General features: G+C 39.2%; 10 protein-coding genes and 1 pseudogene across 10 annotated transcripts; 3 read left to right on the forward strand and 8 right to left on the reverse strand.

Annotated features, from left to right (window-relative positions):
* Window positions 1-8936: 8936 nt before the first annotated feature.
* b3glcta (beta 3-glucosyltransferase a) lies at window positions 8937-115345 on the reverse strand. Its single transcript, XM_056271964.1, has 15 exons — window positions 115183-115345; window positions 99377-99423; window positions 80730-80769; window positions 62468-62577; window positions 54820-54896; window positions 53251-53362; window positions 44319-44455; window positions 43899-43962; window positions 38050-38181; window positions 27914-27983; window positions 26882-26995; window positions 15962-16061; window positions 15721-15840; window positions 13012-13156; window positions 8937-9452 (listed from the first exon to the last, which is right to left on the reverse strand). Exons 1-15 carry the CDS (start codon window positions 115343-115345, stop codon window positions 9294-9296), a joined length of 1590 nt encoding a protein of 529 aa, XP_056127939.1. The 3' UTR covers window positions 8937-9293.
* Window positions 115346-116048: 703 nt separating this feature from the next.
* On the forward strand, window positions 116049-132802 carry hsph1 (heat shock 105/110 protein 1). The gene is given in 24 exon segments (XM_056271997.1): window positions 116049-116121; window positions 116526-116657; window positions 120835-120855; window positions 121774-121836; window positions 121925-121963; window positions 121966-122075; window positions 122142-122217; window positions 122220-122306; window positions 122309-122354; window positions 124302-124335; window positions 124338-124425; window positions 124547-124696; window positions 124699-124742; window positions 127142-127230; window positions 127232-127256; window positions 127458-127595; window positions 128180-128305; window positions 128632-128739; window positions 129828-129916; window positions 129918-129945; window positions 132057-132092; window positions 132094-132219; window positions 132615-132710; window positions 132712-132802. Coding segments are annotated over 24 exon segments (1884 nt in total). The 3' UTR covers window positions 132772-132802.
* A 1346-nt stretch (window positions 132803-134148) lies between these two features.
* On the reverse strand, window positions 134149-152594 carry wdr95 (WD40 repeat domain 95). The gene is made up of 29 exons (XM_056272013.1): window positions 152388-152594; window positions 151234-151504; window positions 149432-149485; window positions 149256-149339; window positions 149015-149080; window positions 148289-148519; window positions 148091-148176; window positions 147656-147748; window positions 147341-147386; window positions 147210-147256; window positions 146754-146871; window positions 146455-146524; window positions 145468-145690; window positions 143956-144061; window positions 140998-141149; window positions 140749-140851; window positions 139742-139848; window positions 139575-139654; window positions 139375-139429; window positions 139255-139300; window positions 137593-137652; window positions 137316-137484; window positions 137081-137179; window positions 136941-136999; window positions 136695-136833; window positions 136580-136619; window positions 136322-136410; window positions 134400-134578; window positions 134149-134264 (listed from the first exon to the last, which is right to left on the reverse strand). The coding sequence occupies exons 1-29, from the start codon at window positions 152453-152455 to the stop codon at window positions 134181-134183; spliced, it is 3024 nt and encodes a 1007-aa protein (XP_056127988.1). The 5' UTR covers window positions 152456-152594; the 3' UTR covers window positions 134149-134180.
* Window positions 152595-153156: 562 nt separating this feature from the next.
* On the reverse strand, window positions 153157-163009 carry LOC130105792 (testis-expressed protein 26-like). Its single transcript, XM_056271979.1, has 5 exons — window positions 162860-163009; window positions 156949-157102; window positions 156630-156806; window positions 153700-153861; window positions 153157-153344 (listed from the first exon to the last, which is right to left on the reverse strand). Exons 1-5 carry the CDS (start codon window positions 162965-162967, stop codon window positions 153214-153216), a joined length of 732 nt encoding a protein of 243 aa, XP_056127954.1. The 5' UTR covers window positions 162968-163009; the 3' UTR covers window positions 153157-153213.
* Window positions 163010-166219: 3210 nt separating this feature from the next.
* hmgb1b (high mobility group box 1b) lies at window positions 166220-169494 on the forward strand. The gene is made up of 5 exons (XM_056271980.1): window positions 166220-166366; window positions 168083-168238; window positions 168395-168540; window positions 168636-168810; window positions 168914-169494. Exons 2-5 carry the CDS (start codon window positions 168092-168094, stop codon window positions 169037-169039), a joined length of 594 nt encoding a protein of 197 aa, XP_056127955.1. The 5' UTR covers window positions 166220-166366; window positions 168083-168091; the 3' UTR covers window positions 169040-169494.
* A 5830-nt stretch (window positions 169495-175324) lies between these two features.
* LOC130105806 (protocadherin Fat 4) lies at window positions 175325-199516 on the forward strand. The gene is made up of 17 exons (XM_056271998.1): window positions 175325-175383; window positions 176837-177047; window positions 179844-180188; window positions 182467-183377; window positions 183494-183668; window positions 184183-184363; window positions 184803-185053; window positions 185159-189487; window positions 189571-189672; window positions 190275-190576; window positions 190679-190764; window positions 190922-191095; window positions 191177-191304; window positions 191401-191618; window positions 194912-195185; window positions 197278-198432; window positions 199269-199516. Exons 1-17 carry the CDS (start codon window positions 175333-175335, stop codon window positions 199514-199516), a joined length of 9141 nt encoding a protein of 3046 aa, XP_056127973.1. The 5' UTR covers window positions 175325-175332.
* Window positions 199517-226252: 26736 nt separating this feature from the next.
* LOC130105807 (olfactory receptor 10A6-like) lies at window positions 226253-227200 on the reverse strand. The gene has a single exon (XM_056271999.1). It carries the CDS (start codon window positions 227198-227200, stop codon window positions 226253-226255), a length of 948 nt encoding a protein of 315 aa, XP_056127974.1.
* Window positions 227201-232242: 5042 nt separating this feature from the next.
* Window positions 232243-233458, reverse strand: or30bw1 (odorant receptor, family 30, subfamily BW, member 1). The gene has a single exon (XM_056272007.1). The coding sequence runs from the start codon at window positions 233456-233458 to the stop codon at window positions 232460-232462; it is 999 nt and encodes a 332-aa protein (XP_056127982.1). The 3' UTR covers window positions 232243-232459.
* Window positions 233459-251988: 18530 nt separating this feature from the next.
* LOC130105801 (olfactory receptor 52K1-like) lies at window positions 251989-252978 on the reverse strand. Its single transcript, XM_056271991.1, has one exon. The coding sequence runs from the start codon at window positions 252934-252936 to the stop codon at window positions 251989-251991; it is 948 nt and encodes a 315-aa protein (XP_056127966.1). The 5' UTR covers window positions 252937-252978.
* Window positions 252979-254551: 1573 nt separating this feature from the next.
* Window positions 254552-266153, reverse strand: LOC130105808 (olfactory receptor 8K5-like; annotated as a pseudogene).
* A 6450-nt stretch (window positions 266154-272603) lies between these two features.
* Window positions 272604-273560, reverse strand: LOC130105826 (olfactory receptor 2AT4-like). The gene has a single exon (XM_056272017.1). It carries the CDS (start codon window positions 273558-273560, stop codon window positions 272604-272606), a length of 957 nt encoding a protein of 318 aa, XP_056127992.1.
* Between the last annotated feature and the right edge of the window lie 14798 nt (window positions 273561-288358).

Consider the following 288358-nt stretch of genomic DNA (forward strand, 5'->3'; position numbering starts at 1 on the left):
TCTATCTATCTATCTATCTATCTATCTATCTATCTATCTATCTATCTATCTATCTATCTATCTATCTATCTATCTATCTATCTATCTATCTATCTATCTATCTATCTATCTATCTATCTATCTATCTATCTATCTATCTATCTGTCCATCATCCAAATTATTATGCATGTGACATATCAGTATTTCAGTAGCCTACAATAAACATTCAGATTTTAGTTTTTTCAAAGAAAGTGTTTTTTTTGTTATTAATCTCAGACAGGTTTGTTAATTAGTTTGCCAGGTCTTCTTATGTAAATGGAAAACCTACTTAAAGAGGTTTTTCCACATTATTAAGCAAATCACTGCAGTTGTCATGCAATATGGGAAGGAAGAAAGATCTCTCTAAAGATGAAAAGCATAAAATGGTGCAATGTCTTGCAAAAGGCATGAAAACAACTAATATTTAGTAAAAACTGAAGATTATTGAATTATCAAAAGATTTGTGAGAGATTTAGAGTACATAAAAACTCAGTCAGATAAAGGATTATTAACATTCATCCTCTCCTCCGCATCCTGTAACAAATCCTTCCCTTGCGTCAAAAAGACCCAAAGCCCTAAAATTATACTTTTTTTTCCGTCTAGAAAGCTTAGATCAATTCTTTAATGCAATTTTTTGGAGATTTTTCTTTATTATTTTTTATTTTATGTACCTTTAAATTTCTAGATTTTATCAATAAATAATATAATTTAAGCACATTCTTTCAACTTAAATTCAAAAAAACTCTCCAAAACATGCAATAACCAGCTCAAATCAGCTCAAAATATCTCACATTGGGTCAATTTGGGTGTGTCTGCCGATCTCTTGTGGGGAAAAAAATAATATAACATGATATTTCATAACTCTTGCCAATAGCCTTATAGCTCTATATGGTGCAAATGAGCTGTTGCACTGTCCTAAAGTAAGTTTTTGAGTTTATCTCTTCAGTTTACAGAATACACATGTAGACATTATAAAATAATTTTTTGGTGAAGTTTTTTTTATTTTATTTTTTTATGTATACTGAAGCACTCCTCTCCTACATTCATTCATATACCGCGAGGGAAGGATTTGTTTCTTTTTTATTACAACAACAAACTCCTCGAATCCAGTCAATATTTTTGTGTATTTGTGGTTCAAGTGTGACAAAAGTCCTTAGGTCTTGGACCACTCCGATGAACACTCAATTTTTAAAAAAATTTTAAATGAGTTTTTGGTCAAAATGACCCGTGACAAATGAGACATGCAGGCAAACCCGATGTATGGCAACGAGATGCCACATCTCGTTCCCCTTCTCACGGAACCAAGGTTAGTTACAGACGTTCCCTTACGAAGTGGAACTTCGATGTGGCGTCTGGAGATGATGCTATGGTGAACAAATACCCACTCCGCCATGCTAAGGGAGTGTTTGCCTTACTAGACTAACTATAAAAGGCATGGCCTTTTTGAAAAAACTTCCTCCTCAAAGGGCAGGTAAAGATACCCAAGTGCCCTAAGAGCATCACACATCATTAGCCATGTCAAAAACTTGACATAGCTTTTCAGGGAGTAGCTGTTCAAAGTAGACTACAACCTTTGATCTACCACTACTTCTCAGGGAAAGAAATTAGCTCTCGTTTTCATCACAAAGGGATGTAGGCTAAATCATGAAAAGAAAAGACTTGCTCGCATTTCTACTCAACCCCTAAGGACTACAGAGGAGCTTAAACTCTACTTATTCACACTAGCCATCACCTTGAATCTCTCGACCACCGTCTCAACTGAGGTGCCAAAGAGACCTGAAGACGAAATTGGGTTGTCCAGGAGATATTTCTCTTTCTCCTTTATTCCTTAGAAATGTATTTCTAAACCAACTGTAGAATATATATCTATCCATCTATCCATCCATATATTCATCTATCTATCTGTCAGTGCATCGATCAGTCTCTCTGCCTATCTATCTCTGTTCATCTGTCCATCCGTTTGTCTATCTCTCCCTCTCTCGAGTTGTCAGACACAACTAAATTTGCTTCAAGCAGTTCATCGGTCTTTCCTTGAAGCAACTGGTAACAGATCAATTTCTTGTATTTTCTTGTTTCTAGTTTTTTTCATTGTAATAGTAGTGCACACTCCCATCCATTTTGTGTGGATTTAAATTCAGTAGGTTCTTTTCGAGGAGAGCACAGAGCCCAGAAAAATTGCTGAGTAGACAAGCTTGTACAGGATATTTAATCTTTTTATTCATCATAAACAAAATGTAAAAACCTGAATTATTCATTTTAATTAAAACACTCCTGAGCTTAGTTTCAATTTACATTTAGTAGCGACACTAATTAGAACACTGTGTTATTGTATATCAGTGTTTAAAAAAGAAAAAGAAAAAAAGGAATTTGATTAGGAATTTTCTCCCAAAGCTTTTTGCCGGAGCAAAATTGTAACCAGCATTTTATTGAAGATTTTGAGATTTGACAGTTACTTAAATCCAAATGAGCATAACTGGAAGTTGATTTTACGCCCAACCACCTGTCTGACCAAACAGATGTTCAGAAAAAATATTTGGAAACAGTCATCATTAGGCATATACATTCCACACTTGACCTTTAAATGTAAAGTTTTATCTCAGTGAATAACCTATGAATGACTGTTACGACCCGGCTCAAAGCCATATCAGAGGACAATTCACAAGATGGGTTTCAATAGAGAAAATCTAGGTTTATTTCAAAGTTAAACAAATAGGGTCAAAACATAAGGTAATAATAGTAAATATCAATACAACCTCAAATCAATAAATTGTTGGAAATGTGGTTTGTAGAGTCATGGAAATCATATGGGAACACAAAAACTCAAGAACCCACTCTTCAAACAAAGACCCAAAACAAAAATGAGAGAGAACTAGACAAAATCCAGGAGCTCTTTAAACAGGTTGCCAAAGTTGCAGCTGGTTTTCTATCGGACAATCCCACCCACCAAGGAGTTGGTCCTAGAATTCTCACAAAAGAAACCAAAGTTAAAAAACAGGGGCAGGTCTGTAACACCTCCACCCACAAGACATCAAATAATCTGGATTATTTAATACAAAATAATAAACATAACCCCAACATTAGGGGGGGAAATGTAATGTGTATGACTATGTACAGTTGTACAGAATGTTTCTATTTATTTCTGTAGCCTCTTGGCCAGGTCATGTTTGTAAATGAGAAGTGGTTCTCAAACAGTTTACCTGGATAAATAAAGGTTAAATAAAGGTTAAATAAAAAAATATATATAAAGAGAAAAAGATACCTACTCATAAATGGGAATTTACCACTCAAAAAAGGGCCACATTTATGAAAGAATCCCCAATTAGAAATTGACCAAAGGTCACAGGAACATAGCATGACATTACCCACGAGACAGGGTGTTAGCTAAAACATTCTCCTTTCCTTTAATGGGATGAATTTGTAGAGGATATGACTGCAGAAACAAACTCCATCTCATCAAGCGCTGGTTGGTGGTACAACTCCGCCGTAAAAAGACTAAAGGATTGTGATCAGTCATCACTTGACAGAAAGGGAAAATGAATTGCAGTAGTTAACCCTGCTCCACGAGGGGGCAAAAAGGGGGCATTGCCGCCTCAGATCTGATTTGTGCCCCCTCAGTTTCATTTTTGTATTCATGGTTACAAATGAAATGTTGGTAACACTTTATTTTAAGGTGCTTGTAATAAGCAGTAATTAACAGTAAATAATACACTTATAAGACCTTATAAGATGCATATAAGATGCATGTAAGCATTAACTAATGATAATAAATAAATTAAATTAAATAATAAATTTCTCAAGTATCAATACATTGCACTTTTAGAACAGCCGAACAAACATAAATGGTAACACAAACTCCCAGTCCCTTAAAAATGTACCTTCCCAAGAGGGAGTAGTTTCCCTGATCTCTTCAGGGCCTGGACCTTTAATTAACCCTTATATGAAGTAGTTAATGCTTATATGCATCTTAAATGCATCTTATAAGGTCTTATAAGTGTCTTATTAACTGTTAATTACTGCTTATTACAAGCACCTTAAAATAAAGTGTTACCGAAATGTTTAACCTTTTGAGCGGTCCGGTCCCACATGGGATTTAGAATGTTCAGTGGCGTCACATTCAAACTGTGCTTTCCCGCGTTGGCTGGCGCTGAGCCAGAGTCGGACGAGCTCAGCGCTGTCATATATCACAACTATGCGGTGTTTTGAACCTCATAATGTTTATTTTAGGTTTCAGACATTTAAATACACATACGCACTAGTAAAACAATACATTTGGAGTTTGTAAAATACACACTTATGTCTATGGAAGCAGCAAGAACAATCTTATAATTTGCCGATGTGTTTTATTCATATCAGACAAACATAGTGGAAGTAACTATAAAGTTTACTCTATTCTTCTCACAGGTCACCGGCCACTTTCTTACATGTATTTCGAGTGGGGGTTCAATCTTCAGCTGGCTGGCCGGAGCCGCCACTGGCATGTCACGTGACCTGTCAGTGGCTGGCTAGTTGTCTGGCAGTCTGCCTTTGCCAAGTTTCAGAAACCATTGATTTTTGGCAGTTTTTGTGTTTTGTGTTCCTCCTTTTCTAGCTCATTTATTATGCATCTGTTGATATGATTATGTTCTTTATTATGATTGATGTTTTGGGGACGGTTATCCCAATTAAACCAGTCAAATGGCCGTGATCAGACTGGCAGCTTACTGACGCTTTGCTCAACGCTCATGGAGTCGGCCGCGGCTGATCTGCATGAGCGTCCAGCAAAGCGTCCAGCAAAGCATCGAGATGCTCGCGAGTGTGAACTTGCTCCTGAGCTGCCACGTCCAGGTGACCATTCGAACCCTCCGCATGTAACGGCTCAAACATGTAAGGTCTGATTCCCCCCGTGACTAAATGATCCTCCGTGTGCTCCTGTTCTTCTTCATCTTCCTCCTCCTCTGCTGCAGGAAGGGGACTGCTGGCGGTGTTTCAGGCGGTGAGTAATCCTCAACAACCGATTGTAAACTTGCTTTGGGATCTGCCTCCATTTCTGAATGAAACACCTACTTCTCTAGATCCAATCAGATGCTAGTTGGAAAAAAAGCCACGCCCACTATTTTGCCTCATTTACACTTTAAAGACAGTTTTTTTTTTTACATTTTTGGTATTAACGTTTTTTTTTTACGCAATTCGGTGATGACGTCACGTTGGGGAGAAGTGGGGGAAAGGTAGCCTCAGCCTAGTATTAGAACTATGGCGACTGACTGGAATGAGGAAGAGGTGGCAAGAGCCAACATGTATGATGGCCCGCAGCCGTATAATTTCGAACCTGCCAGACGTGACAGGGCAAATGAGGAATTGGCAAGAACTGATGGCCGTCAAAGCCAATTAAATGCATGGTCCGAGGAGAATGAGTGGAGAGTTGGTGAAGTGTCCTGGTGAGTTGCTATCATTTAGCAACGCAGCAATGAGCACTGGAGCTAGTCTACGAGCAGTGCATATAACGACGTGTGCATATAACGAGCAGTGCATATAACGACTATATAACGACGTGTTGGAATACTTTATTTCTAACACATTCCTTACAATTAAAGCTATCTTTTGGTGTTTTGACGACAACATTAATGACAGACACATATGGCTGCTGTCACTTTTACTGCTAGTACACGGATCCATTTTGCGTTTTTCCCCCATTAAAGCTATATAATCCACGAAAAATAACTTCTGTTACTCGCGAGCTGTTTGTGAAGTTAGATGTATCCACGCAGAGAAACTATCTCTCAGAGAGCGCGCGAGTAGCGCTCGATAGTTTAAATTCGCTTGAATGTTTAAACTGATAAGACTTAAGAAGACGTGAAAATTATAAACTTTAGTTACGAAGCACTGACGGCCCGATTGTCCAAGTGACAATTCAGTTATGTCCCGACTCCTTCAAACGCGAGTGTGGTATTGCCGCCTGCAGGTCTTGACGCTTGCCTTGTGCAACACATTTTAAGAGACGAGAGAGAAGACGCGGGCGGCAGCACCGCTGCACACTCAAGCTGTTTGTGAAATTGCGTCTCTGAGAATTTTTTTTTTGTACTCGACGGTGTGTTTTTGCTTGTTGTGCTTCCACCTTTAGCGGTAACAGTTTTTTTGTGCATATTTTGCAAAATATTGTGCTTTGTTTGAGGTCCCTGGTTGCATAACTGTACGTTCACACCGCCGCCGACTTGAGCTTCCAAAGCGGCCGGAAGTCATTCATTTTCAATGGAAGCTGGCTTCTCTCAGCTCCAAGGAGCGTCAAATCCATCGGCGTCACGTTTTGGGCGTCAATCAGAAAGTTGAAAGCAGCTCAACTTTATGGTAATGAGCAATGACGCGGTTCAGCGGCAAGCAGCGGCAAAACTCCAGCAACCAATCGGAATATAGACGTCCTTCGTGCTGGCTGATTCCGGAGAAACATACAATGTAAACTTTCGTTCCTAAAACATTAGTTCCGAGAAAATGGAAGAGAAGCTAATAATCGCCGTTGCTGGGTTTCCTACAGGTTTCCTATCATTTATGACATGACGTTCTTTGCTTATAGGGACCGCATGAGCGCAACTTTTATTTGAAATATTTACCAACGCTCGTTTTAAAGCGGGAATGCAATTCATTTGCTCACGGTGACACCGATTTGAACGCAAATAATAATAATAATAGCTAACTATTCTTTTTCCCCGGCCAAATGTGACCAAAACGGTTATAAAAATGCTGTCATTATAAAAGGTTTCTTCGATGTATTGCTTGTTTTTGTCTGTTTATTACATTTCATGTTGTGACACTTCTATTCTCCCTGCAACGAGAGCGTTCAAAGCGTCCAAAGCGTCAACAAGCTTCCCCGTACTTTTTGACAAGCGTCCTTGACAGGACGGCCAGAGCTTCTTTGACTCTCAAGTCGGCGGCGGTGTGAACGCACAATTCTTAAACTCCTCTAAAATAACCAAGTCCCTGAGCTGTTCTTTGGTCTCAACCTGCTAGAAGCACACCACCTATCAAACATGTTCTCCTATTCCCGAGCAAACTCTACAAACGTCTGCTTTTCACTTTTAAAGTAATTTCGAAAACGTTGACGATATGCTTCGGGCACTAACTCATAAGCATAAAGGATAGAGGTTTTAACAGTATCATATACAATACTCTGTTCTAAACTAAGTGCTGAATAAACCTCTTGAGCCTTACCCGTACACATTGTAAAAGAAGCGTCCAAACCTCTTTTGGCCACTTCAGTGAAGTAGCAACTCTCTCAAAGTGGGAGAAATACTTCTCTACCTCTTTTTCAGAAAAAGGAGGAACCATTTTAACATGCTTAACTTGCTCTACCCTTTGATAAGACTCGGAGGGAAACACAAAAGGTGAAACAGCCTCAGGTCTCCTACCTGCCAACTCCAACTCCATTTTTTTTTTAAGGAAAAAAGCACGCTCGCGCTCCCTTTCCTGTCCCTCCAATTTCCTCAACTCAGGTTCTCCCTGCAGCTCTTTCTCTTTCAAAGCCATTTGCTCTTGTTCTAGATGACACTTCACTACCTCCAAATCTATCTCTTTTTCTTGTAACACCATCTCTTCCAGCTTTACTTCACTGCCAACAACAATACCTGGCTCCTTTAATTTTGCACCAAAAACTTTTTTTTTCTCTAAAGTGCCCTTTAAACTTGCGTTTAGACTCGTCTTGCTTCGTTGTGTACTTCCCAGTCCTCCTGTCATGTTTATCTTTCGCGGTTTCGCGCCGTGTACAATTACGGACTAGTCCATTTTATTGCGAAAGTAGGGGGTGTTATGTGTAGGGACAGATAACCATGAACTGGACATTTTAACTACTACTTCAACATTTCAACGTATTTCTTAAGAATATTAATAACATTTACTATGCTTTTGAAGCGTTCATGATGATAAGGGGCTTTTTCTTTTCTTTTATATATATATTTTTTGAGGTTGGTTGGGGGGCCCCCCTACTATGACCCCTGGTAGGGGGCCCCAAGCAGCCGCCTACCAATGCCTCTATGTTAAGACCGCCACTGAACATTGATTTGTTTTATGTACATTTGCTCTCCTGTCTATTAAAGCTGTCAAGTCGTGACTCGTGAAGCTCTGTCAAGTCCAAGTTATTCGTGGACATGGAGCTCTCGCCATCTCAAAAAACGCCACGCTGATATTTGACATCGCTAACAAAGTGTTGGTCAGTTTTGTAATCGTTAGGTCTTAACACTGTAAAGCAATAACGTGAACTCTTCACTCTGACCTCTTGTAACCAAACCCCTTCCATTCTATTGAAGTGGCGCCCTTTTTGTACCAAATCGTCATCAGAGGCAGACAGGCTGCTCTTATACTCTCAGACAGGTGTTGTTGTTGTGCGAGCTAGGGAACGTTTCAATGCTCGTTTCAATAGAGAAAATATAGGTTTATTTAAAGTTAAACAAATAATGTCTAGGGTCAAAACATAAGGTAATAAGAGTAAATATAAATACAACCTCAAATCAATAAACTGTTGGAAACGTGGCTTGTAAAGTTGTGGAAATCATATGGGAACACAAAAACTCTCTTCAAACAAAGACAAAACAAAAATGAGAGAGAACTAGACAAAATCCAGGAGCTCCTTAAACAGGTTGCCAGTTGCAGCTGGTTTTCATTAGGGCAATCCCACCCACCAAGGAGGAGTTGGTCCTAGAATTCTCACAAAGTTAAAAAAACAGGGGCAGGTCTGTAACAATGACCGAGATACTTATTACCATGGGAACATCTTTTGACAACTTCTAGATAATAATGTTCCTTTAAGTGATTCATAATATGTCATTTTTTTTGGCTCTGTGCACCAGTGCGGGCCAAAAATAACTTCACGACAACGGCTTCAATGCAGTCTCATTAGTGATGAGAGGCAGTTAGTTTTGCATTCAATACTGAAATCAGGACACTGCAAAAATGAATTTAAGGCAACAGGATTTGAAGTTTATCATAAATTTCAATATTATAATTCACACACAATTAAAATCTTTTAGAAAACAAAGGTGTTTAAAAATAAACCTACAAATAACATTGGACAGGTTGGGTTAATTGTGGAATATTAATATTTCAGACATTTGAGACATGCAACTCCCAAGAAAACGACTGTTAAGGACATTCATACAGATCAGAAAGCATCCTTCCATTCATGTTTGTGCAAGATTCACAAAATTGAAAATATATGTAACAATGAAGGGCGAACAATAACATTTTTACACGCCAGACCAGACATACACACTCTCACTACTACTCACACACACATACACACGCACACTCAGACACTATAATTCTTCTTTAGTGCTTTTCTGTAGTCCTTCTGTGTGTTTGCTGTTCTTCAACCACTTGTTAAACATCACAATAGGGTCTATGTTCCAGTGTTTGTGGAAGGAAATGGGGGTCTGGTGGGCCAAGAACTCCCTTGCGTAATCTTCTGGACGGGCCTGAGACAGAATACAAAAATAAACACAGGCGCAGATATGATTAGTGTTACCAAGTGAAACTACTACTGTAACTAACTTCCTGTTATTTGGTGACAAAATATGATGATTGATTGAAACCAAATGGCTTATAAAAGAGTAGTGAAAGCAGTGGTTATCTTAATCGAATATTTTCTGTCACTGACGGAACTTTTTTTTTAGTAGTGAAGGGCGTCTATCATTTTGACAGATTACAGCGAGGAGGATCTATTTGTACATTGTAACTGTAATTCCAACCCTGTCCTAGCCTGGTTAAAACCAGACCATTCTCAGTTATAACAGTTATAACAGTCTGGCAAAACGTCATAGACAAATCATTTCCAGAGGGGCGTCACCAACGGACGTCGGGGATAGACCTAAACACAATCAGAGCGATGAAGAAGATGACGTATGCAGAGCGGGGGGAGAAACATCTCCGAGTGTTGTTCTTTGCTCGGTTTTTTAACAAAAAGGAAACGTTCAAAGCGCTTAAAACAGACGCGATAGCTGATTCGAACGAGTGAAGTTCGACGGCGGCATCCATCTTTGTAATGTAGGCTACAAAATCTGCTTCAAAATCCCAGCGCTGTCGTCATCGTGTAAAGCCCGCCCCAACGTTTCTGATTGGTGCCTCGATTTCGACGGATTGGAAATGGGCTTGAATGAGCTCTTTGCCAGACTAACTTTCAGAGCAAATCTAAATTTGCCGGAAGTTGTCTGGGTTTTCCCAGGCTAACCCTGTCCAGTTGGTGGCGCATATAAATTAGCTAACATCTAGTATTGTCTCATCTTTGATCTGAGTGCATGACGTCTTTATCCAGCCTGCGGCTTTTGCAAAGACTTTATATATAGAAAGATGGTGCACTTGTATTACTATGAATGGGAAAAAGGGCAACGCGTAATATGACAGAATAAGTTCCCACTTTTAAATAAAAGAGGCAATCGCTGATTGGTAAATTGCGTCACTGAAGCTGCTGTTAGAAGTTCCGGTTGCTAAAAAAAACAGTCAGCGATCTGAGCATATACAGTAAAAGAAATGGACACAGCGACCCCATAGATTTCAACGGAGAAAAGTTAAGTCAATTAGAAGCACTCACTTCCTGATGGCCGAGCGCACTGTGCAGGCTCAAACTGAGCTTGACGACGTAGATGTGACGTGAGCAACCTGTCTGACAGTTGTACGTCTTCTAGAAGCTGTGCCAAGAGGAATCTGAATCATTCCCTTCCGAATCTTGCAGAGCCGGAGAGCGTGAGTAGGAGCTGTCCATGAGCTAGCATCACGGGCAACTTTATGACTCTCTATGGGCTTCTCCCTTGACTTTATGCCTCCACGTCCCCCCGATTGCCTGTGAGCTTCTCCTCCTGTCTATACGGTAATTTCTCTACTGTGCGACAGAGAGCCCCGTGGTTATGACGCAATCGTTAGCCTATTTTTACAAAAACGGCTTCTACGGGGCCATAACGTAAGATGCAAAGTAAAGGAGCCTTTTATACATTGTCGTGTTTCCTTAGAAATAAATAATGGACAAATGGATTCTTTGGACGCCTCAGATGTAAAGTTATTCACTGTCAAAGTGAAGCCAAAATGAATGGGAGTCAATGGAATGCTAACAGCAGGTGATGGTCTGCTACAATGGCGGCCCCCAAGGGAAGCTTCAGTTTCCGGCTGATGGATTACCCCCTTGGGTCTGAGAAACGCGTTTAGGACAGGACATGTGCATTGGCTGCTCCAGCCTAAGCCCTAAAACAACTTTTTTTAGTTAATTGTCTGTAAGACTGCAGCTTTATTAGTGCTGTTCATTGATTCGAGTAAATGTTTTTACATTTGGGTATAAAGTGTTTTAATTCTACAATATATGGTGTAAAAACTGTGCTGCCCTCTACTGCAGTTGAATTTTCCTTTTGGAAGTTGTTTCCCCGCGGGACGTATGCTAGCTCTGCCAACGACTCACTACCCACGCCCCTGGCACGAGCTCACCACGCCCTTCGCTAGCATTGTCGGCATCGGGAGTTAAGACCACAGTTTGAAGGCCCTTGCACACTGAGTCCGAAATTTTCATATGCGTTTTTTTCGTATTTGTGATTCGGTGGCTCTGAATTGTCAAAACACCATTCAAACTGCTTGCTACGGATGCGGAAAACGTTACGATACGAATCGGGTTCGATTTTTTTTATGACAGACAAAAGTTTCGGAGGCAGTGTGCAAGCATGATTGACATAACGTGAGGTCGTATTTATTTTTTAATGTGAGAAAATTTTGGACTCGAATTTCAGACTCAGTGTGCAAGGGCCTTGAGCCAGTGGCTTGAATTGATAAGGCTCTGGTCCTGTGTCCAGAGACAATTAACCCTCCTCCACTTCAGGTCTACTTCAAAAGACCGCTCTGTTGCAAAGTTACTGGCGTCACTCCAGTCACTCTCCATCTTTGAGAGTCTGACAGCTGTCAATCACTACGTCAGCACGCATTAGAATTTGAAGGTAGCAAAAGTCCATGTGGACCAGGAGGAAGGTTTGAGTTCAGGCACATAGTCGACTAACTTTAGTTCAGTTAATTATTTACGTGTTTTGTTCATATTTTAATTGTAATTGTATTTTATAATATTGCCTTGTTCATATTTGCCTGTTCAGTCACAAAGGTCAGTGGCCTCCGCTGTTACTGCGGAGAAAACAAACATGCATCTGCTTCGTGTAGTGTTGAACATGAAAAGTGATGCACAGTCTCTGTTCATCTGTTCTCTTCATAGATAAATAAATGGGTAATAATAGATTATGACAGAATTTGTAAGACTCTGTCCATCAAAATGAAAGTCTAAAGCAATCACTGAGTTATCAGTAAAACTTTGGTTACATAGCACTGCTAGTTGAAACCCTTTGGTGACAACCATTCTGCTAGCATAATTTACTTAGAAAGAGAAACATTTAATATACAGAGCATATCAGAACTGCTTCCTGCAGGACAATGAGAAAGATGAGCTTAGAAATAACTCAGAACGAATGTGCCTGGCCCTGGACAAATTTCTTTCCATCTGCAAAGCTCAGCGCTTTAAATTATCTAGGAAATATACAGAGACCTGTATTATCCATCCTAAATTGGAAAATTTAGTTTTGTTCAAAAATTGCACAAAATTATTGTACACACACAGGTGAGGTTTAAAACCTAATCTTAGACATCTACTGCACTGAAAAATGAAGACCGACAGGAAAACAATTTGAGGCACTTGCTGTACAGCCTACACTTTTTGTACCTTTTGATAACTGGACAAAAACATGGCAGCATTACAGCCTGAAGGAGTCTGTGTATGTGCCATGACCTAGTTATACTTTTGATGACAAAAAAGTTACAAAATATCCAGAGAAGATCTAAAAAAAAAACAAATAAATAAATAAAAGTACTAATATTTATTTTAGCTATTATAATTTTGATAGCTAGGCAACACTGTTTGAGTAGGAAAAACATACTTCTGGAGACAAAAATGCTGATAAAATAATAAAATTATATAATAGCCTATAATAAGATTAGGTAAAAATGTGTGTGTGCATGTACCTGGTGGAACAGGGGACTGTGTGTGACAGGAACTCGGAGAGCATTGAGACACATGCCCAAAACCATGTCATCAGGAGCATCGTTACTGTAGCACTTACAGCCGCTGGCCAACAGCTGGACCACAGCCTCTCGACTGAACACCATCCTGTTCAATACACAACACAACAGCACTGTATACAGTACGGGACTTCTTCAGTGCAGGACATTTTAAAAAACATTTGTTGATCTATTGATTTGCCATTGTAAGGTTTGTTGGTCACACTTTACAATAAGGTTTCATTAGTTAACATTAGTTAACTACTTTAGTTAACAAACTACGAATGAATGAACAATACTTCTACAGTATTTATTAATCTTAATTTCAACATTTACTAATCCATTATTAAAATCAAAAATTGTATATGTTAACATTAGTTAATGCACTGTAAACTAACATTAACAAACAATAAATGGCAGTATTTTAATTAACTAACATTAACAAAGATGAATAAATACGGTAACAAATGTATTGCTCATTGTTAGTTCAAGTTAGTTAACACATTAAAGGGTTAGTTTACCCAAAAATGAAAATGCTGTCAGTAATTACTCACCCTCATGTTGTTCCAACCCCATAAGACTTTCGTTCATCTTCAGAACACAAATTAAGATATTTTTGATGAAATCTGAGAGCTGGCTCAATCCTTCATAGGCTGCAAGGATATTTCATCTGCCAGCCCAGAAAAGTTAGTAAAGACATCGTTAAAATAGTCCGAGTGACTACAGTGGCTCAACCTTAAGTTTATCAAGCGACGAGAATACTTTTTGCGCGAAAAAACAACAAAAATAACGACTTTATTCAACGATTCATTTTCAACGTTCACGAGAGTTCCACGACGCATGCATGAGAACTGAGAAGATGACGCTCACGATCATTTGATGGGAAAGTGTGAAAGGTAAGCCATTCATTTTGCGGCATTGGTGAGGCACTTTTACGTTTTCTCGTTGGTTTCTCACGATTCGGACATCCAGGAAATGCACACTTTAGAACCATTTTGAGACCCATCTACATTGAGACCCATCTGCAGTTCTCATGCATGCGTCGTGGCGCTCTTGTGAACGTTGAAAATGAATCGTTGAATAAAGTCGTTATTTTCGTTTTTTTTTGCGCACAAAAAGTATTCTCGTCGCTTGATAAACTTAAAGTTGAGCCACTGTAGTCACTTGGACTATTTTAACGATGTCTTTACTAACTTTTCTGGGCCGGCAGATGAAATATCCTTGCAGCCTATGAAGGATTGAGCCAGCTCTCAGATTTCATCAAAAATATCTTAATTTTTGTTCCAAAGATGAACGAAAGTCTTACGGGGTTGGAACAACATGAGGGTGAGTAATTACTGACAGCATTTTCATTTTTGGGTGAACTAACCCTTTAACTAATGTTAACAAATGAGAGCTTATTGTAAAGTGTTACCGGTTTGTGAATATCAGGTGGTTGCATGTGCACTAACCCCAGAGTCACTTATGGTAAAAGCTCATTTCTGACGGAACTGCTTCCAAAATATGCTAGAAAATTGCACCTCATGTGGGCATTTATCTGTGGGGGCCAAATTAGAGAGCTCAGTTTCCAATTGTAGCGCACTTTGTCGTCATGACTATGAATTGTAAGATTAGACTGTCGTCATGGCAGTGATAACTGTTTGCATTTATACCAAATTATGTATTCATGTCAAAAATATACTTCATTTTTGTTGTTTTGTGTTTTTTAGGCAATTTAATTAAGTGTTTTTGCCCCTGGTAGAAAATCACTGTTCTTAGTAATTTTTGTGTATTTTTTATTGTCTGTGGTCTTAGGTCTTATCCAAATATTGGATATTAAACTTGTGTGCAATTCCATTAAGCCAATAATTATGTAATGCTATTGCCAAAATATAATAAATGGCCGATATTCAAATCCTATTTTGTCTACACAAGCACGCACGCACACAGAAATCAGTTGTTTTAAATGCTACAAGTTAATTTATTCATCACAATATTACAAAAAATATATAGATTTATATTTGATTTACAGATTTTATTTAACATTATCAGTGTCTTTGAAAATGAACTTTAAGTGAGTGTTCAACAAGTGTACGAGGGTACGACAAAGGTAATCTAACGGTACGTTTACACTACAACGAGAAAAGTTTTTCCTTTGCGTTTTTCGCATACAGACAACGTTGTCAAAACAATCCCAGTTAACACGGATCTGCGAAAAAGACTAAAAAAGCTGTATTTATTCATGTCAGGCCAGTAGTTGGCGATGTCACTACGTGCCTATAGACTAAACACATAATATACATATATACAGTACATGAGCATGACATGCACCGTTTTCACAAAATTGCATTTTTGTAATTTACATGGAGATGGAAACCCATTTTCAAAAGTTTGCATTTTCTCCAAAACGCATTGTCATGTAAATGAACGGCCAAAAAGCATAAACAGTTTTCTGCTTTTAGTTGAAAACGGTGCCGTGTAAAGGGCCCTAAATTTGGTATTTGATATTAATCAATTAAAATATCTCAAATTCATGGCTGATTAATTTCATAATAACTAATTTATTCACATTTATTCTTTTGAAGGAGTCCAATAAAACTCACATTGTCACTCAATGGCTTCACATCTGGTTAGGACACCATGTTAAGTAAATATTGTTAAAACGGTTGTTTTCCTCGTAAAGCAGACACTCACCCCCCACCACCAGTGATGTAACTGTATCCTCCCTGACCCAGTCCGTACCCATAGCGCTCTCCCAGACACACTGGCTCTCTGGAGTCATAGCAGCTCAGCAAGGCCTGCAGTCTGGGCAAGCTGTGAGAACCAAACACATTATGCCACCCACTAAACATGTAAATTGATTCCATGTAAAAACATGCAATTTCCCAAACAACAGGCATATGTCGCCTGGATGTACACAAACAGACAGCCTTACCTTATAAGAGTATCATCATCTACAATCAACAGCCAATCGGTCTTGGGCACGTGACTGCTCAAAAATCTTCTTAAGATGGCGAATGTTTTCCCACAGTGACCTGCAAACAGATAAATATGGAATGGGAAAATGAATAAATAGATAAATATGGAATATGAAATGTTTTCGCCAAAAAATTAAAATAAAAAGGTAATTGTGGCACTTTACCTCACAATTTTGACTTTTTTTCTTGCAATTGCAAGTTTATATCTCACAATTCAGACTTTTTTCCTCTCAGAATTGCGAGTTTTTATATTGATAGAATATTGACAGAATTGATAGTTTTATCATGCAATTCTGACTTTATTTCTCGCAATTCCGAGTCTATAACTAGATTCTTTTTCTCCCCTCAGAATTGTGTGATATTATCTTGGAATTGTACGAAAAAAAGTCAGATATAATATAATCTTGCAATTAAAAAGGTAATTCTGACATTTTATCTCACAATTCTGACTTTTTTCTCTCTCGCTATTGTGATTTTATAAATCACAATTCTGACATTATTTCTTCCCATTCCTAGTCTATAACTTGCAATTCTGACTTTTCTCAGAATTAGGAGATATATAAAAAAAGTCAGAATTGTGAGATAAAATACTCAGAATTAGCTTTTTTATTCTGTGACAGAAATAAAAGTATTAAAAGTAAAAGTAAATAAAAGCGCATAATTTGCTTTGGGAACGTACAAGAAATGTCAGCGAGCACCTTCCTAATTCCTAAACACCATTTCTTCTAAACAATGTTTTTCATCAGATACTGTGCATCGTGTAAGAGCTTTACAACTCAGCTTTTCACCTCAACGCTGTCATTCAGCTGTCAGGAAAAACTGCAAATTAATGCACTCTGTCCATCCACAGGCTGAATGAGAAATGCAATGAGAACAGAACTCTATATCTCCGTTATGTACCCTTTGGATAAGTACTGCGGACATGATGTGATATCAGCTAGAAATGTTTTCCTAAGCCAAGAATCAGATATTGATATTGAATAAAGAAGGTGCACCGTAAGAGGAAAGACCCCGAAGAAACTGCACTGGTGACAATAATGCGAGAAAATCACAAATGTGGCAGTGACAAGGAAGGCTAAGGGAAGAGAACAGAACAGGATGTGCTGCTGTCAGACTGCACAGGGAGAATAGGACCCCCTTCACAACAAATATCAGAGGCCCCTGTAATGTATGTGCCGGCCACCGGATAGCTTGCAGCCACCAGTTAAATCCACCCTCAAGACATGGGAACAAGAGTGACTGTGTGAATATGTTGAAAAATGGCACAAATTCTAGGAAAAAGAATTAGACAGGGACGTGTCAACCAGAGTTGTGCAAAATTCAGAAGTTGCTCCCTTTCAATTCATAATTGTGAATTTGAATTAAATCCGACATACCCTTAGATTTGGAAGTTGAGCTGGATTTGAACTGGAATGACAGGAAGAGGACTGAACACCTTGATTGGCCTGGCTGTGTAAATTGGAGCATTGTCCTGCACGAAAAACCAATCCTTCGAGTTGGGGAAGGTTCTTTCAGAACAATCTAGTACGTGGCTTGAGTCACGCGTCCTTCTCAAAGACGTACACTCACCTAAAGGATTATTAGGAACACCTGTTCAATTTCTCATTAATGCAATTATCTAATCAACTGGCAGTTGCTTCAATGCATTTAGGGGTGTGGTCCTGGTCAAGACAATCTCCTGAACTCCAAACTGAATGTCAGAATGGGAAAGAAAGGTGATTTAAGCAATTTTGAGCGTGGCATGGTTGTTGGTGCCAGACGGGCCGGTCTGAGTATTTAACAATCTGGTCAGTTACTGGGATTTTCACGCACAACCATTTCTAGGGTTTACAAAGAATGGTGTGAAAAGGGAAAAACATCCAGTATGCGGCAGTCCTGTGGGCGAAAATGCCTTGTTGATGCTAGAGGTCAGAGGAGAATGGGCCGACTGATTCAAACTGATAGAAGAGCAACTTTGACTGAAATAACCACTCGTTACAACCGAGGTATGCAGCAAAGCATTTGTGAAGCCACAACACACACAACCTTGAGGCGGATGGGCTACAACAGCAGAAGACCCCACCGGGTACCACTCATCTCCACTACAAATAGGAAAAAGAGGCTACAATTTGCAAGAGCTCACCAAAATTGGACAGTTGAAGAGTGGAAAAATGTTGCCTGGTCTGATGAGTCTAGATTTCTGTTGAGACATTCAGATGGTAGAGTCAGAATTTGGCATAAACAGAATGAGAACATGGATCCATCATGCCTTGTTACCACTGTGCAGGCTGGTGGTGGTGGTGTAATGGTGTGGGGGATGTTTTCTTGGCACACTTTAGGCCCCTTAGTGCCAATTGGGCATCATTTAAATGCCACGGCCTACCTGAGCATTGTTTTTGACCATGTCCATCCCTTTATGGCCACCATGTACCCATCCTCTGATGGCTACTTCCAGCAGGATAATGCACCATGTCACAAAGCTCGAATCATTTCAAATTGGTTTCTTGAACATGACAATGAGTTCACTGTACTAAAATGGCCCCCACAGTCACCAGATCTCAATCCAATAGAGCATCTTTGGGATGTGGTGGAACGGGAGCTTTGTGCCCTGGATGTGCACCTTGTTGAATCAATGCCACGTAGAATTAAGGCAGTTCTGAAGGCGAAAGGGGGTCAAACACAGTATTAGTATGGTGTTCCTAATAATCATTTAGGTGAGTGTATATGCCAAATTTTAGCCTTACTGAAGAACCACCAGATCAACACCAATCCTCCACCAAATTACACAGTGGGTGCGAGAGACTGTGGGTTGTAGACCTCTCCAGGTATCTGTTTAACCATTAGAGGACCAGGTTGTTGGGTAAAGATGAAAACTGGACTCATCAGAAAAGATCAGAATCAGGAAGATCTGTCTTTGTGAAGGACGCGTGACTCAAGCCGTGTACAAGATTATCCTGGAAGAAAACATGCTTCCCCATCTCGAAGGATTGGTCAGCCAGGCCAATCAAGGTGTGGATGGAGGACCACCAGATCAAGACCCTGTCATGGCCATCACATTCTCCAGACCTGAACCCCACTGAAAACCTCTGGAATGTAAGCAAGAGGGTCACCAGCCATTAAATAAAGCCAAGCTGCTTGAACTTTTTTGCCAGGAGTGGCATTAAGTCCCAACAGCAATGTGACTGACTGAGCATTTCCACCAAATATTGATTTCTGAACTCTTCCTAAAACATTAGTATTGTGTTTAAAAATTAATATAAACTTGTTTTTTTTTTTGCATTATTTGAGGTCTGAAAACATGACATTTTTTTCTCCGTTATTTTGACCAGTTGTAATTTTCTGCAAATAACTGCTCTAATTGACAATATTTTTATTTGAAATTTGGAAGAAACGTTGTCAGTAGTTTGTAGAATAAATAAAAAATCTTAATTTTACTCAAACAGATACATATAAATAATAAATCAAGAGAAACTGCTAATTTTGCAGTGGTCTCTTAATTTTTTCTAGAGTTATAATATATAGATCGATAGATAATACTGTAGTGACAGTAACTAATGACTTTTTCATCCCTCTTAACTTTAAAGGGGTCATAAAATGGTACATGCACTTTTTCAAGTTGATTGTACTGAAATGTGTGTTGGCAGTGCCTGTACACAACCATCATATAATGATAAAAATCCATCCAGTGTTTTTGTTTTAATCTCCTTATATGTTTTCCCCTGCCTCAAATCGAGCCGTTCGACCGTGTGACGTCACACGGTCGGACGCCCCTCCCGCGATTGTTGATTGACAGGCGCGTTTCAACACAGACCCGCCCTCGCTCGTGAGCCAGCTGTCAATCATAGTCTGCGCGGACCGGCGCGGTCATTGTTGATATGCTGGAGCACTGTCTATGAGCAGAATGGCGTCTAAGCGATTGTGGTGTTCTGTTCTTGGGTGCAATAAGGAACCCAGCAGTCATTTTGATGTTCCTAAATCCGAACCGCTGAAGACGCAGTGGGTGAGTTTTGTTTTCGAAGGGAATATTCCCCACGAGCAACGTCAATGCTTTCATGTTTGCGCGAATCATTTCTCACCAGACTGCTTTATAAACGAGGGTCAGTATAAAGCTGGTTTTGCTAAGCAGCTGCTCCTGAATAAAGGATCTGTACCAGATATTCGTGTTCCTGCTGAATCTCCAGAAGAACTGAAGTGAGTGCAACGTTTTATTAACCTTTATATTAATATTTATATCTTTGCAAATCGCTTCACGATGAATGATTCTAAGGTTTACACTCAGGGTACATTACTGCATGTTTTCTATGTACGACGTTCTCCATATAATTCATAATCCCACGTTTATAATGAACAATGCGTTATGGTTATTGTGTTACAAACATGTACGCACAGAACAGAGGGGCGGAGTGAGCAAAGCTCATGATCATTTAAAGGCATATGCACTGAAACGGCGTGCTGAAAACAGAGCTGTTTTTGACCAGGTAAAATAAGTGTTTTCTTACAATACTAATGAGAATTTTTAATTAAAGTATATTACAAACTTTTAATTTAGACCCTGAAGAATCATATTAGCTTGTACAAAAATGGCATTATATGACCCCTTTAAACACAGTGATATACAGCCTCACCTTCGTCACTATCTGCCAATGATAAACGCAAGAATCTGCATTTGATTTGGCTTTGACATCTATTGAGATTAAGAGAGCGAATGAATTTAATCAATTGAAGAGGGGTTTTAGTCACAGACATTAGGCCCATGTCAAATGAATATCATTATGAATAAACAAGTAGGGTGAACAGAGGAACAGAATGTGCCAGGATATTGGCCATAGCCTTAAAATTATTAATTTTAATAATTATTTTCATTAACATGCTTAACATTTTTTTACAAGTTCTTAGTAATTAAAGTGTTTAGAAACAAAGTATTTGCATTTCTTTTGAGTTTTTGTAAATAATGATCTCATTTTTTGTTCTATAATTTTAAAAATACCATTCACTTAAGGATATTTTATTAGTGATTCATATTTCAGCCACAGGAATAATTTTAAATTTAATACAGTGATTGCTTTTATTGGTCACACCACATGATGAGTGGTCGCTCCAAATGACAAAGAAGACCTTATATACCGGTAGTTAAAAATCTATTTAAAGAGATCAATGAACGATACATTTTGTACAAAAACAGAATTTTCCTGAACAAAAATTTTATAATAAAAAAAAAAAAAAAAAAAAAATCACATCGTAAACATAAGTGCACCATTTCATTTAACTTGACTTAGAATTTCTTTCTAACAAATAATAATGTTATAGATATAGATACAAGTATTGTATACAGGTAACATTTGGGGTCAATAGTTTTTTAAAATAATTAATACTTTTATTAATCAAGGACACAATAAATTGATAAAAAAGTGACAGTAAAGATATTTAGGCTATAATGCTACAAAAGATTCTATTTTAAATAAATGCTGTTCTTTTTAACTTTCTATTCATCAAATAATCCTGACATATAAAATGTACCACAGTTTCCACAATTTCCAGTAGTAACAAAAATAGTATAACTAAAATCCTCAATCCGAAAATTGAGCGTTAGATCAAGAGCATAGATCAGCATTGATAATAATCAAGTTTCTTGAGCAGCAAATCATTATATTAGAATGATTTCTGAAGGATCATGTGACACTAAAGACTGGAGTAATGGTCCTGAAAATTCAGCTTTGATCACAGAAATAAATTATTTTACTATATATTCACATAGAAAACAGCTGATTTACACTGGAATAATATTTCACTTTTCTACTAGCAGGTTATTCCTCTCTTGCTGCAGGGTCAGAATTTTTACTTCTCTTGGCAGTGGCATTTGGTAAAATAGATTAAAATAGTTTTAAATAAATAAATAGGCAATAATAAATACATTACTAATAAATGCATAATTACTAAACTAAAATTAAATGCTCTTTTTTTTTGTTGCATTTTTCTCATATTGTACAAAGAGTAAACATAAACCGTCTGAAATATATTTTAAAAAAAAATCCAAAAATTGCATAAAAATCTATTCCAAATGATACTAAATTAAAGTACTTTTTATAAACCATCAATTGAATATAAAAGCACAAAACCTGCCAATCTAGGATATATATCTATCATGGAAAACACTCTGCAGTGGTCACACCACATGATATTTGGTCACACCACATGATATTTGGTCGCACCACATGATATTTTCAAATTCAGTCAAAATTTACAGGCACAGAATTGGCCACCAAAACAAAACAAGCTAGCTTCCCACAAAAGGTCACTATAAAATTTATAATAAAAATATATATTTGTAGAAATAACTTTAATATAATTTTTTTAAGGTCATACCACATGACATCCAACTTTGGTAACTAATTACCAACCATTACAAAGGTTTTTTTTTTTGGTTTTTTTTATTTGAGAGAATTACAAGCCTGCTTGTGGCTTCCATGGGTCCTTGGTAAATTGATATATGATGTAAGTTCCTGTGTTTGAATATTTTTCAACATAAAAGTCCCAAAATGGTAGTTCCTTGATGGTTAATCTACATGATATTTGATATAATGGACATCATCGGACAAGTTTGTTTGTATATTATGATGGAAATATAACTATAAATGCTTTGAATTTTTTTGAACGCCGGCGCGTTTTGCTGTTTTTTTTTCACATAGCAGCAACATAGACTTAAAATACTCCGTCATTTATGGTCATATAAATAAAATCAATACATGATTATAAACTATAGGGTCTTATTTTTTTTGTGTACACTCACATTAACATCAAAACCTTGTTTTTGTTTTTTTAAATAAATAAAATAAACAGGGTGCGCTTTCAGCTCACTCTGTCTCCGCAAAAATCTTTCTGAAACATGTCTGGAAAATGAACAAACTCCGCTAATACTTATCACACAAACATGAAACATACGTCTAAAGAACGCTTTAAATTTCTACTTTTAAATAAAACAATTCACATTTAAAACAAATATTCTCCTGCAATGTAATCTGTATGAAACTAAAGAGAAGTACAGTTTCTCCTGTCTCAGCTCATTATCGTTAATTTGTTCACACCCACTCGCAGAGCTCGCTATTCATAAGATAATGTGTTGAGGCCATTTGCAAAATAGATAAACGCCCCCAGGCAAATGCTGTAAACTCTGTAAACACACTATATTTTTTAGTCAGATTAAGATTCGTCTTGCGCGGCTGTGAGGAATAATCCTGGAACATTTACCACAGAACAAGTGCTGGTTTATTTTCACTTCGAGGAGGAGCAACAGATTCAGCTGAGAAGTGTAAGTGTTATATACTTGTGCTTTGTTCTAATCGCGATATAGAATAACGTTAGTGTCTGTAAACGGAAAAATAGCATACTGTTTAAATGTGAATCATGTTTCTGTGTGTGTGTGTGTGTGTGTGTGTGTGTGTGTGTGTGTGTGTGTGTGTGTGTGTGTGTGTGTGTGTGTGTGTGTGTGTGTGTGTGTGTGTGTGTGTGTGTGTGTGTGTGTTTGAATGAATGAATGAACGCACAGATACGCACTGTTACAGACGAAATAAAAGACAACATTTCGTTGACTAGTTTTGGATAAAGTTTTTCAAATCAAATAAGCATCAAATAAGCTTCAAAATAAAGACATCAAATAAGCTTTTGTTAGGAGTTTCTGCTCATATGTTAAATATATAGTATGTTTTGTCAATAAACTAATCAACTAAGATGTTTGTTCCAATGCAAGCTATATCAAAATAATGAATCCTCAACTTTGAAATATGTATGATCAAACTAAGACATTTATGGAAAAAGACAATTTTCTTTTCAAGATGTTTCCAACTCTAACTTTGAACTGAAATAAAACCATGTCTATATGGGGAAGGGTGTGTGATAGAAGTGTCCAGACGTATGCACCCTGTATTTTAAAGAAGAACATTTAATTATTTGCGATACATTATTCATTCACAAAGAATTCAGGGACATTATTCATGTCCCTAAAGGTTGGAGTTTTCCTCATTTTTTTAATTAAGGCATTAAGATTTTTTATTCCTCTTTTTAGTCAACTTTAGCATGGGTGTGTTTACTTATTCTAAGCAGTGTGTGTGTGTGTGTATATATAATTATAAAGCAATTTTAACCAGAAAAATCTACAATGCATGCCCAAAGTCTTGCAGCCATATAGTTTCTCTTGATATCAGCATGTTCACAGGTGTTGTTTTTTTTTTTTACAGGGACAAGATGCCACTGATGAGTCCTGCTGACTTCAACATTCACAGGAGACTGTACATGAACATGGTAAAATGAAAAATCAAACACCTTGGAAATGACAGGTATGAACTATGTTTCAGGAATGGGACAATGCTGTGTGACTGTGCAAGCCTCTGTCTTTAGATCAGTGTGTTTACTAATGTGCTTTTTTGTCCTTTTTGTGTATCTTTGGATTATGTTGTGTTGTAAATAAATCCAAACAATCTAAAAGCCATTCCTTTTTAAATCTCCTCATTCTTTGTGCAAGGCTCCTCATAATGATATGGCCTGATAGCACCTAATAGGGCCATTATGGGAGGGTCTTTGTCTTTCTCAGGTGTGAAATGCCATACATATTAATGAGAGATCACGCCTCCTCGCATAAAGCTTTCTCAAACAAAACACGTCATACACATTCTAAAAGACTTTATTGACTTATCTGAGTGAATAGTCAGGATGATTCTCACAAAGTTTTGGAGCAAATATTCTAGACTATGTGATACAATTTTCAAAAGTCTTGTGAAGAAATAATCAATATGTGTTTTGTGGCCTTATTTCAGAAACTTTTATTTTTAAGTTTTTCAATAACCATGCATAAATAATATTCTCTCAAAAATACAAATATGTACATACATGTTGCTCACATATTATGGTAGCCCCGTTTGTGCTATATGGAGTGAATTTACACCTTTGCCATTAACATGTTTATAAATAACTGAAAAAAGCACAAATGTCAGTGCATGTCAAAACATCCCAAGGGCCCCAAAAACCCCTTGGTCCCCAGAGGGTTAATGGCCTTCTGCATGCATTACATGCTATTAAAATATTAATAATAATAAAAATACATAAAAATATTGTATTTAAAACTGTGACTCAATGAGTAGCATTGCAAGGTTAAAACCCTGTTGCAGTAGCTATTCTAGTTGTTGTTGTTATTATTATAACTTTTTTTAAATAAAAAAAATAATATCACTATTTAAAGGGGTCATATAATGCCATTTTTGTACAAGCTAATATGATTCTTTAGGGTCTAAATTAAAAGTTTGTAATATACTTTAATTAAAAATTCTCATTAGTATTGTAAGAAAACACTTATTTTACCTGGTCAAAAACAGCTCTGTTTTCAGCACGCCGTTTCAGTGCATATGACTTTAAATGATAATGAGCTTTGCTCACCCCGCCTCTCTGTTCTGCGCATACACCGTTTGTAACACAATAACCACGCCTTGTTCAGTATAAACGTGGGATTATGAATTATATTGAGAACGTTGTACATAGAAAACATGCCGTAATGTACCCTGAGTGTAAACCGACGCATTCATCGTGAAGCGTGCAGCTGGCGATTTGCAAAGATTAATATAAAGATTAATATAAAGATTAATAAAACGTTACACTCACTTTAGTTCTTCTGAAGGTTCAGCAGGAAGACGAATAGGTTCCGATCCTTTATTCAGGTGCAGCTTCTCAGCAAAACCAGCTTTACACTGATCCTCGTTTATAAAGCAGTCCACTGAGAAATGATTCGGCAAACATGACAGCATTGACGTTGCTCGTGGGGAATATTCCCTTCGAAAACAAACTCAGCCACTGCGTCTTCAGCGGTTCGGATTTGGGAACATTAAAATGACTGCTGTGTTCGTTATTGCACCCAAGAACAGAACACCACAATCGCTTAGACGCCATTCTGCTCATAGACAGTGCTCCAGCATATCAACAATGACCGTGCCGATCCGCGCAGACTATGATTGACAGGACGAGCGAGGGCGGGTCTGTGTTGAATCACTGCTGTCAATCAACAATCGCGGGAGGGGCGTCCGTTTTATTGACGTCACAAAAACGAACGGCTCAATTTGAGGCAGGGGAAAACATATAAGGAGATTAAAACAAAAACACTGGATGGACTTTTATCATTATATGATGGTTGTGTACAGGCACTCCCAACACACATTTCAGTACAATCAACTTGTAAAAGTGCATGTACCATTATATGACCCCTTTAACATACTGCTCAAACATTTGGGGTCAGTACGATTTGAAAGAAATTGATGCTTTAAAAGGATGCATTAAATTGATCACATTTAATGTTCTAAAATATTTCTATTTTAAATAAATGCTGTTCCTTTGAACATTATTTACTTTAAAAAATCATGACATGTCTCACGGTATCAACAAAAATATTAAGCAGCATAACTGTTTTCAACATAGAAATATGTCTCGAGCAGCAAATCAGCATATTATAATGATTTCTGAAGGATAATGTGACACTGAAGACTGGAGTAATGATGCTGAAAATGTAGCTTTACCATCACAGGAATACATTACTTTTAAAATATATTAAAATAGAAAACAGGTATTTTAAATTTTAATAATACTTCAAAATATTACTTTTTAATGTATTTTTGGTCAAATAAATGCAGCCTTGGTGAGCATAAGAGACTTCTGTCAAAAACATTTCCAACACCAAACCTTTTAATGGTGAATTTATACCCAATTTTGCACCAAAATTTGGAAAGTGCCAGTGACAGCTTGACTATGGGTGCAGTACCTATGATTGAAACACCGAAATAAATATAATTATTTCCAATAATAGACCTAGACACTGATCTCACGTCACGAATATACCAAGTATGAGAACAGATTTGAGCACTCACCCCTTTCTGTGTTTGGCACTCCCAGATTGATGGTCGGTATAGAGGGATCTGCGTAATCGCTGTAATACTCCAGCAGTGAGGCTTGTTCACCCCATGTTTTCTTCACCACAGGAACTGTTGTGTGGGAATAGAGAATCAATCAGTACTTCAACACATAAGAGATAACTCCCACAATCCTCAGACCACTGCTTTATCTCCTAGGGCTGACAGTGATCAATGTAATATTAAAGATTTTGGATATACATTTTTAATACTGGGGTATAAATTTTACCCTAATGAAACCATTGGTTCAGTGGGTGGTGGTGGCATTACCCCCCCAGACCAGATGTCAATGCTTTTGTCTAAACTATGAATACATTTTGTAAAAAATAATAGAATTCATATTTTCTCATTTTATTTGTCTTATCTTATCATTTTAGTGTATAGAATGAGTAAGGCTGTTTTTTTTAGGATGACAAAAAGTAAAATGTTGAGACACATTTGTAACAAGCTATTCCAACTGTAATACTAATGCTTCATTTACAACAGGACTTAGCAGTTTTATCTAAAAATAATTGAAGGGGAAATATCATGTTCTTCCAAATGCCATCTTTAAAACTCTTCGAAGTGACTTGCAAGAGGTAATTATGATAATCAGAGCAATTAGATACAACTGATGTGTCAGATGGTTCTCTGAATTCAAACTGCAACACTTTATCTGTCTCGTTAAATTTGAATTAATGCCTGGTACTTAGCAACTGCCCAGAGTTGCCATGAAGGGCTCTAATAGTGGAGAGAAGACTGGAGTAATGCCCACCGGGGCACTCGGCCAAAAATCTCTCAGTACCAAGTTGCTTCGGAGGTCAAACATTGACGCTTGCTGAACTGTTAAAGCGAAAGAAAACGTCGGACTGTATCATCAGCGATAATAGTGGTGTGAAGCGAGGATGGGCAGGGTTCATGGTGCCATCCGCAAATTTTGGGTGGGATCCTTGAGAGGGAGGCGGCGACGTATGTGTTAAGAGCGCGGATTATAAAGGACGTACCACTCACCTCTGTCAGAATGGAACTTCTTACAAGTTTTCACTGCTACGAAGATGTTTTCACAATTAACAGGCTGGCCCTGGGGACACAGATTGCATAATACTCAACAACACGTTGAAAGTGCTCAGCAGTACATACTGTGCAATGTTGTGAAAAGTAAGAACACCCCATGTAAAGTGTTTTTTTCTTCAACATAATCAGACACAGACACTGAATTGGCAATAATTAGGGATAATAAATAGGGACTCCCGCACACTATCAGTACTTGCAAATAAAACTTTAATTTAGCGGCAACGTTTCGGTCTTACGACCTTCATCAGGCATCATACTGATAGTGTGCAGGAGTCCCTATTTGTAGATTGTCGACCAATCTTGGTCTTCCTTTCCTACGCACCTATCACCTACAGGTGTGTGATGGCGTTTGTTTATTGCTTTTATATACAGAAATATCCATTTCTTAAGTAAGAAAGTTTAGTACACCTCTACATTTACCACTATATCAAGGCCTAAAAAATAGTATTGTGTTCAAATTAGGTTAACAAAAATAAATAAGGCAGCACTTTACATGGACCTCAATAACCTGAATGGGTTTGATCATAAGCATTGAAATACACAGTATCATCATGCTAAGTAGTGTTGATATTGTCAAGACTAAAACTATTAAAAACTACTAAAACGTACTCTGTTAGCTAACGTAACCTCGGTTCTCTCTAGAGTTAATGTTCTGTTTAGCTTTAATTTAGTTTTATTTCAATTTCAGTTTTAGTCATTTTAAAACTTCAATCTAAACGGTTTCTGTTATCAGTACTTTTTCAAAACTTTATTTCAATGAAAACAAATAGTTCTCTTACGAGAGGTTTTCTCGTATTGCGTAAGTTTAGCTTACGCTACGGGTAAAGTCATCTTTTCTCGAGATACTGAAGCCAAAATTATCCTTAATTTTATGGGGTTATTATGTAACATGCAGCCCGGCGACACCGCTCTGCATTCCCCATGGGTGCTTATGTTTATACATGTCGGCCCGCTTGCTGGCCGCCTGTATTCCCACTTTTCAGTGTTCCCCGGTCTCCCTGTGACTCATAGAGTGGATGCTTGGCGCGCACGGCGTTGACAAAGGGTTCCCGTAGCGTAAGCTAAACTTACTCAATACTCGTTCCCTCTCTAGAGAGAACCGAGGTTACGTTAGGTAACCGAGTACGTTCTCTTACGAGAGGTTATCTCGTATTGCGTAAGTTTAGCTTACGCTACGGGAACCCTTTGTCAACGCCGTGTGCGCCAAGCATCCAATCTATGAGTCACAGGGAGACCGGGGAACACTGAAAAGTGGGAATGCAGGCGACAAGCAAGTGGGCCGACATGTATAAACATAAGCACCCATGGGGAATGCAGAGCGGTGTCGCCGGGCTGCATGTTACATAATAACCCATATAAGTGCAGCTCAACCAGGAGAGCTAGACAGTGAAAGTAGCCTGCGCACAAGCATGTGGGCAGAACATACACATATTTAGACTGACAGAAGTCTGGCCTGCAAGGCGGGAACTTCCATGTTATAGAATCTCACAAATGTAGACGGGGAGGCCCAGCCCGCCGCCATACAGATGTCTTGAATGGAAATTCCACTGGACCATGCCCACGACGAGGCCATGCCTCTTGTGGAATGAGCCCTGATGCCCAGAGGGGATTGCAGACCTTTTGACGCATAAGCAGCAGCAATAGCGTCCACTATCCATCTGGATAGGGACTGTTTCGAGGCGGCGAGACCTCTGGCGCGCCCACCAAACAAAACGAAAAGCTGTTCAGAGCGTCTGAAAGGGGCGGAGCGCGTAATGTAAGCTCTCAGTGCCCTAACGGGACAGAGGAGGCTGTTTTGAGGCAAAAACGGTTTTGAGAGAGAGGTATTTTAGATTCACCGAATCTAATGGTTCAAAGGGATACATCTTTAGGGCCTCTAGGACCACGGGAGGAAGCGCTTCAGCGCGTTCTCGACTGCCAGCATCTCCAGACAGTTTATGTGAAGGCGTTTCTCTCGGTCTGACCACAGGCCAAAGACCGGTCTGCCCTCGAAAAGGCCACCCCAACCTGAGTTGGAGGCGTCTGTCGAGATGACCTTTCGGTGACCTTTCGGTGAAATCACTCCCATAGTCACCCCCCACTGGTACCAATCGGCCGGTAACCAGGGCTGCAGAGCTGAAATGCAGCTCTGAGACACTCTGATCCGCCTGTTGCCGCGCGCCCATCCTTGGCGAGGTACGCGGGCGTTCAACCAGCGTTGTAGTGGGCGCATGCGCAGTAAGCCCAGCTGAAGCATTTTCAGGGAGGCGGTGTTGCCCTTCTGGAAAGATGCGGCTAGGTGTCGAACATGGCGAGCGTGCTCTGTCGACAGGCGAGCCCTCATAGCCACAGAGTCCAGTTCTATTCCTAGAAAGGAGATTGACTGGCTGGGCAGTAATGAGCTCTTGGTCCAGTTGACCGTGAGACTCAAGCTTTCCAAATGACTGAGGAGCATAGGTCTGTGAGAAACAAGTTCTATCTCTGACTGTGCTAAAATCAGCCAATCGTCCAAATAGTTCAGAATCCGCACACCCTGACTTCTCAGGGGGCTGAGCGCCGTGTCCATGCACTTCGTGAATGTACGGGGTGCCAGGGACAGGCCGAACGGGAGGACGGTGTACTGATATACCTGGCCGTCGAAGGTGAATCCCAAGAATGGCCTGTGACGGGGTATAATCTGAATCTGAAAATAGGCGTCTTTCAGATCGAGAGATATAAACCAGTCCCTCGGGCAAATGTGCGTGAGAATCTGTCTGGTTGTAATCATTTTGAACGGTCTTCTCATGAGAGCTTTGTTCAAACATCTCAGATCTAAGATAGGTCTCAGACCTCCATCCTTCTTTGGTACGAGAAAATAACGGCTGTAAAAGCCTGAATCGCTCAGAGAAGGCGGTACCAGTTCTATAGCCCCTTTGCACAGCAGTTTGACTATTTCTGCGCGGAGTAGATGTGCTACTTTCGCGTTCAGTGTCGACTCGGTCCGTGCGTGGGAACGCGGGGGACAGCGAGCGAACTGTAAAGCATAGCCCTGTCTTATTGTGCTCAGCACCCACTCTGAAATCCCCGGAATCGCTTCCCATGCTTTTGCATGTGTGGCCAGGGGGAGAATGGCCTCCGGGTCCCGATCGCCGCACACTGTGGGCTTTGGGAACTGTACCGGAGATGTGGGCGCGGCGCGCGCGCCCTCGGTGCTTAAACAAAGCGGCTCGCTGACAGCCACTTTTGGCTGATTCGTATGTAACGACCCGATTACACTGAATGGGGAACGTTTTACGATGGCTTTTTGAAGCGCGAGCGGCGCTTGAGGCGGAGCGATTGACATACATTCACAGCCTGACCAGCATGAGTGCTCGAATACGGCGGCTCGCTGACAGCGATGGCACGCTGTTTCATATATGACGCCCCGGTTACTTTGAACGGGGAGCGTTTTCTGAGAGCTTTGTAGCGAGTGAGCGGCGCCGGAGGCAAGGCGTTCATTAGTAAGTGTGAGCGCGGGCACGTAACCTACATTCACAGCCTGACTTATATGAGTGTTCATATGCGGCGGCTCGCTGACAGTAACAGCTGGCTGGTTTAAGTGAGACGACCCGGTTACTGTGAACGGGGAGCGTTTTATGAACATCCTGTGACGCGCGAGCAGCGCCGGGGATAGTGTGTCTGTTAGTAAGAGTGAGCACTCGTGAGCGGGCACGTGACTTACACTCACAACCTGATTTATACAAGGTTGAACTGGCCATATGACAGAGCGGGCATTAGATGGACGCAAGCGCAAGTTCGCGGGCGCGATTTCTACATCTAACACTCGAGCGGCATTTGCCAGCTTTATGAGAGTGGGCTCTGTGGGCGTGAAGGACACATGAGTTATAGTGCTTGTGTGTAGGGGTGAACACTGGGGCATGGGCACATTCTCTACACTTGAAACACCAGCGGCGTGAGCCGGATAAACAGAAATTACACTCTTTATGAGATTTCTGTGGGTCGCCGTGAAAACGAGCCACTGAGACACTGGTGTGGAGTCTCGCGGAGAATGGTGCATTCCACGACTTCGAGAGCTCAGCGCGGAGCTCCGGCAGGTAGGGTGCAGGCCTTGACGCCGGTGGCTGTTGACGGCATTGGAGAAAACAGCCGTCGAGGCGATTAAGCACGGGCTCCTTGGGCGGTGACCACTCGAGGCCGAGGCGGTCGACGGCCTTGACAAGGAGGCGCATCAGCTCGGCGTCCACGCCCGAACGCGTCCGTCCGGACTCCTGGATCGAAGCGGAGGAGGAGTGGAGAGAACCAGGCCATTCCTCGCTGTCCGAGGCCAGGATAGAGCAGCTGTCGCCCGCGGCGCCCCCATCCACCTCGGCGAGAAGTTGGCCGGCTTCCTCAGGCGCTTTTCCTCTGCTTGCAGTCGCTGATTTCAACGGCGGCGGCTTCTCTCTAGATCCAGCGGTGCGAAGAGCTTCGCTGAAGAGATGAAAATCAGGGAAGCAGCCTCCGAGCCGTGCTTTTATATGCTAAGCCACACCCACTTGAGCGGGCTGTGACGCGTAGTGGGCGCGAAGCGCCACCATTGGGCGTGACGTCACGCCAGGCTCACTGGTAGGCTGCTGCAGTTGCCGCAGAGCAGGCAATGAGCGCGCTAGACAGCCTGCTCTAGGTCTGCAGCTGCTGCAATGCGTTGACAAAGTTTACAAAATTAAGGATAATTTTGGCTTCAGTATCTCGAGAAAAGATGACTTAACCCGTAGCGTAAGCTAAACTTACGCAATACGAGAAAACCTCTCGTAAGAGAACTATTTATTTTCATTGAAATAAAGTTTTGAAAAAGCACTGATAACAGAAACCGTTTAGATTGAAGTTTTAAAATGACTAAAACTGAAATTGAAATAAAACTAAATTAAAGCTAAACAGAACATTAAAAAATGTATAGAAATGACAAAAGCATACAAAAACTTACATATACACACACACACATATACATATATATATATACACACATAGGAAATCTTTGCAAGTAAGCAAATGGATAATACTATAATGTCTAAATTTAATGGGTGAATTATTTCGTACAGGCCATAAAGCTTTATAGTATATATTTTTATTCCAGAAATATATATTATATATATATATTATTTTTATTTTTTTTAAACTAGGACATTATTTTGCTGCTTATTCCTTGTATATATTTGTGACAACAGCTCAGGTCACTGTAACTTGCAGCACCATTTAAGAGATGAGTCATTGTCCACTGGTAAAACTGCAGCTGTGAAGACAGTCACGATTTTCATTTTGGAGGCATAATGTGAGGGATGTTGCGCTTTAATTCTTACAATGTGATTTGAAGTTACTGGCCAAGTCTATTTACTCACTTAAGTCATTTTTACTTGAATTGTATACTTCTTGTTATTTCTATACATGCTTTAAAAGCCTCAGACTGGAATAAAGGCAACAGAAAACATCTGCCCTTCCAAACCAAACTTTTCACACTTTCAACAGACACAGCAGTCCAACTTCTTTTTGTATTATGCTAATGTGTGTTTTTGTGTATTTCTGGTTAAGTTTTTGGGTCTAAATCTGAGGAGAGCATGCAAAGGCCTGAAAATCGTAACTCTGAGATAAGAGCGCTCAGCGCTGATTCAGGGAGATATTACTTTGATCGGAGCACGCTGTGAATAAACACCAGAAGATTACGGATGTTGAAAAAGCATCGGGGCAGGAGACGAGCTGATAAATGACCCGATAAAGTTTGTACATTTTAGAATAATCTGCAGTTAAGATGTCTGTTGATATCATGCTGAAAATAGGCATGGCTATCTAAAATATTTACGCACGGGAACGCACACACGCAGTGACGCAGCGTAACATTCACAATTGTCTGTATCTGAAAAAGAAAGTTACAAAAATGGAAATAAGGAGGTAAAATAGCCTCAAGCACAGCAGCTTATGAATTATGTAATTTAATGTTTCAAAAAGAAACCACAAAGTGGCACTTAAAATCAATGAGATCGTAATGGTTCATAATGGAACAGGCAACAGATGCTTTAATGCACTTGATGGTGATACAAACGGCCCAACCTCACAAATTCATAGTCATGTGCATAAAGTTTGAAGCATAACAATTATGCAGTGAACACATGGTCACTGTCTTTAGACTGAAACAGGATGAAATGACCAGGAATGGATTACGATAAATGGATTTTTAATTTGAATTATAATATTTGGTTGGGATCAAACCCAGAAGTTCAGAGACTGAATTATTATACCTTAATTATACCTAATAATCAACCTTGTATATATACCGATAATTAGTTTTTCGAGGAGAGGATGAGGGTAAGGTTGGAAAAAATTCTTAGGTAAAAAAAACTCCTGAAAATCAGTTTGAGGGGCCAAATATTTGACAGTGGTACATGGTACTAAATATAAAAAAACTCTTCATCTCTGACTTTGTTCAAAGTGTTATTTCAAAGAGTACTTGAATCGATATTGGTCTGCACTTCTCATCAACGTAGCCTAAATGGATTTACTCCACACTGTACAGTTTTGCCACACAGATTTTCATAGTTGGTCAGCAGTTTGCCAAATATCCTACATTACCTCCTAGGGATAATTATGGGTGCAGATGTGAAGTAAATAAATGTTTATGAGATAAACTAATATTTCACAGCACGCATAGGTGAATTTATGTTTACACAGAAGAAAGCTTTGTCTATGCTCTGCCCCAGTACGGTTTGTGCCAAGTCATTAGTCTGGTTGTTTGATGAGAAAGAGGTGAAATGTAGTTGCAATAAATGCTTTAAGAATCTGTACAGCTGAAGAGCGGATGACTATTATTCTGTCAGGACCATTATTGTCAAAGATGATTGACAATTAGCATACAGTTTGGATTGGCGGTATGGTTCTGTTCTGGGCAAGAACTAGAGCAGCAATAACCCTCCTTAAGGTAAACAGAACAGAGCCAACATGAATGTATTGCAGATATCATTAATGTCAATGTTTTAATGTACAACATAATTCGAGAAATTATTCTGATTCAAAGGGAAATCATGCCAAATCTTGACTGACAAGAGGATGAGCTGGGGCTGGAGGGTAAATTACATCCTGAGAAACGCGATAGCTGCTGATAATACTGAAGGAGCTTATATATGACTACAGTGATAGACGTCGTATTCCTATAGGTAGACATGGATCAGCTGAGAGTCAGCTGATGCGAGCTTGACTAACGTGAACAGCCAAAACTAACGTTACGATTGATTTCTGTAGTCCAAAACTGATGATGGCACGGTTTGATCTTTGGTTGACCAATCAGTGGAAAGGGGCGTTTAATTCCCACCCATGTAGAGATAGAATATTCAAGCGGTTTATGCATTTTGGTTTTATTGTGTATTATTTTGTTTTATTTATTGTGTGGCAATATAAAACAAAGTGTGATGGAAAAAAAAATATGAAGAAAAAACCCCCACATGAGATTAGTTTATTTATGCTCATGAGAAAGGTCATATAAATTAAGGTACACAAACCAGACACTGAAACTCCATTTCATTTACCCATTTAGCAAACGGTTTTTATCCAAAACCTATATCCAGCACAAATCAAATGAATCACTTACAGTGAGGAGAACAAGTATTTGATACACTGCCGATTTTGCAGGTTTTCCCACTTGCAAAGCATGTAGAAGTCTGTAATTTTTATCATAGGTACTCTTTAACTGTGAGTGATGGAATCTAAAACAAAAATCCAGAAAATTGCATTATATGATTAAGTAATTAATTTGCATTTTATTGCATGACATAAGTATTTGATCTGAATCAGAAAAGCAGACCTTAATATTTGGTACAGAAACCTTTGTTTGCAATTACAGAGATCATACGTTTCCTGTAGTTCTTGACCAGGTTTGCACACACTGCAGCAGGGATTTTGGCCCACTCCTCCATACAGACCTTCTCCAGATCCTTCTATTGGGTTCAGGTCTGGAGACTGGCTAGGTCACTCCAGGACCTTGAGATGCTTCTTACGGAGCCACTCCTTAGTTGCCCTGGCTGTGTGTTTTGGGTCGTTGTCATGCTGGAAGACCCAGCCACGACCAATCTTCAATGCTCTTACTGAGGGAAGGAGGTTGTTGGCCAAGATCTGGCGATACATGGCCCCATCCATCCTCCGCTCAATACGGTGCAGTCGTCCTGTCCCCTTTGCAGAAAAGCATCCCCAAAGAATGATGTTTCCACCTCCATGCTTCACGGTTGGGATGGTGTTCTTGGGGTTGTAATCATCCTTCTTCCTCCAAACACGGCGAGTGGAGTTTAGACCAAAAAGCTCTATTTTTGTCTCATCAGACCACATGACCTTCTCCCATTCCTCCTCTGGATCATCCAGATGGTCATTGGCAAACTTCAGACGGGCCTGGACATGCGCTGGCTTGAACAGGGGGACCATGGGCCCTATTTTAACGATCTGAAACGCAAGTGTCAAAGCGCAAGTAACTTTGTGGGCGGATCCCGGTGCTGTTGCTATTTTCCTGGCGCAAATCTAAAAGGGGTTGGTCTGAAGTAGCTTCATTATTCATAGGTGTGGTTTGGGCGTAACGTGAAATAAACCAATCAGAGCGTCATCTCACATTCCCTTTAAGAGCAGGTGCGCATGTTGCATGGCGGATTGCTATTATAACGGCGGATTTACCAGGCGCGCACCAGGAGCGGTTCACAGCCGAGGAGACCGACGTTCTTGTCAGGACCGTGAAAGACAGAGAAGTGACGTTGTATGGGGATGGGAGAAACCCACCCAAATCAGCGTCGGTTAAACAGGCGTGGGAGGAAAAAAACAAAAAATTTTACATCTTCATGGACACCACAATGATTTCCCTCATGTGTTAATATTTTTCCTTGTTATAATGTATGATTTGCAAAAATAAAAACTGCTGCATCTGTGTTGATGAGAGAATCAAAGTGTATGCGCGTTGTGCACCCGCTACATTACGGCCAAGCATGCGCGCTTAAAATAGCATTATGAACAACGCGCAACGCGCCACTGACTTTAGACTAGGTTTTTTCTGGTCAGTGGCGCAATTGTTTTATAGAACAGCAAAATAGCATGAGGGAAAGTTTGCGCCGGAACACGCCTCCTCTTTGCGCTGAACCGCCCCGGGGAGCGCAAGTGTATTTCTTAGTTAACCGACGTGTGTCTGTGGAGGGAAAAGTCCGCTTTGCGCGGGTGCAAAATAGGAATGATACATGCGTCAGTGTACAAAGTCATTTGCGCCGGATGCAAGATAGGGCCCCTTGTGTGCGCTGCAGGATTTTAGTCCTTGACGGCGTAGTGTGTTACTAATGGTTTTCTTTGAGACTGTGGTCCCAGCTCTCTTCAGGTCATTGACCAGGTCCTGCCGTGTAGTTCTGGGCTGATCCCTCACCTTCCTCATGATAATTGATGTCACACGAGGTGAGATCTTGCATGGAGCCCCAGACTGAGGGAGATTGACCGTCATCTTGAACTTCTTCCATTTTCTAATGATTGCGCCAACTGTTGTTGCCTTCTCACCAAGCTGCTTGCCTATTATCCTGTAGCCCATCCCAGCCTTGTGCAGGTCTACAATTTTATCCCTGATGTCCTCACACAGCTCTCTGGACTTGGCCATTGTGGAGAGGTTGGAGTCTGTTTGATTGAGTGTGTGGACAGGTGTCTTTTATACAGGTAACAGGTTCAAACAGGTGCAGTTAATACAGGTAATGAGTGGAGAACAGGAGGGCTTCTTAAAGAGAAACTAACAGGTCTGTGAGAGCCGGAATTCTTACTGGTTGATAAGTGATCAAATACTTATGTCATCCAATAAAATGCAAACCAATTACTTAAAAATCATACAATATGATTTTCTGGATTTTTGTTTTAGATTCCGTCACGCACAGTTGAAGAGTACCTATGATAAAAATTACAGACTTCTACATGCTTTGTAAAATCGGCAGTGTATCAAATACTTGTTCTCCCCACTGTATAGCAGTGTCCAGTCTCAACTCAAATCGTGACAGAAGGTTTGCACTTTCACCCCTGTCAGCCTTCTCCACATACTGATGAGGTGCGTGTGACAAGTGTGTTAAGCACTCGATGTGGAGGTTACCTACACACAGTGGTGAATGGCTGCTGACAGTGGTGGCACAGTATTGTGCTCTTGGATTTTGCTCTGGCAGTGTGCAAAGTTCTGGAACACCTGTCAGTCGAGGTCCCTTTCCGTCCTCCCAGATGTACAGCGCCACCTGTAGGAGAGTAATAATGGAATGAAATGCAACACTTTTAAATACAAAGCAATTCTTATTGCTTTAGAGCAAGTAATAATAATAATAATAAACTTTATTTTCTATAAACGTCTCAAAGCGCTTTACAAAAATAAGATCAAATAAAAGAGAAATACAATAACATAAAAGAAATGCATTCATAAAATTTAAATACGTTCAGATATTCAAAACAAAAATAAAAACATGTTATCAAAACAATTCAAGAAGTAAATAGTTTAGAATAAGATAGTTAGAAAGTATATCAAATCAATAAAGCTACACCAAAAAGTATGTTTTGAGGGAAGTATATTAAAGATTATTATAATTTTTTTCTATTTATTTTTGTCATCGTTTACAATCATTTTCTTGGTTTGGCTTATTAAGATTCCCTAATTTCATTTGCCCAGCCCAAGTTTCTCCTCAATTAGCTGTTTATTGATTTGTACACGTAATTAACCAATCACTGCAGCTGTGTCCTAATGGGTCCTGATAGATAAATGCCTGCATTGATGCACAATAGACTGGGAGATTTTGGAGCTGCTTGATGTTTGTAGTGTGTGTTCATGAGAAATGTAAGTTTATTTTCGTTTGTTTTACAGTATATTGTGTATCTTTTGCTTGTATAATTTGAAAACGTTATCCTTATTGAAGTGTTTGTATTTCTGGTTTATCTAAAAACCACACTCAAACTCACATTTATTCCCTGCTCAATTTCTCTGTTCCTACATGCTTCAATGTGTAAATAAAGTGATCAAATGGAACTGTACTCCTGGGGGCTGTTCCAGAAACCAAGATTAGAGTATAAGCCAGGCTTATTTCGGTTAGTCAGGCTTATTTTTGGTAGATTCGGTTTCATAAATCAAACTTAAAAAAGTTCAAACTCAGTTACCCTGGCAACTTATGCTGGGAAACTAGCCTGGTCCAGGGCAGGCTAACTGTCAGGCTAAGCCTCAGTTGTTACACAGATCCTCAACACTGACCGACAAGAACACAATGATATTACCACTGACAGTCTCTAATACCATTATTGGACTTTATAAATACACAGTATACAGAAAATCAACTTAAATAAGGCTACAATATAGACAATATAGACACATATATAAGGCGTTTTAAAGTTTAGGACATGTCATTTTTGTAATAAAGACATTTTAATTAAGGAGTGCCTCGGTTATCAGAGAATTCTTTCTCTACGCTGTCTAGATATAAAATGTATATATATATATAAAATGTACTTTATTATGTCTTTCAATTCAAACACATTTAACAAAATTATACAAATGGACAGTTCCTTTAAAGACATCATATTTTCCCCCAATAAATATTCCTTATTTTTCCTTCTACTTTTTTTTTCTTTTGTGATAATACCAACATATATATATATATATATATATATATATATATATATATATATATATATATATATATATATATATATATAAATAAAACAATAAATAAATATTAATAAAAATATAACATTCACATATATCAAACTCTTATAATGAATGACACATAATTCCCAATAGTTATTCAAGTAATATTATTTAAATATCAAATATTCAATATTAAATAAGTAAAGAAATAACAAATAACTAGAAATAAAAGGGAAGGTTACATAAAAATGTAGTTAATGTAGGCCAATATATAGGCTATTCCTTTATTTTATGGAATATTCTTTGATTTTAGAGTTGCACATATCTTTTCAAAATGTATACATTTGTTCTTAATTTAATGTTATCCTCTCCATAATGTACTTTAGAAACTAAATCTAAACCACTAAACTTAAAACTGGGGATTCTTGCTTTCTCAAAAAAATTATTGCATAAAAAGCTGTAATTCTCAGCATTCTAAATAAGTAGGCTATATATATCATCTTTATAAAGTAGCATAGGTCCTATACCCAAAACTATATTTTGTATCTTTATATATTTAGTTTCTTTAAAAAAATCTTCCCTGAATTAGGCTACTTCTGTTCAATTTCTTTTTTTTTATTAGAAGTATAAAATATATGAGTGTAATGAGCTAGAAGTTCACTGCAACTTATCCAACATCCTAAAGAGAAATTATTATAATTAGAAGATATTTCTAGTGTTATAAAGTATCGCATATTAATTTTCCAAGCAAAATGTATATTTTAGTCAGAATTATTGCGCTCCTATTTGGCGCGCATGCGCGCAGCAGCGCTCGTTCAATATGAAGATTAGCAGCAAAATGGATACATTTGCACTACTTTCTAACATTTACAGATGGAGAATATAACTGTAAAATGTCATTTTTGCACTGAGGAAAAAAAAAACATGTCACAAACGCATAAAACAGCACAAAATATACGCTGTTTGGTGGTGGATCGATTTGATCCACGATCGACCTCTAGGGCTGCTTCAGAAACGCGTGCACACGCAATTATCTAGACTAGATAAACCTGGATCAAATTAGTGAGATTGCGTGAACTTCAATTACCTTTTATGGAACCACTTTAGCCCCAACTTATTTGTTAGGCTCATTCAAGTCCGGTTTTGGAGTTTAATCCCCGCTTTTCTAAGCTTCATTTATGGAACAGCCCCCTGGACTCCATGTTCTAATAGACAGCACTGCTGGGATCAAGCCGGACATCCCTAGTTAATTCCTATCCTCCTTTGCAGGAAGATTTAAAAACACTAAGAGATTCCGCTTGCCTAATCTCAGAGGGCAGAGAGTTCCATAGTTTTGGAGCAAATGAAGGGAAAACCCTATCACCCATAGATCTTAAATGAGTTGGCGGAACAGGTAAAAGACCAGCTTTAGAGGAACAGAGATCACATGTTGGGATGTAGGGGATTAAGAGCTTTGACTGATATTGAGGAGCCAAACCATGCAAATCCTTATAGGTAAGCATGAGCATTTTAAAATCAACACGAAACCTGACAGGGAGCCAGTGTAAGGACTCCAAGATAGGAGTGATGTGATCCCTTGTCCTGGTCCTAGTCAGGATATTGGCGCCAGAATTTTGAACAAACGGTAATTTGTTTAGGGTAGACTTTGAAACCCATCTAGTAGAGCATTGCAATAATCAATGCAGGAAAATACAAAAATGTAAATGAACTTTTCAGCCACCGGAAATTACAACATAGAAACATTGGCAGACTATGTCCTAAGATGCTTTGACAATATTCTGAACACGAGGGTCAAAAGTTAAATTAGCATCAAATATCACCCCCAAATTTTTTTATTTAGTTTGAAACTCTAAAATAGGAGCCATCTACAGCTTTATGGAGCTGGTGGGGTGAACAAAGTAAATTCGAGACTTCCATTTTTTTAAATCTCAGAAATACATTGACAGAAAGGCCACAGCCAAATTATCATCAGGTTTTGAATGTATGTAAATCTGGGTGTTATCTGCGTAAAAAGGAAAGTTAAGACCAAGTGATCTTAAAAGTTGGCAGAGTGGAAAATGGTAGATGCTAAAGAGTAAAGGACCCACAATTGATCCCTGAGAAACGCCAGATTGCATGAATTGTAACCACCCATAGCAACAAACTGCTTTCGATCTGAAAAGTAGGATTCCGAAGCAATTAACAAGTCACTAGTGATCCTAACCAATGCTGTTCCAGAGCTGTGGAGTTTACGGAAGCCAGATTGAAGGGCCTCAAAAAGATTGTTTGCAGTAAGATGAGAGTGCAGTTGAGAAGCAACAATTTGCTCTAAAAGTTTAACAAGGAATGGAAGATTGGAAATAGGATGGAAGTTAAGATTATCAAAGTCCATGTTAGTTTTATTTTGGTACAGGGGTTATGGCAGCAATTTGTAATGCTGCTGGTACAACACCAGTGCAAAGGGGGGTCATTTACAATACTGAATACAACAGGACATAAGGAAGCAAAACATGATTGAAACAGACAAGTTGGTATAGGATCAACTATGGAAGTGAGAGCTTTAATTTGTGAAACCTAATTGCTAAGAGAATGAAAGTCCAGTGTGAAAAAATTTGAGATAGAGAGGCACCAGAAAAATCTGAAATATTTAAAGGAGAAACAGACAAAAGAAGTAGTAGTGATAATAATGGATTTACAAATATACTCAATCTTGGTGCTGAAGAATTCTAGAAACTTATTACAAAGGTGAGTTGAAGCAGGGACATTTGAGAGACTGTTATATTTGGGAAGTTTTTTAATGGAATGAAACAAATGTCTAGGGTTTCTTTGATTATTTACAATTATCTGTGAAAAATAATCAGACCTGACCGATACAATCTCAGCCTTATATTCTAGTAAGTGGTCTTTCCAGGCCTGGTTATGAACAGTCCAGCCACCTACGCTCCATTTTACGACAAAATGCCTTCATTGCACCGCAGGTCATCATTATACCAGGGAGCAGAACGTACAAAGGAAACAGATCGTGATTTTAAAGGAATAAATGAGTTCAGGCCAGTCAAGAGAACAGAATTTAACATAAAAAATGTGTTCTCCAGTGCATCGGATGGAGAAAAACAACTTAAGGAAGTCAATAAAATCAGAGGGCTCAATAAATCTCAGTTTGCTATAGTTAATGATGCAAGAAAAGGAAATGTATATGTCAGGCAGTTCCGTATTAAAAAATATAGCCAGATGATCAGACAGCCCTAAATCAGAGGTGGACAACGGAGACACAATTGAACCATTCGAAACCATTCGGCCTGCAGACTGTAGCTATAGCAGTAGTTAGGGGCGCAGAGACACTCAGAACAAGACATTCGTATGAGTTAAACTGAGGAACAGCCACGGGACTCTGGATTGTTTTGTTGGTTATACAACACAATGATACCCCCACCTCTACCAGGAGATCAGATAATTCGTAGCCGGCCGGAGTAAGTTCATTAAAAAAGATTATTATCGGACTCTTTGTGCCATGTTTCAGTTTAGCACACATGGTCCAGTTTTTCTTCTGTAATATTTAATATTTAAACTATGTTACAATTTGCTCCAAACCTGAATTAATTTCTTTCTTCTGTAGAACACAAAAGAAGATGTTTTGACTGTTTTTGTTTATATGAAAGTCCAAAACAACATGTGACCCCATCAAAACACTTCAAGTTTTTAAAGTTTTTTCCCTGTTGTGACAGCATTAACTAACTAACAGCACTGAGTGCTCAAATATTCCCACTACTGATTTTTTTCAAGAAATTAGAATATGTATTGAGCAAGGATGCATTAAATTGATCAAAATATTTATATTTCCTGGTCTTTTGAACTCTCTATTCATCACACAGCACAACTATTTTCAACATTGAGAGTAATAAGAAATGTTTCTTGAGCAGCAAATCAGCATTTTAGAATGATTTCTGAAGGATCATGTGACACTGAAGACTGGAGTAATGATGCTGTAAATTCAGCTTTGTAATCACAGGAATAAATGACTTTTTTATTTTTAAATATATTAAAACAGAAAAACAGTTTAAATTATAATAATATATCACAACATTACTGTAATTTTGATTTTAAAAAATGCAGCCTTGGTCAGCATAAGAGACTTTGAGCGATAGTGCAGGTATAAAGTCTGCTAAAAGTTAATATTGTTGCAGTGTTCGTTTTGTTTCTAGAGTGATGGTTTTCCACTGTTTTAGTGCACTGTTTTTCTTAATGGACACTTTAATGTAATCTAAAATTAAAATGATACAACATTTTAAATAGTAATATCAAGTGAGCCCATAGTCCTCTCAAAATATACACCTTAAACATTCTTACCTCATGTTTTAGATCTATGGTGAAGTCTGATTTTAAAGGCTCATCTTCCATTTTGCTTGTCAACCTAAAATGTGAAATCACTGTAAAATTAGTGAACTACAATGCAAATTACACAAAATACCTTCTCAAACACAACATTTCTAATGACAAAATGGTAATACCATGTAATATATGAAGATGAACATTTTTCAGTACCATAGTATAAATCAAACTACCTGATATAATCTAAGATATAATCACTATAACAATGCAAATAATCCAGCTTTGAAAAACCTTTCAGAAAAATAGCATGAATAATAAAATGGAATAGTTTTTAGAATTTAACTTAAACCTAATCTATAAAAACATCATACTGGAAGACTTGATCCCTGGATTTGCTTTGTGACAGTTAGTCAGTTCAGCTGAGGGCAGCATTCAAACCTGTTGACAAGAGGGATACTAAGCGCCCATCCTGCAGAGAAGTCTGGGTACTCGAAAGCCACTGGGTTCTCAGAAAAGGCATAATGGTGGATGATGGTGGAGTCTTCATCATGCAGTGCCTTGCCAAGAAACCACTCCTGAGGGCAAAAGTGGAGATTAATGACACTGTGATGGTCATCTCAGGCTAAATCACACCTTAACAGCTGCCACTAGTTCATATGACACTGGGCATTACAGTCTCAAACTTGTTTTTAACTAACTTTTCATTCTGTTTTCACAGTCAATCCTGCACTGTACATATTGCCATAGGTTAAATAATAATAATAATAATAATAATGACAAAAGCAAACAAATGTAACACATTTATTCCAAGATAAGTTCTTACTCGTATTGTCATGTTGAATGTCATGTTGCACTGTACAAGCGACTCATCATAATGTAGTTTACATTATGGTGTTATTGTGAAAAGGGTCAGGTGAACAGACTTGTGACAAGTCACTTGTTTACTATGGCAGCTGTAAATGGCTTCCGCTGTCAAATTTCATTAATATGAAAATTGTAAAAAACTGTAAGAGAGAAATGGTCAAAATGTATATGTGCGAGTGAGGGTGAGTAATTACTGACAGAATTTTCATTTTTGGGTGAACTAACCCTTTAAGGTTTCATTCATAATAGAAGTAGGTGGCGCCAATTCAAAATATATTGGTCATTTATTTAAACAGCATCAGAGACTGACACCAAAGAGAAGAAATTGTTGAATAAAGTCGTTATTTTTGGATTTTTTTTCCCTCACAAAAAGTATTCCTGCGACCACTTTTGATTTCATCAAAAATATCATTTTTGTTCCGGAGATGAATGAAGGTCTTACTGATTTGAAACGACATGAGGGTAATTAATGGCAGAAATTAAATTGTTGGGTGAACTAATCCTTTAACACTAGAACGGCCACGACGGTCATTTTGACCGTTTTGAATTTTATATCTGCAATAACTTTGTTGAAAAAATAAATAAAATCCTGCTGGTACCTGACTTTTCCTAAAAGTGTCTGTATTTTCATTTAAAATGTGTTTTATATAAATAACACATAAGGCAAAAAAAAACAAATGAACATATTTACCTATTTCGGCCATAGACGGTCATATTGACCGCACTGAATTTCGCGGTATTCTTTTGTTACATTTCTCGCGGTTGACCTTTGTCTATTAGGAAATAATCAGAAGATTCAATTGCAAAATGACAGATATGTTTATTGAGAGCTGGTCAGATGCTGGGAGAGTTAAGGTGTGTAAATGTCCGGTATGAAGCCCTTGGCAGCACAGGGACGCTGCGTGAAGAACCAGGAGTGCTGAACACGGGATGACACATGGAAAACGGATACAGGCAGGGAACAAACACGCAGGAAAAATCCACAACGATCTGACAAAGACTAGGCGACAACAGTAACACTAAAAATGGTCGAATCGCTGATCAGTTGCAGCTGGCGGCGCGTTGATCAGAGCGGGCGTGCTGATCAGCTGCAATGATCAGCGGCCACGCACACACGCACGCACACACACACAACAAGACGAGAAAGGAGACAGCGAATTCATAAACCGTGACATTGTCTCTCTCACTGTCAAAATAATATCTAAATAAGATACTTTTAGTTGTTATTATCTTGTTCTGAGTTATGTTGAATGGATAGGCCTATGGAAATATAGCTATCTGTTGTGAATATGCGATAATTACGGGCTACTGATATTATTATTTATAAATGTATAATTAAACTTTTTTAAATGTACAGTTTGGTGTTGTTTTGTTTTTAAAAGATATCCTAATACAATAAATGCATTAATCTCTCAATTGGGTATTCATCATTAAAGATATAGAGTTTGCAATCTCAAAATGACCGCTTGTGGCAGTTCTAGTAGTTATGGAATTCTGGCACTTCTAGTGTTAAAGGGGTCATATAATGGTACATGCACTATAAGTTAATTGTACTGAAATGTGTGTTGGCAGTGCGTGTACACAACCATCATATAATGATAAAAATCCATCCAGTGTTTTTGTTTTAATCTCCTTATACATTTTCCCCTGCCTCAAATCGAGCCGTTCGACCGTGTGACGTCACACTGTCGGACGCCCCTCCCACGATTGTTGATTGACAGCAGTGTTTCAACACAGACCCGTACTGAGCGAGCTGTCATCATAGTCCGTCATTGTTGATACGCTGGAGCAGAATGGCGTCTAAGCGATTGTGGCGTTCTGTTCTTGGGTGTAATAACGAACACAGCAGTCATTTTGTTCCTAAATCCGAACCGCTGAAGACGCAGTGGCTGAGTTTTGTTTTCGAAGGGAATATTCCCCACGATCAACGTCAATGCTTTCATGTTTGCGCGAATACTTTCTCACCAGACTGCTTATAAACGAGGGTCAGTATGAGCTGATTTTGCTAAGAAGCTGCTCCTGAAAAAAGAATCGGTAGCAACTATTTATGTTCCCTCTTCACCTCCAGAAGAAGTAAGTGTAAAGTTTTATTAACCTTTATATTAATCTTTGCAAATCGCGAAAAAAAGTTTTTCATGACCATTAGTTGTAACGTCAATCTGTCAATGAACTGACGTATACATCAGTAAACACATAGCGTTCGTACATCTCACTAAGTTACTCTACCCTGCCAGTGCATACAAAAATAGATCAAAGTGACATTACGCTAACCAACCATTCAGAAACGTCCTGTTCGAGCCTTAATTGTGACAAGATGGCCGTCATCTTGTTCCGGTCCGACTCCGGTTCAAACTGATACGATTGCACAGATGTGTCCTCAGAGACTCCCGCTGCCATTCTTACTCCAAAATATACCCTCAACTGTTGTCAAGGCAACACTCCACGTGCGTTGTATCAAAACGCCCGCAGAACAGAGGGGCGGAGTGAGCGAAGCTCATTATCATTTAAAGGCATATGCACTGAAACGGCGTGCTGAAAACAGAGCTGTTTTTGACCAGGTAAAATTAGTGTTCTCTTTCATAGGTTCACTCAACGCTGCGGAAAGCGCAGTGGGATATCCTCTGGATGTGCCGATTGCCTGAAGCCCTATAGAATCACGCCAATTCATTGGCTGATGGCGCTCGCGCAAAGCTGGCTCCGCCCCGACGCTCTTACGTCGTAGCATGATGAACGCGCGCGCGCCATCCTCTCCTCAGATTTCTCTGCCTTTACGAAGCGGTCACATCTTGCCCTTCGTTCGGTTTTTCTGAGCCCGAATTCTTCAAATTCAACTTCAGCTTTCGTCTCGACACTTCAGCGACTGGTATAACTGGAACTCTGTTCTCCTTACAGTGAAGTGTCATGGATTATCGACGCTGCTCTCCGCCATGCGTTCGTTTTATCTCGAACGACGACCCTCACAGTAAGTGTGTTAAATGTATGGGTTTTTCGCATGCGCGTGAGGCTGTATTAGGATTGTCAAAATGTACATTTTGTGACAATCTCCTTCTCAAAACCCTCCGCACTAGACTCGCGGTTTTTGAGAAGGAGTCATCCGTTCCCCCCCGTTGCGCTCCCGAGACTGCTGAGGCCTCTCGTGGATCCGCGGCCTGGGGCTCGGATGTTGAGCTCGAGGATATTGAGTACGAGCAGACGGGTCTCGCCCTTTCTCTCCCTCCCTCTCCCGAACACGCACGTGGCGCGGTTGAATTCGCGCATGATTATTTATGCCCCAGCCCGGGAGCCCGCGAATCGGTTTCTTTCGGTCTGGATGACGTGATTTACACTGCAGCCTCCGACTCCGAGGATTTCGGGCCTGCTTTGGCTGATGACGTTATCCCGCCTAGCGGCCAGGACGCACGGCCTACTCCGGCCTACACTGAGCTTATTGACGTGCTGTCGCGCGCTACAGAGAAGCTCTCTATTGACTGGCCTGATGAGCCCCGCGAGTCTCAATCGCCCAAACTCGACGAGAGGTTCCTACGTGGCCCTAATTCTAGGCCAGAGCGAAGAAAGCTGCCCTTTTTCAGCGATCTGCATCACGAGATCTCCAGATCCTGGAAGCAGCCTTTCTCCGCACGCCTAACTAATGCGGCAGCCGCTGACTTCACCAACCTTGTGGGTTTTGTGGAGCAGGGTTATTCCGCTATTCCAGCGGTCGAGGACACGCTGGCTAACCACCTCGCCCCGTCGTCTGCACCGTCCTGGAAGGCGCGTCCCCTTCTTCCTTCCAAGGCTTGTAGGACTACTTCCTCCCTTATTGGGAAGTCTTACATGGCGGCTGGTCAAGCAGGCATGGCCCTGCATACCATGGCCATCCTTCAAGCCTACCAAGCGGACGTCTTGAAGGACATGGATGAAGGAGAGGGACTGACGCCCGAAGCTGTCAAAGAGCTTCGCAAAGCCACAGATCTGGCCCTAAGAGCCACCAAACACACTGCTCGGGCTGTAGGTCGCTCTATGGCGGGCTCGGTTGCTGCAGAGCGCCACCTCTGGTTGAATCTCACGGAGATCCGAGACAAGGATAAGAGTTTCCTCCTGGATGCCCCTATCTCCCACTCAGGCCTTTTCGGGGAGGCGGTCAACACGGTGGTTGAGAAGTTCCGCGCCGCTAAGTCTCAGTCGGCCGCGTTCAGGCAGTTTATGCCCAGGAGGGTCAGAGGGCCAAGAGACTCCAACCCTCCCCCTTCTCAAACCCGAGAACGCTCTGCTCATAGGGCTGAATTCCCTACTAGCAGGAGTGACCCAGCTCGCCACCCACCAACTACGGTCTGGGGAGCCCGAGGTCGTCCATTTCCCCGCCAGTGCCCTCACAAGCGCCTTCAGCTGAAGCGGTCCAACAAATCGGCCGCTCCAGCCTCCTCGAGGCGTTCCTGACCCGCAGGTCAGAAGGAGGAGAGCCTCACCAGATCTACGAGGTTGGGACAGACCGCGCAAGCGTTTCTGCCCTCCTCCAGCCGGCTCTCCTCATCCAACCCTGTCACCTTCGCCACCCAGCGTGTTTCGAAGTGCAGGTCCTGTTTCACTCTCTTCACCCAGTCCGGCTCAGGAGGAAGGAGACGCGTCTTGCTTTCTCCCCTTGCTCCCGGTGCACATTACACCCGCCAATCGCTTCCTCGGAGGCACAGTTCGTTTTCCTCTGGAGCAGGCGGACCCAGTTACTTCTATCCAGGTGGTGGTACCCCCCAGTACGTGTCAGGACGCCAAGCGCTCTCCTCCACGGTCAACCGCGCCTCCCCATGGGAACCAGCGCGACACCCTACCTCAGGTATGTCCCTTGCACTGCAACACTCCTCTCCCTCTATCACATTTCGTTCAAGAATGGGAGCGTTTACCAGGGGTATCGCCTTGGATCCTTCGCACAGTTCGGCTCGGCTACACGCTTCAGTTTTGTCGCAACCCCCCCTGCTTCAACGGGGTCTTTCCTACTGTAGTCGACAGCGCCGCTCAGGCTTCTGTACTACAGCAGGAGATTTCATCCCTTCTGCTGAAGGGGGCGATAGAAGAGATTCCTTCGGGGGAAGTCGAACAGGGCTTCTACAGCCGTTACTTCCTGGTCCCGAAGAAGGGAGGCGGCCTGCGGCCGATACTAGATCTTCGCCGGTTGAATTTCTCTCTTTACAAAGGGAAATTCAAAATGTTGACGCTGAAGGCCATCATATCTCATATCCGGCTGGGGGACTGGTTCGTGACAGTAGACCTCGAGGATGCTTATTTCCACATCCAGGTCGTACGGCGACACAGGAAGTTCCTCAGGTTCGCCTTTGGAGAAAAAGCGTACCAGTACAGGGTCCTCCCCTTTGGCCTCGCTCTAGCGCCAAGGACGTTCACAAAGTGTATGGATGCTGCTCTGGCCCCGCTGCGGCTCCAGGGCATCCATATACTCAACTACCTGGACGATTGGCTCCTTTTAGCCCACTCCAGAGAGTTGGTGACTCACCACAGGGACATTGTCCTCCGTCATATTCAGTCTCTCGGTTTGAGGTTGAATACGGAGAAGAGCGTTCTTACTCCAGCTCAGAACACTGTTTTCTTGGGGGTACGCATGGACTCCGTTCTTATGCAGGCCCGTTTGGCTCCTGCACGGATTTCCAGTCTGGTGACATGTCTGTCCCGCTTTGAACTAGGCCAGCATGTTTCCGTGAGCACCTGCCGCAGACTTCTGGGCCTTATGGCCGCGGCCTCCCCTGTGCTACCTCTGGGGCTACTCCGCATGAGACCTTTTCTGTGGTGGATGAAGCTCTCAGGGGCTCGGCCCACGGGGCCAGCCCTTCGCCTATTGAAGGTGTCGCGCAGTTGCTTTCGCGACCTGTCAATCTAGCGGGACCCCCTCTTCCTTCAGAAAGGAGTCGGTATGGGTGCGGTATTCCGTCGCCAGATGGTTACGACGGATGCCTCTCTGACCGGCTGGGGAGCGGCTTTCGAGGGCAGGCCAGCGTGTGGGGTTTTGACTGGCGAGACCCTCTCGTGGCACATAAACAGCTTGGAGCTGAGGGCTGTCTTCCTGGCTCTTTGCCACTTTCTCCCTTTCCTCGAAGGACACCATGTCATTGTCAGAACGGACAATATGGCAGTAGTGTCCCATGTAAACAGACAGGGGGGTTCACGATCGTGCACCCTAGACAGGCATGCGCGTCACCTTCTCCTGTGGTCCCAGGACAAGTTCCTCTCTCTGAGAGCAAATAATGTCCCAGGGATTCTGAACCTCGCAGCAGATTTTCTGTCGAGGCAGAAGCTCAGGTCTGGGGAATGGATGTTGAACCGCCAGACGGTGGCCCTGATCTGGGAGGTGTTCGGGAAAGCGGAAGTGGACCTCTTTGCATCTCAGGAGTCGTCCCAATGCCCGCTTTGGTTCTCTCTGAGCCCTCCAGCTCCGTTGGGGATAGATGCATTCGCCCACCCTTGGCCGATGCAGAAACTCTATGCCTTCCCGCCCATCAAGCTGATCCAGGCGGTTCTGTCCAGAGTGAGGGAGAGCGGAGTCCGCCTCCTTCTGGTAGCCCCATTCTGGCCGTCCCAGCCATGGTTTTCGGAGCTGATCCCTCTGTTGGAATCCTCCCCCTGGGAGATCCCGGTCAGGGAGGACCTGCTTTCCCAGCTTCAGGGCAGGATATGACATCCTCGCCGTTTGTTGTTTGCTGTACGTTTAGCCTATCAGAGGCCGTTAGCTTTAAGCTTTGATCTCCCAACCGACGTTCAGGAGACCATTGCGAATGCTAGAGCCCCTTCGACGAGGAGGCTATATTCTTCCAAGTGGAGGGTGTTCGAGGCATGGTGCTTAGCACATGATAGGAACCCAGTTAGCTGCCCAGTAGGCTCAGTGCTGGAATTCCTGCGGGAAAAGTTTGCTTCCGGAGCGGCCGGTACCACTCTCAGAGCTGGCTCATAGCCGCTCATAGAGAATGAGATGAGATTCCCTTGGGGAAACTGAAGTTAGTTTCGGCCTTCATGCGTGGGGTTAGGCGCCTGAAACCGGCTCGCCCCCCTAGTGTTCCCTCGTGGGACCTGTCAGTCGTCCTGGAGGGTTTGACAGAGGCTCCCTTCGAGCCCTTGGAGTCAGCCCCTGAGCGGATTCTGACTCTTAAGGTTGCTCTTTTGTTAGCTTTATCTTCACTAAAGCGGAAGGGGGATTTGCAGGCTCTCTCTATTAGTGAGTCATGCTTGGACTTCGCTCCTGGCCTGGTTAGGGTTACCTTGAGGCCGAGGTCGGGGTATGTACCCAAGGTTCTTTCCACGGCGTTCCGCTCTCAGGTTGTTAACCTTAACGCTTTCCACCCTCCTCCTTTTGCCTCTGAGGAAGAAAGGAAACTTAACTTGCTCTGCCCGGTCCGTTCTTTGAAGTTGTATGTAGATCGCTCAGGCGGTTGGAGGAAATCAAACCAGCTCTTGGTATGTTTTGGTGCTGGCCGCCGCGGGATTGCAGCATCAAAGCAGAGGATTTCCCACTGGGTAACGGAACGCTATTTCGCTGGCTTACGAGGTGCGTGGTTTGCCTTCACCTCTTAGCATCAGAGCACATTCCACCAGAAGTGTGGCTTCCTCTCAAGCTCTCTTTAGAGGGGCCCTCTTGGAAGACATTTGTGTGGTGGCAGGTTGGTCCTCTCCGCACACCTTTGTGAGGTTCTATAATTTAGATCTTGACATGACTCCAGGTTCCCAGGTTCTATCTGCTTGAACCTATCATGGTTGTTATTATTATTTGGTCTGGTACCAGTTATGGCAGCGCTTAGCTTGGCGAGTTTGGTATTTCGTTCCCACTGCGCTTTCCGCAGCGTTGAGTGAACCTATGAAAGAGAACGTCTCTGGTTACTTACGTAACCTATGTTCTCTGAATAGGGAACGAGACGCTGCGTTCGCTGCCAAGCTCCTAGCGCTGCCGACAGTTTTTCTTTTCGGCAGAGAAATCTGAGGAGAGGATGGCGCGCGCGCGTTCATCATGCTACGACATAAGAGCGTCGGGGCGGAGCCAGCTTTGCGCGAGCGCCATCAGCCAATGAATTGGCGTGATTCTATAGGGCTTCAGGCAATCGGCATATCCAGAGGATATCCCACTGCGCTTTCCGCAGTGTCTCGTTCCCTATTCAGAGAACATAGGTTACGTAAGTAACCAGAGACGTTTTCTTAAAATACTAATGAGAATTTTTAATAAAAGTATATTACAAAGTTTTCATTTAGACCCTAAAGATTCATATTCACTTGTACAAAAATGGCATTATATGACCCCTTTAAATTCATGCTGAGCATGAATATCTACAGGAATGAGTTTCCCCTTACAGGGATTAATAAAGTTTTCTAATCTAATCTAATCTAATCTAATCAATCCTCATTGAACAGCAGGATGGAATATAAATATTAGAAAAGACTATGTCAGCCTATTTCCACTCATAGGGACTGTGAGTACATCAATTACAGTGCTAAATGTGAATTATGTTTAAATCACATTCGGGACACTATGAAAAGTTCTTACTTTTCTGCGGTCAAATTTTTTGAGGACTTTATTAAGTTTTTGGAGTTTCACTCTGGTGTCCTCCTCCAGAAACATGATCCAAGAAGAGTTCTTCCCAAAGTGTGACGACAAGCTGAAGGGAAAAATATTCTGCATTAGCAAAAGTTTTATAGAAACAAACCAGTTATTACAAACAGAAAACAGAATACAAACATTCATAATCAGTCTGTGCATTAGTGGTGGAGATTTTTTAACTGTTTCTGCAAGCAACATTGTTACAACGGTAGGTGGCGACAAGAGTCTTATAAATGAGTCACTGAATCGTTCAACACATTCGTTCAAAAACCCTGATTCATTCACTCAAACAATTTGTTCTGATTCAGTCAGGAATAAAATAAGAGGCTGCATCTGAAATCACATATAGCCATACAGTAGGTGAAAAACAGTATATGAAAAAATAAGTTTGTCCAAATTCACAGTACTCAAAGAGTAGGGTAAAGTCCCCAGATGACCACCTACTTCTGTCGAGATTCTGAAGTCTGCATACAATGAACACTTTACTATCCCATGAGGCCACGGGAGAGGATTATGAATGGCAGTAAAGCAACACAACTGACGCTGGTAGGTCACATGATAATGACAACATGGCGATATGTCCGTAGTATGTCCGGATTACATTCTGTGGCGAGCAGGACGAGGCCGAGTGACGTGAGAGAGCGGCGCGAGGCCGGTGGCGTGAGTGATAATGAACGACACCTGTGAGACGCACCGGTCTCGTATCTCTCACGGAGGAGCGGAAGCATAAAGGAGGAGCGACGACAGTGAAGATGGAGAGAGGAACAGGCCTGATTTTATGTTGTGTTTTGTTTCTGTTTTGTGTTGCCAGCAGTCGTCCGCGAGGGGCTGCTGGCTTATACTTTCATTTTGTATTTCTTTATTTCACTTCTTGAATGTTCGCCGGTTCCCGCCTCCTCCTTCCCATAACAACGAACTCCGTTACACATTCATACTACACACATTGAAACTATATAGAAGATACTTTTTTAGCACTCTCAAAGTCATTACTTGAGTTAATTACTTTTGCCTACTCAAATATGCGATTTCAGACGCAACCCAGTGACTGTCCTTGCAAGTGAGTCACTGAATCTTTTACTCAACTGAATTCAGGGACAACTAGTGTGTGTTGCCAAGAGATGCACAGTTGATTCTGGAGTTGATTCTGCTGTGGCTTTTGAAACCATTTTATTTTGCAGAGTAAAAATACATAAAGTAACTGGCAAAAGTGAGTGTAAAATGTAACTCCTTATGAAATATTTATATTATAATAACTAAATAACAATATTAATATTTTATTTTAATACTAACAATACTACCAGTATTAATACTACTACTGATAATAATTATTACTATTACTTTAAATATATAACATCAATAATTAATGCTTATAGCAAAATCACAGCTGTATTGATATTCAATCAGTACTATCATTGAATTAACCCTAGGAATAACCCAAGTAAACCTCAGTTCAACCTTTAACACTGAGATTTCACCAGGTTGAATGTCTGTAATGTCAGTATTTACAGCACTTACTAAGGCAGCAGTGGGAGAATGCTCCAGTCTCCCTCATTGTCTGACAGTGTGTGCAGGAGCAGGATGACAGGGGGACTCTGAAATAGACAAACACTCAATTACAGCTACTGCCATACGAAGAGAAAATGGGAAGCAACCATGAGAACTGCCAGCTATCAAGTGAGTTTATCTGATTTGAGACAGTAGTTTACTTTCAGGACAACAGCCAGCAAAATCATGGATGGACTTCGAAGAGAGAACAGAAGAGCGATAAGTTTAAGACGCACACCTTGTAAAGTTTTTGAAAAAAATATTTTATCCTCACCAGGGCTGCATTTATTTGATAAAAAAGACATAAAACAGTAATATTGTGAAATATTATTTAAATAACTTATATATTTTTTAAATGTAATTTATTCCTGTGAATTTTCAGCATAATTACTCTAGTCTTCAGGGTCACATAATCCTTCAGAAATCATTCTAAAATGCTGATTTGCTGCTCAAGAAACATTTCTTATTATTATCAATGTTGAAAAGAGTTGTGCTGCTTAATATTTTTGTGGAAACCTTTTTTCAGGATTCTTTGATGAATAGAAAGTTCAAAAGAACAACATGTATTTGAAATATAAATCATTTAACATTATTGTTATTATTATTAATGTACTGTCACGTTTAATCATTTTGATCACTTTTAATCATTTAATGCATGCTTGCTGAATAAAAATATTAATTTCTTTAAAACAAAAATTACTCACCCCAAACTTTTGAACAGCATAGCGATAGACATTACTATTCTCATTAAATTAGAATGATGATAGATGATTAGATGATAGACTTCATAGTTCATAAGTTTAAATGGCCCTTAAGAGACTAAACTTTTGTAGTATATTCTGACATGGCTGCATATATAAATATACCGGTAGTTCCTACTGTAGATGCTTAACTCTGTATAGGTGCTTATTAATATTAATATGAATCTTAAATCTTGAGATTAATCTGATATTGATAATAATTTAAAGCATACCCAATACTTTATTCTACTTTATCGTTTCACGACCCACAAACTCCCACACCAGTTAATATACCAAAAACAAAACAAAAAACAAAAGAGATTAAAATTGCTCGCTCACTTCACATTAGCCACACTTATCTCACTCATATTTCAACCAAACTATTGAATTTTAGTACACTTATAAGATTGCATAAATGAAGACAGAGCCTTATATTATTTTTAATCAGATTGCAGTCACACACTTTAGGAATCAATTGTAGAAAATGCTGAAATTGGACAATTATGTCATCAGCCTGTAGAGAATCATAACATTGAGCTATAAAAGTGTTCTAGATGCAATACAAAAAAAGGTTTTCAACATCCCTTCAGCACTAACATTTTTATCCTTAGTCAATTCACATTGTGATTTTAATAGGAGTGACAATGAATCAGATGAGAGAGTGCTTATGTTCAGTACCCCTTAATACATTCACAGCTCACAAAACGTTATTCTTATCTCCAAAGAGAGATACGAATGACTGCGAACTTTGAGACACCCATTGTGTCTTGATACAGCTCATTAGGATGTGACCAGAAAAAAGGGTTTGTGATCACGCTGTGACTAAAGATGTGGGGGTCGGCGTGACCTTGCTACCTTATGTTACCTCAGATATGATTGCCTTGGCTCAATCACATGGCAGCCAGAGACCAGAAAGGTGAGAAATTAGCACTCGATTCTTAGAAGTGTCTGATCTGTCTGTCCTATAAGTCATAGGAAGAGACAAAAGCAAAAAGAGACTAAAGCTTGCATATAGCGAGTTCAATTACCGTAGTTTGTCCTTTCAATTTGAATTTTAACTCATTGGTAAAGAAATGGATTCTTTCTATCACCATAAAATGCTCCCCTTTGATTTAACTGTTGCTGTTCAATAATAAACCTTTGTGCTATTTACAGGGTGCCATTTTGTTTGTGGAAAATGTCTTTTAATCTAAACATACTTTAATGTCAGGCTTTGGGTGGAATATTGCCTTGAGAGAACATGGCCAGTCTTACCAAATTGTTTCATTTATCATCCATCTAAGCTTGGTCTAACAACTTGACTGATAGTTTAAAAAAACACTTACATTATTACATTACATACATTAAATAAGATTGTCATGATCATCATGTTTTTGTCCAGCAACAAAAAATAAATCCCAGCAGAGAATGGTCAATATACCCATTTTTTTTAGTGATTTGGGGACTTAATGTCATAGAATATACAAGCCAGCAGGAAGCATATAAACAATATTTTAAAAAGCTGCATGTCATGTCAAACTAATACAATTTATTATGAGGATACATTTTAGTAGTGAGGTCAGGTTAATTTATCTAATGTTCTCTGCACATTCAGCCTGATTGCCATAGAGACTGAGACAAACATATTATATTGTAATGCTCTGCTAAAGAGTGCTGGTCTGTGTATCAGTGTAATTAATTAGGGCAAATTTAAGCTAATGAAACTAATTACAGCTTCCCCACTGTCTGTAATGAATTACCCAGTTGTCTTTTCCAAGTCATTTGCAATTACATAACTCCTTCCACTACTGCTTATATGAATCAGGAAGCATTATATGTTGAGAATACACAAATACTTGTTAAAAATGCTACTTTTTAATATTTGTTAAATTAAACTCCATGTCTGCACAGTCCAAAACTAAATTACATCAACATTTCTGGAAAATACCAGTGATTGAAATACAGCCAAGTAATTATTTGACCACACAGAGATCGACAGCTAGATTGTGTGGTTCACAGTGAGGTTCTTCTAATATTCATCAACCAAATGTTGATTAGTTAGTTGATTAGCACGCACACGCGTGCACACACACACACACACACACAATCTCTTTAGATATTACAACGATAATTTTCAAACTTTAATCTCACATTTCTTAAAATTATACACAATTTAAGGTTGAACTAAGGCTGTAATTATCTACAAAGCAATACAAATGACATCAACAGAAGGAAACCGTCCAGGTCCAGTGTTGTATAAAGTATCCAATTGTCATACTCAATAAAAGTACAGTTTTTGAAATTGACTCGAGTAAAAGTTAAAGTTGCTCATAAAAAAATACTCAAGTAAAAGCATTAAAGTAACTGATATTAAAAGTACTCAAGTATTAAAAGTACAGGTACATTTTATAAATAATGGCACTGAGATGCTGTGTTATGTAAGAGTTTTTAAAGGGATCGTCCACACACACAAAAAAATATAAATATTAAATAATATCATAATTTACTCACCCTCATTCCGTTCCAAACCTGTATGAATTTCTTCTGCAGAAAACTAAAGAAGATATTTTAAAAAAAACACTCTTTCCATAACGAAAGTGGTCCAAAACAACACGGAAACCCAGTGACTTTCATTGTATTTACAAAAAAAAAAAAAAAAAGAAATCACATCGGAAATATTTTTAAAAGAAAATATTATTTTATTTTCCATGATATAAATGCATACATGAGGGAGAGTAAACAACGGAATCTTGGGGTAAACTGTCACTTTAACTCAAGAACTGAACAATTAAATGAGAGAGTCCTACTACAAATGCACTGTGATCCACAATACAACAAAATCAAGCAAACCTTTTAGAGATAAAACTGCAGTAAGATGAATACATTTGTTCAGACAACGAGTTTGGTCACATAAAACACAAGATGCAGGACATTGGAAATAAGGAGGCACAATGGTCAAAGATGTCAAATTTCTCACACCTCTTCGTGAACTAGTTTGACAAATTTAAACTAACTGAATTGATCAAAATATTCATTTCCGAACTGGATAATATGAACAATCAGCAAATATTGCTTTTTGTTATTTTTTGCACTTTGCAGCTGCAAATGTCACGAAAGGGTCAGGACAAACGTCTTGGGGTAAAAGTATCAATTTTCTCTTTAATATGTCAAGTAAAAGTCAACAAAATCATTTGTACTCAAGTACAAAGATACAAAAACTGCATTGTACTGTACAAAGTATTTGTACTTTGTTACTATACACCACTGTCCACAGGTCATATCAGTTGCTGCCAGATAGTTTGCAGACTTCTGTTCTGTGCCCTCTCAGGGCTTTAGAAACGAAGCACTTACAGACTGCTGGTCTTATTGAATTTGTTCTCTGCTGTAAACGCCCCCACTGTTTTGCTGCTTCAGCCCCCCCAGAGGTGGAACAAACATCCTACAGCTTTTACAACATAACATTCATTGCTGGCTGCACACTGGGGTGTTAATGTGAGCAAGTGAGCACTGTACAGTCACACAGGGCAAGAGTGATAAATCTGAAGTCTAATTTACACTAACAATACTGAAGCTGTCAGGGTTCACAGACCGACGGAGAGGGTAAGAATTGATGTGCACATCCATGTAGAGCATGTTGCATGAGTATTTCTCTGTGACGAATAGATGTTAGGCCTCATGAGTCCAACTAAAGAGAAACAAATTGCTCTACTGAAACAAGGATTAAGCATCAGAAATCAACCCTCTCATGTCTCAGACTAGTGCTGACATCTTGTGGCAATGCATAAAGTAGCAAGCTGTATTTTCCTACAAAGGTCTGAAGGTACAAGGCTGTAACAATGAAGTTCCATATATCTGTGATGTTATCCAGTCTCATCTATAGAAGCTCTCCTTTAGTGTATGTATGGACCCTTTTTACAGACTGTGATAACGCGTTTTAACAAAAAAAAAAAAATCACGTTTTCTCTTATTTACCGCTATAGAAGTTTACCCAACTATCACAACTTCCGCTGCTGAGAAACCCGGAAATGCGAAAAGGGTCCATTATTTAAAAAGACAGTTCCCCCCAAAATAATAATTCTGTTCATATTGACGTTTTTCTTTGGAACAAAAAATAAGATAAAAAATGTTTTTGTTTTTGTTTTGTTGTTTGTTTGTCTGTCTCTACAAGGAAATACAAATAAAGCATAAAATATTTATTATAATTATATAAAAATACAATTACACAAATTAATTTATAATATAATATTTATTATTAAAAAGAAAACACTTCATTTAATAGATTATATTTTATAAATTAAATTACATTTAATAATATAATATTTTATAATATTTGTATACTTCATTTTCAATTTGAAGATAAATTTTTCAATAAAATAAATTAAACAATACACTAAAGGAAAACATAATACGTATAAAAAAAAGAGGCTAAATAAATACAATTAAACTGAACTTTTTTTGTTCATCTGGATAAAATTGACTCAAACTCTTGACAACATGTACATAGGCCTAGTTCTTCATTCATTTATAATATGATCTTAAAGTTAGGGTAGACAATTTTATTTTATAAACACTTTCTGTTATACTGGTTAAAACTCTCTTTACATCCTGATAGCAATCAATAATAGAAGTGAAAAATTAAAACATGTACATATATCTTTCGTGAAAGTCTCAGGACATTTTTCAAAAAATGTTTCGGTTTGAATGCAATAATATGATGGTCTACCTGCCTGTCAATGTATGTATTTCCATACCACCAGGCACCTGCTTGCGCAGACATCACACGTCATCAGTGCATTCCGTAAGGCTATGCAGAGTTGAAGACAGACAGTTAGCCTTTTACAGTTTCCCCTGAACCAAAACAATGAGCCTATGCTGCATTCATGCAATGTAACCGTAACTACGAGATGGCAACCCGTTACGTTCTCAGATTTATGTGTTTCCAAGTAAACAATATCAACGCCAAAATGAAACTGCAGCAGTCAGGTAGTACAAGTCCGAGCTCTGTAAGTGGTTTACATTCATTACTTATTGTAATGTTATTTGCTTTGAGACATGAGGTAGTTTAATGCCATCTCAAGTCTTAGGCCCCATCCACACTACTGCGTTTTAGAAACGGATAATTAAAACTAATACGATCTCCGTCCACACCAGCGTTTTAGCTGCGTATTAGAATTGATCTCCGTCCACATTAAAACGACTGAAAACGCGGATCACGTGACCATTCACCAACACTGGGCATGCGCGTGCCGGTGTAAACACATTTTATCCCACCATGCTCTGGGTTAACCCCAAACCGACGCTCCATGTACGGTCAACGCCGCGCTGCACATGGGAATTGTCACAGATCGCTCGAATAATAGCTTGACTCTGGCGCATGTAGGCAGTTATAGCGTTGTAAAATGCAGAATTTACTTGTACAACAGCTGCTAGCAAAGATATACGCCATGACTGATTAAAAACCCAATCATAGAGCCGAGCGTGAGCCTCTACTACGTCATCGTTTCTAAAGTCCTCCGTTTTTGCCGTTTTAGTGTGGACGGGAGGTGCAAACGTAGCAAAAGGTCTCCGTTTTTAAACGAAAACGCAGTAGTGTGGACGGGGCCTTAGACGCTTTGCAGACTCTACTGTATACGTTGTGTTTTGAAGGAGGCATGGCTCTGAAAGGAGGGTGGGATCTTACTCTTTCAAAGCTAGCTTGCTATTGCTAGCCTCTCCGAAATTGCCTTCCATTTAAAAGTCAAAGTGGGATTTGATTACATTGTTTATTATTTTTTGTGTCCTTGTCTAAGGACAAAGGAAGTATGTTTCAGTGAATTTTATAAATAACCGAACCACCACTGACTCTAAAAAGATCTGCATGGACATTGCATTTGAGAGCAAAACTGACATCTCTAAAATAATCTATGGATTTGCTCTTTGCTTGAGGGCAAGCGATAAAAAAAAAAAAAAAGAACTTTGTCACAAAAGCAGCAATTCTTAGACAAGGGACCTGTTTGACAGCACTCTACTGAGTGAAGTGCAACTTTTTATGTTGTATCACACACTTTTGCACTTTCTGTAATTTGCACTGCATTTTTCCCACTTCATTTGTGTTCACAAAGTGTTGCTAAAAAGCATCTAATCTGATATGAGATGAGAAAGATGAAAGAATATACAACACACTGTCGAACATCCATTGTACTGTACATCCTTTACATTTTTTTCGGCTAAGACGTTCTGCAAAAAGAAGAGCCTGAGAATGAAAGAAAGGAAGCAGAAGGGATATAGTGCAGGATAAGAGCGGTCTCTTAATCTGGTTTTGATTGGATCGGAGGGTGACAGCTCAGTGAACTGGTGCAGAGCTCGGAGGTTATTGTGGTTTGGCACTCCAGATTTTCAGAACAAGCAGTCAGAAAGAATTTGTCTACAAAAGCGGTAAACTATCAGGTGAGGATGTGAGGGGAGGAAAAAATAGATTGCATTACATTTTCACTCTCAGAGGACGGTCGCCATGCTGAGAAATAAATAGAACACACTATCAAGGGTGGAATGTTGAGGATGAACCCAACAGTTTCTCTCATTGAAATAAAGCTTTTAACATTTGAAATTTCAATCCCACTATACTTCACTTAGTGAAAATGTCACTTGTCTGAAATCTGTCCTTGCCTTTCCGCCTTTCCTAAAATGAGAATTTTCAGTATATATATATAGAAAGAATAAGTAGGTGTGTTCAAACTTTTGACTGGTAGCAAACATTTCATAACAGATGGGTGTACAATTGGAGCATAATTGCACAAATAATTTCTCTTTGGGTTGAACTGATGAGAGTAAATTATGTGAACACATGCCAGGCATGAGGTCAAATGGTCATGAAAAACAGAAGTGAAAATGTGAATTAAAAAAATCATAAATAGCAATACCTCTTGAAGAGCTTGTGTCTGCTGAAGAAGGTCTTTTCTGAGTTTCTCTGCCTGCTGCACATGGAAAGAGTTCCTCTGGCTCTGGATGACAAACACCACTTCTTTCAAGTCTACAATAAACAGAGAAAACACTCACAATGTCATCCCCGTTAATTTGCTTCCTGCAGGGCATACAACATTTTCCCATTGAGAGTGATGACATTTAGGCTGGGTAAGAATTATTTTGTTGCAAAGGCAAGCATATCTATGGAAAGTATTCTTTCTAAACTCTAAGCACAGGAAGGACATGCAGTTTTTTTTTTTATCAAATAATTTTAACATCAACTAATGTTTTTTAAAAGAAATTAGATGGGCACAATATTTAAAGAGGGAATAAAAACATTGCACTATGGTTAGCACACATGTTCCTCAGTTAGCGTTGAACCTTGGTGCCAATGCAGAAGCTGCAGGTTTCGAATTCCTAGTCTCTATCCAGTGTATTTCTGTCTCTATCTACTATCTCTGTTAAATAAATCTAAAAGCCCTGAAGTAATCATCCTTTTTTTTTTTCTAAACAGATAACATTTGGAGGGTTTTTGCCCCGGGAAGAGATAGGGCTTAGCATGGCGCAACTGTCAGTTTATGAATTTGCTGCAAGATTGAAATTTAAAAAAACAAAACAGTTTTTATAGAGCAGAACTCTCTGGGCTTTAGGTCAAGTCCGTACAGTTATGCTACTGGGGCCGTATTACAGAAACTTCCCATCTTAAGTCTCAAGTTAAGATCTGGCAAGTTCAATGTTCCAAATGAGAGCTGAAATCACCATGGTTACAAAACAGATAAGACCTGATTCGAGATGGAGTATGTTTCTTGATCTACAATAGCTACGTACTACATAAAAATGTAACAGCATGGTCTCTTGTGAATAATTCACAAAGGATTCATTTATAATGAGTTTAAAAAACAGAGAATTAGCTAAGACCACCTCATTGATAAATGTGTCATAAGAGGCTTTAAGTCATGAGTGTGGACCTGATGAAAATGACTCGTTTGAAGGCCTGTGAGTGGTGTAATTAGACTCGGATTTAACATGCTGAGACATTGATCTCACCGAATATTTGTCTAATGTCACAGTCATGGAATCTTTACATGAACTTTATATTTATCATCAAACCAGTCAGGAAACATCACATGATCATTTTCAGAATAGTGGATGGATGGGGAATTTACTTTTTCAGTGATTTAAAAAAATATATATTTTAGGAGATTGAAGCTCTGTCCCCATTTAATTTCATTGTATGGAAAAAAAAATTAAACATTTTGTATTTGTTGATACAGCAAAAGAAGAAAGTAATACAGGATGAAAACAGCATGAGGGTATGTACATGATGAAAGAAAAGCTATATATGGTTAGAAACGTAAAATATTATATTTAAGAAGCACAGACACAGGAAGCATAGAGATATTCGATATATATCTCCACACGCTAATCATATAAAAAAACCATACAGCATTCGATCTCGTAATATTAGAAGGTATTAAAAATCCTTGATGCAAGTGCAATGTAAACTATAGTTTAACTATAAAGAACAACCAGCAAAATGCACTCACTACAACACCCACATTGAAAAAAGATTCTACATCTGTAGGCTGGCAAAGAGAATTAACTTTGCTTTCATATGTTCTCCCAAGTAAGAAAGCTCTGGCATGTTATAAAACCCACGTCAATGAGAAGCGTCCCTTCTTTAATAAGTCTTGCAGTCACTTCATCATGAGCTCAGTTCCATGTTAGCTCCAGCTCAAACTCATGTACAAGGCTCTCTGCCAGCCACAGCACTCTGGATCTCTTTATTAGGTTTCTTTCAAACATCTGCAGCAAAATGTGGCCATACAGTTCATATTACACATCGTAAATTATGATTAGACAAAGTTTTCTCCTTCAAGCCGTTTTTAAGCAGCTCTGAGAAATGAGGCTCATTTGTCAACACAAACGAGACGAGGAGTATGAGGAAAGCGACAGCTTCGTAATCTTCCTCCGAGACAGGCTGAGAAAGAGTGAGAATGTGGAAAACAGCTGACATGAGCAAACAATCTCTGTATGCCTCAATCTGCTCCCTAGTTAAGTCGTAAACCCTCTTCCCAGGGTTTCAGCCGTTTCTAAGGCTGTCCCATTGTCCAAGTTGTTCCAGTGCAAAGAAATATTCGCTCTCTAAAAAATTCCAAAAATACACTGTACAAACTAGTGAGCATCGGCTGCATGCTATATTCACTTCACCGGATATTTAGAATCATTAAATAAAAATCGAATAATAAAAATAAATATTCCGTGTACTTTTTTGATAAATAATAAAAATGTAAGCAATATTATATGTTTAACTACATATATGTATAACTACATTAAATGACATGAACTGAGGATGAACAATACTTCTACAGCATATATTAATCTTAGTTATTTTTAATCTCGTCATTTACTAATACATTATTAAAATCTAGTTGTATCTGTTAACGTTAGTTAATGCACTGTGAACAAACATGAACATGAATATTATTATTAACTAACATTAACAAAGATTAATAAATGCTTTACAAATGTATTGATCACTGTTAGTTTGTTAGTTAATGCATTAATAAATTTTAACAAATAAGGCATTACACACATTTAAAGTGCACCTGTTATGCAAAATCCATACATAATCACCCTACAATTATAAAAATCCACCCACTCCTCTTTTTTTTTTTTTTTAATCCCCATTAAACCAAAGCAGTCTCATTAGACATGCCATTTTGATTCTCTGAGCAGTGTGACATCATACTGCTCAGGCCCCGCCCACGGCTGCTGACCGACAGTCCTGCATTACTATAGTTTCCGCCCTCAGCGAGTTGTACACTATCCGCCATTTTCTCCGCGCTCGAGCAGCTGTAGTGACAATGTCTCGTAAGCAATCCCGGTGTTTTATTTGCACTCATGCTCCTAAATGCATTTTACAGTTCGCACACATCTATTTTTAGTCGCAAATACGAATTAAATGCTCGCACTGTCGAGCCCTGACCCCGTTTACACCTGTATTTAGCGTCATCCACTTGCTATTTAATCGACCAAAACACATCTTAATACCAGGTGTAAACAGGGCCTAAGTCTATGTAGACTGAAACCTACAGTTGTTTTGCTTGAACCCTCTGTCCACGCAAAGCTAAGGGGCAGGAGAGCCCAGGGCCATGGGCATGATCTGTTATGTAGTGTCATGCTGTTGTAATTTAGTATTGCTGCCTGCCGTCTCCGCTCTGTCCTTCTCCACCTCAAAGCTGCTATTGATCTGTCGGCTCTGGTGGGAAGCGGATTTACCTCCTAAACCACGGCGTGCCCGTCTCTTACAGATCTGCCTGCCTCAGGGATAGACAGGGATTAATAAAGAAATGTACATGCCGTTCACTTCAGCTTCCCATTCACATCCTTGAGCTTTCAGTGGCACAATCCCACTTTTAAAAGCCTTTGTGCTAAGTACGCTTGCAAGTTTGTGTGCATGTACCTGTATGTGTCTGCATACGGATGTGAGATAGGATCTTTTCCGAGATCTATTTATAGTATACATGCATTTTGGAGCACTGGGTTTGTCCATGGTAAAAAAAGTTGATCCTATGTTCTAAAACCAAGTGAGCTGCATTTCTGTCTACATGGGAAGCTGCCTTCTAAAGGGGCGGTCAAATTTAAATGTTCTAAGTTAATTTAAAATTCAGACACTTCAACAGGAATCCATGCGACTGGGAATTTCACGATTTCCCCACACTGATTTCATTTAAAGGGCAAATAACACACACAGATTCTGCCAATCTCCTGTAAATTTTGAGTACCTATTGAGTAGTATTGCTCTGGTTGATGTGTGCATGCGCTCTTCCAGGAGAAGTGCCCATACAAGGAACTCCGCCCTTTATGACGTCATACAGGGCCATACTAAAAAAAAAAAACTAAAAAAAAAAACTTTCCGAAACTTATAAGAATCCTGAGGGAGTGTATTTGGCACAGAAACACTCCGTCACACATCCAACAATTTTTTTTAAACTTTGGCCAAATTTAGCATGAGAATCCAACTTAGGGCTGGGCGATATGGAGCAAAAAATATATCTCGATATTCGATATATATCTCGATATCTTTACAGGAAAATGGATGTGAATACAACTCAAAATATAGGCCTACAATCAATAGAAAATTAATTTTCCATAACAGAATGTAACCAAATGAGAAAAAAAAATTAAACACAGGGCCTGAATTTCGTCATCATAATTAATCACGTGATTCATATACAGAAACTGAATAAAGTAATCAAATGGAAAATAACACAGTAGTATTTTAGTCCTGAATAAATTAAATACATAGGTTATTAATCCGTATTCCTTTAATTTAAAGCTATCTTTTGTTGTATTGACAACAAAATGAATGACACACATATGGCTGCCGTCACTTTAAGAGCTAGTGCACGGATCCTGTGTTCATTATACTGGCATGCGTTTTATGCTTATTAAAGACAAAACCGACTATGTTTAGAGTATACTCACGACGACCGAAATTGACAATTTTGCGTGTTAAAGCAATATAATCCGCGAAAAATAACTTTTGTTACTGGCCAGCTGTTCTTAAGGCGGATTTTCTATGAATGTGCGCATAGAAAATAATCTTTCAGAGAGCGCGCGAGCACTGATTAGTTTAAACTGGTAAGACTTAAAAAGACGTGCAAATGGTAAACTTCAGTCACGATGCACTGCTGGCCCGATTGTGCGAGTGAATATCCATCATGTCCCGACTCCTAAACGCGAGTGTGTGTTATCGCCGCAGCTCTTGATGCTTGCCTTGCACAACACATTATGAGAGAAGAGAAAGAAGACGCGGCACCGCTGAACACTCACGCTGTTTGTGAAATTGCGTCTGGCAGATAGTTGTTAAAAGAATGATTTGATTTTATAATCTGTGTGGATTACGATTGCGGGAATTTCCCGCATTATAAATGGGAGACCTGCGGGAATGATTAGACTTATGGGCAATACCCGCACCGAAATTCGAGCCCTGCAATAGTTTAAAACAAGACGTTTGTAGTAGCCTTCTGATTACTGGAGTCCATTAATCGAACTTCCATGCGTCTTATATAGTAATTATATATTGTAGTATGTAGGCTACCAATTTACTAATGCAATTAATGCTCACACTCGGTTTCTCTCGTGCTCTGTCGCTCGCGCGCAGACACACTCGGAGTTCTGTAGCCTCCGGGCTGGTTGCGGATGAGACAATTGTTGAATGAGACAACACGCGAGGTGAGGGGGAACAAAAGCAAGGAGGCGGGGGCGAGCACAGCACAGAGAAGGCAAACAAGCAAAGTGGCGAAATCAGGATTAAATATAAACAATATATCGATATATACGATATGTCAAAATCCATATCGTGTTTAAAAAATATCTCGATATATTTTAAATATCGAGATATCGCCCACCCCTAATCCAACTCTTTAACAGTGTAAATAAGTCAGACTGCATGAAATAGCGTTAGAAATCCCCTTTAGGGCAAGACACCCCGGGTGAATAGGGTAAAAGAAAAACTAATATATAATTACCATTCTTAACCAGTAGATTGATTACATTATTAATTGCAGAAAAAAATGGTATTACCAGTTTTTTTTTAAATGTTGTTTAAATATGCAAAATTAAATATGCACTAATTTTCATACATTTCTAGAACAAAAATCTGAACATTGGATGAAGTCAGGTTCAAAATTCTTGTTTAATTTTTTTGATATTAGAGTCAAAGGTTTTTACAGTCAAAAGTGTTTATCTCCATTTATCACTCCACAAATCAGAAAATACTGTCAACAGCCAAAAATAAATATTTTCACCCATTTTTTTTAGGAATTAAATGTTGTAAAAAAATCTGGAAAATTAAATATGAACAAACCCCACTGTTCAAACCTTCAGAATATAGATAAGAATAAAACTGTAAAGTTTGATGTATGTAAGATTTCTGGCTCAATGAAAACGGCCTTTAAAGATGTGTACTGTAATTTAAATCTACTACAGACGCAAATAGATAAAGTGCTCTAAAAGATACAGTTAAAAGTGTATTTTGGATGTTTTCTTTCTACTAGTCACATAGTGAAAAAACACTATGAAAAGCCAAAAAGCCCTAAATCTCAAAATTGACAGATGCATGGAAAAACATTTTTGCCTAATGTCTCACCTTAAGAAGGTCGAGTGGATTTGCCGTGTTGACCAACAGAAAGCTGCTTGGTTTGAAAGTGACTTCTGTGTGAGCTGTGCTTCAACACATCAGTCAGTGCACTTTTGACAATGGACCGTTTTTGCACCGGAAATTGTCACAAATTTTACCACACCTTAACCTTAACTGTCACCGTCCCACAGGTGGGACGTTTGCCATTATATTTTTTAAACAATAATATCTTAGTAAAAAGTAATATTGACAAACTATATATAATTTGAAAGCTTACAATCTCTAGTTTCCATATTTGGGGACTGCTTTTCAAAATAAATTACAGAGGAGCCGTAATTTATCAATTTGCAACAAGAATATTTTCATACTCCTAAGGCGTGTTCAGACCTTTATTTTGAAATAGCAATGAACATGAAAAATCATGAAACAATGGTAGAAACCTCAGTTTGTTTTCATGCCAAGAGTTCAAAAGATAGCATCCATTCAATTATTTTCGAAAAAAAGGTCTGAAAATGTTTTAAATATAAAGAAAAATAATAATAAATTCACCATTTGTGATGTGGCAGCGAGCTATAACGCACATGCGTGTTCTTTGTATGTGTTTCTCAGAGGTTGAATTCATATCAAAATCTGCCAAACTTCCCATACTACTTCTGATGTAGGATGTCTACTTCATAAATTGTATGAAAATTGTGGAAATAATGGTTCAGACCACTCAAAACACACATGGAAATGGAGCCGCCCTTATATGGGCAGTAATGGAGTCTGGTTGTGACCTAGTGAAAAAGTTTGGTACTGCGCCCAAACAAAATCTTACTGAAAGCTCATTTTTTGAGATATCAACCTAAAATTTTAAACACAACTTGTTCAGATTTTTGGCTTTGATTTTTCTGCAGTTTTAGAGTAGCCCAGGTTTTGAAAATATATATTTTATATAAAATATGAATAATTATTTTTTTTACATTGTACATTTCCATTAACTCAAACTTCTACAACTTTTATTCTGTTTCACTTTCTTAATTTATTTCACTTCTACAAAAATCTGCCAAATGTCTTCTTTAACAAGACCAATCTTACGTCTATATTCCAAAGCATTCTTGAATTACAACCATTTAAGTTCGAAATGTGCATTTTCATGTCTATTCAAAAAAGGGGGGTGACACTTAAAGGAATGCTTACGTCATGGAACCTTATTTGGAACACTCTACATATATAGACTCTATATTAAACTACAACTTCACACTCCACACAAATAGTGCTTCAAAATTAATTTCCATTACACGAGAGTAGATGTTAAAACTTCATGCTGATTTGTACTCGGCTTTCGCCAAGATAAGCAACACTAAGACGTAGCTTTACAGTAAACTATGCTTCTCCATCCATTTACGCTTCTTTCCATACGGTGGTGTGACTCCCCTTCTGTCCGGCGTTAACGGCTGCAGTGTACTTGTCGCGTCAGCACACGCAACGGCTGCAACTACAGGACCAGCACGACAACCGTCTGGATTGAGCCGAGTAGGGGACATCTCTAGGGTCTTCAAGTGGGCACCTTCCGTCCTCAGTGTTTCGTCGACTAGCCCACGACACCTCAAGAGGGCTCGACAGTGACTCTGGCGTCCCAGAGTCACCCCCCTCCGTCCCCCACTCATCTCAGCCCAGCTTACTGACCTCTACATCCCTCCTGCTGCTGAGACCTAACCACAATCTCACAATCTCTCCGCAACCCAACCATACGCGCCAAACCGTTTGACCAAGGCTGTCGAGCCCCACTGGTGCGTTAATAGGCAGTTTCAGTGGCAACGGTTCCGAATGGCTTATCACCTACCGCAAAATACAATATCTGCCCAATCACCCGTCATTCGCGCAATATCCACAGGAACGTATACAAATAAACATACATCATAAAAGACATGATTCACAATTGCTGTTGCTAAACTAGCAACATAATCCTCTAATGCGCACAAAAACACTGGGTAAAATAAATGTAAAATTTATTCAATCAGATTGAACTATTTTTAATCCAAAAATTTCAGAAATAAACAGTTTTTTTTATACTTTTCGTTATTGAATGAATCAAACGTATATATAAAATAAACTTTTCTCTCAATTCAACTGCCATATTACAGTCATTTTTTTTCATTGGACTTGTCACAATGTATTATGGGATTTCCTTCTCCAATGCCAGATAAGACTACTACCCTCTTTTGACCAAAAAAAGTAGCCTAATCTTGTAAGGGTTAGAAGTTATTGAAATACATAAAAAAAATCTCAACCAATGTACATGATATTTGTAAATAATATATTATTATATCTGACCGACGGGTAAAATAACAAATCTGGAGTCAAACATGTACTAACAAGGTTTCGTAACGGAGTGATTGCGTGTGTTAAGTGTATGTCTGACAGGCATTGTGCAGGTGTATTAAAAGCCTGAGAACATTTTAGAGTCTTTCTTTTCTGGCATTGTGGGGTGCCACAGTAATAACAGTTATCCGGTCCCAGCAAGCATCAATGATAAGGTGCTTGCCAATCTTTCATTGTGTCTCTATGCCTGTGTGATGTCAGAATGAAAGCACAGAGCAGTGTGTAAAAAAAGAAACTAATTAAAGCTGAATTTAAATGGTGTGGCCTCCACTAATAGCGTTCGATTAATCATTAAACAACGGAGCAGCAGAGGGATGGAAAAAGGAAAAGCCTTGACATTTTGTCTCTCTTTTTGACCTTATATCAGCCTCGTTCTCTCTAAGCTTGGTCACCAACACTTTTGCATGCACCAAATTTGCGGACGAGGACTATGCGTGATGGAGCTAAGAAAGCAATTAAGAAATGTATTGAATTATTACACAAGGCTTTAAAACAGCAAAATATCTTCACTGCAGAGCAGACCACCGCTGAATTGTAAAAATGCAGAGAATGGTTCTTCAAACTGTCAGTGTAGACTACTTTTGGATGAGAAGGCCAATCAAACTCTGTCATGGAGAGGTGACAGAGGAGGCTGATGTGAAGAGAAAGTAGTAGGGGACTTGAGTTAGGTCTATGATTTATTTAGTGAGGTATCATTTGATTACAGGGCTTAGAAGCATGTGATCCTTCGTCAGGTTTCTTCCGTCCTCTCTCACTTCTCTCTCTGCTCAATCTGTATTCTACTGGAGGGGTGACTCGAAAGATAAAGGGACTGAATCTTCTGGATAAGGGAGATGTATTGAATGAGACGCTGGAGAATTGAGCTTCAGTCACCTGAATTGTTTTCCCCATATAAAGTATCACCTTCAAAGCTATGCCCTCTGCTTGTTTTTTTTCTTCCTCATCACGCTCTCCAGGGTTTGGTCACCCTCCAGGGGTCTTAATTTGCAGAAACACTAGTACCTAATAAGATGCAATGTAAAAATACTGCAAAAATGTTACAACTAACAACCTGTGAAACAACCTTACCATATCCAAAGAAAATTACCATGCAAAATACATGACGTTTACTGTGAAAAACTGTATAATATATATATGCATGCTGGTTTGGAAGAAAAACATGAATCACGAAAAAAAAAAAGAAGAGATTATGGAATTAGGCGCCGCTCACTTGTCGCGTCTAAAAACTCGTGGAAAACGCCCGCCGCTTTTTTTTTCTTCTCCTTTCAAAAAGCGCATGGGAGCTTGCTCTCCCGTGGTGGCTGCCATTGCCAAGCAATCATGAGCAGCGTTCTCCATGAAGACGAAGAAGTTTCAGCGATGGATAAATGGATTTCCAGCCTATGCATGACCAAATTTTTTTTTTTTTAAACAGCCATGTACTGGTATCATCAGCTGTTTGTCCATTTTGGCTGAGCTTTCAATGTTATTCTGGGAAAAGCGAGTGCCGGCATCACTCTATATATGAGTGCACTTGTCATGCGTCTACATTTAAAATAATGAACTTAAGCACGCAAAAGACGCGACATGTGAACGGCCCCTAAAACAAGACAACACACTTCTAGGACATTCCCATAACTCCCTGTGTGCCATGTCATATTTAATTATATTTGATTTAAAAAGCAAATATGTATTTAAAATTTAAATTATTTCTCATGCAGTAAAAGAAAACATCCCTCCTTCTAAAATATAAATATTTAATATAAAAACATCAATATTTAGAATAAATATTAGATGAAAACTTTAAACTTGAAAAATGAAACTTGAAAAATGTTGCCTTGGTAACTAAATAAAACAATAGTGGAAAGTTTATGCTGAGTACTAATATTACAAAAACTAAAATGGAAATAAAAATATTTTAAATAATTTAAACTAATTAAATTAAAAATATACAAATAAAATCCAATTAAAAATATTAATAAATAATATAACGGTATATAAATAATACTAAAACAACATTGAATGCAAGTACTTTAAGTGGGTTTGTATATTTGGTTTACCAATTTACTGTCAAATATGGTTATGAACTTTAAAAAATATAGGCACCAGACGTCCAGAAACATTGTCATCATATTTTACAGCAAGGTTCTGGCAACCACAGCTGTTTTTTTCTGTTTGTTTGTTTTTCCAAAAAGGATTTTCTTTTTCCAGTTTGCCAATAAACAATGAGCTAAGATATTAAGACTAGGAAGAGGCATCTGATAACCGCAAGTGTATTCTTATAGTCACACTGAGGCAACACACTAAAAATGAACCTCAGATGGTATTGCATCCCAGGAACCAAAACCAATCAGATTCTGTCCCACGGCGACACAACCAAATGGAACTACATGACAGCAGAAACTCAAATTAGTTCTACAGCAACCCAGAACAAAGTCAGACATGATGTTGTTTGCTTATGTATGATAATAGAAAGAGGGAAAGAGAGGTGACAGAAAAGGGGGAAGAAAGTGAGAGAGAGCACTACAAAGTTGAAGAGAAAATAGCACATTTATACCCAGAGGAATCAGGTACAAGTCTGAGGTGAAAAAATTGTAAGATTGAAAACGGAGTATTGACAAAACAGACTGATTACTGAGGAATAGATCTCAATGCAGACTATTTAATTGAATTCAAATGGCAATTTTACCTCTAAAGAGAAAGTATGAATGCAAGTAGCTACATAAAAATAAGCCATTTTCCAGAAGACAGTTGAACAGTTGGTGGCATAATCTTTGTAGACGAAGGGGTTGGGGACATTTAAAAAATATTCTGCACAACCAATCAAGAGGCAATCAAGAATTTCTCTGTGAGCTGTGCTTGGATCAGCTAAAAGAGCTAAAAGTCTTTATTGTGCACTGATACCGCCTTAAATCGAAGAGAAAAATTCAGTGAGACTGAGCAGTGAAGACATATGGCAGTTGCTGAAGTGTGAAAAAGGCAACAAAAAAAGAAGAAGAAAAGTTTTCCAGCGATTAGGGTGCTCACAAGTTCCAACAGAACATCTACTAGAGAACATTGGCACTGATGTGCATTAATGAGAGGTGATGTTTGAGGGCGCAACCGTAGGGAGCACAAAATGCAATGTTTAACCAACCAACAGTATCTACCATTTCAGGTTTATCGCTCCATTTTTGGACTTCACTCAAAAAGTCCAGAGACAAGCCTTTTCCAACATTAACTGGAGTCATGCAGACCCAATGAGTCTCAACTCGGAAGGTTACGGAGACAAATTTAGTCAACAAAGACAGAAAGAGTCTGTGCACATGCCCGATTGAATGCAGAGAAACAAATGTGCTGTCCGTGTGGTGTGTGCGTGTGGTGGTACAGTCCATCCACCTGGCACAAACCCTTGCTGACAGTTTGCATTGCCTGAGGTGGCCGGGGGAAGCGTAAAGGACAGTCACCTCGTGCTGGAGTGCTGGAGGATTGTCAAATCTCTGAACGTCAGCAAAACAGGTGCAGAGAACTCAATCCATCACCTTTAAACGAATAGTTCCCCCCAAAAATAAAATTATGTCAGTTTTGACTCAAAATCATGATGTTCAATTTGTGAATGATTTATGGAAAAGATCTGACTCAAACAAATAATTCAGTTGATTCAGTCTGAAAGAGTTGTTTCACAATTTGGGCTGATTCAGATTACTTGTTCAACTCACTGAATCGATTCAATTTTGGCTGCAGTAAATTAAACTGGTTAGTAAAATTAAAACTTAAATCAACTTAAAAGTTAATGCATGGCTTCAGAAAAATTGGAATATAGTCCATACGTCTCATGTACTAAATTTGATACATTAAGGGTGCTTTTGCATTTTTGTGTTTTTTTTTTGTGGGTTTTTGTTAAGTTAATTTAAGCTTGAAAGCTTCAGTAACTGTATTGTAATTGAATGGAAAAGACCAACCAGCATTCATAATTTCATTTCCTCCTCTTGAGGAAAGAAAGTCATGCCGATTTGGAACAACATGAAGGGTGAGAAATGACAAAATGTTATTTTTTGGATGAACAATCCCTCTGAGATTTGGCAAATGTACAAATAAGCAGCAGTCTACCAACAATGATAATTGGAATAACTGGGGGGGGGGGCAAAAAACTGGAGAGAGAGTTTGTTTCGTCAATCAAGTCAATCATGCATGACAATGAGTAGCAGATGGAAAGCGAAAAACAATGTGAAGAATAATGGCACAATTTTTTCGCCTACTCCTGATTTGAATGTTGCTTTAACAATAACAGACATCATCTTTCTAAACGACAGAGCCACACAAGAGGGGCCATTAAGCCGTACGGAGGAACAATGAGAATGTCAAGAGTGGATTTTGCACGCTCAGTGGCAGGTGATGGGAGACAAGAAAGACTGTCGATGGCTCATTTCCATGAGCGGTGGCGTTGTGCATCCTGGCCCAGAGCTGATTGTTTCAATGTAGAACTGGCTGTGCTCCAGTGACTCAGATCATTGTGCTGCTGTAGATGTAACGATTTGGAGCGATCCAAGTTTGTATGCAAAGCTACCAAATCTCTTTTGACTCACCGGGGTAATATGTAATAAAGCAAGGAAGGGAAAGAGAGAAGGGAGTGAATGAAAGGGATCAAAGGATGATAGGGAAGCAAAAGATGGAAAAACAAGATAAGACGGGAGAGGTGGAATGAAAGAGGGAGCAAAGAAAAGCGAATTTGAGTATTCACACTAAAAAAAGGCTGGCTATATCATCTGGAGCAAAAATAGCCCTTTAGATTTAAGGCCCCCGCAGGTGCTTCAAAAGGACATTAATGCAAAAGCAAAAAATACAACCATCTTAGGTTTAAGATGAAAAGCTTTTCCATGGAAAATATGACTTAGGGATGTGATTCTACAATTTTTTTTTTTTTTTTTACAACTAATGACTAATTAACACTGTATAATTAGGCTGACTTTGGGTTCACCTGACTCAATCAGATGCATTTACATAAGACATGTTCTTATGTACAAAATATGTACAAAATACAGGATTCTTGAGATTTTATTAAAGGGATACACCACTTTTTTTGGAAATAGGCTCATTTTACAACTCCCCCAGAGTTAAACTGTTGAGTTTTACCGTTTTTGAATCCATTCAGCCGATCTCCGGTTCTGGCGGTACCACTTTTAGCATAAATCATTGAAGTGGACAAGACCATTAGCATTTCTCATAAAAAAATGACCAAAGTGTTTTGATATTTTTCCTATTTAAACCTTGACTCTTCTGTAGTTACATCGTGCACTAAGACCGACGGAAAATGTAAAGTTGCGATTTTCTAGGCTGATATGGCTAGGAACTATACTCTTATTTTTAACAAAAGTGTATATGGCTGAAGTGGCAGTACTTTGAAAGGAATTAACTTAAATACAAAATGGTTTTAACGTGCAAACTGTTTAACGGACAACATGCCTATTAAAGATTTGATGCTAAAGATATAGAGAAAAAAAATCAAGAAACTGTTAACTAGTTGACCCTAATTTAACCTATATGTCTAATATATTTTAAGAATATTATATATTATTTATATTTGCATTAATGGTAATCATTCACCATTTTATACCTGTGAATTTCTGTTTAATTACTCAGCACAAATGGTCAATATAACACGCATAGTTTTAAACTCACCGATGGAAAGGTCAATGACGTAAATAACTATTTAAAAAAAGAGAGAAAGAGTGTAAGTTGTATGGAAGGAAGCAGAGAGAGCTAGACACTTTTTGGCAGAACAGAAAAAAGAATAACACTCATTAGGATTCTCAGCAAGGGTTGGACATCACAAAACCTCCTGGACTCCAACACCTGAACTTAGGCAAGGGAGCTCGAGCTGGTTTAATCATGCTCATTATAAAGCTGCAGTCCCTGTCCCTGTGTGCATCTCACCCGAAAACTAATGAGCGTTGAAGGCAGTTTTAAACCTCCTACTTTGCATCAATAATTCAAGGCCTGGAGGCAGCTCCACTTTAAAAGATTCCAAATCCGTGAGCCTCATTATCAGGTCTTAAACTGTGCGCCGCTCCAAGGAAGTGGATTGAGTAAACATGATCTCAGCCACTTATAAAAAGGCAGAGTTGCGCTTTAATTACTCAGAAAGCATCTGAGTTTTCGCATATCTAGGAGACAAGCTGTTCAGAAGAGTCAACACCGTGATATTTTCCGAGCAGATCCCAGAAAAGAATGCGGGTCACTTGAGTTCAGAGAGATGTAGGAAAAAAAATTAGGATAAGGAGGAAGAAGATATGTCTCATGCCACAGGAATGATCAAATCTGTGGCACTCAACTGTCAGAGTTAGTTAGTTAGTTGTGAAAGATGCAGAGGGACAGCTAGTTAAAGAGAGGGTAAGTTAGTAAAGATAGATGGTTAGGGATAGATACAGAGAAGATTACAGAGAAGGTCAGAGAGAGCGATAGTCGAGATAGATAATAGAGATAAATAGAGAGAGGGATAGTTTAGATAGTTGGGAAGAGGTATAGTTGAGATGACAGACAGACAGATAGACAGATAGATAGATAGATAGATAGATAGATAGATAGATAGATAGATAGATAGATAGATAGATAGATAGATAGATAGATAGATAGATAGATAGATAGATAGATAGATAGATAGATAGATAGATAGATAGATAGATAGATAGACTCATGTGACAAGAAAAGTGGTGACATAGCTCACACACTGACACATCTTACCCCAATCTCCCCATATATCTAAGCAAGCCTGTCATTAAACTAAACTACAGAGTTTGAGCCATGCACTCCATGCCTTCTGGCAGAATAATCTTGATCATAACCAAAGCAGAAATTGCAAAGACTCCTAATAACTTGGCACATGCCCAAGTAATAAAACCTGACATCGCTGCAGTATGACTATGAACAATGACTAAGGTCTTAATCATATTTATAGACGTAATCACATTAGAAATCAGAGATGCCAACACAAACACAGCAGCACATCTAAGGTGTTGTGTTATGAAACCTAAGTGCCATCAGTGCTGGATAAAGCAGAAGTAAAGCCGGCTTAATTAAGCATTACAGTTTGGCTTGTATCTACATAAGCTATTTTTCATGTGAATGATCCTTTAGGAGATGGTCCAGAGAGTAACCATGATGAATAGAGTATCTGATAAAAGAATATAATAAAAAAGAGTTACTGATACTGAGGCAAGGTTCCTTTTTTAAGTAAAACAAGCCTTTGAAAATCTTCTAGGCATTTCATTCTAGACTTGAGAAGCACTTCGAGTTTTCAACCCATACTTTTTTTATTAAAAGGATAAAAAAAAAAATCTGTCAACATTTACTCACCCTGTTGAACCATGTTGTCGATCCAAGGAGATGTTGGGCAGAATGTCCAAGCTGTGTCAGTTTTAAATGTTAAAAGACGAGGCAATACAGGAGAGAAAACGATTTAATAGCTATTTAATTTGGAGTAACAGTGTGAATCTCTGTCCATTTTCAATGCATGTAAACGAGCAGCTTGGGTATTCTGAAAAACATCTCCTTTTGAGTTTTATAGAATAAATAACATCATACTGGGTTTTGATAAAGCAATGTGTGCAAGTAATGGCATAATTCATTATTGGGCATTATATATAATTAGTCCTTAAAAATTTGCTATAAATAGCCAATCTATAAATATCAGTTATTGTGCTATAATTAATTAAACAGTCACCAATTGGTGTCATTTCGATGTATATCCTTTTTCTTTCTCAAACTCAGAAGCTGTAGTCAAACCGACATCGTTAAAGCCTCATTTAAAAACCCTTTAAAAATCTCCAATTTGAAAATGAAACTCAGAGGAACTGTTATCTCGCCCTTCCTGAGGCTCTTGAACGACTCAGATATCTTCTTAATGCACCATCTGAGAGTTTTGAGATGATTTTTCAATGGCACGTATAAAAAAAGAAGTAGTTTGAACCAGTTTAAATTCAATCAGATAGTTGTATAAAACATCTTCAAGGACACCTCAGAACCTCACTTTTCAATTTTACAGTTTGACGCGTTGCTAAACAACAACAACAACAACAAAAATAATTCTGTCCCTTTTCTAACGTTCGAATCATCCTTTTTTCTAACCACTCCATCCAACTCTTCTTCATGCTTCATTACATAAAAAAAGGCTCCTGACTTTCTAAAAGATAAGACAGGGCCGATATCAAGTCACCACCATGGCAACCGTGACTGTGTTAAGTGACTGTTATGCACAGGGATGAAGAGGCATCGGGTACTACAGTTCTGGAGTGGTGGATGAGGGAAGCATCCTGGGTTTGTTTCGATTGCAATCAAATGCATACAGGCCTTCAAACAATTCTAAAAAACAATATTTAAGATTAAACACTCTCAAATATTCCATATGAGCTTATTCTGGGAGGAATGATGCATTTCAAACTACTTCTAACTTCTCAACATTCCCATGATGTCTGAAGTACAGTATTTTTAGCTGCACAGACAATATCCAGAAATAATTTAGAGATTATGCTAGTGCGCTTGACTTTTCGCTATCCGTAGAGTGCATTACAAGAGAACACAAAGTTCAAAAGAATGCCTCTGACATATACGCATAAAACGCTTCAGGCAACCAAACACTTCTGGGAGAGAACTTCAAAACCATAAAGGTTATTGTTCTGCGTCACACGCTTGGTGCAAAAAGAGGCTCTGAGAATATTCGTAATCATACTATGGGCTGAAGCACATGAAGTACCTTTTTGAAAGTGAGAGTTCTGTGAAATTATATAACCATCTTTGCACTTCAGGCTTCCTTCAACTGTTTGATGTATGAAAGTCATTACATTTCGACAGACTCCACATCCACTTCATGAAGTTGATTAATTGCCGTACTTGCCTACTTTTGAGTCAGACAACGAAAAATTTCAAACAGACCATGTTTAACTCTATTCTGTTTTTTATAAAGGCTAATTTCATGCCTGTACATAATTGAAACCCCAGTCTATGCTCAAACTGTTGATCTACTTTCATCTTTTAACATGTCCTTGTCATTTCTCTCTTCCTCTGCCTCATCCACTGAGATTTCCTTTGTTAAGCAGCGACAGCCAATTATAATTGACCTTTGCACCTTTAGAGTCATTTGTATGCTGGTTGCTCTAGCATAGGCCTTTAAAGACAAAAGAAAAGCAAAACACCAGTATCAATTTAGCTGTAATGGTTGCTGGAATTAAGAGGTCAAATAATGACGTTATTTTCATCCAAAACGTTTCCCACCTTCTGTTCGAATGTTTTACTGTGGCAATTGCAAGAGGACCTAAATTACGGGTATTGTAATAAACCCCTACGATCTGTTCATTCCACCACGCCATGCCGGATTACTCTCATTTGCCTCGCTACACTGAAATATCAAACACACGTACAGCACACTGCAAACGATGACCCAAATCAATTAGCCGTGCCCTAAAATCCAATCCTGCTGCACGGAGAGCCACATTAACTAAAGCCATCTAAAATAAACCTCATCATTTTCTGTTTAGATGAGGCATCAGTGATATTTACAGTTGGTCAGAAGAAACACAATATGAAATGTGATAAGAACATAGCGTTACCAAACTGAAAAGGTACTAAAATACAACTTAAAGTCTCTGACAGCCAGGAATTATTTCCATGGGATTTTGGTGTCTTTTGAAAGCTCCTCACACTCTGGTTGACTTTTGCAGGATGTGAAAGGAAACAGAAGCTGCTTGGATACTCACCGAGCTGACTCTCAGAGGGAGGTTTGTCAGCGTCATGGATCTGAGAAGAGAAATTGAGAGAAAGACAACATTAGAGGCAGTGTTTACAAATGAACCAGCAAGTAAATAAAAGTCCAACCTGGAGGCACTCATAACATCATTAGTTTTGACAAGAAAATTCAGCACTATTAAAGCATGCCAATAAGTACAACCTAAACACTAAGGGAGAGAGATGTATGAGACAGAACCTTTCCCAAGACTAAATAAACTGCAAACTAATGGTTATTCTAAATGTAATGTGGTCATCAAGTCCTCCTGGGAAGTTTTTACTGACAATACCAGATATCTAAATTACAATGCAATGGGCATCTAGGGCAAATGTAATAGTTTATTTATTTGTTTGCATTTAAATAACTTTGTAGGCAACACAAAATACTGACATTTAGTGGGGTCAAAAAGTCTGGCATTACATTGAAAATGTAATTGACTTAAAATTGAATTTAAAACAAAAATATAAACAGAAATCTTTTAATTTATTTAATATTATAATGAAATGTATCACTTTAAAACGAATTCATGATATATGAATAACATTTAATATTACATTACATTTAATATATCGGCTTTCATTTATGTTTGTCTTTCTTCAGATAAACATTAACAAAATCAAAAATTTGAGCCGGGAAAGTTTCCGAAATTTGGCTGACTTGACATGTAGGGTTGCCCAATCCTGCTCCTGCCGATCGACTGTCCTGCACAGTCCATCTCCAACCCTAATCAAACACACCAGAAGCAACCAATTAAGGTCTTTAGGATCACTTGAAAATTAAAGGCAGGTGTGTTTGATTAGCGTTGGAGATGAACCGTGCAGGACAGTCGATCAGCAGGAGCAGGTTTGGGCACCCCTGCCCTACACTTTTGCCAATTATTATATTTCCTCTGTTATTTCTGTTTATTTTATGTTATATTCTGTTTATAATTCTGATTATGTAAGTCAAATTACCATCAACCACAAATAAAAGAACATCAAGTTTCCCTAATGGTAATTATGACATTGTGGTTTCGTTCATGCAAATCTCCTAAACATGATCATTCCGACATGAAGCCAGAATTAGTCTTCCTGTATGCTTAAATTAGTCGTTCAATTAAATTTCTAAAAGAACATCAAAATGTGGAGAGGATCCTTTGGGTTATTTGAACTGATAAATCATGATTCACCATGTCATTAGTTCACTGCAAATTGTGTGGTTTCGGTGCCTGGAGCTGATGCTGTTCTAACCCTGAGTGCTCAGCTCAATTGGGGTATTAGGAAGCTCATTCTGCCACCAGAGCTGTCAGTGCTACCAGCCGACTGTGGAGGAAAGAGCGAATCGATCACAGTTCCTGTTGCGAACTTTGAACGAGCCTTCCCCGCTCAAACCAAATCTCACGTCCTCAGGGACATGAAGAGAGAAGGGAGCAAATTCGAGCAGTATTCGATGCTCTCCCTACTCATATTGTGGTATATTAGAGGATAACGAGGAAAAAAGGAGATGGCTTTTGATTTATTGCTACCACTCTGCTAACAATTACTCTAGTCCTGAGCTCCAAGCAGCCCTTCGAGAAACAAGTCATATATCTTTACACCGGGCAGAGTGTGGCACATCATTACAGTGAGAGGGAGATGCTGAATCATCAAGGTGACGTTGTGAATCATGGCACGGTTAGAAGTTCAATCCACAGCAACCCGAAGAGGAGAAAAACATTGATTCTGAAACCCCAAAGGACCAGGAAACTCAAAGACAGGGACTTGTTGAGATGGAAGAGCCACCTCCAGTTGTATAATTGACCCTGAACAAATACACAATGGAAGTGTTCAACTAAAAGAAGTGCTGTGGTTAGAGGTCTGGTGAAATGGAATTCCAAAGCTGCCAAAATAATAAATAAATACATACATATAAATTTTTTTTTTTTTTGTATAATCAGTCATTTTTTGAATTGAGAAATCAAAATTTCCTTCATCTTTTGACATATAACAGGTTATTGTACTGTAAAAATATTAGTGGTGCACGATATATCGGCCGCCGATATAATATCGGCCGATATGGTCAATTTTTTACACATCGGTATCGTTCCGATGTCAAAATCATTACTGATTTTCCAATACTTACATCATTACAATCATTATAGGCCAATAATCATTACTGTGTATTTGACGTGTGTGTAGATGTGAGTGTGGGGGCGGGGATGTTTGTTTTTGCACGAGCGCATACATTACAAGCGCACTTACTAAGGCGTATTTTTGTCCCGCCAAAGCCTTATTTGACCGGTGAGTGATGTAGATGACTGACTGCTGCGCTTGAGAGAACGAGCAGAGAGAGTGAAAGCCCCGGTCGCGCGCACGCACGCAGTCTCGTCGTCTTCAAACTGTCTTGCGCTCTCTCCCTCCCTCGCGCATTTTAATGAATTGAGTTGACTGAATATCTTTGAGAATACACGATGGTAGGTCGGAAGACCGAAGTTTTTTTTTTCTGAACTACCGCTGGTTGTGAATTGCGCTAAAATAACGTTACCGCTGGTTGTGAATTGTGCTAGAATAACGTTGCCGTATCTTCTCTGAAAAGCTTTCCACACATTCAGATGACATAAACCACACTTTCAATAAACAAAACAAAAAAAATCTATCTAGTGATAAAATGTTTTCTGTGTTGAGACAAATCTTGTGCGATTTCCTAAACTGCCTGGATAATCACACAACGTGTGCCGTGGTCCGTTAAAGGGTCACTCCACCCATTTCAACATTAATCTTTATTGAAAGTGGGTTATATATGTAGTCGAAATGTAAAAGAAATTTTGAATTTGGTGCCCTCTTGACCGAGAAAAGACAGAAAATAACTTTAGGGCGCATTTGTATGTAAGACAACAACTCCCACAATGCACCACATTGCACAGCTCCGCAAGCCACTCCCACTAATCCAGAACAGCGCAAACAGAGAAATCACTCTTCCGTCTACAAGACTTGCTGCCAAAAGAGTTTGAAATTCATTTCACACAAAATGTCTAGTTAGTTGGCTGTGGCGGACAGGACGAGGGACCGTGAGAGGACGGCGCGAGTGATAATGAATGACACCTCACCTGTGAGACGCAGCGGTCTCATATCTCTCACGGAGGAGCGGAAGCACAAAAGGAACAGGCCTGATTTTATGTTTTGTTTCTGTTGTGTGTGGCCAGCTGGCTTATACTTTTGTTTTGTATTTGTTTATTTTACTATTAAAATGTTTAAATGTTCGCCGGTTCCCGCCTCCTCCTTCCCACGACAACGAACCCCGTTACATTGGCAAACTCATTAGTGAATTACTCCTCGTTTGTATTTCTTTCTATATGGTGAATTATTGCATGATACCTGTATGTTCAGTCAGAACATATGCGGTGCGACACTAGGATGGTTCACATCACAACACAAACGTCCGTGTGCTCGTCTGATTCAGAGATTTCGTCCAGGAGAAATTGCTATCGTTGAAATTCTCTGCAGCAGACGGACTCTATCTGTGTCCGTAGCGCACAGCGAGAGCACAGGCACCAGCAGTCCGCCCAGTCCGCCCAGTCCGGGCTCCTCGTCCGCCTCCTGTTCCTCCATCAGGCTCAGCTGCTCTTCACTAAATTGCGGCTCGTAAAGATAGCCACGAACAGCGGAATTTCAAAATCCTCTACTTCCATATCATGTTTAGTTTCTTCCATATCATGTTTAGTTTCTTCCGTCATTGTCATAACTTCCTATCTCCACAGCGCTTGTTAGCTTAGCTTATAAACAAGATGGCTGATATTGATTTCAGTATCTACAAGTGAAGTCCCACCCACTGATCTGTGATAGCTCTGTTAGCGCATTAGGTCCAACCCCCTATGGGCGGGTTTGAACTAGTGCTTGTAGTCTTTACAGAAATCCCCCCCTCTTACACTTTCTCCTACAATGACGTAAAATGACGATTTTTGCGTCATTGTAGGAGGAAGTGAAAAAGGTAAATAGCGGATTTCTCTCCTCTCAGGGGAAAATGAGAGAGTGTTTCACGACCATTCAATAGTATGACTGGGTTTCTAACAATGGAAAGCTTAATGCAAATGGGTGGAGTGTTCCTTTAATGAAACGTCCGATTCGCGAACTAATGACTCATTTGAACCGATTCACTTTAATGAATGGTTAAAATAACTGATCTGTCCAACACTGAACTCAAGAGACATAAATCGGAAACACTTTACAATAAGGTTCCATTTATTAAAGTCTAGTTAACTACATTAGTTTCATATTAGTTCTATTAATTCTATTAATACTAGTTTCTATGCAGATTTACTCCATGACAAAACCACCCCAGTCATTCTAGAATGATTCATTCTTTCCAAATAGAGCTATTCAAGTCATCTGGTGAAATTGTTTTTATATCGCAATCTATATCGCAGAAAAATAAAATATCGCAATGTCATTTTTTACCAATATCGTGCAGCCCTAATCCTCGCTATGTGTTTTCTATACAGAGATATCGACATCGGTAAATATCGGTATCGGCCATAACAGCAATATTAATATCGGTTATCGGTATCGGCCACAATTTTCACATCGGTGCATCACTGAAAAATATCCTTTCAGAACTCAAAACTTGTTAGTCCAAAACCAGCTTTTATTGAAATCAAAAAATTACTTGTTTCGGATCGTGTCACATTATTACGTTATAGTGCGACGAAAGACCGCCTCTGCAGAAGATGATCAACACCTATTTCCACATCATTACCTCTTTAGCCCCTCCCACCGATTCACACATGTCATGAAGTAGTAAATACGAGACAGACGCAAACACAGGATTACTCCAGCAACAAAACCATAGAGAGGCCTCTGATGATTACAAGACGTTTTAAAGTGCCAAGTTGCGGAAAAACACAGTCTTTGCATTGCCTTCCTTGTGATCCTAACATTAAAGGGGTCATCGGATGCAAAATTCACTTTTATATGGTGTTTGCATATAAATGTGTCTTTGCAGTGTGGAAACAACCACCATACAATGAAAAAAATCCATTCACTCCTTTCTTTTAATGCTCAAAAAGTCTAAACACTCTCAATAATTAAGCCGTTTGGATTTTCTGAGCAATATGGCGTCATATTGCTCATGCTCCGCCCACGACCGCTGACGGACTGTCCCGTATTAGCATATTTCTGCCATCAGCCATTTGTATACGGTCCACCAAGGCAGCACCAGAGAATGTCTAATATGGGGAGAACTCCCACTCACATTAAACTTCCGGGGTCTGAACTGGTTGCAGTTCCACTCTAGGTCCATATGAGGGCGCTCACAGGCGGAGTGCAGAATGAATGGAGGTCAATGGAGCAATACCCCTAAAAATCCACTTTTCTCAGGATATAATTTTTTGTCTAGTAATTTGAATGTTGTATTCGAAAGAAGATGCAACAAAATTACGCATTACTGGGTGTTCGATTTTTTAGAGTCACTTATTTGCTTTAAAAAGTATTTTTAAATGTCAATGACGTCATACACATCGTACGACCAGAAACCTGCTTTACGGCAATCCTTCATTTAATGGTGCTTTCGCGCATAAACAGACGAGAGAAGCCGCGAAATTTAAAGATACTACTGTTATTGTGTCACGAAATGTAGTTTTAATAGTTTTTCAGTCGACAATGTAGTTGTTTAAAGCTCAAATCTGTGGTATATTTATAAAGATAGCGCCTATTTAAAAGTTTGATCTGACGTTTTCGGAGTTGTGAGGATCAGTCTTTCACCGGGTCTCAGCGCTCTGCACCCCGCCTGGAACAGCCTTTCCTCGGCTAGTGCGTCTGACGTGTGCCGCTGGCTCTGATGTCTCTAGTAGTGGTTAAACGAGGTATAATTCGTCTTGTGAATATCTAACGGGCGATCTTTGGTATCATTAATCGTATCATTTGTTCCCTGGCAAATCGTTTTGGCTGAGGGCAAAGTGAAGTTTCATAACTTTATATTTGGGCTATTTTAACGTTGTATCCTGCTGTGTCTGAATGGTTTACTTTATTTCTTGTCTTGTATAACTTATTATACCTTTTAGGATACTTATACTGTTATAATGTCTCTTACTGATCAATAAAACTGAAATTTAACAAAAATAGACAGGGTTGTGTCATTTTATTTTATATAGCCTATATTTTATATAGCCTTTTCATTACTATTTTATTTGCTGTATACTGTTTGTTTATTTTATTGACTAAACTATTTACTATTACTCACTGTATCTTATATTTACTATTTGCACTGCATTGTAGTTGTACCATATCGTATTACCATAGATAAAGGATCCATCAGTTATCTTTGTTATTGCTAAAATCGGGTCAATCACAGAAAATGCCTTTTCCACAATAAGAACACAATCGCAGCAACGTTCCAAAGCGGCCAATAGGGCGTCTATGTATGTATTATGTTTATGCTTTTGCGCTTTGCACTTTCTTTTCTCTCGAGGCATCAGCTACACATCTGACATGGGAAAATATCTTTTTTTACAGTCTATGGTATATAGAGAGTTCAGTCCGCCTATGGCCTTAACATTGGTCCCGCTTCGGATGCCACGATGCCATCAAGCGGTGTCTCTGGTCGTAATCAGTCCTTCACTGACCAATCATCATCCATTAGCAAAATGCTAGCGTGTTATGGGCAACAACAACTCAACCTGTAAGAAATCGAAAGGACATAAGCACTCGTTCATTCAACTTTCGACCTATAACCCATGTTGAACTTGCAGAACCTACATTCAAATCTGAGATTTCTCAATGACAATCGGGTAAAAGAGACAAATTTAGCCGTCTAGCCCCATTGACTCCCATTCATTTTGCACTCGGACGATCGCCCCCAGTGGAACTCTGGTGGAACTACAACCAAAATTCGGTACAATTGGACTTAATAGGGAGTGGCCAGGCTTTCCGTAGACAGGCTTTGGCAGCACTTTACGTGTTGTGTCCACACCCCCCATGGAAGAGAGGGGTGGGGTGAGCAGTTGCTCATTATCATTTAAAGAGACATGCACCGAAACGGGTCACTGTGAACAGAGCTGTTTTTAAAGAGGTAGAAAGGGTGTTTTACACAACCATTGAGGAATTTTAACCAAAGTATGTTACAAACTTTACATGAAGACCCTAAAGAATCATACCACCTTGTGGAAAATGGGCATCTGATGACCCCTTTAAGAAAGCGTGGATGAACAGAAGTTTCCGGTCAGATCGCGTCAGTAAGACTGTTCATTTGTTCGCTTCTTTTTACTGCAGATTCAAAGTTCGCCGCAGGCTTTTCAGAGAGACTGAAAATTAAAGATAATGCAGTTCCGACTATATTAGAACCGACAGCAATTTTGCAACACACAAGTGTGAGTAAACATTGTTTTTACCATGTGTCACTATTGCTTTGTCTGTTACAGATCGTTTGATATTTGAGTATTTATACTGTAGCGCCGCAGTCAAACTGTGAATAGATGTGATATGCTGTTGTGATTGGCTGTTCTTTCCTTTGCTTCGTCATTTATGGGGTTAATGGGGGAGATTGCCGGATACGGAAGAAAGCACGTAGAAGATGCCGCTTTTGTTATTGTTTTGATCTAAGCCATTCGCTGTAATCCTGAATGAATAGCCTGATGAATAGCCTATAAGAATGACAGGGTGACTAGCAATGGCACATTCATTCATAATTCCATTTACACAAAACACTAAGTCATCCTTTGTCAATTATAAGTAACTGTGGTAACTCCAAGTACTTAAACTTTATTTGTCACAACCAAGACTTAAAGGAGAACTCCGGCGCAAAATGAACCTTTGGTCTAATTACACATTGTTACCTAGTCAACCGTTATCTGAGATTTGTTTTCATGATTATCGAATGTAAATAGTTTTATCTCTAAAAACAGTTTAGCCTATAAAGCTAGTATAACGCTAGTATATTGGGCACAGTGTAATGACAAATAAAAATCGCTTGTTAATACCACTAACAAGGCTCAAAATAGCCCCACACTAACACGGTAGCATAATGAGGGTCCCTACCTTCAAACCGAAGCATTGAGAACTTTGTCAGTGTCCAGACAGTTTAATAAAAAGATATTTTAAACATACAGTCAACTTCGCGTATACAGGCAGAAGCCATCTTTGAAATACAGTCTTTACCAGTCGATCTACGAACGTCGATCCAAGCCTGCTGTTCGCGCTCACCTTATCACAACTTATAGCTCGTTCACATTCTCACCAGCGCACTTGGATCGGCGTTCGTAGATCGACTGGTAAAGACTGTATTTCAAAGATGGCTTCTGCCTGTATACGCGAAGTTGACTGTCAGTGTCCAGACAGTTTAATAAGAAGATATTTTAAACATACAGTCAACTTCGCGTATACAGGCAGAAGCCATCTTTGAAATACAGTCTTTACCAGTCGATCTACGAACGCCGATCCAAGTGCGCTGGTGAGAATGTGAACGAGCTATAAGTTGTGATAAGGTGAGCGCGAACAGCAGGCTTGGATCGACGTTCGTAGATCGACTGGTAAAGACTGTATTTCAAAGATGGCTTCTGCCTGTATACGCGAAGTTGACTGTATGTTTAAAATATCTTCTTATTAAACTGTCTGGACACTGACAAAGTTCTCCATGCTTCGGTTTGAAGGTAGGGACCCTCATTATGCTACCGTGTTAGTGTGGGGCTATTTTGAGCCTTGTTAGTGGTATTAACAAGCGATTTTTATTTGTCATTACACTATGCCCAATATACTAGCGTTATACTAGCTTTATAGGCTAAACTGTTTTTAGAGATAAAACTATTTACATTCGATAATCATGAAAACAAATCTCAGATAACGGTTGACTAGGTAACAATGTGTAATTAGACCAAAGGTTCATTTGCGCCGGAGTTCTCCTTTAACCAAAACACAATACGCATAAATGTTTCACATCGTTGGCATACGTTTCAACAATATAACTAGATATTTTTCAACATAGGAAGTTTTCGAGATGTAATGGCAGGCCATTGAAAATTATTTTAAAATGTAAAACTGTTACCCAATCATAGCAGTGGGCATAAGTATTGGATGTGGCATGCCCATCAAAACAGTGTGTTTCAAAGAGAGGGTCAAAAAACAGGATAGAAAATAGCTTATTACTTCTAAATTATCATGTTTTTTTATGTCAAAATCCTGATAACATTATAAGTGGCCCTCAGAGAACATTATAAAAGAAAAGAAAAATGCATGACCTCTTCAAGTAAGTGGGTTTTGGCCGGAAAAAACCTGCTTCCTTCCTCACAAAAGATATTCAAAATTACATATTTTCAAAATCGACTAGTCAGTGGGCTGTCTGAATGACTAGTTGGACAGAAAGCCCTGTATAATTAGGCTGGTTTATGTCCAGCAGACACCATCAGATGTGCTTCTGTGGATAAATGGATGCTAAGTGCAGACATCAAATAGGTTGACAGATATTGAACAAATATAGGCAAAATAATAACTATAACATTTTATTAACTATAACTTTTATTAATTATAACCATAGTCCTCACAACAACATAAAACCTCAGAGACCATTCATAATAAAAATCTGCTCACACATTTGAAATCTGACAGTAATTTTCTTGAAATGTACTGTTGAGTACAAAAAAAAACCCTGCTTTGATGGCTGTAGAGGTGGTGGTTTAATGGGTATGAATTTAGCAACTTCTTGGAGAGGGTTAAATGACTGTCAGCATGCTAAAAGCCTGTATGAGAGGTTATGCGTCTAAATTCAACCCCCGTAGAGATCCATCACAAAAAAAAAAAAAACACATCTCAATTTCCTATTTTGGCATATTCATTTAAATTGAAAGTGTGTCATGAGGCATGTCACCGCTAATCAAATTGTACACATCTTCTGCCCCCCACCATAGACATACATCACCTTATATTGTGCAACAGAGCACCAATATATCCACACGCAGAAAGTTCTGATTTACACGCATGCCTTCTCATTTTCATCATATAGTCGACAGGGGACGAATATAAATCTGTTTGAAGAAAGTGGATAACAGGATGCCAGGCAAAATGTCTGCATGGTTAGTCAGATTTTTTTATCTGATTTCAGTGTGAGGAAAAATTCATGCATGGGCAGAAAGGACCACATCAGAACTGATTTAACTCAGTGCCAGGGGTGGGTAGAAGGCACTGACTTAATTAGGCTCTGTGGTTTATCAAGCTCAAGGGTTTCTCCTCCTCACATACTTTCTGAAGCAGACTAAACAGGAGAAAATGGGCCGTTGCAACTGTTGTCGTCTGGATAACAGATTAAATACAATCAAGTGGAGGTGGCTTTATCATGCTACTTGTGGTTTACACAACCTTGTTCTTGTATTGTCTCCAGCAAAAACTAAAAAACATTAAAAATGACACAACCTGGTCTTCCACTTCTATCTCTACAACCACAAAACAGCAGTTTGCTGAGAGTGTGTTTTTGTAAGCATGAGATATATTTATTCTATCCAAATTCTACTTCTGAGCTGGAAAATTATAACGTTCACATTCCCACTATATCATCTACTAGCTCTCTATTAATTACACTCACATATGTCTAAATGGGGACTTTTAATTCTGTAATAAATTGTCTAATAATTGTTTATTAATTCATTTAATTTATTATTATTAATCAACTTCAAATTTAAAGATGTTTTCTTTTGGGGATAGGCTTCAGTTAAGACCCTGATATACTCACACAGCAAGTTCTTTTTCGTTCTGCGGTTAGGGGTAAAAAGAAGTTACATAGGAGCGATATACTGTTAGCAAACATCCCGAAGCCGCCCACACTGATAAGAGCGGAGTTGATGAATAAATATGTGCTGCACGCTTTCCTCTCAATAACAAAATAAACACACAACAAAAATCAGAGAACAGCAAGCATTTTTTTTTTAAATAAAGCAAAAGAATCTGATCATTGCATTGGGATATGTTTGTACAACTTCAAGTGTCGAGGTGTCCATGAGCAAGACACCTAACCCCGGCTGCTCCCGACGAGCTGGATGGCGCCTTGCATGGCTGACACCGCCGTCGGTGTATGAATGGGTGAATGTGAGGCAATATGTAAAGCGCTTTGGTGGCCATTGGGTCTGTGAAAGTGCTATATAAATGCAGTCCATTTACCATTTACTATAAAGCAGCTCTCCAGTGTGTTCATGTTTTCACTCGAGGACGTCCGACCTCAACAGTCTGAACAGAAGAAATGAACCGGAGAAGATTTCCAAATCAAAGATTTCAATCAATCAAGGGAGGAGATTCAGCGCACACCTACATCCTACGTAATCGCCACGAACCGTGGTCGTACAAAGGTGTTACCTAGCAAGAGGGAACTTTTCCAAAAAGTTCGTTTTGGCAAGCTGTTTGGCCTAATTTTGTTCGAAATAACGTCACATCAGGTCATTCTTCAATTACGCTTGAAGTATATCAGGGCTTTTATAATAGTTATAATCTGAAAAGTGCTGTTCATTCCGTGTTGTAAGGTTGAAAGAACATCAGATACTTTGATCTCCTGAGATACAGACAATACGGACACATACAGGCATCTTTCGCCACACCCAACAGAGTGAAGATGTGGAAAAGCTTCTTTCCCTCTTGTCCTTCCTTCAACATTGGTTCCTTCTCCTCCACGTTCTTTCCTTTACCCATTCTTCCCTTTACTCTGTTCACTCAGAATGATTATATGAAAAATATAGTGGTGTCAATTCAATTGAATTAACAGTCATGTTCGGTATCATTTGAAATGTCTCAGTGTCACTGGTACAATGGTCTCATGTCCAGAGAAATAGACCAAAAGGTAATACAAGTTAGAGAGTTTTGAGATGTTTTGCTTACTGTGGAGGGTGTGCCATTTCCCAGGGTCTTCCATGCAAATTACCTTCTGTCAAAAAGGTGTAAACTACCCAGAGCGAAGTGCTGTGGCGGTCTGCTCTATGCCAAAGCGTTTTGCTCAATCACTCATGGCCTGAGCAAACGCTCCACTCATGCACCGCTCACGCTCACCGGGAAAACGATATTCGCTCAAATCCCGTTCATTAAATTTCTCTGTACTACGGTATACGTCTTTTTGTTTGTAACGCTTGCATAAATGTCTCAGTTACAGTAACAGCTCTCATCAGTGTGGCTGCGGGATGTTTGTTAACAGTAGCGGCGAGAAGGTATTTCAAACTTCTTTTTATCCATCAGCAAACGATAAAGAACTTCGCTGTTAGTATATCACAAAATGAATCTTTGCAAACTCAATTCCTTCACACTTCCTTTCAATTTCTTCTCCTTCTTCGTTCTTAATTTTGATGCTTACTGTTCATTTAGGCTAAGTATAAGGTTCACAACTTCATTAAAACAATATTTGAACTCCATAACCTTAGACGTATTGCTTATTTCACATTTTCTCGAACCAGCATATCACAAAGAGCATTCTGGTTTGAGTGAGCGGCCCTGGGCGGACTGAGCGAGCGGAGTGGAATCTTCAGACAGGAAATATTACTCCAGTCCACTCACATGCTCTGACCCAGGTCTGGGATCTTGATTAATGCAAATTTCAATTGTTAGTTCATGCCTCCATTTGGAGGATGTTTTGTCTTGGTCAGGGTATTTAAATGTTGCAAACGATTCTGTAGCCAGATTATAATGCAGAGTTGTCTTCTATACACTCAGCATTATGTATCTTTCAGATGTAAGATATGCACCTTTACTCTTTTTTTCTGAGCATTTGATGTTTTGTATTGTATTGTATTATTTTGTATTGCCAGACAAAAATACTATTGAGGTACTAGCAAGCATGGGGCGGCATTACTTTATAGTACTGGCCATAACCTCCGATTATGGAACTACTATTTAATTAAATGGCAAGCATGGGCAGCCTAAACCCCCTGTGGTGAAAAATCAGGTTTTTAAATGTTGTTTATATGTCTATGTGGTGTTTTAAATATACTTTAAGACAAACAATGTTCAAATTCATAAATAAACACAATTTCTGAGTATTTTCTCCTTAAAACTGCAGTGAAAAAAAGACAGGACTCAAAAATGCGGTTTGAAATTGACGCCGATTCTGACATCAATCAGAATCGCCGAAACCAATCACGTCAATGTGAGGGCGGTCTTTAGCATATCATGCTGTGAAGCTGACTTAAATAGAGCAATCAATGTCTACATAAATGATAATATAAATGACAAATAATCAATTGGCATTCCAGCCTAAATTCAAGGTCATGATAAAATGTAATACAAGTTTAAATGGAATTTAATTACTTTCTGCACCGAAAAGACAGAACATGCAGGAAACCTTCAACCACACCATTGGACACCATCACTGGGCCAATTGGATGGACCTTACATGACTAAAATTGTTAAAAAATCCTTTTTGCTAACTGAAATAAAGCTTAAAATATTAATATTAGATAAAATAGAAATAGAAAAAACTAAGAAAAAATAGAAATGCTGCCTAAGGGATGTTAAGTTTAAGTATCTAGTTTACTAAAATTACTAAAACTGAAATTTAAAGTTAAATTAAAAAAATCAAAAAAGCACATAAAAAGTAAAAAATACAAAAATAAAAGCTAATTCAAAATATGAACAAATACTACATATTAGTATGTATATTTATTTACCATTTATTTTTTTACCAATAAGGAAGTCCTTAAAAGAACCCTAAGGAAGGTTTGTTCTTTGGGGCATACTTTCAAACACAAAATAAAGAAAATTATAGTCAACAGACAAAACCGAAAAAGAATGAAGGACAAACTCAACCCACCAACGGGAGATATCAGAGACAAAAACAATGCACCCAAAAGAGAATGGCTGCATGTGGGCATTGCTAAGAATATCAAATAAAAAGCACAAGACACATGTGGGACTCATAAAATCTTTTTTCTTGCTTCACAAGGTCATACGACAACATAATAAACTCTACACACTGTGGCATCTCAGGGCTGCCGGGAGCCTCTTTCGCCAGTGGTACAGCTGTCAATGAACCAATTACAATTCATCGGCCAATGGCAGAGAAAGATTTAACTTCCCATCCTGTCCCATATATATCCTAGTTTAAGGAATTGTTGTCACAAAACTCATTGGAGGAGCTTGTTTGTCCCTGATCTGAGGAATGAGTATAATGAAAATTCCTCATGATGGCCGTTTCTCATCCTCCTGCAAGAGAAGGAACCATGTAAGCCCAGAAAAGTAAGTGCTGTTTCTTCACCATTCCCAATGCTTCCAAGTGTGTTAAAAACACAAACAAATTCTGTGAAATCTTCAGAAAGGACAGTTTGGCACAAATGGCAAAGTCTAGAACTGCCAATCCAAGCATGCCGAGATTGCAAGTAGCTTGAGTGACATTTGCCAGCTGGCTCTCGATATCCTTCAGCTAAACTAGCACTGACAGGACTGAACCTGTCTGAAGAGGTAAAAATTAGTCACCACCAGTCAATTTACGGAAAAGCTGCTTGAAATTACAGGGTCGAGCTTAATTGGAGTTGGGTGTAATGTGTGTGCTCGCCTTCCAGAGCAATTCAATCAAGGAAATCTTCAGAAAAATCCTTGATTGTACCCGCCTTTCATTTTTTTCCATGCACAGACCAAGGTTGGTTCGCTCTCTCTGTCCTTGTGATATATGCTATTTCAGCACACACCAATGACCTGTTGAGTCTCATTTGGCCTCTGTTTCCCTGAGCCATTGAGATTCCGAGTCCAGCGCCTCTCCTCGAGCTGCATGACCAATGTGGCAGGTTATTGAGAAAAAGGTCGACAGCAAAGGTCATGCAAGACTAAAAAGCTGAAGATGAAAACGGCACCTTGGTGTATCTTTTATGAGGCGTTGGGTGGGTTGTAAATCACATGACTTGAAGGTTGTAGATTATTTTCCATATTTCAAGCCAAACTGTAATCCCTGTCCTGTATCCAAGATCAAGGACAAGTGTACATCCCAACAACATAATTTGCATGCAACCACTGTCCTGTACAAACATGGTGGCATGTGTACCGCATAGGCCTACAGTGACCTTACTGGTAAATAAATGAAAATGTAGGTAGTCTTACGGGTCTCCCAAGACTTATGGGTCTTTAAAGGGAGTTTACAAAAAATTCCCCATAACTACATTCGGAACACAAAAAAATGACATTCTGAAGAAGAATACAACAATACAATGAGAACTGTTTTTGTCCATATAATGAAAGTTAATAGAGTACAAATTTACAACATTGGTCCCCACTGACTTCCACTGTATGGAAGGAAAAAAAAAGAGAGGCATTTTTCGAAATATCTCATTTCTAATATTATGGAGAAAACTTCCATAAAGTAATCTGATTTTGTAAAGCACCTAACCTAAAGTACTAGGATATCGTTATAATTAAAACCTCCTAACACCTTGAAAGAAGCTGTACAAGACAGCCATTTCTCTTTTAGCCGGACTTCTCATGTTCTTTGTACAACATGCTTTGCAACAGTGTCGTGGTGATGACATGCCAAATCTGAAATATCTCATTCTGCTATAATGCGATCATCAATAATTTATCAGGGAAAGTCTTTAGCTGCAGTTGGAACCTCGACAAGCCCTCTTCAGATACAACTTTCTTAAATTCAGACTAAAAAAACAAAAACAAATATGTGGTGCTAAATGTCACAGATGTTTAACAAATGAAAAATTAATACAATAAAAATTAACATATTAATATATTAATTATTATTGTATTCTGTTACTGTTTTGTTAAACAAATGTGACACCATTTTTCTGTACAGAAGTACTGATGGCATTTAATTTATTATCATATTATATAGTATGTTAAAATGAACTAATGTATTTAATCATATCTCCTGACTGAGATTGAGAATATTCAGCACAGAATGAGATTACAGAGCCTGTTACACACATAACACGCTCTTGTGATCAAAAACAGCTGTTAGGTCTGCAAAAGAATAAAACAGAATCAAAAGGATTGAATGGTTTTTAACTTGACAAAGCCAAAAAAAAAAAAAACTAAAAAAAAAAAAACTGTTAAATATTCAGCATTTTGGTGCAAGATGCTAGAACAAATGATTATCTAACACTCATGATAGGTCTGTGTTCAATGATATGGAAATAAAAAACAATATATTGACCTCTAAAATGCTTTTTTAATGTTATTCTTATTTTTAATGTTATTCTTATTAATGCTTTGAATGTCATTTAATTATTTATTAGCAAATATTGATATCCACATTCACTAGTGATTTATTTAATTAAAATTACAACATCATGTAACAAATTTTATTATATACGATTCAATATACAATACCGGTCAAACGTTTACAAACATTACTATATTTTATGTTTTTGAAAGAAGTCTCTTATGCTCATCAAGCCTGCATTTATTTGATCAAAAAAAAAAAAAAAAAAAAAAAATATTGTGAAATATTATTACTCTTTAAAATAAAGGTTTCAGCTTTACCATCACAGTAATCTTTATTTCAAATTGTAATAATATATTCTGTATATTTTTTGATTAAATAAATGCAGGCTTGATGAGCATAAGCGACTTCTTTCAAAAACATTAAAAATAGTAGCCTAATGTTTCCAAACACTTAACCGGTACTGTAGGCGAATGACAGTCCTACTAAATGCACAAAAAGAAATGGAAAAAGAGAAACTTCAATGACAGCAACAGCAACATTCATTTGGATCCTTGATTGGAACCAGTCAATCCTCTCACCCCAGGAGCACCAGGATGTGCTGTCTTTGAAGAGCATTGATTTACCAGTAGGAGGGCCTGAACAATTGTCCACCCTTTCATCCTGCTGTGCAAATCAAGAGAGGCATCTCCACTATTTCATGTCTAGTTCTTCTCCTCTCCATGCGTCTGAAAGGACCTAGAGAGATCTATTCATTAAAATGTCCACTTTTACACTCAATCAACCATGTGAACCTTCTACCATAGTGAGGGTAACATTAACAAACTACTATTTCACTTTTAATTTCATCGATTGAAAAAAGGAGAAGGAAATATCAACAAAGAAAAGGAAAATTGCTAAAAAACCCAGATGTAACAGCACTTCTGAACCCTGGCTAAGGTCTAAACACAAGCATATTACAGCGTTCTATGCGTTCTAATGTATTCGCTTCCTCTCTGTCCTTTGTTCACTCTCCTGACCCAGAATGTCAGTGGCCTTTCTGCTTAAAACTCAAAAAAAGCTACACCAGAAAATGAATGCATTAACCGTGAAACCTATCGGCGGAAAGCAGAAACGGCTGACGCAATAAAAGAGAAAAATGTTACTTGCAGCAAGGATCATATAATGCTCAGCATTTCAGCTGTGAAGGCCCCTGTCAAAGTCCCTTAGAGTTAGACAAACTCTATGCAATGCTTATTGCAAGACAACGACACAGCCTGACAAGTTGAAGATTGGAACCAAATAAGAAACACGTATTGATTAAAATGCAGAGATTAAATTACCTCAGGGATGCACCAATAATAACCGATAATAAACAGCATGTTGTGGCAGATAACTGATAAATTGACTTTTTCTTTCTGTTTGCAACCCTTTCAACTCTAGAATATGGACATTACAATGTGATTTGAACAATGCTACTGCTTTTTAGCTTACTGACTTCTTGGTGGTATGTTTCATAATTTGCCTCAGACCGTTCCAGTAGAGCAAAGAACAATAGCAACACCAAATTCATAGACTGATCAAATATATTTGAACTTGAATGCAATGTAAGTCGCTTTGTATAACTAATGCATAAATGTAATTTTTGAAATATGTTAATAATCCAATCTGAAATCTGTAAAAACATCTTATAGGGAATTAAAAGTCATGAACAATAGAGCTGCACGATATATATATAAAAAAAATCAATATTGTGATATGGCTTACTGCCATTGTCAAATTGCACAGGCTGTGATTTAAAGTGCCCCTATTATGCTATTTTAAAGGTTCCTAATTTTGTTTTGAAGGTCTCCTACAACAGGTTTAAATGCATCAAAGGTAAAAAAAAAGTTACATTTTCTCATAATAAACATTGCACATCACCACATTTTTCAATGATTCTCAAACGAATCGTCCAATGATCCAGTCTGTCTAAACCCCTCCTTTCCGCACACACACGTACACAAAAAGTCTTTAGAGTAAAAAGTACTTTTTCGGCTCTTTTTCTATGCCGATGCACTCCCTAACAAAATCACTCCAATCATTTTAGAATTAATAATTTTCAAATGGAGTTATTCAATTTATGTGGTGAAACTTCTTGTATTTTTTCCATATCGCAGAAAAACACAATATTGCACTGTTCGTTTTTTTTTTTTTTCAATATTGTGCAACCCTAATTGGTGCAAAATGCAATTATTTATGTAAAAAACTACTATAATATTGACCAGCCAATTCAAAATCAAGCTTACAAAGAACATGAAAAAATCATCATGCATGCTCTGGAAAACCGATTATATATATATATATATATATATATATGCTTGGCTTTAATTGGTGCACTTTCAGCAGAAACAAATTATAGCTGTAGATTGCATTTATGGTGCTGGAGATACAAAACTTGTACAAAGGGTGATAGGTCTTGAGCCATGTATGAGAAGCAAACAAACAAAAGAACAGGAGATTACAGATCTGCCATTTAAAATCAAACTGCTGTCATATGCCGTTACACAAAAGTAAACATGCTTCAACCCTTACCTTTTCGTGACTCTCCACATCATCTCCTTTTGCAGTGATGAGGGGCACTGGAATAAAATCAAACACAAAACATCAGGCTATACAACAATGAGGGCTCCATCCTCAATCCATTTAACATGTTGGCAAAACTGCAACACATAGGCAAAAGGTCTAAAAGCCCATGACTTTCTAAAGTACATGTTAAGTGCTGCTTCTTTAAGATCTAGAAGACGGAGTTAAAAGCCAGCTGATTAGAAGAGAGTATGTTCCCCTTTAATCTGTACCAGCCTTTAGGGACTTCTGCACCACATGTATTTTGCAAAGTTTTTCATTAGAGCAGGAGAAGCCTCTCTCAAATTACATTTCCATTGATCCCGAGAAGAGAGTCGCTTTGAGAGGAGCCTCGAAATCGATATTGAGCGTCAAAACGGCAGGCAGATGGAGAGATGACTTTCCGTGCCAGTGAAATCATTGCGAGTGAGTTTCAGCTTCTGAGAATACCACAGGTTTCTGGCCATTAAGCTGTCCTTGGAACAGTTCATAATTGCTCCTTTTACTTATCCGCTTCTCAGGTGACATTATCAGAGCAGAACCATGAAAGTGTGCATTAAAACTCTAGATTAACTCATATGAGGGTTAAAGGGCATTTGCTTGTTGCTACTTCACAAGTCCATTTGCAACCTGTGAAATCTTCTTTTAAATAACTCTTTAATGAGGCTGATGTTTACACCTCTGGGCCAATAGTTGGTTTGAATTTTATTTTGCTTCTTTATCCCTGGCACTGTATGCTTGTAACTCAATTATTTATGGAGTCCAGTTCTCTGTAGATGCCCAAAAAAACTGTTGAGAAGCCTGCAGAAAAAATTCAAGCATATGAATTACGTTCTGAGTATTTCATAAACATACGAATGGTGGCAAGATCCAAAAGTAATAGGACGAAAATAAGTTTTGTTTCTTGGCCTAGTGTTATGCTGAATAAATGAAATATGCATAAATGAATGGCTCTATGCTAGAAATATCTGCTGGCTGCTTAAGTGAAAACATCTTTAAATTCATTAATGTAGACATCGATGAGAACTAACATCTGACACTTGCTAAAAAGATGATGACTGGAAAACATAGCCGTTAGAGAAAAGTGGAAAGAAATCTAGACATGGCAACATTAAAATTCCAAGTTGACTTTGAAATAAGGAAACATTGAGCAAAATCATAAATAAAGGGAACCAAAAGGTCAAGTGAGCTCATTAGACCTAAACAGTACTAGTGGCTCTGTGGATCTAATGAATACTGTTGCTGAAAAATATATATAAATAATTTTATATGTGTGCTTATTTGTCTTTTTATTTTTATTAATGTCACACCGTTTGCGCAAACAGCTTTGCAGAGTTTAGGGAACAATCCAACATGCTCACTTAAACTTTCCATGGATCATTGGAAAATAACAAATGTACTGTATGTACACTACCGTTCAAAAGTTTGGGGTCGGTACGATTTTAAATACTTTTAAAAGAATTCTCTTCTGCTAACCATGGCTGCGCTTATTTGATTAAAAATACAACAAAAATCAGTTATAGTATTAAATATTATTCCAGTGTAAATCAGCTGTTTTCTGTGTGAATATATAGTAAAGTGTCATTTATTCCTGTGATCAAAGCTGAATTTTCAGCATCACCAGTGTCAGTGTCTTCAGTGTCAAATGATCCTTCACAAATCAGTATAATATGAGGATTTGATGCTCAAGAAACATTTATTATTATTATCAATGTTGAATTTTTTTTTTTTTTTTTGGATTCTTTGATGAATAGGAAGTTCAAAAGAACAGCATTTGTTTGAAATAGAATCTTTTGTAACATTATAAATGTCTTTACTGTCCTTGATAAATAAAAGTATTGATTTCTTTCCTCCAAAAAATAAAAATAAAATTCTCACTGACCCCAAACTTTTGAACGGTAGTGTAGTTTGTTTGTTTGAATGCTTAATGTGAATAAACCGAGCTTAAAAAGTCTCTGTGCAGCTTTTTAGTTCTTTTTTATAACAACATATTTAGTTAAATGCTACTCTCTCTATCTAATAATATTAGCAATGTTATGTATGTTTCAATTTCTATCATTATTTTCATTTGTTGTCATATACATTAGGCTACCGTTCAAAAGTTGTTGTTTTTTCCCTCAAAGTAATGAATACTTTTATTCAACAAGGACACATTAAATTGATCAAAAGTAACAGTTAAAGTCTAGGGATGTCACGATGAGGAAATTTTCACAACGGTAAATACACTTGCGAATTCGCTGTCATGAGAACTCTACGTATAGGCCTATAACTTGCAGGCATCAGGCTATCAATATGTGGGGTATTGAAAACGTTTTTGATGCGGGCTCGCTTTACACTGTAGCTTCACTGTGAATTCGCGATCATGCGGTTCGAGTCTAAGGAACGTATACTGACCACAAGATATTTGTCAATGACCAAATCCTCCGCCTTCGTCTTGTCAGTCAGCTCTCTTTACTCTCTGAAATCTATAACTCCTGCTGCTCTGTACTGCGACTCTGCAACTCGTGCTTTATGGAGCAGAGCAGATGATTTCAGTTTATAATTGTAGTGTCCGTTGTCTAACTGAACTAAATGTTTTTTATTTCTATAAAAAAGCAAAACGACAGTAGAGGTGGTGCCATGGTGAGCAAGTAATCACTGTACGGCCAAACACTGTGTAAGACCGGTACACTGACTACTAACAAACTGACATTGTTAAAAAAAATGATACATTTCAAATAAATGCTGTTCTATTAAACTTTCTATTCAACAAAAAAAAATCCTGAAACAAATTGTCAGTGTCCATAAAAATATTAAGCAGAATAACTATTTCAACATTGAGAATTTTTTTGAGCACCAAATCAACACATCAGAATTATTTATGAAGAACTGTATCGTGTAATACTGAAGACTTAAGGAATGGCTGCTGAAAATTCAGCTTTGCCATCACAGGAATAAATTGCATTTTAAAATGTATTAAAGTAGTAGAAGACTTATTTTAAATCGCAATAATATTTTACAATATTTTTTATTCATTTTATTTTGATACATTTTGTTTATTGATTTTTTCATAGACAGGATCACATACAATTACCCAAAGGTTTCTTCACAATGAACAGAACTAAAATTGACCCTCTGAAGCCCCCAACCCCAGGCCACTGATCCTTGTAATAAAATTGCAATCAAATTTTACTGTATTTTTGATCAAATAAATGCAGCCGTGGTGAGCATCAGGGATTTCTTTTAAAATGTTGTCAAACCTCAAACATTTGAAAGGTAGTGCATAATATATACACATCTTAGTATTATACCATACCATACATATTTTGTCATTGCACAGCCTCTTCCACTAAAAACATTTATAAATGCATTGTGTCAATTTTGTCAAAATGCCCACATAGTATGTTTAATCCGGCCCTATGATCTCTAGATCAGCGGTTTTCAATAGGTGAGGCGCGCCTCCCCTGGGGGGCGCCAAAGAGCCACAGGGGAGGCGCGACACGAGAAGAAAAAATAACTCTGTATGCAGCTCTATTAATGTTGCAGGGCTTAAAGTATCCCGGCAACGCATGCAATAAGTTTTTGTATATGATAACGCTCTTATTCACGCAAATGCTTTTAAACCATTCATTCGCGACAAGACAAAAGAGAACGCGCTGTCAGTGAATGTCCTCCTGTCCTGACACACGCACACATACGCACGCACGCATGACGCACAGAAAGACGCGCGCCAGTATCGAGTTCTCTTTCGCGCCTGAACGAACAATAACCCACACATTTATGCCAAAATGTCAGTTTTGTCGAGTATCCTCACAAGAACAGTCTTAAATGAGTTAAATAAAATCTTAAATAGAAGTAAAGAGTAGAGAATGAGATGATGCCAATGCTGGAGTGTGTGTGCGCGCGCGCGCGCGAGAGAGAGAGAGTAGGCACGGGCATGAGAGAGTGAGACACGCGGGCGCGATCGAACAGTGGAGACATAAAAACATACTCCGTCATTTTGTTAATACAGGACATCATTCAGTCTGCAAAGTGTTTACTTATATTTGTGTAGTCCTATACTCGCAATAAAACACAACATCGTGCTTTTCTTCACTCTGTATTTCTTGTCAAACTGTAACCTATAACTGTCACACACACATACACACCGTTTTAAAAGCAAAACATATTTATCCAACCCCTTTTTAAAACAGTCTGTGTGTTCCATCTTTTGGACATTCATCATATCGCATTGGTTTTCATTTCTTGTCCTCAAAACAGAGCACTAATCTGTTTATTTTTAAGTTACACATTAATTAAAAAAGAAAAAATCCATTATTTATAATTCTGATGAGAATAAAGTTACGGTTAATTAAAATGAAGGAAAACAAATATATTGATCTGAAATATTGCAAATTTTAAATTCATTCAGGTACAATTACCAAACATATCTCAAGGTCTTTTTATCTTTTTATTAATTTAATAAACTAATTATATAAAACTATTATCAGTGCACTATAAATAAACTGGTTCTATGCCTTTATTAATAAAACTTATTTAAAAAATACAAGGCTTAAGACATTTATAAAAATGCCTTCTATATTTCTGTTTTGCTTTTCACTCCATTGTACTGAAATCGTACCGAACCGTGGTGTCTGAACCGAACCGTGACTTCTGTGTACCGTTCCACCCCTAGTATTGTCTTCATACTATGAATTATGTTAAGCTATGGTAAAAGTGGTACCGCCAGACCTGGAGATCGGCTGAATCCTATAAACGGTAAAAAAAAACAATTGTTTTACTCGAGGGGAGGTGGAAAAGGAGCTTAATTTCCCAAATGGTGCAATATCCCTGTAACGTTAGCTTGGCTTATCGTTACCCGGGTGCTCTGCCCTGACTTCTTATGATACAGTGCATGTCTAAGATACAAACTTCCGGGTTGCAACACAAAGATTTTTGATAAGTATGCTGATTTTTGTTAAGTCACGCTCAGAAATGTGTCATTTGCATATTAAAATCACAAAAAATCGAGCAGGGGGCACGTACGACCACAACCCCCCACCACCCCCGTCCCGCCGCACCGCGCCACTGTCACCTTTTTTACTCTGAGGAGTTTGCAGGTCTGATTGTGAATTTAGACTTATGTTTACATTTTAATTATTTGAGTTTTCATGGTTGTGTTGACATTTCTGTCTTGGGATTATAATCAGAGGAAGGTTAAGTTTAAAATAAAAATGTTTAAATGTAATATATTTTTTCTCCTGGTCCTTATTTTAAATGGGTCATAAAAAAATCAATAATTATCGATATCGACCGATATGAAACACTGATATCGTGATACAGTTTTCAGCCATATCGCCCAGCCCTAGGCGACAGAAGCAACTTATTGTGTCACGTATGGCAGGCAAACCCCATAACATCGGCGAAACACTGCTACTCATTGCATTACACATGTTAAGCATGTTTTGTTGACTTGTGGTTAGGCCAGTGATTTTAAAAGTAGCCTCAATTAGGCCTGCATAAAGTTGGAAATTATTTGCTGTTGCAAAGAATAGTTTATGAATGCACTTTTAAAAAAGTTGTGGAAATAAAATGTCTTCAATTAGGCTACAATATTAAAAAATATTTACATTTTATCCGTTTTTATTGGAACTCATCGTTGCCTGGAACACACAAAAGATGGCATTTACTGCAGAGGTGTGTGGGTTAGGGCAGGGGGGCGGGATTTTGGGGAAGGGGGGGCTCGGCTGTCCTAACCTACTGTTAGGGGAGGCTCACATTCACCCAATTTGAAAACCCCTGCTCTAGATATTAGGGGTGTAACGATATTTGAACCGAACCGAAAAACCGCGATACACCACCCACGATACGTATCGCGATACTCTCATGGCGAACCGAACACGCCCCGCCCCCTGCTGCCCCGCCCAGACCCGGCTCATTGCACCTCATGTGTAATCGTGTACACAACGAATACAGGGCTGTTGCCTAACCACCATTCACCACATATAATCGCAATAAGCTCAGTGTTTTGTTACTTTTGATAATAAGCAAGGTGTAATCTTTCAAATTATGTCTATTTGATTACGAAATGCAAACAATAAATGCCGTTTTGGCGCTCTTAGATGTGGCGTGACAGATATCACTGTATGCATGCGGCAGCGCGGAGCGCGATCATCTCTTCCTCAGTTACAGAATAAACATGAATGGACACCCGAAGGTATGTTGAAAGATACAGTATACTTACTGAAAGGCATCATAACTCGTGTGAACACTCAATCAGTGTTTCAACAGCGGAAATACGTCAATAAAACGCTTAGTTTTCCACATAGCTTTATATTTACCTCAGGCAAGTCATTCAGTGTCCACAGCTTGCTGGTTTGCTAACTCTTTCACTAAATAAATGCTATATATTAGCCTATATATTATATTTTACTTAACCTGTTTATGATATCTTGATTATTTAATGTATGTTTAAAATAGTTGTCATGAAAATAACAGCAACTGTGTAAATTATTATATAACAATAACAAATTAGAGTAAAAACATGTTAATGCAAAAATTGCCTTATGTGCAGTTTACATGTTTTCATACAATTTGTTATTTGAGTGTTGATTATTATTATATAATTTAGGCTAAAAGTAGGCTCTGTTGTTAAGCTTTAATGTTATAGTAATGTGCAAGTAAGGGCTGTAGTTTACAGCATAATTTGAAACCGAAACGAACCGAACCGAGACCTCAAAACCGTGGGACGAACCGAACCGTCAGGTTTGTGTATCGTTACACCCCTACTAGATATCCACATTGGCCACTGACAAACATTTCAGTGCTCAACATTCTGACCACTACTAACTAACCTTATCTGTCTAAGATTCATGTGCGTGTTTACCACCACGGTCACACAACTTAATTCATGTTAAACAACTTCCAAAACACATTTCCAAATGTTTAAGATGATCTCCCAACACACTTTAAGACATCACTTTCCCCCTTTGTTACAAAATGTAAGCCATTAATAATAAAGAACCCATGAGTGGATGGATTTGCTCTGCCCTGAACATTATCTTTCCCACTATGGCTGAATCATAAAGAACCAAGGCATTTTCAGCATATCAGTGGGCAGGATGAGCCGAGGCCAGAGCTGATATATAATTCTGCTGTTGCTGTCAGATAATTCCCCAAACAGTTTCACCCAAGCATTGGGTTCTTTACGGTTGAAAAATGCACATTGGTACTGCCTATCATCAGAATAGCTTCCCTAATGTGCTCTACTTTCATAGCGGCAAAAGTTAGATCACAATTTCACCTAAAATCTAATATTCGTATTAGTGCTCTGACGTCTTCACAAAAGAAAAGCAATAGGGGAGACTCATAATACTCCCTGAGCGCGCCATTAAAGCGATTGTAAAATGCAAGAAATATGTGTTTAATATTAAGAGCCGAGCGCATTCACTAGCACCGTTTCACTCAGCCAACATATTCAAGAAAAAGTTGGATCCATCTTAAATTCTAAATAAATAATTCCACATAAATAAGAGCAACGGTAGAGTGAGAAAATGGGTTTCAACAAAGAAAAGAGTGGGTCTCTCAGCAGCAAGACAGGCTACATTCTCACATGGACTGGAGTCTGTCAGGGTGGATTAAATATGCAACATTTGACTTGAAAACCTTGGCTTCTTGCAGGAACGCATCCAAGTTCACTCCTCGTTTTTTTAACATCTGTCGCAAACTTTCAATCTTTTCATTCCGGTCCCCTGAGGATGTTATAGGGCAGAAGAGACACACACGAGGTCCATTTACCAGCTCTAAGCTCTGCTTGCCATGGCCGCTGAGACGACTACAATATAAAGAGCCCCTTCTTTATAGCAGTGTTGCTTTAACTGCTGGCTATATTCTTGATAAAATACTGCAAAGAAATCATTTGCCTGAACTGCTGACATCTGTGTACAATTTTTTCAGATGTCTTCTAGAGTAGACAAATCCAAAGAACAGATGCTCCTTCAGATGAAGGAAAACAACAAAAAAATTAGTGAAATTAGAAGCTTTGGATGAAAGCTGTACTTGTGTAATCAAAGGTATTTCAAAGTCTGCTAGGAAAGATTGATGCACAGATGCACAGTTCCTATGAACAAATATGAATACTTCCCTGCTACACAGTATGCAAAAATGAGTATGTCTAATCAGCAGCATGCCTGAATACTCAGTATTCATCATACACAATAGAAAACAATAACTAAATGACGATTGCCAATGTTACTATAAAAAAGCACTAGGCCTATTAAAAATTGAGGCTGATACAGCTAGAGAAATTAATGAATTGATAACAAATAAATAAATAATACATGGATTTACATATTTTCTTACTATTCTGTATATCTTTGTAAGTTATTTCCAACTCATTTTCCTTTGGAAGTGTGGAGAACTTTGTCTTCAGTAAACTGATTGAACTTAGACTTCTGGTCTTCATTGAGCATGTTGTAATTCTCCTACAGTTAAATGGATTAAGACTATATCAAAATAAAACACAAAAATTCTTACATATAGCCCCATTAAACGGTTGATTTTAGTTTTAATGTATGTTATATTGCCAATGTGTGAACACTGAACAGCTTGTAAAACGAGACCTTCCCCGACTCTCGGGTCGGTTTCAGCAGGAAAGTCCAAAGGATGTGACGGTTAGGAAAGTTTGATAAAAACCAGAATCTAAAAGGATATGAAGATATTATCTTTAATACTTTAGTTTAAAGTAAAGTTACAGGCATGCAAACTTGCGGCAAAAAAACAAAAGAAGTGCTTTTTCCCACTTCTGAACTTTCACTTTGGCATAATGCAACAAAGATAGCTAAAGTCAACAGATTTAACTAATAGACCTACAAATCTCTGTGTAAAAATAAAATAATGATGCTGCCATCTATATAAAGGCATTTTTACTCCCCTGTAATTTGGCTCCATATCAAGTCATTTTGACCCCCTCTAAAAAAATAATGGATTACTCAGTAAACAAACATCCATGACATTTAATATTTTGGCTTTAATCACTATTTATGTTTGTCTTTCTTCAGAAAAAAATATTATCAAAATCCAAAATTTGGTTGGTTTGACAAGGAATGTCCCATATTATATTCAAACGATCATGAAATTCAAAGAACTTTGCCATAAGTATATCGTGGCCTTGAATCACATTCAGTCTCAGTAATAGGTTGCTGGATGCATTTCACTTCACAGCCACCGGTGTCGCTATTAACAAGGGTTTCTGAATTCTACATATAGCCCCTTTATATGCTACAAGTAATTTTAGGCATCACAGCATTATAATATAGGCTACAGTATGAAAAATGGACATTCATTTTGAAATTTGCTAAAGATTACATTTAACAGTGTTTTTAGTGTTATTAGAGCTTGTGAAGAAGAGTTAATCTAAAATGTAAAAAAAAAACACCTACAAAAAACATTCAATATTGTCTGTTAAAATGTTTTTTATAACCAGCTGATGTTGATGATATTGTGCATCCCTAGTTAGTATGTTTTAGATCAAAGAATACAAGGATGAGAGGACAATGCCAACATTGTACATCCGGGAATGTATTCACACTACACACCTGCATATACCTACACAACGTACTTCCTCTACATTCAAGAAGAAAGTTCTCCCTCAAACTCAAAATGTACTTGAAAGTACAGGAATTTGCATTACTTAGCTTTGGATGGTGAACATGGAGTTTTGAATTTCATCAAGAATGCATTAATTTGCCTCATTCCATCAACCACACCTCCAAACATTTCCAAATTTAGCCACTTTTTGCCTGAATCACAATTGTAACTGGCACTTATTTGAAACAAAACTATTGTCCTCAGCATTGGCTTTTATATGAAGGAAATGGGATTCCAAAGTCTCAGAGTCACAATGAGAGCAGTCACTTTGGTTTGGTTCCGGAAGCCAAATTTACTGTTCATGCATGCGTGCCGTTTTGTGTCTGAAGTTCTTTTCATTGCCAGTTCTCCACAACCTTTCCTGCACATTATGCTCACTGCCTCAGCACAAATTACATGATAATATGAATACGTTTTTTTTTTTTTTTATTACATTTTTAGAGTGTGCAAGAAGTCATTTGTTGTACTCCATACACTCTGCAAGTTGATAATGAACCTACAAGTGTTAATCAAAAGACAGAATGTATAAAAAGAGTCCGCAATTCACAAGTGTGAAGCAAACAAAGCAAGTTATTAGTCATTACTCCTTCCATAAATCACAAAGGCGCACTGATATTTATCAAATAGGGACTCAGAGGAGACCTCAAAGCTGTTCTGAGAGAATTATATTAATGTCATGCATTAGTTATTAGAGACTTGCAAACCAACCACTACCACTTGAATGGTGTTACTGCCATTAAATGATAACATTGAATGCTATAGACTGTTCTCTGCTTCTGTATTCTGTTGGTGTGCATTAATTATCTTACTGAGTACTAGACCCTGCTGTGATAATGATTAGCACGACAAACAGTATGAGCACTACACAAAATACAAATCCAATCTAAAACATGAGTCAATCAGAGATCCCTTTTAAATTATTGCTTGCAAGTTGTATTAAACCTGAACTACTCTCTCTTGACATTTCATTCAAAGTGGATGAGTGAATGCTTAAAACACAAAATTTCATGGCACTATGAAACTAATATGACCTGAAAGGAGCATGACTTATCTCTTGAATAAAAAAAAGTACCTCTCTTCATCTTTCACATCACTTCACGATCTCACTTTGGAAGCGGGTGGCTAGAGAAAAGGATTTTCTGATGAAATGTCAGTCTAAGAAAGCTGTCAAAAAGGACTAAGCTGAGATCGGCAGGCCTGATAATCACATCAAGAGTTTTTTGTTAAATGTATATGACGGGTCTTCAATTCTCTAAACAGACAAATATTGATCACTCAAAAGATCAAAACATGATGAAAGTGCAGTTAGATGACAACAAGTTGTGAGCAGAATACAACTTCGTTATTAAAAAGATCTCCCACTGTGTGACGATGTCTCTGGCTGTGCACTCTTCAAAATTGAACTGAGAATGGCTTTTAAAGTGGGCATGAAATAATAATTCAGCCATTTTCTATCTTACTGTGATCGATTCATCTATAAGTTTCTTTTTTTTTTCGGCAACACATTGCAATTTTTAATTAAAACGTCATAACTCAACTTTCCGGTGAAATGACAGACTTCCCTCTGCCACAGGGGACTTTAATACTTCTAATTAAAGTCCCCCTTTAATACTTTAAAGTCCTAGGTAGGTATGCTTCAATTTACGCATCAGGATGCGTCTCGCACACAGTCGTGCGTCATGCGGATGGCCGAAGTATACTTCGTATGTGAGTGAAACGGCTTCTCGAACAAGAAAAAATGTAGGGCAGGACAGGACTTGAATTTGTCTGACCTCATGTGAGAGACAGGTTGCCCAGCTCTCACGCCAGTAAACACGTCATCAGAGAAGAGAATGTAATTTTAGCGCAAGTTAGAAAGTTGGGAGAAAAGAAAAACGAGCATGCATTGGCATTTCTTTGCTCATCATAAATGCCTAGTTTGTTTCCATCTCCCATGGCTTTAAATCCCAAGCCAAATCCTAAGACTGCCTCTCACTGATAAGCAGAACAGAGCGCAAGTATTCACACCGCCAAGGTGATTTCATGCCATCCATGGACTCCTGCGCTCCCTGCATACCTTAAGATTTGTATTTGACAGTCACTTTTCCAGACAGTCAGAGTATGTTTATCTTTTTAACTGTCAGGTGTAAACAGCACTTTTATCTTTCAAAACTGCTAGCTTAAACTGCCTCCTGACTCAAGCAATGGAATAACTTCTATGGGAACAGAATAACATCTGTGGGAAAGACTTAAAATGCCTGCAATTATTCTAAATCTTGCAGTATAACTCATCATAACAAAACATATTTGATGCACATTTTAAATGGCGTTGGTTTTATCTGTGACTGACAGCAAAACCGCAGTGGGCTTTGACTGATCATTATTTCTGCCTGCAGGTTCACACAAAAGGTATGTTTTCTCTTAAAGTTTTATTCTGTACATCATCATAAATAATACAACAGGACAGCGCTGATATCTTGACATACATATCTTCATAAAACCCTTACACAAAAAGTTCTTTACAGGGAAAAATACAACATATTTTAAAATCAACAGTATTTCTTCCCCACAGTTGGACCTGGTTGTGTGACACTAGTTCAGATTTGCACTTGCCATGTTTTCATTTGGCTGAGAAAACAACAACTATTCTATTCTTTTTCTTATTGAACTTAAAAAAAAACATAAGAATATTACTGAGATAGTATTTGTTTCTTTTAAATGTTGCATTTTCATCACAAAAAAATTACTAGGTTTTGATTTGCAATAATGACATTATTATAATATAATTATTATGATATAATGACATACTATAAAATATAGATTTTTGTATTTTTTTTTTCCATTTTTTCATAACAATCTTACTGTGATAATGTCTTCCATTAGTTTTTTTTTGTCACAAAATGTCCAATATTGAATTTATTATTTTGTTTTTCTAACAGAAATAATAGAGCTATAATGTAACTCCATGATGGCTATATTGATAAACAATTGAAAATGCAAAAAAAATGCAAAAAAAAATAAAAAAAATAATGGGTTTGTAATTTTCTTTCAAATTAACACTCCAAATTATGCTTTCAAGACTATCATAATAATTCTTGCAATTTTGACAAAACCGCATGTCACTCAGCTAGACTGATATATGACATGTTTAAAACCGCCAGATCTAAAATCATATGGGCAAGATCGGAAAATGTAAGATGTAGTGATAACGTACCACTAGCCCAAAACAGCAGGTGTCAGTGTCAACTGACCTGAAACTCTTTCACATGTGCCCCAGGTCATCCTAACTGCTGAACTCTGCAGGTGTGAGTACTACTAAAACTAGGCCAGTTCCTCAAGATATTATATTAGCAACCACAAGTCTCATTCTTGAACAACGAGGTACATCTTATAAGTTATGTGTACAATGCACATCAATAATTCCATGAATATGTGAGATCTTTCAGCATAGCCTACTTCTTGAATTTAAAAGAAACCCTCAATAGGAGTTTATTTTCTCTACATATCTCAACAAATTGCCAAAAAAAATTGAGGCACTTTGAGAAGAAGCAAATTATGCCTCAGTGGCAAAACTGACAAAATAAGGGACACTGACAATACTTCTTATCAGACAGCGCACATTTGCCTGTGGTTCAGGTGTTCAGACCCATTAGGACCCACATGCTCTATACACAAGACAAATGGATGGCATGCTCAGTCCGAAAACCTGAACTGCATTTACGTGACTGGCATACACAATCTTACATGAACTGCATCGGAAACACACAATTCAAGCAATCGGGTGGTTGTAGGCTTGATTTATGACCCCAATATCCACGAATGTCCATATTAAACTCTTTATAGGCATTGATCAATACATTATTTAAAGGGGTCATATAATGCCATTTTCATACAAGTTAATTTGATTCTTTAGGGTCTAAATGAAAAGTTTGTAATATACTTTAATAAAAAAATTTCGTTAGTATTGTAAGAAAACACTAATTTTACCTGGTCAAAACCAGCTGTTTTCAGCACGCCGTTTCAGTGCATATGCCTTTAAATGATAATGAGCTTCGCTCACTCCGCCCCTTCATTATAAACATGGGATTATGAATTATATTGAGAACGTCGTACAACATGCCGTAATGTACCCTGAGTGTAAACCTTAGCCGCATTCATCGTGAAGCGTGCAAGCGATTTGCAAAGATTAATATAAAGGTTAACACAAGTTTACACTCACTTCTTCTGGAGGTGCAGCAGGAACACGAATAGTTGGTATCGATTCTTTTTTCAGGAGCAGCTTCTTAGGGTGTACTCACACTAGCCAGTTTGAACCGTGCCCGAGTGCGTTTGACCACCAAAGCGCGGTTCGTTTGACTAGTGTGAGTGCTCCGCACCGTGCCAGGGCGCGGCTCGATTAGCCGGCCCTGGCCCGCTTGGAAGAGGTGGGCCAGAGCACGGTTCAGTTGGACTCGGGCGCGGTTCGCATGCAGTGTGAGCGCTAACCGTGCTGGAGCACGGAACAGGACGCGTGGCGTCATGGTTTTGCGACGCTCCAAAACCAACACAGTCCGTAATCAAAGCTGCAAAGTCCTTGCTGCACTTCAGCTGGTACCTTGCAAACCTCCTCATACGAGCAGCACGATTACGTGAAAATTTTCGCGCCACTAAAAGGCCACGCATCTGTTTAACAACAGGCTGTGGACCACCGTGGACCAAACGACACAAAATTATCCACAAAGAAAACAGAGCGATGGACTTCATTGTGTTCAGAGAGCGCCGCTCTTCTTGTTTATCCCGAAACCGTCGCACGCACCATAATGACGTAAGCGTGCTCCGGCACGAATGCTGAAACCCTATGTGAGTGCAGGCCAGAGGGGGAGTGGGGAGGGGGAACAATCGTACTCGGGCCCGGTTCATGGCAACCGTGCCTAGTGTGAGTACACCCTTAGCATAACCAGCTCATACTGACCCTCGTTTATAAAGCAGTCTGGTGAGAAAAGATTCGCGAATCGCGCAAACATGAAAGCATTGATGTTGCTCGTGGGGAATATTCCCTTCGAAAACAAAACTCAGCCACTGCGTCTTCAACGGTTGAACACCACAGTCGCTTAGACGCCATTCTGTTCCAGCGTGTCAACAATGACGGACTATGATGACAGCTCGCTCAGGGTGAGGATGTGTTGAAACGCTGCTGTCAATCAAGAATCGTGGGAGGGGCATCCGTTTTATTGACGTCACAATTTGAGGCAGGGGAAAACATATAAGGAGATTAAAACAAAAACACTGGATAGATTGTATCATTATATGATGGTTGTGTACAGGCACTGCCAACACACATTTCAGTACAATCAACTTGAAAAAGTGCATGTACCATTAAATGACCCCTTTAAAATGGATCTGCATTGGTGCTCTGTACATGTAACATAACTCATTTGCCTGGCACATAGACCTCAACTAGGAAGGGTGAGAAGAAAAAGGTTTCAGTAAACAAACAATACTTCACATTTACACACATCTACTCCAGTCAGTCTGTCTGTTCAATGAATTTTTAACAATGACAACCAGATACTCTGGTTAAGGCAGCTTATATAGGCTACTCACAGTAAATTACACTCATGTTGCCCAAAAATGATTTCAAGACAAGCAGCACACTAGGTTTTGAGACAATTATCACGCCTATGATGCTCAAAAAAATAGTCAAGATTGGCAGCTCATTAGGTTTTCGAGAGACAATCAATGATACCTACAATCCACAAATATGCTGTCTACTAGGTCACTAGGTTTTGAAACGGCCAATCACATACATATGATGCCCAAAATGCCTAGGTAGGCAGCTCAGCCATTCATTCAATCTATTAGACAAATAAGTTTGAAAAGCCATGTATTCTTCAAAGATTTGGGAGTTTAATTCATTCAACTGTCAAATGGAGTTGTAATGATCAGTCTCAAGCATTCCCCATAACTTGACAGAGAGCGAAAAAGCTGTTACAAAAAAAGAAGGAAGTGTAATTTGTGGCAGCTTATTTAAAATTGCTATACCCTTGTTACCAATAACGGTTATACTCAGCATATGCTTTTCCATAAGTAAAAGAAGTAAACATCATTTTAGACTGCTGCCTTTCTCAAACAAACAGCAAAAGAAATAAATGTAAGATTCTCGAGCTGAAAAACTTCATTTTGGTAGGCTATTTGAGTAAAGAAATACTTACCAAGCGACAAAAGCAAGAAATATTGTGCAACACTGTATCCGTATTGAGAGTTTATGGGAAGCATAGTAATACGAAGCGCGGATAGCGCAGGCAGCCAGCTCGCTGTAGCAGAATGTTTGCACTGATCTTCTATCCAACACTCACTACAGTGCGCGCCGATCATTACACAGCTTTGTTTTGCGAGGACATTTCCTGTTGAACGCGCGCCTCGGCTGCGGCCTCTAGTGGCCGCATCGCTAACTACAACAAAAGGGGCAGTGCTTGTCACTAACATAACAAGTGCGATTCAAATGTTTATTAAAGGGATAGTTGGACAGAATTGCCAAATGAAACTGACAAAAAATGTAACAGCCATCATCTACGTAGCCTACGTTGATCAAAACCTGACTTAATTTCTTCCGTGAAAGACAGAACGACTGTTTCATTCACCGTTTACGTTCATTGAAAGATGGTAAATGATGACAGAACATGAACAATCACGTCACAATTTGGCTTCAGTTATAAAATCACCTAAACCTGCATATTTTGATCACAAACCCAATAAATTACATGACTAATAACACACCGATGACCGATCTAATCTAATCTGGCTATATATTAAAACACATATTTAATAGTCACGACTCAGCTCCACTAACAGTTATGCAGTCGTTTTCACGCTTAATATGCGCACTGACCGATTGAACAAATGTTATGTAGATTTTTTTTTTTGTTATCCAGCCGTTCCGCTCTGTAACATTAAAATAACGACAAGAAATCAATAAATGTGTGCTATATTTAGCTGTAGCGCAGATGAATACTCCAGCACGGTTACCACAGCAACCCTTCAGACGCTCCGCGTGAGTTCTGCGCCGAAAGCTCGGGAAATGTCAACGGCACGCTGCGCGGACTGGACTGGACCGAGCTGTGCCGCTGCTGCTGCTGCTGCTGTGTTGGGAAGTTTCTGGAAAGCTCGCCGAAAGAGATTCCAGGGGTGCCCTGGAAACATTTCCGTGGTCTGTGCAGCTGTATTTGGTTGTGTTGTGAACTTTTGCAGCGCGTTTCTGTATTCGGTTGTGTTGTGAGTGTTGTGAAACTGATGAAGATGTTTTCTTTAATTTGCGGATGTTTTTTTCTATTTGCATGTGTTTTCTTCAGTTACAGCGCGTTGAGCTATATCGGCCAACCGTATGTTGCCCAATTAGAGAAGGCTGGTTTACCATATGAACGGGTAAGTTACCTCTAAATTATGGGAAGGTTAGAGTCAAGGTAAACACTGTGTTTGTTTATTAGCCCCGTAAGTTGTGAAGACAGGTTGTCATTGGAGGAAAGAGTAAAATATTGACTTTTAATGTCTTGATTAGGTCATGTAAATTACCTCGACAAGGAGCACCATTTCAGCATCAAGCAGATCACAGCTATGTTGCTGACCAAAATGAAACACATCGCAGAGGCAATTCTGCAGTATAAAGTGGTGGAGTGTGAGTCATCTCTACGTTTTTGCACTGGAGCCTTGAATAGTTCAAGAAATGTATATATATTTATACCAAATAGATACCAGAGGCATGTAGGCCTACCATAAATAGAGGTTCTCTTACGAGAGGTTCTCTCGTATTGCGTAAGCTAGCTTACGCTACGGGAAAGATTAATCTTTTCTGAGAAATTGAAGCCAAAAAATTATCCTATAATTTTGTATCCATTGTCAACGCAGTTCAGCTGCAGCAGACCATGAGCGGGCTAGCTAGCAGCTCATTGGTTCGCTCACAGAGAACTGCTTAAGCCTATGAGGAGACGCGAATGAACTCTCGGCCAATGAGAGTCTGACATGCTCTCATTGCGTCAGAGCCCGCCGAAACGGGCGTGGTCAGAGAGTATAAATTCGCGTCCCAGGCTGTAAACTCAGATTTTTCATCTCTTCAGCGAGGCTACACACATCTGCTGATCCTGAGAGAACCCGCCGTCATCGAAAAGGCAACTCTAGCGAGCATCTGGGAGACTGAGGAAGCCGGCCGTCTTCGCCACCTTCAGCCGTCCTGCGAGCTAGCGCCATCCGACGGATTTGTATCCTTTTTACGAAAAAGCTTCCTGTATTGTATTGTATTGTATCTAAAAGAGCCGAGCGTCTTTTTAAAGATGTCTCGTAAATCCTCCTGCGGTTCTTGCCGCGCTCCCCTCGAGACTGGAGACCGCCACGTCATCTGCGCTCTCTGCCTCGGATTGGAGCACGCCGAGCTCGCCCTCGCCGATGGCGGCTGCGATCTCTGCGAGGAGATGCCGTTGTCGACCCTGCGGGCTCGACTTCAGGCCACTAAAGTTGCTTCCGCGCCGCCTCTGACTTCGCCGCGGAAGAAGAAACGCCGCTCTCAGAGGCCGCCAGAACCCCAGCTAGAAGCGTTCATCCCGCCGGAGCCTGTCGCCTCCCGCTCTCCTTCTCCGCCGCTTCCGGACGTACAGTTGCCGCCGAGTGGCCGCTCTGTCACCTCCGATGACGCCGCGGACATCAAGGAAACCTGTTCGCTTCTCGCTTCAGACAGTGAGGAATGGTCCGGTTCTCACGCCTCCTCGGCCCGAGAATCCTCTGGGACCCGCGCTGGAATCGAGGAGGAATTAGTGCGCCTCCTCTCACAGGCGTCGAACGCCTCGGGCTCGATTGGTCCCCTCCCCCCGAGCAGACCATCAACCGTATGGACGGCAGCTACTTCCGCCAGCGCTCGACTCCCGTCACTAAACGGGCCGCGCCCTTCCTGCCTGAACTGCACGCGGAACTCACGAAGTCCTGGAATGCCCCGCTCTCTGCCAGATCTCGCTCTGACTCTTCCGCCCCGCTTCGCGTTGTGGACGGAGCCGCAGAAAAGGGCTATCTCTCCATTCCCCCTGTAGAGGACCTGGTCGCTGCACATTTATGCCCGCCTTCCACGAGATGGCGCTCATCACCTGTGCTTCCCTCTAAAGCCTGCAGAGCGACTTCGAGCTTTCACGCCCGCGCTTACTCAGCCGCCGGCCAAGCAGCCTCTGCACTCCACTCCATGTCCGTCCTTCAGATTCTACAGGGCGATTTACTTCATGAATGGGACGAGAGCGGAAAAAATCCCCCCTCAGTCGCGGATTTGAGGAGCGCCACGGACATTGCCCTTCGCGCTACAAAATCTGCTGCTCAAGCCCTGGGGAAATGCATGGCCGCCATTTGTGTGTCTGAAAGACATTTGTGGCTCACACTCGCCGACATGGGAGATTCTGAGCGTGCCGCCTTTCTCAACGCCCCGCTCTCTCCATCCGGCCTCTTCGGATCTGCTGTCACGGGTATCGTTAACGAACCGTTCACGAAGTGCATGGATGCGGCGCTCGCCCCCCTGCGGAGTCAGGGGCTGTGAATACTGAACTATTTGGACGACTGGCTGATTTTGACACAATCACAGAGAGAGCTACTGTCTCATCGTACAGTTCTCCTCGACCATCTGAAAGCTTTGGGCCTCTCTGTCAACTGGACAAAGAGCGCACTATAACCCAGTCAGACTATCTCCTTCTTGGGTATAGAGCTAGACTCGGTCACGATGACGGCTCGTCTGTCAACACAGCGCGTGCGTCGGGTTCAGCGTCTCGCCGCATCTTTTCAGATGAACAGACTCACACCTCTGAAAACTTTTCAGAAGGCGTTGGGTTACATGGCCTCAGCCTCCGCGGTGCTCCAGCTGGGGTTACTGCGCATGCGCCCGCTTCAGCTCTGGTTGAAGAGCCGTGTGTCTCACCGTGCGTGGACCACGGGCCGCCAGCTGATAAAGGTAACGCAGACCTGTATCACAGCTCTGCAGCCATGGACCATGGCAGAATGGTTTCAGCGGGGCGTTTCCATGGGGACCTTTTCTCGCCGAAAAGTCATCTCGACAGACGCATCCAACACGGGTTGGGGTGCGGTCTGCGAGGGCTCACCGGCCTTCGGCCCCTGGTCAGCTCAGGAGAGTCTCCTCCACATAAACTGTTTGGAGATGCTGGCGGTCGAGAACGCGCTCACGCGCTTTCTTCCGCGCATTCACGGTCACCACGTGCTGATCTGTTCGGACAATATAGCCGTGGTCTCCTATCTAAACCGTCAGGGCGGAGTCAGATCCAGGAATCTCTTCCAGCTGACAGAACGCATCTTAGTTTGGTCTCAGTGTCACCTGCTCTCGCGCAGAGCGACGCACGTGCCGGGCCATCTGAACGACGGTCCAGACAGTCTGTCCAGGAACCCCATTCCCCCCGGGGAATGGTCCCTGCACACTCTTACAGTCCAAAAGCTGTGGCGAATATTCGGCAGAGCAGAGGTGGACCTCTTCGCCTCAGAAGAGAACACCCACTGCCCAATATTTTTCTCAAAGAGCGAGGACGCGCTAGCCTAGACCTGGCCCAGCAGCCCGCTTTATGCTTTCCCTCCGGTTTCTCTGCTACCACAGGTGCTTCAGAGAATCAGGGAAACACGCCACTCGGTGCTCCTCATAGCCCCGCGTTGGGAGGGTCAGACTTGGTTTCCGGAGCTCACTCAGCTGTCACAGACAGCCCCGTGGCCCATTCCAGTCAGAGCAGATCTCCTCTCCCAAGCTCGCGGCACGATCTGGCATCCCCACCCAGAGCGCTGGGCGCTACATGCGTGGGTGATCAACGACTACCCGTTGCTTTGCCAGAGGGAGTGTTAAACACGATAGTGCAGGCTAGAGCGGCTTCTACTAGAAGGCTCTATGCGTCTAAATGGTCTGTGTTCTCTAAATGGTGCACCGACAGAAATTTGGACCCACGGTCATGCGAGGTCCCTTCCTGGCTAGTTTTTCTCCAAGAGATGTTGGACAAGGGCAGGTCCCCGTCCACTCTCAAGGTGTATGTGGCAGCCGTCGCAGCGTTCGTTGAACCCCGGCGCGGCCAGTCACTGGGCAAAGATGGCTTGGTCATCCGCTTCCTCAGGGGAGCTAGAAGGATGAACCCCCCACGCCCCCCTTCGGTGCCGATTTGGGACCTTTCCATAGTTCTCGAAGCTATGAAAGCCCCCCCATTCGAACCACTAAACACCGTGGACCTCAAATACCTTTCACTCAAAACCGTTTTTCTGCTCGCGCTCGCGTCAGTAAAACGTGTGGGAGACCTTCACGCGCTGTCCATTAGCGCTTCCTGTCTTGAGTTTGGGCCCAATGACTCCTTGGTCGTTCTCAAACCTAGACACGGTTATGTCCCAAAAGCGATTGGTACCCCGTTCAGGGCACAAGTTATTTCCCTATCGGCTCTGCCTGCATCCGATAGCGAATCTGACTCTAATCTCCTGTGTCCGGTCAGGGCCCTGAGATTATACTTTACTCGCACTGCTCCGGTCAGACGATCCGAGCAGTTTTTTGTTTCGTTCGGTGGGCGCACCAAAGGGTTGGCCGCCTCGATACAGACTCTATCCAGATGGATAGTTGATGCCATTGCAGCCGCATACGCATCAAAAGACCTGCCATGCCCTCTGGGCATCAGGGCTCATTCCACTAGAGGCATGGCCTCATCGTGGGCATGGTCAAGCGGAATTTCCATTCATGACATTTGTGTGGCAGCGGGATGGGCTTCCCCCTCCACCTTTGTCAGATTTTACAATCTGGAAGTTCCCGCCTTGCAGGCTAAACTACTAGCAGTCTAGAATGTTACAGCTCTTCTGGTTGAGCTGCACTATAGGGAGTAATTTCACACAGACCGGTTTCGCTCTGTCCCTCTCTATCATGTGCTTATGTACTACACAATCTCCGGCCCGCTCTGCTGGCCTTTGTCACATGTACATATATTTATTCCCACTCATAAGGGTTCCCTGGGGTCTCCCCTGGGACTCATAGTGGATGCTTAGCACGCACGGCGTTGACCAGGTGTTCCCGTAGCGTAAGCTAGCTTATGCAATACGAGAGAACCTCTCGTAAGAGAACGAATCGGTTACCTAACGTAACCTCGGTTCTCTCTAGATGAGGGAACGAGTATTGCGTTCCTGGCCGTGCTTGTGCTACTAGCGTTCTCGCTTCATTCTATGAAAACCAGAGTTTACAGCCTGGGACGTGAATTTATACTCTCTAACCACGCCCGTTTCGGCGGGCTTTGACGCAATGAGAGCATGTCAGATTCTCATTGGCCGAGAGTTCATTCGCGTCTCCTCATAGACTTAAGCAGTTCTCTGTGAGCGAACCAATGAGCTGCTAGCTAGCCCGCTCATGGTCTGCTGCAGCTGAACTGCGTTGACAATGGATACAAAATTATAGGATAATTTTGGCTTCAATTTCTCAGAAAAGATGAATCTTTCCCGTAGCGTAAGCTAGCTTACGCAATACTCGTTCCCTCATCTAGAGAGAACCGAGGTTACGTTAGGTAACCGATTCGTTTTAGTTCATTAGAAATTCTCCCACATGATAATATATTATAGTAATTTATAGGCTTGTCATCATGATATATTAAAGAAAAGGCCTTGCTTCGCTTTCATACAGCTGGAAATTTTAACCAGGCCTTTTTTAATTTGTATGTAAACCACTAATGTGCAAGCCACCAATCCGATGGTTTGTTTGTTTGTGTTATTTCTTTGGCCATACAAATGATTTCACACGCATAGATCCCCTCATTCTTCCCTGCTTTCAGAAAGGAGGTCTGTTCTGGATGCTGCCAAGAACTGCCTAAAGCTAATGAATGACAACACTGCAGGTATCCTTTGAATTAATGAAACTCACTACAATTGCATTTGCCTCGTCTAAAGCAATGTCCACACTCACAGTATCATTTATCATTCCAGTGTCTTTAAACTACGGCATAGGCCTATTTATGGAAGATCTTCAGGCTGTGATGAGAATCCAAAGATTGTGGCGTTTGTGGACATGGGCCACTCAGCACTCCAGGTCTCTGTTTGTGCATTCAAGCAAACTTAGTCTCAGTCAAAGTAAGAGGCTTGTGTAGATTCCCAACTTTGCATTTTCACGCACATCAGTGCATGCTTGCTCTGTACTTTGCAGGTGCTGTCTACCGCCTTTGATCCTTATTTGGGAGGGAATGACTTTGATCAGAGGCTGGTGGAATATTTCTCTGCTGAATTTACAAGATGGATGTAAAGTCCAAGGCTTGAGCTTTGTTGCGACTGACACAAGAGTGCCAGAAACTCAAGAAACTGATGAGCAGCAACAACAGTGCTTTATGAATGATATAGACGTATGTGGGAAAATGAACAGGTACTTGACTGTTTGTTTAGTATCACTTAGAGCTCAGTTCTGTTATGCCTTTGGGGTGCACAGTATATCTGTTCCATTTAGTTTATTGTCCAAAATTAGAGATGTTTTTTTTTTCATTGTTATTGGTCGATAATTTATATTTAATTGTATATGCTCAGTTTCCTCAATTTTTCACTCCTCCTGCACTAATAATTTATTAACACTTCATATGTAGTCTTTACCAAAGTTCAAAATTAACATTCATTTTTTCATACTGTACATTATAATGTTATGATGCTTAAAGGAGCTGTATGTAAGAAATTTATTTCAATTAATCATAAAATGGCCCTGATATGTCACTAGACATTAAGAAATCATGTTCATTTCAAATACTTATATCACTGACAACAGTAGTCCGGCCAGGATATTGTCCTTTAAAAAGTGAAGTTGCAGCCCTCAACTGATGTTGATGTTGTCATGTTGTGTTTTGGTCTGATGCTCCACCCTCCACCTATCTACCAATCACGAAGTCAGTAGTGTTGCGGCATCCGGGTTGCCAGCTCTGCTCTAGTTACCACAGCTGCAGCTCGTCACGTTCCTGCTGGATCCTGCAGCCGATCTGGCAACCTCGAGTCAGGGGGGAGGGGGAGGGGATACACCGCTCTACAGTAATTTGAAAGTGATTGCAGTACCAGTTTTGGCCACAATCTTACAAACAGCTCCTTTAAATTCACTTGTAGCATATTGATTTTTGTTGTTGTTGAGTTTTTAGTCTTTTATTCGTAATTTATTTAAACAAAATAGTGTAGAATTTTAATGTCAGCTATTTATTGTTTACCAGGGATAACATGGGCATAGTTATCAGCTTATCTGTATCAGAATGAATTTTTAAAGATTTCAATGTAAATGTCCTTTTTGTACTGTACATTATGATGTTGGGATTCTTAAATTCACTTTTAGCATTTTGAATGATTCATTTTATTTTTACTTATTTAAACAAAATAGTATAGAATCTTAATATCGGCTGTTCATCAGTTATCAGGCATAATATATAAAGCATAAAATATTTATCTGCATATTGGTACCTTTACTTTGAAAGTACATTCATAACGATTATATTATTTAATAAATAATCAGATACTTGTTGCATAAGATTCATGTTATATTGGGAGCAGTCTTATCTGCTTAAGTGATGATGCACATCAACACAGGCTTGTATTCTAATAGTACAACGGCAATTTGATGCAAGTTTTAAGTGACTGTATGGTTTTCCCAACCCCCTAATTCTGTAATTTAAGAGTCCCCCGCTTGTGTTTTGTAACATGCTTAAATTAATTTATACATAAACATTTATAATGTTGGCGTCAGTAAGATTTTCAATCAAGTCAGTAAGAAAGTCTCTTATTCTCACTAAATATGAATTTATTTGATCACAATTTACTATGAAAAATTGTTTAGTTTTAATACTGTAAATTACTATTTTAATATATTCCTGTGATGGCAAAGCTGAATTTGCAGCATCATTACTCCAGTCTTCAGTGACATGATCCTTCAGAAATCATTCTAAGGCTGATTTCAAAAAATATTTCTTATTCTTATCAACTTTAAAAAACTGATGTGTGGCTTTTTGTATGGAAACCGTGATTAATTTTGTAAGGATTCTTTGGTGAAAAGAAAGTTCAAAACAGCAGCATTTATTTCGAATAAGAATATTTTGTAACATTGTAATTTCTTTAATAAAAAAAAATAAAAAACTGACCCTTAACTTTTGAACGGTAGTGTGTTTTGAGGCATGTTGCACAGTATATTTCATACAGAATTTGAAATGAGTGTGAATCTATACAAAAATAGTGATATTGATGGCCTCTCAGTTAGCTGCCTCACTTATCAGAACCAAGCATGTTGTTTTCATAAGCTGTACTGTGCATCTCACATACTAACCTTGCGTTATTTGTCCTTACCTTCCAGCTGTCATGAGATATTTGGCAGGAATCATCCCTGTCAGGTCCATCAACCAAAATGATTAAGTTTTACAGAAACAAGCCTTTTTATTCAGATCTGACATCACTGCCCTCTCCTGAGGCGAAGATTGGTGAGAATCAAAAGGGTTGTCCTTCAGGCCATAATAGTGTTTATATTGCAGCATACAGATGAAACTGAAATCATATTTTGAAAGTGAATTAATGCTATGCATGTGTGCAATGCTTCCACAGGTGAATATAAAGTGCAGAACATTCTACCTCAGGAGAATGGAAAAAAGGCAAAAGTAAAAGTTCAAGTAAACACCAGTGGTATAGTCAGTGTGAGCTCAGCTACTCTGGCCCTGAGGATCAGCTCAGACAAATCTGAAACTACAGAAATAGATGAGATTTTCGCGATCATGGTGGCTCTGATGATATTGAAATAGAGGTGGGTACCACATTGGGCTTGTGTTCCATAACCATGGGTGGACTAACAGCAAAAGGTACATTTTTTTGTCATATAATTCTTATCATCTTTTTGTTATAGATATCTTTTACTTTCTCAGATGTTATTCAATAATTTAAGTGTTAGTTTACCCTACATTTACTCAGCCTGGTGCTGGTCTAATGCTGTATAATACTTTAAAATTCAGTTTGTTTTTCACCAAACCCTATCGTATACCCCAGAACACTTGAAATATACGACACGTGTCACAACATCATTCTGTAAAACTTTTGCTTTTTTTAAAAACGACGAGCGTGAGCGGTAGCCTACTTTTTTTATTCTCATTTTGTTGTCTGAAAAATACAGGACAACACCATAAGAACAACATCAGGGTGAATAAATGACTACTTAATTTTCATATTAGAGTAAACGTTCCCTTTAACAAGGGGATGTAATTATATTTATTTTATTTTTTGAATGTAAAATTGATGTACAAGCTAATGTCAAGAAAAACAGTCAATAGTGCTTAGTTTTACACACATTCATACCTAATTTGAAAAAAATATGTATACTATTTTAAATATACTATTTAAAAATAATTACTGCTATATAAGGACTATAACAAGCACTCAACAGCTCCAAATTCAAGGCATATTTATTGTTGCAAACCATGTTTTTGTTATAGATACTTTTCTTTCTCAGATGTTATTCAGTTATAAACGAGGATGTTATAAAATGTATTCTATTGATGTTTTTCTTTTTTGTAAAAATGGTTGTGCATGTCAAGACAAAGTCAATAGAGCTTAGTTTTATACACAATCATACCTAATTTTTTAAATATAAAGACTGCTATAAAAGGACTATAATGAATTTTGAGCTGTTGTTTGCTAGACAACCTTTTTGACTTCAAGACCCTCAATTGTCCATAACAATATTTGAAGGCACCTCCTCACTCACAACTTTCTACATGATTAAATATTTTAGAGCTTGGCATAACTAGAAAGATGTATGTTTGTTATAAAAGTAACCAAATAATAAGAAATATATTGATTTTTAGTTGTTTTAGCTTGTCATGCTTGTTTTTTTTTTTTCATTTTAAAAGACCCACTGTGGTGAAAATCAAGTTTTTTTTATTTTGTTTATGTCTATGTGGTGTTTTTAATATGCTTTAAGACAAACCATGTGCAAATTCATGTCAACACCATTGCTGAGTAATTTTCTAAAAAAAAAAGACAGTCTCAAAAACGCAGTTTGAAATCGACGGTGTTTCTTACGTCACAAACTACCTTGTAACCAATCACTGTGAAGCAGGGGGGACTCAAGAGAAGCCAGGTTATCCCCGTATATTTTTCTGTTGATATGAAAAATCGTGTGCATTTATCAATATAGCAGTTGAATTATGTATATGGTGTTATGATGAACTATATGCCTTTCTCCACTGACGTGACGTTCTGAGTTGTTCAAAGTGTTTCTAATGATGCTGATTTTTAAAAGGCAGACTGAGATGGCGAACAGGAACATGGTTTGTGTAAAATTAGCAACATTATTAGCTGTTTGTTAATAATGCACATAATTACTAGCACATAATTATTAGCACATAATTACCGCTATGTGTCCGACGTTGTAGAGAGCGATACATAAAACGCATATAACCATTCTGATACATTGACTCATACAGACGAACCTGTATGAGTGAGTGGAAGCGGGGCTCATTTGCATATTCATGGGTCTGTGTATACTTAAGGAAGCAAGGGTGTAGAGTTACATTCAAGCTATTTTAAGGCAGGAATATTTAATTTTCACAGGAAAAAAGATTTAAATATGTAATTTTGGTGATGTGTTTTAAAGGATAAAATTATTGACAACAGGGGGACGTTAAATAATTTTAAGTCATCTTGAGGCCCCTTTTGAAGTTTGTTGAGGCCCCCTGGTTGAGTTAAAGGCAAGACTCTAATATATGTAGCAAACCAGGAAAGTCTCTTCAAGGAATGTAACCACATACTTTAATTTACTTAAAAATATCTATTAAAAAAACACCATTCTAAAATCCCATTAGAAATTCCAGAGGGAACCCAAGCAAATTAGCCTTCCAGGATGGTCTACAAATTGACATAATTACTGAACAGCTCAAGCTTTTATTGATGAAATACATACACACAAAGTGGTGGGAATATATATATATATATATATATATATATATATATATATATTTAGTTTACAGTATAGCTTAGCTAGCTAACATATGTGGTTCTCATTGTAATGATTTATATGATCAATAACATTGACTGATTGGGTTTCTATGAGGATGACAGTGAGAGATTGGCTCCTTGTTGTGTGATGCAGTAACATTATTCTGTAGAAATGTAACTATCTAATGTAACCCTGGTACTGTGATTTCTAAGACAAGATGCTGGAGCCAATATTTATATTCAAATATTCAGCTCTTGGTAGACAAAGAAAACATGCTAATAGCACAGTTTCCCCCCATGCAAGCAGAATCAAAGAGATGCACTGAGCGTAAGTGAGCTACATCTCTCACTTAATGCTTGGCCAGTACATTTAGATACATGTGTATATAAAAAAATCGCTATTCACAATTTCACAGCATGTCTTGTGAAATATCTTAATATGGATTTTAATTTTAATGGATCTTAATTTTCTGTCAGTTTGACTGACTGCAATACCATTATGCAAATAGGCATTGTCTGTTATTTACAGTTGAATGGAGAAGTAAACAATCACCCCCCTGATGCTAAAAAAGCCAAGATGAAGGTCAAGCATGTTGTTCTGCCTGTTAAGGAGACGTTTACCCAACTGTTGCCAAAGGATCGCCTCAGAACTTGCATAGAGCAGGAGGTACTGTTGACTAAATGTTTGTTTAACGCCACATGTCTAAAAGTAACAAAGTTCATTGATAAGGGAAAGAGGCGGGAACCAGCAAGCGTAACTTTATTAACAAAATAAACAATTTTTATATATATATATTTTTTAAAATCTTACTGACCCCAAATTTTTGAAAGTTATATAGGTCATGTGCTATTTGAAAAGAGGATCACACTAAGCCATTCTGAGCCAATTAATTTTAATTAAACATTTCAGTCCAATTGTAATGCTAATAATAAAATGCAGTTATATAAGCCATATTAAATTGGTTTTAGACCCCACTGTACATGTAATAGTTTTTAAGTGATGAAAGCAAAACAAATATACCTCTCTTTTTTGTATTAGATTGTTTCAGTAAAGCTCAAAAGGTGATTCAAAAGCTGTGATAGATATTTTGTTAGCCTAAGAAGTGTAATTTTGGTATCTTGACTGTATGAGGCCATAAACATAAATAAAGACATTCTGGTAGATTTTTCAGTATCAAAGCTATTCAAAAATCCATCAATCATTCTCACCATCTGGCGGTCTCTTAAATTCCTCTTCTTTTTTTCTGACAGAGCAAAATGATACAGCAAGACAGCCAGGAGAAAGAGCGTAACAGTGCTAAAAATGCAGTTGAGGAGAATGTCTATTACTACAGACACAACCTGGAGGGCCCCTTTCAGACGTTTCTGAATGCTCAAGTAATGTATCTTCCGTGCAGCTTTTCCCAGATAACACCCCATTACCTGTAGAGTGACATGTAATCTATTTAGCTCACAGGAACTGTTATCAACAGATTGTGATTTATTCATAGCGCCTGTTTAATGTTTTCATGTTTCAGAAGCCTGTTCCTGATTGCTGAATCTCTAAAGGCCATTTTCAGCTCATGCATAAATGAAACAAACTCTTATTCAAATTAGTTTGTAGTTCATTTGAGCTCTTTGGTGAAATGCAGTTGAATGGACCACAAATGTAAATGCGGTATAAAAATACTGCTAAACAAGCACTTGTTTTTGCTTTTCTCTAGGACCATCAGACATTCTGTGAGCTTTTGAATGGCACAGAGAACTGGCTGTATGATGAGGGAGCAGACCGAGATAAGCAGACGTACATTATCAAGCTGGCAGAAATACATGTGAGTCGTTTGTCCTTTTTGATGAACAAACACATTTGATAGGTTAGCCTTTGTGTGCCGTGACAAATTGATTTTGTGTTCTCTCAGAGATAGCTGGACTTGTACACTGCAATAGGTTTAACATTACACTCTGCTTGATATGCGACCACACACTGTAAACCCTAACGCTCAAAATACTAAATTGGTTTGAGTAGGAAAAACTTCAATTAAACTAATTAGTTCAGTCAAATTAACTTTTATGAGTATTTAGCACTTTCTTTTTCTTTCAAGTTCACAGAATGGATATATTTTAAGTAAACTGAACTGTTTCATTGTTTTGAGTTTTATGAAATTATTTCTTTTAATTTAGACGAACTTAAGTTTAACTGAAACGGCTGGGATGTATATTTCCCAGCATGCTTTGCCGATGGCACTCGAAAGGGAGAGTAAATGCTAAAATTAAGTGTAATACAATGTTTTTTTGTGCAAGATTAATGTTAAGCGGGTGATTTAGTAATGATTAATGTTTCGTTATGCTAATTTAGAAGAATTACTGTTAATGTTGGTTTTAGGATAGTTACCATCATGGTGACAAGTGGTGCATGAGCTTGATTTGAAAGCAAATAAAACCTTTATTTTGCTGCAATTGTTATTGTATAGCATACTATAATTAAGATGTTAACAAAATAGTATGTTAGCAAACTAGCTTGTTTAAGCTAGCTAAGTTTATACTAATAAAAGTGTTCACATTGAGATTACATGAAATTTTAAGTTAAATGTATGAATTAGTGTACTCAAACATTTCAAGTTAAGAACAATTCAAATGTACAAATACAAAATAAAAATATGTCAGTTCTGCTTACTTAAACTTTGAATTTCTTAACTTAAAAAATTTGTGGTTTAATTGACTCGCGCTGTCTTGACAGCTTGCAGCGTTTGCGATGGCATGTGCTTCGCTTAAAGGCTGGGCCAGTCATTTGTGTAGCTTTCAAAACCCCTCTGATGCACTTTAGGAAGAGCACTAATTGGATGCTGTGTACTGCAAACCAAACAAAAGCATTCATGCTTGCAAACAGTGATGTATTAAAGCCTTTTGTTTTATTCTACAGAAACTCGGTTTGCCTGTGCAAAACAGATACCAGGAGTCCATAAGGAGACCCAAAATGTTTGAGGAGCTGTCAGACAAAATACAGAGTTATGACTATTGTGGAGCAGTACAAGAATGGAGTAAGTTTTCGCTCTCATTTACTTTGTCATATTGTACATCTTATTTAAAACAATCATGCTCTGCAAGGACCATTATAGCATCGGGAGGCATTATGCACATTATTTTTTTTCTTTTACATTATAATGGATCCCATGCAGTTATGCTGTCAGATTTCAGTCATCAGTGACTTCACTGACTATAAACAGTGTCTGCTTTTACATTTATTCATTTAGCAGATGCTTTTATCCAAAGCACCTTACAAATGAGGGATGCAACAACACCGCAATTCATCCTAAGGAGACATTAATATCAGAAATGCTGCAATACTTTTAAGTTTCTAAGCTGACTAGAAAAGGCATCAATGGTTGTCTTATAGTTAACACAATATTATAATAAATTCAATAATTTGTCAATAACTAGGGATGCATGATATTTATTTATTTATCATTTAATGCCATATCAGCATCAAAAGCTTTTTTCATGGCAAACTCGAAAGTAATACAATTTAAAATAATCATAATACTATTTAAATTAATTGTATACAATCATTCTAAATTATTTAATTATATTGTCTCTACCAAAAAAATTAAAATAATACTGATGATAATAATGATAACAGGTATATGATTTTTTTTTTTTAACCTTTTTAAAAATGTCAATTAATGTATATACACAATATATTGTTGCCAAATCGGTTACCGGAAAATTTTAGAGGGTTTTTAAATCATATTTAACTGTATATACGTATATACTGTTTCAAAGGTGCAGTAAGCGATTTCTGGGAAACGCTGTTAAAAGCGGACCGAACGCCACAACACACTTGTAGCCAATCAGCAGTAGGTAGCGTAAACACTCATGATGGGGGAGGAGAGAGAGTGAGCAATAGGGAGATTTGAAGAAAGAATGTAGAAAGAGAGATGGCTGAGAGGCATTACAAAAGAGAAAATGTCAAAGGAATATCTATGGAAAAGGGGGGGGGGGGGGGGGTGTTATGAGCAGTGCTGGAGACACCTAAGTGGGAAAGCCTGAAAACGGATGCTGAGCCGCGTTGTTTCTGCTCCATACGTGAGTAACATTGGTTTAATGTTTCACAGAACCAAGATATGCTGTTGTTGTAATGTTAGCTATAGTAAAAGGGCAGTTTTGAGTGTCATTTTTTTGTCTTTATTTTTCATGAAGCATTATTTTGCTTCCCTTTATCAATGATAAAGGGACATGCACTCTTGTATTGTGTGTCTGTCCATTTGGGGGCGGAGCAATGAAGGAAGGAGTGTGTCTGTTTGCATTGATTTCAAATATCTTCTCAGAAATCGCTTACTGCACCTTTAACCCACCTTAAAATCTAAGGTAGTTTTAAAACCAGTTTAACAACTTAAACTTAACACAAAAACTGTTATTGTATAGCATACTATAATTAAGATGTTAACAAAATAGTATGTTAGCAAACTAGCTTGTTAAAGCTAGCTAAGTTTATACTAATAAAAGTGTTCACATTGAGATTACATGAAATTTTAAGTTAAATGTATGAATTAGTGTACTCAAACATTTCAAGTTAAGAACAATTCAAATGTACAAATACAAAATAAAAATATGTCAGTTCTGCTTGACGCTTGCATCACACACTGATGCCGCTTCTGTGTCACCACTGCACTGCAAAGATGGATTTTGTTGATAATGATTTCATTTGATTGGTAACAGCCCTATACTGTGTTATTATTGTAATTGAATTGAATTGAATTTGAATGTTAGAATTTGGTGATGCATACATCTAATAAGTTTAGATGACCTTGTATAGGTAAAAATGCCCCTGGAAATTTATTTAAGGTGGAAAATATTGCCCCTTAATAAAAAAAGTTAATTTCTGTCACTGCTGTGAACTGACCACCGCATAGAATATGAATAATATGAATGGCTTTGTAAATCAGCTGTCTAAACCAGCCATGGTACCAGCACAAAAACACACTCAGCTATAAAATCTTTGAAAATATCGAGATAAATGTTTTTTTTGCACACCTCCAATGTACAGTATTCATTTTTATTTCTTCGGGTCTTAAAAAGCCTTACATTTGACTTTAAAAAATGTGCAGAAACCCTGTGCATTTATTATATATTGCAAACTTTTGTCTCCCAGAGAGACAGTTACTGTCATATTGATGCCATAGACATGGGACAAAGTCAGAGTGTGTGTTGAAGATACTCAAGTGTGGATGACAAACATACAGGATTCTCAGGATAAACGCACACCTGATCATGATCCTGCCATAAACAGCACTCAGATCCAGGCGAGATTACAGGTAAGGAAAGACTAAAAGCATCATGAAAGCATTTCATTGGGGTAGACAGATCTATGAATAACCTTATATGTAACAAGTATTGATTACTATGTCCGAACACCCACACAGGGGTGGTGTTAGCTGTCTTTTCTCTGTCATCCTTCAACATTCAAAAGGTTTTTTGAAATAGTCTTTTACTGAAGCGTTTCATCAGGAATTTCTCACTTGAGTTTTACTTTTATTTACGTTTATTATTTCGTTTTTAATATAGAAGTTATTAGAAAACAGGACTTCAAGTCACAGTGAGCATATTATTAAATTAGTGAGCATGTTATTAAACCTAATTTATAATTAATTCAATTATATTTGCATTTGTTTGCGATAGTGTTTAACATTTCTTTTTTATAATTCTCCAGGCACTCAACAACAAACCCAAGCCCTGGGTTGACTCTTCTATGGATGACAACATTCAACCAGAGCTGCCACACAAGAAAAGTCCAGAAGATGTGACGACGGATGGAATACACTGATTTCGTTCAAAATGAAGCACAAAACAACCATGTCAATATTTAGCAGCTTATGATATTGGAATGTAATTGGAATTGCATGTAATATAATGGTTGCTGGTCATTCAGTCATGCAAACAGAGGTAAATGAACTTTTTTTGTTGTTTCTTATATTTGATGTTAAGAGGCACATTTGAACCTTGTTTCTTATTTTGATATGATAGTCATATGATAACTTTTAGTTCATCTTCATGTAGCATCTCTAGTTTGAAATCTTTAAAGCTCCCACTGTTTCTCTCCACAGTTTCAGTCTGGTTTCACAATTTTTGACTCAGACCATTGGCTGATTATGAATGCAAAAATCATATAATGAAAAATATTGCTGTTTTGGATTAAGAAATGAATAGATGTAGATGTAATAGCAGTTAACAACAATATTAAGAGAACAGCAAAAGGAACTGAAACTGCCATTGCCTAGCAGGGACTAAAAGAAAGCTCATGCTGAAACTATGGCACTAAAGTGAAAGCTTGCAATTTCAGAAATTGATGTACAAGGGCTGCTGCTATACGCTTGAGCGTTTTGCTTTATTTTCGCTGTGCAGTCAATATGATATGTCATGTTAAATTAGCAATTTATTTATAGTGCATACTGACAATCTGTGCAGGTGGAAATGCACCAGCTGTCCTTGTGAAATGTGTTGATACAGTGAATTGTTGTTTGTTCATTTGTCCTGTACCTGAAACCTTTGCTGAAATCACAATAAAATAAATTAATAAATTAAATACATCATTTCTAATCCATGTTTTTCTGCAAATCTCTTAGGTATAGGTTACCCAAATGTTTTTAATTAGGTCATCATTTACTCACCCTCATGTCGTTCCAAACCTAGAATGAATTGAATGAATTTTCTCTTTGGAACAAAATATATGATGTAAAATGTTGTTTTGGACCCCATTGACATTCATTGTATGGACAAAAAGAGTTTAAACATTCTTCAGAATTGGAACGGTATTCTTTAGGTTTGGACTATCCCTTTAAGGCTTTCAAAATGGTTAGAAAAAAATTTAACTGTCATGAAAATAAACATGAAAAGTGCATGTCTTTAAATCATGAGATGACATCTAAAGAAAAAAACAACTTCACTTCTTTGATAGTATTTTAATGTCATTTATTTGTCCTCATCCTAGTGTCCTTATCTTAGCACGCTGACTTTGACGTGACTAGTCATCTGCCTCGTTGGATTGGAATTTGGAGAGATCTGTAAGGTTCACAACAAGGTCTGAGTCCTCAAAAGTGTGGTAGTCCTTGAGACCCATTCTGTCTGAAGTTCTGATACGTTTGAATATTGCGTGGCACTGCCTGCGATCCAAAAAATTGGAGAAAATCCAATTTGTTACTCTTTAATAAGGAGACTTGGTTAACATTTAGATGTGTGCTTGGTCTGAATGAAAATATACACTAACCTCTTGCCAGGCTCAGACACACCTGGAATTGCTTTGTGCAGATTCGTTATCTTTGAGGATTGATGTAGGGTCACTTTCATCGATGAGGACATCCAGCTGTAATTAAAGCACATTAGGATTGTTTTAGAAGCCAGATTTCAATCTCTGAAACACCACCTGATCCATTCGTGGGGAAAACAGAGCTTTATGAAACAACCCCCAACCACGCCAGGCTTCATCCAAATATCTTACCTCACTCTTTTTATTTTTAGTTTCCACAGAGTCCAAGACATCTGACAGATTGGTCTCTCTATCCAGTATGGGTTGAGAAGGCATGCTTAAAGGATCTATGAGAATTTCCGAGGGAACAGCCGGGTGCTTCCAAGAAGCTGGTGTGTCGATGCTCCAACTCTCGTGTTGTCCAAATGTACCTGTAGAGTTCAATGTAGTTTAGGTTGTCATACATTTGATTCCTGAACAAATGACTCTAATGAATTGCTTCTTTTCAGTGAATCAAACTTATGGTTCACATAGCTTATGTCTTGTGAACCTACAAATTGAAAATTTTGATTTTATCATTTCAAGTAGTAGTCTGTAGGTCTATTAAAGGTGCGGTCACATTAGCAAAATTTTGCGGACAAAAAAAGATATATTGTCAGTATTGTAGCAATGGTCAACGTGACAAATTTTGTAAATTGATTTTGACAAGTACATTTTTCAAGTATCTACTTTATCTGATTATTTTTTTCTTTTGGGAAATGTTTATTTCACTACATTCCAAAGCAAAATATCATACTTTTTACTCTACTTCATTTCAGAAAAATATATCGTTCCTCGTTATTTTGAACTGAAGAAATCGCCAGATACCCAAGCTGAGACGCGATAGATTGATTCATGAACAAGCCAATTCTTTCCAATGAACCTGTTGAATTGGTTTACAAATTCCACTGAACTATTTATTCATGAATCTGACTGCAGCTGTTCTTGAGTCAACAACTCACTGATTCAGTGATCCGTCAAAATGTTGTATCGTTGTAGCTTGATTTACGCAATAAGTCCCTAATTCTGAATTTTAGCATTATTATTGTAAATGAAAATCATATTTAGGTCATGATTGTCAGTTATTTGTGATCTAAATCTGCAGTAATAGTAACAATAACAATAATAATACGTATAATGTATAATAAGTTTTGGTGATAAAAAAAGTTAAGTTCATAAATTTTGATTTTTGAAATTGATTGCATCTTCAACACCATAGACTCATGGAACCATCAAGACTTTCTCCTGGGACTGCATCTCGATGCTCGTTCAATGGCTAAGGCATTGCAAGTATTGTACAATTAAATAACTAATCAGAGGTTTAGTATAAGTGGTAAATCCCTTTATCCAGGTGCTTTAAACTAAGAAACTGATGGTTCTTTTAGATGGTTAAATTACTCTTTTCCATAACTTCATTCCCTGTTTCTGTTTCTGGTTTCATTTACTTTCACTTACCATTTAACCCATGTATGCGTGATTGTGTGCATGTGTTTGTTTAGATTAGTTATGTGTTCGTGATTTCGTTTTTTTAGCTGAGTGTTGATTCTGCTCCCTGCTTGCTACAATACATGCTAAGAAATGGCCACGAAAAAATCCTTTCTGAGAATTGATAGACTATCAATACTGAGTGTTCGCTGGACGAACAGATTAATTGATTGTAATATTAATTCAGCTACATTCAATTAATTCGATTAACTGATCCAAATATTTATAATCAATTATGACAAGTTATGATTAATTATTCATATTTCCCTTTTGAGATAATTTGTTACACTGTACATTTACTCAAGTACTTGATTCGTCCACCACTGATTTTAACCCCACAGATCGCAGCTTGAAATAGAGCCAATTTATTAGCGTCATTCGTTCAGGTGTTGGACTACACTGGTTGACCTGAAAGTTTTTGATTCACTTAAAAAGAACCAACTCAAGAGTCATTATTCCGAAATCGGACTACACTGGTTACGTAGAATTAGTAGCACCGTTGTTGAACTGCTGAATAAGTATTGCAGGAAATGCTGTGCTGTACAAGTATTTTAATACGATACTTAGTATGATGCACATTGGCAAAAGAATGCACATGCCACAACTGTTACTACTGGAAAAAAAAACATCTAAGCAACTTGTAGATGTACCTATAAACTCCCCATGGATACTCCACAACCGCACTGAGAAGTCCAATGAGGAGGTAAGCAGAAACTGGTCCTTGTCAATTATCTTCAAGCTTGAGGAGAGGAAATTATGGTAATAATGTTAATGAGATAAATAACTTTTTTTTAAATAACAAATACTAAACAAAAAATGAAAGGAAAATACATTAAATAATAGTAAATAAAGAAGAATATTGAATAAACACTTTTTGTTTGCTTTTTTTCTCCACTTATTGAACCTACCTAGTGATGCTGCTGATGTGTGCACGCCAGAAGTTCACCTCTAGAAATGAATAACACCACATCAAGACTCAACATAAACATAAAAAAATAGCAATAAAATGAGGAGTGTCCTTACTTTCAGGAGGGTTTTGATCAGGCCCCAGGGCATATTGCTTGACATCATAAACGTAGATGAAGCCGACATGATCGGCTGTAAAAAGCATGCTGTCATCCTGCGTTAAAGCCAGTTTCATAATCGCCTGCTGATGCTGAGACTTAAACATACGATTTTAATTAGAACCTTTGTCTCATTCTGTTGACATTGAATTTATAATCAAACTTGAGGAAAGACATGATATATAATATATACGAATATACTTACAGCCTGAAAAGACGTGATGAACTTCCCGCCATTCAGAACACTCCAGAAATGAACATAACCTTTGAAAGAGATGAAATACATTCTGCAAATTGAATATGAACTGATTTCTATCATTTTATTCATCGCAAGGACCAGTTTACCTTCAGTATCTGAAGATACAAGCCAAGCAGAAGATGACAATTCAGGAACAAACGCCCGGGTCTTTAAGAAGATGAGGCTCAGCACATTTGTGCATTGAACTATCAAGAAAAAATAAATAAAAGTAGTCCATATGAGTTGTGCATAATATACCAAGGTTTCAAATAACCGATTTGATTGAGGACCAGCAAATCTGAAATCATTATTCACTGAAAATTCATGGGAAGATTGGCATACCAGGATAACTGCTGCTCTGTTGAGGGGTCGCTTGAGGAGTCTGGAAGCGAGACAGTATGCGTTCAGACACTACATTCCATACGATGATCTCCCCATCGTAGCTGCCAGTGGCCAGGAGGTGTGGTGTGCATTGAGCAATGCACAGAATATCCACTTTGTGCCCATTCCTCTGTGTGTGAAACATTCAACACATTTCCCAAAGTGCCCCTGCATATTTGAAGGGGATTCAAAGTACATGTGTGTAGACATGGGTGTGAGTAGTGGAGGATGCTAATACCACATCGTCCTGCCAAGAAGGTTTTGGTCTCTCATTGTACGGAGTTTCCTCTTTGGAGTCCTGTCAAAGAAAACTAACGTGTTTAGCTTCAAAAGTAATCACTGGCAATTCTACACTATTCTGTTCACAGCCTCTTGAATTAAATTAAATCACTGGCATTAAATTTGGTGCATATTGTGGCTTAATCTGGCAAAGAATGGTCCATTCAGATATAAGGCAACCTGACCAACAAGTTAAAGTACTAATTACACATCCTTGATTTTATGTAATTTGGTGGCGAGAAATAGATAGTTCAGAAAATGTTTGAACATTTTTAAGAGATTATGATGAAAATGAGAATAAAATATGACAAGAACTATTTCACTGGTTTTGGCCATCCCTCTGTTAGACTGTCTCACAAATGAATTAGGTTGAATAGCTGTCAGCTGTTAAATTTAAGTACACAATTAGATAATACCAATTTAGGTCAAGCAACTACCAAGCAATTCTGTTCAGTCTGTGTAAAAAGGTCACATTAGCAATTAAAGAAAAAAAACTTAAGCAAAACATGGTCAGGTCAAAGTGTCTGAATAAATTTTGGTCACAAATTTTTATAAATTTTACTTGTAGTCTACTGTATGAAGAAATTTCGGCCCGGGTATAATATGTCACAGTTTACTTTACTTTGCTATCCTCACTTACATAAATGAACTAGTGTCCTGCACCCACTAGTAAACTAGATAGATAGATAGATAGATAGATAGATAGATAGATAGATAGATAGATAGATAGATAGATAGATAGATAGATAGATAGATAGATAGATAGATAGATAGATAGATAGATAGATAGATAGATAGATAGATAGATAGATAGATAGATAGATAGATAGATAGATAGATAGATAGATAGATAGATAGATAGATAGATAGATAGATAGATAGATAGATAGATAGATAGATAGATAGATAGATAGATAGATAGATAGATAGATAGATAGATAGATAGATAGATAGATAGATAGATAGATAGATAGATAGATAGATAGATAGATAGATAGATAGATAGATAGATAGATAGATAGATAGATAGATAGATAGATAGATAGATAGATAGATAGATAGATAGATAGATAGATAGATAGATAGATAGATAGATAGATAGATAGATAGATAGATAGATAGATAGATAGATAGATAGATAGATAGATAGATAGATAGATAGATAGATATTCCTCTTCCACTGAAAGAATGACTAAATCAAAGTACTCTGAAGACTTAATACAGAATTGAGAATAGATGGGGAGGGACATTTTTTAATAAAATGAGATACGTATTCTCCAGTGGTGTCAAAAGCATGCATTTCTTTCAAGAAATATCTTTTTTCACGAAGCTCGGATTCTCTTTTCTAAAGTGAACAAAAGCTCTTGTAATAAATGGAATAATGGACTCTCAGAAGGGAATGGAGGAATAAAACACACCAAACAGCACTCAAGCACTTTTGAGGAGGGAGGAACATCGAAGTAAATGAAATATGGAAATGTAGTGAACAGCAATAAAGGCGAGAGTACCAGGGGGAAGAAAACAGGTCATGGCAATCAACCATTTTATGAGAGCCATCTGGGGAATTACGCTGATATAAAAAAGGGCCGTAAGGGAAGAAGGCTGGTCACTTTATACTCACCAAGTAAATGTCAATCCTGTGGTCCCAACCAACAGAAATCACAAATCTGCCAAAAGAAATAAAAAATGAGGATGATAATATCCATGAAGATTATGGCGCTTGCAGTCAGCAGAGACTTACGCGTTCCTGTGCAGTGTCAGGTAGAGGCAGTCACAAATCTCTGCACATTTTCCATCTGGGAAAAAAAGCATAATGCAGGGCTTTGCTTCACAACAGCTTTATAGGGAATGTGGGATATAATATACTCTGAATAATCAGTCATACTCAGGAGCAAAGCAAATCAATCAAATGCACATTAAGAACTATAAGGAAGTATTGACCTCTCTTATATATCTTCACGCACTGGCCATTGTTGAAGTTCCACATCTTAAGGCAGCCATCCCTTCCACCAGTCACCAGCCTGGTGGAAAAAAAAAGAAAGAAAGAAAAAAACACTACAAAAAACAGTAATATTATGCAGTCATATATTTAAATGAGCTTTAACAACCTCCTTCCGCTAGAGTCAAAAGCCATGCAGGTAATAGCAGACTCTCCATGAGCACCTCCAAACTCAAACATCTGAGCTCCAGTTTCCACATCCCAGACTTTGACAACCTGAATTCAAGTAAATACGTTAAAGTACTACATTTAGAAAAGAGGGACTGTTGCTTTCCTAAAAACAGCTCAGCTTGTCATGAGTTGAAATTATAGAATTACTTTTAAAACACTTCTGGATAAAAATGTATATCAATTATTTGGATCTTACGGAAAATGAATGTTAAAGGAACCTTGACTACTCACAATAATAAGCGATTTTAGTCACTAACTTCAACCAAAAACCCTCCTAAAGACAAACAAACCTGTACCCATAAATTTCAATTTGTTACTCACACAAAGCTATCATATGACTTTATAAGAACTGGAATATAGCACACAAGACGTATGAAGTACTTGTATGTTTTTATTTATGGTTTGGAGTCAGTAAGCTTTTTGTTTTTTGAAAGAAATTAATACTTTCATTCAGCAAGGACACATTAAATTGATCAAAAGAGACAGTCAAATATTTTACACTGTTACAAGATATTTCTATTTCTAATAAATGGTTTTCTTTTGGACTTTATAATCAAAGAATTCTGAAAAAAAAGTATCATGTTTTCCACAAAAATATTAAGCAGCACAACTGTTTTCAACATTGAGAACAATAAGGAATGTTTCTTGAGCACCAAATCAGCATATTATAATGATTTCTGAAGGATCAAGATTGCTGAAGATTGCAGAAAAATGTGCTTTGCCATCAAAGGAGTAAGTTACATTTTAAAATATATTAAAAGAGAAAAAAGTGATTTTCAGTTGCAATAATATTTCACAATAGTAATGTTTTTACTCTATTTTTAATCAAATAAATGCAGCCCTGGTGAGCATAAGAGACTTCTTTCAAAAACCGACCTATGAGCAGGAGGCAGAGCATCTGCGTCCTCAATGTATTTCATACAGATACTTCTCAAAAGCACTCACCGAGCCCTCAGAGCAGCTCACCACCTGCCTAAACTCCTCACTGTATCCGCAGCACAACACTGGCTCTTCATGGGACAGAATCTGATTGCCCTTAGGCTGTGGTCTACAACAGATGGCATATGAAAGGAGAAAGGAAGCAAAATGACGAGAAAACTGTAGCTAAATACACATTCAACCTAATGCCTTATAGCCAACTGATACTCATAATAGGCTTTGAAATCCTTGTTATATAACATCTAAGATACATACTTTGTCTGAAGGGATAGTAAGGCGAGAGAATCTGCGGCGATGTAGAGCCCCTTCACAGCTGAAGAGTAGAGGCACGCAGACAATTCTCCCTGGATATTACTTGCCTCTGGATCGGCAGTAAACAGACACGTCTCATCCTTAATGTGCCATATCTATAAAAAAAATTATAAATAAAATGTCATCATAAAAAAAAGAATACATTTTCATATTTATGTTGCACGTAACTAGGAATATTTTATAGAAAATGAAAATTCTGTTGTTCCAAACCCATATGACCTTCTTTCTAACGTGAAACACAAATGGAGAATTTTAAACAATATTCTGCCCGCTGTTGTCAAAATAATGAAAGTACATGTGGACCGGGGCTGTCAAGCTTCGAAAAGGATTCAAAAGTAATAGTATCATAAAAGTGGCCGGTTTCATAGATTCATAGAAAAGAACAATTTAACTCAAAGGACCCTATTTTAAAGGTTCTCTAAGCGATCCTGGGTGACGTCACTTCTTGTTGACGTTCGAACTATTGTCAAACAAAACGGAGGCTAGCTAGACCCTCCCTCCTCCTCATCCGCACACTAACCCCCCAAACCACACCCCCAAACCCTTCTTGTCGGTCATTGGCTGGAACAGTTTGTTATGTTTTGGGGAGCGGGTCGCTGCAGTTTGTTTTTGGTGCTGTTTGTGAAGCATGGGCTGTCTACAGAGATCGCGTTTCTTTACAGTGTGTTCAGGGGACAGGCAGCCAGCGGATAGTGAGGAGATGTTTGTTGTATGTGACAAAAAATGTTTTGGCCTAAAAAACACATGACATCGCTTAGAGCACCTTTAACGATCTAAAACGCAAGTGTCAAGCGCAAAGCGCAAGTAACTTTATGGGCGGATCTCGGCGCTGTTGCTATTTTACCGGCGGGATAAATGACTCTTGCGCTTGACGCACATCTAAAAGGGGTTGGTCTGAAGTAGCTTCATTATTCATAGGTGTGGTTTGGGCGTAACGGGAAACAAACCAATAAGAGCGTCATATCACATTCCCTTTAAGAGCATGACGAACGAGGTGCGCTTGTTCCATGGCGCAATACTATTATAACGGCGCATTTACCAGGCGCGCTTCAGAATCGGTTCACAGCCGAGGAGATCGATGTTCTCGTCAGGGCCGTAAAAGAAAGAGAAGTGACATTGGGGCTGGGACAAACCCACCCAAATTAGCTTCGGTTAAACATGCATATAATAATTTGGGTAAATGTGTAAGCTTTATGCCTATTTTTCCCATCGTCATGGACACAACAATGATTTCCCTTGTGTTTTAATATTTTTCCTTATAAACATGTATCATTTGCAAAAAGTAAAATGCATCTGTGTATATGAGAGAATCATCTACAGTGTATGCGCGTTGTTCACACTCTGTATTATGGCCAAGCATGCGCACTTAAAATAGCATCTGAATGTAGGCCTACGCACAATGCGCCACTGACTTTAGACTAGGGGCCCTATCTTGCACTCGGCGCAAATGACTTAGTACACTGACGCATGTATCATTCCTATTTTGCACCCGCGCAAAGCAGACTTTTCCCTCCACAGACACACGTCGGTTAACTAAGAAATACACTTGCGCTCCCCGGGGCGGTTCAGCGCAAAGAGGAGGCGCAAACTTTCCCTCATGCTATTTTGCTGTTCTATAAAACAATTGCGCCACTGACCAGAAAAAAACTAGTCTAGGGCCCTATTTTAACGATCTGAAACGCAAGTGTCAAAGCGCAAAGCGCAAGTAACTTTGTGGGCGGATCCCGGCGCTGTTGCTATTTTACCGGCGGGATAAATGACTCTTGCGCCTGGCGCAAATCTAAAAGGGGTTGTCTGAAGTAGCTTCATTATTCATAGGTGTGGTTTGGGCGTAACGTGAAATAAACCAATCAGAGCGTCATCTCACATTCCCTTTAAGAGCAGGCGCGCTTGTTCTAAAGCGGATTCCTATTATAACGGCGGATTTGCCAGGCGCGCGCCAGGAGCGGTTCACAGCCGAGGAGAGCGACGTTCTCGTCAGGACCGTAAAACACAGAGAAGTAACATTGGGGATGGAGAAACCCACCCAAATTAACTTCTGTTAAACAGGCGTATGATAATTTGGGTTAATGTGTAAGCTACATGTATGCTTTTATAATAAATTGTCTATCTATCTATCTATCTATCTATCTATCTATCTATCTATCTATCTATCTATCTATCTATCTTTTTTATAGTTTTTTTCTGGTCAGTGGCGCAATTGTTTTCTGGAACTGCAAAATAGGACCAGGGATTGTTTGCGCCGGAACACGCCTCCTTTTTTGCGCTAAACCGCCCAGGGAGCGCAAGTTCATTCCCTGGTTTGCCGGCGTGCGTCTGTGGAGGGAAAAGCCCGCTTTGCACGGGTGCAAAATACGAATGATACATGCATCAGTGTACAAAGTCAACTGCGCTGGGTGCAAGATAGGGCCCAAAGAATAATTCCTTAACAAACTGGACATTACTTTTCTCATAAATGCATCAAGGAGAGACTGGGTGTATTTAACTATTTTAGACTTTAGAAGACTTTGAATACAGTGAATCTTTTTTGTGGTGCTTTTTGTCATTTTGGAGCTTGACAGCCTTGTCCTTATTCACCTTCATTATACTGACAAGAGTGATACGCATTTGCTTTAAAAAATCCCCCTCTTGTGTTCAGGATATAGATGAAAGAAAGTCATACGAGTTTACAATAACTTGAGGATGAGTAAATTAATTTTAATCTTTGGGTGAACTATCCCTTAATAAACAAGTGGTGCAGTCTATAAATGTTGCATTTGGTTTTACTAATTATGCACATTCAGTTTAACTTTAGCTTAGTTTCATGTTTGGCTTTTTCATATTGAGAAGATTTAAAACACTTTTTTGATATAATAAATCCAGATTTGACTTTGGATTTTAAGTAATGAATCAATTCCTCACCTTAGCAGTCTTGTCTGTGGAGACTGAGTAAATGTGCCCATCTTCTGAGGAGATACAGAGGTAGGAAACAGGGGCATCGTGCCCTTTCAAAATCCCTGTTGGTCTTCTGCCATTTCGAAATGTAAAATTACTAGCCTGGCATTTAACATCAGTATTTGATAACACAGTATTATCTATTTATAATTAATATTTTCTGAGGCCTATATACACTCACCTAAAGGATTATTAGGAACACCTGTTCAATTTCTCATTATGCAATTATCTAATCAACCAATCACATGGCAGTTGCTTCAATGCATTTAGGGGTGTGGTCCTGGTCAAGACAATCTCCTGAACTCCAAACTGAATGTCAGAATGGGAAAGAAAGGTGATTTAAGCAATTTTGAGCTTGGCATGGTTGTTGGTGCCAGACGGGCCGGTCTGAGTATTTCACAATCTGCTCAGTTACTGGGATTTTCAGGCACAACCATTTCTAGGGTTTACAAAGAATGGTGTAAAAAGGGAAAAACATCCAGTATGCGGCAGTCCTGTGGGCGAAAATGCCTTGTTGATGCTAGAGGTCAGAGGAGAATGGGCCGACTGATTCAAGCTGATAGAAGAGCAACTTTGACTGAAATATCCACTCGTTACAACCGAGGTATGCAGCAAAGCATTTGTGAAGCCACAACACGCACAACCTTGAGGCGGATGGGCTACAACAGCAGAAGACCCCACCGGGTACCACTCATCTCCACTACAAATAGGAAAAAGAGGCTACAATTTGCAAGAGCTCACCAAAATTGGACAGTTGAAGACTGGAAAAATGTTGCCTGGTCTGATGAGTCTCGATTTCTGTTGAGACATTCAGATGGTAGAGTCAGAATTTGGCGTAAACAGAATGAGAACATGGATCCATCATGCCTTGTTACCACTGTGCAGGCTGGTGGTGGTGGTGTAATGTTGTGGGGGATGTTTTCTTGGCACACTTTAGCCCCCTTAGTGCCAATTGGGCATCGTTTAAATGCCACGGCCTACCTGAGCATTGTTTCTGACCATGTCCATCCCTTTATGGCCACCATGTACCCATCCTCTGATGGCTACTTCCAGCAGGATAATGCACCATGTCACAAAGCTCGAATCATTTCAAATTGGTTTCTTGAACATGACAATGAGTTCACTGTACTAAAATGGCCCCCACAGTCACCAGATCTCAACCCAATAGAGCATCTTTGGGATGTGGTGGAACGGGAGCTTCGTGCCCTGGATGTGCATCCCACAAATCTCCATCAACTGCAAGATGCTATCCAATCAATATGGGCCAACATTTCTAAAGAATGGTTTCAGCACCTTGTTGAATCAATGCCACGTAGAATTAAGGCAGTTCTGAAGGCGAAAGGGGGTCAAACACAGTATTAGTATGGTGTTCCTAATAATCCTTTAGGTGAGTGTAGATCAGAGAAGAAATTGTCCAAATGAATTAAAATCAGAGCGATGCCACTTATGAAGAAGATACCCTAAAGGTATAAGGCATACTTAGGCACATAAGGATTCCACATGCGCAACAGCCTGTCCATCCCGCCGGTGACCAAAAGATTACGCTTCTCACAGAAATCAAAGGTCATGACTCCTTTAGGAATGGTGAAGATTGTTTGGTTGCTGGTTGCCCTCTGTGTGACTTTCGTAGACTTTCCCTTTTCGCTCACTTCTGTCATCTCTCTCGTCTGCTCTTGCATGTAGGTTGATGGATGAATGCATCCTAATTAAAAACAGATTGTCAAACCTTCATACACGCATATCCACTCAAACAGATCACAGCTGACAGATTCAGAGCCCTTTTCCCCTCTTTCTGAGTCATGGTGTGTTATTCAAATGAGTTTAACCGGAGCTTCATTGCACTGAGAGTTTTGACATATCTCTCATCTGGCATTAAACATGCAAGACGCCAAATTTGCTATTTTCTTCCTTCTGCCATGTTCAACAGACATCCCTGAGAAAGAAGTGAGAAAGGAGGACACACTATGTCATATAAACACATGGGTTTATATGAATGTTTAGGTCAGATTTCACCATAAAATCAATAGTAAAATTATCTTAAATTATATCTTGCATAAATAAAATGAACGCAATTTTTAGGATCAATAAGATTTTTTGCTCTGTGACATTATTTTCATTCAACTAAGCCTATTTCGACCCCTATTCTCATTATCTTTTTGTATCTGTATGTTTCCCTCTTGCTTGTATTTCTCATTATTTTTAATTATGATTCTCATTACTGTAATACAATAATGAGGAAGACAATGTGCTTAACTGCCATGAAATAATGTAAAAAAAATAAAATAAAAAAAACTGAATAGTCCTAAAAATAGGCTTAATTTTATTCAGGCAAAATATGATTTCTAATGTTTCCTTTTGATTTTGGTGTGACATTATAAACCTATTAAATTAGAGAAAATAAAATAATCAAAATTATCCCACTGTACTGCAAAAAGTAAACCAATAGAAGTCATTTTTAAATGTTACCTATAACAAGGGCAGAGTCTTCATCCCCTGATGAGGATACAATGGCAGGTATGCTTTGAAAATATTTCACCTGAATTGATAATAAAATATTGTTACATTTTAGACACTTGTTTTTTCTTTTGTAAAAAAGGAGATGATTATAAAAAACTAATTTAGTAAAATATTTAATTGTCAGTATCTTACATATATATAATAGTATATTCATGTGCATTGCAGCAATAGAACAACATAGGATGAGAAGAAGAAAACAATATGTACATAAATAATGATAATAATAATAATAATAATAAATATTTAACCTTTGACACCCAGTCTTGGTGGACTTTCCATCTGATAAATGTTATTTCTGGAGACTGAACTGCACAGTCGAGGCTTATGTTTGGCACGTTGTCAACCTGCGGCAATCTTTTCCACAATCTAGGGCATAAATGCATTCTTAAAAAAGCATACAATACAAACCATGCACAACATATACTATAAAAAGGACTGTTCCTATGCCTGTTTGGTTTTTTGCTTATGTTATTAGAATTTATAAATAAGATGAATATCATGCACTGTGTCAGTGAGCAAGGTAATATAATATTCTTAACATACCAGTTATCTTTCACATCTCTCCAGAGAACAGAATCAATGTTTCCTAATTAATTTATTCATTAATTTATGAAAATTAAAACATGCCTGCATGACATGCTATTGTAATTTTGTTTGACAAAACTGCACATGGAAAATGTATACTATTAAGAAACCTTGTTTACCTCAGTTTATCCCTGATCGATGTTATTAACAGGATGTTCACACAGCCCTAGAGTGCCAAAAGCTTTGTGATTAGTTAAACACATTGTATTTCATGAAATCCATATGTGTATGACTGCCTTCGTTTACTTACCTGAGTATCGCCATATACAATGATACATTCATCTGGGCCTGTAGAGCTAACAAAATTAGAGTATATTTTTTTTAATTACGAGAAAAGCAAACATTGACATATCAACACAGAGCATTGTGTGTTCTTGTTCTATACGTTAGTACAAAAAAGAGTCAACATAACATACCATTATTATTTTATTTGATCTGTTTTCTAATATCTTGTTACATTGTAAATGCAGAGCAAATTAAGTTTGCTTTGAACATGAATAAAACTCCAAAACTTCACAAAACAGCAATCACGTCAACATGTCTGGCATGAATCAGGTCTGCTCACCAGTAATCCAGGTTTAAAGGCACAGTTTCTAGTGCACTTAACTGACAGCAAGGCTCCAAAGAGGGAAGCTCATAAAACTGTATCTCTCTGGATCTGTAAAGTGAGAGAAAATATGTTGTTTGGATTGACTGAAGGAAAGGCAGAGATCAGATGTGGCTGTTATATATATATATAAAACTGTTTTTTTCCCAAGAACACTACAAAGTTACATGGTATACTTGAGCAGAATAACAGAGCAGTCCCCAGGCTGCTCCAAGGGAATCATCACTGTAATAAATGTAAATTGCTTTGGATAAAAGCATCTGCAAATTGACTACTTCATCTTCATTTGAAACAGCATGCCATAGGGAAAAATCTTCATTAGAAAGTTCTATACACTACAGTGTATTATAAAGACTGTTATGTAAAAATAAATGTATTTTAAAAGCAGTTTACCCGGTTCCAATAATCAGTTTGTTGTACTCTGTCATTGGCACAAAATCGGTAGCCCATTTTTGTTTTCGATTGATGGATCTCTCGGGCTGGATATAGAAACAGAGAAATGATTCAAATTAAATATTGGTTAATTAAAAAATGGAGGAGAGCAGGAACAGGAATACAGAAGTAAACAAATAAAATGTAGATGTAACCCACAAACATATTCTTCTTGCTCTTCAAATAAAGCTTGGGGGTCCAGAAGTTAACAACCCCATCATCTCTTAGAGTCACAACGGTTCCATTAGAAGGCAAGTGGATTCTCACAACAGGCTTCCCACGTTTTAGAAACTTAATGTTAGCCGGCAATATAAAGGCTGCCATTTTACTGCGACGCAAAGTCTCTTCCTTCGCTTCGTACTCCAGGTATATGTATGTGCAGAACTCATGCTAAAAGAAAGAGAGGAAGACTTAAATAAACTTTAATAGAATTTGTTATGGAATTGTGTTCAATATTTCATGGTAAAGGTTATGAGTCTCATTCACAAATCATGTAAATACACATATTTTTGTATTAATAATATCAATATTATACTACATTATTTTGATATCCATATTATAAAATTATGAAAACACATAATATATAACATAGTATACTATGTATTCATTACGTAATACAACAATATAATTTATATTAAAAAATTAGGGATAAATTTACTTGCAAACTTAATTTCAATCATGACTTCTATTTGAAAATGTTTGCAAGCAATTTCCTGCACAAATATGTGCATTCAAAGTTACTGAATGAGACCCATTTTGACCACTTGCCCACAAAGGTTTTTATATGCAAAAACTTGACTCAAAAACAGATGCAACTGTGCATTTAACAAATTGGCTAAGAGAGCAAGTTTGAGATTTAAAGAGGAAGCAGTGAATTATTCATACCCATTCGATTTTGCCATCACAAGTGTAATCGATCTTCATGAATAGCTGGTGAATGTGAGATTCTTTCTGTGACGTTTCAAAAAGTGTTAGTCCAAAGTAATGGGTGGGAAGACAGTGAGAGAGAGAAGATTGTACAATCATACATAAAGATTTTAGGTCTTGGGTCTCCGTTAATCCATTTACACAAGCAACAGGAACTGAATACATAAACCTCTCATTACTGTATTTTTACAGTACTTACAACTCCTTTCAAACCTGGGCAGTTTTTCACAACAGATTTGAATTCTGAATAATCCAACATATGGATGCCAGCCTTTGCAAACTCCTGCTCAAGAGAACAGAATTGGAGAGTCATATTGTGTCTAATTAATCAATTAAATTAGATTTCCAAATAATCTTCACATTTTGAATACTTACATCATAGGCCAGTTTAATTTGCTTTAGATCATCAATGGACACCATCTTCTCAATCTATGTTGGACAGCAAAAATAAATTAAACAAGGCAAAAATCTCACAGAACATGTGAGTTGGAAGGAGCATGTATTTAATGTGCAAGTCTCTACAGAGAGGTTTGTAAGAAAGAAGATTACCTAAGATTAACATCATAAAGTCACCGTGATGGATGCTATTTCAGTATAAATCGACAAGTGTTGTTTGACATTTGTTGGATGATCAAACATCTTTCTGCATGTCAAACAATGAAACCACTGCTGGATTTCGACAGGTTGCTGTCACGTGTTCTGCTCCTCCTTACAATAATAAATTCACTTGAATTTGAAATGGCTTCGTTGCAACGTGATGCAATTTTTATTTTGTTGTGGATCAAAAACCCACATGCTTCATACCCCTAGATATAAGATATAGGGGTTTCTTCAACAATTTTTTAATATGATTTAAGATTAGTATTTTTTATAATGCTAATTTACCTTGGGTTCACTCTTCAATTATAAATAAAAAATCTCTGCAAATTTTTTAGCAATTTCATGTTTGAGACTGTATTTTGTGACAACAGTCTCTTTAGACAGACCTCAATTTACTCACAAATTGAAAATCGCCACTAAAAATCCATAGGAAATTGCAGAGGGAACCCAAGGTAAATTAGCCTTCCCGGCTGGCCTAGGAATTGATAATAAGCACTGCATCTGCCACAAAAACAATTAGGATTTCAATTAGGGTGACAGGATTAAACAGCAAAATGAGCACTGAAAACAGCTGAGCAACGGTTAGACTACTGAAAAATGTAGTTAGGGGTGTCCCTACTTGTAGTTATTTGCTCTCCTACTGATAAATACAGATTATAACTTTCATTCCTATTGCACTGTGCATTCAGATGGCAAATTACCTCCAGCACAAACAAATTTGGTCTTGATAAGGAAAAAAATATTGATTTGCTTTCTGGGGAGCAAGTTCAAGCACTCTGTTGAAATAAATAATGCATGTCCACTGTGTCATTTCATTCAATCACTAGTCATGACAGATTACCCTGCAATGTTTGCCCATCCAAAGGTCATCCAGCTAATGAATTAATGGATTCTGTACTTGATTCAAAATGTCATTTTAGAAAAAGAGACTACAATTTTGTCCTGCAGAAAGTTAATGATTTGGTTTTGGCATATTTAATGAAGCTTTGGTATGAGAAGAGTGACCTATTAACACTGACACCTTTAGGTTTTAAGATTGAAAGATGGTTGGCTAAAATGGCAGTTACAATGTGGTTGGTTACTTCTACATCTAAACCTGGGACATAATAAATAGCTTTTTGAAGAATTAAATATGATATGATTTAGAGCAGACAAAAGATACGAAAAGAAACATATTCTGTACATACCTAAAGTTGATGTAAAAACTGAATTCACTCAGTGGTCTGTTTACTGGTCGGTTAGAGCAGATCAGTTTAAAAAATGCAAAACAAGATTAGAATGATATGAAGGCAGGCTCTGTGCTGGAGGGGGCGGGGTTAAACATTAAATATAACCTTATATATTAAATAGTAAACATTATATTAGACTCTAATTTCATATGCAATATTATGGATCTACAAAGTGCATCAATCCAGCTGCCCAACTCCCTTATTTATCATTATAACATTTGCATTTGCATACCTGACCAGTGAGAGATGATGCTGGGGCAAGTTGCCATTCAATCTAGGTAGAATATAATTGTTGGGAAATGCAGCCAAGCAGCAGATGCTGCACAAGTGTGACCCTTTGACTTTTACCTTGAGCTCACAGAGGGTCCCAGCAGGATCTGCTCTGTAGCGTTTTCGCATGCTAAGTTTAACATCATCTCCCAGGGCAAGAGAGTGTCGTCTGGGTTCTTGCCTCAAAAGCTCTCTCTCTAGCCAAGCAGGAAGCTGCTGGCTCCTCTCAGTAGGGTCTAATATAGACCCAGTAGAATACAGAACCCCGTCAGCCTGCTGTCTGTACCGCGTGCCCTGCTTCTGGTTCAGCCCAGCCGCTCCATTCACTGGTCCAAAATCTGCCGAAATACTGCATAAGAGTGTTGCATTGAATATTTTGTTTATCATTTCTTTTTCATTCAAGTTATCGAGAAGCAACCTTGCAAATGGCCCTTTCGTGAGTCACGCATCGCCCAACGGCAAACTCAAACATCACATATACCTCTTACAGGTGCTTGTGACGGCATGTCTCAACAGGTAAAAGAAGGCTACTTTCAATACAAGATCTAACATATTAGCAATACTTTTAGCTGTGTTGCTGTGTCATGAATAACCACACACACATGTGTGTTAGGTCAGGGAATAGAATATAGTTTGCACATAAAAAGTATTGTCTATGGGATCTCCCCATAAAACATGAAAACCCAACATGTGTGGGTGGGTGTGTGTAAATTACAGATTTAAATAATAAAATTGTAGTTGTACATTTTACTGTATTTTTACAGAATTATTTGGTCAACCACAGCTGCCAGTTTTTTGTTGTTGTTTTTATAGGGAGAACTTTACACCTCCTAAATTTCATTTTGCAAAGCGAAAGCCAAGAGTATGTTAGGTCAAATTTAAATTAGAGTCAAGTAATATTTTCATATTTGTCTGTCAAAACATAAATGAATTAATCTTCAAGGACACAAACTGGTTCCAGCATGGCAACAGCATTATCCATATTCCCTGGCAACAGTAAACACTATGAACAACAGGAGGAGTGACATTCAAGGTCAGGAGCTGGAAAATAACCGAATACCAATGTGGTACGATACATAGTCCTCATACTGAAATGAAAGTCATGAAGCAGAACAAATTAGTCTCTGTATCAGGAGTTGTTTCAAAGTGGTGCTGAGCAACTGAAATGCTTAAATATGGGAACTGGAAGCCATGCCAAGATGTAGATAAATGAAAAGCATAAAGCAGAATACCTGGGCTTGTTATGGGTCTCAAGTTGGGCTCCAGCAGATGAGGCCCGAGTTTTCCTGCCTAGCGGCATAACTGAAGAGATCTGAGAGTATCTTGTCTTTTTCGGCTTGGCTTCCGTTCTCTTTAGAGACTGTTTGCTTGTTTTGCAAAGGCGCTTAGAGACACAGCACACCTGAGTCTCAGGTTACCTGATACACAAAACCGAGTGGAGTGGCTACGCATGCATTGTGATGAGACACATTTAAAACCACTTTTAAATTTCATAACGTTAAAAATACCTTTTAAGCAGACACGTCTGTTCACCATAAACTAATTTTCTTAATTTCCAGGGGGAAGAAAACTTTTCACTCTTCGTTTTTCAGTTTTAAACTTTTTTTAAGATACCTGTGGTATTAAGATTAAAGTGAAATTAAATTGTTTTGTTTGCGTGTCTTTTCTATAGCTTGCTGCAAATCCCTACCTCTTTATTGTGCTCTGCATAATAAATCAGTTCACCTGATGTTATTGATTTATACCTTTACTATTATTTTATAAAGTCAAAATACATAAAATATCTATCTCCAAAATCTCAAGAGACAAATGATTCATGATTTTTTCCCATGTATTTTTAGCGTAGTAAAAATCTCAACAACAAAAAAAGAACTGTGTATAGTCAAAATGATTTATGTCTGTTTTCAGTTTATTTTGAGTGTTTTATTAAGGACATCATCAAAGATGCATAAAGGCATATCATTATATTAGAGTGTTCTGACTCCTGGAAGAAAATCAGAACCCTAAAAAAGACTGCACAAATATTCATATAACTTTTCATGATTCAAAATGCCATGTTTATAAAGGCCCAGGCCAGGCAGACATCCTCTCCAGTGTGGAAGGAGCTTGCATGAATACACCAGTATTCTTCACCTTACATCTATGAGAAGAGGAGCTGCTTATGTGCAATGTCTTCAAATCCTTCTTTTCTGGTAAAAGACAAAATAATAATAAAAAATATATATTTTTAACACTTAACAGGCTACACTGTAGGAATTATATTTATTTCTGCTTTTCAAGCAAGTTCGGTAGGATTTCTAGAAGGATGCTCGTTATAATTACATTTTTTTTTAACATTTTTACAGTTTTATAATGAAGTATAACAACTTTTGCTACGACTGATCTAATTTGTTTGATTTTAGTGTGAAGTTTTAAAATCACGGAAATCTTAAAATCAGGGGAAAAAATTATACATTTCTAACAGTAAAAATGTAACTGAATAATTTAGTTGAACTTTGGTATTCTAAAGATTCAGTAAGAACACACAGCATCACTCTTTCTCACCTTTATCAGATAATTTCTTACAAATCTGTAGAAACGTCTGTGGTGGGATTGAGTTGAGCACTGAGGAGACATCTGTATGTCTGCTTCCAAAATGCTTATTGTAGGTGGTCTGCAGTTTGCTGTTTTCCTGATTATTGATGTGGCTGTGAATCACTGTTGGGACTAAAATGTAAAAGAAAAGTGTCATTCTTCTCTAATTTGTGTGCCATACTGGTGCCATAAGATGACAAACATGTTCAGCTTTCTTTAGTGTGTAAATGTTGCTGTTTGAGTATGAAAAAGGTCTGCACAGCTACAAAGCAGGCACAAAGTCCACAAGGGAGTTACTCTCTACTGTATATCAGTAAGCACCGTTTCTGAACTCCCTCCTGAAACGCCTCGATTATACTGTTGAGTTTTCTTCCAGGAACGTCCACGGCACAAACACTTAAATAGTTCCCGCCCAAGGCATACATAAAAATAAATAGATGAGTCCTGGTCAAAGACTATAGATATAGAAAGACAGTTCACTCCTATTACTTATGAATGGGAGAAACTGCAACGCGCAATATGGCGGAATACATACCGCCTTGTAAGTAAAAGAGCCAATCACTGATTGATAAAGTCATTGCGTCAATGGAGCTGCAGTTAGAAGCTCACGCTTAAAGCTGCCGTCGGCAACATTTTTTTGATCATATTCAGTGAAATCGACACTATAATCTGACAGAACAACATAAATAAAGTGGTTTTAGAAAAAACCCGAGCTTCTAACTCCACCTGGAGCTTGTTATTTGTTTTGCAAAAATCCACAGCTCATCATGTTCATCATGTCCAATCAGCGCAGGGGGGTGTGAGATCTGACTGTCAATCACAGATCGGGCACACGCCAACCCTCGCGCACGTTACAATCACATACACACGCCTGAAGTTCGCGGAAGTTCGCGCAGTAACGAAGAGTGATGGCGGAAAATCAAGTAAGCTCATTTAGAGTATAAATGACGTTAGCAATTGCAATCTATCGGTAGATTAGCCAGGACAGCATACCTCCAAATACTCCATGGTGTTGATGGATGCTGATGAGACGGGCGTGTTCCAGGGCTCTCAAGTTTTGAAGACAGGTAAGAGTGACACCCAGCCGACGGGGGGTTGGATACATTTTTGTCATTGGTTGTTGCGTTAAATCTTACCCAGATACAATAGTGCTATTTTCTGATTGGCTATTGTGTAGCTCGACGCACAACACCAGAGGAAACGCGCTTGATTCATGCCGGTTCCACAGTGAGAGCGGCGCGGCCAGAGTTTTGGGCGCTGCGGCATATTAAATATATTACAAATAGTTTTTCAGCGTGAGAAATACAATGTGTGGCGGGAGAGCGTGACAAAAGACCGAAATGAGTGACTGTCACGCTCAATGCGTGACACTTGAGAGCCCTGGCGTTCACTGAAAATCTGGTGCACACGCACTGACGAGCATGAACTGGGTGGGAGGGTATCCGTTGATAGTGGGGGAGGGGCATGAGAGTTGTAAACATTCAAAATTTTCCTAAATCCACTCAATCTGCCAGACTTGCCGACTGGAGCTTTAAGACTGCACATGCGCATTGGCTGTTCTAGCCTGAAAATAAGCTTTGTTAACGCTATTTGATTACAAGAAACAACATTTATGGGTCAGTTCATGTCAGATTTTGTTGCTGATTTGAAATATGTTATTTATTTGTGAGTTCGACAAGCAGTTTTTGATATTTCAGGATTCCCCCATTCAAATAGATAGGACTTGGTCTTGGATGCCCGAAATAGCTGCCCGGAGGCGTTGCAAATATGGCCGCCGAGGAACAGACTTTCCTTGAAAGGGACTTTGGCCTGGTTGATTTGGGTAATGGTGTGTTGAAACTTGCAGTTATGGTAAGGGGTGTGATATTTCTGAAACATACTCAAAGCGGTTGACCAATCACAACACACTGGTCCAGCCAACCAATCAGAGCACATTGCACTTTTCGAAAGGAGGGGTTTCATAGAGACAGGAAGTAAATAGAGCGTTACTGACAGACTGGGAAGAGAGGTGCTACAACAATGTAAAATATGTGCAACATAATTCGTTTTTTTTTACCATGAAAACCTATTCTATAGTAGACCCTTTTAAGACCCTCAAGACTTTGTAAAAGGGCATAATAAGGCAATTATTTAACAATATTTTAATGATTATAAAGTGTACTTTGTAATTGTCAACTAACTGATGGATTAAGTCAATTAACTTGCAATTCAACTTGTAATTCATTGCATGTCTAGTTTACTTGTTTGTGTTTGCATTGTGTCTTGGCTACTGACAGGGTTGGTTGTCTTAAATTTCAAACAATGTAGTTTGGTATTTTAGTCATCTTCATTTATATAGCGCTTTTAACAATGTAGATTGTTCCAAAGCTGCTTTACAGTGATAATAGGAAATTAAAGTAACAGATTGTTTTGGCTTTATGACAGCTCTAGAATAAAGTTATTTTCCAGCTAAAGTTAGTTTTGATTGATTCGCTTCCGTCGCAAAGATCATTAGTTATTAACTTAGGGGCCGCTAACACGACACCGTTTTAACAGAAAACTCTTAAGTTCACTCTACGCAAACTTTAAAAAATGCGAACCTGTGAGAACGCTGATAGCGTGCACATGCGTATTAAGAGTTCATTCTATAGGTATGCGCGTTTGAATAATGTGCGCAGGGATGTAGTCCTTCCCTAAAAAACCAACCCTCAACAAACTACTTGTCTGGCCTAAAAATTTATTATACAGAATTGTATCGCTTCGGCGTAGCCACGTGAACCGGAATTATCCCGACAACGATTATCTGTACAGAGGTAAAGGGAAGGAGGCCTTCACAGGGGAGGGACTAGTTGACTCTTCAGGACTGCATTGTCATTTTAGCCTAGTTGAAACAGAAGTGTTGCAGGTTTGCCGAAGCTTACCAATACCCCTTGCTGCTATACCATGCAGCTTATTGCACCCATAGCGAGAGTTGTTCCCCAGAAGCTCAAGTTTTGATTGAGGTGGGCGGTAGTTGTCTCTCATTTCAGTCTGGGTATAGTAGTGGACAGCATGACTGTGGTTAAAAGGAGCAAAGATTGCATGGTTCTTCATAATCCCTGTGATTCGGACAGAATATAACACAGACATTGAGATGTTTCAGTCATAATAAGATATCTTTGGAACCACAAGACCTTGACATTAAATAAGATTCAAATGCCTTTCAGTGTATACACCTATAATGTAATTCTTAGAACTCACCTTGGGGTAATCCAATAAAGTCAGTCTGGTAGGTTGACCTGTACTGGGCACTCAGAGCCTTTTGGATTTCCTTCTCAGTCAAAGAAAGTTGAAGAGAGGAACTACCATCAAAGTGTTTAATTTGATCTGCATTATGTCTCCACACCATGAATGCCTTTGTGATAAAAGAGATAAAATGATGGTACACTCTTTCCAATGTTCTTTAAACTGGAAAAAGTTTCTTCAGATTAAGATGTTCTTCACACTAGCCTTTAAGACCCGTTCACACCAAGAACGATAACTATAAAGATAACTATATTCGCGTCTACAACGAAGAACGATAACGGTCTTTTTATTCTAAGCATGCGCACTCGCGCTGCGGTTTCAAAGTAGCAAAAATGGATGACCTGCTGCTGCTTTACTTTACACAAAAACAGCAAAAGAAAAACAGGCGCTTTTGGGTACACGATATCCTTAAGAGACGAGAGGAGTTGGGAGAATCCGTCACTCTGATTAGAGAGTTGTCGTCTTTTGAAGACAAATTTTATTCATACTTTCGAATGAATCAATATCAGTTTGTTTACACGTCTTTTACCAGGGCAGCAGTCCTCAGCATGCTACGTTTTGAGCGCATCTAAACAGTGAATCTAGCTAGCTAGTGTAATCGATCTAATCTAACAGCGAATTTACTGGAGCTGACGAAGTCAATAGTGGAATAAAAACAACGCCGAGTCAACACCAGGGTCGGCGCCAGGACATACGGAACGAGGGGGCCTCGATGTGTCACTGGGGGGGCCTACGGCGCCTACCTACACCCACTTTTAATAAAAAATAAAAAAACATCATGCCACCATATACCCGACACCTTTATATATATGGGTGGTTGACGTGAACTCAAATCCAAAGTGGAAAAAAATATATTTCTAAAATGCATGTCAAATGACATATAATTATATTGCTTAATATGTGAAAAACTCAAAACTGAATGTGTCCCGTTCTATTTCCTTATTTATTAAGCATTTTATTAACTTTTTTTGTGTGGTAGTCCCACATATTGTCCACCGGTTTGACAACATTTTTAATGTTAATATTTAATTCAGAGATTGTGTGACAGATAAGACAAATATGCACAATCCTCATCAATTTGTCCTAACTATATTCCCACATCAAAAGTAACCAATACAAATTCACAATCATGTTATTATCCTACTATAAGATGTACATATAGGGACTTTACCCAAACATCTGGATTATATTCATTATAATTAGTATAAAACCTAATGAAGCTTCATTTCATCCTTATATGTGCATAGTGATGATATCATTATTATACTATTCAACACTTTTTACATTAATTTGTGCATTGAAATGCCTTTTCCACTTATAATTCAGTTGGTCACACCACAGGACACTCCGTCACACCATTGGACAACAAGAATTGTTTCCTTTTTAAAAAAAAAAATATATATACATAAAAAGGCAGGAAAAATGGTCTGTGCTACCTTTATAGTCTTTATTCTAAATATTTAAACCACTTTGCAGTCTAAAAACATTAAATTATAAGATTAAATGGCTCTGAAGGAAAGAAATGTCGGATACGTTTTGAAGTAACACCACAGATGTAATATAACACCACAGATGTAATATTGCATAAAGGTTTAACAATTAAGTTTATTGAGCAAAAGAATGAAATTCATCATGAGTAGGATTACAAGAAGTAATTGCTCTGATAAAAGAACATTTAGACAAAAACTGCATTAACAAATATAATTAAAACAACCTGCAACCTGTTTCTCACTCTCTCAAAAATTGTCTGCACAATGGATTGTATTGCAATCACAATGTTTGAATCTGTTTCAATAAAGATCAGAAAATCTTTCAAAAAATCAGAAAATCTTTCAACAACAAAAAATTCAGAACATCTTCAGTGAATAAATAATGTATCCACAAACGTATTTAATACAAAACATAAAAAAAAATAAAAAATCAGTACATCTTCAGTGAATAAATCTCTCTCTGCTTTCTTGCCCTGTATTCTGCCTTATATATTCTCCAGTTCTTCCTTGCTGCTCTCTTTCCCCTCTCTGGGAGATATGTTTTTTAAATAGGTCTGTTGTTTCTTTTGAAGGAACTCTGCTCTTCGAACTGGGTCTGCATCTCTGCGCTGTCTATAAAGCACTATATAACATTTTTAACCAAAAAAAGTGGTTATGTTGTGAATATAGATTTTATTTAACATGTACAATTTTATTAAATTGTTTTAAAAAATACATATTTTGTAATATCTAAGAAAAAAGTAGTGTTCCCCAAATTCATGTCTGTGGTGTTACATCAATGGATGTCGCCCCTTGCAGAAAAGGGGAAAATCTGTTTGGACTATATGCTTTTCATCGGGCCATACCTGACAAGAGAGATACATTTATATGATTACTGATGTCCTATGCGTTTTATTAAAAATACAACATTACTGGTATATTGTCTGTGGAGTTACTATAGAGTCTGTGGTGTAACCAGGAAAGACAGTAACAACACAGACAAATTAGCCTAAATCCAGACTTTTCTAAAATGGAGGCTGCCATCATGATTATTTCAAGATCAGGGGATATTATGGAAATATTAATAAGTATGCATTTATCTAAATTTTTATTAAAATATGTAAAATCTGCAAGTTATCAACATAACATGCAGACACTAATAATGTGCGACACACGAAATTGTCAGGAATTTAGCTAACTTTAAGAAATTGAATAATGTGCTCCCCATGCACCCCTCAGATCAACCAGCACCTGCAATGACCTTTACACAAAATCATGATGTCTATCATGGAATCTATATCCACAATATAACCACTTTTTTTTGGGTTAAAAATGTTATGTAATTACATTCCATGATATCTCTCTGAGGTATGGTGGGAACATGCAATTTTGTTACAAATGCAATCTCTCAAACTCAATTAAATATGTATTTTAAAACTAAAGTTTATCTATTAATAGTGCACAAATTGTGTTTATCCTACAGAATACAAAAATGCAAACATTTTAGAATTGATTGGTATTTAAAGGGATAGTTCACCCAAAAATTAAAATTCTGTCAGTAATTAATTACTCTCCCTCATGTTGTTCAACCCTGTAAGACTTTCGTTCATCTTCGGAACACGAATTAAGATATTTTTGATTAAATCTGAGAGCTGGATCACTCCTCCATAGGCTTCTAGGGGATTGAAACTTGCCGGCCTCGAAAAGTTATTAAAGACATCGTTAAAATAGTCCAAGTGACTACAGTGGCTCAATCTTAAGTTTATCAAGCGACGAGAATACTTTTGTGCGCAAAAACAAACAAAAATAACGACTTTATTTCAACTATTCATTTCCTTCTCTGTGGGCCTCGAGTCAGTTAAACTAGTGTGATTGCGTAGAGCTACGTCACACGTAGGCTCACTATTGGCCGGCGCTGGTCATGTGTGTGATGCGTGTGACGTACAACAACAGAAGCGTACGCTGTTACCTGGTCACTAGTAACCTGACTCGAGGCCCACAGAGAAGGAAATGAATAGTCTCATTACGGGGTTGGAACAACATGAGGGTGAGTAAATAGAATTTTTATTTTTGGGTGAACTAACCCTTTAAAGTGAATTTAAACTGTTGTAAAGTAGAGGGACACCACTTGCCACCACAAATGAAGAATGACCCACCCCTTGATAGAGCCTAAATCCACTGGTGTGACAGCCATTTCCACCAGTGTGACGCTGATTTCATGTCACACTATAGGACAGTGCTGTCACACCAGTGGACGTGTTCAAGATCAAGGCCAGTTTGCGGCCTAGCTATATGAGAGACAGTCTTTAATCCTGACTAACAGTGTTAAGGTTTACATTATTTTCAATAGTCAATCAATATAAATTGATGAAAATTTTCAGATCAATACTTAAATAACGTCACACCAAAGGACTGCATAATGGATCCCATTTCCAGCAGTGCACAGAAATAGCAATATTATCAAAATATTTGAGACAGAACTCACCTTGTGTGCAGTCCATGTGCTCCAGTGAGGTCTACTGTACTTCATGGATGAAGAAGGGCCCCTCTCAGTAATAGGGTGCCCAAATTAATGCCTGTTTCATATCTACAGAATGGCGTCACACCAGGTGGACACCAGTTTTGCGGACAAAATGTAATGTGTCATAATTATTCTAAATGGGGACCTTAAGACTTATAACCTTTAGTTTCATTAAGTTAACACTACTATAATATCTATTCAAGTATTTTAATGTATTTAGACTTATTTTTCATTTAATTAAAGTAGGTTTAAGATAAGGAACGCTAACCCGGACAGTCACGCCAGTGGACAAATGTCATGTTTAAAACAAAATATTTACATATTTGAATTATAATGCTCATTAGTTACAGATGTATTAGTTCTGGAAGATTAAACTGTATATAAAAACTGATATTTTAATAAAATATTATACATTTTTATTTATATTTGTCACTATGGACACAAAAATGGAGCGTCACGTCAACCACCCATATATATACCACGCCCTTTTCACTGCAACTTCAAAAGAAACAATAGCCTACAATGTTGTCGAAACTAGCGCTGCATAAGTTACCTGAGGTAATTTTGTTACACTAGGATTTGCTAGCCTGCATAATTATCTCATCATTAATACTTCACCATTTATTCCAAGGGTACGACCGATTGCTCCATTACATCCATTTTTTTTACTTGTCCTTGAAAGGGGGTTTTGACTTGTCAAACAGTGTTGGATTTTTCTGTAACTTCAATGAACTTTTCCACAATGTCGTCTGCATTTTAAATGCACGAGCGCAGTTTTAAACTGGAGTGGATTCTGATTGCTGTCAGTGTTTTATCGTTCGACAGCAGGAAAAAAATCTTTCTAAAAGTGACCCCAACGATCTCGTTCCTCATTTCTTTATCGTTACAGTTGTGGTGTGAACTGTGCTATTCTTTAATATAAAGAACGATTTTTAGAACTATATATTTATCGTTATCTTTATAGTTATCGGTCTTGGTGTGAACGGGCCTTAAAGGCAGGGTAGGCAGTTTGTTTCTAAAATACTTTTTCCCAAATTTGTTTAAACTGTCTTTATATACCAATACATATCTAAAATGTAAGTACACTGAAAAGGAGAGTATAAAAATCGAGTGTCTGTAGTCCTCTCAGGGCTGCAATAAACACAGCTACTCTTTCCATTCGGAATGAATGCAATGATTGGCTGGGCGACTGTCACTCTCCCTCGCTACCATGGCTACCACCCCTGCTGCTACAGGAGCTGCCCACATGCGCGCACCCGATTGACTCGCTCATTTCGAAAGAGGAGAGGCACGTACCGGCCGGAAGGTAGGAAGTCTCACAATTATGGCAGAGAAAGAGCAGTCAAAATTCCCAGTACCACCAGTACCTGCATATACAGTCAACGCAGGCAAACAAGGTAAAAAAAAAGGTGATGTCACTCCATGCACTGCGCTCCTCTAGGCTCGGAGCTGGTAAACGCGTCCTCATGTGTTTTGGGGGCGTGGCTTTGGAAGGAGCCCAGAAGGGATGGGGTGGGAGTTTCTCTGTTGGATACTTTCAAAATCCAGCAGTTTTCTGCTAGTTTCTCAAACTTACCTACCCTGCCTTTAAGAAATAAAAACTGAAAGGTTCCTTGTGGAACCAAAGATGGTTCTTATGGAATCTTTGTAAAAAATAAAATTAAAATAAAAACCATTGGAACCTTTATTTTTAAGATTGTACATTCTAATGTTTTTCCAAACATGTATGAGACTTTCTTTCTTCCATAGAACACAAATATAGTCCTACTGTGCTTTTTTTAAATTTAACAGTATACACATTCATACAAGCATTAGTAAGCAGACGCTTTCAAATTATACACTACAAACAAATCAAATTACAAAATGTGCCATTCACCTGGCTTGGGTGTGGGTTGTTCCTTCTGTTTCCTGATGCTGTGGCAGACCAGGCAGTCTTTGACACAGGCTTCCAGCAGAAGTCTTCACTGTATGCAGTTGCTCCCATTGGATCATCCAATGCATATGAATTTCTATAGATCTTGCCAGATGTTTTCGGCCTTGTGTTTGAAACAGATAAAAAAAAAGAAGAGAGAGATGATTCTCAACTCAGATATTTTGCATCACTTCTGTTAACAGGAAACTCCCCATATTAGAGTTGAAGTAGATGAGATACAGGGCTCTCAAGTTGTGAAGACAGGTAGAGTGACACCCAGCCGGGGGGTGGGGGGGATGGATACATTTTTGTCATTGGTTGTTGCGTTAAATCTTACCCAGATACGTGTGGCGGGAGAGCGTGACAAAAGACCTCAATGTGTGACACTTGAGAGCCCTGGAGATAGGTCTATAGATTAAATCTCTTTGATGAGAAGTTTCATGCACATCACATTTTTTGTTAACATCTACATTAAAATGGACAGTGAAAAAAACATGAACTATACTGAAGTAACACTGAAAATGAACTAAATAAAACATTTTTAAAAAGCATATCACAATATAAACTTGTCTAACCATAATTTGCCATCTTGACAGATATGAAATATCTGGCTCTGTTGTCCAAACGACATAATGTCTCCAGAATCTGAGATTTATGTGCTGTTCACCAGAACCTCCGTCGTTTTACAGTGAGAATCAAGAAGATAAACTTTGAAGCCTGTTAATGCCCATCTAATCGGATGTTTTCTGTAAGATGGCGTTGTTAGGAAACGCACAACAACGGGTGCGCGAGAGGAAGCTGACGCTCCGCGGGGGTCTTTCCCCACGTCTTTTTCCTCACCCAAAAACCAGCTGATAGTGTCAAGCGACCAAAGAGGTTGTAGACAGCACACTGAAATCTATATTCCAAGTAGGCTATATGATTACATTTTGACTGAAATAATTACCCTATAGCCTATGCAAAACAAAATATTAAAACATGCAAAGCATGTGTATGCATTAACTATACTAGTCTACAAGCTGTAGGCTATTTCCTTTCCTTTTCCTTTTGTTTCTTAATACTAAAAAAATCGTTACCGTTAAAGAAACAGAATCAGTAAATTCGAGCCAGTTCGATTTTATTTGGGCGTAGCGCCGCTCAGTGGAAAACATGATATAGTGCATTTCAAGATTTCCATTTTCTTTTAATTATTAGCTATTATTATTGCCAGGGATCACAAAAACATACACGAATGGAAAGTAATAATAATATATAGGCTACATGTGAGGAATAAAAAGCACTAATTAAAAAATAATACAATAATAATAACAACAACAACAATAAAATAAAATAAAATAAAATGTCTCGACAAAATATATTGCATCCTTTATCAAAATAAATTAAAAGGGCAGCACAGGTTTACCGTCTTGAGTTCTTGGAGAATTTACAACGATGATTGTGAGAGTTGTCAAGGAGCAATGAAAGATTGATAATAAAGTACTCAGTCTTTTTTTGTTTTATTCATGTTACAGAAACTTTAAAGATTACCATTACAAACTCAGAACCAACAACGATGACATCACTAAAATATTAAGTCCTAAAACATTGCCTGTGATTCATCTATGTCACGTTTATTAAATCCGCGTGTTATGAATTTTCTAAAAGAGAAAAACGAATCAATAAATTAATACATGATCAATTATTGTAATAACATTTTCACTAGTTTGTTTAATGTAAAATTCGTGCAGCTAGGGATCTAATCAGCTTTTGCATTTGCACGACTTCAAAACAGGCACGCAAATAAATACAGGCTATGTGAATATGCAATTGAGTGATAAATATGGACAGTAATGTATGCTTTGCGTTCTCATCAGAAAATTTGGCGGAGCTTATAGGCCTACTGTTGCTGATTGTGTACGCAATAAATTTTGTTTGCGGCAAAAATAATTTTAAATGCTTTTGAAGCGTTCCTTACCAAATATACAAAATTAAATGTGTTTAATGCTTTGTAAAACTCACAACAATTTGTGTTAATTATCTAGGGGGATTAAAACAGTCTTTAGGGGCCCAGACCCCTCCAAACTCCCGTAATTCGCACCCTGGTAGAAAGTACACTCTTCTTCTTTTTCTCTTCCGACAGTTATCAGCGTGCAGTTGTGCTGTGAAATCTTTGAAATACTATGTTTTTAAAGCAAATATTCATAATACAATTTGAAACCTTTACTTCGACGACAACGGTGTACTTACATGTACTACAGTGTGTTCACAGCAGTACAAAACGGTGTCTGATAGAGTTGTGACGTTCGCGAACGAACCGATTCTTTTGAACGGCTCATAAACATGAACGATGGGAGCCGAGTCGCGGCTGAAGGGGAGCCGTTCTTTCTGTCGTTCTTTTTTTATGCGTGTTTCACACAGATGCACACAAATTAGCTCCTCAGTTATAGGGGAAGGGGCGCACCCAGCGCAGGGGTGCTACTGCCTAACAGCATGATGATAGTTGTGCACGCGCGCGCATCCTTTACGTGAGTACTCCAGTGGGAAAAAACCCTACGTGCTGTCATTGGGTAGGAGCAGAGCCAATGACTTATGCCGTCACATGGTTACTCCAGTAAAAAAAAAAAAAAAAAAAACCCCACTAAAGTAACACTAAGTTCCTTTGTAAATAAATACAAAGGAACTGCTTTGTATTTATTTACATTGCATTTTGTGTTCATGTTATTGTATCTACAGTATATATTTACAACTTTAAATAGTTTTTGTTTTTTATCAAAATGTTCTTGTGGTATTGTATGAATAACATAAGTCAACATAGCTTTACACATACACATACTTTGTACTAAAGGTAAATCCAAAATAGTGATATCACTTTCTAAGCAGAGGGATGTTGTGCAACCCTATGGAATATAGTCCACACATGACAAATGAGGTAATAATCAATATTTCAGAATAATTCAAACTCAGATATTGGTGTGTGATATCTGAGTTTTAATTAATTGACTACAAATCTCACCTCATCATTCCTCCCAGTGATTATTTCCAGGATAAACTGAGATTCCCCCAAGCTGGCTTCTTTAAACTGACTAAATATTTAAAAAGAGCCAAAAGAGCCGTTCTTTTGAACGGCTCTTTGAAAGGAACGGATCGCAAAGATCCGGATCTCCTCAAAGAGCCATAAATCCCATCTCTAGTGTCTGAAACTATTGCACTTGCACCAATGTATGGTTTTTCATATTCACGCGCCGTTGAAAAAATGTGACGTTTCCCCGATGAACAGCCAACCACACCTCAGCTCTCGTAGGGACTATAGTGCGCCGACAGCCAATCGCGGGCGCTCAGGACTTGGCGGTAGCCAATAGGATTCGTGACTGTATACTGTGTCTCTCGTGAGCGGAGGGTTCTGCAAGCACTTGGAAGAGCGCGCATCGGTGTTATTGTACTTCAAAGCCCCATTATCTAGGCATCCACAGAAGCTGCAAATAGAGAAGACTGGTGAGTTTTGTCAAAATAGGCTTGTCAAGGCCTTAACGAACTATTTTTTAAATTGCGTCGTATATTACAACACATTTACCTTGGTAGTTGCGTGGTAATTTCGTGAACGCAGGGCGAGCAATCTTTGTCAGAATCTATTCGCCAGTCATTCAGTCATAGTGAAATGTCCTGAATGGAAAAATCGTCTGAAGATAAAAAAAATATTGCATTTTTCTTGTGAAATGACAGTATTAGAATAGTCTTCATTAGGGTGGGATGTAATATTTACAAGGTAGCCATCCCAGCTAAAGCAGTTAGCTTTTTGAGGTCTTTTTGGGGTGTTATTGTGTCAGTCAGTGACGTGCTTGGCATTGACACAAAAACACTAAAATACACCCCGGATAGATTTACCAGTCCCGAGGGAATGTTCTCGTCATTTTGTGCATTTTTCTCTCTGAACGGGACGTGTGCGGCCGTGTTCTGTAATATAATATGGTTGGCTTGCGGAGGATATACTCTGCGTTTTGCCCGTGAGTGGCGGGGGATGGAGACGGACGGGGTGTAAGCGACATTCAACTTAACTAATAAAATGAAATTCATCCAAGCTCGTCTCCATTGCTTTTTCAACTCGCATAAAAGCCCGATGGTCTATTTCAGGGAACGCCGGTGTTTTCCAAGAGAACTCGAGCGAGAAAGAGGGAATACAATTATATTTATACTGTTTCCCACCGCCAGTGTTGTGTGTGTGTGTGTGTGTGTGTGTGTGTGTATGCGGCTCTGGTTAGCAGACATAAAGGGAGAGAGCGAGAGGAAGCCATGTTGGCTCTGCTAGCTGTGCTCATGTGGCTCCAGTTGAACGGCGGCCTTACGAGAGCGAAACTCCCATTGCATTGCGCTTATAGTTACAGACACTGTGTCCATACCGACCGACTTCTTCCATAGGGGAGGCGAAATATCGGAAGGCGGCGGGACAGGGGCGAAAAACGGACAAAGTGCGGTGATTTTAGGTCCTAGAAATTACCCAGGAATGTGGGAGGAGACAATTGAGGGGGACTTTCTCTCATGAAGACAGCTTTTTCAAAATGGAAGAAGAAATATTATTGTTGCAGCATTTAGGCATTTTAAGGCGGGCCCTATGTAATCTATCTGCCCGCTCATGGTCGATGCTGCTATCAATGTTCCGTTAATGAGAAAAACACATAATGGAAAATAAAATAGTGGGAATGAATATTAAATCATTAAATATGTTATTTTATTCACGAAATGGAGGATGTCCTTGTCTTTCACCCTGAACCCGAGGCGGTCTTTGTGCATCTCACCATCCATCTCAATAATATGATTTCACTGCACATTTCATCATTAATAATTTTTTCAGTTAGTGCAAGTATGTCCATCACAGTACATAATAATGACTATATATATATATATATATATATATATATATATATATATATATATATATATATATATATATATATGTATAATTAATTTTAAATTGTAGTGAACAAATACATTTTAGAAGTAGGCCTACATCTACATTTAGGAAGCATTTACAGGAAGCAAATGCATAAATCCATATAAATGTGTGTGTGTGTGTGTGTGTATATATATATATATATACATATATAAAAAAAAAAAAAAAAAAGTTATAATAAATAATTGCAATAATTTACAATTTATAAAATGAGTATAGCTTGTGTCACCTTCATTTAGTTAAGAATATCTTTTTTTCCCCAGAGAGAAAAGATGGGTAAAGATCCAAGGAAGCCCAGGGGAAAGATGTCCTCTTATGCCTACTTTGTGCAAACCTGTCGTGAAGAACACAAAAAGAAGCACCCTGAAGCCAGCGTTAACTTTTCTGAATTCTCCAAGAAGTGTTCAGAGCGATGGAAGGTACTGTTCTGAAAAATGTGGATGCAAATTATGCTGTTATATTGCATAAATATTATATTTGTTGTGCTTTTAGGCTTACTTAGAAAAATCTTTGCAAAAATCTGTTTTGTAATGTAACTTGCACTTTTTGATACAGCCTTTTCTCGTTCTGAACAGACAATGTCTGCCAAAGAGAAGGGTAAGTTTGAGGATATGGCTAAGCAAGATAAGGTTCGCTATGAGAGAGAAATGAAGAACTACATCCCACCGAAGGGAGAGAAGAAGAGGCGGTTTAAGGACCCCAACGCGCCCAAGAGACCACCGTATGTTCAAGCTTTGCACTGCTATTGAAAATAAAGGATTTTTCAAGATGGTTTGGTTTGAATGCATGTTCCCCCCCACCCCCCTCCCCCCCTAGGTCGGCGTTCTTTATTTTCTGTGGTGACTACCGCCCTAAGATTAAAGGTGAGAACCCAGGTCTTTCCATCGGAGACATTGCCAAAAAGCTTGGAGAAATGTGGAACGGCTCAGCGGCTGAGGTGAAGCAGCCCTATGAGAAGAAAGCTGCGAAGCTTAAGGAGAAGTACGACAAGGTAGTGTATAGTTTCTTTTTTCTTTCCTCCCTGAGGACTCTTTAATATTCTCAAACTTGAAAATGCACCTGCCCTATTTGTTAATTTTTTTAATCTTCTGTAGGATATTGCCCTATACCGCACAAAGGGAATTGCAGGCTTGTCCAAAAAAGATGGTGGGGAGGATGATGATGAGAACGAAGATGAAGAGGAGGAGGAGGAGGAAGATGATGAGGATGATGATGAGTAGATTAGCTCCTGATATAGCCTAAGTTCTTGTTCATGCCATAAACCCAATTGTAAACGATTCACATCTTCAAACGTAATACAGCAGAAACAAGAATTTGTTAGGCTGTGTATATGCGACGTTTTTAAGATGTACAGTGTTATTCTCCTTTTGTAAAGTTAACACTATGTGTCTTCAGGCTTTACATTTTTCTTTTTTATCTTTGTTTTTCGTTAGTGGTAGTTCTTTCCAGGAACAGTGTATGGTTGAATATGATTTGAACTGTTTCTCTGAAGGTGCATAGCACAGGTATCTGGTTCATGTAGATCTGTAGTGCACTATCATATTAGTTTTTACAAATATTTTTCGTATGTGCCGTCATAAGGTCCTTTAACTGTACTTTGAATACCACTCTAATTACAAGAATGCAGCTTTGTTTGACATTCAAGAATGTGTCTGAAGTAAACATTTCTTTTTTTAGAAAACTGTCCTGTTTTTTTCTTCCATAGCTACTGTAGTGACAGAATTTTAGGATATTATACTTAATATCTGAAGTTATCGGTCCATGTGTGCATTGTATTATAAACTGGTTCGTTAATATTACAAAATCAACAAAGAAATGATCTGCATCGGCCAATTAAACATTGCAGCACATTTAAGACTAAACGTTTTTGAATTTTCCAGTTATGTACAATATAAATTCATTTCAGAATGTTGCTTCACACAAAGCCTTACCCAGTGTTGCATGAAGTCGTGCTCTGGCATATGAATTAATGCAGTGTATTGGAGCGTGCCATCAAAAATGAAGAGAAGACTAGCCTACTTGGAAATGGAAATGTAGACACTCACTCTTATCAAACAGCATAAAGGTAACCTAAAAATCTAAAGGTTTTTGTTAATGACTTGAAATAAGCTATGTGACTGAACAAGAGCATTGACTGTATGCTAAGGAATACGTAAGCACAGCGACGCCCTGTGGCCGTGATGTGTAACTGTTTACTGTAATACTACAGATCAGATGATGTCATCTTATTCAGGTTTCACCTTGACGTCTTTTACAAGGTCCAATGCTGCAAGGATGGACAAAATAACAGTATATGCTAAAGCACCTATTTAAAGCATTGTATCTACATTTTTTGGGTTAAATGACGTCTGATATTTCTGTTTGTAAGGGAATTTGTCAGTTGCGATAAGGATTACTCAAGATAAAGGGAAGCTCACAAGTCCATAAGAGACAAGCACTTAACTCTTTCATATTTGTCACAACGCATTTGTAAACCAAACAGTAGCCTACTTGTTGACATAATTGACTTAATTACTTGACCTGAAGGCAAATATCTGGAAGATGGAAAAAGACAATAACAAATAACGCAATGCTATAAAAAATAACGCAGACTCTATTTAGTTCCGCCAGAGGGCGCTTTAGGGGTGCCGTTGACAGTTAATTGCAACCCCAATCAGTTTAAATAATGTGGTTAATGGAGCATTTTGATTGTAGTTGACAAAGCTTTGAAGCAAAAATAGTTTTTGTTGAAATGAAATAAATTATTTAAGATTGCTGATTATAACTGAATTAAACCAACCTGAAAAAACAAGGTTTTACTGAAGCATAACTGTCAGTAGATATAACCTGATTTCACCAGCAAGGTAAAACTACTTAATTGATGAAAGTCCTTTTCCACCTTGATGTAAATACACTCAAAAAATGAACCAATTACCTTTACTTAATTTAATTAAAGATATGTTTTACACACAATTTAATTTAGTTCATTCAAAATAAATCAGTTTATTGTCAACTTAATTCACTCTAGTATGTTTTACTTAACTTTTTTACATTTCTGTTGGTCCAATCTATTTTTTTAAAATTAATTTATTAAAGTTTGCTTATCAATCATGAAGTGTCATGCGTCAATATACACAATGTATATAATGAACCACTAAGCAAGGACAAGTGTTAGTACTGAGCATAAAACTTTGAGTGCCCACAGTGTAAGCACAAGCACTCTTCATCAATGGTACCCACAACATTAAATAACAGAAACAACTCTAAATGTCCAACATAACTGAACATTAAACGCTAACATAAACTACAACATATTTCCCTTTACTGAAAAGCACATAACACTTAATCCCTTGCAAAGCATGCTGGGAATTACAGATTTACTGCCCATTTATTGTCAATAAAAATTATTCATGTAGTTTTAACTCAAATTAATTAAGTAAACTTCACTTTTAAATTAGGTTGATTGATTACAATTAAATTAAGTTGGGACAAAATGTTAAAGGTACAATATGTAGGATTTTTGCAGTAAAATATCCAAAAACCACTAGGCCAATGTTATATATTTTGTTTAGTTGATTACTTACAATATCCCCAATGTTTCCAACTATTTTAACCAAGGAAACGGGACGTGTCAGCAGGGGTGAGGAGTCGCCAGTCAATGGCGTCATATCCGCGTTACCCTCGGTTTCCGCTCATACTGCCATAGTAACCATGGCGACAGACGTGGACAACTGGGTTATGCTTAGCAGGTAGCTCACGCTGTTGTTGTTTTGTTCAAACATTTTGGACCATGGCAAGCAGACTTTGAGACAAAAAGAGGACTAGAACGAAGATCAACATCTTTCGAGATGCCGAGAGGTCCGCGTCTGTGACTAACTTCGACTTGACAGAGACGCAAGTGTTGCATGTACTTTATTAGACAGGTGAGCAAATGTACATAAAACTAATCAATGTTATTTAGTTCAATATGATGAAATGTTAGAATATGATTCTAATGTTGATCTAGCTTACTGCTAGTCTCATACACCCAAAAAACAACCTAACTAACAACATTCAACACACTCAAATGCCATTTAGTGTGATAGTGTAACTGTTAGAGCAAGTGAAACAGCGCTGCGTTACCTCAAGTTTCATTCGTCTAATAAACTGACCTGTGAGTAACTTATTAATTCAGCACTTGCGTGTAGTTCGGTAGAATGAAATGTCCTTATTCCTTTATATCCGCGGGACTCGCGTTGCGTGTGGCGCTGGTATACGTCTCTCATTAGCAATGGAGCCCTGCTTCATTCCACAGTCATGTTAAAAACATCACTGTATTCACTCATCCATAAAAGATCCATCAGCTTGACGACAAGTTCCATAATTCCCCTTGATGCTTTGCGTCATCGATATACGCCTTTGTTATTGTAAGAAATTAGCGACCCCTGGTGGCCAAAAATTACATACTGTACGTTTAAATTGTGTTACTTTAACTCATTTTAATTAATTAAACTGAACAAGAGGCAAAAAATAATAATAATTTTTTGAGTGTATATTTGTTTTACAATTTTGATTTTCACTTTGGTGCAACATAATGTGTATAATAATAACCTCAAATCACAATTTCTCATTGAAGCAAAATTCGTCGATCAGCAAGAAGCTGCCAAACACAAACCCATTTTCCTCTTTGTGCTTCAGAGCAGACGTCCCGACCGTATACAGTAGCTGACACGAGTCACGACTATACTGCCCTATACACATGTGTCGAATGTGTTGAGCTTTATTGGAAATTGTATATTGGGTCAATGTTACTCAATTAAGTTAAAACAGCATTCCCTTGTTTTATGTTACATTCACCTTTGAATTAGGTTACAACAACAAAATTAGAATTAATAGGTATAATCAGGTAGAAATACCTTCCTAAAGCAACAACTGCAAATGTCATTTTTTTACAGTGTCATGGGCTCCACCATGTTGACATCTCATGACTAGCTTAGCTGCTACTACTACTAGTCTTATCGCTCTCGAGGTACTTTGATGGCATACGTCACAATCACTTGGCATCGGCACTGTCTCAAGTCAGACAAAATTTCTAACCGGCATGCACTGCTTCAAGTCAGCCGCTGATCGGTCTGTGCAGCGCTGCATGAAGTCGAACAAGCCTTTATGTCGTAATTACCGTAAATAAGAGATGACAACATGGACACTGTACTTGGAGCTGTTCATGTCCTAGGATTCGGACTTATACATTTCTCTTGTATTATTAAAGGGATAGTTCACTTTGAAATTAATTTTTGATATGTTTTAGCTTACCTCAAGGGCATCCAAGATGTAGTTGTCTTTGTTTCCGCAGTAGTTTCAATTTTGATATTTTTAGGTCAAACTAAAACAAACAAATTTTCTGTCAGTCATATAATGCAGGCCTATGGTCACCACCTCAAAGAGCATGCACAGAGAAGTCCAAATTAAACATGATTTAATGACTCGTAAATGTAAGTACACACTGATGGCCTAAGACACGAAACGAGCGGTTTGTGTGAGAAAACGAACAGTATTTATATCGTTTTTACCTCTTGTAACGCACAGACCGAAGCGCCCGCGCCCTCAGATCACTTGGACGTGGCTGTGGTTACAAGAGGTAAAAACGATATTTTCTCACACAAACCGCTCGTTTCGTGTGTTAAGCCATCAATGTGTACTTAAATTTACGAGTCATTAAATCATGTTTAATTTGGACTTATATGTGCATGCTCTTTGAGGTGGTGACCATAGACCTACATTAGCCTATATGACTGACAGACAAGAACGGTTTGACCTAAAAATATCAAAATTGAAACTACTGCGGACACAGACACCTAGGCTACATCTTGGATGCCCTTGAGGTAAGCTAAAACATATCAAAAATTAATTTCAAAGTGAACTATCCCTTTAACTCACGTACAAAGTCATAGCTCTCAGAAAATGACGAATCTTAAGTTGGAATTTGCGAGTTCTACGATCACGTGAATGCTTTTTACAAGTCAGAATTATGGTTTTATGGCATGGCGTGAACGCACCTTTATGGCAAATACATGACAGGCAACAGGCGGCAGTTTGGTCGCAGTGACACCGCCAATAACCACCAACAACGCAGAGCAATTCGGACAATTAGCAGAATGTCAATTATGTAGGCTAGTATAAGATGAAGACGAAGAAAAGTTTCAATGCGCGCACGCGTTGGGCATTAGTTAAACAAATTTCCTTCGTCCAAACACTATTACTATTGGGGGAAAAAACGTATTCCCTGCAATCAAGCCCTTTGTTAACTGATTTACTCGACTGCACAAAATACAGTAGTAGGCTAGGGTAAAACCAGTATTTACAAACCTGATGGAAGAAACTAGCTTTTTGAAACTTTGAATCAATTGAAGCAACTGCTCAGCCCAAACATAAATAAAAACACCTTTTTACAAACAAATTCAAATGTTTTATTGAAGACCTATAATGCAAATAACAAATTATCTAATAAATATGAAATGTCTTTATAACAGGCTGTGTTATTAAATTAGAGCTTGTACAACTCTTTCTTTTTATTATACAAATGTGTCATTAAATGTCTACAAATTTAACAAATTGATCGCCAATCCAAAAATAAATAAATAAATAAATAAATAAATAAATAAATAATTCGTATGTATATAGACCAGTCTATGATATAGTAGACACTAGATCGCCTCTACCGGCGAACCAATGAAATTCCGTAACATTTCGAAACAGTCATTTGGTGCTCAGTCTCGTTTACTGAAATCACGTGACTTTGGCAGTTCCTATCACTGGTTCGAAACAGAATTCGCAAAGGGTTCGAAGCTTCACTAAGCTTTTCGAAAGTGCTCGTCATCACTACTGGAAGTATTTAATTCAGAATGCTACAAGAATAAGATTAATATTCCCTAAATTGTAGTTGTCTTTTGTTGTAGCCTACTGTTTAACGGTTGTCTGGTGGCTCCCCTTTTACAGCGGCACTCCATTCATTCACTTTTTGGGCGAGTTCCATGCTGGCATCCTCTGAATTCAAATGGAGACAGAAACAGTGCACATGATCTCTTTGTTGCTGCCGCATGAGGGGGGGCATTTAAATAGATCATTGTCAGTTCACATTAAAAGTGGGCAGATAGATATGGCAATGGCAGCAAGCCACTGGAAGACCAACCCAACTGGCGTCACTCAAAACTTAATACATGTCTATTTAAAGTCTTTGTTACTCAAGTTAGATAATATTATCATCATGTGCCGGGGAAACCTTTTTATAACTTTAGGGCTTTTTGTTTGATATAAGTAACTATTAAAGTTTAGTTGACGTAACCTGCGCGTTTTGTCGTTACAGTTGGAGGCGGTGTGTTTTGGACTGGAAGCGCGGCAGCGCCAATAAAAATCGTCACAGGACATCTACCACCCACACACACTGCCCACCACTGTGGACAGAGAAATGGTGCACACAAATTTCTTCGAATATGTGTTATGTCCGAGAAATGTTCATATTTTGGTAGAGAGGTAAATGGATAGGACAGGAGCAAAGATGGACAAGTTTGGATCAATGCATCTCTGTATATTTCTCATTCACGCGACGGTGAGTATAGTATTTTTCATTTTGTTCTTTTTTCTTTTAAAACTTGTATTGTTTTTGTGAAAAGTTTGCGAACGTGCTCAATTCAGTTTCCTGAATATCATGATCTGCATGTCCTTGATAAAATTTGTGAACACATTGATTTATTATGCAATTTGTAATTAAATACACATTAAATAGATACACATCTAATATTTAATTAAATATATTAATAATTATATATGAACATACATACATCTGTTGTTATATCCATGTATTTAATGAAATATTTATATCATGTATTTAAATGTATAGCCTATAATTAATTGGATAGTAAATCATATAGGCTATATACACTACCGTTCAAAAGTTTGGGGTCAGTGAGAATTTTTTTTTTATTTTTTGGAGGAAAGAAATCAATACTTTTATTTATCAAGGACAGTAAAGACATTTATAATGTTACAAAAGATTCTATTTCAAACAAATGCTGTTCTTTTGAACTTCCTATTTATCAAAGAATCCAAAAAAAAAAAAAAAACTGTACAACTGACAGACCAACAACTGTTTCAACATTGATAATAATAATAAATGTTTCTTGAGCATCAAATCCTCATATTATACTGATTTGTGAAGGATCATTTGACACTGAAGACACTGACACTGGTGATGCTGAAAGTTCAGCTTTAATCACAGGAATAAATTACACTTTACTATATATTCACACAGAAAACAGCTGATTTACACTGGAATAATATTTAATACTATAACTGATTTTTGTTGTATTTTTAATCAAATAAGCGCAGCCATGGTTAGCAGAAGAGAATTCTTTTAAAAGTATTTAAAATCGTACCGACCCCAAACCTTTGAACGGTAGTGTATATATATATATATATATATATATATATATATATATATATATATATATATATAATTGATATAATTAATTATAATGTGTATAATTTAATGTATCTATAAAACAAATATGAATAAACAAGTGTAAGTTACGACATATTGCAAGAGGACCGAAAAAAACCCCACCTCAATTTATTTTTTATTTAAAAATAAAAAATGAAGTGATGCTTTAAATTTATAGTGCATTCAGCTAAACAGGATTAGAACATTCCTTTTTATTCACTGAGCCACTCATTGGATACCAGATTGTCCAGATCTAAATCGACATTTTAGAGCTTAACAAAGGCAGGTACCTTGGGAACCCAAATAAAGAAACATATTCAGGTTGGCGTGGGATACTGTGGTAAGGGGAGAACCACAAGAGCTCTCAAAGCACAGACCTTACACAAATCAAGGTATACTGTTGCCGCTTTTAGAAAAGGTCTCTTACAAAGAGCCTTTTCCTGCATGTCATGGGATTTAATGGCTGAAACTGTTCCATGTTTCTTGCTCCACACCTTTGATTTGATGTTTTTCTCCGCAGTGGCTAATTTATAAGTTAATGTTTTCTTCTTTTATCCCACAGATTTTCTTCAGGTTTACTGCTTATGGTGCTTGCTGTACCAGTTCAACAAGGACAGAGCTGGGTAATAGTAATGAGAAGAAGTGGTTCAACATATCAGATCGGCCATCTATGAGCAAATCAGGCTTAGCTCCAGTTCGTAGTAGAAGCTTCTCACAGCTATCCTTTTCCAAATCTGTATATTCCTTTGAAGTGATGGAAGACACACCCCCTGGTGAGCATTGCTTTTCTATATATGCAGTCATGGTCAGAATTATTGGCACCCTTGGTAAATATGATCAAAGAAGGCTGTGAAAATAATACTGCATTGTTGTTCATTAAAAATAAAATCACAAAAATGTAACCTTTTATTGAAGTAAAACTAATGAAGGTGGGGGGGAAGGTCATTATGAAAGAAATGTTTTTCTCTAATACACATTGGCCACAATTATTGGCACCCCTAGAAATTTGAGTAATATCTCTGAAGTATATTCCACTTCATATGTACCATTATTTGCACGCCAGGGTTACTAGAAACATGAAATTATGCTGCCATGACTTCTAGTTTCACAAGAGTATAATATGAGGTAACACAAAGAAAAATGCCCTTAATCATTCATCACAATGTAAAAACCAAAGAATATAGTTCTGATGTGAAGCTATAGATTGTTGAGCTTCACAAAATAGAAAGTGGCCGTAAGAATATAGCCATCATCAGGGCAATGATTCAAAAGTTCCAGTCAACAGGAAATGTTACAAATCTGTGGAATCTAAAAATAAAATAAAATAAAAACTCCATAAACTCCAGCATATTTAGTTGTCAGACACTTCTGGAACTTTAAACGGGACGAGGTTTCTATGGTCAGATGAAACAAAAATAGCTTTTTTTGGCAGCAAACCCACCAGATGGGTTTGGTGCTCACAGGGATAAAAAAGTAACCCATGTCCATAGTTAAATATACTGCTGGATCTTTAATGTTGTGGGTCTATTTTTCTGCTGGAGGTCCTGGACTTCTTGTTCAGATACCAACAGATAAAAAAAAATTTAAACTTGACCACCTCTGCTAGAAATCTTATAGGGCCGTGGTTGGATCTTCCATCAGGACAATGTTCCAAAACAAACATGGGTAACTGAGCACAAAATGAAGGTTCTGCCATGGCCCTTCCTGTCCCCTGACCTGAATCCTGTGGAAAACTGAAGAGGAGAGTGTATCAAGTTCAACATGGACTTGGGAATTCGAAGGATCTGGAGGGATTCTGTATGAAGGAATGATTTCTGATCTCTTGTCAGGTGTTCTCCAAACTCATCAGGCATTATAGGAGAAAACTCAGAGCTGTTATCCTGGCAAAAGGACGTCGCAAAAAAGTATTAAATAAAAGGGTGCAATTAATTGTGGCCAACGTGTATTAGATAAAAATATTTATTTTATAATGAGATTTCCCCCCCCATTTTCAATTGTTTTACTTCAATGAAAGGTTAGATTTTTGTGAATTTTTGAAGAGAAAAAAAAAAAGTTTAACAATGCAGATATCTTTTCACAGGATTCTTTGTTCATATTTACCAAAGGGTGCCAATCGTACTACGGAGCCCCTAAAGGGACGTGGTGGTGGAAATATTTTTAGGATGGGAGATTTTTTTTTTTTTTTCAAATCTTTTGCGTTCCCCCGAGAAACTTTGCGTTCCCTCGCAAAACTTTTGCGTTCCCTCGCAAAGATATTTGCAGGGCCGGTGTTGTGCCGAATTTCGACTGCCTGCCAAATTATTACCCCCCTCGTTGAAATCAGTACCTGATTGCCTAATCCTAACCCCACCCCTAATCCTAACCCCTCCCTCAAAACTAATCCTAAACCTACCATACTAGGGGGGTAATAATTTGGCGGGGGTCAGAATTCGGCACCACACCGGCCCGAGGCATAAGCGAACTAAGCGGCTGCTTGGGGCCCCTTGGCCACCAGGGGGCCCCCCAATCGAGTCGAAAAATCGGAAAATATTTTTTTAATGACTTAAACAAGTGACATAAATGAATGAATTAATATGAATGAATGAATGAATAATTAAAGACAAGAAAATTCAGATTTCATGATCAATATACCTCCCTACAACTGCTGCTGTGTCTGCCAGCGTTTAAATCATGCGCATAATCTAGACACCACGCGCGTGCATAGACAATTCGTGCGCAACTGCGCATAGTCGCGGACTCGCGGTAATGTTAAGCCATGTCACAAAAAAGTTTCCCTCTGGTGCCGGAAATAGAACGAAGAAAATGACAGAGGAGGAGAAAAAAAAGAGCAAGATTAAAGTATGTTTGCATGATTATTTACGGTATGTTTTGAGCAGCATTGAACCATTCCTATCTACGGCAAGCCCAGAGGGGAAAAATACATTGCATACACACACAGATACAACGAGCGCCAGTACATCATTACCGGTGTTATAGTAACAGACTTTGTTAGATTCTGTCATGTACAATCCAACAAAGTCTGTTACAATAATAATAATAATAATAAAAAGATTTTGTGGACAGTTACACTGTATTGAGACAGTTGAGAAATAATAATATTTTTACAGTTTTCAACAATAATTGTCATTGTTGAACCCTTGCTCTTATTATGTTTTTAATTTCTCAGTTGTCATTTTTTTTAGCAAATCATTTATTTGATATGTTTTTAGAAGTTTCAAAGAGTTAGTAAAAGAGTAAAGTTAAAGTTAAAAAAAAATATTTAAGTAGGCTATCTATTTTTTATTAAGTATTTATTTTGTATTTATACATAACCTCATTGTATTAATTTATAATGTATCATTATTGCGTGATATTTGTGTCAATAATCGTCAAGCACATGTGACTCCGCGTAGTGGGAGGGGCCCCCAAATTAAATTCTGCTTAGGGCCCCCAAAAGGCTCGGGCCGGCACTGTATATATATATATATATATATATATATATATTGTCTAATCTGTTTGTGAGCACATTTCAAACACTATTTTTCCTATATTTCTCTACTTAAATTCAGCCTTGTCTGTCTCCTTCATAGGAACAATTGTGGGACATGTGGAGGTGGTATATAGTAAAGAGAATGAAACCTCAGTGTACTCTGTTCAGGAGGATGATGGCGATGGCCTCTTTCTTCTCAATCCACATTCCGGTGAATTCCTCCTGTCCCGTGCTCTGGATTTTGAGTTGGAACGCTACTACATCCTGACTGCTGCAGCTCAGCAGGGAGACAGTGAGCTCAGTAGGGTCAGGGTGTACTTCAATGTGATCGATGTCAATGACAACCCACCATTGTTCAACCAGAAAGCCTTTTCTGCCTCTGTACCAGAAGACTCACCTGTTGGAATATGCTTCCTAAGTCTGAATGTTTCAGATCCAGATGAGGGTAACATTGCACTACACTACTGTTTATTTTTCATAGAAAGGAATGCTTTTATTTAGGAGGGATGCATTAAACTGATCAAAAGTGATAGTAAAACATTTATGTTACAAACTATTTTTATTTCAAATAAATGCTATTCTTTAGAATTTTCTATTCACCAAAGAATCCTGAAAACAATGCACTGTGATTTCAATAAAAATACATAACACTGATTATGGTAATTTGAGCATCAAATCAGGATATTAGAATGATGTGACACTGAAGTAATGATGCTGAAAATTCAGCTTTGCCATTGCAGGAATAAAGTCTTTTAAAGTAAAAAGTATTTTAAAATGCATTAAAATAGAAAACAGTTGTAATATTTCAGTTTTCACTGTATTTTTGATCAAATAAATGCAGCCTTGGTGAGCATAAGAGATTGAATGAACGATTATTGATCATGTGTTCATAAGATTCTTGTTTAAGTCTAGTCTTTGAAAATATTTTCTTTTTTCTTTTGGTTTTTACATCTCCATTACCCAAATTGAGACATTCAAGCAAAGTGAGGATGTATTAGAATACTTAAATCTAGTAAATATAGAATTAGCACAATGGATGGTACCGGTCAGCTTTTATTTTCCTTTAAGCACAAAACCTCCAGGTTCACACGGTTGAAAAGCTTCGGGAAATACCAAACAGGCTAAAGTGGTCTCATTAAATCTTACGTCATTTCTCCTTTGTAAGCGTCCTGATACGATGAATAGGGTCCTCTCTCGGGGATGCTGGCTACTGCTAATAATGGAGAACACCCTTTCTCTGCTTCTCTTATTTCAGGTTCAGGTTGAAGCATATTATGTATTCCACATATAAGTGCACAATGAAATTCAGATTTTTGTTCCTTTAAACCCATTTAGGAAGTTGTTCAGGATTACACACAAGCTTTAATAGCAACAAGAGTGACCAAGATTATTGAGATGTGTTTGAAAAGACACTCAATTGGTTCTGGAAAGAGATAGACATGCTCTTTATTGGAGATGTTACACCAAAACAATTGCTCTCCGCCTCAGGGATTGAAGTTCTGTCCTTTTAACAAGCCTTTTACTAAATTACCAAACTTTTTGTATGCAGATCTGATAATTATTAACGTCACCTTCGCCATCATCTAACATTCAGTTAATCTTTAAAAACATTAATAATTTAATAACGCTGTTAAATATTAAAATGAATACTCATATTTCATACTGTACATTATAATGATGTTGGTACGCCCCGTGGCTCAAAATGGACGCAACAAAATTGGGACACACGAGAGCCAAATTTCTAAAGAAAGTTATTTATTAACAAAAGGAAAACTATACAAAAATTGTGTAATGTAGCAGTCAGGTGTCAGTAATGTAATGCTAGATGAATGCGTGGAAATGTAATGTGCTGTAGTGTCATGATGCATGCAAAAGAAACATAATCAAACAAACATCGAAAACAATCAAATCAAATAGGCCGCCCGCCTCTACCATCCGTCTTGCTTCTCTTAAAGATGAAAAGGGAAGTTGGCAGCAGGTGTCACCGATGCAATCAGGTAGGAGGGCGGAGTAATCCGTCCAATGCTGGGGAAAACCCTATTAAAGACACAGGTCTTCACAATGTGATACCTAAATTCACTTTGTAACACTTTAGTTTCGGGTGCAATTCTCACTATTAAATAGTTGCTTATTAGCATGCATATTATTAGGATATTGGCTATTTATTAGTACTTATAAAGCACATATTAATGCCTTATTCTGTATGACAATATTTTACATCCCATACCTAAACTTAACAACTACATTACTAACTATTAATAAGCAGTAATTAGGAGTTTATTGAGGCAAAAGTCATAGTTATTAGTGAGATTTGTACCCTAATCTAAAGTGTGACCGAATTTAATGACAGTCATTTATCTGTAATCAGCCATAACATGAAAATATTTATTAATTTGTTGATATCAGCCAAATTTTTAATTGGTGCATCACTAATTTATTCTGTACATACTCAGTGCATTATTATTTTAATTTCTTTTGCCTTCCTTTTTAGGATTCCCATCACTGACAGGGCCAGACTTTATATCAAAACAATTGCTTTCAGCCTCATGGATTGATGATTATGTCCTATAATTGTCATATATTACTGTTACCTTTTCTTAATTACCAAGCTTTTGTATGTAAATCTGGTGATTTATTAATATCACCTGCTCAGTCATTGAATCAGAACTATGTTTTATGTTGGCTATTGTAATTCAGGTTTTCTGTTTTCTTGTATCCGACAGGTATAAATGGAGAAGTGTATTTAGTGGTGACATCTGGAAATCTTGAGAGTAAGTTCTCTATAAACCAGCAGGGAGCTCTGTGTCTGCGAGGGGAGTTAGACAGAGAGACAAACGCAATGTATAGTCTCATTGTCCAGGCCAATGATCGTGCTCTACCCACAGAGGCTCGACTCACAACCTCAGTGGATGTTACCGTCTATCTTCTGGATGTCAATGACAACTCCCCGCTCATCACAACACCCAGTACAATTCGTTTTCCAGAGAACGCACCTCTTCATTCTGTTGTTACGGTCATACAGGCCATAGATGCTGATGCTGGATCCAATGGTGAAGTTGTTTTCATTTTTGAGAGTGCAGAAGAAGAACCGTTCAGTATAAATAGTTCAACTGGGGTTGTGTACCTGCAGAAGCCATTGGACAGGGAAACCGAGGATGTTATCACAGTCATATTGAAAGTCAAAGACAAAGGTGTACCTCCGTTGTTCAGTTCATTGAACCTCACAGTGCTAATTGAGGATGTGAATGACCACAATCCAGAGTTCATTCAAAGCTCTTACAGCCTTTCAGTATATGAGGATGTACCTCGCGGAACAAGCCTGCTCAGAATTAATGCAAGTGATCAAGACATTGGGTCGAATGGGCAGGTGCGGTTCTCTGTCTCAGAGAGTGGGTTCATGGTAGACTCTGTTCTAGGCGTTGTCTCAGTGATAGACAAGATGGACCGTGAGAAGAAGCCTTTCTATAGTTTTTCAGTCCTAGCAGAAGACCAGGGAGATGTTCAAAGGTCTGCCACTGCAACCATCAACGTCACAGTCCTAGACGTTAATGACTGCGTGCCTATTTTTTCATCTGAATCACTTACATTACATGTCTTCGAAAATGGGGAAGACACTTCTCAGCACACCCACCAGGTACTTAATATAAAATGGATTAAAATGGAACTTCTGGTTTAATTGACTCAATTTTTCGTCTGTGTTTTAATTTATTGTTCAATGATTCATGAAGATATGAAATATGTATTTTGTAGATATATGCGTCTGATGAGGACTTGGGAGTTAACGGTCAGCTGACATATTCTTTAGAATCAGGAAATGATGAGAGTATCTTCTCACTTAGTTCCAATGGAACGTTCCAAATCTTGGAAGATCTTGATAGGGAAGTGAAAAGCCATCACATGTTGAAAGTTATTGCGGTTGATTCAGGTAATCATTTGCTTCATTCACCTCAATGGCTCAATAGATATAACCACTTATTTGCTTGTTTCTCGGTTAGTTTATTATTCTAGGTAGGGATGCACGATATTTCTGTGCCATATGGTTATTAGTTAATATTAGAGATTTGTTTTAATTATCAGTGTATATTGAATATTTAATTGTGCATGGGTATTTTCCTTGTTTTTACATTTCATATTCATAATGTTAATCTTTAAAAACACTAATAATTTATTAACAGTTAAATGTAGTATTTAGTGAAATTCTTAAAAATGAATATCCATTTTTTATAGTGTACATTCTGATGTTGTGATGCCTTTATTCACTAGTAGCATTTAAAACTATTTATTTTATGTTGCTAGTGTTTTATTTTTAATTTAAAAGTATCAGTCGTAACATGAAAATATTCATTGGTATTAGCCTGAATTTTAATCGGTGCATCCCTAATTTATTTTTTACATATTCAGTGTATTATTATTACAATTTCGTTGTCTTTCCGTTCTAGGATTCCCATCACTAACAAGCACAGGCACCATGGTTATTGTTGTTGATGATGTCAATGACAACGTTCCAGTATTTGACAATGACACGTTCAATACTCTCATATCAGAGGATTCTCCTGTTGGGATGTTTTTTTGGAGAATTACAGCTTCAGACTTAGATGAGGGGACAAATGGACAACTAAGGTAATTTGATAAGCACACTATAATATGGTCATAATATTAGCATTTTTGGTAAAAATCACTTGTGTTTTGTCTTATGAGCAAGTGTTATTTTATTATTATTTTTATACTGTTATAGAATTTATTAATATTTTGATTAAGCACTTATTTTTATATTTTGTCATTTTAATTGTAATTTTAGCCTTAGTATTTTTGTTATGCGCTTTTGTCATTTCTTATTATTATTTATTTTGACATATTTCTATAAAGCTTTAATTAATTTTTATTTCAGTTTTAGTACTTCAACTTCAACTTATTTCAGTTAGTTGCCAAGGCAACATTGGTGATTTTCGTTTAAATTTTTCATTTAATATTTATATTTTAATTTATTTTACAAGAACACTGATATGAGCCTGTAGTCTAATATAATTGACTGTAGATATTTAACTTATTTCACTTGCAGATATTCTTTAGAAGGCCTAGATGTTCCTTTTTCCATCAATGAAACATCTGGAGATTTATTTACCATAAGTTCCTTGGACAGAGAGGCAGTGGCTTTGTACAGATTTTTGGTGACTGCTACTGATGGACATCCCACGAAGCCTCTTTCAAGCTCAGCTGCTGTTTCAGTAAAAGTTCAGGATGTGAATGATAACTTTCCGTCCTTTCTTTATGGACCATATGTGGCCAATGTTCCTGCTGGGATAACCAAAGGTGAATGTACACACTATTAGTGACCCTAATATTTGTATCCAGTGTTCTTAGACAACTGCCTTTAAAAAAAACAACAACAACCAGTTTTTATCATGTATTCTACAGGATCAGTTGTCGGCACAGTGATGGCAGAGGATGCAGACGCTGGATTGAATGCAAAACTACATTTTTCTCTACATGGCCAACAGGCCCATCTCTTCTCAATTAACCCTAGCACAGGAACCGTGTTCACTACAGATTCTGTGAAGAGAAGAAATGACATCACAGTTGATGTTCATATACAGGATGGAGCAGATATGCCAAAAATGGACATAACAACCTTGACTGTCAGATTCCAGAATGACTCCTACTTTCCTGGAATTGCAGTCCAAGTATATAAATACGTCCTCTCCGAGGATGCAGCTACTGGGACCCTTGTGGCTACTGTGACTGCAGAAACATGGAGAAACATATCAGTGTCTTTCTATCTGGCCTCTGGAAACTTTGGGGAAGTTTTTGAGCTTCACGACAGCACTGGCGAACTGACTGTCAAGGATCCCTTAGATTTTGAAACCAACAGGCATTTTCATCTCATAGTTGAAGCCAGGGACTCAGGGATACCGCCATTTTCATCATATGCCGAACTTCATTTGAATGTCAGTGACGTGAATGATAATCCACCGGTGTTCTCGCAAAGCATCTACAGATGTGACTTGTATGAGAACTTGGCTTCAAGTAGGGTGTGTAATGTGTTTGCAACCGATGCAGACTCTGGTGTGTTTGCAGAGGTGGAGTACTTCATTTTAGTGGGTAACATCGGAGGCGCATTTAAAATAGACAAAAATCGTGGCAGTCTTTCCACAACAAAGCATTTAGATCGAGAAAAATTACCATATTATAATCTCACCCTCAAGGCCATTGATAAAGAAAACAACAGTCTTTCGGCCATTGCAGCAGTTATCATTGTAGTTCTCGACACAAATGATCATGCGCCCCGCTTCTCACAGATTTTCATCACAGAGGTTCCTGAGGACGCCCCTGTTGGCTTTTCAGTCATTCAGATAACTGCTACAGATGAAGATGTTGGTTTAAATGCTGTCATTGAATATACAATCATCGGCCATTATAGTGAGTTCCCATTCAGTATTGATAAAACCACTGGGACTTTACTGGTACTGCTTCCTTTGGACAGAGAAGATCAGGATCATTACATAGTGAAGGTTAATGCCAACGATTCTGCTTGGAGCATTAGCACAGACATCACCATAGACATTACAGATATCAACGACAATACACCGATCTTCTATCAACCACTTTACTCTGTCACTGTCCCTGAGATGAAGATGCAAGAAGTTTCACTTCTACAAGTTTGTGCTACTGATAGAGATCTTGGTGAGAATGCACATATCCTCTACTTCATCGACCCTCCAAATGAATATTTTTTGGTAAATGTATCAACTGGGGAAATTTCAAACAAACAGCCCGTTGTTCTCCGTAAATCTGAATCTGTAAATTTTGCGTTTACAGTTGTGGCGTCTGACTGCGGCAGTGTTCCTTTGAACAGCTCTAGCATTGTTTCAGTGACAATAGTACAATATAATAATTTCCCACCCTCGTTTTTACCCTTCAGGACTTTGGTACCAGTCCCCTTAACCCTGGTTGTGGGAACAGAAGTGATCCAGATATCTGCAGTAGATCAAGATTCTCTTGAAATGAATAACAATGTTGAGTACTTTAATAGTGGTGGCAATGGATCTCTTTATTTTGAGGTAGAACGTAACAGCGGAAAAGTGCTGTTGAATAAAACTTTAGCAAACAGCCTTAACATCATCCTAACACTTCAAATCACTGTGAAAGATAAAGGCCTCCCTCCTCTTTCTGCACAAACTGAAATCAGTTTTGAAGTCACACAAGAGAACATGTTCGCACCACATTTTCTTAACAGCAAAGTTGAGTTTTTTGTTCCAGAAGATTTGCCCATTGATTCAGTTATTGGAAAGATCCAAGGCAAAGATAAAGATTTTGGCATCAATGGTGTTATTTCCTATTCTTTTGATGGTGGGAATGAAAATGGATTGTTTTCCATTGGACACTCGTCAGGATTGATCATGCTTGTTAAAGCTCTTGACTTTGAGGAATCAGAAACTCACCATCTAAACGTCATTGCCAAGGATGGAGGCTGGCATCCTAAGATGGGGAGACTCAATATCACAGTATATGTTACAGATTTAAATGATAACCCTCCTGTATTTACATCTAGAGATTACATTGCCACTATTTCAGAAAATGCTTTAATTGGTACCTCAGTTTTGCAGGTTTGGGCGATGGACGCTGACACAGGAATTCACTCTCAAATCACGTATTCGCTTATTGCAGGAGACATCCATCTCTTCTATTTGGACACTAAAAATGGCACTATCACCACTTCAGAGATATTTGACTATGAGCAAAATCAGCATTTTGAACTTACAGTCAAGGCCACAAACATTGGCTTTCCATATTTGTTTACTGTTGCCCATATACACATCCAGGTCGCTGGCCTCAATGAATTCATCCCTGCTTTTCAAAGACATCTATACAACTTCTCTGTGTCAGAGGCTTTGCTGCCAAAAACTGAAATAGGAAGGGTCATGGCTATAGACTATGACCTAGGGCCTGATGGAAAAGTGTTTTATGTACTTGCAGGGCAAAGTAAAAAAGCTAGTTTTGTGGTGGACGAGCATACAGGAATAATATATATCTGCAAAGATTTGAAAAATCGCCTTCAAAATAAAGACATCCTACGAGTGTTGGCAAAAAACAGAGGAGCCATTACTGGATTTAATGTTGATGAGGCATTAATACATCTACACATATTAGATGAAAACGATCCCCCTGTGTTTGATTCAATGCTCTACACCGTAGCAGTGCCGGAGGGCATCTCGATTGGGACCTCCATAACTAAAGTCAAAGCGGTGGACCAGGATGTGATCCCAGAATGGAGCAGGTTCTCTTATAGAATTGAACATGGAAATATCAATAGTTCCTTCATTATAGATCCCGCAAGTGGCGTCATTTTAGTTAACAGTCACTTGGATAGAGAGATGTGGGCCATCTATAACCTGACGGTCATTGCTATTAATGAGGGCTCACCTGCTGTAACCGGAAGCACAAAGGTAGCTATCACCATCACTGATGTCAATGACAATTCTCCCAAATTGTTGAACACAGAAGGGTTTGTACGAGAAAACCAACCTGCTGGCACTCTTGTCTCTACTTTAGCTGCCACAGATGATGATCTTCCTCCAAATCAAGGTCCTTTCACATACTGGATGATGCGACCTGCTGAGGGGTTTTCGCTTGCATCTGATGGAGTTCTCCTTACCTCAAGACCTTTTGATCGGGAGCGCAACCCTCTTTTTCACATACATATTGTGGTTCAAGATGCTGGTAAGCCGCCTATGTCCTCCACCACTTTGTTTAATATTAAAGTTCTTGATGAAAATGACAATGCACCACTTCAGAGAAACATCAATATATTGGTGAAATATTATGGAAGTTCTTTCCCAGGAGGACTAATCGGAAATGTGAGACCGACCGATCAGGACGAACTGGATGTGTTCAATTGTACAATCAGAAACGGGCCACTTAGGATGTTTAGTTTCCCATTCGGGATGTGTAATTTGTGGTCCTCCCCATACCAAGGAGAGGCAACATATAATATTTCTGTTGAAGCGAGTGACCAGCTCCACCCTTCAGTCAACAACAGCATCTACGTCAATTACAAAGGCTTTACCAACGTCTCTCTGGACAACTGTGTGTTGTTCTACATCTCTATATCTACTCTTGAGGAATTTCTTTCTTTGAAGTATTTAAAATTTGTCAAAGCATTGGATAGCCTCTTTAACCTACAAGCATCCAAAACGCATGTATTTGGAATGAAGTTGCAAGGAGATAAAATGCTGCTTTTGGCTGCAGTGAAAAGCTACAATGGTCAGTATCTAACTGGAGAGGCAGCAAGCGGAATATCAAACATGCATAAAAGGTTACTGGAAGTGCAAAGCAATGTGACTATATCCCAAATAACCAGCGACCCCTGTATGCTCCGTCCCTGCCATAATGGTGCCACCTGCAACAGAAACATTCACATCAGTCAGGAAGTTGCTGTGTTGGAAAGCTCTAGTCTTATATTTGTTTCTCCCTATTTTGTGGAGATCTTTAACTGCTCTTGCCCAACAGGCTTTACAGGTGATGCATGTGAACTAGACTTTGATGAATGCACCAAGGAACCTTGTGAAAATGGGGGAAACTGCTATAACAATCCAGGAACTTATTTATGTCAATGCAAAGAGGGGTTCTCAGGACCTCACTGCAATACAGTTGATAATGAATGTCAAACGGTAATATGTTTAAATGGAGGAACGTGTTGGAACAGACAGGGAGGGTTCATATGTGATTGCAGCCCAGGGTATGAAGGTATGGTCATATAACTTATGCACTGAATCAGTTTTTTTGTGTTTGGTCTATCTACATGAATTAACCACTTATTTTTGTTGCAGGAAGATTTTGCGATCGTATTGTTGACCACTGTGCTTCCTCTCCTTGTGTGTTTGGCAACTGCTTTAGTTTTTTAACTGGTTACTCTTGCCAGTGTCCATTTGGTAAGAGGAAAATAATGTATCTGTATATTATGATTAAATTTCTGACCTCATTTTGTGATATTGCTCATAGGCACATATTTGAAACATTTTATTATTTTTTTAGTTGAATATTATTTATAGTTAAATTCAATTAATTTATTATTTAATCGTATTTATTATATTAACAATATTATTATATTTTATACTATAATTTTGTTTCATTGTAAAATGATTAATGTATTATTAATAAATTTAATATATTATATTACTTTAAATGTAATTGAGTAATAAAATGTATTCAATTCAATTAGATTCAATTTATTCATTTGTATATTCATGTTAAGTATTAGAAAATTTTAATGATAAAATTAATAATGTATTATTAAACTAAATATATTTGTTGTGTATTATTTTTTATTATTTATACATTCTATTGTGATTAAATACAATATATACATTTATTTTATTAAATATTATATTATTTTGAATTATAAAAGTATGAATAATGTATTTCATTTAATAACATTTTTGAATTATTATATTAATTTGAATAGATACATTTCTAATTGCTATATAATTTTCTGAATAGAGATATTTCTGACATTCCTATTTTTTTTTTTTAGGTGTGAGTGGAATCAATTGTGAAGAACACAGTTATGGCTTTCAGGAACTTTCTTTTATAGAATTTCCTCCATTGGATCCACAATATAACTTCATTTATCTGGAATTTGCAACTGTGCAGCAAAACGCGTTGCTTTTGTACAACCATGGTGACCCATCAACTTCAGACTTCATGGCCCTTGAAATTGTGAGTGGAAGGCTGTGGCTGTCTTATGATCTTGGATCTGGAGTGATAAGATTGGAAACAGGAAAGATAGTGGCTGATGGAAGTTTTCACAACATCACCGCAAGAAGAACTGGAAATGTAAGTGATTCCTATACATGGTAAACTTAGCAATCAATCAAGCCGTTTTTGTGAAACATTTGTCAGATATTCTGCAGGTATACTTCCCTTTGTGTATCTCAGATAGCCTCTCTAGAAATAGACAACTGCTCTGCCAATGAACCGCGAGGGTTTTGCTTATCGCAGAATGGTGGCACTGGAACCCAAAGGTATAGCATTACATTTAATCTTGCCATTTTGTCCAAGATTAAACATACTACATAATAATTTCAATGTTATCTTCAAGCTTATGATTCACCATTTTACATCATATTATTACTTGTTTGTTTATCTGAACTCATACCTCTAAATCATGTTTACACACAGGACTCTGGAAGTGAGCTCAAATAACATGACGTTTGGTGGCGTAAAGTCCATTGATGTCATTTTGCAAAGGCAAATCAGGACTCACGACTTTGTTGGCTGTATGAGAAACGTGCAAGTGAACAACATTGGTCCAGATTCCTTAAAATCTCTGGCATCCCAGAATGTTCTTGATCGGTCAGTTTCAAAAGAAACTTTGTAACTGTAAAAGTTCCATTAAAAATACCATGTTTAAGTTTATTTCTTTTTGATGATCAGATGTCCGCGAGCAAATATTCCTCCCTGTGAAACCGCAGAGTGTTTGAATGAAGGAGTTTGTCAAGACCGATGGTCTCACCACCACTGCCAGTGTAGAGACCATTTCACAGGACCCAACTGTGCCATGAGTAATTTCATCCATACATATCTGTTGTTTGTCTGTTTTTTTCTGTGATAGTTCAAAGTTTAAAGCCTTAAAGTGAATGTAATTCACTTTCTGATAGATTTGGCTGAGCAGCATGTATTGTTTCTCAACGGAGAGGCCTACATTGAGTTTGACGTCAAGGAAAGCTACAGAAGAAATCAGCTTCTACAAGCCATTCTGTATGGGAAGGAAGGAGACTCTCAGGGGTTTGACAGTGTTGAAATCAAGATGAGGACTGTCAGAAGAAATGGCGTTTTGCTTGTGTGCTGGTGTCAAACAGCACATCTAAAACTTAAGGTGAGCTCTGAAAGATATTTAAGGGAATGTTCAATACAAGTTAAGCTGATAGCGTTTGCAGCTAATGTTGATTACCACAAAAATGTCTTTCAACTGTTTCCCTTTTATTTAAAAAAAAGTATCAAGGTTAGGCACTTACAATGGAAGTAAAAGAAGACAGTTTTTGGAGGTTTTAAAAGCAGAAATGTGAAGATTATTGTATTATTGTATTATTGTATTTAATTGTATTAAATCTTTATTAATTACCTTTTTTACAGTCATTTTAGTTACGTTATAAAATTGGATATAATTTAGGCAAGACAAGTCTATTTATAGAACAATCATAAAACAATCATAAAAAAATAAAAGTGGTCAGTAAGAAATAAAAATGGATAAAAAATTTAAACAAAACTTGAAATTGAAACAGGTTAACATTTTTTATTTCTATTTTATTTTTAGTCGTCCTTTAAAATTTGTTTAGTTTTCGTTAGTTTTCACTTTAAGACGTTAGCTTTACTTTAGTTAGGTTTTTTTTCTGTTGTGGTTTTTTAGATGCATAATAAATACAAGTAAGTAAAAAAATGGATACAAAATGTATTTTAAAACAGGTTAGTAAGCGATTGTTGTTCTTACACAAAACATTAAGGATGTTACTTCCATTGTACCTACCTTCTTCACTTCCATTGTAAGTGCCATTGCAATTTATAAAGATAAGGAGGGACAACATTTTTGTGTGTGGTAATCTATATATTATGCCACATTCTGTTGAGTTTAACTGCTTAACTTTTATTAAACCTTTATTATATATTTTAATACCGTAATTCCTCAAATAAAGACCGGTATTCAAATAAACGCCGGGCCTCTGATAGTGGCCGGGGGCGTGGTCAACGCGGACAAATAAAGGCCGGTCTCAAATTAAGGCCGGGGAAAAATTAGTGTGAATAGGTACACTTTAAATGAGTGTACACTCAAAGACGGACGCGCTCAGCGCTTGTCATATATCACAACTATTCAGTGTTTTTAACCACATGTTTATTTTAGGTTTCAGACATTTAAATAGATATGATTTATAGCAAAACAATAAATTTATAGTTTGTAAAATACACAATGGTGTCTATGGAAGCAGCAATAACAATCCATTCAAATATATTTGGCGACGTGTTTTATTCATATCAGATACACAGTGTAAGTAACTATAAAGTTTACTCTATTCTTCTCCCAGTTCACCGGCCACTTACTTTCATGTATTTCGGGAGAAACTGAAGAATTCACGCGCTGTAACTTAACAAATACAACAGGAATCTCCGAACTGCGGTGCCCATCTCACGTTACAGATCAAGATCATTTATAAAGGGTTTTAAACGACAAAACAAACTCACTTACACGGATTTGAGAGTCAGAATAGAAGATAGTTCATGACATGGTAAGCAAGTTTGTTAATATTTAGAAATAAAAGCGCTACATGTGTCATACAGCGCTATTTTGGCTGTGGTGAACACGTGCCAAGCATGACGCGTCACCATGGAAACTTGGCTGGCGGGCGGGCGGGGATCGCGAATTAGAAATAAAGGCCTGCCTCTAATAAAAGCCTGCTTCAAATAAAAGCCGGCTACCATCTGCAGTTCAGATAAATAAAGGCCCCGGCCTTTATTTGAGGAATTACGGTATAAATTATTATTGCTGTTTCTTTTTTGTTACATTTGTTTTTAACAGTAAACACAAAACTTGAATCTGCTGTATCTGAACTATACAGTGGGGGAAATAATTATTTGATCCCCTGCTGATTTTGTAAGTGCGCCCACTTACAAAGAAATGAAGGGTCTACAATTTTTATGGTAGGTTTATTTCAACAGATAGAGACATTTGATTTGCATTTCAGTGAGTGAAATAAGTATTTGATTCGCAAGCAAAACATGCCTTAGTACTTGTGGAGAAACCTTTGTTGGCAAGCACAGAGGTAAGACGTTTCTTGTAGTTGGTCACCAGGTTTGCACACATCTCAGGAGGGATTTTGGTCCACTCTTCTTTACAGATACTCTCTAAAACCTTAAGGTTTCTTGGCTGTCGTTTGGCAACTCAAAGTTTCGGCTCCCTCCACAGATTTTCAGTAGGATTAAGGTCTGGAGACTGGCTAGGCCACTCCAAGACCTTAATGTGCTTCTTCTTGAGCCACTCCTTTGTTTCCTTGGAGGTATGTTTTGTGTCATTGTCATGCTGGAAGACCCATCTACGACCCATCCTCAGTGTTCTGGCTGAAGGGAGGAGGTTCTCGTCCAAGATTTGACAGTACATGGCCCCGTCCATCAGCCCCTCAATACAGTGAAGTCGTCCTGTACCCTTAGCAGAGAAACAGCCCAAAAGCATAATGTTTCTACCTCCGTGCTTGACTGTAGGGGTGGTGTTCTTAGGGTCATAGTCAGCATTTCTCTCCCTCCAAACACGAAGAGTTGAGTTGATTCCAAAGAGCTCGATTTTGGTCTCATCTGACCACAGCACTTCCTCCCAAGCCTTCTCTGAATCATTAGATGTTCATTGGAAAACTTCCTTGGACCTTTGGACCTTGCGGGTGCTGCAGGATTTCAATCCATTGTGGCATAGTGTGTTACCAATGGTTTGCTTTGTGACTGTGGTCCCAACTGCCTTAAGATCATTAACAAGCTCCTCCCGTGTAGTTCTGGGCTGATCCCTCACCTTTCTCATGATCATCCTTACCTCATGAGGCGAGATCTTGCATGGAGCTACAGACCGAGGGCGATTGATTTTTCATTTTGTATTTCTTCCATTTCCGAATAATCACACCAACAAGTCTCCTTCTCTCCAAGCTTCTTGCTGATGATCTTGTAGCCCATTCCAGCCTTGTGCAGGTCACAATCTGGTCCCTGACGTTTGACAGCTCTTTGGTATTGCCCATGGTGGTGGAGAGGTTGGAATGGAAGAGACAGATTCTGTGGACAGGTGTCCACTGACATTAGGACATTAGGAGTACTTTCTTAAAGTGACAGGACTAATCTGTGTTCCACATGGGCACATAACCAATCTGTGGGAGGCAGAATTCTTGCTGGTTGGTTGGGGATCAAATACTTATTTCACTCGAACAAATGCAAATCAATTTACAATCTTTATATAATGTGTTTTTCTGGATTTTTAGCTGATATTCTGTCTCTATCCATTAAAATAAACCTACCATAAAAATGATATACCCTTAATTTCTTTGTAAGTGGGCGAACTTACAAAATCAGCAGGGGATCAAATAATTATTTCCCCCACTATATCTCTTAATTCAGTTGATAACATGTTTTCTCTTACCTCCTCAGATATCAGATGGAAAACCTCTGTATGTGTTCACCAATGTCACATCTGGTCAGCAGCTGGAGCTCTCAACGGAGGGAGATGTGTCAGATGGGCAGTGGCATGTTCTTCAGCTACGCAGAAAGGGTGCATACATATCTCTGTTTGTGGATGAACGGCCTGTTGTCAACACCACCAATGGCACCATAACTCACTCTGCTTTCTTAGTGGAGACCATTTTTCTGGGCACTGCTTCACTGGGAGAATCCAGAGGTTTCCCAGAGATGATCCAGGACTTAGGTTAGATTGCCCCTGGTTTGTTGATTATAAAGTACTGTACTTAAACATGCTTTACAGTACTTAGTTTACTTTTTTTTCTGCTTTATTTTAATTTTTTAATTTATAATCTTTTTTATTTTATAGTATACAATTTAAACAGTTTATTTCTATTTTATTTTCAGTTGTATTTTAAATTTAGTTTAGTTTTGTTTCATTTCTTCTTTCAATTAATTTATTCATGATTTTTTAATAGTGTTTATTTGTTTTTTAGTTTGATCATAAAGCCCTTATACAGGGGTTGGACAAAATAACGTGAACACCTGGGAAATAGGCAATATATCTTCATTAAGGTGTTTTAATACAGCTTCCAGCCTTATTAGAATAGATGAATCAAACTTTTGAATAGTCTCCAGTTGAATGTCGTCTATCAGAACATCTGCCAGTTGTTTCAGGGATTTTGAAGGAGGAAATCTGCTTCTCATTCTTCTCTCCAAAACTGCCCACTGTAGTTCAATAATATTAGGGTGACCAGATTTCTCAGAGTGGAATACAGGAAGGACAGGCACCCTCCTCCCCACCCCACGCATAAAAGTATCTATATGACAGCAACATTATACACTCACCGGCCACTTTATTAGGTACCCCATGCTAGTAACGGGTTGGACCCCCTTTTGCCTTCAGAACTGCCTCAATTCTTCGTGGCATAGATTCAACAAGGTGCTGGAAGCATTCCTCAGGGAGTTTGGTCCATATTGACATGATGGCATCACACAGTTGCCGCAGATTTGTCGGCTGCACATCCATGATGCGAATCTCCCGTTCCACCACATCCCAAAGATGCTCTATTGGGTTGAGATCTGGTGACTGTGGAGGCCATTTTAGTACAGTGAACTCATTGTCATGTTCAAGAAACCAATTTGAAATGATTAGAGCTTTGTGACATGGTGGAAGTAGCCATCAGAGGATGGGTACATGGTGGCCATAAAGGGATGGACATGGTCAGAAACAATGCTCAGGTAGGCCTTGGCATTTAAACGATGCCCAATTGGCACTAAGGGGCCTAAAGTGTGCCAGGAAAACATCCCCCACACCATTACACCACCACCACCAGCCTGCACAGTGGTAACAAGGCATGATGGTTCCATGTTCTCATTCTGTGTACGCCAAATTCTGACTCTAACATCTGAATGTCTCAACAGAAATCGAGACTCATCAGACCAGGCAACATTTTTCCAGTCTTCAACTGTTCAATTTTGGTGAGCTCTTGCAAATTGTAGCCTCTTTTTCCTATTTGTAGTGGAGATGAGTTGTACCCGGTGGAGTCTTCTGCTGTTGTAGCCCATCCGCCTCAAGGTTGTGCGTGTTGTGGCTTCACAAATGCTTTGCTGCATACCTCGGTTGTAACGAGTGGTTATTTCAGTCACTGTTGCCCTTCTATCAGCTCGAACCAGTCTGGCCATTCTCCTCTGACCTCTGGCATCAACAAGGCATTTCCGCCCACAGAACTGCCGCTCACTGGATGTTTTTTCTTTTTCGGACCATTCCCTGTAAACCCTAGAGATGGTTGTGCGTGAAAATCCCAGTAGATTAGCAGTTTCTGAAATACTCAGACCAGCCCTTCTGGCACCAACAATCATGCCACGTTCAAAGTCACTCAAATCACCTTTCTTCCCCATACTGATGCTCGGTTTGAACTGCAGGAGATTGTCTTGACCATGTCTACATGCCTAAATGCACTGAGTTGCCGCCATGTGATTGGCTGCTTAGAAATTAAGTGTTAACGAGCAGTTGGACAGGTGTACCTAATAAAGTGGCTGGTGAGTGTATATATACTGTATTCGACGATCCCTATCATTCACTTTCGACTTTTGCCCTCTATTCTTCTTCGCTGATGAAAATTTCTGAAAACCACTTATACTGCTCTGATATAAAGAATATAAACAAAACGATCAATAAAATATAAAAAGATAAATAAAATATAATCACAATGTTTTTGTTTTTTTTGTCACTGTAGCTTACACACATTATATGAACCCCTATCATAATGGGTGTTTACATTATTTTGTCCAACCCCTTTATTTAGCTGCTTGTGTTGCTTTTCTTGTCTTTCCAGGTTTTAGAGGGTGTGTGGAATACATCAAATTCAACGGCCATCTCCTATCCTTCAGCAGCTATAATGAGATAGTCCAGGCCAGCTCCAGCCCGTCTGTCTTCCAAACCTTCTGCGTTTCTCCAAACCGCTGTGTTCTGACTCCATGCCTCAAGGATTCCTGTCTATCTGAGCCCTGCTGGAACGATAGTGACTGTGGATCTTCTTCCAAAGAAGACTACTGGTGCATTTGTCTGTACAACGTGTCCGGGTCTCCGTGTGGATCCTGTTCATCTGATGTCGTCCACAGCGAGGCCTGTTCTCAAACACAAAACAGCGTCCCCTTATGGATAGTGGCCATCGTTCTTCCCATCATCCTCATTCTGCTGATTCTGGTTCTATGTATTTTCCTCAGGAGACAAGGAAAACTTTGTGAGGGTGAAAAGAGGAGTCATGTCTACCTCATGCCACCAAGCAAACAGCACGGAACAGATAACCTGGCATTTAGTTTAGGTCCTGCTGATGAGTCTCATCCGAACGTCTCAAGTGGGGCCAGCAAGCAACCGGATTTGATAAAACCAAGGGATTTGATGCAAGGAGTGGAAAGTTGTACTGAAAATGGGCCTTCTTGTCATGTCTCAGGTTTTGGAGGGAGTGAACTGGAGTACTACGAGATTGATAGCACATACTCAGATTTGAAGAACCCAGAGCTGAAGAAGGAGGATGCACGTGGAGATCAGGCGAATGGCAATCCGAAATTTTCTCAACCTCAAACTAATCATGATCCATCTCCTAAACTTCATCAGAAAACATCTAGAGGTGATTTTTACCAGTGGCAACGTCAGTCCCACCTGTTCTTCAAGAGAAAACTGGCTCCTGATCTGACAGGCCCTCCACAGCATCTCTCAGTAGATGAGGTTGAGAGGCTGAACACCCCACGGGACCAGAAGGGATACCCTCATCACAATTTCAGAGAGTGTCCCATAAAGCCATGCAGAAGCGGGGCGACAGAGACGTCGTCAGAGAGTGAAAGTCACTGCTCCTTCACCGGCTCAGAGTTTGACTGTGAGCGAGAACTGTCCCTTGTCAGCTCACATGACAAAGATGAACATCCACCTGAAGGCAAGGACACACTGGCAGTTTCGATTATGACACCTCGTAAAAATGGGGTGGATATTGGTTTGGCCCTTTAGTTATAATATTTAGAAATAAAATAATATACATGATGTGTGTGACACAAACAAGAAAAGAGAGACATTGTGTCTTGGTACGAAAGGAATTGTTGCCATTTAAGGCTGAAGAAAAAACAGGACTTATACATGGGTCAGAAGGATAAATGTGTTATTTTTAACATGATTTTTTATATAATTAACTACATTAATATTTATTTAAAAAGTTAATTTGTGTTTAAAAAATGTTTTTATTAAACCTAAATGTATAAAAAACATCCAAATAAGGTTTTCTAAAATTGTTAATTATTTAAATATATATATATATATATATAAAACACTTAATGTAAATTAATATGGGTCAGAAGGATTAAATGTGTTGATTTTTTTTTAAATAATTAACTAAATGAGCATTTATTTTGAAATTTAATTTGTTACATTTTTAATTTCCGTTTAAAATTTTATTTTATTTTCAAAAAATAACAAATTAAAATGTAAAAGTATATCAATATTTCTCAGCAAATATTGATATGCAATTTTAATTTGAATAATTAATCCTCATTTTTTAGAAAGTCTGTCAGAGGCATTCTGAAGATTTGGCGCTATCTAGTGGCCATGTAACATCCGTTCACCACCACTTCTACATTTTACACTGTGCTTTAGGAAACAAGAAAGACCTTATTTTTTTTACCTTTTAATATTGACGACTATTCAAATGAAATATTAAGACATAAATTTAATTTGATAAATATCAAATGTGAATGCACAGCATTGTTTGATTATGACAATTATTGAACCACTACATGTGTTTGGTTTTTATTTGACTCTTGTTTGACTCTGTTTCAGCTGCAGATTGGTCCAGAGGACAGTTTATACTAACGGCCCCTTCACCCTTCAGAGACATGGTTACATCCCCCTCCGTCCACAGTCTCCCCAACACCTCTGTCTCTGGCGGGATCCATCAGTTAGAGAATCTCCTAAATCTAGGTGTTCACTTTAACACCTATGCAGATGTGTTCGAGGACATAGCCAGCTTACCGACTATTCAGCCAGCTGATTGTGATTTTCAAAGTGATCAAGAGGAAATCATTTGAAAGTATGTTAAAACAACATTCACAACATCCTTTATTATTTAGTCAGTACTTGTACATGTACTTTATATGCTTGACCAGTGAAATACTGGTGAATCATTTATTCATTAAGAACATTAATAAAACTGTAAATATATTATTTAAACTTGTTGTAATTTACCAATAGTGACTGAATCATTAATATTGCTTTTATCTTTTGTGTATAACCACAGACGTAGCTGGGCTTATTTTAGGGGGGCTTTACTTTTAGCCAAACTTTACCAAAAATAACATTATTTTGATAGGTTTTACCCGTAGTTGCTCTGTCTAAAAAATACATTAATGAAATATTTTGGGGGCTTTAAAAACTCCTTGAGAATACCCCCCCTAAAACCGGCTTAGGGCCCTATTTTAACGATCTGAAACGCAAGTGTCAAAGCGCAAGTAACTTTGTGGGCGGATCCCGGCGCTGTTGCTATTTTCCCGGCGGGATAAATGCCTCTTGCGCCAGGCGCAAATCAAAAAGGGGTTGGTCTGAAGTAGCTTCATTATTCACAGGTGTGGTTTGGGCGTAACGTGAAATAAACCAATCAGAGCGTCATCTCACATTCCCTTTAAGAGCAGGTGCGCTTGTTCTAAAGCGGATTCCTATTATAACGGCGGATTTGCCAGGCGCGCGCCAGGAGCGGTTCACAGCCGAGGAGAGCAACGTTCTCGTCAGGGCCGTAAAACACAGAGAAGTAACATTGGGGATGGAGAAACCCACCCAAATTTACTTCTGTTAAACAGGCAATTTGGGTAAATGTGTAAGCTACATGTATGCTTTTATAATAAATTGTCTATCTATCTATCTATCTATCTATCTATCTATCTATCTATCTATCTATCTATCTATCTATCTATCTATCTATCTATCTATCTATCTATCTATCTATCTATCGTAATAATGTATGATTTGCAAAAATGAAAACTGCTGCTTAGATGAGAGAATCAAAGTGTATGCGCGTTTTGCACACGCTACATTGATTATGGCCAAGCATGCGCCCTTAAAATAGCATAAAGAACAACGCGCAACGCGCTACTGACTTTAGACTACTTTTTTTCTGGTCAGTGGCGCAATTGTTTTATAGAACAGCAAAATAGCATGAGGGAAAGTTTGCGCCGGAACACGCCTCCTCTTTGCGCTGAACCGCCCCGGGGAGCGCAAGTGTATTTCTTAGTTAACCGACGTGTGTCTGTGGAGGGAAAAGTCCGCTTTGCGCGGGTGCAAAATAGGAATGATACATGCGTCAGTGTACAAAGTCATTTGCGTCGGGTGCAAGATAGGGCCCTTAGTATCACAGTGTTTGAGGAGCTTAATGATCTTGTTACATTAGCGCCATCTGTTGTCATATCTCTAACATTACATCTGTCTATTACACGGCTCTGTGGAATACTTGATTCTGATTGGTCAATCGCGCCATCCAGCAGTATGTTATTCCCAGATAACAACCACTCAAAACAGATAACACAGGCTCATCCGGGTCACTGAAGTCAGCAGTGCTATACGCCTGCTAGGAATGGATTTGGTGAGCTAATAAAATATTAAAACTCAGTCGAATCAATATTTTGTGTACAGTTATTTAATTATACCACACAGTATCGTGGACTCGCTCTCTCTTGTTTCATACAAATGCAGCTGCTGCCATTTTGTGACTATTGTTTTGTACACTGTTGGATTATGAGATACAAACAGGTACAATTTAAAAACAGTTTAATCTGAAATCAATATATTTTATCCCCATAATTATTTATGTGGCGAAATGCTGTGTAATAAGTGATATGAATGACTGTATATACCGTATCTCTTAAATGTCTGTTTAGTTTGAACTTGCCGCGCTACAACGGCTCTCTATACGGAAGCTTTGCGTTTAAAGACCTAATAAAATATTTCAATTCAGATCAATATTTCGTGTCTAATTATTTACTTATGTGGCAAGTAGCCGTATAATAAGTGGGATAATGTACATCCAGCCGGTGGTTCTCTCAAAATAACCCCCTTAAAGCCCAATTTATACTTCTGCGTCGAACTCACGTCGTAGGCTGTGTGTAGCGCGCGTACCCTTCGGCGTACCCTGACGTGCACCTCTCCAAAAATGTAACAGCGCGTCAATTCTACGCGGACGCAAGCGCTGTGATTGGTCTGCTAGAACCCCTCCCTCGGGTTTCACATGTTCCCTCTGCGTGCATCAACGCGGACAACGACGCAGAAGTATAAATTAAAACCAACGCGTAGTCTGCAGCATAGGCTCCGGCGTAGGTCCGACGCAGAAGTATAAATCAGCCTTAAGGCTGATCAATCAGTCCTCATCATCCTGTCGGGGGTTATTTTGAGGGAACCACCGGCTGAATGTACATTATCCCTTACTTATATCTAAGCTTTATTTAAGTTTCAATGCTAGATGTCAGTTTACGACTGATTCTCTACTTTTTTATGGAACTGAACCACTGGCATAACCACGGGTGTGCCAGGGTGTGCCGGTGCCACCCACAGTGGCAGCTGGCACACCTAAAAATAGTCCAGAATAATTTTTTAAGTCTTGATAAAAAAAAAAAAAATCTAAACTTGACCTATTGTTATATACTTACAATTTGTTAATTTAAAATGTAATTAAATGTTTTAATTATTATCGTTAAAAAAAAAAATCTGCCGACATTTGGACTGCCAACCAATCCGCAAACAGCCTCTGACTGTCTGTAACACAGTTGCGCTGTTGAGGCTCGTGCCTAATGACAAATGGAAACAAATGAGCCCAGATCACACAAAGAAACTTAATGAACATACACAGCGGTAAAAATTCATGTGGAGTTCTTATATTTATGTAGCCACATTGAGATGTGCCTTAATTAGCTCAAATTATTTATAGGGAATTTTAATAATTAATCATGAAATATGATTAATATATTTGCATATTACAGTTATATTATCGAAATTGAAAACAGATCGATCGTATGTATGAATGGTAAATCATAACGAATTATAATTCCTCATTCATATATCAATGGTCTCATTACAGATCGATTATATGAGATAACTTTAAGGGAATTAATTAGTTATCAAACAATCGGTTTGTCCAGCAAACAGCCGTAAGATTAACTTACCAACTTCTCAACAAAGTTATCCCTTTTTATAAACTCCAAGAAATCTCAATGTTCCGGCCGTGAACATTAATTTTCTCGTGTTTATAAAATTTACGTTACTGAAAAGTAACAACTTGTAAAGCTTTGTAGCTATGAGATCATCATTTCATTGACTTGTAAATGAGCACTTCAGGATCAATCAAGAATATGGTTTTAATAATTGAAACTACGGATACAGAATTCTACATTTGAACATAGGATACATGTATGTACAGTTAAACAGTAAAACTAACGAGACAGACGAATAACAAACAGGAGTGAGAGAGAGAGAGAGGTTGCGAGAGAGAAAGATTGGGAGGGAGAGAGAGAGTAAGAAGATGAGAGATCTTCTGGTTTGGCAAAATTCATCAGACAGAACCTTTTGAGACAACAAGAATCACAGATCTTAAACCTCGAAAGAATGGTAAACGGTTACTTGCACAGGTAAAGCTTTTTTGTCGTTGATGTGAAGAAAGCGTGTGTGTCTCTCTCTGTCCTCGTGTCACGAGTTCGGGTTCGTCCAGCGCGCGCGAGCGCGGCGTGTTTGAATGTCCTTGTAGGTGAAGCTTGCCAGTCTGGCTGTGTTCATTTTCTTCGCGAGAAGACATGAACAGAGGAGACCTCGAAAAGGATAAAATAAACTTGAAGAAACAAAAAAAGAAAAGAAACGATGGATCATCACACTAAGGCGAGGTCCAAATGCACGAGGAGGAGTCACATGATGAAGCATCGAAGAGCAGGAAGAGCCAGGGAGTTTAGGAAGAGAGTTTTCCGGAAGGTTTCAGAAGCAACCGAGTTGGAGTGAGCGCGCCGACATATATCACCTGGGAGAAATCCCGCCTCTCCCTGTCGGCTTGGCCAATCGGAGAGTTGGAAGTCACAGGCGGGAATTCAGTTTTTATTACTCTTTGTCTGAGAGCGCACGCTCCTCATCTCTGTGTGCGAGCGGGGAGGGTTTACTACGGTGGCCGAGACAGCTCAACGCGCTGCAACTGAAGCAAACACATGCAAATAGAGAAAAACGTGTGCAAATAGAAAAAAACGCATGCAAATAGAAAAAAACACATGCAAATAGAAAAACACGCGTGCAAATAGAAAAAACACCAGCAAATAAAAAAAAACATCTTCATCAGTTTCACAACACACGTGTGCTCCAAATAAGGAAACGCGCTGCAAAAGTTCACAACACAACCAAATACAGAAAACGCGCTGCAAATAACACAGACCACAACGGAAATGTTTCCAGGGGAACCAAATAAGTGACGGAGCCGGCTGAGACGTGCTTATTGCTCGTGAGCTTCCCTATGCCATACTCCCTTCGAAGGGCAGATATTAGAGCCCTTTTGGAGTGAGCAAGGCTCTAGTGTGCTGTTAGGCAGCCGTGTGGAACGCACTTGATGAAGGGAGCAACTAAAGACAACGTGGGATGTTCCCATGACAACGCAGCACGGTGTCCATCAGCTGGTCTTACGACAGAAATATGATGCTGTTAACATAACGGATGCAAATACATTTTTATTTTTAGTTTACAAAAAAAGCTTTTAAAATATGCGTTATATATCTGTGTGTGTCTCAACTTTAAAATGTTGGACCCTACATTACCTAACATTTCTTACGAAACTTTTCTTTATGAAAATGTAATAACATGAAACAATTTGTACAGTGTAACTGATGTATAGATAAATATTTTCCTTCATGTTTTTCTTCTTTATCTTTTTTATTTATTTATTTTAGTTTCCAGCTCATTGTTCTTTTCTCATTTGTATTCTGATGACATTGAACATATTGTTAATACATTTTGTACATTGTATACAAGTTGTATGTCATAAAAAATGTCATCTCTGTATGTTTTGCACAAACAAATAAATAAATAAACAAATAAATAAAGTATAATTTTAAGCTGTAAGCACCAGCACGCATAGATTTATGGATATCTATGCCAGCACGTCCCAGCCGGGTTCGTCACTTATTTGGTTCCCCTGGAAACATTTCCGTTGTGTTCTGTGTTATTTGCAGCGCGTTTATGTATTTGGTGGTGTTGTGAGTATTTGGAGCACACGTGTGTTGTGAAACTGATGAAGATGTTTTCTTAATTTGCAGGTGTTTTTTTATTTGCACGCGGTTTTTTCTATTTGCATGCGTTTTTTTCTATTTGCATGCGTTTTATTTTATTTGCATGTGTTTTTTTCTATTTGCACACGTTGTTTTCTATTTGCATGTGTGTTCTTCAGTTGCAGCGCGTTGAGCTCTCTCGGCCACCGTAGTTTACAGTCTAAAGACACTTCGATCTTGAATGAGAGTAAAACTGATCAAAAATACACTTTACTCAATATTTGTATGCATATTCGCGTTGTTCACGCCACAAAGTGTTCTACAGGTAGTAAGAACGTTATTGTAAGAGGGATATACAGTTATATTCAAAATGCATAATGAAGGTATTTATAACTCACTTTATGCTACGATAAAGTCATAGTTATTCCCATGTGACATGGGCAAACAGACACACATAAAAACACATCGAATACATCTGGTGAAATGTTTTTCAGTGAGGATATTGGAGAAAGATTTGTGTGTGTGTGTGTTGGAATTGGTGATTGTTCTTCAGCGTTCAGGCAGCTTTCAGGATGAAAGGGGGGTCAGGATGCGTGTCCCGTGAGACGGCGAGGTTTGAATGGTTGACCATTTGTTGAAGACAACGCTGGCTTGTTCCAAATGTGTCATGTGCTAGGGAGACTAGAGCCATAGTGGCTCCAATCTGGTCAACATGCCCAAAGGGGGTCGTATACAGAATGCCCCCTTTGTTTACTCACGAAGAACTGACCTTTGTGTGCAAATCGGGATTCGCTAATTTAGATACATCTGTCCGGATACCCTGTCAGAGTCGCTACATTTATAACATATGATATGATACAGTTAAGCAACATCACACAACCACGAGTGCAATACCATCACGATTGAAAATGTAGGCTACCACTGATTTCATATGACAGTTTAATAAACAAATTAATATGAAGTCAATTATATTTTAGACACAATATTGACTGTTTTTTGTTGTATTTGAGCAGCGAAAATAGTTCCAATCAAAGATCACAGCAGAACCACAGCACATCTCACCAGAACACATAACCGCATTACTGAATCATGATTCAGCGTTTTGAATGAATCGGTTGAGTCAAAGATTCAATGACCCATTAAACAACTGCCTCACTCTTGAACAATTCAGCGTTTTGAAAGAATCGTTTGAATAAATGGCTCAACGACTCACTCAGTAAGACGGCAATCTGCCGCCACCTATTGGTGGTTTAGTTTTGTGTTTAAAAGTATCATTCTTTCCAATATTTCATATTTGTATATTCAAAAAACATTTAAAACAATCTCATAACATTATTTAATGCCAATGTAATTTTTCACTGTAAATTATTTAATTTGATTTGTAGCAGCCAGTGTCTTATTATTTTAATTTAATTTATTGATCAAATTTAAGAATTTAAAATGAAAGATGAAGCATATATTTAAAACGATTAAGGAAAAATGCTCTTTATAAAGGTTAAAATATCATAAATATACAGATTTAAATATGTCAAAGTTGACTGAACACTGATGAGAATATTGCTTTATTATTGCATTTTTTTCTGGACAAGTAATTTTTTTATTTGGACAAGTGACCGATTTACTTGTTCGAAGGACAAGCACATGAAGAGGCTTTATGTCGAGCCCTGAGTTATATTTTATATAGTATTATGGTTATTTGGTGCTGAGTAGCCTATAGTTTTACACATCAGCCCAGTCTATTCTGTAAAGTTAGAGATAGGCAGAGTCTGGGTTTATTGCACATTAATCTGACAATAAATGTGGCACACCCATTTTTTCTTATGCACACCCAGAGACTCTTTTCTGGCTACCCTAGTGAACTGAACTATGAATTTTGTAACTATTATTAAAAATGTCAGAGGAGGTAAAATATGTTTTTACATGGAGTGAAATAACTGCATGTTGCAGCTGGGTATTTGTTTAATATGCATTTTATTTACAAGCTAATGCATGTTCGTGAAATGGAAACGATTTTTTTCTCCATTTTTTTCAATTTCCATTTTTGATCAATCAGTCCTCATCATCCTGTCGGGGGTTATTTTGAGGGAACCACCGGCTGAATGTACATTATCCCTTACTTATACCTAAGCTTTATTTAAGTTTCAATGCTAGATGTCAGTTTACGACTGATTCTCTACTTTTTTATGGAACTGAACTATGAATTTTGTAACTATTATAAAAAATGTCAGAGGAGGTAAAATATGTTTTTACATGGAGTGAAATAACTGCATGTTGCAGCTGGGTATTTGTTTAATATGCATTTTATTTACAAGCTAATGCATGTTCATGAAATGGGAAAAAAAGCAGGCCTAAATGTCACACTTTTCACTGCAGTGAACATTTTTCAATTTATTTTCTAAATCCATTTTAAAATGTTGTTGCTGTAAAAAAGGGATTTAACATTTCCACTGTGCCCAGAAAAAAAAAAAGATACTTTATTGAACAAACATGGACCTTTTGTGACAACATGATTCAGGGGGTAAGTTGTCAGTCACAGTGACCACCTGCTGTTGCTTGACAATGATTTGAAAGTTTTAGAAAAATACTATTATATATTTTAAAAGGGAACTTCAGAACTGTGTTGAAAATGTATTGAGTATTTAATAGCGGTTTCAGCTAAATTTAAACAGTAAAACACTTCTGAAAAAAACAACAATGAAAACTAAAATGTACATTTCCTGAGGAAAATGTGAGTGGTGCTTGCAGTGGCAAAACTCGCCACTCGGTTAGCATGTATTTAGCAAGATGGTAACACAATTAGCATGTTGCTAACATGATTAACATGTTCCTAGCATCATGTTTGCATGATTAGCATGCTGCATGATTAGCATGTTGTTAGCATGATGCTAGCATGATAAGCATATTGCTAGCTTGATTACATGTTGCTAGCATGATGCTAGCATGTTTTAGCATGTTGCTAGCACGGTGCTAGCATCATTAGCATGTTGATAGCATGATGCTTGCAAGAATAGCATGTTGCTGGCATATTTTTAGTAAGATGCTAGCATGATTAGCAACGTTGCTAGCATGGTTTACCATGATTTACCATAGTTTGCCATAATTTACCGTGATTTACCATAGTTTGCCATGATTTACCATAGTTTACCATGATTGACCATGTTCTAGCATGATTTACTATGATTATAGCATGATTTACCATAGTTTACCGGGATGTACCATAGTTTACAATGATGTATCATGTTCTAGCATAGTTAACCATGATTTACCACGTTCTCGAATGATTTACCATAGTTGATTTAACATGTTCTAGTTTGAATTACCGTGATTTATCAACCCCCATCTCAACGGCTATTTGTCTAAGGAAGTGACGTCTTTGTTCCTTGGACGTTTCCGGTTAGCTGTCGAGCACATTCAAAACAATGGCGGGATGCGCTTGATGTACAGTGGGATTGCGATCATTTATTTAATCCTGCTATTTAAAATATCAAATTAGGTTCTTGTTGCTCGGTAGTTGGTTCCTCCCTCTGGCCCGATGCTAACCTTCTTTTGGATATTAAAGTGTTTAGATTTCCGAGAAATGCGCCTGGATTGCAGCAGTGACGCGAGAAGGCTGGATACTAAGCAACTAGCAATATACAACACACATTTCGATTCTGGTAAGTAAAATACTATTTTTTTTTATTGATTATTTGTATTTCTTTACGTTAACTGATTAAGTATGGTGCGGCATAATTTAGCAAGCACTGTGGGTTCGTTGTTGTTTAACATATGCACCTAGCATTTTGATGTGTGTAGTGAAAAAAATGGTTTATTTTCTTAAATGTTCTGTGGGCTATAATTAAGTAGGAGTTAACATTTGTTGTCTAGCTGTCTAGTCAGTTGACCAATGCAGTGAGTAACGCATTATAGAATGTATACTTGAATGTTGTATTGTGTAACAGCTAACTGCAGTAGTTTACAAAAGGTAACGGTAAACATTTTTTCATCACTTATTAAGCTTGGCTAATGTTAATTCCAACATTTACTGATGTATTACACAATAATAGCATTATTTTTAAAATATTGTGCATTAACCAGACTAAGTCTTTAATAGGAAAGCCATCATCTGTAATTTAAAGGGTTGTTGCAAACCTGTATGAGTTTCTTTCTTCTGCTGAACACAAAGGAAGATATTTTAAAGAACGATTCGAACTTTGGCACCATTGACTTCCATATTATTATTTTTTTCTACTATGGAAGTCAATGGTGCCAAACAACTGTTTGGTTCCCTATCGATCTTCAAAATATCTTCCTTTGTGTTCAGCAGAAGAAAGAAACTCATACAGGTTTGCAACAACTTGAGGGTGAGTAAATGATGACAGAATTTTCAATTTTGGGTGGAGTATCCCTTTAAGACGCCTAAGACTGCTACAGGGAGACAGGAACGACAGCCAAACCACATGTGACCATACAGTGCGTGCAGAAATATATGGCAAGTTGATTTTCTGATCATATTTTTTTTTCTAGACTAATTTTTACCAATTCCAAACCACATTAATCTTAATAACTACTATTCATTTTGTATTTAATCATTTATAAGTAATATATAATTGTTCATGAAAGCTGGAAATGAAAATGTCTTATATTCAGGTGTGCATAATTTTTACTGTAGGCACGTTTTCTTTTTGCGTTGTGAGAGCAAGACAGCCAGCATTAAATTGCATTCACCTTCTTTTTATTTGTGACCACATGAAGGGCTCAGACTGACCCAGCAATAAAAGTGAAATGCCCTCTCGTAACCTCCCCAGACAAACCATGAAAAGTATGTTTTTGACCCTGTTTGACTTGCTTCATCTGTACCAAACACAAGACCGATGTCATCCACATTGTACGAATTAATGTTCCCAACCTTTCCGCTAAGAAATTAATTGTAAGCATCCAGACTGTGATATGCTTTTATCGCATCTCTTGTGTACACGCAAGCAGCCGCAACACGCAAGCAGCCGCAACATGCAATCAGATAATGAGCCATCGGACTATTCAGACAAACGTTTAATGTTCTGTGTAAAAAAGTTTACGCATCAAAGTCTTATTTAAAGGGTCCGGTAATTCATCATTTATTTAATCATTGTTTATTTTCAGTTTTTGGAAATACTTTAACTGTTGCCTTTTTGCTAGACTTAAAAGGTATGCGCTTGTTTTCACAGATCTGAGATTTAAAAATGGTGCAACCGGAAATGCTTCTGGACCAGTCATGCTCAGTAGCATTCCAACGCGTTTGTTATTGTTTATGTCCTTGAAATGGTCAATACGAAGTTTTGATGCAGAGATATAGGTCTTGCTAAACGGTTGCTAGGGTACTCTGTTTGGTTGCTATGGAGTTTCTTGGGAGCTGCCAATGATGAAACTCCAAAGGCTGCTTGTCAGTATGAATGATATTAACCAACTCCCATGCCTCTTTGACATTCAGAATGCAAGAAATCCCTCTTTGGATTTTGGTTGCTAAGGGGCTCAATAATGGTTGCTAGGGCGGGGCAAGGAAGTGTTGAGATGATTCATGATTGGCTGTTTGCTGCCCCGAGTCAAACAAGACCACCTTCATGTTTCTATGACACTTCTTCTATCCAAAGATATCCCTTTGATCTCTTTCAATGGAAGTCTATGGAACGTGTTGCTATGGTGTTCTAAATGGTTGCTAGGGCATGGCTTGATAGCTTCACAATGATCCCGAGAGACTGATTGGTTGTCTGAGTGAAATGAGCCTTCCCCCTTGTCTCTATGACACTGAGTTATGATCAATACAAAATCCCTATGGAATTTACCATAGTAGGAAAAACACATGCTGGTGTAGGACGGCCCATTTAATGGGGCGAACACCGTACCCCCAATCGCTTATAAAAGTCATAGCACACCTCTCCTCAATAGGCCGCAAGATTTGATGCCTCATTCGTGGGTCTGTGACAAAAGCTGCGGGAGGAGTAGCGCGCCAAACTTTTGGTGGAATAATACAAAGAAGAAATAAGTATGAGCAATAACAATAGTGAGTGCCTTGCTTTTGGCAAGCACCCACTAATAATATGAGCAACAATTACAACAGTTGTGCCTTGCCAAAGGCGAGCACCACTAATAACACAAAAAAATCACAATAAGTTAATCAGCTGTATAAATTTCCAACATTTAAATTTTAGTCCTAAAGCAAAATTTATTTGGACTGACAACATTTCATTAATTTACTTGCCACATAAACATTCAAAACTGATTAATAATAAAATACATGAATGTTTTATTTTCTATTTACATTTTAAAGCATACTGTAATATTTCAGAGTATTTTGTCAGTCTTTGTGGGTTGAATTAAACTACTTATTATATTAATTTATTACTAAATTATTAGTTTTTTTATTTAAGCAAGTTTGTTGCTTAGGAATTAATGACACATTAAGCAGCAGTAGACAAAAATGCTTTAGAAATCTATACTGTATTTAATCAGCAGATGACAGTATCAATGAATAGAATACAATATCTTGGAAAAGTGACAGTAAAGAGTGACTTTTGAGATGTCATTACTAAATATTTTATTGCACCAATCAGAAACATTGGGGCGGGCTTTACACGATGACGACAGCACAGCGACGGTGAAGCAGATTTTGTACATTTACAAAAATGGATGCCGCCGTGGAACTAGGGGTGTGACGGTTATAGTTGAATACCATCATTAGAACTCTATAACCGCCAAAACCATGTTGTAAAAATATTTTTTTCACAACATTTTTTTATCATAGAGAATGTTTAAGCCCCGTTGCCCCCGGTACCGGGGGCGTCCGTTTTTACTAATTTCAGCTTACGAGGGAAACGGAGGCGGGGTTAGTGGTGCTTCGGAGGCTGCTACTGCTGGAGATGATTCGGGAGAGGTCTGTGCACCCCCCGTCCCAAGAAGATAAATCTTGGAGATCTCCTTAATAAACGGAGGTCTGAAATCTCTGCCCCTTTACCGATCAGAGCGCGCGCTGACACGGAGTAAAGCCTTGTTAATACTCGACGCGTCAGCACGGCAAAAAAAACCGCGTTCGGTGCGCAAGACCGGCTAGACCCCATTTCGCTTGGCTGTGTCCACGGCTTTTTTTGTAACAGCAGCGCGCGGCGCCGCGTCCGAGGATGAACAACTTCAAGCCGAATCTGCCCGAGCATGTGCGTCTCACCGCACCGGCACCCAGTTTGGGCATCTAAATTGCAAAGTTCATTGCAAAGTTTTTTTTGTTAAGGTTTTGTTTACTGTGTGTGATTTATTTAATGGAAAGCACATTCACTTCTAGTTGTCTACTTGTCTTGCTGTTAATTTTAAATAAACGTAGAGCAAGTAGCTAATCAGTGTCTGCTCTATAACAGACGAACGTCGCTCTGCATACGTCATCTCCTTCATCGCTCTGATTGGTTTTAGGTCTATCCAATTGCGCCCAGAGGCATTTGAGCTACGTCCGTTGCTCAAATGCCCCTTTGGAAAAGATTTGTCTATGAAGCTTTGCCAGACCATAACTCAGTTACAACTAGGGGTGTAAATCGGAGCCTTAATGACGATTCGATACGAGACCGATTTCTTAAGCCAACGATTCGATTATTTTCGATACTTCAGAATTTCCCACGATACGATTCGATTCGATACGATTCAATACTTGATATTTTTTTTGTACATGATATCTAGTTTCAAAAAAATAAAAAAAATAATTGAAAAATATTGAGAATACAGAAACAACATTTGTGGCGAGCAGGACGCGGCCGACATGAGAGAACGGCGCGAGGCCGGTGGCGTTTAATGAATGTCACCTGTGAGACGCACCGGTCTCTCGGGGTGTTTCTCAAAACCAAGAATTCAAAGAACGGACTTGTGTTCTTGGGGAGAACGCTCTTGCTAGTTGTTCTTGGAAGAATGAACTCACAAGGTGACGAGCACACAGAACGCTGCTGACAGTTTGAGACGATGTGTTCTTGCTGGTATTGCGCAATAATTCCCCCGCACAGACACCGTCTGCAGTACCCAAACATAACGAGAATTATTGACGATAACAGCCAGGCTGCAATGGTCTCTTGACTGTGGGAAAAAACGAGTCTGTGAGCAAACTGGCCGGTTGGCTCGATAGCTAACGTTACACCCGCAGGCGCTTATGGAGATTCTCACTTCCGAAAACGTTTGAGCACATTTTCGATTAGCCATACATTTTCGTAAAATGCCAATATTTGAAATCTACACAGTTGATTTCTCACATCAAATGTTCTCAGAAGTGAATTTAGTGATGAAATAGTGTACGTAATTGTAGAAAAACGAAAAACTGTATTGACCTGCCTCTCCTTCCTCGAATGCCGAATTGAATGCTGGGATATTTCTGCCGTCAAGTTCACACAAGTTACCAACCGATGCATCCTCGGTAAAATGGGCGTGTCAAGAACACATCCGGGATTTTTAACTGTTCTTGCCAAAATGCAAACTTGTGTATTGGGACAGTACTTGGGCCACAAAAGATGACGTTTCACAAGAACACAAGGACACAAGTACAGACAAGAACACAGATTGAGAAAGGCCCTCGGTCTTCAGCGTCGTCACTCCTCTTTTTATGCTTCCGCTCCACCGTGAGAGATGCGAGACCGGTGCGTCTCACAGGTGACGTTCATTAACACTCACATCACCGGCCTTGCGCCGTTCTCACACGTTGGCCGCGTCCTGCTCGCCACAGTATTCTATTCACATAATGTGTATGTTACACTATAGCAGTCTTCTTTGCAAACGGCAACATCTCTTACCACTGCTCCATCTGTTTTCCTGAAGCCAAAATACTTCCACACCCATGACTTGACGCCGACTGGAGTGTGTAACATTTCACTCCAAACAGCTCGCTCTGACGGTTCCATCGCTCTTGAAAGTCAGACTCAACAATGTGTGTGAACATAGATAGACTGTGAAACGTAAGTAACGCGTGTGAAGCGGTGTGAAGTAGAAGACAATAATGAGGTTAGCGCCACCCGCAGCTTAGGAATAGGTTGTACGCATATGTCGGAGCTGATGCTGAAAATAGACAGGCGAACAGACAGGCGGCAAAATAAACTTAATATTATTACACCCCTAGATTAATATTTACACCCCTAGTTACAACTGAGAATGGTCTGGTTTTAACCAGGCTATTATTAGGCAGTAAAATGGTCAAAAATTTTTAAATGCAACAAAGTATGTCATATATCCGTACAATATACCACATATTCGATAAATAGGTTAATTAAACAGGCTCTTTTTTCTTGGCATGAAGATGCTTTCGGGTAAAGGTTGACTTTTTTTTTTTACCTCTCATTCTCTTCATGAAGACGGCCTTGATTTTCTGAATTCTCAAACTCTCATGAAACAGGTGGGAGAATACTGTACGTAACAGCATCCAAATGTAAAAATGTTTTAACAATCCGAACACCTGTATGTATTTCAGTAGTTACGTCACATTTATACTCAGTACATCTAGGCAAAAAGGCATTTGATTTACAGTTGAGGTTGTGCGTGTTGAAAATGTTTTAATTCGGGCCTGAATGCTGAAGATTTTGAAAACCGATTTGATGATGGCATTGTACGAAAGTATGATGAATAGTAGAGGGCCAAACAATGATACAGCTAGAGCATTCCTCCTCATCTCCACAGTCAATTTTAGCCAATGAAACGAAAACACAGAAACATTGATTTATTACTATTTATTATTATTAATTATTATTATTACGTTTGTAGTACAAAAGGGAAGTTTTTCAGTTTGGTAAGCATGTAATGGTAATCATCCCAAAATAAAACACTGTGCATGCAAATGCAATAGACTGGTTTGTGATAATAGTGGGATATCAAATGGGGTTGCATGGGCCCTACTGCAACAAACCGATCCAATAAATAGTAAAAGACCAGAATTAACCGTCCCTAAAAAATGAACTAAAAACATCTGCACTGAACATAAATGAAATGGTACATCTTGATCAGGGAAGCGTTACAGTTTCAAAAGATCACAAACAGCAAGATTACAGAAGATCAAGTAGGCCTTTATGGTGGGTTTATGAAGGCTTCTCTTATAAACAATAAATTCAATTATTAAAATATTTCTACTTAGACTAAAACTAAGACTAAAAAGGTTCCCAGCCCCATAATACAAGCTGTAATTAGGCCTATATGAGCTCTACAAGGATGTGAACACTTTTTATAAGTTTAAATCTCGTACGCTTGGCGTGAAAGCACCTAAAATGCACATTTCACATTTCTACATCCATTTGAGCAAAGTAAGTTTATATTTTTACATTATCATGCGCAGGCCTATTCTTGGAACTTGGAGAATATGCTTGTGAAATGTGCTTCCCCAAGAAGCCTACATGGCAGCCTTTATTTAGGCTATTTAATTACTTAAATTACAATTACTGGATCAGTTTTGATGCGCACATGACCGTCAACGTCACGATTTTCAAACGTGATGCATATTTAGTTTAGTTTGTCAGCATTATATAATCGTTTATTATTGGATCAGTAGTAAATAGGTGTACCAATTCATTAATTGAAAATAATTTTTTTTTTTTAAATTTTGTCAATATTCATTTAAAGTTCAAACCGTCTCTACTTTTAAATTGATGTCTCAAGCATAGGCCTAGCCGGAAATAACTGAATCATTACAAAATAATCTGGTCGGGTCGGATTGGATCAGATCTATTCCCAGATAGCACAAGTATCCGTCTGTAAAATGTCTGCTAAAGATCTGTTAATTTGGAAATTATCTGCTGTGTAAAAACATCTGATAAACGTCATAGAAAAAGCATACATTTTACATACATTCTAAATCTTAAACATCTTAAAGACATCTCTAAATGTCTATGACATCTAACAGGAAACGACCTTGAGACGTATTGCAGATGAGCAAACACTCTAAAAAATACATCTTGCAGATGTAAATGCAGACATCAAATAGACGTCTCCGAGATGTATTTCTGCTATCCAATCGATGATTTAAAGGCTATAAAGCTGCCTTTCCACTGCACACGTCATTCGCATACGATTGTCGCATTTCGCCCCCTAGTGGCAGTCGCATGGAACTTTGATCGGGAAGCAACCATTTCCCCTGGCCTATTCACCATGGTAAAATGAATGATTTTAATGAATGTAATGCTTGTATTAAAGGGCACCTAGTATGCCCCTTTTCACAATATGTAAAATAAGTCTCTGATGTCCCCAGAGTGTCTATGTGAAGTTTTAGCTCAAAATACCCAGCAGATAATTGTTTACAGCATGTTTAAATTGTCACCATGGGGCGGAGCTTCACGAGCTCACGTAGCCTGGCAAGCCAGACCTACATCAAGATGTTAGGTCTGGGAACTCACAATTGGCATACCTCAATCCGAGGGGCGGGATAAACGGTTGTCTTTCAATATCCCTCGGCACGCAATAGGATATAGCGCTACAACCAACCAGAGCAACGAACGGCTGTGGCTGAGTGAGTCCCATGCGTTTTTCCACCAGTGAACCAGCTAGTTGGTATATTAAACTTTTGCCGTATCCGGTCGTCAAAACTCTGAACACATCTTCCTTTTTTAGGAATGACTTAAGTGACGTTCTCTTAACTCCAAGTCATCCAGAGTCGCGGCCAAAGCCGATTCGAAAGACCGCTGTTCGCCAGCAGCATCTTCTTTGTTTTCAAGCAGAGGGAAATCACCTTTGGAAATCACTCGGAATCGTCATAACTCTGCCGTCATTATGTTAAGCCCGCCCACCAACTCTATACACGATCTGATTGGCCGGACCAGTTTTTGTTTTTTCTAGCTCAAAAGTCTACGGAGAGTTGCTAGACCACACTTTGCTGCAAAATAATTTTTGCTGCCGCTAGGGTGCGTCTAGATTTCTAGGCTAGAGCTCACGCTCAGTGGCAGGACAATCTCATCTCACGGAATGATAATATCAAAACAGAAACTGTCAGTAGTGGTGTTTATTTCGACCCGGAGTCGGACAATAATGCCTACAGAGCCAGAGAATATATGCTGTATGGAGATAGAACAGGTATAGTTTACTTTAATTACGATTATAACTTATTTGCCATATGCTTTTATCCACTATTAATACAAGCCTGTAGCGGACCGTGTCCCAATGATGGCCAAAAATATACTGATGAGTTTAATGAAGTTTATTGTACATCACACAAAATATGAAGCGTCAGTTTTTTCTCCAGAAAATCACCAAAAGAGCTGAATAAACACAGTATAAGAAGTGCGCATTAAAGTCTAATCCATACACTCCCATATGGAAAAGGTTTGCTAAAAACACCTGTGATTCTTATGTTCCAACAGAATATTGTAAGGGACATATATGCTGCAAAATCCACATATATAAATTGCATAATATTAATGTATTTTTAATCATATATGTCATATACTGTATGTCCTACGTACAAAAGCCATATAGATTTTCTTGATTCTTGATTTCAAATGTATATATATATATATATATATATATATATATATATATATATATATATATATATAATATATATAATTTATTATTTAGAAAATTACCGATCGTTTCACTAGATAAGACCCTTATTTCTCGACTGGGATCGTGTCGAGACTTTGAAGCTACATTGAGACGGACATTTGAACCTTCTGTGAACATTTGAATATTTGGTTACCATTGAAGTCCATTCTGTGTAGAAAAATCCTGGAATGGTTTCCTCAAAAACCTTAATTTATTTTCGACTGAAGATAGAAAGACATGGATATCTTTGATGACATCAGGGTGAGTAAATTATCAGAATTTATTTTTATTTTTTTTGTTTTGAAAGTGAACTAATAAAACACAGTGCAGTTTACCAATCAGTGTAAGGCTGCAGTTCACTCATGCTCTTGCTCTTGTCTTGTGGAGCCCATAAGAGGAGCCCTATGCCTAAGTCAATCATGGTCATACTGTATCAACATTAGATGAAACACAATATTTAAAACTACACACACACAAGCACACATTTTAATTACAAAAATGATTTATTAGAGTGTATTCAAGATACAGTTGAATATTTTACATATCAATATATGTTTTTTTTTTTATTCTGCATCACCAGATTTCATTTTCATTTGTGACAATTTCTCTAAACTTTATCACAGTACTAAGATAGTATTCTTAACCTACAAACAGGGCTTGACATTAACACCCGCCAACCCGCCAAATGCGGGTGGATTTTGCTCGTGGCGGGTAACACAGTCACTTCAACTAGCCACTTTGGCGGGTTGAATAATTGTAGTCTTTTCAAAAGGCATCTGAAGCGCACTGGCTGCGTGGCGTGCGCGTCTCAGCTGCGTGGTGTGTCCGTTTTTATTTCGGCTCCCATGTTAACAGGTTAGAACTTGCACACTGCCTGCGTGACGCGCGTCTCGAGCCGCGCCGAAAACGCGTGCATGCTAGAAAAAAAACCGACGCCTATTTCTCACGCGACACGCAAGCCTGTTGGAAGCGTTTCCAGGCTAAATAGAATAGGAAAATATGTCATGTTGACACGAACACATATTAATAAATGGCATTTTTATGTTTGAAAGTCCATAGGTTTTGGCAAATGCAGATATAATTTTAAACAAATCAAATATTGCACCTGTCAATACAGAACGAAATATTCTTATAGCCTATTTTGCCGTCTATGCTGCAACGCCCGAATCCCGAGATAGCCCTCCATGTACGTTACCAGCAGACACCAGTCAGACACGTTTCTGCTGTGCAAAGACACAGAAAACGCAACTTGTAACAACGAATTTCCCATCGGGGCTCAATAAAGTAATTCTGATTCTGATATTTAAACAGACAGTGTTTCTAATGCTAAAGGTTTTTTCAGTTTAGTTTTTTATATTTTTTTATTAATCTTCTACATCCATGCACCACTTTTATTATGCAATAAGAAGCTATGTCTTCATCTTAATACATGGTTTTATAGGAGCTTTAAAGGAGCTTTACACACAACCTTATCAGAGCTAATGATAATGACCTGTATTGTTATACCTAATCTTGATTTGCGTGTGTACAGTGGTTTTACATTTAAAAGGGTTGTAAATCTAGTTCAAGTAAATTTTAGCACGCCATAGTCAACTTTAATCAGGTAATTTCACAACAACAAAAATGTGGCTAGTAAAAATGCTGTGTGGCTAGTAACTTTGGAAAACCACTAGCCACATTGGCTAGTGAGCAAAAAAGTTAATGTCAAGCCCTGCCTACAAACATAAAACTTTCCTTAATGTCGAAGTGATTCTTATTCATATCACCACCAGAGTTCATGTCACATATACAAAAATATATTCCAGTCAATTTTCAACGTTTTATTCACTGTTCTAGAAACATATTTGACTCAACTTTGTTAATTTGCCGCACCCTCTGATCTAAATAACACTGTGATGAGTCACATCCGGGACATTTACGCGCTGAGCGCGACGAAACGAGCTGAGACTTTTTTCACAGACGCCATTTTCTTTGATTCGCGATGCAAGGCATACGATGAGGGAAAACGCATGGATTAAGTGTTTTATCGCATTTATATATGCCTTTTATAACGTCTTGTTGGTTTATAACAATGTGTATGTGCTGTGCACGGCTAAACCGCTCTCAGGGGGGCATCGTTGACGCGCGATGCAGATCAGACCAGGATGAGTTTGCTTTTTAACAGGAAAACGGCGAAAGTAAGTGTTTTATCTAATTTACAATATGTATTTTATAATATATTGATTTATAGCGATATTTAAATGCTTTGCGCGCTTAAACGAGCCGAAACTTTTCTCAAAGGCGACGATCTTCTTTGACTCAAGACGGAGCTGATGACGAGGAGGTTTGCTTGTAACGTTAACAGGAAAAACACCGAAAGTAAGTGTTTTTAACCTAATTTACAACATGTATTTCATGGCATTATATTGTTTTGTAACGATATGTATGATGTGCGCGCCTAAACCTTTCTCACAGACTAGGCCCACAGACGACTAGGCCTGCATCTTCTTTGAGTCGTGACCATAGGGTCGTGACGCAGTGCTGACACGGATTTTGCTTTTAACAGTAAAAACAAATAGTAAGTGTTTTAACTCATTACAATACGTGTTTTATGACAATATTTGTGAAGTGCAAATATTAAAAGTATGTATTTATCCTCAAACTATCTTTTACTCTCGTTTACCAGCACACCTAGTATAAGTTAACTGAAAAACAGAAGAACAACAGACTGCAGACCAACAATCCACATGAAATTGTCACTTTATTTCCTTTTTTGGAGGACCAATTTTCTTAGAATGAGTAACTAATTCTTTCAGATTAAATATTTATGCAAAATGTACTTATCAGAATAACTTTTAATTGATGTTTAGTGGTTATGCTTTCATGTTTAAATGTATTGATTTAGCTATTTGTGTTTGCTAGGAGCATTTCTATGATGCACTGAGTGGCTAAGGCTAAACCAGGCTTGGTGTTTAATGACTGTACAGACTAGAACCTGGTGATGTTAAGAGTTAACAGATGACATGAGAGAATCATGGGTACAAACATAAAAAATAATCATAGTTTTGTTGCTATTTGGTATAACTAGATTTTCTGTGTTTCTTAACACTCATTTTGAATTTGTCCAGTCAAATTACTTTACAAAAGTCATTTTTATTTTTATTTTTTACTTAAAATTAGTTTTCAAACCAATTGTTTTCATGATTTAACAGGTAGATGTTTTCTTGCTGTTTAATTTTAGACTCCACTGATTGGGAAATATCTGCCCATCACCTGTCCAACATCACAGCCACAAAAAGGGAACACAGATTCTTCCAGCGGCTGACTATTAGTGAGATTTCTTAAGGTAGGTGTCTTAATTTATTCTTAAAGGGTAACTAAACCCCTGGTCAGAGCCTGACTCAACCCACTGGCAATATTTGAAAAATGCTGGAAAAGTGGGCAGAGCCCAGCAGAGATAGAGGGGACGAGCCGAGGGCGGGGCTGAGCGGGGGGCGTGCACCTGAGACCCGCAGTGACGGATTGATTGACAGCTGCTGTCAGACTCTAAAATGGAGAGTGACTGGAGTGACGCAAGTAGCTTTGCAACAGAGCGGTCATTTGAAGTCGAGGACTTTTCTCCCCCAGCTTCACCTGAAGTGGAGGAGGGTGAATTGTCTGTGGACACAGGGCCATATCAATTCGAGCCGCTGGCTCAAACTGCGGTCTTAACTCCCGCATCGCGATCGGCATCTGATGAGTTTTGTCGAGTTGATGTCAATAGCGCGCGCTCTCTGTAGGCATATTTATATTCTGTCGCTATGTGAAAAAATCCAGCAAAATGCGCCGTCGCGTTTGTCGACCCCAGAGGATTAACTTGAGCCTAACCATAAATTGTGATTAAAACATACATGCTCTCTCGCATCAAGACGCGACTGCGGTGGTGGAGTCCATGCAGGAGGAGCAGCGTTTGGCACTGCGTCGCTTTTCAGCGCCAGCTGTGTGGAGAAGCCCATTTCCATCTCTACTGCATTACCATCCTGACCACTGTACTAAATACAGATAAATCTACGCTAACTTGAAGCTATCCTAACTGATGCAATACTATACTACTAACTAACTATGCTTCTAACAACACTACACTAACAACTATGCTAATTAACTACATAGGCTACACGAAATAATCTAAATAACTATATAAATGCTATGCTAAATAGATGCTAAAACACTCTATCCTGATCGTTTTAAATACTCGCAATTCCAGCTCCTGACTCACAGTGGTTTTGACGAAACAAGATGGTTTTTATACTGCCAAGGGCGTGGTAGCTCGTACCAAGGGCGTGGTGAGCTGGAACCTGCTTACGTCACCAACAACCGCTTACATCACGAACCACCGCAAACATCCAATAGGAAAATTCAACTGAATCAAAAATTCAAATTCAAATCTGAGAGCTTCCTGCCCCTCCATTGACAGTCTATGCAACTACCACTTTCAAGCCCCATAAAGGAAGGTACATCATTATGCTACGTTCACACCAGACGCGAATAGCTCGTCAAATTCGCGCCTACCGCGTCTAGTTACACGCTTTGTTAGATGTTTGAACTAGGGCTGCAACTAACGATTATTTTGATAATCGATTAATCGGACGATTATTTTTTCGATTAATCGATTAATCGGATAAAAAATTCTATTAGATTTTTTGTTTATTATGACTAAATAAAACCCGGTTACACTTTATTTTAAGGTGTCCTTGTTACAGTGTAATTATATATTTAAGTACAGAGTAATACTACATGTACTTACTATAGGAATAGGGTAGGATTAGGTTGAGGGTTAGTTGCATGTAATTATGCATAATTTACTGTAATTACTAGAGTAAGTACATGTAACATATGTAACAAGGACACCGTAAAATAAAGTGTTACCTAAAACCCTAAATTAGGATATTTATGTGTAAAAGTGTACTTTAAAAAGGGCAAAAGCCACACATTGAGTTTTACAAATATCAAAATTTGCATTGTTTTTAATAATTGCTGATGGCAAGTTGACAACCATTAATGTAAAAAAAAAAAAAACATTTATATCCAACATATTGTTTTAGCACAATTTTTGTTAAAACAAATTTACAGACATGTTGTTCAGATGTGAAGATATAAACTAAAAACATCTCAAATATATAATTCATTTAATTTTTATTAATAAAATTAATTGAATTATAAGGATCATTTGTAAAAATAAATATAGAAAGACTGAAAACAAGCGTGTGAACATAGAGCCGCAGTAGATCGCGTTTGAAAAACAATTAAAACTTAATAGTAGACAAATGCTATATAAAGAGAACGGAATGGAGGTACGCAGCAAGCTAACAGGCTTGATTAAAAAGACAGGAAAAATGATGCATTAGTGCACAAACATTCGCTGAAAACCACTGACTACAGTGACTAAAAAACAATAATTTACTGCTGCTGTTATTAACTGCCTTTATATTTAGTGCTTCGCTTTGTAAAGACCGTTTTAATTTAATATTTCTGCGGTAGAACTATTTTAATCCATCACTTATGTTGCGAGCGAACTGATTGTGCAACCTGATGCTCGAGACGCAAAATACAGACATCCCAAGTCTCCCGGAAGTTCTGGGAGTCACCCGCATATTGATAGCGGCTCCCTGATCCTCGCAAATTAGTTCAAACTCCCAGGATTTGAGCGCGCAAGCAAGAGCGCGCATGCGGGACAGAAGAGACTGTGCTCCAAACCGTGTAGCGCGAGCGCGCGGCAGAGCAGCGGAGGGAGAGAGACCTTGCGTGTGTGCCTCATGAAGCGCGTGTAAGACAGAGGGCATCCTGATTGGCCTGTTTCAACCAATCACCAGCAAACGCTCCCCGTGACGTAAGCAGACCAACTAATCGATAATGACATTCGTTGACAACGATTTTCATAATCGATTATTATCGATTTTATCGATTAGTTGTTGCAGCCCTAGTTTGAACTTTTTCCAACATAAACTTGCTGTATTTATAAAACACAAATTGTATTAATTGTAATCGGTCTGATTTTGTGTTGTGTTGTCTAGAGAACCAGTACTCCAGGATTTTTCGAGAAAGTTGGATCTGCACAGCCATTCCTGCTCTATGAAACTCTACTGTTAGCAACTGGACACAACTGATCCACTCGTATCCTGCAACTGTTCTTCATCTGCTGAATGTTGTTGACTCAAGCACTGCTGTACTGTTGCAGAGTCAAAGGTACTGAATCAACTTCACTGACACAGGACTTACATTCACTGACATGTTCAGGATTTGAAGTATTACAGACCATTTGATAAGCAGCTTTCATATAATTCTGATGACAGAAATGCCTATAGTGTGCATTCATTGTTTATTTTAAAGGTTAACCTATGATGTAAAGGGGCTTGTTCGTTAATAAAATAAATAGTTTGTTAAAACCACTGTTTGCATTTTGCCTTTATTTTTTACTTTACAATGAACAGAATTCTGCTATAATCCCAGACTAAGGTTACAATTTAACTTTCTGGATTGTTTTGAAATAAAGTTTTGAAAGAGTAATATAGAGTGATGTGTTTATTTCAAAGTGAATTTATTCTTTTCAGATTAAATGATTTGTCAGTTTATTTTACAGCTCTTTAAAGTAGGTAATGCAGAACCCTAATAAGATAAACTGGTAACTCCTTTAGTGTTGTTTTTCTTTGTAAAAAGGTGTTCTATCAACACCAGGATGGTGTAATACTCGACTCCTAAGGCTGAGAAGAATTCCATGATGAGGGATTTTCATCTTCTTTTAAAGTGTTAGGTCGACACCAGAACAGTGTAGAATTGTAACTCTGCCAGTGTTTGCCACAAAGCTGCACCCAGCTCTGTAACAGTGTTGTTGTTCTCTGCATTGGTGGTCATATTTTACTCTTAGTGTTCATATTGTAACACTGTGTCAGTGTTGCGAGAGGAAACGCTTTTGAAAGTGTTGAGATTTCCAGATTTAAAATTTACTGTCCAAATCCTGAAGGAAAATGACCAGTCCTCATAAAGGTCAGAGATATTTTGACACTACATCCTCCAACCAGCTTCTGCACTGTACAATTTCCAAATTTGCAAACTTCATATAAGTGATGTAGGTCATCTAAACATGAAATCTGTATGACACACTTTATATAACACGTATAAAAAAATGACACAAAATGTGTATAAATCCTATAGGACTTTAATTTGACTAGAATATGATTCAATATAAGAACTTTAAATGATTTGTATATGAATTTAAGTTATTTTCTACTAATACCATATACGATTGCATATGTTTGTCATGTAAAACTCATATGATTCAATATAAGAACTTTAAATGATTTGTATATGAATATCGGGTGTTTTCTACTAATACCATACACCATTGCATACTTTTGTCATGTACAACTCATATAAGACTTTTTACAGTATTCATATATGATGCAAAAATCCCCTATAAGTTGTATGTGTGCTATTTAGTATGAAAGGGGCCATAATCGGTCTGATTTTGTATAGGACATGTATTGGTCTTACATGAAACACATAAGGTAATTTTGTCCAATTTAAGTAAGGAAGATATATGGTTGCTGTATATGAACCTTGCAGGTTTTTTTCATATGGGCTCTCTCTCTCCCTTTCATTATCATCAACATACACAGAAAATTACACTAAACACATGTTACAACTAACAGTAAACAAATATATACACACACCTTTTCAGAGGGTGCTTAATAAACTGGTAAACTTTATATCCGTAAAACAACTCCTATGAACTGTAATAAAGTGCGCACTCTCCCTTTCATTACTGCCGTGACCAGTAACACACCGGAGACTATAAGCGGGATCACGAACAGTTGGTACAGACCCATCATCGAGTAACAACGAGAGTAAATGATGACTGGCTGCTATGTTCATTCTTACATCTTATAACAAAACACCTCAATCGCTTTGGAGACATTCTTGTCTACAGCTGCTCCGCGTCGAAACAATGGCGGACTGTGTTTAGCTCACTCAGGGCGGGTCTACGCTAAAACTGCAGTGTCAGTCAACAGTCGTGGGAGGGGCTTGTGCAAAAGTATGTCACATTGCCCAGAATCTGAGAACAGGTTGTTCTGAGACACTGCTTATGATTTATGGGGATTTAAAAAAAACATTGGGTGGATTTTTATCATTATAATAAATATTGATTTAATAATTATAAAATAATTATTTTTGACATGATTATTAATAACCGGTATTTTACGGCTTAATACCTGATATTCAGGCCAAGGGGCCCTTTTGCTTTGAAGTCGGAAAACAAATGGTCTCAGAAAAGGAACTATATCAATGGCAATCTGAAGAAAACAATGAAGATGATGCCATCTAGTGGCCATTTAGTCCACATGGTCCACAAAACCAAGGTTCTTCATTCATTGGGAATTCTGGTGGATTTTCAGGTGTTAATATTGGGATGCAGGGACCTTTTTATTATCCTTTTAATTACAACTCACTGAACAAAACAAAAAATAGTTTAGGATATTCAATATTTCTCATTCATTTTATGTATTATCTTTAAGTTTTAATTTTTTTTTAATTTTTATTTATTTATTTTTATAAAAATGTTCTAATTAATGTGTCTAGAAACTAGCCAGGAAAATGATTACATGGTGAACATTTATACTATTTTTAAAGAACAACATTTTATAAAGGAAATAAAAAAATAGTGATCTTTGGATTAAATACGTAAAGTAAACCTCAGTTTATATGTTTTCAGAAATTCTTCACAACAGACAAAAAACAAAATAGATAAAACCTTTAAACTTTATCATGTGTGCCATTTAATCAATAGTTTATTCAGAGCACTTGCCTTGGTTAGAGGAAAATTGAGAAAATGAAAGATAAAAAACTCATCTTTTCTAAAAAAAATAAAATGAAACTTGAAATGAAATGAATCTTAATATTTTAAGATATGTCAGTGCAAGTTGCTTTCAGTTAAAACAGCTCAATGTTTTTTAGTCTGGGACTATCTTAAGCCTTTTCTGTGAAACCGGGGGTAAATACTGATTAAGTTATTGACATATTTTAGACTGCCCATCAGCATTGTCATCTGCATGCTAACTTCATGTGTCTCATTTTTCTCTTTAATGCATCTTTGATCTCTTTGGTTCTGAGGCAGTATATCATGGGATTGACAACAGGTGGAAGCAGACTGTACCACATAGTTAACATAATCCGAATGTCAGGAGTGAATGCAGCTGTCACATCAAATGTATAGACAACACATCTGGGGAGATAATACAGACAAACGATGAGGAGCTGTGGAGTGCAAGTTAAGAACGTTTTATATCGGGCCTGAATGTCAGAAATTTTGAAAACCGATGTGAAGATGGCAATAAAAGAAAATATAATAACAGTCAAAGGGCCCAAAATAATAAACATGGCCCATCCAAAAGCAAAAAGCCTTTTCTGCTTTATATCTCGACAAGAGAGTTTAATTACTGCATTTCGTTCACAATAATTTTGGGTTATTACATTAGAAGCACAGTAGGGCTCATCGAAGGCATGATAAACAATGATCGCCATCAAAGGTATTAACATTGTCCAAATCACCCCACATGCAAGGAAAACAGTTTTGTTTGTAATAAGGACACAGTATCTCAGTGGGTTACGTACAGCAACAAACCGGTCAATGGCCACTAATAGTATAACAAAATAATTAATACCCCCTAAGTAATGAACAAAAAACATCTGCACAAAGCAACTATAAAATGATGTAGTGTTGATATTGAATAGATATTTTGCAATGGCTTTAGGCAGCGTGACAGTTCCAAAAGCAAAATCACACACAGCAAGATTACAGAAGATTAAATAGGTGGGTTTCTGAAGGCTTCTCTCACAAGAAATAAAAGAAATAATAAAGATATTTCCTCCTGCCAGTGTCAAGTAGACAAAGAACAAAAGGGTTCCCACAGCTCCATAATACTGTGGATGGAGTCCTGGAAATCCCAGCAGGTAGAATTCAGTAAAGACAGTGACATTGGTGTTGATCATGACTCTATACGGCTTCACAATTACCTGATAAAAAAACCGATTGTAATACCAATTAGAAAAAGAAAATGTAAACAAAGCTGAATCTGAAAGTGGCATCAAAATAGCACAACAAAGTTCAACATTAATGTAAAATATTATAATAACATTAGATTGTATTACCAATTAGAAAAAGAAAATGAAAACAAAGCTGAATCTGAAAGTGGCATAAAAATAGCACAACAAAGTTCAACATTAATGCAAAATATTATAAAAACATTAAAACCTTATATTATTAGTATATTTCGGGCAATTATTTCCATAAGACATTGCTAATTTATGCAGATGCACAAAAGACCTGCCGCAGATACATACTGTATCGTTAGTATGGAAATCTTCTTCTTGCTGAACATGCATCTGATGATGATATGATGAAATCATGCTTTATCATCTCTCTTGAGAGACCAAAGAGACCTTTTTGAGGGGATGAGACACAACAACAAGTGATCTTTATTTGTGACCTTGTGACAATTTTTACCTTAATACATTTACATAAACAAGACACCTGAAATTATCTCTGCAACATGTTAACTCTTATGTTCTGGTTGGGGTCCCAAACAGTGTGTGACCCCTGTATTACCTCAGACCCTCTTTAAAGGCACAATATGTAAGATTTTTGGATTTAAATGTCCAAAAACCACTAGAACAATGCTATATATTTTGTTGACTTGTGTACTTACAATATCCCAAATGTTTCCAACAATGTTCAGCTATTTTAACCACTGTAATGGCCAGTGTCTGCATGTCAATGACGTCATACCCGCCTTACCCTCGATTTCCAGTTTTACTTGCGTAGAAACCATGGAAACACCAGACTCCTTTAATATACTTTGCTTTTATTAGACAAGTGAGCAACTGTTTGGATACCTTTATCGACAGAAAACGAATCATTGTTATATAGATCAAAACAGTTAGTCTTATTGTTTGAAGCTTGTTTTCTTGATTTACCGTTGAGTAACTTGTTTGTATCAGAGACAACACTATTCTGTCTAAGTTGCTAACATAGCATAATCAGAAAGAGCTAAAGCTCTTTCTGATTATGCTATGTTAGCAAAATATAGTAACAGTAATACAGCATTTTCTCCACCATTTAGTGGAGCATCCAGCTTTTTACAAATACGATATTCTAATATCGATCTAGCTTGCAATATGCAACAAGTGTCTCATACCAGCCACCGAGCATTAAAATAACTTTAACATAACACATTATTTAGAATATTTGGATCAGTTTTCTAAAGTGAAAAGCATGATAACCCTACTAATGACTGAAGTCATTGTAAACTTTTGAGGTTTATGAAAGGTTTTGGATAGTAATGACTCAAGTAGTATTACATCCTTCTGAAGGAATTACTAATTATTTGGATCAGTATTCTAAAGTGAAGATCATGGTAACCCACCAGTAACTGCTCTCTCTATCTCAGCAGCAGCACCGACGAGATATATCGAACTGCAGAACCACAAATCACAGCAGTGCCAGGACAGCAGCCTCAAACCCAAAGTTAGGGTGGCGCAGATGATCGTGTGTATTTATTACATGCTCATAGATTAGGTTCGTGGGCCATCAGGGGAGGCTTGGCAATCAGAATCGTCATCATGCCCATTCAAACCGAAGGAGCGTGTGCCATATTTAAGTTGCATGATTATGCCTTGTTTCCCTGTGAGATGTGGTGTTTCTATTGCATTATATTAATTGCATTGTACCATTTTATTGTTTCTTTAGTTATGTAGTATATTAGCTATACAGTGTTGGTGAATTTTTTTTATTTCAGATAAAAGAAAACAGTCAATATACTTCTGTTGCAAAGTGTGGTGAGTTTTGTAGCCCTATTAGCTACGAAATCCATTGTGAAGCAAGTATGCCCGAACCAGAGCTGTTCGGACCAATCAAATTGTCAGGGCGGGCTTTATACGATGATGGACAGATGATCAACCGTAACGTAATCATCCAGGTCCCCAAATAGTGCTTGGGATGAATTTGTTTACAACAAAGAATGGCTGCCGCTGGAGAAATTAGATGTGTAGATTCAGCCATCGTGTCTGTTATAGAAGATGTAGACAGCGCATTCATTTTAAAAGAGGAACAGAGAACCTCGATCAAGGCATTTGTAGATCCAATTGAGTCCAGAGGCATTTTCTTTCCTGGTTCGGTTGAAACACACCCCATAATCACAGCCCAATGGAGCAGTATCAGACTCACATTCGGACTAGAATCTAAGTATGACAACGTCAGGCTATAGCGCTATAATACCATTCGCATTTGGTGGAGTTTAGTATAGGCCAGCTAAGTATGTTCACGTAGCCTACTGGTGCAGGCCATTTTCCTTGTTTGGGCTTAATTTACCCTTCACTGCTTTTCGCAGTTTGTGTGGTTTAGTAGCCTATTCGACATCAGATGGGTAAGCCTCACTGGACAGATAAAGGCATGGTTGATCACAGCATCGGATGGGAGTTCAATACTCACGGCACCAGACTGGCGAGTCTCGCCGGCTGAGGAACAGTGAAAGTATAGGCGTTTGACCGGGAGGGCTCTCGCAGCATCTGATGGGAGTTCTATACTCACGTCATCGGACGGGTAAGCCTCGCCAGCCCGTTCTCATCCCAAGGCGTCACATTTCGTCTTTTGACATTTCGTCGAAATCTTACGCACATGGCATCCTTTAGCGTCAATATGAGACGCAGAACCCAAGGCGTCATACAGGTGACGCTTTTGACATTTCGCTTAAATCCGACGCACATGGCATCCTTTAGCGTCAATATGAGACGCAGAACCCAAGGCGTCATACAGGTGACGCTTTTGACATTTCGCTTAAATCCGACGCACATGGCATCCTTTAGCGTCAATATGAGACGCAGAACCCAAGGCGTCATACAGGTGACGCTTTTGACATTTCGCTTAAATCCGACGCACATGGCATCCTTTAGCGTCAATATGAGACGCAGATCCCAAGGCGTCACCTATATGACGCCATAGGATGAGAATGTGTTGGCCTCGCAGACCAACGAACGGGGAAAAGCATGAAATTAAGTGGAATTTAATTAAGAGTTAATTTAACAAAAGATATTAGCCAATTGAAGTCAGCAAACTATGACCCATTAATATCCAAAATAGAAAAAGACATTGCAAGGTTGAATTTAATCCCCTTTATGACTCTTACATCTAGAATTGAGGACGGTGGTCAAAATCATTGTTCTCCCCAGGATGTTATACCTATTTCAGAATCTTCCAGTGGAGATACTGGACAAGGGAGTTATAGAATGGGACAAAATTATCTCAAGATATATCTGGCAAGGAAAACAACCCAGAAAAAGATAAAACACTACAACTGTCTAAGGCGAAGGGTGGGCTAGCTCTCCCGTGCTTAAAAAGTTATTATCAAGCAGCACAAATAAAGCCTTTGCTGAACTTATGTAATCCCTCCTACTCTGCTAGGTGGAAAGAAATTGAAACGAAAATGACAACGGAAGCTCCAATACAGGCATTAATCGGGGATAACAAACTCTGGCACCAATCGAATAATGTACCCAACCCATGGCTTGGCATTTCACTTAAAGTGTGGTTTGAAATTGTTATAAAGAATAACTTGACACACAGCAATAAGCTGCTAAGGTGGATTGATACAGAATTTTCCCCTAATAAAAGAGATAATAGATTTAAAAATTGGGAACAAGGCCCACATATGTTCTGGGAACTATTAGAAAATAAGAAGTGTAAAAGTTTTGAAGAAATTAAAGAACAGTTTAGTCTGGCAAATCAAGATTTTATAGATTTCTGCAAGTGAGGCATTATTTAGAGGATGATATAAAAAAGTAAAATTTCGACTTGGAGTTAAACATTATTAAAACTCTTTATCTCCGCATACCAATTTAAACTAAACAGGAAATGAATTTCAAAGATATATTCAGGGATAGAAAATTTAAAAAGAGACGATACGTTATATAAAACAAAAATGGGAAATTGAAGCAAACATAAAACTGACGGATGAGGAATGGGAAGATCTCACTCAACAAATATGGAGAGTGACATCATCCTTAACTTGGAGGGAACATGCATGGAAAAACTTAGTGAGATATTTTAGAACTCCAGCTCAGACAAAATATCGGGATACAAGCTGTTGGCGGGGATGTGGGGAAAAGAGTGCAAATCATGTTCATATTTTTTGGAGCTGTCCTTTGATGGTGAAATATTGGATGGAACTTAAACAATGCAAGATTTTACAGTTTAATCTCCCTCTCACTTTTGACACATTTTATTTGGGAAGACTTAATATCCAAGGTAAAACGAATCTGAATTGTAAAATGTTTAAAATCATGTTACTAGCAGGAAAAAAGGGAATTACTAGGAAGTGGCTAAAGGTGGAAGCGCCAAGAAAGGAAAATTGGGTTGATGTGATGCATGATATATACATTATGGAGAAACTGACTTTTACTTGTAGATTTGAAATGGATAAATTTGAGAGGTTGTGGAATGGATTCTTGAAATTTATTCGGCCAATAAGATCAGACTTTGTGTGAAACATACCTGACACTCCCCTGTTTTGTTCATTTGTTCAATAAAATAAATACTATATAATCACACATTTGTTTGTTGCTACATTTTGCAGTAAATTTCCCATGGGGGAAAGAAAAGTCTTTATCTCTGTTACTAAACATTTATGGTATTTTAATTTGTATTTAATAGTAACATAAATGTAATAGTAAACAGATATTTTTATAGATAAAAAATATCAGTACAATAATAGCAATAAATAAAGATAGATTGTTAGGCTTGTTGCAGAGTGTGTGTGGGATCTTTGTGTATATAGGGACAGATTTTTCTCAACTATACAAAACCCATAATTCAAGGCTTAATTCTCTTAAGTTTTTAAAAGCACAAACATAGAGACAAATTGAGGGACCAAAGACGGGCATGTGCAATCACAGAGTTTTAAATTTTAATAAAAACAATTAATTGTACATTTAACATAAATTTCAATGTCTCAAATATATTTCTATAGCACAGTTTAAAACAACTGAAAGTTGACCAATGTGCTTTACATTGATACAAATATCTTATTAAAAAGGTGAACAAAGAGTATCTGTCAAATTAAATAGTATTTGTATTTATATTTGTAAGATTGGCCACCACGCCATGCATATGGTCGTGAAACCTCCAACACTATATTGGCCAGTGTTTCAGTTTCATTGTCGCTGTATCGGAATAATTATTTCTGGACCAGATTATTTTTACCCAAGATTTAACTTTCCTTTGACTCCAACCTGTTTTATCTTAATTTTTTTAATTATTGCCTCTTTGATCTCTTTAGTCTTGAAGCAATATATAAACGGGTTAATAACAGCAGGTATGAGACTATACATCAAGGAGACCACAATGCGGATGTCAATACTAAATTCATAGCCAGCAACATGTGTCATATACACAAAAGTTCTGGGTAGATAATACAGACAAATGATCAGTAACTGTGGAGTGCACGTGGAAATGGCTTTATAGCGTCCTTCTGAATTTGACATTCTCAACACAGTGATGATGATAGAGATGTAAGAAAATAAGATAAAACTTAAAGGACCCCACAGAACAATCATGGCAATGACTAGAGATGTGACTTTCATGGTAGTTATGTCTCCACATGCCAGTTTGCTTAAAGACACGTGATCACAGTAGCAATGGGGTATGACATTTGACCCACAGAAATTCACACTGAGGAGCAGGAAAGTGACTCCAACTAACTGCAGCATGTTTGCTATCCAAACACATGCACACATAATGGCAATAGTTGAATTTTTAATCAGGGTATGATATCTGAGAGGATTGCAAATAGCTATGAATCGATCAAGAGCCATCAGTGCCATGAGGAATGAATTTGTAGCCCCAAGAAAATGGACAAAATACATCTGCGTCAAGCAGGTGTTGAATGATATGATTTTGTCAAACATCCAGTACGTTGCAATGACTCTTGGGTAGGTTGTCGTTCCAAGTGCAAGATCTGCCATTGCGAGGTTACAGAAGATTAGGTATGTTGGTTTCTGAATGCTTTTCTCGCACATCACAAAGACAATGATGAAAATATTCCCAGTAGCAAGAAGGAGGTATAAGACGAAAAACAAAGCTCCTACACATCCGTAATACTCAGGAGGGAGGCCAGGAAAACCTCGTAGAACAAACTCAGTAATCATTGTTGTGCTGTTTGTATTTTTGTAGGTTCCATCATTGCTGCCCGACCCCATCTGGCGAAATAAAAAGTAAAATAGCACAATAAAACTTATATACACAAACTCTTGCATGAGTACAATATGTATGCCTACATAAAGATACAACATTTGAAGAACATTGCTCTATGATTTTAATAGACATTAATAATTTAAGCTTAGATAATATTTTTTTTACAGTGCGGAATCTACAAACACAATATTTACAAATAGAATAAGACAAAACAGGCTCATGATCTTTTTCTAGACATAACATAAATATACTTACAGCACAGGTCAGAGTGTCCTCAGTTACGTTATGATTACAAGTTTGCTTTGGCTTTGGCTTTTAAATGCTCACACTTGAGATACACTTAAACTCTTTGACGTAATGTAAAACTCTCACATGTAGAACCCCCTGAGGGCTCTGTAGAACAGAACATTTATTTTAAAATTACTGTAAGGGGTGGAAAGAGCAGTTTTGTTGCACATAATCCTATATTTGTAATGTATTTATTTATATACGTATTTACTGTCAACATTATCAAATTCTAATTAAAAAAACTTTATTATCTATCAACCAGTGATAGAAATTTGTCTTTGGTTAAAAAGGCTCACATATACACAGTACAATCAATCACACGCACATCACAAAATACAATTGATACAAGGAAGACAAAAGTAGGCCTGCCTTGTAAATAATGTAAATAAATAAAGGCTCAAGCCCAATATACTAATAAAACGTTTTGGTCTTGTTTAAAATAGAAATAGCAGTAGGAATAAAAGAGTTCCTGTAAGCTTTCTTTTTGGCCAAAGGAGCTCTAAAGCGGCAACCTGATGGTAGTACCTGAAAAGAGGGGTACAGAGGATTAGAGGGGTCAGTAACAATGGAGACTGCTTTCCTCTTTACTGCACAGTTATAGAGGTCTACTAGTTGAATCTGGGGGGGCCCAATAATTTCAGATGCCTGTTTGATTACTCTGGATAATTTTTCCTTATTTTTAGCAGAAACAAAATTAAACCAGGATGCAATATTAAAGGTCATAACTGATTCAACAAGAGAATGATATACTGTTATCATGATATTCTGTCTTACATTAAAACTCTTCAACCTTCTCAATAGAAATAAGCGCTGTTGAGCTTTCTTATAGTTGATATTCACATGTTGAGACACTAGCTTAAGTGGTTCAGATAGTGATGAACGAAACCTCCCACAACATAACTCCTTCGTCTTACTTATATTTAACTCCAGATAACTTTCTTGGAACCTTTGAATCATTGAATCAACATATTGTCTATATGTGACCAGGGATTGCTCATCTGTTATGCAGGCCACCAAAGCCATGTCATCAGCGTATTTCAAAAGTGACATACCCACAATATCACACCTGATTTCATTTGTATATATGGAAAATAAAATAGGTGATAACACGCAACCATGAGGAACCCCCGTATTTACAATAATACTATTAGATTTAAAACATTCTGACATGTTGGGGTCTATCTTTTAAAAAGTCCTTAATCCATAGAACAAGAGTTGAATTAACTTGTAGTCTCTGCAGGTAATTCAGTAATAGACAAATGTCATGAAATTATATTGCCTAATGATGAAGTGAAGAGGTCAGCCAAGCTAAAATAAACAAATCAATAAATAGGTTTGCTACTTCCTTTACATCAAGGTTGGTTGATCAATACTGAAACAGAAAACTGCTTGCTTCCACGATGGATTCAAAGCTACCATTGATAGAACTACAAATGCGCCCAGGTCTAAAACGTCACTTTATAGCTACACTGTTAGCAATTGATGTAATTTTTACAATAAATTTTACAACAACATATTGTATTCATGTTTTTATTGTAAATGCAAATGCATGTAATTTTATTGTAACTACACTGTAGAAGCATTATTTTACAGCCACCGCATAGCATTGTGGGATCGCTGCTGTTTGAATTTTGAAATTGCCCGGCGGCTGCCAACGGTACCAGAATCAAACATTTTAGGAAGAATCAGGTATGAAACATTACCATGAAATCTATTTTATAAGTCTATGGATATCCAGTCACAGCCTTAAAATCAGATAAAGATAAAAAGAAGACATTAAATCTCTGAAGATCTCAGCAGAGGAGGATTAAACAACTCCACAAACAGCATTACCAGCTTCACTTATTACTAACCAGACTGACTTTAATTCAGTCATAAGTCTATGAACGGAGGTTAGATGTCGAAGGTTTAAAATGTTTGGTCACCATTATGATGATCAGTGTTTACTTTAGTTGGGCAGTTTGACTCATGGCATTTTAAGTTAAATTTTGGTCTTTGTAACAGTGTTTACCAAAGCACATAATTTGTTACATAGGAAAACAAAACCAAAGTGTTCAGGTGTTATAGTTTTCATTATCAAAAAGGAGAATGATTCACTAATCTTATCCTGGACCCTGACCAAAAGTTGTAATTTGTTATTAATAAATAACTTTGACCTTACTTGACACAGGGTATTTTTGTATACATTTTTTGATTTAAAAAAAAAAATTCATTATAATTTTTTTTTAGAAACAAACAGACATCAAGAATCACCATATGAATCTCAACAATGGTGACATGCTTCATGCTACAATGCATGCTGGGAGTTTTAAACTATGTAGCCTCCCAGAATGCATTGCGGCATAAAGCATGTCACCATTGTTGAGATTCATATGTAGATTCTTGATGTCTGTGTGTGTGTCCAAATATTACATTCCCAATTTTAGAAAAAATATCAGCTTGATGTCTGATCTGTATAAAAAAATGTATTAATAACAAATAACCACTTTCGGTTGTTTTTTGTATTTTATTATGTTATAAACCTATCACTAGACCACTTTTGTTTCTGACTTTCTTTGCAACAAATGATGTATGATGACCATAAATTCACATAAGAAGTCTAGAGTCAAATTGCCCAACTAAAGGCAACACTGTTCACCATAATGGTGGCAAAAATTGTACAATGGTAAATTTTTACCATCGTTGTGTTTTTAATTGGCTAATACGGAACTTAGTAAATGTACAGTAAATTGTAATAAATTACAGCATTTTACTGTAATAATGCTACTATAATCACAGTAGCACTGCTGTATAAATACAGTACTTTATTGTAACAGTAAACAGTAAAAATCCTGTATATTACTTGCTGTAAATTTACTGCAATTAGTTGCCAGGAATTTCCTGTAAAATTACAATAAATTGTTAACAGTGTAGCAATGACGGCTTGGGCTGTTTAAGCTGTGGTGTACTTAAGTACATTTGGTAACACTTTACTTGAAGGGGTGTGCATAAGACTGACATGAAACCTTCATAATCATGACATGACACATGTCATGAATATGAAGGAGGTTTTATGCATGTTTATGACAACTGTCATTAAGTGTCATTCGCTCAATTATGACATTTTTAATGCAAATATGACATTGTTTGAGATGTCTTGGTTATGACAACTTGACAAACCAATACATCACACCTGTCAGTGTCTTTGTCATGAACACTTGACATAAACCAATACATCATAACCTGTCAGTGTCTTTGTCATGAACACTTGACATAAACCAATACATCATAACCTGTCAGTGTCTTTGTCATGACAACTTGACATTACCAAGACAACACAACCTGTCATAAATATGTCATAAACATGACATAGCAGATTAATTATCAAACTTAAGAAACCACTTAGCTTTATGGGTTAACATTACATTAAACTGTCAGGTAGTTAGTTTTGACATTGGCTGTCATGAGGCCATTATAACATTTTAATGACAAATTCAATTTGTACCACTGTAGTTGAGGTCAAGAAAAATATTCATGACACAATTATAATGGCCTCATGACAGCCAATGCCAAAACCAACCACATGACAGTTTAATGTAATGTTAACCCATAAAGCTAAGTGGTTTCTTAAGTTTGATAATTAATCTGCTATGTCATGTTTATGACATATTTATGACAATTGATGTTGTCTTGGTAATGTCAGATTGTCATGACCAAAACACTGACAGGTTTTGATGTATTGGTTTATGTCAAGTTGTCATAACAAAGACATCTCAAACAATGTCATATTTGCATTAAAAATGTCATAATTGAGCGAATGACACTTAATGACAGTTGTCATAAACATGCATAAAACCTCCTTCATATTCTTGACATGTGTCATGTCATGATTATGATAGTGTCATGTCAGTCTTATGCACACCACTTCAAGTAAAGTGTTACCGACAATATGGGAACGCCCTTGGAGTGACCGGTGTCTTAGCGCGTGGCAGATGGCAGTCCATGACGTCACACACAGAGCACCCATGCGTATAAAAGGGTTCCTGAGTTACACAAAATCAGCTTAAATGTCTACAGGACCCACTTATTTGTAGTGTGTGAAAACCATGGCAAACAGCAAAGGTTTCAGGAATTGTGTGCCTCCCTGTCCACACTTTTTGACATCTGAGGACACGTGTGAGCTCTACTGTACATTGTCTTCTTGGGAACGGAGCATGTGCGTTGAGGGGGCTGGATGCACTTATTCTGACAAATGGATGCTTAGCCTCCAGGGAGGGGCAAGCGTCTGCACTCTGTGGTTCAGGCCCTGCTGCTGCCACCGTGGCAGAACAACTACCAACTAGAAAGTGTAATGGCGGGTAACGTCATGACCAGGAGGCTATAAACGTTTTTACCATGCATGGTGCGAATTCTAAAAACAAAGGGGAAACCAACAGGGGCTAAACACTCTCTACTTCAGGGTGTCCAGGTGAGCCGACCTTCTCGGACCGTCAAACAGTCAGGACGGGACCGGTACAGAAGCTGAGGCTAGGGGGGAACTCTTCCACCAGACAGGTGAATAGCCAGGTACAGTACGTATACCTTCTCAAGGAGCGGAGCAGGGCAGAGTCTCGTGGTGGAGAAGGATCTTCGCGGGGCAGACAGGTGAGTATCCAAGCAAGCAAACCTTCTCGGATCGTCGAACAGTCGGGGCGTGGCCGGTACAGAAACTGATGGCCAGGAGGGAACTCTTCCACCAGACAGGTGAATAGCCAGGTAAGTATACCTTCTCAAGGAACGGAGCAGGGCAAAGTCTCGTGGTGGAGAAGGATCTTCGCGGGGCAGACAGGTGAGTATCCAAGCGAGCAAACCTTCTCGGACCGTCGAGCAGTCGGGGCGTGGCCGGTACAGAAACTGATGGCCAAGAGGGAACTCTTCCACCAGACAGGAGAATAGCCAGGTAAGTAAACCTTCTCAAGGAGCGGAGCAGGGCAAAGTCTCGTGGTGGAGAAGGATCTTCGCGGGGCAGACAGGTGAGTATCCAAGCGAGCAAACCTTCTCGGACCGTCGAACAGTCGGGGCGTGGCCGGTACAGAAACTGATGGCCAAGAGGGAACTCTTCCAACAGACAGGTGAGGGATTCTTGGCTGGAGGGTGTCTTCCTGCAGCAGACAGGGATGCATCTAGTGTGTGTCTCTCCTTCAGGCAGGCATCACACGTTAGCAAAGGAATCCTCTGTTAAAGAGACAAGGTCAGTTATACAAGTGCATGTACGCTTTTTCTTCAATACGGAGACGAGGGCTTACAGCTAGAGTGCATTGCTCCAAAACAGACAGAGATGTGGCCAGTGTGTGTCTCTCCTTCAGGCAGGCATCACACAAGGGAACATTAGCGGCGAAATCTTCTATTAAATAGACAGAACAAGTTATACATGTGCCCACATTCTTCTCACATGCAGAGATGAAACACGCACATTCCACACTTAGAGTCTTCTTCAGTAACAGCGGACAAGAATATGAACTGGGGAATACTCGGCAGTTAATATGTATATAAATCCCACACACCACAACCTCACTTCAAGCCAATACTGTGTGACACTTCAATTCAGGCACTGCATATCCACTCTCACTCTCAGTGCAATAAGGCCAGCACTCACCCAATGATCAATCCTTCCACTGTTGCGCTGAATCAGTTCTCATCAGAGGGCGAAGAGATGTAGATAACTTCTCACGGGCACAGGGGACAAGCGTCTTCAATGCCCTCTCACATTCAGAAGAAAGATAGCGGGAAGTCAAGGATGACTCGATCCAAACACTCTCCAGTGACAGTTACACTCGCGATCAATACACTTCACAACTTTATATCCAGCTCGGGGCAGAGCATACCTTCACATAGATCCGATGTCATACTACTTATCTCCCTTTCAATGATGATGGCGTTTTCCGGTCTTGACTCGATCTCCACAATTCACTCACTTCCCATCCTTTGACGTTTTCAACTCGTGTTCACACAATCACCATTGCACCCTCAATTCAGCCGAATCCTCTCCATAGATATCTCCGCGAATCAGCGTCACTGCAGAAGAAATGATTTCTCCCGGGGGAGCACCACACTCGACTGCCTCTTCCCTCTCCTTTTATACACTCCATTTGTCTGCATAGCCCTATCGCAGATCCCCGCGTAAATCCTCCACACCTGATGCTGATCTGTCATCAGCCGCCGCTGCCATGGCGACAGATACACAACCGGAACCGGCTCGGTGTTTCAGTAAGGCCGTTCCGGGGGGAACACAATTTCAGCGGGACTTAGTTCCCCTTCGCTTCGTCACCTCGTGACAACTGCTTTCGTGTTTTTTTTGGGGGGTTTTTTGCGGGGAGAGTGGGCATGAGCAAAAAAAAAAAATATATCGGAGGCTAATTTTTCTAAAGTTATATTAGCAAGGTCTATAAGTTCATCTGGTAGAATGACTTTTTACCTTTGCTTGTCTAAGAAAACATCAGAACGTTTTTTCTAGCTCGAGGATTTGTAGCATATTATGGATCAATACAATACAGTATGCGATCAGTGAGCCATCGGCTTTTACACTATGTAGCGCACTGCAAAAAAGCTACACTGGCGCCAAATAAAAGCAAAGTAACGTCTGGATGCAACGTGCAAGCTAAATTAGACACATTGAAGGGCAGCATCCATCTAGCTAGATCAAGCCAAAATCTCCACTAGCCATTTAGACGCGGGTATACACCGGTGTCTTAATTTGAAGAATTTGATATCTATTTATTTGCAAACTAAGTTACACAAATAAAACCGACAGAGGAACGGCTAAACAACTACAGATATCAAACTTGTTTGCTAATGACAATGCTGACATCAAAGTTATAGTATCTAGCGTACTAGTAAGCCCGTAACAGACAGCAATCATAATAAAAACCTTTACAGACAATAGCAAACATCCTGAGGTCACAATTACTTGAAATTTAAATATTAAACACAGTTTATTCCAAAGATACTTACAAGTGCAACAGCAAGAAGGCCAGGTCAGGCCATTCGTTTTGCAGGCTTCTGTTTCTCTCAGTTCTCGCCATTCTGAAAAAGCCGGTCCGATATTTACTCGAGTCTGACTTCTTGCTCCGTCAGTCTCCTGTTTTACTCTTTTGTTGGTCCTCCGACAAAGATTTCCTAGCTTTCTGCTTATTTTTTACAGGCTCAGCCATAACTCAATCTATCGTTGCCCTTTGCTTATAGCTAGCCGGTGCTTGAATGGGGGCGTGTACTTGTGCAGTACCCGCCGGCCCAAAGTTACAAGTGAGTTTAATCCGCTCTCGGGCACCGGGGGGTGCGAAACCACCACCATTCAACCCGAAATAAGTAATATAACCATTCCACTGACTCCGAAGCTGTTCAGTTAAGGTAAAAAAGTTACTTAGATCACCTTTAAAGCGCCTTTCAGACAGGACGCGGAGCTGGGTTCAACGTTGCCCTTCAGATACAACGCGATTTGCTATTTTGCAAAAAGTTGAACTATTTTGAACTTTGACCGCGGAGTGCGCACGAGCACGCCAATGGTGCGCACTGCTGCGCTTGCGCTTCGGTCGAAGCAGCAACAAAACGTCCTCGCGCGTGCATTCCGCGTCCTGTCTAAAAGGCGCGTGAGTCTCAAGCTGAATGCGTGAGAGTTGGCAGCCCTGCTTTTTGAAGGGGGATAAATTGTCGGCAGCGTTCCTCCTTCCACCTAGGGGTGGGAGATATTGACAAAAATGAATATCTCGATATCGATATTCAGATGATATTTTTGCAATCCTTCAAAGAAATGTGTGCAAACTGGCAAAGAAGGTCCAGTTGGTCTTTTGACTTGCTGCATTTGACCTATTATTGTATAGAATTAATACTATTACATAAAGATATGAGAGACATTCTTGATTTAAACATGAACCAAGTTACTGTACTAAATATTTATTGTAATACAACAGTGCTTTTTCAGTACAATATATGCACGTAATAAATTAACTTTGTGCTTTGCAAACAGCAGTACTCTAGTAATAGACTAACAACAATGTGACTACCTCTTTAAAAAAAAGTTGATTTACAAAATGTAAACATTAGAACAACACAATATAACATTTTTGCACATTATATTAATAAAAAAAGATGAGGATAAAAAAAAGACAAAAGGAACTAAATAAATAACACAGACACTGCTCTGCAGGTAAAATCTGCATTCAAAATTTTGCTTTTGAAATGACAAAACACTTCTTTGGTAAACACCAGTGTAAACTGTAAGTGTAAACATGCAGTAACAGTAACAAGTAAATTTACTTAAGTAGATCTCTACTTTACTTGAGATTTTTTTTTTGTTGAGAACTGATTACTTTTATGCCTCTATATTTGAAAGATTAATGTAATACTTTCTACTCTCTCCTACATTTTTCCAAAGGTTCCAAAGTAAAAAGCATGGAGGTATTTTCTACAGCAAGTAGAACTAGTTGTACTTTTACTCAAGTATTAAATTATGTACTTTGATCAACACTGGTAATACGTTTAGTATACTGCACTGTCTTTAACATAATATGAACATAAAGACCAAAATATAGATGTCTATAATATAAATATAAATCTTAACCTTTTACTTTTAAACTTCAAGTATTATAAACTTCCACACAAAAAAACTAAAGCAGCCAACTGTTTCTTTGACTTACATTTTCTTCATATTGTGGGACAAAAACACTAGCCTGTCCGCAGCCTCTGGCTTCAGAGAAGCTCTCTGACATGTAACTACATTCCCACCTGTGCTGAATGCCCTCTCTGAAGGGCTGCTTGAAGCAGGGATGCACAGATACTTCCTGGCTAATTTCCCATTTTTAGGGAAATTTACCTCTTGTGTTTTCCACCAGCTTAATGGATCTTTGTCACTGTCTATCTCAGGTATCATGAGGTAGCTCTGCATTTCCTTTTCAACTGCACTTTGGAGAGACTCCTCTACCCTGTTGGCTTGCTGTGTTTTTTTTTTAAATAACAGTGTCTCACTGGTGCCTTCATCCTCAAGTACTGCTGTAGTGGAATGAGATGCTGCCGCTTCTGTTGCAGCCGGTTTGTCCTCCTCATTTCCCAGAGCCATAAGCTCAGCTTTAATCGCACTCTCAATGGCCAGGATTTGCTCATCCTTATTGTAGCGATGTTTGAATCGAGGGTCAAGTGTAGACGCCATCCCTAGCAGCTCCACCACGTTGTCTCCTGCAAATTTGCTGTTCAGGTATGTCAGAATGGATCGTTTGATGTCTTTGGTCAAGTCTGTATCATCCGACTGAACTGCCAGGACATCGTTGTTGAACAAGGACAGTACAGGTGTAACGTAAGAAACTGTAACCTGCTGCTCACCGGACAGAGCATCTGTGAACTCCAACAAGGGACCAAGTGCTTTGTTGATTGATTCCAAAACGTCAATATCTTGCCATGTAGGAATCAGGTGCCTGTGCTTTTTGTCTTCAGACAGTACTTGTTGTATGGCCTTGTGCTGCTCCAAAATCCTTTCGATCATTCGCTGCCTTGAGCCCCACCTTGTGGGGCACTCTGTTATGAGTGCATGTTGGGGAAGATTGAGCTGTTCTTGTACTTTTGCCAGAGCTTTTTTTTTTTCCAGCTGTTGGAAAAAGCTGCCACAACTTTTTTGCAGACTCCTAAGGCTCTGTCAATGCGGGGATATCGCATGCTCCGCTCTGTGGGGAAAAAAACAAAAAGTATTAAAAATATTATATTATTCAATAAAGTCTTTATTGTTCTTTTATATTGTTAAACATCTCAACAACAACTAAATTTAAACCAAATATCAATAATTGGTTATAGTCCATTTCAAATTTACATTTATTCATTTAGCAGACGCTTTTATCCAAAGCGACTTACAAATGAGAACAATAGAAGCAGTTAAACTAACAGTAGGATAAAAAAAAGTAAGTGTTATAACCTTTATCAGTTGAATCTAACGCAGAACCCGTAAAGGTTTTTATTTATTTATTTATTTATTTATTCTTTAATAGAAAGGAAGAGAAAGTGTTAGTATTACAAGTAAATTTACACGTGTTAGTGTATGCTAAAGTGTTAGTAAATTTAAATACTTACCAATGGCAATGTGAAGTCTGTGTCCAAAACATGGAAGTCGCTGCCAGTTGTTGATCCTCAGAGCACTGACCACATTAGCCCCGCTGTCAGTGGTCATGGAAACCATACGTTCATCGTCCAAAGACCACGAGGACAGGGCATCTTTTAGTCCTTGAGCAATAAGTTCACCGGTGTGATCCTCTGGGAAGTATGATGTCTGAAGGCAATAGCTCTGTAGTTGCCATTCTTCATCAACAAAATGTATTGTCAGAGATAGGTACGGCTCCGAGGTTCTGCTGGACCACAGATCGGAGGTTGTGGCATAATAGGTGACCTTCTGCAATTTATGGGACAGCGTTTGTCGACAAGACTCGTACAGTTTTGGTAGAGCTGTTTCACTGAAATATCTCCTTGAAGGCAGATTATATCTGGGATCTAAAGTCTGTAACATTTCTTGAAACCCATCCTTCTCGACTGATTGAATTGGCAACATAGACCTTGCAATAAAACTTGTTACAGAGTTTGTAATCGTTTTCCACTTTTCGCTTTTTTTGTCATATGGCGTTTTCTTTAAAAATGTTTCTGCCAAGGTCTGTTGTTGTGTTGTGTCTGTTTTTTTTTGTACCGTGTTTGTAGCAGCAGCACGAAGCCTTTCATAGGCCTACTCTTCAAACTGTGTTTTGTGCGTGGTACGGAGATGATGGAAGAGGTTGGTTGTGGCGCTCTGCTTTACGGCGATCTGCTTGCGACAAATTCTACAGATGGGCAACGTTTGTCGCTCGTCTTTCTTGTCAAAACCAAACCATCTCCAGGCTAAAGAAGCTGACCCACGTCTCGCTGTTAGTTCGTCTGGCACTGGTTCTTCTGAGGATGACTGTATTTTCACTTTCTTCGCTCATTTTTGTGTTGCGCTCAAAGCTAGATAACAAGTGATTGAGCATGGCACGCTGTAATGACGTAAGACGTCAGAGGATAAGCGAGGCATTATGGGCAGTTCCCCGTATTAATAAAAATGTTTTAGTTTGTACTAAAAAAAGTTTTTTTCTAGAAGTTAAAAGAAGCCCTTTTCGGAGGCTATTCCGTTGGATCTCTTGGGAAAATGTATTCCATCTTTTGGACTCTTCATTATACAATGCAATTTTCGAATGATGCAATCACAAAGCTCGCCACTTGAGGACGCCACACTGCCACTTAAGAAAAACTTTTCAACTTCAGTTTTCCGCAAACAACGCATATTTTGCCTTTTCTAACAGCTATTTTATTAATCGTACATAGGCTTTTCTCTTTACGCTTTTGGATTTTGTTGCTTTAACCTAAGAAACGTCATCATAACACACAGGTAAGAACTCCGTTGTATTGCAAATTAGCAACTCTCGTGCAATTGAGGAACGATCGTTATTTAGTAAAAAAACATAAAATACAGTCAAACAAACCCCTACAATATTAAAATCGCTACATATAATTGTTTAGAAGGTTATCGTGTGCGTTCTTTGTTTTCTCTTTAACTTCCTTCAGCTCTTTTCATGTTTGGGGGGTTGGATTGTCAAATTATGAAATATTCGATATCCCAATTTTGCATATCGTCCAGACAACAATTTGGATATTATCGTCTAAACGATATATCGCCCACCTCTACTTCCACCATGCTTCTTTTCCATGTGAGGAGTGTTTACATTAGACAAGAGTGCACTGCCCCGCATGCACACAGTGCTTATACATGTGGGGATTGTTTACATCAGAGTGTGCATTTTTTTTTGCGCAGAATATACGCAGTGTTTAAGCGGTTGATGGAAAATAAGCTAATGCGCATTCTAAAAATCTAAATTCGGATCTATTATTTTTCACGGTATTTTGAAGTGCCCGTTATAACAATATCGTGCATATTCATTACCATGATTTATCGCATTACCGAATACCAGCACATGTCTAAAATCAAGTAATTATGAAATGCACTAAGAAGGCTGAGTGCTTTCAGAAGTGTGCAGACCCGTGCCCGAGATATCTGATGCCGAGTGACACACATTGTGACGATCTGTAACGTGATGCGGTGAAGGCAGATAGGAGGCTGGATCCAAACGCAATGTACAGGCTTTATTTAGACGAACTACAAACTTAGACAAAGACTCAGAATCAGAAGCGACCAACGTCGACATCAAACATTCAACAACTCACCAACTTAGGGCACAGGCCTTAAAAACACAGGCCTTAAATAATCAAAGACAAACGAGCTAACAGGATAACAAGGGGGCGTGGATAATAAGAAACACCTGGGATAACTAAAAGACAGGTCAGGGAACCACTGAACATGAAAAGACAAGACACAAAACCCACATCATGACATAACCCCCCCTTAAGGGCGGCTCCTGACGCCCAACAAAACAAAAAAAAACAAAAAGTTCAGGAGGGCGGTGAAGCACATGCGGTCTTGGGGGAGGGATGGAGGGCCAGGCCCATGCAGGGGAACGGACCCTGGACATAGACAAGGCGGGCCTGGGCCGTAGAGCGTGGGCGGGCCTGACTGAACAGGTGGCCAGGGCGGAGCAAGACGAGGCGGAGGCCAGGGCGGAGCAAGACGAAGCGGAGGCCAGGGCGGAGCAGGATGAGGCGAAGGCCAGGGCGGAGCAGGCCAGGGCGGAGCAGGACGAGGCGAAGGCCAGGGCGGAGCAGGCCAGGGCGGAGCAGGACGAGGCGAAGGCCAGGGCGGAGCAGGCCAGGGCGGAGCAGGACGAGGCGAAGGCCAGGGCAGAGCATGACGAGACGAAGGCCAGGGTGGTGAAGCCCCTGCAGACGACCATGGCGGCGCAGCCTTCATGGTCTCCTCACCGGACCCTTGGCCCCCCCCAAAAAAATACTTGGGGAAATCCACGGGTTCAGGAAAGGCCTCCCGTAGCTTGAAGGGTGCAGGCAGGGCGAGGCGCAGAGGTGGGGCCGGCTGGGCGAGGCGCAGAGGCGGGGCCGGCAGGGCGAGGCGTCTGGATACACTCACCGAAGCCTGGCGAGCCGAACGAGTCCTCCTCCTCCTCCTCCTCCTCCTCCTCCTGTGACGGCGAGTCACTGGGCTTGATTCAATCACTTGGTCTGAATCACTCACTTGGCTAGATTCAGCACTGGACGCACTTGACTCGGCGGCACTTGACTCACTTGATTCGGCGGCACTTGACTCAGAAGACTCAGAAGACTCAGAAGACTCACTCGACGATGCACTTGACTCACTGGACGATGCACTTGACGATGCACTTGACTCACTGGATTCACTTGACTCGGCATTTGACTCACTGGATTCACTTGACTCGGCATTTGACTCACTGGATTCACTTGACTCGGCATTTGACTCACTGGATTCACTTGACTCGGCATTTGACTCACTGGATTCGGCAGGGCTTACATGAGGCGCAGGCTCGGCGGGGCAGACGAGAAGTTGCGGGGTCGTCTGGGCTCACGTGAAGCTCGGGCTCGGCTGGGCAGACGAGAAGTGCGGGCTCGGCGGGGCTCACGTGAAGCTCGGGCTCGACGGGGCTGGACCGGACCAGCGGCGAAGACGACGACGAGGGCTTCGCGGGTAATGTGAACTCGGGAGGTGTCGAGTAGAACAAGCCTGTAATGGAGAAGAGGTCTTCCAAGGAGCAAGCCTGAGCGATATACCGGTCAAGAGTCCAGTTGGTAAGTTCCCGCGGCATCCATAGAGCGATGTCATAATCCAGCCCGTTCCAAAACAGGCCCATGAGCTGGATATCATCTAGCGCTCCCAGATGGCAAATGGACAGAAAATCCTTCGCGTACCTTTGGACGGACTGGCCCTCTTGCAATAACGTCGACAGGTATTCTCCCAGAGCCCGGTTGCTGACAACTGCTGGATCCATTTCGTGGTGAGTTGTTCTGTGACGATCTGTAACGTGATGCGGTGAAGGCAGATAGGAGGCTGGATCCAAACGCAATGTACAGGCTTTATTTAGACGAACTACAAACCTAGACAAAGACTCAGAATCAGAAGCGACCAATGTCGACATCAAACATTCAACAACTCACCAACTTAGGGCAAAAACACAGGCCTTAAATAATCAAAGACAAACGAGCTAACAGGATAACAAGGGGGCGTGGATAATAAGAAACACCTGGGATAACTAAAAGACAGGTCAGGGAACCACTGAACATGAAAAGACAAGACACAAAACCCACATCATGACACACATGAACTGTGCGTTTTCTGTCTTAGAGAAGAGCACGCACAGGCAGTTCTCGAGGGATCTGCCTGTGCAAATTGTGAGCGTTTTCCTGGCCCTATTCTCGAGTGAAGAGCGCTCAGCGTCTGGACCTCGCGGCTCAGGTCCCGCTCGTGCTGAGGCAGAGCGGCGACGTGCGTCATGGGGTTCTCAGATGGAGCTCGCCGATCGCCTTGAGAGGGGTGTAATCCTCTCAGACGATTTGGCGGCTGACGAGGGTGAGCTGAAGGTGTATTCTGACTTTTCCCCTCCTAGTCCGGCAGCGAGTGCTCTTCCGGACGAGCAGGAGATGATCCCTGCCCAGTGTATGCTGAGCTGGTTGCAGTTTTGGAACATGCCACGGGCAGACTAAAGCTGCCGTGGCGGCGCTGGGGGAGACTGCTCGCGGTAGACTGGATGATTGGTTTCTCCCCGGCCATAAACCACCAGCTCAGGTGAGCCTTCCATTCCCCAAGTTTGAAAATTAAAAAACATAATCACAATTTACTGACCAAGTACATTCACACATGTTTAGTTTTATTTGGTGCTTGTTCACACAAATGGGACAGAGCAGAAGAACGGCAGTGTTACAAGGAGCATACATTTATTTTGTTTCGGTCTTACCCTGCCATGCAATCACAATGGGCTGCCAGAATATTTCCATCACTTTTGACAGCAACCCAGGTGTTGTGAGGCTTCTCTGTGACCCTATAGGATGGCTTGACTTGGGTCTTAAAAATGGTACTACTGTCAGATCCTTCAGGTTTAAAATGATGGATTGTCTGCACCCATCCATCTGTAAAAAATATGTGCGCTTCTAATGATTTGTTGTTTTTAATTTTCCTTGCCGTGTAAATTCTTATAAATGAAACAACACCATCATTAAAATAAAGTATGATCTACTCTTCACAGCACAGCAGGCTAAACATTATTGAACAATATTATCTCAATAATAATGTATTGCATGACATCTCAAGCTTGATTAGAAAGCAGGACACTAGCAACCTTAAACATACAGTTTAAGTTATGTAAGCTTCCCACAACTCCAATATTTTACAACCTATCATGATCATCGTGTTATTTTAGATAGATAACTGCTGGGCTGTCTTAGTGTATGTCCGTTATCAACTAGCCCAGGCTACCTGCCATCATCATCCTGCTATCTTAGCATGCTATCGAAAGCTAAGTCATAGTTGTATGGCTGGTGTTACACCCCGTCTAGAAAATTGCACTCAGTTCTCTAAATCTAAAGACATAATATATACATTTAAAGATGTTTACTTTCAAAAACGAAGTAAAATCATTCACTGGCTTACCTCGTGACTCGATGAGGTACGACTAAATGTCCGGGTAAGACACCTCTGGCCACTGGGTGGGGTTGTTACACCAATTTAATGCTGGGAGAATGAAGGGACATGTTTTTAAATTGACCAAATTAAGTTTGTGGATGTATCTTTCACGCTCTATGGCAGCCAGGGTGGACATATAATTACTTGATTAGTTTAATCTTACTGATTTCTTAAGTTATTCACGCCTGCCGGCTGTGTAAAGATGTTGTTTTGTGCCGCTATTTTGTATTGAAGTCTATGGGAAGTCTAGTTTATTTTCCACTAAAAAGGGGCGGTGACGAATTTGACAGTTAAGTTCCCGGATGTGCCGGTAGTATGTATACAAAAAATGTAAAAACACTGATACCAAGCACCCCATGGTCCTATGAACCATTAATACATAGGCTAGTTACTAAAAAGGACAAAAACAGTAAGTGATTACAACATGATAGTCAAACATGTGGGCTACAGGCATTATGTAGAATTATGCAATGAAATGATTTTTGACAATAAGTCCTCTTAGCATCATTTTGGAATAATCTGATGCATTTTGATGTTTAAAGATAAAGAGCCAGAGACAAATGTCAGAAGGACTTGCTGAGATAAGGCTGTTACTGGTGGGGTACATGAGCACTAATTTTCCAAAGTAAAGTAGGCTACATGTATAGTAACGTATACATATATGTGACTGAATTGATCATTGTCCATTCTCACTGTCTTTTATTTATAAAAGTAATTCTGTGCACATCCCACCTTCTGGCAGGTGCAGGACAAAAGGAACTTACTAAAGTGAAAAAAATGTAATGACCCAGCAGTCGAAACGTTGCCTTTATATTAAATATGCGAGTTCAAAGCAGTGTTGTGGACATTACATTTTTTTCATTCTCACTGTCTGCCAGGGAAAGTTCAGTGGAGAAGGATTTGGCATTTCTCTCACTCCTCCACTTTCACCTCCATCTCGTTGTCACGCGCTGGCTAGAGATGATGATAATCCAGATTCACAAGGCTTGACACAGAATAATGATGAAATCACATTTAATAAATACAAGGAACATTAGCGAGAAACGCCAGCATGACAAGTTAACATAAGACAAAGAAAAGAAGATAAGTGAGGGTATAAATCCACAGGATGATGAGTAACAGGTAAGACACTAATCAATGAAACAATGAATAACTATGGTAACCACAAAAAACATTAACTAAACACACAACTGAATGCAAGCAATGTCAAAATAAGAGTTCATGAACAAGGACACAGAGGAACTGTATCACTTGTCTACAAATTTTAGCACTTTCTGCATTGTTTGAATCAGAATAAATATGAGGAAATTATGGTAAATCTTATGTTTAAGAAAATCATCTTGTCATCCTACTGTTTTCATTTAACCTACTGAACCTATTAGAGTACATTTGAGGTGTCTCTGTTAAATGGGTATATGCATGTCACATAACAGAATAATGTACTGTATTTACAGAATCAGTAGGCCCACACTATTTTTATGCATATTACAAGGCAGAATTAGAAATCCTATCGGTTATTAATATTTTTAATATTGGCTGTTAAATTTCATTTCAATTTCCATATTTTCATCCTCATCTATGAGTAAAATTACTTTCTCTTTTACTAAATTGTACTGTATAATACCAGATAATGGCTTGAGCCATGTGGACTATTAACATTTAAAATACAATTTCTGTTATTTCATGTAATGTTGTATTATTTTTAAAAAGGTAAGTTCACATTTGGAATATATATCAATTATAACCAAACCATACAATTCAATTCTAAATTCTAAATATATATAAATTATAACCAAACCATACAATTCAATTCATACAATTCAATTCATTTCAATTTCCTTATTTTCACTCTCATCTATGAGTAAAATTACTTTCTCTTTTACTAAATTGTACTGTATAATACCAGATAATGGCTTGAGCCATGTGGACTAATTTAAGATAACATTTCTGTTTTTTTCATGTAATGTTGTACTATTTTTAATAAGGTAAGTTCACATTTGGAATATATATAAATTATAACCAAACCATACAATTCAATTCTAAATGGTTTGGAATATCTTAATTAGAACAGGTGAACAGTACAGTCTATTAAATGAACATTTGCTAAACCTTATATGCAAAAAAGAAGTTTGATGTGTTTTAATGCTCATTTAGAGGGCAATACAATTTACTTATTGAATAAGTAAATTGTTACTTATTCAATAAGCCTTCTGAGAAGGCCTTCACAGAGCCTTCTCAGCTGCTGCACCAACTCTCTGGAACGCCCTCACCGACCACATCAAACAGTCAAGCTCCTCAACATCCTTCAAACAGGCCCTCAAAACTCACCTCTTTGAACTTGCTTTTTCCCATTAACAGACTTTTCTAATTCCTCATCCTTTTACGCCACCTCTCTTGAATTACCTGTAAAGCGTCTTTGAGTGTCTAGAAAAGCGCTATAAAAATTGAATGTATTATTATTATTAATAAATTAATTTATACATCAGGAAAATTTATTACATTTAGCATATTTTATTAAATAAAATAATTTCACAAATATGTAATTGATTCGGATTGAAAGGGCTAACACAGCCAAAAAAAACAAACAGTATTACTGTAATAAAGTAATTTCAATATATATTTTTTAAAATTTGTTCATAGGTTGTTCTCTATTCATATGCTCACTTTCATATCTCTAATTTTTTTCTTTAATGCATCTTTGATATCCTTGGTTCTGAAGCAGTATATCATGGGATTGACAACAGGTGGGAGCAGACTGTACCACATTATTAACATAACCCGGATGCCAGGTGAGATGCTCACATTTATCACATCATGCACATAAACAACACATCTGGGCACATAGTACAGGCAAATGATAAGAAGCTGAGGAGTGCAAGTTGAGAATGTTTTATATCGGGCCTGAATGTCTGAGATTTTGAAAACACATGTGATGATGGCCATAAAAGAAAATATAATGAAAATTAAAGGGCCCAAAAGAACAAACATAGCACATGAAAATGAAACAAACTTTTTCTGCCTTACATCTCCACAAGACAGATTAATAATTGAATTTTGGTCACAGTAATTTTGGGTTATTACATTAGAAGAGCAGTAGGGTTCATTGAAGGCATTAAAAACAATGATTGACATCCACGATATACAGATTGCCCAAATCACAGCACATGCCATAACAATAGTTTTGTTTGTAATGAGGACACAGTATCTCAGTGGGTTACACACTGCAACAAACCGATCAATTGCCATTAATAGCATTAGGAAAGAGGCAATACTCCCTAAATAGTGAACAAAAAACATCTGCACCAAGCAGCTATAAAATGATATCTCACTGCTATTAAAAAAGTATTTTGCAATGGCTTTAGGCAGCGTGACAGTTCCAAAAGCAAGATCACACACAGCAAGATTACAGAAGATTAAATAGGTGGGTTTCTGAAGGCTTCTCTCACAAGAAATAAAAGAAATAATAAAGATATTTCCTCCTGTCAGTGTCAAGTAGACAAAGAACAAAAGGGTTCCCACAGCTCCATAATACTGTGGATGGAGTCCTGGAAATCCCAGCAGGTAGAATTCAGTAAAGACAGTGACATTGGTGTTGATCATGACTCTATACGGCTTCAGAATGACCTCATACAGCAAAAATGTTAAAAAAGCATTGACTTTTACAAAAGCATTTGACTGTCAAGGCAAAATAAAGCAACATCCAAACATTTTTAACAATTACTGACTTTATAAAGTACAGATTATATTGATAAGATGATAGTTCACATACAGTACATACCTCTGTGGAAACTATTTAGATTTCAATAGCATAATCTATTAAATTTGCATTCATTTGACTTTGACCACCAAACTGGAGAAGTTTCACTGAATCACCAATTGTATTAATGCACAAACAAAAAAATAATCTGTCGTGTGCATATGCCATAGGTATGACATAAATTGTCCCTCTCTCTGTGGATCCATCTGACAACGAAAAAGACACTGTTTATCATCACTCTCCAAAACCAAAGACACCTCCCCACAGGATGACGTGTTTTTGGAGTTTCTCCAGTCTCATTGCTGCATGGTTTTCTTTTTTTTTTTCATGGAAACAGTTTGATTTCTTTGACAACTCTAACATGCTTGAGTCTTGCTGTAGTTTGAAATAAAACCTCATAATCCCTTAAATGGCATGATATATTGAGTGACCACAATTGTTGACAGTCTACAGTAAGAGCTATGAAGTAGCATATAGCTGAGATACAAATTTTTGAGTTGAGAATAGGCCAAAACAGTTTAAAATTAAATTACTTTAAATTTAACAACTCAATTTTAATTATTAGTTTTAATGAGTGCATTAGTAATTCATTGGCATGAGTCTATGCTTCTCCATTCTCAAACAAGTATGTAACTTCCCACCATCACAATACTCATTTTCAGTCAGACTATTCAGGTCCATCGGGAAAAAAAAATCACCTGAAAGTTCCATGAAATACTCCAATCCCCATTACCAAATGAGCCAAACACCACCAGGAAATAAAGAAAAAAAAATATTCAATGTACATGCACTATATTACTCTTTCACTTTTATAATCAGCATGCATTATCTAATATATTTTAACTAATTGAATATTATTTGGTCCACAGCTTGCCATATTTTAATCATGTTCCTTTTAACTGAGTAAATTTAATTGTCACAGTGAACAGATTTTTGCTAAGCATCAATAAATGCATTTTAAAAATATGATTATTTATATAAAAGTCAAATAGATGCAAATAGTTAAAAGTAATCTATGCCATGATTTTTTTACCCCTTTCTTCCCTGTTTCAGTTATGTATTACTCTCAAATATGCATCACATTTTTATTAGTTAATTTCATTTTGTTGTGTAATTCAAATGGGTGTGAATTTTGGTAACACTTTACAATAAGGTTTCATGAGTTAACTAAGAATAAACAATAATTCTACAGCATTTGTTAATCTTAATGTTCATTAATACAATAAAATGTTGTATTTGTTAACATTAGTTACTGTGAACTAACATGAACAATCAATGAACAGCTGGATTTTTATTAACAAAGATTATTAAATAATATATAATGTATTGCTCATTGTTAGTTAACAAGACCTACTGGAATCTGTTTTATGCTTCCAGTATTATCTGATCTGTATTAGGAATATGAGGATATTATCTAGAGTTTGACAACAGTTTGTACAGCTCAAGGGATAAAGCACATTAGAGCAGCTGTAAAGGAATAGAAATTTGTTTCTTTTTAAATAGATCTCCTAATGCATTTTTTACCTCTTCTGTTCTCAAACAATAAATAAGGGGGTTGATCATGGGTGAGAGTAGGTTATACATCATAACAATGACTAATCGCAAATCAGTACTGAACTTTATACCAATGTTGCCAAACAAAAAAATAAAACACCTGGGTAGAAAATAGAGAGCAATTATGATGAGCTGAGGACTGCACGTGGAGAAAGTCTTCATCCTTCCACGAGGACTTGAAATTTGCATAACTGCTACAAAGATTAAGCAGTATGAGAAAACAATAATAGCACCAGTACTACAAGGGCATAAATGAGAGCTGGAACACTATACAGTGCTCTGTCTGTGCATGCCAGTGTTGTAATGGAAACGTGATCACAGTAACAGTGTATAATGGTGTTTTCTGCACAATAAGGAAGAGGGTATGCTCGAATGACTATCATTAAGGGCCCTACTAAACTCAAAACCCAAGAGCCAAGGATCAAAATGAGTACATTTCTGTTTATCATGAAACTATGATATTGAAGTGGGTAACATATTTGTCAGGAAAACGAGAGAGAAGGCAATAGCAGGTAAAATTATGTTTATTTAGAAATGAACAGAAGGTCTGGTCCACACCAACACGACACACAGGGGCGGGAGAGTGACGCAGGGACTTTGACAGGCAACCTGGCTGAAGGTGGATGGTGGATGAATCAAGAGTCTGAATCTGAAGAGTCTGAAGAGTTTTTTATTTATTTTTATTTATTTATTTTTTCAAGCAAAGAGTGTAACAACAGAAAAGATATACAACAATAGTAATAATAATAATAACTTATACACTTATGCTTGAAATGGAGTGGGGAGAAGTAAAACTTATTGAACCCCACCCCAGTCTGTCAAAGAATTTTTACAAACAAAATAGCAGCTTCCTTCAATAATCGCAAAGAGAGAGAAAAAAAAGAAGAAAAAGATATATATATGTATAAAATAAATAATAGTAATAATAGTAGCTCATTGAGAAACAGTATTGTAGTTGCACACGTGCAAAACCACACATATTCATAATATACAAATATTACCTCAGGTAACAGTGATTATCAAATACCAACAATGGTAGACGGAATACCACAAGGGTACATAACAATAACATACAGCTACCAACAATGGTAGACGGAATACCACAAGGGTACATAACAATAACATACAGCTACCAACAATGGTAGACGGAATACCACAACAATAACATACAGCTACTAACAATGGTAGATGGAATACCACAAGGGTAAATAAACTAATCCAACACTCCACACAATATGAATACAATCAAACCTCATTACCATTGTAAAGGGACCAGACCTTTTGTTTATAAAGACGTTTGAAATTGTGAATGCTTTAATTCCGGCCCCAGATTATTCCACAAAGTAACCCCCTTACCACAAAGTTGGGACCACAAAGTTTCCAAATCCTCTCAAACTGTACGACTGCTCTTTTTGAGAAAACATATTTTGAATGTTCACAGGTAATAAATAGTGATGCACTTTGAACATGAACTGTGCATTATATAATTTTACAAGATCCTGCATTTTTAATACCTTTGATTTGAGAAAGAGAGGATTTGTGTGCTCAAAATAGGCGACCTTGTGTGTAATTCGTACAGCTCCTTTCTGTAGCAAAAAAAGTGACTGTATTACATTTTTGTAATTATTGCCCCATACCTCTACACAGTAGGTTAGATATGGCTGTATTAAAGAACAATACAAGGTATGGAGTGCATTATAATCAAGGATATGTTTAACTGGTAACGCTTCCTTTTACAGTACAGTACTTACGTGTACTTACAGTGTACTTACCTAGAAAGTACTGGCTAATATAAGGTAAGTACATGGGTTAGGGGTAGGTTTAGGGGTAGGTTCAGGGTTAGTACCTAGTTATTACCCAGTAATTATAATTACTATAATAACATAGTAAGTACATGGGTAACAGGACTGTAAAAGGAAGCGTTACCGTTTAACTCTACTAATTATAGCAATGCTTTTGGAGACTTTAGTAGTTATATGTCTGATGTGGGCATTCCAACTTAACTTATAGGGCCCTATCTTGCACCCGGCGCAAATGACTTTGTACACTGACGCATGTATCATTCCTATTTTGCAGCCGCGCAAAGCGGGCTTTTCCCTCCACAGACGCACGTCGCTAAACTAGGAAATGAACTTCCGCTCCCTGGGCGGGTCGGCGCAAAAAGGAGGCGTGTTTCGGCGCAAACATTCCCTAGTGCTATTTTGCTGTTCCAGAAAACAATTCCGCCACTGACCAGAAAAAAACCTAGTCTAAAGTCAGTGGCGCGTTGCGCGTTGTTCATAATGCTATTTTAAGCGCGCATGCTTGGCCATAATGTAGCGGGTGCACAACGCGCATACACTTTGATTCTCTCATCAACACAGATGCAGCAGTTTTTATTTTTGCAAATCATAGGCTACATTATAACAAGGAAAAATATTAACACATGAGGGAAATCATTGTGGTGTCCATGAAGATATAAAAAAAATGTAGTTTTTTTCCTCCCACGCCTGTTTAACCGACGCTGATTTGGGTGGGTTTCTCCCATCCCCATACAACGTCACTTCTCTGTCTTTCACGGTCCTGACAAGAACGTCGGTCTGTTCTGCTGTGAACCGCTCCTGGCGCGCGCCTGGTAAATCCGCCGTTATAATAGCAATCCGCCATGCAACATGCGCACCTGCTCTTAAAGGGAATGTGAGATGACGCTCTGATTGGTTTATTTCACGTTACGCCCAAACCACACCTATGAATAATGAAGCTACTTCAGACCAACCCCTTTTAGATTTGCGCCAGGCGCAAGAGGCATTTATCCCGCCGGGAAAATAGCAACAGCGCCGGGATCCGCCCACAAAGTTACTTGCGCTTTGCGCTTTGACACTTGCGTTTCAGAACGTTAAAATAGGGCCTATTATCTTTCTGGCCAAGAAAGAATAACCTTTTCCAGCTAAAGTAAATCAAGTAGCAGGGTAATAGCATAGGTAGCTAGATCAAGATGTTTAAGCGACTTTGATATTTTTGTGAGTGGCAAACACAGAGACAATAAGATGTGAATATAATGGTTTAATAAATGAAACTACGGTAGGCTACACACACAACTAAACTAAGCAAAGATTGTATACAGAATCAAGAAAGTAAAGTGAAGAAAGAGAGAGAGAGAAGCTACGAAAAATATCAGAGAATCAGGGTCACCTTAAAGGGGCACAATAACTTAGAAACGCATCTAAAGGCTGAAAACGGGTACTTGCATTGGTTTTGGTTGCTGAACAAGTCCAGATGCAGGAGATTCTTGAAGATTTTTGCCAGGAGTGCTCTGACGCATTCGTTTGGGTTCTTGGGGTGGTCCACGTTGAATCCAAAGAAGTTAACTTGAAGATGAAGTTGCCGGAAGAAGACAGGAGGATGGTGTCTCAAAGAGATTGAGCAAAGATCTGACCTAATCAGATACTTTTAAGGGTCCTATCAGTTCACACACATTTGGTGAGGTGACCAATCTAAGATGACCTGGAGAAAGTCTTTGTTCCATCTTATCCCCATTTGCATGTTCATGGTGGCATGGCGAATTTGTGCAGTCTTTACACAAAAGTATGGTAAAAATATCCTGATGCAATTTATCATAACATATTGTACACCATTGATTATAAAATCAAAAGAGGATTATTTTGATACCAAGAAAGAGGGGATTTGAAGACATTAAAGCAGTGATACATCTTCTTTGGATATCAACATTGGAAGTTACTCTAACATAACTAAAGAATCATAACTAGTCATAAGTAATAAAACATAGGGACATGCATAAAACACAGGAGAAATACTATAAACATTTGAGAAGGCGTGTGGGTATGAATGGAGTAAGTGTCCTTGTGTATTGGAAGTTTATCTCTATCTCTATATTTTAAGTTGTTTTGTAAAGCCTCTTGCTGCTATCAAGAGTGAATGTCACTGGTTCTGTGTCTTAACAACTATATACTTTTGATGTGCCATGTTTACACAGGGGTTTTTTATTATTTATTTGTTAGTGCACTTTAATACACCATGTATGGTTGTTGTATGCTCCGAACACAATTTCGTTGCTGTTCTCTGGATGACAATGACAATAAACGTGAAATGAATGAAATTAAATGAAATAGTCTTGACCAAATGGCTAGTGTTGTCTGGTCTCCTGTGCTGTCTTTGAGGGTTGCAGACACAGTCTCTAGCTGAGATCGTTCAGGGGAGCAGAGGTGAAAACGGCCTTCTCTTGCTGAGATCGTTCAGGGGAGCAGAGGTGATAACGGCCTTTGAAGAGAACTGGTTTTAGGGCCGATGACAACAGGGGAGAGGAGGAAGGTTTTCTGATGACTAGGGGTATTTGATTAAGGCCATTCATTACATGTCTCACGCATCACATCGAGAATCTCGTATCAATTCAGTCACATGTGACTTTAACCGAGGTTGGTTCATAGGTTATTTTCTTAAGAAAAGCCACCACTAACCTATTTTTACCTATTTTGACACCTGCTCCATATGATCCCGATAAGCTGACAGGGCAGCCACAAACACTTTAAGCGTGGCTGGAGAACGTACAGCATCCAACAAGTATAGCAGGAAGTCCAACACCTCACTAATAGGGCAATCAACTGGGTTGAGAGCACGATCTGTGCACCAGGAGACAAACAGCTTCCACTTACTGGCGTAAGTGCGACGTGTTAAAGGCAGCACTCATAATCGTATTCCTTACTCTTGTTGAACACTGACAAGTTGTTAGAGTTGATAAGAGGCAGTTACTCAACTCGATAGTTATCCAAAACATAAGGATCTGAATTGGCCTTTTTACAAAGTGGATTCACTACTGCATGTTTCAGGATTGATGGAACAGTGCCTTGAGAGAGGCTACTATTTATAATTGTCAAAACAAAAGGTTCAACTACACCCAGCACTTCCATAAGGAGACGAGGAGGCACTACACCCAAGAGAAAATGAGCAAGAGGAAAGCTTCATTTTATGGAAAAGGTCCACAAGAAAAGAAGAAGAAATAGGCTCAAACTCAGTTAAGCGGACTGAACATGGGTCATTAACAGATGAGTTAATTTTAAAATTTGGGGATAAAAGATCGAATAGTATTAATTTTATCCAAAAAAAAAACAAAAAAAAACAGATTGTAGATGTACATTACATCATGGCAAATCATACTAGACCGTGGTATATCATGGTATCACAACATGTTAGCATCTGCCCAGGGCTGAGTTTTGCCACTGCAAGCACCACACACATTTTCTTCAGGAAATGTAGCCTACTTTCTAGTTTTATAGTATTCTATGCAGTGATAAAAGCTATGTCGAATAGCATTGCTTTATAATTTTACTTTATTCTAATGAAAATACCAGAGATGTCTAGAAAAACACAGATAAACCAAAATAGTCGCAGTTTTATGTTTATTGTCTTCATATTTCATCAGTCAAAACTGTCCTTGTCCATATAAGGGATTTCCTTGAACCTCATATGTTTTATGACTTCTATTGCCTCATTTGTGGACTTTCAACTCTGCACTCTGTCTACAAATATGAATGAAACAGACATTAAATCACATGTGTAGTCACTAATGCTCACAACACTCTATTTTGGGAAAAATAGTAAAAATAATACTTCCCTCTAAGGAAATTTGAATTAAACAAATGCAAATCCATAAGTTTTTCTCAGGTGTAGAGAAGTGTACAGGAGTTTTTTCTCTCAGTGGATGTGTAACAGACCTAGGCCGTAAGAGCTGTGCATGCAAACCTCACTCCCCTGGCCTCAAGAGGCGTGCTAGCTACTGACGCTAATGGCTACGGTCTTTAGCATTCCTTGGCCTGCCTCCCACACGCCAGAGACCTTGGTTTAAATCCTGCTTGGAGCGGGTCGAGTAGGACTGGTTACATTTGGTGCCGTTTACCCGGATGGTTTAGTTTAGAGTGTAACGGACATAGGCCAGGCAGCAAGAACTGTGCGTGTAAACCTTCGATTAGGACCAGTTACAGATGCATAAGCTTTCCTGACAAAAATTAAGAAATTACCATAACAGATTTTTTATCAGAATAAATTAATATTTTATAATAAAACTTTAGACCTTTTAATGATTTATAGGAAAATAAAGCTGTATTTTCAAGTGCTTAACTAATATGGATGGATGTTGTTTGGATTGTGATTAATGATATTGGGCTATATAAACAAAACGTCTCAGGTTACGACTGTAACCATAGTTCCCTGAGAAAGGGAACGAGACGATGCGTCAACGACGCTTTGGGAACGCCCCCAGCGTGAATGCGTCTGAGCATCAATGTCAACTAGTCCAATGGAAAGAATGAGCGTCACGGGCGGGTGACGTCATGACCAGGAAGGGATAAAAGCACATCCGGTGCAAACCGGCATTAGCTTCTAAATCGCCAAAGCAAGCCGATCACAGGGATGCAGGAAGTATGGCAGGGTGACGCATCGTCTCGTTCCCTTTCTCAGGGAACTATGGTTACAGTCGTAACCTGAGACGTTCCCTTTCGAGGGAACTCGCGATGCGTCAACGACGCTTTGGGAACGAGAATACCCAAAACGCCAGACTTTCAAATGCCTGAGTGTCAGCCTGTTGTCACACTGCACCAAGCACCTGGGATCCTGGGGCAGCATCCAGGTCCAAGCTGTAAAACCTCACGAATGTGAGCGGTGAGGACCAGCCCGCCGCATCACAAACGTCTTGGAGAGAACTCCAGATAATACGCTTAGAAGCCATACTCCTAGTGGAATGAGCCCTGACCACCAAATGGTTGGCCAGAAGACTCACAAGCAAGAAGAATAGTCTCGACCATCTATTTGCTCAATAGGTTGGATTTTCTCGACAGAGAAGTCCGATGAACATAAGTGTCCAGTGCTCGCACTAGGCACAAGAGGTTCAGCTTTTCCTGGTCCGAAAAATAGGGGAGGACAGAAACCTGCAGCACAATAGGCCTCGGAATAATGGTAGGCACCTTTGGAACATATCCATGTTTGCCTTGGCCATCCCCGGTGCACTCAAGGCAGGTGGGGACCGAAAGGGCCTGAAGGTCTGACTCTTATAGGGACGAAATAGCTAGCAGAATAGCTAGCAGAATAGTCTTAAAAGAAAGGAACTTCTCTGAGACCAAATCGTCCCGGGTTACGTATGTTACCCTAGTTCCCCGAAGGGACGGACGCTGCGTGTAATCGCAGTGGGAACGCCCTCAGCGTGACGCGTCTGAAGCATGAATGAAATCAGTCAATGGAGAGAATGAGCGTACGGCGAGTGACGTCATCGACCAGGAAGCTATAAATATCCCCTGAGCACACAATACGCCAGCTTAAAAGTTACTGAAGCAAGCGACCCAAGGGGATGCCGAGAGTATGCCAGGACACGCAGCGTACATACGTAACCCGGGACGTTCCCCTTCAGGGACTACCGCTGCGTGTAATGGCAGTGGGAACGCAATACCCACATCCCCATACGACCAAATCCCCGTCGTGTGTCATTAGGAGACACAAACCGACGAGAGAAACTGAGCCCCGGGAGTGGAGCTAAGATCGAGGGAATAAAATCTAACGAAAGTGTGCGGTGAGGACCAGCCTGCCGCATCACAAACGTCCTGAAGAGAAGCTCCTGACAGAAGAGCTGTAGAAGCAGCCATACTCCGGGTGGAATGAGCCCTTACAGCCAAAGGTGAAGGCTGATGGGCCGAACCATAAGCAAGTGAGATGGCCTCGACCACCCACTTGCTCATCCTTTGCATAGATGCAGGACACCCTTTCTTAGGTGACCCAAAAAGACGAACAGTTGTTCCGATCTCCTCCACAGGGCAGCTCTGTGGACGTAAGCATCTAAAGCCCAAACTGGGCACAACAAATTATGTTTCCTCTGGTCTGACGTCAGAAAAGGTGGAGGACAGAAAGCCTGCAGAACTATAGGTCTAACAAAAGTAGTTGGCACCTTAGGAATATAACCTGGTCTCGGACAGAGAAAGGCCTTAACCATACCAGGAGCAAATTCCAGGCACGAGGGAGCCACCGAAAGTGCTTGAATATCTCCAATTCTTTTTAGAGATGAGATAGCGAGAAGAAGGATAGTCTTAAGAGTAAGAAACTTTTCCGAAACTTCCTCGATGGGCTCGAAAGGAGCAAGGGAGAGACCTTCTAAGATGATGGCCAGATCCCAAGCTGGTACCCTCATGCGAACTGCAGGCCTCAGCCTCAAGGTGCCACGAAGGAAGCGAGACATAAGTGGGTGTTTCCCGAGGGAACCTCCACTTGAAGGGGTGTGGTAAGCAGCTAAGGCCGCCACATACACCTTCAGTGTGGAGTGGTATAACCCTGTGGAGAGACGGTCCTGCAGGTAATCCAGTACAGCACCGACCGGGCAGTTAACTGGGTCCTGCTGGCGCTCTCCACACCAAGAGGTGAAAAGTTTCCACCTCGCGGCATATAACTTCCTCGTGGAGGGAGCTCTGGATTGGAGGATGGTCTCAACGACCTCAGCCGAGAGACCAGAATCTATGAGCTGGGCCCCCTCAGAGGCCAAGCCCACAGCCTCCATAGCTCTGGGCGGGGGTGATTTTTTTTTTTAGGATCGACCCGCTCGCCTGAGAGAGCAGATCTCTCCTGATCGGTATCTCCAGGGGAGAGGTCCGCAAACCATACTCGGGCCGGCCAGAACGGGGCTATTAGCAGGAGACTGAGCCCGTCTCCAGAACTCCCGGGAGCAGAGCGATCGGGGGAAAAGCGTACAGACGTGACCTCGGCCACGGATGTACCTTTGCATCCAACCCCAGCGGGGCTGGATGGCTGAGAGAGAACCACAGCGGGCAGTGTGATGTTTCTCGAGAAGCAAATAGGTCTACCTCGGCACGACCGAAATGTTTCCATAGGAGTTCCACCACCTCGGGGTGAAGACTCCATTCCCCGGGCCTCGGCCCCTGTCTTGACAGGATGTCTGCCCCCTGATTTAAATACCCCGGGAGATAAATAGCTCTCAGAGAAAGAATTTTCCCCTGGGACCATAGAAGGATCTGACATGCCAGTTTGTAAAGCGGGCGAGAACGCAGACCCCCCTGATGGTTGATATAAGAAACCACCGATGTGTTGTCTGTCCGGACAAGAACATGGTGGCCCCTTAGGTCTGGGAGGAAGTGTTTCAGAGCCTGAAACACCACCAACATCTCTAGACAGTTTATGTGCCACAGACGATGATGGTCCTCCCACAGACCCTGAGCCGGGCGACCATCCATGATCGCCCCCCAACCCGTGAGAGAGGCATCTGTCGTTAGCATAACGCAACGACAAGGAGCTCCTAACACAGGGCCTTGGGACAGAAACCAAGGATCTTTCCACATGATCAGGGCGCGATGACACCGTCGCGAACTCACGATCATGCGAAGCGGATTTCCCCTCGGGGAGAATCCCTTGGTTCTGAGCCACCACTATAACGGTCCCATGTGCAATAGGCCAAAAGGTATCACGTTGGACGCAGCTGCCATGAGACCTAACAGTCTCTACCGTGGATGACTGGCCTAGCTTGACCTGATCTACTGCGGCGAGAATCAAAGCAATACGAGCAGGTGACAATCGTGCCTGCATCGTCGTTGAATCCCACACTACACCTAGAAAAGTGGTTCTCTGTAATGGAGAAAGAACACTCTTTTTGGCGTTGAGCCTCAGCCCCAGTCACTTGATATGAGCAAGAACGACATCTCGGTGCCGAACCGCCTGTTGTTCCGATTGAGCTAGAATCAAGCAATCGTCTATATAGTTCAGAATGCGGATGCCCTGTAACCTCAGCGGGGCTATAGCAGCCTCCATACACTTCGTGAATGTTCGGGGTGACAGTGCTAGGCCGAACGGAAGAACCCAATATTGGTACGCTTCGCCCCCGAAAGCGAACCTCAGGAACTTCCTGTGTTGAGGGAGGATAGATACATGGAAGTAAGCGTCCTTTAGATCTATCGTGACAAACCAGTCCTCGGATCTGATTTGAACATCCCGAGTGACAGACACAGCGCCCTGTAACGTACTGGCAGGGAACAGCTGGTCTGGGCACTCCACAACCCTCCTCGGAGGGGGCGAGCGTCCCTCGGGAAATCGCTCGCCGAGTCTCTCTACGCCCTGTGAAGGCAGGGTTAGTAGAGCAGACCCCTGAGGGCATCGGAAAAGACAGGGCACCGTGTTTTTGTGCAGTGAACTCAAGTCTTTCACGATGGGGACCACCCTCAGAGTCCTGACGTTCAGCACGTCAGGATTTTTTTTTTTTTTTTTGATGAAGTACCGGCTGTAGTATCCTAACTCCCTGCTGGGTGGGGGAACCCGTTCTATAGCCCCTTTTTGCAGCAGAGTTTTTACCTCCTGTTCTAATACCAGAGCCTGCTCGGGGCCCACCACTGTGGGCAGAACCCCTCTGAACCGAGGTGGACGTGTTCTGAACTGAATAGCGTACCCGTTCTCTATAGTATTCAGGACCCATTGAGAAACATTGGGATGAATTTTCCATTCCACCAGGAACTCTACTAAGGGAACCAGCCTCTCGAGGCTGGCCTCTGGATGAACATCCCGAGTGACAGACACAGCGCCCTGTAACACACTGGCAGGGAACAACTGGTCTGGGCACTCCACAACCCTCCTCGGAGGGGGCGAGCTTCCCTCGGGAAATCGCTCGCCGAGTCTCTCTACGCCCTGTAAAGGCAGGGTAAGTAGAGCAGACCCCTGAGGGCATCGGGAAAGACAGGGCACCGTGTTTTTGTGCAGTGAACTCAAGTCTTTCACGATGGGGACCACCCTCAGAGTCCTGACGTTCAGTACGTCAGGATTTTTTCGACGCGGCCTTCTTGGCGATAATGACTGTCCTCAGATCAGCCCTACCGCGGGAAGGTCGCGCCGGAAAGCGCCCCGCCTCGTCCCTCCAGTTTCTCTGCGGGGGGGGGGGGGGGGCACGAGACGCGACACTTCGTTTCTGCTGCGCTCTTTTTGAGGTACTCGGCGACTGGGACTGCCCTCGCTCAGCAGCTCCAGCGACACGCACTTTAAGGGGCACAAATTTCTGAAAAGCAGCCGCCTGTTTCTTCTCTTCCTGGAACCTCTCCGTGACAGAAAGAAGAGCGTCACCAAAGAGGCCCATAGGCGAAACTGGAGCATTTAAAAGGAGAGTCTTATCTTTTTCCTTCATAGAGGTCTGACTCAACCACAAGTGTCTCTCTGTGGCCACCATGGCTGCCATAGACCGGCCGATAGATTTAGCTGTCTCCCTGGTGGCCCGGAGAGTGAGATCAGCAGTCTGCCTGAGCTCATTAATCATTTCAACAGAAATTTCCCCCCCTACACACGCATCTTTAAGCAGGTCAGCCTGATAAGCCTGCATAATGGCCATAGTGTGTAGACATGCAGCCGCCTGACCCGCCGCCGAGTAAGCCTTCCCCACTAACACAGAAGTATTTTTTAGTGGTTTAGAGGGCAGAGCCGGTGCTTTAAGTGAAGATGATGAAGCTGGAGAGAGATAGCTCGCGAGCGTCTCCTCCGCCTCCGGCATCGTCACACAACCAGCAGATTTAGCACCAACAATGTTACCAAAAGCATTGGACTGATTTGTGTAAATTCTGCTAGAAACCGGTCTAACCCAGGTCTTTGAAACCTCAGCATGAAAATCGGGGAAGAACGGTAAGCACCGGCGAGAAGGTTGAGGTCGTGCAGACAGAAATCTAACATCTAGTTTACTTTTATTACTAGACTCCTGTCTATCAGCTGGCCACTCGATACTGAGCTTTTCAACAGCCCTAGATAACACATCCATCAAACCTTCTTCATTTGCAGTATAATGTGACAAACTAGTTTCCTCTGATGCCAAACTTTCGACATCCAGCTCCTCAGAACTGGATAATATTAATTCAACATCATCATGTGCCTCCACCCGGGCAGAAGTAACCGCCGCAGCGCGTGCTTCCAAAGCCGGGTGAGAGGCACTGGATCCCGCCGGAGAAAGCTGAGATAGGGCGGGGCCCGTCTCAACGTCGCCAGTGAGATCCATCTGCGAACCCCAAGACAAGCGCCGCCGCTCTGCCTCAACAGAAGCGGGACCCGAGCCTTGGGGAGCTCGCAGCAAACCACTCTCCTCGAAGAACGATCGCCGCGAGTGCAGAGTTCTCAGAGGAAAGCGCTCGCAATGCTCACAATCGACTCCCTCGAGAGCCGACTGGGCATGCTGCACTCCCAAACAAGCCACACATAGCTCGTGTGAATCCCCACCCGTGATGTATCGAGTACAGGGGGGAACACACTTCTTATACTGCTCGCTCATATTAGTTTTTTTATATAATATATACACTACCGTTCAAAAGTTTGGGGTCGGTACGATTTTAAATACTTTTAAAAGAATTCTCTTCTGCTAACCATGGCTGCGCTTATTTGATTAAAAATACAACAAAAATCAGTTATAGTATTAAATATTATTCCAGTGTAAATCAGCTGTTTTCTGTGTGAATATATAGTAAAGTGTAATTTATTCCTGTGATCAAAGCTGAATTTTCAGCATCACCAGTGTCAGTGTCTTCAGTGTCAAATGATCCTTCACAAATCAGTATAATATGAGGATTTGATGCTCAAGAAACATTTATTATTATTATCAATGTTGAAACAGTTGTTGGTCTGTCAGTTGTACAGTTTATTTTTTATTTTTAGGATTCTTTGATGAATAGGAAGTTCAAAAGAACAGCATTTGTTTGAAATAGAATCTTTTGTAACATTATAAATGTCTTTACTGTCACTTTCGATCAAATTAAGTATTGATTTCTTTCCTCCAAAAAATAAAAATAAAATTCTCACTGACCCCAAACTTTTGAACGGTAGTGTATATAGTGATAAACTCCTGACAAAGCAGACAAACACAATCGACAGATTCAGACACACACAGAGCTTGCTGAAGTACAAAAAGCTGGCGTATTGTGTGCTCAGGGGATATTTATAGCTTCCTGGTCGATGACGTCACTCGCCGTACGCTCATTCTCTCCATTGACTGATTTCATTCATGCTTCAGACGCGTCACGCTGAGGGCGTTCCCACTGCGATTACACGCAGCGGTAGTCCCTGAAGGGGAACTAAGGGCTCGAAGGGAGCCCCAGAAAGGCCTTCTAGAACTATTGCCAGGTCCCAAGCCAGCACCCTAGTGCAAGTTGCAGGCCTCAGCCTCAAAGTGCCACGAAGGAAACGAGTGATCAGGGGGTCGCGACCCAAAAATGTACTACCCACCAGGTGTGGAAAGCCGCAATGGCCGCCACGTATACCTTAAGCGTGGAAGGACATAGACCTGATACAAAGCGTTCTTGCAGAAACTCGAATACTGTGTTTACTGAACAGTTAACCGGATCCCACTGACGCTGGTAACACCAAGAAGTGAAAAACTCTCGAAATAGTGAATATAGTTTCCTCGTAGCGGGAGCTCTGGAGCTTAGAATGGTCTCAACAACCTCGGTTGAGAGACCACTCTCTATGAGTTGGGCCCCCTCAGAGGCCAAACCCACAGTTTCCGAATCCCCTGCCGGGGGTGCAATATTGCATCCCCTGCCTGAGACAGAAGGTCTCTCCTGATCGGGACCTCCAAGGGAGGTCCGTCGAGGAGAAAAATTAGGTCCGCAAACCAAATTCAGCTCGGCCAGGGTGGTGCTACTAAATAGGCTTATTACATCCTGGCGGAATCACTCCAGAACTCCTGGGAGCAGAGCAACAGGGGGAAATGCGTACAGACGTAGCCTCGGCCACGTCTGCACCATAGCAACCAGCCCCGAGGGGACTGGTTGAGTGAGGGATAACCAGAGTGGACAGTGCGTCGTATGCTGAGACGAGAACAAATCCACTTCTGCCTGGCCGTAAAACTCCCATATTTGCTCCACCGCCTCGGGGTGGAGTCCCCTGGCCTCAGCCCCTGCCTTGACAGGGTGTCTGCTCCAATATTCTGCCCCCCCTGGAATATACACTGCCCTCAGACAGCGTAATTTCCTGAGGGACCAAAATAAGAGGCCACCAACGTGTTGTGTGTGGGTCAAGAACCAGAGTTTCCTCCATATAATCAAGGCGCGGGGATACTGCCGCGTGATCTTGATCGTACGGAGTGGGTTTCCCCTCAGGGAGAACCCTCTGGTCCTGAGCCACCACTGTAAAGGTCTCATGTACAGCAGGTCAAAGGGTATCACATTGGACGCTGCTGCCCTGAGGCCTAACAGTCACTGTTCCAGAACAACACATGATGGCCCCTCAGGTCTGGGAGGAGATGTCTCAACGCATTGAAGACGACCATCATCTCTAGGCAATTCATGTGCCAAGCGAGATGATGACTCCTCCACAAGCCCTGAGCTGAGCGGCCTTCCAATACCGCTCCCCAGCCGGTGAGGGAAGCATCTGTCGAGATCACAACTCGATGGCAAAGAGCTCCCAACACCGGACCTTGGGTTAAGAACCAGTGTTTCCTCCATATAACCAAGGCGTGGAGACACCGCCGCGTGATCTTGATCATACGAAGTGGGTTTCCCCTCGAGGAGAACCCTCTGGTCCTGAGCCACCACTGTAAAGGTCTCATGTACAGCAGGCCAAAAGGTATCCCGTTGGACGCTGCTGCCACAAGACCCAACAGTCTCTCGAACTGTTTTACAGTGCATGACTGGCCTAGCCTCAGCTCTTTTATGGCTGTTAGGATAGCAGCTAGACGAACGGGCGACAGAGTGGCCCGCATCGTCACTGAATCCCATACCACACCAAGGAAAGTGGTTCTCTGTACTGGAGAAAGCACACTCTTCTTGGCATTGAGCCTCAACCCCAACATCTGCATATGAGCGAGAACGACACCTCGGTGCCGAACCGCTAACTGTTCTGATTCCGCTAGAATCAGCCAGTCATCTATGCAATTCAGAATGCGTATGCACTGCAGCCTGGCGGGGCCAGAGCTGCGTCTACACGCTTCGTGAATGTGCGGGGTGATAGAGCTAGACCGAAAGGAAGTGCCTGATACTGGTGTTCTTTGCCCCAAAGAAAACCTCCTGTGCTGAGGGAGGATGGAGATATGGAAGTATGCGTCTTTTAGATGTATCGTGACAAACCAGTCCTCGGATCTGATTTGAGTCACGATCTGTTTGAGTGTCAGCATCTGGGACTTGAGTTCCAGCACCAAACACTCCAACAGACGAAGATCTAGTATGTGACGCAGCTCTCCATCCTTTTTTGGAACAATGAGATAACGACTGTAAAGACCCGACGCAATGTCGGGTGAGTACACCTGCTCTATAGCTTTCTTTGCTAACAGGGCCTTTACCTCTTGCTCCATTACCAGAGCCTGCTCGGAATGCACTAACGTGAGCAACACCCCGTTGTAGCCTGGAGGACGAGAACCAAATCTGCCTCTTACTACTAACTGCAGGACCCATAGAGATATATTTGGCAGTAGCTTCCACGCTGCCAGAAAATCTACCAAGGGAACCAGCCCCTCGAGGCTGGCCTCTGGTGTAATAAAGACAGCCAGTTCGGGGACCTGAAGCGTACTGGCAGGAACCACCCGAACTGACTGTTTTCGAACCCCCCTCAGAGGGCGCGAGTCCGACGCAATGTCGAGTTGACGCTAAGCCAGAAGCTCGCTGGAGACCTCTGCGCCCCAAAGCACCAAGGGTGGCGGGGTTGGCAGAACGGTCCCCTGAGGGCACCGAGATGGAAAGGGCACCGTATAATGAGGTGTACACCATTCCACCCCGGTTGGGGCTGCCCTCACCGGTCTGACGCCGGTGGCGCCAGACCTTTTCTTTTGAGCCGCAGCCTTCTCAGCGTGAAGAACGGTCCTCGGATCCGGCTTCTGCTTTGAAGGCTTTGGCTGCTGTGTTGTGTATGAGAAACTAGATGGCTGGAGCTGCTCACGCCCAGCAGCCCCAGGGGGTTGGACATAGCGAGGGAGAGATTATCTTGAATCTTTCTCCATGATTCCCATCAAATTGAGCCAGAGGTATCTCTCAGTGACCACAAGGGCTGCCATCCCTGAGAGATAAACCTGTGGACCGACGGAGTTCTCAAACCCCATCGTGCCAAACTCCCTCACTTCTGTCCAAATACCGCAGCAGGTCAGCCTGATATGCTTGTAGCACTGCTATAGTGTGCAAGCAGGCTCATGCTAGACCCACTGCCATATATGCTTTTCCCACTAGATTAAAAAATAGTTTTCTTTAATGGTTTAGTGAGAGAAGCCGACGCCTTCAGGGACGATACTGAACCGGGAGACAGATAGCTCGCAAGCGCCTGTTCTACCCGGGGTATTGCCCCATAGCCATACTCTCTTAACCCCCAAATATCTGAATATACATGAATGTGGGGGCTAAAAGACAAGATGAGTAATGCTTTTTCCATGATCTAGACAGCTCGCTGTGCAGATCGGAAAAAATGGAAGGCCCCGTGATGGAGGTGGAAAAATAGAGGGAAGGAAACTCGTTCAATTTATTTTATTTTTAGGACGAGTGCCCCCTTATTTCTGCTGGCCATTAAATATTTAATTTATCTACAGCCTTAGTAAACACCTCCACCAGCTTATTATCTTTTTTATAGCTTATTATCTTCTTTATATATATTCTTTATATATATTCACTTTATTTTATATATAATATATAAACTATCATATATATATATATATATAGGCTATATAGATTTCTCATACGCTGGGGAAAGAGATGGCAAATCCACTTCCCCCACGATTGTGTCACTTTCAATGCCTAGCACATCTACCTCCTCGGAGGTAGAGCACTGAAGCATTGATTTCTCTCCCCGGGCTTCCGAGACCGGCGAGAGAGCACTGGATCCCTCGTGGAAAGGGAGGAGATAAGATCCGCGGACCCGTCTCCAACCCCGTAAAGAGATCCTATTCGCGATCCACAGGAATGCATTCTCCGCGCTGCCTCGGCAGACGCGGGTCCTGCACCCTGAGAATCGCGAGCCTGGCCACTTTCCTCGAAAAGCGCCAGGCGAGAGCGGAGCATGCGGAGCGGAAGCATCTCGCAATGCTGGCAATCAGCCCCCTCGAAGGCTGACACTGCATGCTCCACTCCCAAACAAACTACACAAAGCTCGTGTGTGTCCCCACCCATTAAATAACGCGGGCAGGGAGAAGCACAGAGTTTGTAAAGTTGTTTCACCATAACTCTTCCCAATAATATCGAACAGACAACAATAAATAGACAGAGACAGAGTAACACAGATCGCTTGCTGAGGCACAGAAGCTAATGCCGGTTTGCACCGGATGTGCTTTTATCCCTTCCTGGTCATGACGTCACCCGCCCGTGACGCTCATTCTTTCCATTGGACTAGTTGACATTGATGCTCAGACGCATTCACGCTGGGGGCGTTCCCAAAGCGTCGTTGACGCATCGCGAGGTCCCTCGAAAGGGAACTGACTTAATGTTAAGCAAGAGCTGTTATCTTCTGTCTGCCATTTTCTGTCTGCCATTTTCTTTGCACATAAAGAAAATGTTTGGCTCACTCATTACTCTTTCTGGTTTATTTACATCACATTTTCCAGTATGCTCAGCTAATGTTTCTCAGAGTTCCCAAACTATAACAATATAAACAACAAATACAATAGGTTCAACAACATAAGTAAATTTCCTCTGCAATATTAACAGGAACTAAGATAAAAAATAAAATGTATTGGAGAGTTTTATGTTCCGTCTCATGACAAACATATTGAATGTATATAATTTAAGCACTGTAAACTGTAAGCACAATATAATATAAGCACTGTAAAATAAATAATGTTGGAATCAAAGGTAGCAAATTTCTTAATTGCTGAAAGGTAAAAATCTTTTTTCAGGAGACCTTCAAAAGGCTTACATTACTGTTCTTGGCATTCAGTCCAGTTCAAAACCTACTGGAATATGTTGTATGTTTTGTAAAATGGAGATATTATCTAAAGTTGAGGACCTTAAGACAATGGCAACAGTTTAACCACCTATTTAAATAAAGCACATCAGAGCAACCGTAAAGGAAAACCAATTTGTTTCTTTTGAAAATAACTTCTAAATATCTTTTTTACCTCTTCTGTTCTCAAACAATAAATAAGGGGGTTGATCATGGGTGGTAGCAGACTATATATCATAATAATGACTAATCGCAAATCAGTGCTGAATTTTATACCGATATTGTTAGACAAATAATTAAATAACCTGGGTAGGAAAAAGAGAGCAATTATGATGAGCTGAGGACTACAGGTGGAAAAAGTCTTCAGTCTTCCTTGAGTACCTGAAATTTGCATAACTGCTGCAAAGATGGAGCAGTATGAAAAAATAATAAGAGCAAAGGGCCCCAACAGTATTGCAAAGGCATAGATGAGAGCTGGAAACCTATATGGTGTTCTGTCTGTGCATGCCAGTGTTGTGATGGAAAAATGATCACAGTAACAGTGTATAATGGTATTTTCTGTACAATAAGGGAGAGGGTAAGCGCGAATGACCATTGCCAACGGGCCTAAGGAGCCCAAAATCCAAGAGCCAAAAAAAAGAAAGAGCACATTTCTGTTTGTCATGATACTATGATATTGAAGTGGGTAACATATTGCTACATAGCGATCTATAGCAATTATTGCCAGAACAAGTGAACAGACACCACCTAAATAATGTACAAAGAACATCTGAATAAAGCAACCCAAGAATGAAATGGTCCCATCTTGGAACCAATACCTGCTAATTATCTTTGGTAATGTTGTGGTGCTGAATAATACATCACACACAACAAGATTTATAATGAAATAATATACAGGCTTCTGAAGGCTCTTAGTCGTTACAAACAATGTAAAAAATACAGCATTTCCCACCAAAGTAAATGCATAAACAAAAAACAGAAGTGCTGATACAAGGCCATAGTAATGAGGCTGAAGTCCAGGAAAGCCGACTATGACAAAATCCTTGACAAAGCTGATGTTTTCCATTGACAAGATGAATATTAGTCCTTAGAGAAATCTTCTTATGCGTCTCCTTTCTGTATGTATAAAATATATAATTTAATATTAGTACTATATATATATATATATATATATATATAAACTAGTGTTTTGACTTAATAATGTACTTGCTATAGAATACACTATAACTGTAATAATAGCAATAGCTGGATAGTTTAACAAATTATAATAAAGAATGAAAAGAAACAAACCTGTCTGTTTCACAGGCTACTGTTAAAGTGCATTCTGCGCCTTACACTGAGATATGCTGGTCTCAGTTTTTTTTATATATATCTGACATGTACATTGTAAAAAGTCTATGGCCTGAAAAACAGATGACGCAGTTGCTCCAGGGACAGTGACAAAATTGCCATGCAGTTTTTAACCTCTAAGACGTTACATTACAGTTCTACCAGCAAGACTCGGAAGGCAAGATGATATCACAATGACATTTATTAATTTATTAATAGACCAGAAAATGAAACCAAAAATATTGGATTGAATGTTTGCGTCATCATCTGTGAACTCAAACATGTATAAGTAACAATCTTTTATACTCCAAGTATTAGATAGTGATTGGATAGACCAGAAAGTAATGAGTGACGTAACATTTGAGTCTTCCTGCCAGAATTTTATGCCAGAGCTTTAATTTTTTCTCAATTGCTAAAACATTAAACTTCATTCTCTGAATCAAATGCTCAGTGGCCTAAACATATTTGTCAAATAAACCACTCTTTTGGCAAAACCTTAAACAAGTTCAGGTAGTTGTACACAATTTGCATATGTCATGCACTCTTTTGTGCAAAACTCTAAACACATTCTCACTTACTAAAACACATTTTGCACTGTGTTTTCTGTTTGTATTGTTTCTGTGTTCTCGTCCTGTGTTCAGTTTCTGGTTGCTTTGTCCCTTGTTAGTTTCTATAGTCACCCTGATTAGTTCTGTAGCCCTTGTTTCCCTGTGTATTTATCCCCCTGTGTTTCAGTTGTCTTTTTCAGTTGTTGTTGTCTTTGCTTGTGTTTGTGAAGCTGTTGCATTCTTGTTCCTGGATTTTGGATGTCTTGATCCTTGGATTTTGTTCCTGTTCCGGTTTTCAGGGTGGATTACCTTTGTTTTTGTGAAAACATTGGATTAGTTGCTTCAATTGGATTTTTGCCTCTCTGCATCCCTGCTGTCCCGTAACAGTATGACCGACCTGAGATGAATCCAGCAGCACAAATTATGCGTCTCAGTCAAGGAGATTGGCCCAGCGAGGACTATGTGGTGGATTTTATTGAGCTGGCACACTTGAGTTCCACGGCCGCCATGTCAGAGTCGCCAGCCGCCACGCCCAAAGCAACAAAGGCTGTCTCTGATATGACCACGGAGGTTGCCCTTCTACCTTCTGTCTGCCCTAATAATGTCATTGAGGCAGTCTATGAACTCCCTGCCAGTAGTTATAAGCCAAAGAGGACGTTGTGTAGATTTAAAAATCTTGCTTTCCTATGGAAGTAAAATAATGCCAAATGTTTTTGAAACAAAAAAGCCTGTTGAATTGCACTACTTGAAAAAAATATGCATTGCTGTGACGATTATCGGCTGGATTGCCCTCGAGTGCTACGAGAGGGCGCTCCACTTCTGTTCTGCCCTTCCTTGGACTGATCACGCGCACACACCCTGAACTGATTATGCACACACCTGTTTCCATTGATCACTCTCACACCTGCATCTAGTTCCACACGCAGCTCCACACACAGCTCCACACACATTTATACCTCACTGTCACTATCACTCGCCGCGTTTCCATTACCCTTCAAATTGCGTAAACTGAAATTGCGAATTAAAAATACGCTCAATGGAAACACGTCAATTTCGCAAAAACTCCCATTTATCGCAAAAAAGTTTTTACGCTCGCATGAGGTGGTTTTTCACGCAATTCGAAAAAGGAATATTTCGCAAAACTAGGGATGCACCGAATCCAGATTTGTGGGGTTCGGCCGAATACCGAATCCACTGGTGAAGATTCTGCCGAATCCGAAACCGAATACCGAATCCTACTCTCATCCTCAGTCCATTAACACAGTAAACACATTAATGAAGTAAACAAAGTGGATTTTTCATTTTATTTTATTACTGTAAATAATAAACACTACTTTTACTTTTATAACTGTAAAAAAAAAAAAAAAAAAGAATAAGCAACATTATGCATTTTAACAGCGGCGATGTTGTGTAGCCTATTTAGAGTCCTTGCCACCATGAGACAAATCGGCATTGCAAATTGAACATGTATCTCGACTTGAATTGCCTTCTTTCACTGAAGGTACTGCCAAACAACACTTTTTCTGCTCACGAGTTCTATTTTCACTTTCTCACAGCCTACTGCATTCGAACGGTCCACCTACTGTACGAGTGGAAATAAGGTGTGGCCCCTTTAAGAACTGCGCGCCGTATGTGTCGTGCGCCTCGAACACATGCCCATGTATGCGGGTTATTTCTGTTTGATGCTCATTTTTACCTTATTTTGTTAAGTAACGCTGTGGACGGTAGAACGTGTGACAGACAGTTACACAAGTTCGATTGTGGAATAAAGTGCGAGTTGTAAGATGCCAATCGCCTCCGTGAGTCTGTCTGGCGTCTGCAATAACTTTAGCTGTGAGCTAGCCCTATTTTTCTTCCTGACACAACGCGTTACACTACAGGCTTGTTCGACTTGAACCGGCGCTGCACAGACAGATCAGTTTATGACATCAAAGTCCCGCGAGAGCAATTCAAAAGCATGGAGCCGTCTGCTCTCTATTCGTTCACGCGGTACTTTGATGTCATTGACTGATCGGTGACTTCGACGTAGCGCGCGTAGTGCAAGCCTAGGGTTCGGTTCGGTGGGAAAAAATTCTGAGGTTCGGCAGAAACCGAACCCCGTTAAAAATCCCAATATTCGGCCGAATCCGAATCCGAATCCTGGATTCGGTGCATCCCTACGCAAAACTGCAATGGAAACAGTTTTTGCGCAATTACAGTCACCTGACTTAGAAGGCGCGTGTGTTTGGGGTCCGTGTAGGCTATTGCGTCCATTCGTTTTTCCTTTAACTCGTATGAAAAACGAAAAACATGCTTTCTTCTTTATTAGTTTTTAGACTGGTGAAAAAATATTCACATACAAACTTATTTTCCTTATATAGCCTATTGCTTATTTAATTGAAAATCAAATAGGCCTAATTGACATAGGCCTACAACTTTGCGAAATTTGATTTCTGCATTTCATTTTGACCCGGAACATTTAGATAATATGGAGCGTCTGTGAATAAATAAAATAGCCTAAATGAAAAAAAATCTGTGGCGACGGTTTTGCAATCCGTCCCCTCAAGTTTATAAACCGTAGGTAGGCCTACTCACGTTTGAGTACAAACTGTTCCCTCGATCGGTTTAACAAATCGTGCCCACGGATTAATAAACTGTAGGCCTATACCCACGATATCGTACTCGGTTACTAACGTAACCTCGGTTCTCTCTAGAGAGGGAACGAGTACTGCGTAATAGCTTACGCTAGGGGAAAAACTCTTTTCCGCGAGATATTGAAGCCAAAAATTATCCTTAATTTTTTATTAATGTAAAACGCTTTGCAGCAGCAAGCAGACATAGGCGAAACAGCTCGCGCGCCTATTGGTTGCTCTGCAGCAAATGCAGCAGCCTATCGAGAGAGACTCTGCGTGACGTAATGACCAATGGGGGCAATTCGCGCCCATATCGTCACGTCCCGCCAGAAGGGGCGTGGTCTCACCCTATAAATATGCTCGTTAGGCTGATACAAGCTGGTTTTTATCACTGAAGCGAACCAGAGCGTATTCCAAGCACGGCAAGATACGCAGTACTCGTTCCCTCTCTAGAGAGAACCGAGGTTACGTTAGTAACCGAGTACGTTCTCTTACGAGAGTATCTCTCGTACTGCGTAATAGCTTACGCTAGGGGAACACAATGCAACACGCCGTGCGTACAGGGATCCAACACCAAAGTCCCGGGGGCCGAAGCCCAGGGCTCATGTAGTGCATAATCACCATAAACTCACATAGAGTGGAGGAAGAGAGGCTGGAAGCGTCATTCCCTATAAAAAAGCACCCAGCGGGGCTATTATATGACAATAAAACGCGCAGCCAGGGTGAAAGCTTTCAGCCTGATCTGGGTGGCCATACGTGTGTCAACACTCATGGGGCTGCAGTAAACTCAGCATCTGGGCCGCACAGCGGGGCAGATAGCACTGAATTTTAGACCGCCAAAAGCTTAGCTTGTAAGGCGGGTACCTCCAGGTTATAGTATTTTATAAATGTAGACGGCGAGGCCCAGCCCGCGGCCGTACAGATATCTTGCAGGGAAACCCCGCTCGACCATGCCCACGAAGAGGCCACGCCTCTCGTGGAGTGCGCCCTGACACCCAAGGGGCACTGTAGGCCCTTCGCAGAGTAAGCGAGCGCAATGGCATCCACTATCCATCTGGATAGGCTCTGTTTTGAGGCGGCGAGTCCCTTGGAACGCCCGCCAAACAAAACAAAAAGCTGCTCCGTCTGTCTGAAAACAGACGAGCGTGACACATAAGCTCTCAATGCCCTGACGGGGCAAAGGAGACTCGCATCCTCCTCCTCACTGAGAACCGGAAGGGCGGACAGGGAAATTACCTGGGCCCTGAACGGTGTATTGAGGGATTTCGGGACATACCCGTGCTTTGGTTTGAGAATGACCTTCGAGTCATTAGGCCCAAACTCCATACACGACGCGCTTACTGAAAGCGCCTGTAAGTCCCCTATGCGCTTCACTGAAGCGAGAGCCATGAGAAACACTGTTTTGAACGACAGGTGTTTCATGTCCACCAGCTGGATTGGCTCGAACGGGGGGCCTTTCATGGCCTCCAGGACCGTGGAAAGGTCCCACGTCGGGACTGAAGGGGGCCTGGGAGGGTTCAGCCTCCGAGCTCCCCTAAGGAAACGCACGACTAAGTCGTTTTTCCCCAGCGACTGGCCAGACACCGGTTTTGCAAACGTTGCTATGGCCGCCACATATACTTTGAGCGTGGATGGGGTCCTGCCCTTATCCAGTAGCTCTTGAAGGAAGGAAAGCACTTCCAAAACCCCGCATCCCACAGGTGAAAAGCTCTGGGCTTGACACCATGCAGAGAAAACAGACCATTTTGAGGAGTAGAGCCGCCTGGTAGACGGAGCTCTAGCCTGCGCGATCGTGTTTAACACTCCTTCTGGGAGGCTAGCGGGTACCCGTTGATGGCCCATGCGTGCAGGGACCACAACTCCGGGCGAGGGTGCCAAATCGAGCCCTCCGCCTGAGAGAGGAGGTCTCTCCTCAATGGTACAGGCCATGGGGCAGTGCTGGTCAGCTGCATCAGGGCAGGGAACCACGTCTGGTTTGTCCAGAGCGGAGCTACGAGCAGCACTGGGCATCCGTTCTCCCTGATTCGTTCCAACACCTGAGGCAGGAGCGAGACAGGAGGAAAAGCATATAGGGGGCAGCGGGGCCAAACATGAGCCAGCGCGTCCTTGCTTTTCGAGAAAAACTCCGGGCAATGAGCGTTTTCGTGGGACGCGAATAGGTCCACCTGTGCTCTGCCGAACGTTTTCCACAGCAGCTGGACCGTCTGCGGGTGCAGCGACCATTCCCCTGCTGGAACATTGTTCCTGGACAGTCTGTCTGGTCCCACATTCAGGTGACCAGGCACGTGCGCTGCTCTCAGTGAGAGCAGGTTGTGCTGAGCCCAGACCAGGAGGCGTTCCGTCAGCCTGTGAAGGTTTCGTGACCTGACGCCGCCCTGGCGATTTATGTATGCCACCACTGACATGTTGTCCGATCGGACCAAGACGTGGTGGCCTGTTACCTGGGGACAAAAACGCCGTAGCGCTTTGTCGACTGCTATCATCTCCAAGCAGTTTATGTGAAGGAGCTTTTCCCGTTCTGACCACAGGCCAGCTAGCGGTCTGCCCTCGAGCAGCGCTCCCCACCCCGAGGTGGAGGCGTCCGTAGACACCACCTTCACACTCGAAGCGGTCCCCAGACTCACACCTGACTGATACCAGTCGGTTATTTTCCAAGGTTCCAGAGCTGAAATACACTGAAGGTCGACCCTGAGGCGAAACAGACCCGCTGTCCATGCCCTGGGTGGAACCCGCGCTTTCAGCCACATCTGCAGTGGGCGCATGCGCAGCAAGCCCAACTGGAGTACAGAGGCCGCTGAGGCCATCAGCCCCAGCATTTTCTGAAACCTTTTGAGCGGAACTGTCGCGCCGTGGCGGAAGGATTTCGCGCCGCGCTGAATATTTAGCCCGCGCTCTGGTGACAGGCGTGCTGTCATGGACAGCGAGTCCAACACGGTTCCCAGAAAGGAAATTTTCTGACTGGGAGACAGTGAGCTCTTCACCCAATTGACTGTGAGGCCCAGCTCCTCGAGGTGCTCGAGTAATGCGGCCCTGTGTTCTATGAGCTCCGATCCTGATCGAGCTAGAATCAGCCAATCGTCCAAGTAGTTCAGGACTCGCATGCCCTTAAGTCTCAGGGGTGCGAGCGCCGCATCCATGCACTTCGTAAATGTACGAGGTGCTAGGGACAGGCCGAACGGCAGGACTGTGTATTGATATGCCTGGCCCTCGAAAGCGAATCTCAAGAATCGCCTGTGATGGGACGCTATTTGTATTTGGAAATAGGCGTCTTTCAGATCTATTGACATAAACCAGTCCCCGTGGCGCACTTGCGCGAGGATTTTCCTGGTCGTAAGCATTCTGAACTGGCGCTTCACAAGCGCTCTGTTCAGCTGTCGCAGATCTAAAATGGGTCTGAGACCTCCATCTTTTTTCGGTACCAGAAAATATCTGCTGTGTAGGCCCCCTTCGCTCTGAGCTTGAGATAAAGGTTCTATAGCACCTTTGCTCAGTAGTTTCGCTATCTCGGCTCGAAGTAGATGAGATACTTCGTTTTCCACCGTCGTCTCGACGCGCGCCGTATAACGGCGGGGACGTCGAGCGAACTGTAGCGAATAGCCTCTATTTATAGTGTTCAGCACCCATTCTGATACCCCAGGAAGCTGTGCCCACACTTTCGCGTGAATAGCTAGGGGTAGAATGAGATCTGGGCTCTGGCCGAGACATAGTGACGGCAAGAGAGCTCCGGCGTGCTGTAACGCAGACACTGTTGTAAGGATTCAGGGCGGATCTAATCCGTGGGGAATTTGCATAAATTAATTAATAATTGGTAATTAATAATTATTCATACATGTTTGGATTAGATCAGTCTTACATTAAATTTAATCTCCCTCTAAGGGAGGATCTATCATTTTACCTGCATGCATACGTGTATCCTTTCATTTTAACTACAAGTTGATTGCATAGATCACGTTTTACAGACAGGTAAAATTTAATTAGCTCAATTGTCAGATTAATATTGGGGGAATCCCACATATCATCTTACTTCATAGGATTTCAGGAAACGCAATTCTCTGGCCAGAAGAACTGGGTTTTCTGCCCTATAAACACATACTCTTTAAAGTATCTTTAATTTATAAAGCCGTAGCTTGATCTAGTCATTTCAGAGACCTGGAGTATGAGCAGACACAGTAACATCAATCAAAATGAATATAATGGATTTAATAAAGGCATGACTACTTATGTATTTACTACGGTTACACGGGATATATGTATTTACAAACACATAGACATCAATGAAAAATACAATAAGACATCAATGAACGAGAAATGCGTAAAGTTTGGACAATGGATAACTTACACGCGTGAGCGAGTAAGAGAGAGAGGAAAGGGGATGGGGAGAGAGAACAGAGAAAATTGGGAGAATTTCATTGGCAGGAAGACATTCACCTCTCCGATAACAACACGAAACATCATCTTAAAACTTCTTAGAAGCTCTATAAAGAGATATACTTTCGCAAGTTTCTTGGTCTCTCTGTATCGCGGCAATCCTGCGCGGCCTTGTCTGGCCGCGTGCGTGAGAGGATTCCTTTGTGTGTGAGGAAGCATCACGTGGGCTGCTTGGCGCGCGTGTTGAACGGAGGTTCACAGTCTTTGGGGTAACATTACCAAAGGAAAATAGTTCGGCTGAGTTCGTTTCACTTCGTATAACGGAGGAATCACGAGGAGTTAATGTTCCATCTGTGCATGGCTGGCGAAGAAGCGCGTGCTTCGCTCGGTCCGGCCGTCACGCGGTCACGTGCGCGTGTTTCTCCTTCAAAGCGAGCGCGCGCTCGTTTAAAGGTCCCTTGTAGATGGATTTGCTGAAGAGATATGTCACGGGGTTTTCTTTTCAATCGTCGATTGGAATTAAACACAGAGACTTATCTACAACTTAAAAACACAAACTAAACTAGAAACAAATAAAAGAAAGGCGAAGAACTCGCCCGGAGGCGAGACGTTACATCATGACACGAGGACACGGGAGGAAGAGAGCGAGCGAAGGGGAGAAGCGTCATTTATCACTTTGGAGAAATCCAGCCTCTTCCTGTTGGCTTGGCCAGTTAGAGTGTTGGAAGTTTACAGGCGGGACTTTGGGTTTTATTTCTCTTTGTCTTGTCAGACTGCTTGTCTAATTAAATTATGACCTCTGTTAGGAAGGGTCATTTCTACTGCAGAGATGTGTTATGCACATAATCATACCTTTTACGGTGTGTTCATACATATATCTGGCTGAGTCAAGTCCAGGGGATTTTTACGATATCAAACACGACTGTTATAGGTAAACATTTACATTAAAAATACACCTAGGGTATTTATAATTCACTTTTAAGTTACGAACAAATTATAGTCATTACAATGTGACATGGGCAAATGGACACACATAAAAACACATCGAATATATCGGGTTAAATGTCTTTTAAAGAAAAGAAGTTTCTTTCTCTTTGAACATCAAATTCCAAGTCAGTCATACAAGTGTCTCGTAACAGGAAACCACGCTCTGTCCTGAGCAGGCTTCACTTGTGGGGGATGCGGGCGTGTGTGTGTGTGTGTGGCTGTGTGTGTGTGTGTGTGTAAATTTACATTCCAGGCTTTTTGGGTCTTTAGCAGGATGTATTTAGTCCTTTCAGATTCACCCTTTTAGCCCAGTCCTTACAGTCCCCCTTTTTGTCTGATGAAGTCCCGGTGTGGACATCATCGGACACAATCATCACAATGGACGGATGACAGGTGAATCATGATGATCGGGTAGCAGGTTGCTGTTAAGGCTGAGGATTCAGCTCTATGAGGTTCGAAGCTGCCTCTGGCCTGGTCTCTGACTTGGCACCCCCTTTTTGCGGGTTTCGTCCGAAACCTTTCGTGAGCTTGGCTGAAGATGTTTGTATCTCGTTGAATCTCCTGTATAGGATGAAGGTCAAGCCCAGTGTCAGGGTGTGTCTGACTCCCATAGAGGTACACAGTGCAGTGTCGGCTGCGGTCAAGGCTTGGACAACAGGTGAGGTAGTCAGAATGGGTAGTCGAGACAAAGCTTGGAGGGCTGTGTCGATAGGAGCAATGTCAATTAGCTGGGATCACCCCCCCTTTCGCAAACCACAACTCCCGTTCTGGAGTTAGGGTGAAAGTGTGGTTCCTGGAGAAGGATGGTATTTCCAGTTTTAATTTGTACTCTTTGCATGGAAGATGGTACCATGCCAGGTCGTCAAGGTGAAGGATGGCACTTTTCGGTGCTTGGATTCACAGGCTACTCTCTGCTTGGGTCTTGATGCCTTGAGTGCGTGGCTTGGCTTCGGCAGGGCAGCAGGTGTCGCTGATCTGCAGCCCGCAGATTCCGTCAGTGTTGTCTCTGAGGAAAGGCTTGTTAGGGCAGAGATAGTGAATTTCTTTGGTCAATGTGCACACGTACGGGTTCGGAGCTTAGGACGGCTTTGTGTTGCTGTCGTTGCAGTCAACCCCGTCCGGCGTGTGGATCTTGATGTGAATGTTACTTTTCAAAATCTGACCTTGACAATGTTCTTGAGCCGGTAGATTCGGCTTGACTCTATGATGGGCAAGTTCGAGAGAAAGCCCCCCCCTTCTCTGCTTGTAGTCGACGCAGAGAGGGATGGCACTACCCAGAGAGTAGGAAAGGTGTATTTGTAAAGAGTCAGTTGGCGTGGTGATGGCGGACGCCAGCACGGTTTTCACGAGGCTTAAGGGTATCAGGTGCGGTGGAATTCTACCCCTGGCGAGGCTGTCGATGGAGGAGTTCACCCCCTGCAGCAGGTTTGTCATCAGGGCTGTTACCAGCTGAGTTTGAGCAAAGTCATTCTGGAAGACAGTAAACAGCTGTTTCATGGAGTGAGTGTTGGAGTGCATGGGGTTCAACGCTGTGAGTGTTGAAAGTTACCACAGTTCCCTTTAGTGTCTTGTCGATGGTCTGCAGGGATGCACTCTGTTGTGAGTGCTCTATTATCTGTGGAATCTCAGTCTGAATTTCGGCTACATGCCGTCCCACGTTGGCGAGGTTTGCTGCATTCATGCTGGACATACAAGTGTTAAACAGAGTTCTGACGGCAGTGCGGCGGTGGTTGTGGCCACCTAGCTCCGCTAGCGTGACAGTCATTTTCTCAAGTTGCTTGAGCATGTGTTCAACCACGGTCTCAGCGTGAGTGCGGGAGTCCTTTGTCCATCGGCATCTACCCAGCTGTATTGTGTTGTTACGCTGGGGTAGTGTGTTCTGTAGGCGTTGTGAGGATCAGGTGGCACATTCACTTTCTGAGTGTGGGTCCGGCAGAAAAGGAGTCCTGGTGCCAGACCTGGTGAGATGTGAGATGAAAAGGGCATAGTCATGGTTCACTACGGCTTGACGAAGTGAATGATAGGGGGAAAAAGGACAGCTGTCCTATTTGAATAATGCTTATTATCAATTCTCTGGACTATAGTTGTGCCCTAGTAAAGTGCTGAAATACTTGTGTTTCAGGGTCACAAAAATGAGTGCGTTTGTTGAAAATAAACACAATCACAAGTAGGGATGGGAATTGATAAGATTTTATCAATATCAATGCCACTAACGATTCTGCTTATCGATCCAATTCTTTAACGATTCTCTTATCGATTCCTGATAGCACTGTGAGGGAAAAAGTAGTCTTTTTCGGGGGAAAAAACAAGTTGTTTTATTTGTTTTAAAGCTTACACTTGACTAAGCAAACTGTACTTTTTATGTAATAAATGGAACCTTATTGTAAAGTGTTACCGATTAGTTATACACCGATTAAACGCCCCGTGAGTTCAGTGTTGGAAAGATCAGTTGTTTTAACCATTCATTAAAACGAATCGGTTCAAATGAGTAATTAGTTCGCGAATTGGACGTGTCATTATCGGACGTGTGCTCGTTGTGTGATTATCCCGGCAGTTGGGACATCCCACAAGATGTGTGTCATCACAGAAAACATTTCATCACTGGATCGTTTTTTTTCGTTTATTTGAAGTGTGATTATGTCAGCTGAATGTGCGGAACACTTTTCAGAGAAGATAAGGCAACGTATTTTAGCACAATTCACACCCAGCGGCAATTCAGGAAAAACAAATCTCCGAATGCTCCACAAAAAACTTTAGTCTCCCTACCTTACCATCGTGTCGTTTATTTTGATTAATATGTGCGAGGGAGAGAGGAAGACAGCGCTTAGTTTTGAGACGGTGAAGCCTACTTTCGCCTTGCTCCGAAGAGAGAGAGTGCGTGCGCGCGACCGGGGCTCTCTCGCTCTCTCTCTCTCTCTCTCTCTGCTCGATCAGTTTAACATGCGCCCTGTCACAAGCGCAGCGGTTCATCTACATTACCAGAGAGAGACAATTTTACTCACTGATCAAATAAGACTTTGCAGGACAAAGATTAGCTTTGGACGCGGTGCTATGGTACAGCACTTACATTTACATTTATTCATTTAGCTGACGCTTTTATCCAAAGCGACTTACAATTGCTATATATATGTCAGAGGTCGCACGCCTCTGGAGCAGCTAGGGGTTAAGTGTCTTGCTCAGGGACACATTGGTGTCTCACAGTGGATTCGAACCCGGGTCTCTCACACCAAAGGCATGTGTCTTATCCACTGCTCCATCACCACCCCTATGGTGCTTGATAAAGGACAAAAGGGACAGAGCAGGAGCATCGATAAGAGGACTCGTTAACGTCGAGGGCATACAATATCGATGGATCGTAAAATTTAGAACCGGTTCTCGAGTGGAACCGGTTTTCGATTCCCATCCCTAATCACAAGTATAGGTGTCTCTGTTTCCTTTCTGGGCCCTATGGGGACTGGAACCACATTTGAATAAGAGAGGAAATAAAAGTAAATCATATAGATGATCGAATAGCCAAGGGAATAGCTGAGTGCTATTATTTTTAAAGTCAAAGAAATTAAAGAATTAACGAAGAGCAAAAAAAAAAAAAATTTAAAGCGAAAAGAAATAAAAGTGATCAAAACTACGGGAATGATCTTAAGGCGAGAATAATCAGTGGCCTTAGTGACTAAACTTTGGATTTACCTGGGTCACCACTTCATAGTGGGTTACGGCGATTGCGTGTTCCAGACCACACCGTGTGTGCCCCATCGAAGGGTTAGTCACCTGCCAATGAAAATCCCTATTGCTATATGAATTCTTCTCTAGCTACACAGTTTACATGTAGTTAAACTTAAGTTTAATTAACAGGTCATCTGCGAAGTTATCCTCCGACAGTTAGGAAGGACTATGCCTGAACTAGGGAAGGTAAACTTTAGCTAAGAGGAATTGCAAACACGGAAAGTGAATAATTAGAAACCCTAACCGATGTTAAGGAAAGTATTTTAGAATACGTTACATTGTGTGAACACAAGCGGTGATTAAGGGTTCAAGTAAATGATGCTAACTGCTAACTGTAGAAGTTATTTTTTAGCTTAGCATAAGCTGGATGGACGCCAGGTTAGGTTAGTTTAGCTTGAGCTAGCTGGATGCTAGGTTAGGTTAGCGTAGCGTGAGCTAGCTGGATGCTAGGTTAGTTTATCTTAGCGTAAGCTGGAGGGATGCTAGGTTAACGTAGCCACCTAGGCTGGTTTGTTTACAAAGTGACATCACAAGTTAGCACTTCCTGTGACAAGTTGGTGTCATGGGAACCATAGCATGTCAGACAATTCAACAGTCCCTAACGAATGTATGTACATTTTTCATGAATTATGCATGTTTAAACGGGTTAACAGGATGCACCTATATTTTAAGTCTTTCTAGGACTCGGTGTTACATTAAGTAAAATGCAGATGTGTTTTGGCATTAGCTAATTTTACTCATGGAACTCTTCTCTGTATCTTACGCAACTTATTCTATTTGTTTACAGAGTAAGGTAATAGATTTGCTGTAAGTCAAAGCTTGTCTAAGCATATATAGTTACGTCCCTCTCGTGCACGAATGCTGACTTTTCAGCGAGTAAACAGTTTTGATCGCTAGGTAGCTCTCGGCTTGTAGATGCAGCTAACTACAAAAAAATACTGCAGTTTTTTTAAAGTAATACTGCAGTTTTTGCTACATGTAGAAAAATGCAGTTTTTTGGACACGAAAAAACTGCAATATTGCAGTATAGCTGGAGTACAACTGCAGTTACGGCAATACAACAGAAGTAGTACTACATATCAGAAATACTGCAGTATTATTGAAGTAGTACTACAATAATACTGCAATATAACTGCGGTATTACTACACTGAATACTACAATAATACTGCAATATAACTGCGGTATTACTACACTGAATACTACAATAATACTGCAATATAACTGCAGTAGTACTGCACTGAATACTACAATAATACTGCAATATAACTGCGGTATTACTGCACTGAATACTACAATAATACTGCAATATAACTGCAGTAGTACTGCACTGAATACTACAATAATACTGCAATATAACTGCAGTAGTACTGCAATACATAATACAGCTAAAGTATAATTACAATACTACTACAATACTACTGAAATGCAATACTAATAAAATGCTGTACAATACCATTGAAATACAACCAGAATATCCTAAATAAGTTTTATTTTCACACATCTGCAATATAATGAATTAAGATACAAAACAGTGAATGTCTCAAACTGCAATGCAACAAATAATGTGATTTTACTTTTTTTTTTACTTCAAATAACAGGCTGAGAGTTAGACAATGTATTTAAAGTGTTTATTTACAAATCATGCATATATCTTCCTCCACATTATTCAGAGAAGTTGTGTTTTTTGAAGAGCTTATTCTCATTATTCCACTTTGTTCTTTTAACTGCCTTCATCTCAGATGTGGAAACACGATTGTGGATGTAGTCTGTAAAAAACAAACAAACAAAAAGAATCAGAGACACTCTTTTCAGTTAGGCCGGTGACACACTGGCTGCGTGGCGTAAGAGTCTCAGCTGCGTGGCGTGTCCGTTTTTATTTCAGCTCCCATGTTAACAGGTTAGAGCTTGCAGACTGCCTGCATGACACGCGCGTCTCAGGCACGAGGAAAACGCGTGCATGCTAGAAATAGAACCGACGCCTATTTTTCACGGGACACGCAAGCGCATTGGAAGCTTTCCAGGCAAAATAGAATAGGAAAAGATGTTTATATGTTATTTTGTACACGAATACATATTAATAAATTACATTTTGATGGTTGAAAGTCTAGGTATTGACAAATTCAGATATAACTATAATTTGAAAATAAATAAATAATTATGAATTTTCAAATATTGCACCTGTCAATACAGAATGAAATATTCTGCAGTCTATTTTGCTGTCAATACTGCTGACAGTGTCTTTATCAGTAGGCTTTATATTTATGCTTAACATGAAGTATAGTCACCAGGCAGCAGCGCC

The sequence above is a fragment of the Rhinichthys klamathensis genome, unplaced genomic scaffold, assembly GCF_029890125.1.
Source record: "Rhinichthys klamathensis goyatoka isolate OS25496 unplaced genomic scaffold, OSU_Roscu_1.1 h1tg000329l_1, whole genome shotgun sequence".
NCBI classification, from domain to species: domain Eukaryota; kingdom Metazoa; phylum Chordata; class Actinopteri; order Cypriniformes; family Leuciscidae; genus Rhinichthys; species Rhinichthys klamathensis.

What these genes read in the sequence shown, in the direction of transcription:
- LOC130105806 (XM_056271998.1), top strand. Translation starts at nt 175,333, where the DNA reads ATGGACAAGTTTGGATCAATGCATCTCTGTATATTTCTCATTCACGCG. An exon ending in GATGGAAGACACACCCCCTG is followed by an intron (nt 177,048 to 179,843) that starts GTGAGCATTGCT and finishes TCTCCTTCATAG; the next exon opens with GAACAATTGTGGGACATGTG. An exon ending in AGAGATGATCCAGGACTTAG is followed by an intron (nt 195,186 to 197,277) that starts GTTAGATTGCCC and finishes TTGTCTTTCCAG; the next exon opens with GTTTTAGAGGGTGTGTGGAA.
- LOC130105807 (XM_056271999.1), bottom strand. Translation starts at nt 227,200, where the DNA reads ATGATCAACACCAATGTCACTGTCTTTACTGAATTCTACCTGCTGGGA.
- LOC130105801 (XM_056271991.1), bottom strand. Translation starts at nt 252,936, where the DNA reads ATGATCAACACCAATGTCACTGTCTTTACTGAATTCTACCTGCTGGGA.
- or30bw1 (XM_056272007.1), bottom strand. Translation starts at nt 233,458, where the DNA reads ATGGGGTCGGGCAGCAATGATGGAACCTACAAAAATACAAACAGCACA.
- LOC130105792 (XM_056271979.1), bottom strand. Translation starts at nt 162,967, where the DNA reads ATGGGAGCAACTGCATACAGTGAAGACTTCTGCTGGAAGCCTGTGTCA. An exon ending in ACAACCCACACCCAAGCCAG is followed by an intron (nt 157,103 to 162,859) that starts GTGAATGGCACA and finishes TTTATCACAAAG; the next exon opens with GCATTCATGGTGTGGAGACA. An exon ending in TATAGCAGCAAGGGGTATTG is followed by an intron (nt 153,862 to 156,629) that starts GTAAGCTTCGGC and finishes TTTACATTTTAG; the next exon opens with TCCCAACAGTGATTCACAGC.
- hmgb1b (XM_056271980.1), top strand. Translation starts at nt 168,092, where the DNA reads ATGGGTAAAGATCCAAGGAAGCCCAGGGGAAAGATGTCCTCTTATGCC. An exon ending in AGTGTTCAGAGCGATGGAAG is followed by an intron (nt 168,239 to 168,394) that starts GTACTGTTCTGA and finishes CGTTCTGAACAG; the next exon opens with ACAATGTCTGCCAAAGAGAA. An exon ending in TTAAGGAGAAGTACGACAAG is followed by an intron (nt 168,811 to 168,913) that starts GTAGTGTATAGT and finishes AATCTTCTGTAG; the next exon opens with GATATTGCCCTATACCGCAC.
- LOC130105826 (XM_056272017.1), bottom strand. Translation starts at nt 273,560, where the DNA reads ATGGAAAACATCAGCTTTGTCAAGGATTTTGTCATAGTCGGCTTTCCT.
- wdr95 (XM_056272013.1), bottom strand. Translation starts at nt 152,455, where the DNA reads ATGCCGCTAGGCAGGAAAACTCGGGCCTCATCTGCTGGAGCCCAACTT. An exon ending in AGAGCAAGAAGAATATGTTT is followed by an intron (nt 148,177 to 148,288) that starts GTGGGTTACATC and finishes TTCTATATCCAG; the next exon opens with CCCGAGAGATCCATCAATCG. An exon ending in CGTGAAGATATATAAGAGAG is followed by an intron (nt 139,430 to 139,574) that starts GTCAATACTTCC and finishes TTTTTTTCCCAG; the next exon opens with ATGGAAAATGTGCAGAGATT.
- b3glcta (XM_056271964.1), bottom strand. Translation starts at nt 115,345, where the DNA reads ATGATCGGCGCGCACTGTAGTGAGTGTTGGATAGAAGATCAGTGCAAA. An exon ending in GCAGCCATTCACCACTGTGT is followed by an intron (nt 27,984 to 38,049) that starts GTAGGTAACCTC and finishes CTGTGTCCCCAG; the next exon opens with GGCCAGCCTGTTAATTGTGA. An exon ending in AGTGCCAAACACAGAAAGGG is followed by an intron (nt 16,062 to 26,881) that starts GTGAGTGCTCAA and finishes ATCTGTTTGCAG; the next exon opens with GTCACTGTGGGAAAACATTC.